A 288,358-nucleotide genomic window follows, 5' to 3' on the forward strand; every position below is an offset into this window, starting at 1 on the left:
CATCTGCTTGTTGACGGTCTTCTCGATGACTTTGGCTGGAAACGGGAGGAGCGAGATGGGGCGGTAATTCTTGAGTTCGGTGGGGTTCGCTGTGGGTTTCTTGAGAAGAGCGCTGAGTTCGGCGTGCTTCCAGCTCTCGCGGAAGGTGGCGGTGTCGAAGGATGTGTTGATGATGTCTCGCAGGTGGGGTGCGATGACAGCGTCGGCCTTGTTGAAGACGTGGTGAGGGCAGGGGTCGGTCGGTGATCCGGAGTGGATGGAGTTCATCGTGCGGATGGTGTCTTCGGTGCTGATCGGGGTCCAGGCGTGGAGGGTGGTGGTGGGGGGTGGTTGTTCGGACATGGTGTGCGTTGGTTGGTTGTTGAAGCTGTTGTGTATGTCCGCGATCTTGTTGTGGAAGTATGAAGCGAGGGAGTTGCAGAGGTCTTGCGATGGGGTGATGTCGTTGTTTCCTGCGCTGGGGTTGGAAAGCTCTTTCACGATGTTGAAGAGTTCCTTGCAGTTGTGTGCGTTGTTGTCCAACCGGTCCTTGAAAGCTGTTTTCTTGGCGGCCCGGATCAGCTGGTGGTGTTTCCGGGTGGCAAGTTTGAAGGAGGTCCTGTTGTCCGGTGTCGGTTCCCTTTTCCAGACTTTCTCGAGGGCTCGGCAGTTCTTCTTGGAGCTCTTGAGTTCGTCGGTGAACCATGGGGCCTTCTTGCTGCCGGGTCTGCTAGGCGGGGTCCTCAGTGGGGCGAGTTCGTCCGCGCAGTTGTTGATCCACTTCGTGAGGTTGTCTGCGGCCTGGCTGGGGTTCGCTGAGCTGGCAGGAGGGTGCTGGCTCAGGGAGGTGGCGAGCTGGTCTGCTGTGATCTTGTTCCAGCTTCTGCGGGCGGCCTGTTTCTGGTGGTGGTGGATCGTCGTTCTCTTGAAGGTGAAGTGGACGCAGCTGTGGTCCGTCCATTGAAGCTCTGTGGCGTGGCTGAAGTTGATGTCTGTGCTGGAAGAGAAGACTGCGTCGAGTGTGTGTCCGGCGAGGTGGGTGGGGGTGGACACCAGTTGCTTGAGTCCCAGGTTGGCGAGGTTGTCGAGCAGGGTGCTGGTGTTGCGGTCGTTGTTGTTCTCCAGATGGAAGTTGAGGTCTCCCAGGAGGATGTAGTCGGCGGAGGGGAGGGCATGCGGGCTGACGAAGTCGGCGATGTCCTCGCTGAATTGCGTGCGTGGTCCAGGGGGTCGGTAGATCAGGGTGCCTCTGAGGGTGGTGTTCGGGTTGGTGTGGATCTGGAAATGCAGGTGTTCGGCGCTGGTCAGGGTGTTGTCGGTGCTGGTTGTGAGACGGATGGTGCTCCTGTGGACGATGGCGATGCCTCCTCCCATCTGGTTGGCGTTTCGGTCCCTCCGGACGATCTTGTAGCCCTCTGGGATAGCGATGGCGATGTCGGGAGCTGAAGAGGCGTTCATCCAGGTCTCCGTGAGGAAGGCAACGTCAGGGGCTGTGGCGTCTAGGAGGTTCCAGAGTTCGATGGCGTGTCTGTGGACGGAGCGGGTGTTGAGCAGGATGCACTTGAGGTGGGTGCTGCTGGTGTTCGACTTGGCGGGTGCTGGTGCGAGGCTGGTCCGGATGCAGGAGAACTTGCAGGCGTGGCAGCTGAAAGGTCCGTGGGTACGTCGTGGAGTGGCTTGATGGCATTCTGGGAGTCGGCCGGTGTTGAGAGCGGTGAGGGCGGCGGCGGAGTACGTCAGGCGGGTTGGTCGGGGTCCTCGTGGGCCAGAGGTCCTGGTACTGGGCGCGGTCCAGGCGCGGACGGGCGCAGACGGGCTTACCTTTGGCGCGCCTTCGGCGCACAAACGGCGCACCCGCTGCGCGTGACCGCTGCGCGTTCGCACGGTCGCCATTTAAGGCGAAGTGCGCGGGTGGGCGGAGCAGCTGGGAGGCGGGAGCGGGGAGGGTTACAGAAGAGAAAAAAGGGGCGGGGACAAGCGGCGGTGGCGGGAAAGGAGGGCGGAGGGCGGCCAGGTAGGCGGACAACAAGGAAGGAAAGTCAAAACACGGGTCAAATGCAATTAGGCAACACAGGTACAATTATTCGACAAAACAAGGAAAATAAAGAAGTTAAACACAGCAGGCACAAATAATTGACAAAACACGGCTAAAACACGGCAAAAACAATCCCCGTAGCGGTGGCAGCCGGCAACCGGCAAAACGAGGCAGCAGCGAGGCAGAGGGCAGGCAGGGGCACACGCAGCAGCTGGTGGCCGTGCGGCGCGGGGGTGTCCCACAACTACAAAAGACTCATGTGATTCATACACTGAGTCATCAGCGTGATGGCATTCAGATTGCAGGGAATTCATTGGCTGATGAAGCCGCAAAGGCAACTGTGCAAACGGCTTCCGTAGCTACAATCAAACGCTCCAAAAAAGTAATAGACGGTGAAACGTTATTAACAGTAAAGGCCTCAATGGAAGGCAATCATGCAGCGTTACCTCTAAACTATCCACTCACGTATACATACATAATTGATGCAAACTCTGTTCCTTTTGCTTGAATCCCTGGAGTGGGGAACAGAGTAATTCCAAACAGGAAGCGGAGAGCTTACTTGGTTCAAGAAGCACATATGGGAGAGGGTCTGAGACATCACAGGATCTTAGAATCTCTAATAGAATTAGAAAAGATGTACTGGTGGCCAGGAATGAGTGTTCAAGTTTACGAATTTGGAATTAATTGCGATGTCTGTTACAGAGATCACAGCTTTGAAGACCACCAGATACCTGACTACAGTGTAGCCAGCCAAGTTCAGATACCATTGCTAGACAGCATTAGGCTATCTACACGCAGACGTCACAATGGACAGATGCGGTCCCACAACTACTAGGACAAGATTTATTTGGATGTGGCCTCAGCGCTCGGCTGACGCCAGAACTGTTATAAAGGATTTGCGAGTCTTTATTGGCACATACGCAATCGGCACGCTACATTCTGACCAGGGTCCTGCGTTTAGCTCTCGAGCTTACAAAGAGGCCATGGCTAGCTTGGGCGTGGCATTGCGGTATTCTAGTCCCTTCCATCCTGAGGGTAATGTGGTAGTGGAAAGAAAAAAACGTTGCATAAAGCAACCCATAACAGCTAAGGTATTAGGTTCGGGTGATGGGTGGGTCAAACATCTAATAAGTGTCCAACGTAGTCTTAACAATCTGCCAAGAAATTCTGTGTGGAATCACTCCATATGAATTACTATTTGGTAGTAGAATGATAATCGAAGACCTCAATTGTCAAACTTCAGTGGCGGAACAAAAACCCTTTGATGTCAAAGGTCGTTTGGCTGTTTTACAGGACTTAAATTAAACAAGAAGAAGTCTGACTAACACAACACAGAAGCCAACGACCACTGAAGAAAAACCACCTGTCCCAGCAAGGGCTGTCTGGATTCCAAAGATTGGGGATCTAGTCAGGGAAAAGATTGCGGTAAAGAAGGAATTTGGGCCTTCTTACAGAAAAGCAGTACCTGTCTTGGCAATCCAAGGAACAAGATCAGTAGTACTACCGTCCCTTGCTGGTAAAAGGGAGAACAGAGTTGTATCCATCGACCTGGTCTAACCACAACATGTGGCCAATAATAAATAGTAGGCCCAGTGGACTCCCAAGATGTAGCAGAAGACCAAATCTCGCTACTATCCAAGAGGTTCAAACTGAAAGACTTATCACCTTTGATAAACCTGAAGTAAGAAAAGAAGGACTATGTAACAAAGCCATGGAACTTGTGCCTCTTGAGAGCCAAATAACAGTTCGTCAAGAAACACCTGTCTACAATGATGTAGCCTCTGACTATACCAATATGACAAAGGAAGAAGCAACTCCAAAGATTAATAACAATCCTGATGCAATCCCAACAATTGACAGAACTGCCTCTGACTGTTTTATCAACTTCAATACATTTTCTGAGGATCCCAGTGAACCTGAAGATAAGCCAGCAAATAAGACTTTCAAAGAAAAAATAACAGAACTCTTTCATCAACTTGAAAAAAGATATCTGGTTTCACCATGGATTGAATTTTGGATTGTGCTAGGTGTACTTTTCCTCCTGCTCTGGCTTATTCTGGTTTTAAGCTTTGGAAAAATGATAGATGGAAAATACAGTACAATGGACACAGCAAGTCAGAAAATCAACTTGGTCCTGAAACCTCACAAATCATCTCATCGTGAACAAAGAGACCTCTCATCGGTGAACATCACAGCCGTTCCTGTACCTGGTGGTATAGCATGGGACTGAACTGATTATGATATCTATAGCCTGGTGGAGCTGCTGAAGATTCCACACCAGTTCAAGATTTCTTTGAGTGACTTTGTATCACCCAGCACATTTTCTGATGATTAGGACTTGAGAATATTAATAATAGGATGACAGATTTAGAAATGTCTGCAAAATTGACATAACATGATTACTTAGAAGGTTCATCAGATTATGAACAAATGTATTGTTTTAATCATTATGGTCACCATTATTTGCATAAATCTACAAGCCCTAGGAATGTTTTTACATATAATCAATGGGAACATTGTTCAACGCCGCCAAAGGGCAGCTCAAAAACATTTTATGAAAACTTTCCATACTTCTCAGGGTTGAATGTGACAAATACAGAAACGTATTATTTAAAAAATGTAAATAAGACAGGAATGAAAACAATGTTGACCAATACTAAACAAATTTATTCTGCAAACTTTTATGCTCAGCTGTCTACATTAGGTTTTGACTTTTGGAAAGACAACATTGAGACAAAAACTGTCTGGGGCACGAAAGACTGGCAGGTGCAAGGTTTAGAAGCCTTGTTCAGAGCCTGCATTATACCAGAACAAATAATGTTTTTAAATGACACTGTTCAACAAACCTCTTGTCTTGGCGTGGCTAAGATAAAAGATTTAAATAAACCGTCTATACCTAAACCCACATCTACATATACGCCGGTATATACGCTGCGTACAACGAAGCTTGGAAAATAACGCAAATAGAAACTGCAGAAAGAATACGAGAAATTGATTGTATTCATTTGGAGAAAGCACTCTCTGTAGTGGACAATGGGTTAACGACTCTGTCCTCCAGAATATATTCTTTGGACAGCATTGTATCCTCTGCAATTGACATAATAGAGAAGGACTTGCTAATGTTACAACATGGCCAGTCTCAATTACGTTCTATAATGCAGTTAGGCTGGACGTTGCAAAATCTTCTTTCAGGCTACGTGCCATGGCATCTAATCAACACAATGTCATTAGTTTCTGTCTTTAACCTTACAGATAAACAAATCTCTTTGGCACAAAAAGAAGCAGACTATACGGTGCTGAGCATTGAAAAACTGGAAATGTTAGCATTGACAGTTTCTGAGAAGCCTGTCATTGAATGGATATTACATGGCACCATTCCGATACCGGTGACTATTTTCCAATTTCAGTATTGTCTACAGCATATACCAGCGGGTCTGTATGAAAGGTTGGATAAAGAATACATTAAGTCAACCTGGACTTTGCCTTACACAGACAAATGTTGGAATAAGGGAAAGGAGGTATTCCTTAGTGGTAAAAATTGTAAGAACTCACTAAGTGGTAGACTTCTGTGCCAAGGTATTAATTTACACGGAGCCTGCAACGGTTTCTGGCTAATCAGCTAATCAGCCATCATCAGTCAGGCTCGCTTGAATCCAGTGGCAAAGTGAGCAAGGTATCGCTTTGTTCGCCCTAAGTTGGCAGGGTATGCCCAGACGTGGGTCCCTTGCTCACTTTGCCACTGTATTCAAGCTAGCCTGTCTCATGACGGCTGATTAGCCAGAAACTGGTTCCAGGATGCTTGTTTCAGGTCCAGGGAAGACATGGCTTGGCAGTTCGGGATGGACTGTTCCCATGAGGCACAGGGTCAGACTGATTTGCTTATGGCATGCCTGAACTGGGGTGCTGGAGTGAGCTAAAGAATGATGATGGATTAAACCCAGATCAGTTGACTGGGGGTGAGTGTTTGATTTGTTCCAACGCTCCGTCCATCATCCCCTTTGGTATTACTTAATACTTTTAGGGCAACAGTAGGGTGAGTGTTGGATAGTGTAGGGGTTAAAATGACCATTACCAATCCAGTAAGTTCAACAGTAGGGTAAGTTTTGGATAGTGTAGGGGTAAACATTACTATTCCCACTACAGTGAGTGCAACAGTAGGGAAAGTGTTGGATAGTGCAGGGTTATAAATGACTATTCCCATGTACCTCAAAACCCATACCCACCCTAAAACTAAAAACATCTCCATTACTTACCTTAAAATGCATTTTAATAGTATGCGTTGTAATGGCATGCGTTGTAATGGCAAGTGTTGTAATGGCATACGTTGTATAGGCAAGCGTTGTAATGGCATGCGAAGTAAAGGCAGTTGCGTTGTAACATTTGCGTTGTAAAGGTAGATTGTTGTAATGGATGTTTCCCGTAATCTACACCTTGTGATAACGAATTCGTAGTATTACTCCCCTCACAAATGACTCCCTGTCCTCCTGAATGTATGGTGGAGCCAAAAGATGCTCAGTCCTAACCGCAGGTTGAGATGGCAACGGAAGAATCTTTAAATTTGTTAGACAACAAGACCTCTGGCCGTCTTAGGAGTCCTTATATGTGTAGTACACCCTTGCCTGCTAAGTAGAGCTAAACTAGCTTAAATTCGGTTCAGATTGTCCATTAGGGGTTACAAAAGATGAGAGATAGTTTGATCCAGAGCTATAGAAGTTCTCACAGGCTCAGTCTCAGATGAAATCCTTAAGGCGCCATCTTTCCCAACAGCAGTGTTCGATTTAACTAGTTTATGGAACCTACCACGCCTCTTCTTTTTCACTGGAGGCTCATCAGGTGGCTCATGATTACCACTGCGGCTTGCCAAAGGTTGCCATTCCAATACCGGGTCACCAATTAGAGCTGAGAGGTTAGCAACTACTCTCCTTGAGATGTCATCTATTACTGGGCGTAATTGAGGAGTTGTTAAGCTCACCTCTCCGCCGGGCAGCCTTCTTTCTGCCATCTCAATTTCCTTTGATAGGACATCTGCAGCTGTCAGGAGGAAAGAGTCCAAAGTGTTAACGTCCTCTGACCCTTGTTCACATGATTTGGACTTTCGTTTTCCCATAGTAGCAAGTACTCACTTATAAATCCATGTAAAAATGCAGGAAAATCCACGTTAGAGGGGGTCCATCCTAGCTGCCTCTGGGCTCCAACAGGTGACCCGGGCACGTCCCAGTGCGCGTTCTGCGCCATGGGACCGCTGGCGCACTATCAGCGCGTAGGCTCATGGGACACTGAGTCCTCCCATGTGATTCTGGCTGGCCCTGCAGGAGTCCAGAGCAGCAGGTCTGTGGTGTTTTTTTTATTGTATTTCATGTTTTTGTAATGCAAAAAGTCTATAGGTGGGGTAATATTCGATGTCTTGGGAGGATGCGTTGTAAAATGTTTATAGCTCAGTTCATTTTGGTTTTGGCATTGATGAATTAATGGTTGTGTTTTCTTCAGTTGTCATGCCTCCTTTGTCTGGCCAGTGTGGATGTGTGTGTGTAAGGGTGTGTGGTTGTGTGTGTGTGTATGTGTATTTGCCATAGGCCACCATCGTTTTTTTTTCGCCATTTCATGTGGCCTATGGCTGTTTTGTGAAGTCAGTGTCCATAGGCCTGCATGTGTTTTGTTTTCCATGCCTCCTTGCTTGCTGCTGTTGTTGACCAGCCAGTGTGCTTTTGCCATAGGCCTGAATGTGTTCTTTGTTGTGATCATATCTACTTGGTTGCTGTTGTTGGTTAACCATAGCGCCGACGGCCATATTCTTTAGCCACGCTATTTTCCAGTTTTCAAAGCCAGTTTCTAGGGAGATTGCTAGGAAAGGACTATGCCTTTTATTTTACTGTTCCCTTATATCAGTTCAACAACATTCTTGAGAATTATTGTTATATATGAATATTATGATTATGAAGTGTTTTATATTCTATACATTTTATTTCACCCGCACTTCCCTGCCTCCCAATGGGTTTCTAATAGTCTCGTTGTTTGATTTTTTTTTTTATTTTGCGTACATTTTTAAAATTCTATCTTTGTTGCTGTTTGACATTTTCCCATTGTCCATCCTTCCACCCCCTGCCTGACAGAGGCTCACAACCGCATACTAGCAATAATTTTTTAACTATTATTAAATTTTCCCCTGGACTTCTTTGCCTGCCATAGGTGCCCACCAGCATTCATTTTTTAAGGATTATTCCATTTACCCTGCACCTCGCTGACTGCCACAGGTGTCTCCATTGGATGCACATAAAGCAAACAGTTCCATCTGTATGTTATTATCCTGATTGGAAATATTCTGTTATGGTGGTGTGGTTTTACTTTGGAATGGATACACTATTGTTGTAAATTATTTAGGATAACAACTTAAGTAACCACACTAAATGATATTGTCTTTGTCTGTACTAATTCAAACTGTAACATTGCCACATTTTCGAAATGTTTTTCTAGCTTGTTTGCGTTTGGGTGTAAAAGAGACATCACCCGCAGTACTGCCAGACAGAAGGCCTATACAAAGTGACGTGACCACACAACACAAGACGTGAGTCCTCCAATCTCTTCTGCTTGTGCAACTAAGTGCCAGGGCCAACTGGCAGCTTCAGGATTGACCCAAAGAAAAGTGCTGTCAAGAAAGTGGCCAGTGAGAAAAAGCAGCTTTCTACTACTGGTGTGCAGACCAAAACCTTTTTCTGGCAACTTGTCCCTGCCGCACCAGCCTCCTTGGAGCAAGGTTGGAGCAGAACTCCTGCATCAACAGCACCACCCAACCTAAGCCCAAGCCCATATCTCTCAGTGAGGCAGCCACTGCAATCATGGCGGCGCCAACAAGTAGTGACATTGAATTGGATTTGTCTCTTTCGCAAAGTAGTACCAAATTGTTGTAGGAAACTGAGCAAAGTGGACAACAGATGCAGCCACCAATAGTATATCTTCCTGAAGAAGGAGCAGAAAAGGAGGTTGAGCTTCCTGCTGAACAAGAACATCCTCTTTTAGAACCATTGACTTCCAGTTCTCCAGCAAAAAAGTAAGGCTACTCCACCATCTTCTCCAAGCCCCCTTCTGGTGATCTGGACATAGATTGGACCCCAGCTAAGTCTGAGACATGCCAGGAGAGGCAAGGGAAAATGAAAGTTCCTGAAAACCTTAAATTATGGAAAGGGGTCAGGGCGACGAGCCAGTCATTGTCATGAAAGCTGTCCCAGAGGAAACCAACATTACCCCTCTTCCTACTCAAGCTGCTCTGAGTTATGGGGCACGGCCACCAGCACCAGCCACCATATTTATAAGGCCCCTGTTGAGACTTTCATCCACCACTACCTCAGTAGAAGTACGCCTTGCTGAGAGGTAATCATCAGCACACCTGCCTATCTCCAGTTCTTTGAGCATTTGCAATGGCACCAGTGGCCCACTAAAAAAGTTCACCTCCCAATTGGGGACATGTTTACGATTAGCAGTGAGGAGGATAACTTTGCAATATGCTCCATTTGCCGCACAAGTGTTCTTCGAGGTAAGCCTGTGTGAGAAGGACGAGGAAGCGGACCAGGAAGCGGATGACCGTAAGTGGAGGAAAATGGGAGAGGACGTCCAAGCCTGACCGGAAGATGCCCGCGTTCTAGCTTTGCAAGGTGACGTCGAAGCACAGGCTCTGCAAACGGCCAATAAAATCAGACCCTCAATGGCGGGAGGGCGTCGGAGTTGTTTGGATGTGCCCAGGAGATTAGCGGAAGAAGAGGCGACCGGAGGAAGAGCCCAGCTACTGGAGGAGCCGAGAGGAGGAGAAGACCAGCTGCTGGAGGAACCGTCCGGAGGAGGAGCCCAGCTGTCGGAAGAGTCGACCGGAGGAATAGCCCAGCTGCTGGAGGTGCCGAGCAGAGGAGGAGACCAGCCACCGGGGGTGCCTGCAGGAGAGGAGCCATGGAGGGAGCGGAGCCCGGAGGAGGAGAACCACCCAAGAGTGTACAAGGCGTACAAACCTGGCAGCCCGAGGAGGGGAGAGTACGCCCCGGGTCCGGACGCCGCTGCCCTCTTGACGTAGTGGCAAGTGCCACTACGGGGAGCATTCTGGTGGGGTGAAAAGGGGTAAAATCACTCGGACATTGTCGGCCTTCCTTCCCGCACACCTTCCCTCTTTTTCCCCTGCACACTGCACCTGGTGACGGTAGCACTATAGCCTTCATTAGTACAGGTTTAATTAACCGGTCCCATTATTTATTTTTACCTCTGCCTTCCACGGAACCAGAGACGGGGAGAAGCTAGCGGAGCAGCAAGCCCTGAAAACCCAGGACGAGAAGTAGACGCTCTGCTCGGACAAATATCACCCATCTCTCATCCTTATTTTGGTTTTACTTGTTCCCTGCTGTATCTATACATACGTTGCTTACAAGGCAGAGTCAAAACAAGTCCTGAATTAAAAGGTACTTAAAACAAAGGTTACAACGACCTCGTCCCTTATTGCACAGACCACTCTTACAGCCTGGTTCACACTATGATACTAGAGGCCAAACCGCTCATATGAAAAAACATCAATCTGCTGGGAGGTGCACCTTCAAAAAATTGCTGCAGGTGGTGGTGAAGGTGAGCGAGGGGAATCAGCTCCAATCACAGTGGAAGGTGAAGGTGATGAGGAAGAAGAGGGTGACCTCTTTACGCAAAGCATCCCTGTCCCCAACAGTTTTTCAGTATCAGCCACCTCCGCAACCTTTCAATGTCTCAAGAGTTAGATGGAGACACCACAGCAGCATACAGTGACGGTTCTAACAAGCAGCACATTGAGTCTACCATCTGCTGATTCTTCTTCTTCTCTCCGGAAGTTGCCTATGTCAATGGCACCAGAAAAGGAAAGAATCATGGCTACTATCACAGGCATGTATAGGCAGGATGGGCGGTACGAACGCCACCACCAACTACAGGTTTGTACAAGGGAAAGCTGGCTAAAATGTAAGTGCTGGACCTCCTCTCCTTTTATTTTGTGGAAGGAGTGGACTTTTTAGAATGTGTGGCGGCCATTTGCCCAAAGTGAAGGTTCGCAGCTAGACCTATTTTGCCAGAGTTGCAGTTCCAGCACTTCATCATGATGTGCTGCAATTGGTTGAACAAGTAGAGCAGAGTGCTGTTCACAATATCTATATGACGACAGACATGTGTACCAGTTGTTAAGCCACTGATTACATCGATGTCACTGCACACTGATTCTCTCTTGTGGGGGTAAGGCAACAGCTATCTACAGGTCTTAGCGCTGAAGACACTTTTAAGGGCGTTCGGCAGCATGCAACAGTAGACCTGTGTGCCATGGAGATATACCATACAGCTGTAAACATTTTGGAAGACGTTAGCGACAAGAAGACATAGTCAGCAACTTACTGACCACGTGCAGAAGTATTGGCATCAATTTCAGTCATTCTTTTAAAGCCCGTAAGCAGTTGAGGATTATTCAGCATGCTAATAGAGTACCAGTTATCGCCCTATTACAGTAGGTGCCAGCACGTTGGAACTAAACCTATTTATTACATATTGCAATGTCTGGCAAGCAGTACAAACCGATCAATGACTGTCATTCAAAGAGGAGGGGATGCAACTGGGAAAAGCATGAGCTTGGAGATGGACAAATGGGCCTAGTCAAATGGCTGACACAGATGCTTCCTTTTGAGGTTTTCCCACAGGAAATAGCAAGAAGAACAGTACGATGGGCCAAGCTATCCTGTTGTTGCATCTGCTATTGGACCAATTAAAAAAGGGGTTTGAAAGGTTTGCAGGTGAGAATGAAAACGAAGTAGTGCTTGGCTTGCTTGACAGCTTAATTCTTCGCTTGACTGTTAGTTGAAGGCCGCAAAGAGACATTGTGTCTTCCAAACAATAAATCTGTGCCACAATACTTGATCCACGGGTAAACAAAATACTGGTCACTTTCATTCCTTTATCAGAAGGGGACGTTTCACAATACTAGACTTGGGTTGTTGAGTAAGCCAGAGACCTGTAACAAAAAACGGCTGGAAAATAGAGTCTCACCCTATGCTATTCTATTCATGGGTTGTAGAGCGTTTGGCTACCCATCTGGGCCTTTCAGAGCTAAGATAGCCTGCAGATAACATTCCAGTCAGCCATTTTAATTGAATAGGACAGGTTTTTAGCAGTTTTTAAAATTTTTGTTCTGACTCGGTTTTCCGTATATGCTGTGGTAGGGAATTCCAACGTTTTGGGGGCAAGAGCGTCCTACACTCCTTGCTCTGTTTATACTTGGTATAGAAAATAGTTGCTGGCTATTGGAGCCAGGCCTTCTTGTTGGATCATTGGCTATTAATAATCTTTGGATCAGCTCCGGGCCCTTCTTATACATAGCACGGTGAGCAAGGCATAGAGTCCTAAAGTGAATTCTTTTGAGTATTGGGAGCCAGTGCAGGTGTGCCAGAGCCTTGGTAACTAATTGGTGTTTGGGGAATTTTCAATGGTGTAAGGGCTGCAGCATTCTATGTAATTTGTAACCTTTTTATGAGTGTTTTGTGGCTTCCCAAGAATAGAGAGTTCCCATAATCCAATTGTGAGAGGAATAGCCCTTATAATGCCACTTTGCATGATGGTTCACAAAGTCATTTCAATAGCTTTCTCAGACCCCTTCATAGGCCGAAACATGTTGTGCTGCTATTTTGCTTTGTCTGTGTTGCCATTGAGAGCTTGTTGTCTAGTCGTAACCCTAGACTCTTAACCTCCACTTTGGGTGAAGGTTGTTTGCACATAAAAATTGGCCTATTGAGCTCCATCCACCTGGCAGGCTTATTGCTCTTCACCATCACCTCGTTTTTCTCTCCATTTAGTTTAAGACTGCTAAATGACATTCAGTCTACAACCTTTTTTAGGCAGTTCTTGAGCTGGTTGGAAGATCCGTCCATTTGATAAGAGAGGGAACAAATTATCTGGGTGTGAACAGGGTAGGATATTGATGACAGACCATGGGTCTTTATAATCTCTGTCAGAGAAAGGACTTTGAGATTAAGCAAAGTGGGGCTCAATGATGACCCCTGCGTTACTCCACATCCTAGGGTAACTTTCTGAAAATTAAGTTTCCTCACAGACTTGGAAGGTTCTATTAGGGAGGAAGGAGGTGAGCCATTTTAGATCTGTTATGGCTATCCCTGCCTCATACAAACTTTTTTCAAGCACTGGGTGGGAGACTGTCAAAAGCTGCCCTCAAGTCCAACATGATCAGGGCAGCTGTCCCTGCTTCATCCAGGATGGCTCAGAGTTCTTCCAAGGCTGCAAGCAGGGCTGTTTCCATGCTGTTACCCGGTCTAAAGCCTTTCTGAGATGGATGTAAGAAGTCATTTGTCTCTAGGCATCGCAAGAGATTTCTGTTTACAAACTTTTCTAGGTTTTTGCTAGGACCTGGGAGGAGGATTTTCACACTTTAGCGGGGTCTGCTGCTGTCTTTTTTTAGCAACGGCTTGACAATGGCATGTTTCTAGGCTGAAGGGACCATTTTGGATTTGAGTGAGATCCCCTGAATTTAACTCGGGTATGTTGGAGAATATTGGGTCTAATAGATGGCCATCCTTATGGGTGGGGGCTTAGACTTGGAGTGTTAGTTGGACCGCTGTAAGGTCCATTGTGAAGTTTTTTGTGATTTCGCAGTCGATGTTTTCTAGATGCATATTTAAGTCCTCTAGAATGGTGAAGTTAGCGTACAGTAGACTGTGTTCTGCCTCCATGTTGGGAAGAATCTGTATAAACTGGGTGGCTGGGCCCTGGGGGCAATATATTTGTAAACTTGAGAAGGTGAAAGTCGCAGACATTTCTAATGCAAAGAGCAGGCTTTCAAACGCAGGTAACGATATGGAGTTAGATTTTATTTAGCTCATATTTATAGATTTTGCCCTTCCCTTTTATTTCCTTCTTGGTCACCCCAGGCCATTGTTACTCCAGGGCAGAAGTTCTGAGGTGCTGCCTTCAACTTCCAGAGAGGGCAGTGCTGCGTCTCACAGCAGCCAACACCAGAAACAACAACACCGGCAACGGCAACAACAACAACAACAGGAACAGAAGCATTAGCCCCAATCTCTGCATTGGCTTTGTTTCAAGTGGCAGGGCTTAGGTCCAGTGCAGAGGTGAAGGCAAGAGAGGTCTAGCGAGTGGCAGCACCAGTGACCATTCAGAGGATGTTCCTGGACTATCTGGATGACCCAAGTGAGGTCTATATGAATCAAAGCCCATTGGTGTATTGGTATGGGAAGATGAGCCAATAGCCACAGCTCAACAGGGAGGCAATAAAGTATCTGGCTTGTCCTGTAGGCAGTGTTTCTGCTGAGTGTGTGTTCAATGCCCTGTGCCAGTTAGAAGGACCAGTCTCTTGCCTCAAAATGTGAACAGATTGCCCATGATCACAATTAACCAACTCTTCATACCATACAATTACACTGTCACTGAAATACCACAGGAGGAGGAGGAGGGTGATTGGTCAGACTCAACTATGTTAGCTGACTAACTTCTGGGTGAACCACCGGAGTTTGAGGACGAACTCTAATTCCCTGACTGAGAAGGCCACCATAGAACTTTTTAATTATTTATTGTGGAACTGGTTTCACACACATAAAAGGGGTGTATAGCTGGTAAAACATTATGCGTGTGTCTGACTTATGCAGCCCTACCATTTTAGGCACATCTATGTCCGGGTTGGAGTTTGGCCAGTGTGTAGTAAAGAGGCCTCCCCATTCCCTTCAGGTCATTGGAGACAGTGCTGGTTTCCCTCCTATGCCTATTCTTCTTTTTTCCATCACCTTGCATGTCTGCCTCAGTAGATCATTTGATTCACAAGACTGCCAAATTACAATGTGTTGCTTGCATCAAAGAGGAGTTGTGTACCTACCAGCATGCGTGAATTGGAACAGGTAACTATTGCACCAATGAGTGATATATTATTGAGTGATTGTGAGTGATAATTGATGAGCCATGCGGTGTCAGATAGTAAGGGAGGGTGTTCAACTAATTTGTAAACTTTATTTAGATGCTTTGAAATGTCTGGGGTCTGATGGGTGATAATTTTTCCTTATGGTGATTGGTCCTTTAACACTTAGTGAGACTTACTTGTAGAGTTTAACCCTTGTTTCCGGCTCTTCAGAGACCAGACCGGTCACTTTAGTAAACAAACACAAATCTACCCAAAATACTCAAATTCTGTTTCTCTTCTTGTTCTTAAACAGCATGGCCCTACATGTTTATCTCGCTCGGGTCTAAACATAGTTGGACTGATTCCTTACTCCGAGACAGGATGAGGATGGAAAAATTCAGGGAGGGACTATCTCAACTACCAGAAAAAGTATGTTATTGACTGCAAAGGGAAATCATGATGATGAATACTCTGATGCCTACTCAGCTCTGTGGACTAGTAAGACATGCAATGATTTGGGAAATGCTCCTGAGTGTGTGCTGGCTCAAATGTGAAATCCCTGATAATGTGGTTGTGGTCTAGGGAGAGCCTGTTTCTTGTAACTGGAGACAGATTTGTGATGCCACATCATCACAGGATGCACCCACCCAGCTAAATGTTTTGAGGACAGTTGTGAGATTGATTAGCCCGGTACATGCAGCTACTTTTCCGTGATTGGTTGTAAATTGCTCTCACTTCTCAGTTAATCTGTAGCACATGAGTCATAAAATTAAATGAATGATTGCAGCAGCCTTAAGGGGTAGTGTGTCAAGGAGACACACTCCTCATGAAGCTTACCTCTGTCCTTCTTCTTGACTCTACAATATTGTTTCTGTTTTACGATCAGGAGGCCTTCTCTTCTGCACGAAAGACGGAAGCTCCATAACACTCCTGCTTACCGTACCAGACCAGTTCAGCCAGGCACCCAAGAGTGACGCACATTCCAAGAAGAATGCAGATGCACCACCCAATTTGGCAATACAGTATAATTTTTAGAACTGTGTGGATTCACTCCTCCATAATTTGTATTTTTCAAACCTAGATGAGAAAACATATATAGATATATAATGATAACTTGGGTCTCTGCAGCTGAAGGACTGTTTTGTAATACATTTAACTGAACTGTGTCATACTAAGTCCTTCATTTCCTTCCACAACAAATTGATGATGCTGTGCTGCTCATCGCCCTGAATAATATTGTAGTTGTATAGTGTTTGTCTTTGTCACACCTTTCCCCAAATTTCCTTTCCTATCCATTCATCAAACCTCTAACCCTCTTCCCCCGGGCTGTGTGATTTATTGAAGTGTGACTTAATTTACACTATAAATCGATCACACACTTGGTGTGGCGGTTGTGGTGAAAGCAACACCAGCTCACTTCAGTATCTTCTATTACCTGGGCAATAGCTCACGCCAGCCCCATTTACCCACCCACACATAAAAGGGATCCATATTTTAGATGTAGAAGAACACCATTCATCAAAATAATCATTCAGGCCTCGTGATGCACAAAACGCTTAACCATGTCCACTTCGGACTTTGAGTCCACTTTTCCTTACTCAAGGATTTCATAACTGTAGCTTTAATTAAATACTAGCTCTCCATTTCACAGAAGAAGTTACTCTTGCTAGGTTTTGTTATAATATCCGGTATTCTTGTTGTGTCATGGTGGAAGTAGTCTGGTCTCAGTCTTTGTGAAGCTACCTATAATATAAATATATAATCCACTAACTCTGTGTTTTTCTTTTAATTTAGTAATATTTTTTTTAAATCCCTCAGTTGGAGCTCACCTCAGTGGGAGTGGGACCTAGCTTGTGATGCCTTCCCGGTTTGCGCACTAGCCTGCTACTACTACTACTACTACTATCACTACCACCATTAAGAAAGCACCATGGGGAAGCTTGCAGTAAGCCACTGCTTCATCTATTCAGGTAAGAGAACTATAGAATGAATTGAACAAGTTTAGTTAGTAAGTAACTTACTTCTTCTGCAGGTAAGTAATTGTTTATATAGGTTGTAGTAGGCAATACAGGGTTTGGCAGGAAACCCCCATAATGGTCAAGACGGTAGTAGGACAAGGGTATAACTAACTATAAGTAACTGGTATACACTTTAAGATAAGTGGATTAAAAAAACTGGGTGTGTGAAAAGGCAGCAGTGCAAAGTAAAAGTAAAACACAACAAAAACTAATTCAGGTATAATAGTATAATAGAATAAATGTATTGTTTACTTTGAAGCAACAAATCCCACCCTCTCCACCTAACAGGGCTATCCCTTTCCCCAAACAAATGAATATTGCCCCAAACAATGTCCGATTGTCCAACAAAGAGTCCAAAATTGCCTTACTGCCATTCCCAATTCCAACCCTATCCACCGACAACAAAAGACCCTCCCAACAAAACAAAACAAAAAATAAAAACAAGGGCTCAGATTAGGATATTTTCACTGTGAGTCCTCAGTTCTTGCTGTTGGGCCTCCAGGTGTGCAGCTTTTGTAGAACACAGCGTTGGAACTGCTGGATGGAGGTGCTGCCGGCTGGCTGGAGGAACTGGGTCTCACGGCAGCGGCAGATGCTGCCGCCTCCTCCTCCTCCAGAGCTACCAGCCATTGGTATTCACCCTGGATGGCCTCCAACCTCTGCTGCAGCAGCCAGGCTGCTATTTTCTGTTGTGTCGGTGGTGAACCAGCAGGAGTAGCTATATCAAGAAAGGAAAGAAAAAGACACATTTTAAACAATGCTTTGTGAAAAACACTTAGCTTAAAATTATATAGTGGCATAGAAGCAGTATATTGCTGGTCTCCTAGGGACATTAGAATTTGATGTGATGAAGAGAGTCACACGCAATTTTTTTTACCTACACATGCCTCACATTAAAGCACTGACTGGTTGAAAGGAATTAAAACAGAATAACACCAGATTTAAAAAACAAATTTTTTCTTTTTAAGGATTTCCTAGTAAAAAACAAAATAGACATTTTGTGTAGAAAAATAAATTACCTCTCATTAATGAGTAAGGTATTATGCACCATGGAGTACAAGCATTATTTTGCTAAATTAATTGAGGCATGCTAGCTAGAGTGTTGGGTACTTTGCTACTCTGCAGCTGGGGCGGCTGTAATGGACAAATATCTTTCTTTAATTCCAATGCCTCTGCTCTTCTTCAAATGCCTTTCAATTCTACCCTGACTCTAAAGAGGCAGATGAATGATAATGGTACTACTCACACACGCAACTTATAAAATGCCGATAGCCTGTCTGACATGAGTAGACGATGGGAAAAGTTATACACTGCAGTACAGAGAAAGGAACGGGATATATATATATATACTATTTGCACGTTTGTCACAGAGTATCTCATCAGCAAAACTCGAAATCAAGCACTTAGCCCCACTTTACTCCCTGGCCTCGCCCCCACCACAAATTAATTGCAACAAATACATTTGTTTGGCAGTGAAAGGAAACTTAACTTACTCTACTGCAGGGTTAGTTAGAGGAATTAGGCTGGGTAGGTAGATGTTTTGCTATAGAATTGTGAGGTTTCACTGATCATCATCATGTGCCTAAGCTTTGGCTTAGTCACTGTAGTTGACAAATGTCATAAGGGAAAAATTTGAACTGGTGTAAATCCGTTATGGAAACCATTAAATATATGTATCACTTGGCCCGAAAAATGTGGCACATGCCAAGACTGGACGAAAACATTTTTTGGGTGGGGTGGAGTGAAACCGAACTTAGGAAAGAATAAAGTAGTGAAAAATTAGAAGGTGACTGAATGTGCACTGGGAGCGAAGGAAAACTCACCTTGTTTTTGGTTTGCAATGCATTGAAAACTTTGTAAATGCAGCGATAACTGAAGTAGACGCACATTGCACGGTCAACACTACAGTGGCGAAATGCTAAGGACAGGGAGGTGATGAATGATTATGGGTGGGATACATAGCTTCCTCGCATAACAAATATAGTGGGTGTACTAGTAATTGTCAGTAAGCAAGCAATGTGACCTACAACCACCCATCCCTGCTGCCGCTGGGACTCCCTCTCCAACCGCCTCCGTGTCTGGTGCACTTGCGCTGCCACTGACCCTGGCACTGGTGGTTTCTGTGACTAGAAAAAACATTACTCATTTTAGGTGCCAGATAAGCCCCCCTTATTATTTTGTTCGAACAAAATACAACCGCAATGCATCACTACAGTTCGGTTAGCAATATCTTCTATTGAAAATATAACTTTGGGCATTTTGTTGGTTGACAATGGTAGAAAAGCCAGGTAGTTAAGCCACCCAAAAACTTTTCATAATGGAGGGGCAGAGCTCTGATGACTTTCAGTCATTGATGCACAATGAAGGTGTAGGATAAATTGGTCAATAAAGGAAATATGGACTTGGTTGGCAAATGTAATGGGACTATCCTCATACTACTTTCCTGCCATGTTGGAATGTCATCGAAACTGCTCGTATACTGAATAATAATACATTCAACACAACGTTGGGGAGGGGGGGTACACTATGACAATGGTCATTCTCTGGTTTTTCTGTTTGAGCAAGAAAAAGTAAGCCTTCTCAAGAAACATGCGTAAAATAGTTTACCTGAGTCTGCAATCTTCACAGTAGAGTACATAAAGACTGATCTTTTAGGTGTACAGTGCCAGTCCACAAGATATATAAGGGGAGAGGGAAAGCTTACAAACAAAGCAGAAGCAAGCTTCAGAATAGTATAGACAAGAGGAAGTCCGCTACAGAAACATGAAATAGAAAAAAAGGATAATGTAAGTATACCACAAATTTAACAAACATTAGAAAGAAAGAGGAGCTGAAAAAAGGAGACAGTCACAGTATAAAGAAAACCCCAAACATTTATTCTAAATGGGGAGAGGTAAAAGTTAGGGAAATAATAATATTATCAGGAGGACTTACTGGGGCCAGCAGACCCATCAGTCGCAGAAGCAGCGCTGGTGGTGGTACTTACACCTGTTGTAGCACTGGTGGTGGCAGCCCAGTATTCAACCTGACTCTCCTCCAATGCCCTCTTTTTGCCCTTGGGTCCTGATTAAAGAAATAAAGATGATAAAACAATAGGTTAGTGGTGCAGTTAATCTCCTAATAAATATCTTGACAGGCAAAGTTAAACGCATAACGAATAAGTTACTTACCTTTGGTAACGCATTATCTGGTAGTGACTCTATCTAGCTGCAGATTCTTTACCTTTGAATTTCCCTGGCCTCAGGATGGATCCTGAAACTTTTGCTGAGTAATACCCCTGATGTAGACATGTGCAAAACTAGAGACCTGAAAAGGGGAAACCATCCTAGTCCTACAATATTGTTCTGCAAAGCGGGAAGGCATGGGTGGGGCTGCAAGGAACCTGCAGCTAGATAGAGTTTCTACCACATAATGCGTTACCGAAGGTAAGTAACTTGTTCATCTGACAGAGACTTCTAGCTGCAGATTCCTTACCTTTGAATTAGGTACCCAAGCCATACCATACCGGCGGGGGTTGCGGACTCACATTCTAGACTAAGAAGTCTTGCAGGACAGAACAAGCAAAATGCCCGTCCCGTCGTACTTGCCCATCAAGCCAGTAATGTTTGGCGAACATGTGTATAGAAGCCCACCTCACTGCCTGACAGATGTCTTGGACTGGGACACCCTGAGCCAAGGCCGTAGTCGCAGCCTTTTCCCTGGTGGAATGGGCTCTTAATCCCTCAGGGGGCTGCTTCTTTGCCAAGGCATAACAGATTTTTATGCAGAGAACGGCCCAGCGAGAGATGGTCCTATTCTGCACTACCCTTCCCTTCTTGGTTCCAATGTACCCCACAAAGAGTTGGTCAGCCACCCGGGACTCTTTTGTGCGGTCAAGGTAGAACAACAATACTCTCTTTGGGTCCAGCCAGTGGAGACGCTCCTCTTTTTTAGAGGGATGCGGAGGAGCAAAGAAGGTGGGCAAAGTGATGGACTGACCCAGATGGAATGGGATCACAACCGTTGGGAAAAAGCAAGCCCTGGTGCGAAGCACCACCTTGTCCAGAAAGGACATAAGGTAAGGAGGTAAGCAAGATAACATCTGCAACTCACTCAACCTCCGGGCAGAAGTAATCGCCACTAAGAAGGCTGTTTCGATGGTCAACAGCCAGAGGGGACAATTGTGCAAGGGCTCAAAGGAAGCACACATAAGATAGGTAAGGACCAAATTAAGGTCCCACTACAGCATAATAAAGAGCATGGGAGGAGATAAGTAAGCCAGCCCTTTTAGAAACCTATTTACAATAGGAGATTTGAAAAGAAAGGACTGGTCTGGCAGCTGCAAAAAAGCAGACAGAGCAGAGAGGTAACCCCAGAGAGTTCCCAAGGCAGAGCCCTGCTGGGAAAGGGTTAGAAGGAATAAAAAGGACAGTAGAAAGAGAAGCAGAAAGAGGGTCAATTGACATTTATGTACATTATAATACATATTTTTGCCAACAGCAGTCATATATCATCTTAGTGGAGGGCCGCCTGGCCGCCAGAATAACGTTACAGACTTTGGGAGGAAGGTCGAAAGCCATCAACTGCTGCTGCTCAATCTCCACGCATGGAGGCGCAGAGTTGACAGGTTCAGGTGGAGAGCCCTCCCCTGCTGCTGTGACAGAAGATCCTCCCAAAGAAGCTGCCTGATTGGAGGATCGGTACTCGTCCTCAGAAGCTCTGGATACCAGACTCTCCTCGCACAAGTCCGGATCCACAAGAATTACTTGGGCCCAGTCGTTTCTGATCTTCTTCTGAAGCCTGGGCAAGAGTGGTATGGGCGGAAAGGCGTACAACAGGCCTCAGCTCCACTTGCAATGAAAGGGGTGGCAGAGCGAAAGCCGCTTTGGAAACTCCAGTGCGCAGTACCGCTGACACTGCGCATTCTTTTCGGAGGCCAACAAATCTAACCAAAGTTATACCTACTGCTGAAAGAGACATTGCACCACCTCCAATTAAAGACAATACTTGTGATCCGCTAGGCATCGACAGCTGAATTCGCCCGCCCTGGAATTCAGAGAACCTGCCAGGTGTTGAACCAACAGGGTTATGCCCTGCTGCTTTAGCGATGTCCAGAGATGAAGGGCTTCTCGACAAAGGGTCCACAACCCCACCACGCCCTGCTTGTTGCAGTACCACATGGCGGTGGTGTTGTCTGTGAACACCTGCACAAACTTCCCCTTGACCAAGGGAAGAAATGCTTTCAATGCCAACCGAATCCCTCGGAGCTCCAGTAAATTTATGTGGAGCCCTGACTCCGTTGAAGACCAGTATCCCCGGATCTCCACCTCTCCCAGATGGCTGCCACATCCCTGAAGTAACGTATCAGTCACGACTGTGAGATCTAGCTGGGGAAGGGAGAGAGGTTTGGCGTTGACTCAATCACAGTTCGTTAAACACCACTGCAGATCCTTTGCAGTTCCTTCCGAGATCTGAACCACGTCAGTGAAATTTCCCCGGTGCTGTGCCCATTGGAACTTCAAGTCCCAGTGCAGAGCCCACATATACCCCATCTGGCGTGTCTCTCCAACAGGATGCAGGAGCCCATGAGGCCCAACAGACTCAAAGTCAGTCTCACCGAAATCTAGGAGGGAGGCTGAAACATTGGAATCATAGACTGAATATCCTGGACTCGCTGCTTTGGAGGATAAGCCCGAAACTGCACTGTGCCCAGAACAGCTCCGATGAAAGGGAGCATCTGAGATGGAGTCAGGTGTGACTTCGGCACGTTTGTAGTGAACACCAGCAAATGCAGAAGGTTCGCCGTAGTCTGAAGGTGGGAGACAACTGCCTGGGGCGAGGATGCCTTCAAAAGCCAGTTGTCGACGTAGGGGAAGAATGACACCCCTAATCTGCGCAGATGAGCTGAGACCAGTGCAATCACCTTGGTGAATACCCAAGGGGCACTGGTAAGGCCGAAGGGGAGCACAGTAAACTTAAAGTGCTCGTGGCCTACCTTGAACCCCAGGTAACACCTGTGGCCCAACAGGATGGGAATGTGGAAATACGGGTCCTGCAGGTCCAACACTACCATCCAGTCTTCCTGGTCTAGGGCATACAAAACCTGAGCCAGAGTAAGCATTTTGAATTTCTCCTTTTTGAGGAAGAGATTGACAGTCCAAAGATCTCAAATGGGCCGTAGCCCCTTGTTCTTCTTCGGAATCGGAAAGTAGCGGTAGTAACAGCCACTGCCTTCTTCTCAAACCAGGACCCTTTCTATAGCTCCCTTGACCAAGAGAGCTGTAAATCCTCTTGGAGCAATTTTAAATGATCCTCTATCAGCCGTTCCTCATTTGGCAGAATGAGAGGAGGGAAGGAAAGGAAATGCAGAGAATAGCCCTCCTGGATGATCTGCAAGACCCACTTGTCTGATTTTATGGATCTCCAGTGGGGGAGATGATGACAAATTCTCCCACCAACTGAAGTAGAGTGGTCCTGCAGAATCATACTAGGAGTGCTTGGAGGCTGCGGCTGCTGGGGGCAGTGTAGCTGATGACTTCTGGCCTCCAATCTGAGCTCGGAATGCACGGCATACAAGTCCTCGCACAGCTTGGGCAGCCTGTTCAGGAGGGTGGCTAAGATAGGGTTGACGCGACTGGAAACCTCTTCCGTTGCCACGTAAGGGGCAAAAAGAAGACTGGCCACGGGGAATGGAGGAGAGTCCCAAGGATCTGGTTGTAGCTCAAGAGTCCTTGAACCTGACCAGGGACGAGTCTGCCTTTTCCCCAAAAAGGCGGATTACATCAAAGGGCATGTCCATCAAATTGGCTTGGACATCGCCTGAGAAGCCAGTAGTATGAAGCCAGGTGTGACGCCTCAAGGCCACCGTTGGTGAAATTGCCCTACCCATCGAATTGGTTGTATCTAGACCACACCGTATGGTACATTTTGCTGCATTTCTCCCATCCTTGACAGCTTGGGAGAGCACAGCCTGGGCCTCCTCTGGGACTTGTGGCAGCACTTGTGCAACCATCTCCCAAAGGTAATGGGAAAAATGGCCCAAAAAGCACATGGTATTCACCAACCGCAAAGCCAGGCTGGAGGAAGAAAACAACTTCTTCCCAAATGCATCCAACCTCATGGATTCCCTGTCTTGAGGGGCGGAAGGCAATGCACCTTGGGACAAGGAGGCCTGCACCACCAGACTTTCTGGGGTGGGATGTTGCCTGAGAAACTTAGTGTCACCAGGTGATGGCCAATGGTGGCATGCAATCGCCCTATTCACAGGAGCCTCTGTCCAGGTTTGGACCATGTTCCCAGAAGGATGTCCGTAAGTGTTTCATTAAAGAGCAACAAGGGTTCTGAAGTGGAAGCCCCAGGCTGAAGCACCTCAGTCAGGAGATTAGTAATAACCTGCACCGAGGGCAGCTCCAGTCCAAGGACCTCGGCCACCCTCTTAACCAGTATGGCATAGGATGCCCCCCTCCTCCGTAGCCACTGTTGGTGGAGAGTTCATGACAGTATCTGGAGAAGTATCCAATCCACTGGCCTCCTCAAGTTCCCCATACCAGTCCAAATTCTCCTCGGAGACTTCCTGTATTTCAAGAGGGTCCCCAGACCCCTCACATTTCTCTCCCGAGCCTAGCACATTCTCTAAGTGCTCAGGCGACAACATAGAACCTCTAGGATCTGTAGACGTCGGACTCTGCATCGATTGACGCTGTTCCAGCTCAGCATCGTCTGGGATGAGGATGGGGCTTGCGCCACTGATGGGCCTCATGATGTTACAGGTACTTACTTCGGATTTGATGCTAGGGAAGGTCACGTTGGCACAGCCAGCGTCGAACCAGATCCAGGATCAGATCCCTGGGACCCCAACAGCGTCATGGTCGGAGCTGATGGCGTCAAACCCAATGGGGCACCTTCCGACTCCACAGGGCCCAAAGACTCACCAGCTTAGTCGTTCCGCTCAAATACATGGCGCATGGCCACGTAAAATTATTTCATTTGAGCGGGAGTCACTCCATCTCCCGGAAAGGGGGGGAGACGCGAAGTCAACTCTGGCTCCACGGAACCGAGTCTAGAACGTTGGTGCTCCTTACCTCTCTCGATGACAGATGCCAGCTGAAGTAAAGTCGAAGTCCGCATGAACTTCTTCTTATGCCTCTTCCCGAGTGTCCTTAGGACCTCGAAGGGGAGGAAGAGGACTTAGGACTCCGTGAGCGGTCCCGCTAACTCCTCTTCTTCGATTGGGACTATGACCTCCTCGGAGTCTTGCTTGACAGTGTCGACTGCCGGCCCGCGAGTAACTTCATTGCCCCCTCCCTCAAGGTCTTCGGAGCCATCACCCGGCAGTCCGAACACGACTTCGTATTGTGGTCGCCCTCGAGACACCACAGACATACGCGTTGGGGATTGGTGACCGACATCATGCGGGAACAAGTCCCGCATGGCTTGAAACCTGTATTCCTCGAAGACATCCCTCGCGCACAAAATTGGAATCATAAAAATGTTGACAAAAGTTGAGAAAAGGTCCGCCAAAAAGTGGCAGAGGGGTAGCTCTTCCCGGATCATTGCTTAACTGGCGCAGAAAGAAAATAACTGAAGTCCTGGGTGGCACCTATATAGGCATCACAACGTCATAACCGATGCCGATGATGCTGACAACGTCATGCGGAGCCGAATGGAGCCACCCGATGTCGCGCCCAAGGGGTATTGCTCAGCAATCGTTTCTGGATCCAGCCTGACACCTGGGAAATTCAAAGGTAAGGAATCTGCAGCTAAAAGTCTCTATCAGATATTATTAGGGTGAGCACTAAAAGTAAATGTTTTAAGCTCAGTCTGCACTACTGACGGTGGTTCCAGTATAAAAGTGTACACACATGTTCAAAGTTTAGTAATATGAGGCTCTGTATAATGCACACAGAATGCTCTCTGATTATATGCAAATATTTGCAGAAGCTTCAAAGCAAGAGTGATGATTCTTTGCTTTCAAAATAAAACGATCACAAAAAAATGCATGTAAGAAAAGAGAACATTTAGCTAAACTACTGTAAGATTTTAGGTACAGTATCTTTGCAGCATCATTAAGTAACATGTTGATGTATGTTAGTATTTCCCAAAAATATTCAGAATGGAAAATCAGTGTAACCAGTTTAAATACGAATATGGAAAACAAAAATAAACAAGCATTGGCAAAGCTAGTGGGTCTGAAATTGGTGGTCAGCCTTTTGTTTTTGTTAAGGAGCGAACTGTTTAGGCATGGTTTTTGTAAAACCTTAACAGTGTGGGAGCTGCTGGGTCCTCACCATTCTAAAAAGCATTGGCAAAAGCAAAACAAAAAAGTGTTGGTCTCAGCACACATTGCCACAGCGGTTCTGGGAACTGAACAAAACTACTTTGTGTGCCAATATGCTCCTTCTAAAAGAGCAAAATACTGTACTTACAGGGACGCCAGCTGATAGACAGACGGAGAGAGACAGAATAAAGAACAAAACAAAAGGTCATGGTTAACACAAGGCCTAATTAGAGGCCCAATTATTAAAGAAAGTCTCAGAAGTGCATCCATGGCATATATCCTTGCAGTAAGTGCATATGTACAGTTTCCATGAATTCACAAGAATTTACAGAAGTAGACCAAGAAATAGTGCTCCCAGAAAATATTTGTGAACTGCATTTTAGCATGAGCTAATATGCAGGTGTAGATTTGCTCATGTGAAAATCTGAATGTTTTCAAGTTCACTTTTCCTCCAAGCACTTTTTTCCCAACCCTGGAAGAAGTTTTAAGTCGGCCGCTGTCAGTAGTAAATTTCCAACCGTTCTCAGTATGGGAAATGATTAGAGAAGAATTGTTGAAAACCCTTAAAACATGCACGTTAGGGGCGTGGCCAAGATGGCGGGGTGAGCGGACGCTTCCTCCCGTAGCTCCTCCGGCCCGGCTCAGCTCGAGCCCCGATTCCTGCGCCTCTCTCCCCCCGCAGCTGCACTGCGGGTGAGAGAATTGTGCCGGAGTTCCTGGGGCACATTTTGGTGCCACTTTGACTTCTGGAGCCCCGGGGGAAGTTCCCGAAAAGTTTATTCGGAGATCGCTCCGAGGACTAGAGCCCGGGTCGCCCCGAGGAGAGGAGCCTGGAGGCGGAGCGTAGTGCGGCGCTGTCCGCGCGCCTTGGCTGGCCCGAGTGCTGAAATGCGGAACGCCGGAGACCCCGAAGGAGCGGACTAGAAGGACTCCGCGGAGCGAGGTGGCTTCCTGGCAGTGCCCTGGTGGCAAGCACCATTGCCGGGCGACGGACTTTAGCCCTGTACCGGCGATCCCCCCACTGCCCGGGGTCTCGGGGGCGACGCCTTACGAACTCCGCGCCCGGAGGCGCTGGACGGCGGAGTTCGGGCAGTGCCCGAGCCGGGCAATCGACTGGTGATGGGGGGAGGCACCGGTTTCGCACTTTCCGGACCCGTTATCATTTGAGAGTTGCCCACGGACTTGCTGGCCCGGGCTGCCTTCTTGGGTCCCACCCTCCCGCCATCTTGTCTTTGTGTGGCTGAGCCCGGTGGCCCCTGCCCGCGCCCTTCTCACACGGGAGTCTCGACTCGTTCTGGCGCCAGCTCATCTACTGCCCTCCCTGGGAACACGAGACGGGAGGCCTACTCTTCGGACGTTGCTGCCTGCCCTGCTGGCCCGAGGGCCGTCTTGCCCATGTCCGGACCGCCATTTTGTCGCCTGTGACGCACTATCCTTGTCCTCGGCGAAGGCCTCACATCTGGTGCCCGCGAGCGGTGGCGCTCGCCTACAGCAACTAATCCCGGGCTTTGCCGGGCCCCAAGATGACTGGGAGACGTGGCGCGGCACGGGGTGATCGCACCTTGCCGGAAATGCTCGGCAGGTCCCAGCAACTACGCGACAGGACGCAGCCGTCCCCGGGGGCCTCCCGGGCATCAACGGACGCAAATGCGGGCGAGCCGCCGGTCACGCGGTCCTTCATGGAGGACTTATTCACCTCCCTCAAGGAGGAATTTCAGACTCTTAAGACCGAAGTGGCTGGAGAGGTCCGGGAGGTGCGCAGGGAAGTCGAGGGCCTGGGCGAACGGGTCGACACTGTGGAGACGGCGGCTCAACGCCGCGATGAGGAGATAACCCATCTCCAGCAGGACGTCCTCCGCCTCCGGGAGCAATGTGTCGAGCTCCAGGCCCACTCGGAGGACCTCGAGAACAGGTCCAGGAGGAACAACATCCGGGTCCGGGGTGTTCCATCCGCCGATGAAGGTGCGGACCTGGTGGCTTATCTGCAGGACCTGTTCCGCGACATCTTGGAGGAGGGAGCGGAGTTCCCCATCCGCATCGACAGGGCACACAGGGTGGGCCGCCAGCGCCAGTCATCAGCACCCCCGCCTGATATCCTGGCATTCTTGCCGGATTTCCCTCTAAAAGAGCGCATCATGACTGAGGCCCGTAGGAAGCAACCATTGACCTTCCGCGAAAGACCTGTGGCGCTCTATCAGGACCTGTCTGCCATCACACTGCAAAAGCGCAGGTCTTTCCGCATCGCTACGGACTTTCTGCGAGAGCACGAGACAGCCTACTCCTGGGGTCACCCCTTCCGGCTTATCTTTCGATGGAATGGGGTACTGCATCAGCTGCGCTCCTTACAAGATGTCTGCGGGGTGCTGGGTCTTACTGCTACGGAGGAGGACGGGGCTACACCCGCATGGAGGCGCCCCGAGCGGCGGAGCCGACGGAGGTCGAGAAGGCGCCCATCGTCAGCGCCAGTGAGTCGCCCGGACTCGCCCACCATCAGAGCTGACATGGCGGAGGCCCTGAGGACTGCGGCCAGGAACTTGCCTGAGTCTACTGGTGTGGCCTTGACGGCCTAATTTTTCTCCGGGGGGAGAGGCTCTTAGCTTTCACGATGCTGGGCTGGGGGTTGGGGGGGCGGGGGGGTGGTGTGTGGCTGGACGTCCATTTGACTGTTTTCTGCAGACTCGCCCATTTGGGCTAGACTGAGACTATGGGGTGTTGTTTTTTGCTTTTTGTTTTGGCCGGTTGCCATCAATGGGTTTTGGGGGGGTTTCATTGTTGGTTTGTTGTGGGGGGGGTCCCGTCCGAAGCTGTCCGAACGAGTACGATGCCGCCTCTGGCCTTCCCTGCGCCCCTGCCCCGCGCGTCCCCTCCGCTGATCCCCCGCCTGCTGCATAGCGCGCTGTTTCCCTGGAGGCGATGCCACCTCTGAAGGTAGTGACCCTTAATGTCAAGGGTCTGAACAACCCCGTAAAGCGTAGGGCGATCCTCTCCCTATTGGAGGGGTCGCAGGCGGATATTTGCCTCCTGCAGGAGACCCATTTACTCTCCAGAGATTGCCATAGGTTGCGCTCTGCCAAGTTCCCCACTCAACTTTTTTCCTCTGCTGCGACTAAGACCGCTGGGGTGGCCATTCTTCTAGCCAGCTCCTTTAGGGGGGAGGTGCTGTATAAACATGCCGAGCAGAAGGGGAGGCTCTTAGTGTATCGCATGCGCTTAGGAGGTGTTACCTTTACGGTTGGTTCGGTTTACAGCCCAAACGATCACCAGGATCGTTTCCTGGACTCGGTGTTGGTGGATGTTGCTGCCTCGCCCGATCGCCATGTCATCCTGGGGGGAGACCTGAATATGGTCTTCGACTCCACTCTAGATAGGTCTGCCCAGCGTTTTCCGCAGACAGGGGAGCTTTCTAGAGCGGTGCGGGACCAGATTGCAGAGATGGACCTGCATGACCTCTGGCGCACCATGCATCCCACCGATAGGGACTACTCCTACTTTTCCCACGCACACCGCACTTATTCGCGGTTGGATTATCTTTTGGTGAGCGGCCCACTTCGCTCGGCCGCCACGGCGGCGGACATCGGGGTCTTGTCTCTGTCCGATCATGCGCCGGTCTCCGGAGTTTTTGCGTGGCCGGCGCCCCCCCCCTCGAGAGGGATGTGGCGGCTTCGGGACACGCTTCTCCATAAGAAATCGGTGGTGAGGCGAGTGGAGGAGGTCATCCAGGACTACCTGACCCACAATAACAACTCTGACACGTCCCTGGCTACACAGTGGGCGGCTTTGAAAACAGTCGTCAGGGGAGAATTTATCTCCATTTCCTCGGCTGAAAATAAGGAACGCCAGCGCAAGAGGGAAGAACTGACGGCGCAGGTTAGGGAGCTTGAGCAGGTCCACCGCCGGACGGGGGCACCTCGGGTTTGGAAGCAACTGAAGGCGGCACGAAAACTCCTCTCTGCGTTGGATCTAGATCGAGCGGAGTACGCAGCGCTGCGCCTGAAACACGCCTTTTACACCGGCGGAGACAGGTGCGGTAAGCTCCTGGCCCATAGGCTTAGGGTTGCGCAGCAACGCAATGTGGTGAAGGAGCTGGTGGGAGTGGATGGGATCCCGGTTTCCGGTGACGCAGAGGTGGCAGATACCTTTCGATCCTTTTACGAGGCACTGTACGCTTCAGAATCTTCCCCACCGGGAGAGGCTGAGGCCTATCTGGATTCCGTGACCCTCCCGGTCTTGGACCCCTCCCAGGCGGACCACCTAGAGAGGGACATTCACGTGGAGGAGGTCATCTCCGCGATCGCACGGCTGAAGCATGGCAAAGCCCCGGGCCCGGATGGCTACACGGCCTTGTTCTACAAGACCTTCTGTCCCACTGTCGCTCCTCTCCTGGCTCGCTTGTTCAACTCCTTCTCCGAACCGGGCGCCATCCCACCGGACCTCCTCTCGGCGACTGTGTCGGTTATCCCCAAGCCGGGGAAGGACCGGACCTTGTGCGGCTCGTACCGGCCCATTTCGCTCCTAAATGTGGACCTCAAGCTTTACACCGGAATCTTGGCGGCCAGACTGGGTCTACACTTACCAGGTTTGGTGGAGGCAGATCAGGCCGGTTTTGTACCCGGTAGGCAGACGGTCGACAACACGAAGAGAGTGACGCACGTCCTGGAAAAGGCCTCACGCGTCCCGGGGGAGCGGATGCTGCTATCGGTCGACGCGGAGAAGGCCTTTGATAGGGTTCATTGGCCATACCTCGAGCTGGTCCTTGGGAAACTAGGGATTGGCGAGAAGTTCCGCACTATGGTCTTTAACTGCTATAGGAGACCGTCGGCGTCAGTGCGCGTCAATGGACACAGCTCCAGCAGCTTCACCATTGAGCGCGGCACGAGACAGGGTTGCCCTCTCTCGCCGCTCCTCTTCGCCCTTTATATGGAGCCGTTTGCGCAGAGGATCCGCGACAACCCGGACGCCATTGGGGTGAAGATGGGGCAATACACACACACTGTCAGCCTATACGCGGACGATGTCTTGTTGACCCTAGATGACCCCAGGCGGTCGCTCCCTGCCTGTGTCCAGGAGCTGGACGCTTTTGCCCGCGTTGCGGGCTTTAAAATGAACATGACTAAGTCGGCTGCACTGGATGTGTCGCTCTCTGCCGACACCAGACGGGACCTTCAAAGTCTTTTCCCTTTGCAGTGGTCCTCCTCTACGGTGCCTTACTTGGGCATTTTGCTTGCTCCCACCCTGCCTGCCATGGTCGCAGCTAACTACTCCTCTCTAGGCAAAAAGATAAAGGAGGAACTCGGCCGATGGAACAAGGGCCTACTCTCGTGGCTGGGCCGTATTGCGGCGGTGAAGATGACGATACTGCCCCAGATCCTGTATCTTTTCCGCGCTCTACCTCTTCAGCCCCCCGTGGGCTGGATACGGCAGGCGCAGGCAGACATCTCCCGCTTTGTGTGGCAAGGCCGTAAGCCTCGGATGAAGCGGGTCCTCTCCATGCTTGCCCCGGAGGCGGGAGGTCTCGGGGTCCCGGACCTCCGGAAGTACTTTCAGGCGGCGCAGCTCCGGTACCTGGTGGAGTGGAGCCGGTGGGAGTCGGACAAACACTGGCTCTTTCAAGACCAGGCAGTTGCGGGCCGTACCCTCCAGGAGGTCCCGTTCCTACGGCGCGTTCACCGCCGCCTAATCTCTACGCCTCCTTTATCACCCGGGTCCCGCTAAGAGTGTGGGACGCGGTGTGTGAGCTACGGGAGCTCACCACTTTTCCGTCGCCGTTCTCTCCCATTGCTGACAACCCGGACTTCACTCCGGGCCTGGAGCCGGGGGCCTTTTCCCACTGGGTGAGTGCGGGATGTAGAGCGCTTTTCCAGATCTACGGGCCGGAGGGCGTGCTCCCCTTCCAGCAGCTCCGACAGGAGTTTGGCCTGACGGAGGGGGATAGACTGCGTTACATGCAAGTCCGCCACTGGGCTCTTCAACCCTCAGTGCGTGACGTCGCCGCCCGTACAATTACGCCCTATGAGCGATGGTTGGTGACCCGGGCCTCGGATGCCAAACTCATCACTGATTTGTATAAATTTCTCCAACCCCCGCCGTTTCACTACCATAACCCAGGGAGGGAGCGCTGGCACAGGGAACTGGGCAGGACCCTGAGCCACAAGGAATGGGACAAGATTGCGTATCGGGCGAGGCACTCTGCATATCACACTGGGCTGACGGAAACCTTCACTAAAGTGTCCACCTATTGGTACTACACCCCGGAGCGGCTCTACGAGATGCGCAAACTAGGCGATAAGGGTTGTTGGCGCGGCTGCGGACAGGAGGGCACCCTCACGCACATTCTCTGGGAGTGCCCGGTGCTGTCGGCCTACTGGAAGGAAGTCTTAGATGAGGTGGATAGGCATTTTGAGATTGAGCTCCCGCGCTTCCCCGCGTATGTCTTGCTTGGCCTCCCCAATGACTTGATGTACCCGCTGAAATCCCGCAGGGGCAGGCAGATTGCGATTGCGCTAGGCTCAGCCGTTCAGAATATACTTGTCCTTTGGCGCACCCCCACTGCCCCCTCTATCACTGGTTGGTTGCATAGGCTCTGGCAGGTACTGGGTATGGAGAAGATATCGCTAACGGTGGCTGGGAATGTTGATCAGTTTGAGGAGCTCTGGCATCCCTTTTTGGCACTGCTGTCCACGGAATTCCGTGAGCTAACGTGCCCACGGTATTTGCGCCTCCTTAGGCTGACACCGCCGGCGCCGGCGGCGGAGTGATTGTACGGATTGGGGACCGGGGGCTGGGGGTGGGAAGTGGGGTTATATGCTTCTAATGCTGCTTTTCGGACGGGGATGTTGGGGTGTTATTTTCTTTTCTTTCCTCCTTGCTTTTCTTTCTTCTCCTTTTCTGGGGTCGAGGGGCTGGTGGTATGGTATGCTTCTCTTTTGCTGTGTCGCAGAGTGCTATTCTGGCTTGGCTTTGCCTAGGGAGTGGGGGCCTACGGGGGGTTGTTTACAGTGCCTTACTGCCTTATGTTTTTTGCCTTGTTACCCTCTGGGGCACCCTGCCTCCCTCTTCTTCTTCTGACTCGCTGCAACGTTTTGCTTCTTGTATTGTATGTTTGCCTGACCTCCTGCTCCCCTCCCCGTGTTTTTTATGCCTTAATAAAATACTTTAAACCTAAAACATGCACGTTAGTAGGTTTGCAAAAACTAAAAAGGGAATTCCAACCCTGGAACTATTGCTTACGACCACCTTCAACCCCAGTATGTAGACCTGCAGAAACATAGCAGCATAAGGGAATTGCTAGTATTCAAACACTATTATGGTATGAACCCTTGCATAATCAGAGAGGCTATATCAGAACTCTTATATAATGAGATTGCTGCGTAATTTGTTGCCGCATTACATGGAACAAAGGGGACAAGTAGATTTTGTTACAGGACAAGTTTATTTATTCAACAGCCTGCCCCATGGACAAGTAGATATTTTATTAAATTCCACACCCCTGTTGACCTGCAACCCTGAAGTTAGTTCACTTCTGTTTGATCAGGGTTTTACGACGGTTTGAAATCGGGACAGGGAAAGAAGTTTGCATGAAGGCCTGGTACCAGCCTGGTACCCACTGATTCTTGATACCATAACTAAATATACTGGAAAAAGAATATGGGAGGTGAATAGATGGGAGAAATCGCTCCAAGGGTAAATTAGAAGAATACCGTCCATGCTTCACCAATGTTAAATATCACTGCATATAATGTTAGGGTTCTTAACTGCCCTGCAAAAGGCTTGGCATTCTGGGAGAAATGGAACGTATCCTGATGTATATATGTTTCCTTTAGGAGACCCAGCTCCTACAATCAGATTACCACTGAATGATTAAGGGCCTGATCTATACTATTCCTCAATACGAAAGAAGGCGGCAATAGTGGATATACTCAGTGCTTGAAATGGAAAAATAGAAGTACAGTTACTCTGCACCAGAGTACCTACTTGTTTTCTGAGAAGTGCTGGTACTCTCCAATTAGAAGTATTGCATTTCTCTTGAGAAGTGCCGGTACTCTCCCTTTCAAAATAAAAAAGTGCCCGTACTCAGTACCGGACAGTACCAGCCCATTTAAAGCACTGAATATTCTTTTATCCAGATATCTAGAGTTTAAAGTGCAGGCCTCACATTCAGATAAGTAAGTGAGGTGGTGTAATGTTCTGCTTTCCCCCTACAGATGACACGACCACCGTGAGTTGAGATTATATTGTATTTATTTGGGTATAATCTAACAGAGAGCGCCGAGCCTCTGGCTTCTCCGGCTCTGGCACCCGTAGTGAAGCTTCGCGCGCTTCACCTAAAATGGCGGATCGGCGTGCTACGTGATCACGCCGATCCGAGCACTAGAACGCTAACTCTACATATCTCCCCTTTTTATATACATTCAATAACACTATGAGGTTACTGTCCATCACTCATATCATAGTCCCGAAATCTGGCTGGCCTCATCACTGCTCTACCCCCTCTGGTGCACCTTACCGGGGTGGAGGTCACTTCTCTCTCACTGGATCTCCCCGGGGTATCTCCTCCACCTTCTCGGCTGCTTCCTGCCTTCGGGCTCTCCTGGGACCTCTGTTCCTGCCCAGGCATTCATCCGCTGGGCGATCTCACCGCCCCTTGCTCGCCCCTTGTGTTCCTTCTCTCAGTCTCTCCTTCCTCCATGGTCTGTTCATACTCCACCCGCTTCTCTCAATTCCTTCCAGATCTGGTTCGCAAATATCCCACTGTAGTATTTTGTTGCATCTCGCCATGCGGTCTTGGGACCATACGTTCCCATCACTAAGCAGGGCAGCTCTGTCATACACCTCCTTAACTTGGAGAGGGCTACTGTACTTGCTGTCCCCCTTCCTCTGCAGGACCGCCAACTTAACTCTCACCCATTCTCCTTCTTCTAATACAGTGTCTCTCACGTTCCTTCTAGAGTTATAGTGTTTTGTGTACACTGCTTGGGCCTTTTCCAAATTCGCTTGGACCACAGCTGGTGACCATTTGCTGGTTACCGTTTTCTCCTTCCACGCCCTGTTGTCCTTTGTGAATGGATCTCGGCCCCTCAATATTTGGAACGGGCTATACCCCGTGCTCGTTGGAGTGATGCGGTATGCCCATATCATTTGCCATATCTCTCTTTCCCAGTCCTTGTCTCTCATTATTGCTGCCTGTATGGATCCCATCAGTACAAGGTTAAACCGTTCCACCAGCCCGTTTCCCGCTGGGTGGTATATGGATGTGTGCTTAGAAACTATGCCATTTCTTTCCATGAATTTGGCCCACTTATCTGAGGTGAACTGTGGACCATTGTCACTTAGTATAAGTTTGGGGATCCCTTCCCTCAGGAAGGTGTCGGTTAGAGAGTACTGTTTCTGTGTTCATTTCCTCTTCCACCCTCACATCTGGGCATTTGGAGTACCTGTCCATGAGCACACACACGTATTTCTGTGTTCCTTGTCCATCGAGAATTGGACCTAGAATGTCAATCGATAGTTCTTCCCATGGATTCGAGGGGGCGTCGAATTTCCCCAAAGCTGGCCTCAGTGGTTTCAGGGTCTTGTCTGCTTGCTGGCATTGGGTACACTCCCTGTCCATGCTCGGCCACCAGTACCCTTCCTTAGCCCTCAATTCCATCTTCCCTATCCCCAAATGTCCTTCTTGTAGCAGCGTGAGTAGTCTAGGGATGATTTCTCTCAGCTGTATCACCTTATCTCCTCTGTATATGAACACCCCTTGGTCGTCCACGGAGAGTTCTTCTCTCACCTCATAGTACCTCCGTAGGTACCCACTCAGATGTCTCTTCTCCGGCCATCCATTAACTATGCATTCCATTACCTCCTGTAAATCCTGGTCTTCTCTGTAGGCTTCCTCCCATTCTTGGTTGCTGATGACCCTTTCATGGTCCTCCATCAGCGCTACCATTTCTTCCATGGACTCCTGATCCTCTTCTTCCATTTCCATTGATGCCGCCCGGCTCAAATAATCTGCCACTTTGTTCCTGTTGCCGGGGATGTATTCTACATCGTATCTATATTCTAGGAGCTTCAAAGTCATCTTTGCGATCCTGGGAGTGGCGCTGGCATGTCCACTGGACGTGAGTACCTTTACCAGGGGCTTGTGATCTGTTTTCAGCTGGAATCTTGTTCCCCATAGAAATTGTCTGTATCTGGTCATAGCCCACACCACGGCTAGCATCTCTTTTTCTATGACGCTGAATTTCTTTTCCGTCTCGCTCAGCACTCGGGATGCGAAGCTCAGAGTCTCCACCACTCCTTGCCCCCTGTCTTGCATCAGGACTGCACCCAGTCCTTTGTCGCTGGCATCGGTGGTGAGGATTGTTCTCCCCTGCGGATCATATCCCTGTAATGGTATCACCTGCACCACGTCTCTCTTTATGCTCTCAAACTCTTCTTGGGTTTCCTCCGTCCATCTGAACACCATCTTCTCCCGCGTTAACTGCCTCATGTGGTGGGTCTTTGTTGCGAAGTGGGGGACAAATTTGCTATATTATTCGGCCATACCTAGGAATGACCTGACCTCTTCCTTGTTGGCCGGTGGTGGCGCCTCACAGATGGCCCTCACATTTTCTGTCTTCGGGGTGATCCCTTGCACCCCAATCTCATGTCCTAGGTAGGTTACCTTCTCCATTCCTAGCCGGCATTTCTCCCACTCCGCCGTTAATCCTCTTTCTTCCAACACTCTCAGTACCTTAGACAGCTTAGCGTCATGATCCATTCTGTCCTTGCCCATTACCAGGATGTCGTCCTGGAAGTACTGGATGCCTTCCATGTTCTTGAAGAGTTGGTGCATCAATTTTTGAAATACTGCAGCCGCCGACGCCAGCCCGAACGGCATCCTACAGAACTGGTAGCACCCAAAAGGTGTGATGAACGAGGTGAGTTTCCTGCTCTCCGGATGCAGTGCTATTTGGTGGTAGGCCGATGTTAAGGTCTTTGCCAACATCTCCTCGATGCGTGGCAGCGGGAACTTCTCCACCACAATGTTCTTGTTTAGTTCGCGTAGGTCCACACAGAGCCTGACCTTGCCGTTCGGTTTCATCACCACCACCAATGGCGCCAGCCACTCCGCGCACGTGATAGGCTCAATTATGCCCTTCTTCTCCAACTCCTGGAGTTCCACTTGCACTTCTTCTTTCACCGCCAATGGCACATTCCTTACTCTGTGTGCTACCGGCTTAGCTTCTGTTTTCAGGATGATTTTATGCGCGAACCACTCCAGCTTCCCTACTTTCCCGCCGAACACTCTGGGGTAGTCTTTCTTCCATTTCTCCAAGTCCGGCCATTGCTCCGGCTCCATTAGTAAGACTTACACAGCGCCTCCTTGGTCTAACTTGATGCCAAGGTCACCCTGGTCCATCCACCCCAGCAGCGACGGTCCTTTCTCTGAGACATACAGTTTGCAGTATGCACAGCGTCCTTTGAATTCAAATGTGCGTGGTCTGAAACCCACCATGGGTATGCGGTCACCATTGTACGATACTGGCCGTATGTCCAGCCGCTCCAACTCTGGGCCCAGCTGTGCCCTGAACTTTTCATCCCATACCGCTCGTTGCACTATTGTGTAGGGTGACCCCAAATCCGCCACTATGCTGATTGGCACTCCTCCAATATGCATGTCCAGTACTGGTTTGCTTGATCTTTTAGTGTCCACACACAGCACCTGGTTGTAGATACACAGGACTGTGTCATCTTCTTTATGATCGCTTCCCTTTCGGTCCTCTTGACCATGGTCCACAAATTTCACTACACTCTTCGTCGCTTTCCTCTGACACACCTTCTCATAGTGTCGCACGATCCCGCAGAACAGGCATTTGGCACGGAATGCCGGGCACTTTCTATCATGCGCTTCGTGAGACATGCTGCTGCACCGATAACACGGGTTCTTGGCGCCCTTTGAGTGGTTTTCAGGCGGTCCTGGGTTTCCTTGCCATTTGTTCGGGCCTCTCTGTGGTGCTCCCTTGATCCTGTTATCTGTTCTGGGGGCCTCCTCTTCGATTCTATTTACCATGGGTCTGGCCAGCGTTTCCTTTCTTGCAGTCTCTGCGCATCGCCTCGCCAATTCTGCTTTTTTAACGATCGCCATTACCTCTTTCAGGGAGGAGTCCCCATTGGCCCACAACTTGTCCTGCACCGCTTTACTCGTCGTGTGCATCACTATCTGATCCTTTATGAATTCGTCATGAAAATTTGCATATCTGCTCATGGACGCCAGCTTTTTGAGTGCCGCCACATATTCATCGATCAATTCCCCTACTTCCTGTTTGCATTGTTGGAAGTTGTATCGGTCAATTGAGACGCAGACGGTCAGTCTGTAATGTTCATTTAGTTCTTCTATCGCATGAGCGTATACATCATCGTCCGTATCCTGTCTCTGTTTGGGTACCAGATTCTTGAACACCCTCAGCCCCTCCGGGCCCAAATTGTGAAGCAGTATCCTCCTTTTTCTTTTACTTGTAAATGGTTCTTCATTCTCGTCCTCCAGCACCTCGATGTAGTTGGAAATATATTCCCTCCAGTCCTCCCACTTCATTAGGGGTTCGCCATTGCTTGGGTAGAAACGGTATGGGCGCCGTCGTTGAGGACGCTTGCGCGCACATGGTTTCGCACTTCTTTCCCGGTGGTGTCTCACCTTGTCCCTTGGGGCTCCCTGGTGCGTTATCCACCCCTTCTCTTTTCAGGCTCAGTGGAGTGCTTCGAGCCTCACCGCCGTCTCTGCCCACTGAGGTCGCCAGTGCTATTCCCAGCTGGTATGCAACGGTCCAGGTGGTCCTGTGTCTTTGCTCTGCTGTCCGCCACTGGCCGTGTAGCTGTGTGCTCCAGCCGCCCTACTGTAGTGGCCCAATGGAGCTAAGCCACCCCTGCCTTACTTGCGTGGGGTCGCCTATGTTCGAGGACCCATGTACCTGGCGTCTTGGATTGTATCGTGCACTCTGCAGCGCCGGGAGTCCAACCACGGCCCTGCCGCGCTCTCTGTGGTTGTGGAGCGTCGCCAATGTCCTGTCCGGCGTGTGCTGTGTTGTGGGTGTCTCTGCCTGGTTTGCACCATCTGCACGAGGGTTCGTTTCTTTCGTTTTTTTTTTCCTCTGGTTCCGTTTTTTTTTTCTATCCGAGCCTCGTCGCCATTGTAATGTAAGTGAGGTGGTGTAAAGTTCTGCTTTCCCAGATATCTAGAGTTTAAAGTGCAGGCCTCACATTCAGATAAGTAAGTGAGGTGGTGTAATGTTCTGCTTTCCCCCTACAGATGACACGACCACCGTGAGTTGAGATTATATTGTATTTATTTGGGGGTATAATCTAACAGAGAGCGCCGAGCCTCTGGCTTCTCCGGCTCCGGTACCTGTAGTGAAGCTTCGCGCGCTTCACCTAAAATGGCGGATCGGCGTGCTACGTCATCACGCCGATCTGAGCACTAGAACGCTAACTCTACAGGTGGTTCCTCCCAAATAGTACACTTTTAAGAGGTTGCACTCGCAAAAGCGACTATGTTCCCAATGCGGCAGAAAGGATATATCAGAGGGACTGTGGAATACATTTTCTATAAATCTATGGGCCTTATTATAATACAGGGTGGTTAATGTTGATCTTGAGTGCATCAGGAGGGGGCGTGACTTTTAGGCAGCCAAGATGGCTGCAAAAAAAGTGCAGCTCCAGAGACCAGACTCTAGTGGCCCCAAATATCCACCCACACATCTACCACTATCCCTTACTAAGTGAGGTGCTAATGCAACAGCCACACAACCTCCATGAAATTGAAAATAAAGAGCCCATCGGCAGCAGGCAGGGCTCCTGGGCAGAGGCCTGCACAAGACACTGAAGAGCCTAGATTTAATCCGGCAGCCAGGGTCTAATTTACTCAATCACACCATGCCCAGGTGGCAAGCTAGACTGATTCAGACTAGTGCCATTACGCACCCTTCACAGATCCTACAACTCAAGAATTACAAGGTGAAGATAGATTGAAATACCTGATTGATAGGGTTCAGTCAAAGGGGCAGTTTCCTTTATCTACTGTGGGCATGCCCAATACTGACTGATGCTCTTCGGGGTGGAGGTTAGGGTTTGTCTGGGGCAGGTAACAAATGGATGGCTCACCTAAGTCAGCATCCTCAACAGCTGAGAAAAAGGGCGCCCATCTAAATACTGAACACTGTTTATCACACTAGGCCTAATAAATGCAAAAAGGAATGATGCTCGGAAATGAGGAGCAACTTCCCCACCAGATTCGGCCACTTGGAAGGAACAAATGGAGTAGTGTATGTTGGTGGGAAAACCTATGTCTATGAACTTAACTCTATGAAGGCAGAGCTGCCGAAACAAGTGAACTAAAATATGGCAGCATTGGCAGACTTTCAGGGGGATAATGTTGAGGATTTAATAATACAGTGTGTTTGGGTGATGCATAATTATTGAGACAATATGATTAGTTCAGTCTTAGACATAATAACGCACTTGGCCTTATGCATGGTAAAATATGCATTCTTTATTGTTATGCAGTAACCCAACTCTTTTTGTAAAGGTGACTATTATCTTACTCTGTTGAAAGTGAAAGTCAATTAAAAAGTTGTTTAAAAAATGGGAGCATTTGTAGATACATCTCAGGCTAAATACTGTGGATCAAGCAAATTATAGAGGGTAAGAAATGGTTGGAGAATCTGGGTTTGGTGGATTTGTGGTGGATTTGTGGAGGTAGTGACCCGGTTAGACGTTGCTACTTCTATTATTTGGGAGTGAATTGCACTTACACAAGGTTAGTTCACCTACTTCTAGACAAATGTTCCTGTTTATGGTATAGGAAGTAGAACAGGGGCTTCTTGTATTACAGGACTTGCAGAAGTTGAATGGCAGAGTCTGATGACAATCCATTGACTCCCCGGGTGTAGTTCTGCGCATATGTGAGCAAATACAGATAGCAGGACCAAATTCTGGTTGGTGGTGGGAATGGAAGTTAGAGGGAGAAGTGGCACCAGCAGCGCCACAGTCTTGTCTGACGTACGTCTCTCAAACTGCAAGGGACTTACACTTAAAGGTTAATGTAAAGCATTTACTAGATATGTGAACAACAGACAAACGTTTACCGTAGTTCACAGGGCAACGAAATAAAAAAGGTAATTCTTCATTATTATGTTTACCGGCTTCAGAATGGCGCACCACAGTGTACCTAAGCCAACATTGAGGAAGCTGGCATCAGAAATGGTGAACTCCAGGTTGAAAGTAATCCTGGAAAAAAAGGTAAGAGGAAGCAAGAGACACAACCCAGCAAATCAAGTTAAATCGTAATCCACAAGCAGGTCAAAGTTAAAGCAATAAGTCAGGGAACCGAACATGGAGCAAAAACAACAAGCGTGAAGGACAGGTAATACGGTGAACAAAATATAGCGACGGCCTGGGGGGCGTGGCTAAGCGCCCGATCCGGATGGAGGTGCGGCGGTAGAGCTCCGTCCGTACCGGAGCTGACTGGCGGTTCGCGCCACCAATACCGCAACGGAGAAGCAGTGCACGATGCGGAACAACGCATAGCCTCGCATGCTGTCACTTTTGCCGCTGCCTGGAGCCTCTACGTCCGCAAACTCCTGATTTCGTTCCGGTCGCGGCTCTGAATTGGCCGCGACCGCCATTTTGTGCTCCGTAGCAGCGCTCGTTACACGCGTTAACTTTCTTCACGTCTCCACTCCAGCGGCATGTGGCTTCCTGCTCTGTCTTCATCATCCTACTACCATGAGGACATCTTCTGACGTACACAGGTGTGACAAGATTACAAGCAGCCTTACCTGTAGGATGCCTGTAGATGATTTCGCAGAGACGTTATGGACCAACTTCCCCAAATTCTAGGCAACACCTAGTGACTGTAAATTCACACAAAGGTAATTAAATAGAAATCAGGGAGGTAGGCCGGATCGTGGACGCTACCTGCTTCCTTGATTGTCGACCTGCGAAGCAATAAGGAGAACTTTTGTAATTACTGATTACTACTCAATCTGTCTAGTCCTAACTGGTTTCTATGAGTGACTATGGGCTTTAACGAGTCCTACCTGCGACTGGTTAAGATTTGGCGTCGCGTCCGTGTTGTCGTCGTGAAGGGAGGGTTAGGCAAGATGTCGAGATGTGTAGAAGATGGCTTGTTCTGCGTTAGTTCTCTGTAAAGGGAATATTCAAAAGGGAATGATGAGTTACTGCTTTACTGTAATGTTTGCATTCTTCATACGTCCCTTCAAACTCTCTTTAACTTACTCTGAATTAACACCATGCTGTTCTTCACCTTCACTTCACTAATAAGAATCAAATTAAAACAAAAGACAAGAAAATGGCAAAGCAAACTTAAGTATAAAACATCATCAACATTCTCTCTTTGATAATTCTCAAAGTCTCTATTACTTTTCCAAAGTCCTGGTAATTGTTCTTATCCTCGGGATTTCTATAAGTTCTAAGTCTTTCCAGTAAGTCTTTGGCTTTTTCTGGATGCTTGCTTGCGTGGGGCGCCAATAATCCAAACAGAAAGAAAAGACGGTAACTTAGCTTTAAATGTTATCTTCTTTCTTCCAGGTGCTGTGCGCGGTGAAAGAAGACCTTCAAAAAGACAGCAGACCTTCAAGCTGAACGCTGTCCTATCCGGAATGCAGGCCGTCGTGGAGGGAGCCAAGGAACATCCTTCGGTGAAGCACGGAGACTGAAGGCAAAGCGTCAGTTTGCGCTGGGTGTGGCCTTTTATAGGGGAACCACACCCAGCCACACCCAAGGAAGGTTGACGCATCGCGCGCCAAATCCATGCGTGCCGTTTTTCAACGTGCGCGCTGAAAACGGCAGCTCCACTCTCAGCTCTCTGTTCCTCCTGCGAGGCGAGTTCAAAACTCTTCCTGCAAAGATATCTACAATACCCTGGCAATCACGCTTCAATACGAGTATTAGGCTCACAACAAGAAACTCGTGCCATGAATCCAACAACCCTTGGTAAAGACAAATAACATTACAGTTAAATACACGAAAGAAAGACCTGAAATAAAGTATAATCAGTTCCTAAGTTCCTGCACAATCACACATTTACACATTGGCGTGCTGGCTGCACGGGACAGGGGTGGGTTTCAAGAATGGGAAGTCTACATTTGTATGTGTGTGCGTGTATGTTCAGGTGAGGGGGGTGTGCATGTATGTTCAGGTGATGTATGTTCAGATGAGGGGGGTGGAATCATGACAGTACTCCCCTCTCAAGATCCCTCCCAAAACTTGTGGTACAGGTTTTGGTTTATTGGGATAACGTAGATGAAAGTTCTTGATCAATCGAGCAGAATTTTGAACGTTGGAAAGAGGTTCCCACGTCCGCTCTTCGGGGCCATAACCTTTCCAATGTATTAGATAAAAGAGTTTACCTCGGATTCTCTTTGCATCCAAGATCTTGTGAACCTCAAATTCAGGAACACCATCAACAAGGATGGGTGGTGGATTTTTAAGAAACCTAGTCTTAGAATTACAGGGTTTGATCAATGATACGTGAAATACTGGGTGGAACTTATACCTACCAGGTAGGGTGAGTTTGATACTGACAGGATTTATGACTTTTTCTATTACAAAAGGCCCGATATATTTGGGACGTAGTTTTTTGCAAATAGTCATTCTCAAATTTTTTGTAGATAACCAAACTTTATCTCCGATTGAGTATTCTGGTGATGGTTTTCTATGTAGATCTGCTGACTCTTTTTGACTCTCTTTTGCTTGAGCTAAATGAAATTGAGCTTGTTTTTGAACATGGACCAATTTAGTAATGTGTTCCTCTAGTGATGGTATGGCTGATGGGATGCTTGTATTTTCTGGGACATTCTTAGGGTGGAAACCATAAATGCAAAAGAAAGGTGATAGACTAGTGGAAGAATTGTCTAAATTATTGAAAGCGAATTCTAAAACCCACAAGATGTCTGACCACTCTTTTTCGTTCTCTGCTAAAGCACACCTAAGAAACTGTTCTATAGTTTGATTCGTCCTTTCGGTTAAACCGTCAGTCTGAGGGTGATAACCTGAGGACATGCGAATGTCCATGTTCAAAGTCTTTCCTAATTCTTGCCAGAAATGAGAAATAAACTGTGGACCTCTGTCAGAAATAATTACAGAGGGGATCCCATGTAACCTAATGATTTCCTTAGAGAAGGTGTGAGTCAATTCTCTAGCGGTAGGGATGCCTTTTAAAGGAATGAAATGAGCCATGCGAGAGAAATGATCTACCACAGTCAAAATGGTGTTGAAACCCTCTTTGGTCTCTGGAAGCTCCACGATAAAGTCCAGCGATATCGTGTGCCAAGGTTGAGGCGAAATTGGAAGTGGTAGCAAGAATCCACTAGGTGCTTGGTGTTGTGGTTTTTGTTGGATACAGATCACACAAGTTTCTACATAGTTCTTTACATCATTCAACAAGGTTGGCCACCAAAACCTTCTTTTGATTAACTGACTAGTTTTAACAACTCCTGGATGTGCACACATAAGAGGATCATGATGCAATTGTATTACTTTTTTTTGCAATTCTTGCGTTGGTACAACAATTTGCTCATTCAAATACAATAATCCTTCTCTATTTTGCATTAAAGGATACAAAGTTTTCCATTCTTGAAGGGTTTTATCCTGTATTTCTAGTTTAATGTCTTCTATAACATCAGTGACCACCACTCCTACCTTGAAGCAAGTTTCAGGTAATACTGGTTGAATTTCTTGGGGAGAACTCTCCTTCTCTTCAACAGTTCCCAATCGTGACAATGCATCTGCTTTTAAGTTCTCTCTTCCCGGACGATAAGTAATTACAAAATTGTAATCATTAAAAAACATTGTCCATCTAAGCTGTCTAGCTGTGAGAGCTTTTACAGAGCGTAAAAATTGTAAATTCCTATGGTCAGTGTAAATGGTTATTGGATGTCTCGCCCCTAACAAGTAATGGCGCCATTCTTCGAAGACTGCTTTTATGGCTAACAATTCCTTGTCAGCTATGGCGTAATTTTGTTCGGTAAGGGTTAGCTTTCTAGAGTAGTATGCGATCGGGTGCATTTGACCAGTGTCTTTGTGCCTTTGCGATAAAATGCCCCCTATAGCAAACTGTGAAGCATCAGCCTCGACAATAAATGGATTTGAGGGATCAGGGTGCATTAACACAGGAGCTGAAGTGAACTGATTTTTTAGATTTTGAAAAGCTTCTTCAGCCTCAGTATTCCAATCAAATTTTGTGTTCTTCCTCAGTAACTTAGTAATTGGGGTCACTAATTGTGAAAAATTACGTATGAAACGTCTATAAAAGTTTGCGAACCCCAAGAAGCTTTGTACCTGTTTAACTGAAGAAGGGCTGGTCCAATCTAGAACTGCCTGAATCTTCTTAGGATCCATTTCAATACCATCAGGGCTCAGGACATATCCCAAGAAATCCACTTTGGTGGTGTGGAAGACGCTTTTTTCCAGTTTTATGTACAAGGAGTTATCAAGTAGTTTTCGGAGAATGGCTCTTACTTGTTGTACATGTTCTATGGTGTTTTTAGAATAGATGAGTATGTCATCTATGTACACAATGCAACAGATGTCCAAAAATTCCCTCAGAACTTCATTTATGAAAAACTGAAAAGCTGCGGGAGCATTACACAGTCCGAATGGCATGACTTGGTACTCGTATAAACCAAATTTAGTACGAAATGCTGTCTTCCATTCGTCGCCACTGCGGACTCTAACCAAATGATAAGCTCCCCGCAAATCTAACTTAGTGTATATTTTAGCATCTTTTAATTGATCCAGAAGTGTCGGAATCAGAGGGAGAGGGTATCTGTTTTTGATGGTGACATTGTTTAGGGCCCTATAGTCGATGCATGTTCTCAACTCTCCCCCCTTTTTCGGAATAAAAAAGAGGGGGGAGGATACAGGAGATTTCGAATGTCGGATAAACCCATTGGCCAGATATTCGTCCAAATATTCTCTCAAGTGCTCGTTCTCTTTTTCGGTTAGTGCATAAATTCTACTACACGGCAATGTAGCCCCCGGTACCAAATCTATCCGGCAATCGAAATCCCGGTGAGGGGGTAGAGTGTTAGCCTTCTTCTTGTCGAATACGTCATGGAGATCAGAATATTCTTCTGGGATCCCTTCCAATAAGAGTATACTCTTTGTAGTCAAAGGAAAATTATTTCCCAGAATTATCACTTGGGAGTCTGATGCGGTTAAACAGGAAGATACACAATGTTCCGAGTCAAATAACAAAGTTCTTTCTACCCAATCTATTTTAGGGTTATGTTTGACTAACCAAGGTATCCCTAAAATCAGGCGAAACTGAGGAGCATCTATGACGTCAAATGTGATGTTTTCCTTATGTTTTTGTAAACAAGTCATTGATAGTACTTCTGTGTGAAATTGAATTAGTCCTGATGATAATTCCTTACCATCTACAGCCTTAACCACTTCAGGATGTTGTTTGGCTTTAGTTTTGAACTCTAACTTCTGCAGAAACTTAGTATCTATGAAGTTGCCTGTAGCTCCCGAATCAATCAAAGCATCAACTGTCCATTCCTTCCCTTTATCAGTTTCAGATTGTAGGGTGACTGTAATACTAAGATGATGGGAAGTAAACTCAGGAGTTGTGGAGGCCAAGCTAGATACCTCACTCGACAATCTGACCTCTTGATTAGTCGAGCCGGTTAGTTTTCCGACTGTTGTACTAAAGCCACCTCCGAATTCTTGCTTTTAGGTTTATTTGGGCGTACTGGACATTCTTTAACGAAATGACCAGGTTTGCCACAATATAAACACTGATTCATTTTTCTTCTTTTGTCCTTCTCTTCCTTGCTCAAGGGCCCTTTAATAGTACCTATTTGCATTGGTTCGACTCCTGAATCACCCTTTGATGAACCTTCAGATCTCACTGAGTTGAACCTTTCCTTAAAAGTGAAGACCTTGACTTCTGTTTTACCTTTTTCTCCTCTACGTTCTAAGAGTCTATGATTAAGCTTTACTACTAAATCTATAAAGTCTTCGATGGTGTCTGGTGGATCTAGGATCTGAGTAACCATATCCTTTAACTCATCTCTAAGCCCTTTGTAAAAAAGAGAAACTCTTTTTTCCTCTGGCCAGCGAGCCTCAATGACTAGTCTATTGAACTGAGAAATGTAATGTAACAAGTCCGAAGACCCTTGTTTAAGATGCAATAATTCATGGTCTGCGGACTGGACAAAAACGTGTTTAGCAAATAACTTTTTCATAGTATTCTTAAAGAGTCTAAGGTTATATAACATCGGGTCATCGCGTTCTACAATCGGCACAGACCAAAGGGCTGCATCCCCCCCTAGATATGACAAAATAAAGGCTACCTTAGAGGAATCATCAGGGAAGGCAGTGGGCTTAGCGATGAAATGCAAATGACATTGATTTAAAAAGATCGAAAACTTATTACTATCTCCCAAAAATCGTTCAGGAGGTGCTAAGGGCACTGTAATAGGAGTAACTACCTGAATCTGAGTAGGAGCAGAGGAAGAACTGGAGCCTGAATGTAAGGTCTGAAGTCCTGGCTGAAATGAGGCTGGTTTCAGAACCGGTTTTTGAGTTGAGGGATACCCCCACTGACTAGAAGCAGCTTGCATATTGCTCTGAATGTCTGTGATATCTCTACGGAGGGCAGCGTTGTCGGCTTGAATAGCCGTTAACACATTTGCAATATCTTGCAAAGAACTTGTGATAGAAGGATCCATAACGTCTGGGCGAAAATATCGTCGTGGGCTTTGCCTTCTGACAAGATTACAAGCAGCCTTACCTGTAGGATGCCTGTAGATGATTTCGCAGAGACGTTATGGACCAACTTCCCCAAATTCTAGGCAACACCTAGTGACTGTAAATTCACACAAAGGTAATTAAATAGAAATCAGGGAGGTAGGCCGGATCGTGGACGCTACCTGCTTCCTTGATTGTCGACCTGCGAAGCAATAAGGAGAACTTTTGTAATTACTGATTACTACTCAATCTGTCTAGTCCTAACTGGTTTCTATGAGTGACTATGGGCTTTAACGAGTCCTACCTGCGACTGGTTAAGATTTGGCGTCGCGTCCGTGTTGTCGTCGTGAAGGGAGGGTTAGGCAAGATGTCGAGATGTGTAGAAGATGGCTTGTTCTGCGTTAGTTCTCTGTAAGGGGAATATTCAAAAGGGAATGATGAGTTACTGCTTTACTGTAATGTTTGCATTCTTCATACGTCCCTTCAAACTCTCTTTAACTTACTCTGAATTAACACCATGCTGTTCTTCACCTTCACTTCACTAATAAGAATCAAATTAAAACAAAAGACAAGAAAATGGCAAAGCAAACTTAAGTATAAAACATCATCAACATTCTCTCTTTGATAATTCTCAAAGTCTCTATTACTTTTCCAAAGTCCTGGTAATTGTTCTTATCCTCGGGATTTCTATAAGTTCTAAGTCTTTCCAGTAAGTCTTTGGCTTTTTCTGGATGCTTGCTTGCGTGGGGCGCCAATAATCCAAACAGAAAGAAAAGACGGTAACTTAGCTTTAAATGTTATCTTCTTTCTTCCAGGTGCTGTGCGCGGTGAAAGAAGACCTTCAAAAAGACAGCAGACCTTCAAGCTGAACGCTGTCCTATCCGGAATGCAGGCCGTCGTGGAGGGAGCCAAGGAACATCCTTCGGTGAAGCACGGAGACTGAAGGCAAAGCGTCAGTTTGCGCTGGGTGTGGCCTTTTATAGGGGAACCACACCCAGCCACACCCAAGGAAGGTTGACGCATCGCGCGCCAAATCCATGCGTGCCGTTTTTCAACGTGCGCGCTGAAAACGGCAGCTCCACTCTCAGCTCTCTGTTCCTCCTGCGAGGCGAGTTCAAAACTCTTCCTGCAAAGATATCTACAATACCCTGGCAATCACGCTTCAATACGAGTATTAGGCTCACAACAAGAAACTCGTGCCATGAATCCAACAACCCTTGGTAAAGACAAATAACATTACAGTTAAATACACGAAAGAAAGACCTGAAATAAAGTATAATCAGTTCCTAAGTTCCTGCACAATCACACATTTACACATTGGCGTGCTGGCTGCACGGGACAGGGGTGGGTTTCAAGAATGGGAAGTCTACATTTGTATGTGTGTGCGTGTATGTTCAGGTGAGGGGGGTGTGCATGTATGTTCAGGTGATGTATGTTCAGATGAGGGGGGTGGAATCATGACAAGGTGACTCTTTTCTGCATTTTCGTTATGACAAACGGCAAATACTTTCTCTTACTGGCCTCCTCAGAGCGGACCACCATTTTGTTTTTTCGTTTTCTCTGCCTGGTATTCCCTTGAGATTTAAAATAGGAGTTGCTTTTCTCCTTTGACTACTTTGATATTTTTCGTCTTCTACATTGCTCCATTGACTCTTTTTTGGCTTCCTCCTACGACTTCCTCCATTTTTGGGCACTGTTTGTTCCTATTATCTGGTTTTACTCCTTCAGACTTAACTAGTGCGTCTTCTACAATCCCTTTTGCGCACGCTTGGATGGCGGTCTGCTTCAGCAAGACCCCTAAGCGCAACTACATCAAAAACTCCAAACTTTTTACAGCGCTAGCTCACTTAGAAGCTTCTGCACCCTCCATCTCCAGTGACACGATGTCTAATATGGAAACTCCTTCACAAATTGTTTCTAAAACCACCTCAAAGAGGTTAAAAAAGGATCCCCCCTCTCCTACGAAATCCTCCTCAGTCATCTCAATGGAATTGTTTCTTGAGGAGATCAGGGCCTTGCGCCCCTACATGGAGGAGACTAATGCCAAGCTGCAAACACTAACTGACAATTGGTCTCAAATGGACGTCAGGGTCTCCACCGTGGAAAAGTCTGTGTCATCTCTTCAGGAATCTGCCACCAAGATTGTCCACATGGATTTGCAGCTGTCCTCTCTCCAGAAGCAGGTGGAGGACCTTGAAAATAGAAACAGACGTAACAATCTTCGTCTTTACGGCCTGAAAGAAGGTTGTGAGGGAAATGATCCTATAACTTTCTTCAAGTCCTTTTTGCCCAAGCTCCTGCACCTACCTGAAGATACTACGCTCAACATCCAGCGTGCTCATAGGCTGGGCCGTCTCTCATCTTCTGCCTCTCCATCCACAAAGCCCAGGGGTGTCATAATGTACTTTCTTGAATACACGGATCTATTGAAGGTTCTCCTGGCTGCTAAAGCTTCTCCACGCCTTACTTGGTCTGGTTCCACCCTATTCTTTGCCCAAGACTACGCCAAATCCACTGCCAACCGACGCAAAGCCTTCCTTGACATGAGAGCGGATCTTCGTTCTATTGGAGCCAGATATGGTCTCTTTCATCCTTGCTTATTCAAAGTTACCCACAACAATAAGACCACAACCTATGAAGATCCAATGCGACTCCGAAGTTTCCTTAACTCCTGCGGTCCTGCTAACATGGAGTTCTCCAGTTCTAGTTCTTCATCCTCATTTCCTCCATGACTTTTCCCATTGTTGTAATTGGTTCTCCTAGTGTCCTGCTAGTCTTTTACTCATGTTTCTGTATCCTCTTTGATTGTTAATCCCCGTTCCTGTTTTTGACCAGTCTTTTTTTGACTAGTCGACCTTTGTTGCTGTTTTACGCATCCTTACTTGTTTGTTTTACTGTCATAGTATATTCTTGATGTCTTCTCATATCTAATCACGCTGTTCTCCTTCTTTTGCAGATCCCTATTTAGCGCCCCGTTATGTCTATCCGGTTGGACGTCTCGTTACCCCGTTTTCCTGCCTCCGTTGGTTGGCCTTACCACCCTCGTCTCATCTCCATTTCCATCCCTTTCGTCCTCCTTCCAGATTTTGTACCCTTGTTCCATCACCCTTGTAAGTACTTACCCTTCCCTCCTTCTTCTTTTTGAAATGTTTTCATACGTTGTATTTGTTCCTGATCTCGTACCCTATTTCACCTTGTTATTTATTTTAGTGTCATTCTTCTTCGCACAACTTTACATCTTTTCATGTCTTCTTCCTTTTCTCATATGTTTGCATTATCTGTCTTTTACTCTTTCCTTTCCTTTCATCCTTTTTTCTCTCAGACTCTCCTTGATTCTCGTTTCATTCTCCCTCTAGTTTCCTCCTGTCACTTCATCTTCACCGTTTTGCCCTTTCCTGCTGTTTCTTTCCTGTCTTTACTTCTCAGTTTTTGCTGTAATTCTCTTGCCACGTTCTTTATTCTTCTTTTTCCTACTTACTCGCTCCCCTTTTTCTCTCCGTCTTCCCTTTCCGTTTATTTGCACTACGCACTTGTTTGAGGCTTCTTTTTATTTTATTACTTTTTTATACTTCACCCTTTTAATATTACTTAATGTCATTACGTATTGTATCATGGAACGTTAAAGGTTGGCATTCACCAATTAAGAGGCAAAAAATTCTCTCCCATTTAGCTAAACTGAATGTTGACTTTGCTTTTTTGCAAGAGACTCACTTATCTGATACTGAAGCTGCCAAACTTAAAAGAGGTTGGGTGGGGGCTGTGTTCTCCGCTCCTGGTGATGGTAAAAGAAATGGTGTTTCCTTGTTAATTCGCAAATCTTTTTCACACTCAGTTCTGTCATATGAATTTGATCCTGATGGTAGATGGGTATTTGTTAGGCTCTCCTCGAAAGGCACCTCTCTTTCCCTGCTTAATGTTTATGCCCCCACTGGCGGCAATCCTGCCTTTTGGAATTCCTTTGCAACCCGTATTACTGAATGTATAGATGACAATTTTATTTTAGCTGGTGATTGTAACTTGCCCCTTGATCCCTTTCTAGATAGGAAATCCACCTCATTTTTTGTTCCTAATAAATCGCACAAACTTTTCACGCATGCCATCCCTCAACACAAACTTGTCGATGCATGGCGAATTTGCAACCCAACCTCTGAAGAATTCACTTTTTATTCCCCTGTACATCACTCACAATCTCGCATTGACTACATCTTCCTTTCCCATCATCTATCGCAATCCCTCACTCAAGCTGATATTGGCCCCATAATGTTCTCTGACCATGCCCCAGTACTCATTAACATCGATATCCTACCCAAACCTATTGGACCCAAGAGGTGGCGATTCAACAATGCCCTTCTCCTTGATCCTAAATTCACTGAATCCTTCACGAACTTCTCCACTGAATTTTTTACCCTCAACGACACCCCTTCTCTACCCAAACACACCATTTGGGATGCCTATAAAGCTGCTGCCAGGGACTTCATTATCAGACACGTTGCCACGAAACGCAAAGCTGCACGCAAACTTACCAGTGATCTCCTACTTCAAATCAAGCACCTAGAACACTCTTTTTATACCTCCCATTCCCGAGATAGCTTAAATTCCCTTGTTTGTGCCAAAATGAAATATAACAAGCAAGCTACTGAAGACGCCTCATTATACCTGCTAAAATCTAGCTCAAAATTTTATGGAGGGAAGAACAAGGCGGGGAAAATTCTTGCAAATAACTTGAAAGTTAAACAAAACAAATTGAACATTGAATCTGTTTTTGATACTACTTCTGTTTTACGTCATAAAGATTCTGATATTTTAGAGGAGTTCTCCCAATTTTATTCCACACTCTACTCTTCTGACACCCACCCTTCTACTCACTCCCTTGACACCTTTTTTTCAAGCATTCAACCTCCTTCTCATTTTCCAGTCGATTTATCTACCCTCGAACTACCCATAACCACATGCGAATTACATAATGCCCTCAACTCTCTCAAAAAAGATAAAGCTCCAGGCCCGGATGGATTCACGGTCGAATTCTATTTACATTTTGCCTCCTTACTTTTACCAAAACTGCATGCCCTCATTGATTCCTTTGTATCTAGCGGTGCTTCCTCTGGCACATTTTCCGACGCCCACATTTGTATTATACCCAAAGAGGGTAAAGATCCCCAACACTGCAAAAATTATAGACCAATATCACTCGTCAACATGGATTATAAGTTATATGCCAAGTCCTTAGGAATCAGGTTAGATCCTTTCCTCCCAGAACTCCTAGGCCCTGAACAATCCGGATTCGTTAGGGGCCGTTATATCACAGATAACACTAGACTCCTTTTCAACGTCCTCTCCAAATCCTCTTGTTTCAACGACTCCCTGGCTGCAATCGCTTTGGATGCCGAGAAAGCATTCGATAGAGTCGAATGGTCTTTCCTTTTCTTTGCGCTAAAGTGGTTTGGGTTTGGTCCCAATTTCATCGCCCTCATTTCTTTCCTCTATTCTAATCCCAGAGCCGCGTTCTGTGCCAATGGCTTAATCTCATCCTTTTTCAATCTAAGCAGAGGAGTCCGTCAGGGCTGTCCTCTTTCTCCCTTCCTCTTTAATCTAGCCCTCGAACCCTTTCTCTCCAGGTTACGTCAGAATCCCCACTTATATGGCTTTCAACTTTCTCATACCCATATCAAACTAGCTGCTTACGCAGACGACATTCTCCTCTTTGTTTCCAACCCTTCTGTCTCTATCCCCGCATTCCTCGCTGAAGTTCAGGCCTACTCTCAATTATCTGGCTAAAAATTAAACAATGACAAGTGCGAGATCCTACCCCTCACTAAATTTACCTTTAAGCCAGATTTCGCTGCATCCAACTTTACATGGAGTCCTACTCACATAAAATATCTTGGTCTGCACATCACCCCTTCTGTCTCAGATACCGTTTCACTTTGCCTCAACAAATGCTCCCAGAAACTTTCCGACCTCACCTCCAGGTGACATCCCCTTTACCTCTCCTGGTGGGGCCGGCTGGATACCGTTAAGATGATGTTGACCCCAATAATCCTTTACGTTATCTCAAATATTCCTGTTTCTATCCCGACCAAATTCTTTCAGAAAATCAATACCATTCTTTCCTCCTTCCTATGGTCCCAAAAGAAACCACGCATGTCCTTGCTCCGACTTCGTCTTCCTAAATCAGAGGGTGGGGTTAATTTTCCAAACTTCCCTGTCTATCATAAGGCTTTCCTCCTCCGACAAGCTTCCCTTTGGCTGAAGGATCCCAATGAGCCATCCCCTCTTTGGGTTAAAATTGAGCGCCTTTCCCTTTCTCCTTTTTCCTTTGCTGAATACCTCTCCTTCTCCCGCAAACCCCAATTCCTCTCTACCCCTATTCACAAACACACCGCTAAGTTACTCCTTTGTTCCTCTCCAGACCCCCCTACCTCTGTCACTGAATTTCTTAATTCCACCATCTGGTATAACAATAGCATTCTCATTAAGCAAAAACCTTTTTATTGGAAAACTTGGAGGCAACGAGGATTACTTTGGGTTTCCCAACTCTTTCAGGGACCGGACTTCTTATCTTTTTCTGTCCTAAGTCAGACTTTTTCACTCCCTTCGTCTTTCGCCTCCAAATTCCCTTTGCTGAAAGAGGCGGTCTTGTCAGCCTACAACTCTCTTCCTCGATCCCCTCCCCTTTCTGACTCCCCTAACCCAACCTCATCTCTTGACGCATTACTAACCACTGGACCCCAGGCCTCTTCCATTTATCATTCATTCCACACACCCTTATCTCCCCGACCGAAGTCAACGGTGCAACAGCTTTGGGAAACAGACTTAAACATGTCCTGGCCTTCCTCCTTATGGGATAAACTCTGGACTAAACTTCGTAAATCTTCCAGAGCTGCCTCCCTCACACAAACACTTTTCTTTATATACAACCGACTTCTTTACACTCCGTCTCTACTTCACAAGAGATTTCCTTCAGTCCTAGACCTCTGTTGGTCCTGCTCCGCACCTAATGCCACACTCCTCTACATGCTTTTCTCCTGCCCTTCTAATTACATCTTCTGGACTCAAGTCTGGGATCAAACCAATTCCATATTCCATACTTCCTCCCCCTTCTCTATTGTTGACATTTTTCTAGGGAGCCTCTCTCCTTCCTGGGCACATGTTAACTCCAATGTAAAAATTATTGACCTGTTACTAGCTGTTGCCTTTCAACAGATTACTGTTAACTGGAAGAATTCGAACAATATTACCTTCAAAGCTTGGTGGTTCAATGTTTGCTACAACCACAGACTAGATACTGCATTTGTATACCCTCTTATCCTAGCCCCGAAGAGACATGCCTTATGGCTTTCCATTACCCTTTATCTTGATGTTTGTGCAAAACGTTCTACCCATTTATCTCCCCCTCAGCAAAGGTTTCTAAACCTCCATGACTCACCTTTCGTTCCATTTCTTTCTTCTATAGCCCGTTAATTTTCACAAATGCCTTTTGTTTTGCTTTCCTTCAGATAGCCTCATATATTATGTATCTTTTTCCTCTCTCCATTATTGTAATGTTTTCATGCATTTTCTTTATTTCCTTTTGCATTTGACCTCGACACTGATACTGTATTTTACTGTGACTTTGTATTGACACTTCTTTTATTTTAATAAACTTTATTTTGAACTGAAAAATATAGCGACGGCCTAGGAGCCAATACAACATGAGAAGTTGCCAGGCTCTTTCCCAAGGGAAGTGAACTGTTTATAAAGCAGTGCTGTCACTCATGATCTAGAATCATTCATCACCCCCTAACCCTCCAGGCCAGCAGTCGTGTAGCTTACAGCTACACATGGCGCTCTGCCACAGTCTCACGGGGATTCTAGTGCAGATGCTATTGCATCTTTTTCCCACATCAGGTCCCCATCTCTGCATACCCTGCTTATTCTGGACAGGGCCACAGGACTCTTACAAAAATAGAAAGGGAGGATCCTCAGAGTACCATGGACTATGGAGACTTAATGAGGCACTCCTAAGGGACCTGCTTGTGCATAGAAATATAATATTGTATATCGCAGGCTACCTAAAAAATAACGATAATCAAGTGGGAACTGGAGAGGTATGGGTTCGCTTCAAAGTTGTGGGCCTTTATAGCTGAAGCAGTCCTATTATTAAGATTACTCGTTGCTACTGTTAATTATTTGAGACAGGAATTTTAAATGGGGGAGGACAAGCACAAAAAAATGCAGTTGCAGTAGGCACGGCATATTGTGATTGCCTAAAGGGGTCAGCTACGATATCTAGAGTTGGACATGGCTTATTATTCAATGGCCTGTCTGAATACAACCAGTATCGTTAGAGAAATATGGATAGAAAACTGTTGGTGAATAAATTACAGGCCATACAAGCCTGTATCTGCATAGAAGAGGTGAGGGATGCAGCCAATGCATAGGATAAGCGACATAGCTTCCCTCAGACTTATACACAGCAGATAAGACACATGCCACAGACGGAACAATGTCTGGATGATAGAAGATTATCAACAATTGCAGTTTGATAAAGAGAATTCTATAAACTTTTGGCCCTCTACTAGTATACATTCTGACAAGATCTACGAATAAGGCATACATAATCATTGTACAAAAAACAGAAAAGAATCCAAAGCTCCTTCAGTCATATCAGCCCATGTTCTAACACAATCTACAAGCCAAGCTTTTCTCTAAAATACTATTTTGGGAGACTAGATATTCTCTTGCCTGACCTGATGCACCCAAATCAGTTAGGGTTTGTTAGGGGCAGAGAAATGGGAGATAATACCAAAAAGAGCTTACATATTGTCGACATAGCCCTGAGAAGCACTAACGAGACAGACCTCCTGTCCTTAGTTGCTGAGAAGGTATTTGACAGGGTAGATTGCTTATTCCTGGCAGACAACTTAAAAAAGGCAGGCTTCTGATAGAAACTTCTGGCTGCAGATTCCTCCCCTATTGAAAATTCACTAGATGTCAGAATTGATCTGGAAACTTTTCAGCAGTTCCACTGCACTCCAGTAGGAGGCACTGTGCTGCTCTGGAAATGAATTGTGAAGCCTACCCTGCAGAACTTCCACTTGGTGGGATCAGTTTTTAGGTCTCGCCAAGCGTTACTGAGCACATGCTCAGCTCACTTGGCGAGATTTATTGTAAATGAGGAGTTTGAGAAAAGGGCTTGAAGTCCAGCCCCTTATTTCCATTGGCCGGTGTCACCGTTTATGTGACACAGTGGCCTGCCATTGGAAATTAGGTGTTTGGGTTGCCTCCCTTTCGCTTTTTGCGCTGGCCCACCCAGACTGGCTTGCCTGCTTTGCGTTTGTTGCAAAGCACTTTCTTATCTTTATGGGACCATGTGTTTCTAAGTAGAAATACATGGCCCCATAAAGACAAGAGATCCCCATGCTTCGGCTGCAGCGCTGTCCTCGCTTAGCTTCTCTGCCATTTCCTGGCTTTTGTTGTCTTTCACTGTCTGACTTTGCCATATCTTTCTATCTCCCCCTCTGTCTTACTTTCACGTTCAAACCTTGCTACTGTAAGTCCCGTTCTTTCACCCCACTGGTCTTGTCGTTTCTTTCGCTACTTTGCCTTGCCTTCCTTACCTCCACCACCTGGCTCTCTTTCCCTCCTTTTTCTCAAAATCTGTCTTGCGTTGTTTTTCTCTTTTACTCGCTTTCTCTTGCTCGCTGCATCTTTACTGCATTTCCTACACTAGTACAGCTATCGCTCTCCCATGCTCCCTGTAGCTGACGTACCTCAGTGTATACATTGGATAACAGGCTGTTTATATGCACAGTCACCACACAACGCACAGGTGCCAGTAAGGAAGAAGTGACCAGGGGCGCTGCGGCCTGCTGTGTCCGGGCCACGCGTTGTGTTGTGGGGGGGCGTAGGTGCTGCTGACAGAGTGGAAACTGCTTTTGATGGCAAGGTGGAATTAGCGAGGTCGTGAGTCTGCAACGTAAGGTAAGACAATCCCAAAGCAAGGGGTGGACGTGTTTCTGCAGATTCCTACCTCCACACTCATGCATGCACACCTTGAAAAGGCATAAAAGGCCTGCAAGCTTGTTCCTCGGGAGACAAGAGGGTGTTAACACGCCGGACAGCTCGCCACCAAATGCCTGTCCAGGCCACCGATCACTCGGGAGATTATGCATACTACACTTCTGGAGGAGGGGACTTGGCAGTCATGAGAAAAGAACTTTATTTTTCTTTTGTGAACCTACAGAACATTTCTCTCTCCCAATGCACTTCGAAACGAAATATGGGCAGCTGAGTAGTCGCAGTTTACAGCTGAATTAGCGAGGTCGTGAATCGGCAGTGTAAGGGAAGACAATCCCAAAGCAACAGGTGAAGGTGTTTCTGCTGATTCCTCCCTCCCCTACCATGGATGCACACCTTGAAAAGGCATGCAAGCTTGTTCCTCGGGAGACAAGAGGGTGTTATCACACCGGACAGCTGGCAACCAATGTCCGTCCAGGCCACCGATCACTCGGGAGATATGCATACTCCACTTCTGGAGGAGGGGACTTGGCAGTCATAAAAACAGAACTTTATTTTTCTTTTGTGAACCTACAGAACATTTCTCTCTCCCAATGCACTTAGAATCGAAACATGGGCAGCTGAGTAGTCGCAGTTTACAGCTGAACTATTTGAGACTGTCTGCAAATGTGCTCTCCATGGCTACCTCTTCTACTATTTCTCTCTTCTCCTTGTTCAATCCCTTTCACTCCTGTCTATCCTGCCTTTTTCGCCTCGCCGCTCTTCTGTTGGTCTTGTCCACCCTCTATCATTTTCTCCTGCCCTATCTTAACTTCTGTGTCTTTGTTTGCTGTGATCCCTTATTTCTTTCTTCCTGTTTTCTTCCTCTCTCTCTCTCTCTATGTATATATATATATATATATATATATATATATACATGTATACGTATATATATACATATATATATATATATATATATATATATATATATATATATATATATATATATATATATATATATATATATATATATATATATATTTGAAGGCTCCTCGTTCAAAGAACGCACCACACTCACGGGGGTTGCCAGGTCAGTGCTTTATTCACAGCAGCGTGCACGATAGCTTCAGGCACAGGAGAGAGTCTCTGATGAATTCAGGGACCAAGGTTCGTCTTGTTTGTAGTCCGACGCATTTCGAAGGTCTTGCCTTCTTCTTCAGGGAAAAGACGAGCAGTGCTTTGAGTGAAGCAAACAAGTCCATTTTATATGACACGCCTCATTTCAGGCTAGGCTTATGCCGCAGTGTCTCATGGAAGCTGTAGTCCAGCAATCAATTTGCATGTGGTGTCTCCCGTTGATGCCCTAAGCCGCTGTCTTCAGACACTCACAGGGCACCTTCTCGCCAACCACGAGGCATCCTGTTGATCGGAGTAAGGTGCGGACTATTCGCGCATTCTTAACAACCTGGATGGCTGCCGATTCACGGCTCCGTGTCAGGGTGTCTCAATGGCGGTGCTGGGCGTATGCAGTACTGCTGCTAGGCTCCAAGGTCTACCAAAGCGCCTTCTGCACTCTTCAGGGCGGGTGCGGTGAAAACGGCGGTGGGTCCGTTGAAATGTGAAGGCTCCTCGTTCAAAGAACGCACCACACTCACAGGGGTTGCCAGGTCAGTGCTTTATTCACAGCAGCGTGCACGATAGCTTCAGGCACAGGAGAGAGTCTCTGATGAATTCAGGGACCAAGGTTCGTCTTGTTTGTAGTCCGACGCGTTTCGAAGGTCTTGCCTTCTTCTTCAGGGAAAAGATGAGCAGTGCTTTGAGTGAAGCAAACAAGTCCATTTTATATGACACACCTCATTTCAGGCTAGGCTTATGCCGCAGTGTCTCATGGAAGCTGTAGTCCAGCAATCAATTTGCATGTGGTGTCTCCCGTTGATGCCCTAAGCCGCTGTCTTCAGACACTCACAGGGCACCTCCTCGCCAACCACGAGGCATCCTGTTGATCGGAGTAAGGTGCGGACTATTCGCGCATTCTTAACAACCTGGATGGCTGCCGATTCACGGCTCCGTGTCAGGGTGTCTCAATGGCGGTGCTGGGCGTATGCAGTACTGCTACTAGGCTCCAAGGTCCACCAAAGCGCCTTCTGCACTCTTCAGGGCGGGTGCGGTGAAAACGGCGGTGGGTCCGTTGAAATGTGAAGGCTCCTCGTTCAAAGAACGCACCACACTCACGGGGGTTGCCAGGTCAGTGCTTTATTCACAGCAGCGTGCACGATAGCTTCAGGCACAGGAGAGAGTCTCTGATGAATTCAGGGACCAAGGTTCGTCTTGTTTGTAGTCCGACGCGTTTCAAAGGTCTTGCCTTCTTCTTCAGGGAAAAGACGAGCAGTGCTTTGAGTGAAGCAAACAAGTCCATTTTATATGACACGCCTCATTTCAGGCTAGGCTTATGCCGCAGTGTCTCATGGAAGCTGTAGTCCAGCAATCAATTTGCATGTGGTGTCTCCCGTTGATGCCCTAAGCCGCTGTCTTCAGACACTCACAGGGCACCTCCTCGCCAACCACGAGGCATACTGTTGATCGGAGTAAGGTGCGGACTATTCGCGCATTCTTAACAACCTGGATGGCTGCCGATTCACGGCTCCGTGTCAGGGTGTCTCAATGGCGGTGCTGGGCGTATGCAGTACTGCTGCTAGGCTCCAAGGTCCACCAAAGCGCCTTCTGCACTCTTCAGGGCGGGTGCGGTGAAAACGGCGGTGGGTCCGTTGAAATGTGAAGGCTCCTCGTTCAAAGAACGCACCACACTCACGGGGGTTGCCAGGTCAGTGCTTTATTCACAGCAGCGTGCACGATAGCTTCAGGCACAGGAGAGAGTCTCTGATGAATTCAGGGACCAAGGTTCGTCTTGTTTGTAGTCCGACGCGTTTCAAAGGTCTTGCCTTCTTCTTCAGGGAAAAGACGAGCAGTGCTTTGAGTGAAGCAAACAAGTCCATTTTATATGACACGCCTCATTTCAGGCTAGGCTTATGCCGCAGTGTCTCATGGAAGCTGTAGTCCAGCAATCAATTTGCATGTGGTGTCTCCCGTTGATGCCCTAAGCCGCTGTCTTCAGACACTCACAGGGCACCTCCTCGCCAACCACGAGGCATCCTGTTGATCGGAGTAAGGTGCGGACTATTCGCGCATTCTTAACAACCTGGATGGCTGCCGATTCACGGCTCCGTGTCAGGGTGTCTCAATGGCGGTGCTGGGCGTATGCAGTACTGCTGCTAGGCTCCAAGGTCCACCAAAGCGCCTTCTGCACTCTTCAGGGCGGGTGCGGTGAAAACGGCGGTGGGTCCGTTGAAATGTGAAGGCTCCTCGTTCAAAGAACGCACAACACTCACGGGGGTTGCCAGGTCAGTGCTTTATTCACAGCAGCGTGCACGATAGCTTCAGGCACAGGAGAGAGTCTCTGATGAATTCAGGGACCAAGGTTCGTCTTGTTTGTAGTCCGACGCGTTTCGAAGGTCTTGCCTTCTTCTTCAGGGAAAAGACGAGCAGTGCTTTGAGTGAAGCAAACAAGTCCATTTTATATGACACGCCTCATTTCAGGCTAGGCTTATGCCGCAGTGTCTCATGGAAGCTGTTGTCCAGCAATCAATTTGCATGTGGTGTCTCTCGTTGATGCCCTAAGCCGCTGTCTTCAGACACTCACAGGGCACCTCCTCGCCAACCACGAGGCATCCTGTTGATCGGAGTAAGGTGCGGACTATTCGCGCATTCTTAACAACCTGGATGGCTGCCGATTCACAGCTCCGTGTCAGGGTGTCTCAATGGCGGTGCTGGGCGTATGCAGTACTGCTGCTAGGCTCCAAGGTCCACCAAAGCGCCTTCTGCACTCTTCAGGGCGGGTGCGGTGAAAACGGCGGTGGGTCCGTTGAAATGTGAAGGCTCCTCGTTCAAAGAACTCACCACACTCACGGGGGTTGCCAGGTCAGTGCTTTATTCACAGCAGCGTGCACGATAGCTTCAGGCACAGGAGAGAGTCTCTGATGAATTCAGGGACCAAGGTTCGTCTTGTTTGTAGTCCGACGCGTTTCGAAGGTCTTGCTTTCTTCTTCAGGGAAAAGACGAGCAGTGCTTTGAGTGAAGCAAACAAGTCCATATATATATATTTATTTAACTCGCACTCGTCCCACACGGACCAGCATACCCACGTAGCCACCAGGTACCACTGGTCCAGAAAACAAAAGTTGACCCAGGCTGAGGTGAATAAATATTTATTTAAATTAAAAAATCGCCACCAGCATAACGTTTCGGCCTTCTCAGAGGCCTTGATCACATGACGTTAAGGGAGGGACACAAACTTTTTAAAGTGCAAGTGCAACGAATAGTGAGACATGATTGGTGGTTTCAAATGCAAAGTAATAGACATAGTAAACAGTTTTTGTGTCAATACATGAGCAGTATTTACAATCGAAAAAACACACCGACAGTACATTAAGGGAATAATTGATTTCATAATCATTCAAATCATTCATAAAAACCCTTAAAAAGTTGGCGGAAACAAAAATGGTGATCATAAGACAAAAACAGTACTGTACAATGTCACAAACTCTATAATAAAGTTTCACTGTGTTTCCGCTATCTAATAAATGTCATGGTGATGCCTATGTAAAAACAATAGGGATAAAACCCGAGTGGGTAAAGTTGCATGCTCATATCTATTTTGTACTAGACACAAGACTATGCACTATTTAGACTCTTATAGTAACCAAGGGGCTTAAATCCCTGCTTTCCCACCAACTCATGTGAATAAAACAAGAGAAGAAGGTGTAAGTGTGAAAAGTGTAAACACATAAACTTAGAGTGTAATAATAAAAAACCCTATGATGGTCAACCTGGGTACACTTTCATGATTTAATGCACTAATCTTAACAACCACGGGTCAAATGCAACAGTTAGCCAGCTGGAATTTTCAGTTAATTAGAACGGCTTAACTATGCCTATGCTGATCGCTGGAGCCTTATAAACAGGGTCCTGTCATGGAACAACCACCGCTTTTAAGCAGGATACAGTTCGATTGTGCACTTGCCGCTGATAATGTGGCAACCTGGTAGAGGGCACTTCAAGGCAAAATCGTGATTATAGATGTGTATGAAAATCAACACTGGTGTTAAGACCCATAGGAGACCTAGTATCCAGATCAAGGATATATTTAGTTTCTAGGTCCCGCAACCTTGCCTCCCGGTTACCACCTCTGCGTAAGGGTGGAATCGCGTCAATGGCAAAATATTTTAGACAGTGACTTTGTTTGCCATGATGTTCCTTGAAATAACGCGCCACTGGGTAAGAAGGGTCCTCAGTGTTAATTGCCCTGAGGTGCTGGAGTATCCTTTTGTGCACCTGCAACTTGGAGCTACCCACATATTGCAGGGCACACAGACACTCCAGCACATAAACTGCATACTCCGTTTTGCACGTGAGTTGTTTAGTGATCAGACGGGGAATCTCAGAGAAAGGAGTCAGGTATTGGGTTTTGTTACTGCCATGTTGACAGGCTTTGCAAGAGGAACATTTTTTAAAACCCTTGATTGCTTTGAACCAAGGGGTAACTGTAACCACCTCAGAGCTGGATTTGACCTATGCTTCCCTTAGTGAAAATGCCCTTTTGTAAGAGATATTAGGTTTTGCTGGCATAAGTTGGCCTATGATTGGGTCATTGTTGACAAGATTCCAGTTTTTCGACACGATCTTACGCAATGCCTGGAATTGCTGATTAAATGTCAATACCAGTCTGACTGGTTGATTGGTATTATCAGTCTCCTGTATTACGCCCTTCCGTGGTTGTAAGGCAACCTCCCTTGGCACAGCATTGACCTTTTTGATCGCAGAATCTATCATTGTCAAAGAATAACCCCTGGCTAAAAAACGTGCCTTGCTGTCATCCTGAGCCTGTCTACACTGTTCCTCCGTGCTGCAAATGCGTCTGATTCGCAGATTCTCCCCAAAGGGGATGCTGCGGATCAGGTGTGCCGGATGATGACTTCTCGCGTGGAGAACAGTGTTGCCAGCAGTGGGTATACGAAACAGTGTGGTTTGTAGTTTGTTATTGCTGACTAGGACCCGAATATCTAGGAAACACACGCTCTCCTGACTCATATGATGGGTAAATTCCAGGTTAAATGTGTTGATATTAAGCTGCATGATGAAATCTAAGGCCTCGTGTTCGGTACCGCGCCAAATTAAAAAGATATCATCAATGTAGCGATACCATTGAACTATCTGCTCTGCCACGACCAGATGGTGCGACCCCATGAGGACCTGCCTCTCCCAGTAGCCCATATGCAAACAGGCATAACTAGGAGAGAAACAGGCCCCCATGGCCACACCAAATGCACCAAATACATTATTGTGCACCACCAACTCCAGTGTTTCGAGTACGTCTGTTTTACGAATGGATTGCTTGTTGGAATATATATATATATATATATATATATATATATATATATATATATATATATATATATATATATATATATATATATATATATATATATATATATATATAGATAGCATACAGTTCGCGGGTCTCTTTGCCACTTAAAAGAGGTCGCTACCCCCTTAAAGATCAAACACAACAGATTTCTTGCAATTAGAAGAATCCACTCGAGCCCAGAAGTTGAATGCAGTGTGTTGATTTATTTAAAACATGCAGCAAGTCAAACCCGAACGTTTCGGTGCAAAGAACCCCTTGCTCACAGGTCAGGGAATGTCTGTGCTATCAACATACATATAGTGCAGTATAAGAAAGTAAAGTAGGACTACAAGTTTCTGCACTCCGTTTTTTGGCAGCCATATTTAAATGGTCTGTAACCTTTAAGACCCGACTGTGACATGTTTAAACAATAAAGTTTTGAACAATAGCAGTATTATTGTAAATATATAAACAACATTTTATACAGAAAATAAAGCAACCAATTAATGGCAATATTGTCCTATTCTCTGGATCTACAATAAATCGACCGTAAGTGACGGAAATATCATAATAATAGTCAACTTCATCTTTCAGATTTAGACAATATCAATTAAAGTGTTTAGGGATAAAATGATAGACATATGAATACATGTATATAATTCTGCCCTAGTGGGCTAATGTCATATTAGCATCATCTACAGAAAAATTGTTGTTCTGTGAAGCCCAAGTGGGCTTGGTTAAATTTAATTCTTCAAAATCACAATATAGAAAAGCAAAAAGTCCAGCTCAAGTGGGCCTTCATCATGTTACATCATGTTCACTCCCGTAAACCCAAAACATATTTTGCGGGGGCACATGGCCTCCCTGCTGCCCCGGGGACTGCCACCCCTCGGGGCTTTAAAAAAAATATATACACCTGTGTGGGGGGGGGGGGGGCTCGAGCCCCCCACACACCCCGGGGACCACCACCTCCCCGGGGTTGTGCAAACATTGGGAGTGGGGCTCCCGCCTGAAGCCTGTGATGGCCCTGGGGACCACCACCCACCAGAGCCGGCTCCTGAAGTGTCTCGGGGTGACCACCCCTGGGACACAGCTGTTTGCTATGACAGGGCGGGCGTCGTGCAGCTCCCGCCCTGTCATAGCAAACTGTGGTTTGGGTTTTGAAAGTGAGAGCAGGAAACGTATTTCGCTTTCAAAATACAAACCACATTGCTTTTCCACACTGGGAGCTGCATGTAAGCAGCTCCCCATGTGGCAAAGCATTGCCGGCTCCCGCAGTAGGCGGGAGCTCGGGGGACCGTGGGGGCATTGGAGCTCCCCCGATGGTCCCCAAAGGAGAGGGCCGGCCCCGGGGATGTGGTCCCCGGGGCAGGAAGTGGCCCTAGAGGTGAGCCCCTCCCCAAAAACAAAACAAAAAACAATGAGAGGCCAGGCGCCAGGAGATGGAGTCCCTGTTTGCACAGTGGTGAAGGGAGGGGGCTGGGCCGGAGGTGACATGTGTGCAAACACACCCTGTGGTGTGTTTTAAATTGGGGGATTAAGTCTCTTCAATCCTGAGGGTCCTTGGGGTCCAACTAGCCCACCTGGTACCTCCAGTAAGCGCCACAGAGCTGCGTTGCAGAGAGGTGAAAAAAGGGGGCGTGGACTCTGAACACCTCTCTGCAACGCAGCTCCCTGGCGCATACTGGAGGTACCTGGTGGGCTAGTTGGACCCCAGGGACCCTCAGGATTCAAGGAGACTTAATCCCCAGCTTAAAACGTGCCACGGGACGCGTTTGCACAGTGGTGAAGGGACGGGCGGGGCCTGAGGTGACATGTGTGCAAACACGCCCTGTGGTGCGTTTTAAGTTGGGAGATTAAGTCCCCTTGAATCCTGGGGGTCCCTGGGGTCCAACTAGCCCAGCAGGTACCTCCAGTATGCGCCAGGGAGCTGCGTTGCAGAGAGGTATAAAAACGGGCGTGGCCTCTGAACACCTCTCTGCAACATAGCTCCTTGGCGCATACTGGAGGTACCTGGTGGGCTAGTTGGACCCCAGGGACCCTCAGGATTCAAAGGGACTTCATTCCCCAACTTAAAAAGCCCACTGGACGCATTTCACAGTGGTAAAGGGAGGGGGTGGGGCCTGTGGTGACATGTGTGCAAACACGCCCTGTGGCGCATTTTAAGTTGGGGAATTAATTCCTCTTCAATCCTGAGGTTCCCTGGGGGCCAACTAGGCCACCAGGTACCTCCAGTAAGCGCCACTGCGCTGCGTTGCAGAGAAGTGACCCAGGCCACGCCCCATTTTACACCTTTCTGCAATGCTGCTCTGTGGCGCTTACTGGAGGTACCTGGTGGGCTAGTTGGACCCCAGGGACTCTCAAGATTGAAGAGGAATTAATTCCCCAACTTAAAACGTGCCACAGGGCGTGTTTGCACAGTGGTAAAGGGAGGGGGTGGGGCCTGAGGTGCCATGTGTGCAAACACGCCCGTGGCGCATTTTAAGTTGGGGAATTAATTCCCCTTCAATCCTGAGGGCCCCTGGGGCCCAACTTGCCCACCAGGTACCTCCAGTAAGCGCCACAGACATGTGTTGCAGAGAGGTGGTCCAGGCAAAGCCCCTTTTTACACATCTCTGCAAGGCAGCTCTGTGGCGCTTACTGGAGGTACCTGGTGGGCTAGTTGGACCCCAGGGACCATCAGGATTCAAGGGGACTTAATCCCCCAATTTACAAAGCGCTTGGGGGTGCGTTTGCAGAGTGGTGGAGAAAGGGGGCATGACCTTTGCCTACCTCGCACCAATCCCACTGCTTGGGGCTTACTGGAGGTAAGAGGTAGGCTAGTTGGCCCCTAAAGGACCTCCAGCAGTGAAGGGGACTTCAAACCCCATCCAAGAGCGTGCCAGGGAGCGCGTTTGTAGAGTGGTGGGCAAAGTGGGCCTGGCCTGATACGAGTACCAGTGCTTCTGTGTGGGACTGACTGGAGGTAATAGTTTGGGAAGTTGGCACCCAAGGATGTCCTTGGGGCCAACTACCCCTCTTGTTACCTCCAGTAAGTCCCAAAAAGGGGGATTGCTAAGACGTCTTCGGAGGCCATGGGCCCCTTTGTCTACCACTCTGCAAACGTGCGTCGTGGCAGACTACAGCACGGGGGATGAAGTCCAATTTAGTCCTGAGGGAGTTTGGGGGCCAAGAATCCCTCCTGGTACTTCCTGTAAGTCCTACGCAGCGGAATTCCTGAGCATTGGTTGGACGCCCAGCACCCTTTCTCCACCACTCTGCAAACGCGACTACTAGTTAAAGTAGCATATTTCTGCACCTCTGACTTAGAGGTAGTTTTAATCCCCATGCCCTATTATGTACTAGGGCCTTACAGAGGAGGTCATGCTAATCACAGGGGTACCCCAACGCATAGTGTTCCCTGGTGTATGTAGGTGTTTACACTGTATTCTAAGTGTCTTTTAGCATAGCACTGGCTCTAGGCCTGGTTAGTCAGAGTTAGTTACCACCAGTACCCTTCTGAAAAAGTTGTGGGCACAGGATGATTTTGCAACAAGGCCACTTTCTGCTCCTCTGTTGGTTCTTTCTGCACATGTCTTGCTTCTTTCTGCACTTTTCTTCGTCTTTGTGGACTTCTGTTTCTTCTTTCTGCATTTCTTTTGCTTCTTTCTGTGTGTTTTTACTTCTTTCTTCATATGTCCTACCTCTGTAGCATGGTTAGAAACTACAATCGTAACAATAAGAGAGGAAGGGAACGGAATTGGCTCTCCTACTCCCCTCAGGGGAAATCAAAGAAACAACAAAGGAGCGTCATAACAATAAACTTTGAAAAAGAGCAAGCATGTAGCAACTATCACAGTCTCAATCAACTGTGAGGGGGACCTCTATGGGTGGTTCGGAAAGCCCTCACTCACCAACCTGGTTGCTGACATGCTTTATAATCGGTCCCTACCAGGAGTGGCCGAATGCCACCCTAGTGTGCTGCAACGCCAGATTACTGCGAAACTGGGTTTTTTGTGAGTGAAGTGTGATTTTTGAGTGATTTTAAAAATGTACCAATTGTGTCAAAAAAATAAATTTTAATAGTTTTGCCAATTGGACATGTATAAAAACAATAGTGTTGGTTAAAGGACCAACATTAAAAGTCCAGATTTATACTATGTGTGGTCAACATGTTTCTGCCTCAGTGGTAATGGTATATCAGGCATTCGTCAGGACCAGTGAAAGAAAGTGAAGTCAATTAATATCATAAACCCCGGTGGTGTGGACGTGCTATGGCCCACCCTAGCCTGGGGTGTTAAAATATATATATTTTTTAAAACACTGTCTCAAGATTCCAATTTGTTAGAGTGGAACCGAGTTTATTCTGTCAAACACAGACAAAGACAGACAGACAAGACATAGAAAAACAAGAAAAATTAGATGTATTAATATCCGTTGTCATAAGAGTAAAAACAACATGCTTGAGTGCTCTGGTGACGTGCTTATAGCCGTAACAAACTCACAAGTGAAATGAGTGACCATGTGCACATACAGGATTAGCATTAACCCTGTGAGGCTACCGGGACAACAGTCCCTGGCAACCTTAGTAAGGTGGTTATAATACACAAGCGGGCAAAAGATAGTGACTAGTATGCCCATCTTATAGCTAAAAGCTATCATGTGTCGAAACTAGAGGATGATTGGCTTAGTTGCCTAAGTGTTTATGGGCAAAAAATAAATCGGCAAATATATAAAATCGTCCTTACAGAGAGTGCTAACGCTTAGAGCACCATGGGTCTCGGGAGGGGGGTGGTAGCAAGATGGCACACCCTGTAAATAAAGAATAAAATACCAGAATTGGCTGCTGAGTAGAAAACGAAATCGGTACTTATCTCACAATCGTCGTACTCACGCCCTGTATGCTAGGCACCCGCTCTGTACCTGAGCGAACCCTCGTATTCCAGGCCACGAAGATTGGCGTGCTCTCAGCGTTCGGGGTAAATAAAGGCAAGGGAGCTGGATGAACGCGCCCGCCAGCTCAAGTGAATAGTGGGTGTGGTTAGCGTCGGAAATGAGTCGCTACCGCTGATTGGCGGAGGCCGCGGTCACGTGACTAGTTATGGACCAATCAAATGCCGGAATGGAAATCCTGCGTGTTGTCAGGCTTGTATAACTTTTGTTGGCATGGCAACCCCGCTGCGAGGCAATGTCTCACAAGGTGTATAATAAAGTACTAATTAAAACGGAAGAACAAAATACAAACTATGGGTCACAGTCAAATTAGAATCAAGGTAGCGCTAATGACATTAGCACGATTTGCTCACAATCCATGCCTCCAAACTGGGGATAGATGGTTTTGTCCAGTAGGAGCACTTGGTAAAGATATAGAGGCCTTCCCAATTTAAATAAGACACAGAAAAGAGCCGTAGATGAGCACATGTCTTCGTTTATGAGGGAAAGAGATTCTCAAAGGAAGGCTCTAACAGTAACAAACGCGTTCCAGATACAGAAAGTGGGAGGCAAGCCTGGACGAAGATTACATAATCACATGTCCAGGAGAAAAGCGCTGGGGGAATAATAAAGTTGCACAAATCAGCTTATTAAGAGTAAAATACCACCCCATACTAGGAGAATGTGGGAGCACGTTCCGTATTGGAAATAAACATCAGAAAACGAAAATAAAGAAGAAAGTAGTTGTCAGGTGAGTTAGTTCTGAAGCACAGAGGCCCAGGGGATGGTGTCATTAAGTCGCCGCATGCTTGTGCAAAGGCGGTAAATCCACCTTTGTTCTTTCTCAAGGAGAATTTTTGGGATGTTCTTTTTTGTGCTCACCTGTTCAATCACTGTCCACCGCATATCGTTGGTGGTATGATTATTCTGTAGGAAGTGCTCACTCAGTTTAGTCATGATGCGACCACATTTGATGTTGCTCCGATGTTCGCAGATTCTCAGTTTCACTTTATGCGATGTCATACCAACGTAACGTAGCCCACAGGGGCAAGTTATTAAGTACACCACATTCATGGAGTTACAATTGGTATGCGTTCTCTGGGTCCACACGTTATCCTGTTCAAGATTCAAAGTTTTTGTGTGTAGCTGTAAGATGACAAATACTGCAATTTGAGCATGGATAGTGACCAGTAACTTTAGGTAGCCCCCAGGCGTCTATAACAGATGGGGAGCCTCTAGATGCGGTCTCTCTGGGGCGTGTATTGACGAAAGTATCTGGCAAACTGCGCCCCCGTTTGAAAGAGTACAACGGCTTCGCCCAGTTTCTGCTATTGCTGTTAATAATGCGCCAGTGCTTCTAAATAGTTTTTTTCAAGACATTGGATGCCGAGCAATAGGTTGTGACGCATGTCAAGGGAATCTCGCCCTGTACCTTCAGGGTTACCTCGCGAAGAACTTCCCTGGGTTGGTTTCTTGCTCTTTTGTAACCCTTTGTCAGGACGTTCTCAGGGTAGCCCCTGCCTTTAAGTTTTTTCGTTAGATCGTTTGATTGTGCCCGAAAGTCATCAAGATGGTTACAGTTTCTCCTTAATCGGAGATATTGTCCGTAAGCGTCCAATGTCGTGGAAAAAACTATTCAGAAGCACTGGCGCATTATTAACAGCAATAACAGAAACTGGGAGAAACCGTTGTTCTCTTTCAAACGGGGGCGCAGTTTGCGGGATACTTTAGTCAATACGCGCCCCAGAGAGACCGCATCTAGAGGCTCCCCATCTGTTATAGACGCCTGGGGACTACCTAAAGTTATTGGTCACTATCCATGCTCAAATTGCAGTATTTGTCATCTTACAGTATACACAAAAACTTTGAATCTTGAACATGATAAAGTGTGGACCCAGAGAATGCATACCAATTGTAACTCCATGAATGTGGTGTACTTAATAACTTGCCCCTGTGGGCTATGTTACGTTGGGATGACAACACGTAAAGTGAAACTGAGAATCTGCGGACATCAGAGCAATATCAGATGTGGTCGCATCACGAATAAACTGAGTGAGCACTTCCTACAGAATAATCATACCACCAACGATATGTGGTGGACAGTGACAGCTGATCCTCTCCCTGACCAACAACCCCGCCGCCGCCAGAGCCAACCTGCACGAAGGGATGAAAGAGGTAGCCGAGTGGATGACGACCAGCCGCCTGAAACTGAACTCGGACAAGACGGAGGTCCTCATCCTGGGCTCCTCACCCTCCGCCTGGGACGACTCCTGGTGGCCCCCCGCCCTGGGCACCGCACCCAAACCAACGGACCATGCACGAAACCTGGGCTTCATCCTGGACTCCTCCCTCTCCATGACCAGGCAAGTCAACAGCGTCTCCTCGGCGTGCTTCAACATCCTACGCATGCTACGGAAGATCTTCTGGTGGATCCCCACAGAGACCAGGAAGACCGTCACCCAGGCCCTCGTCACCAGCCGACTGGACTACGGCAACGCCCTCTACGCCGGGACCACCGCCAAGCTCCAGAAGAGACTCCAGCGGATCCAAAACGCCTCAGCCAGACTCATCCTCGACATCCCACGATCCAGCCACATCTCCGGACATCTGAGAGACCTTCACTGGCTCCCCATCAACAAGAGAATCACCTTCCGCCTCCTCACCCACGCACACAAAGCCCTACACGACCAAGGCCCGATCTACCTCAACAGCCGAGTCAACTTCTACGCTCCCAAACGCCACCTCCGATCAGCCAACCACGCCCTCGCCGCCGTCCCCCGCATCCGAAGAGCGACTACAGGAGGAAGGTCCTTCTCCTACCTGGCCGCCAAGACCTGGAACTCCCTCCCGTCCGACCTACGCCTGACCCAAGACCACCTCTCCTTCAGGAAGAAGCTGAAGACCTGGCTGTTCGAGCAGTAGCGGCACCCCCACCCCCAGCGCCTTGAGACCCTACGGGTATGTAGCGCGCTCTATAAGTGTGATTGATTGATTGATTGATTGATTGAACAGGTGAACACAAAAAAGAACATCCAAAAAATTCTTTTTGAGAAAGAACAAAGGTGGGTGTACCGCCTTGGCACAAGCCTGCAGGGACTTAATGACACCATCCCCTGGGCCTCTGTGCTTCAGAACTAACTCACATGACAACTACTTTCTTTTCGTTTATTTATGTTTATTTCCTATACGGAACATGCTCTCACATTCTCCTAGTGGGGGGTGGTACTTTACTCTTAATAAGCTGATTTGCGCAACTTTATTATTCCCCCAGCGCTTTTCTCCTGGACATGTGATTATGTCATCTTCGTCCAGGCTTGCCTCCCACTTTCTGTATCTGGAACGCGTTTGTTCCTTTTAGAGCCTTCCTTTGAGAGCCTCTTTTCCTCATAAATGTATACATGGGCTCACCTACGGCTCTTTTCTGTGTCTTATTTAAATTGGGAGGCCCTCTATATCTTTACCGAGTGCTCTCACTGGACAAAACCATCTATCCCCAGTTTGGAAGCATGGATTGTGCGCAAATCTACCGCACTACAACTGCGCTACAAGGCCTCCGGATAGTAACGCGCTCTACAAAACACGATTTCATTTCATTTCAAATCGCGCTAATGTCATTAGCGCTCCCTTGATTCTATTTTGACTGTATCCCATAGTTTGTATTTTGTTCTTCGTTCTTCCATTTTAATTAGTACTTTATTATACCCCTTGCGAGACATTGCCTCTCCGTGGGGGTTGCCATGCCAACAAAAGGTATACAAGCCTGACAACACGCAGGGTTTCCATTCCGGCATGTGATTGATCCATAACTAGTCACGTTACCGCGGCCTCCGCCAATCAGTGGTAGGGACTCATTTCCGCCGCTAACCACGCCCACTATTCACGTGAGCTGGCGGGCGCGTTAATCCAGCTCCCTTGCCTTTATTTAGCCCGAACTCTGAGAGCACGCAAATCTTCGGGGTCCCGAATACGAGGGTTTGCTTAGGTATCGAGCAGGTGCCTAGCATATAGGGTGTGAGTACGACGATCGTGAGATAAGTACCGATTTCGTTTTCTACTCAGCAGCCAATTCTGGTATTTTATTCTTTATTTACAGGGTGTGCCATCTTGCTACCACCCCCCCCTCCCGAGACCCATGGTGCTCTAAGCGTTAGCACTCTCTGTAAGGACGCTTTTATATACTTGCCGATTTATTTTTTGCCCATAAACACTTAGGCAACTTAGCCAATCATCCTCTAGTTTCCACACATGATAGCTTTTAGCTATAAGATGGGCGTACTAGTCACTATCTTTTGCCCGCTTGTGTATTATAACCACCTTACTTAGGTTGTCAGGGACTGTTGTCCTGGTAGCCTCACAGGGTTATTGCTAATCCTGTAAGTGCACATGGTCACTCAGTTCACTTGTGAGTTTGTTATGGCTATAAGCACATTCCCAGAGCACTCAAGCATTTGACAGAATAAACTCTGTTCCACTCTAAGAAATCAGAATCTTGAGACAGTGTTTTAAAAAAAAATTCTTTTAACACTTTCACCCCAGGTTAGGGTGGGCCTTAGCATGCCCACGCCACTGGGTTTTATGATATTAATTGACTTCACTTTCTTTCACTGGTCCTGACGAACGCATGATATACCATTACCACTGAGGCAGAAACATGTTGACCACACATAGGATAAATCTGGACTTTTCATTTTGGTCCTTTATCCAACACTATTGTTTTTATCCATGTCCAATTGGCAAAACTATCAAAATTTCTTTTTTTTGACACAATTGGTACATTTTTAAAATCACTCAAAAATCACACTTCACTCACAAAAAAAACAGCTCTGCAGTAATCTGGCGTTGCAGCACACTAGGGTGGCATTCGGCCACTCCTGGTGGGGCCCGATGATGAAGCATGTCACCAACCAGGTTGGTGAGTGAGGGCTTTCCGAACCACCCAAAGAGGTCCCCCTCACAGTTGGTTGAGACTGTGATAGTTGCTACATGCTTGCTCTTTTTCAAAGTTTATTGTTATGACGCTCCTTTGTTGGTTCTTTGATGGTAACAAACTAGCATTTAAAAAACCTTTGAAATTCACTTAAAAAAACCATAGGTTTCAGGCACTTTATAGTTAGAAATTGACCTTTAAAAAACTTTAGAAATTCACTGAAAAAAACATTGTTTTCAGGGACGTTATAGTTAGTTGGACTTTTCACTCGTACAAAACCAATGAAATTCGCCGTTATAGTTCGTTCAGCTAACTATAACTCGTGCACCGGCAATGCACTGCTGATGACGTCACATATTACATCACTCATGACATGGTCAGTGACATCACTCATGACGTCACTGATGTCATCTCAAATGACATCACTGATGCTTTCACTGATGACATTATCCTTGTGATAGAGTGGCAGGCCTCCTCTCACCCTAATATAACCTTTGATACACACACTCAAAAATACAAACTAACATTTTCAAAAGAATGGACATACCAATACCAGTTACAACATACCCATTCACTAATTCCAAGATCTACACACACATCCACTCATTCACCAACAGTCCTATACAGTCACTCATACATGCACTCACTCATCATATGTACTCATACACCTATACATACTGTTACACACCGCCACTCATCCATAGTTACTCACTCACATAGTCACACATGCAAACAAAGTATCAAACATCCATTTACTTGCATATACAGTTATACACACACCACCACACTTACTTGTACAGAAACTTACACATACTTACACTCTTAAGCAATCACTTATAGAAACACATACTTATTTATACAGCAACTCTTCCAATCTCTCACTCTCACATATATACACCAATACTCCCATATACTGGTTTAAAACATATATAGTTACTCATAAAGACACTATTGAGACAGTCATTCTCTCACCAACACACTCATACACACATTCATCCACTCATACAGTCCTGCACACATGCTGTCTTCAACACATACAAACAGTGAGTCACTAATTCATGCATCTAAGCACTAAATAATACACTCCACAGAACCATACAGACACTCATACGGTTACGCAAAATACCAACTAATAACCCATATAGACTCTCATATAGCTACTCACCAACCCATGCAGCCACATATACACAAAGTGAGAGGCTGATACAGATATTTACATATTTAAACATTACTCACTAACCTATGTATTCACTTATGCCTAGATGCATCAACCTATTTAGGAAGTGCAAGCGGTGCGAATCGCAAAATTCGGCCGTTTGCGCTTCCTAAATAGGTGTCTGGGATGCATCAAGCATTTTTGGAAAATCGCTATTTTTAGCGAATTCCAAAAATGCGATTGCTTTTAAGGAATCGCAAATTTGCGATTCCTTAAAAGCAATGCATGATTATTTTTTAAATTGCGATTTTGCAAATAGGGGGTGCAAATTACCACGAGGTTGGACCTCGTGGTAATTTGCATAAATGTGTCAAAATGCCCAAAGATGCATTTTTAAACACTGTCATGTTACAGACACACATGTCCTTAGGACATGTGTGTGTGTAACATGCACTTTAAAATACATTTCAGGGGTGCAGGGGGGGTTCCTTTGGACCCCCCCTGCACCCATGGAATGCATTAACATTTTGCGAGTTCCAAATTGCGAATTCGCAATTCCCATTGATTCCTATGGGCCTTTTGGCCCATAGGAATCAATGGGAATTGCGAAATCGCAATTTGAAACTCGCAATTTTATTGCGATTCAGTAAAAATTGCGATTTTTACCGAATCTCAATAAAATTGCGAAAGAAATGGTGCATTGCCATTTGCGATTCCTTATTTGCGATTCCTTATTTTTCGCAAATAAGGAATCGCAAATGAAAACGTTGATGCATCTACCCATAAGATACACTTAATCAGTCAGTTATACAATCAATTTTACACAAACAAAATCATCCATTTAGACACTTATATACCCATTTATTCGACCTTGAGATATACATATATAAAACATATTTAATTTTGAGAAAAACACACATTCACTGGATGATGTCATCAGTGATGTCATTTGAGATATCATCAGTGATGTCATGAGTGATGTCATTGACTATGTCATGAGTGATGTAATATGTGACGTCATTGCAGTGCACTGCGGGCGCGCAAGTTATAGTTAGCTGAACTAACTATAACGGCGAATTTAATTGGTTTTGTGTGAGTGAAACGTCCAACTAACTATAACGTCCCTGAAACCTATGGTTTTTTCAGTGAATTGCTAAGGTTTTTTAAATGCTCATATCTAACTATAAAGTGCCTGAAACCTATGTTTTTTTCAGAGAATATATATATATATATATATATATATATATATATATATATATATATATATATATATATATATATATATATTACCGCTCCGATTGTCTCTCGTTCCACAAGAAAGAAAATCCGGCACTCACAGGGGAAGTGTTCAGTTCAGTTTAATTCAAACACTCAGCAGACAAACGCGTTTCGGTTTTCCTTCATCAGTGTCTACTATTGACACGGAAGGAAGCAGGTTTAAAAACATTTCGTCACATTTCGGCATGTGTATAGAAAGAGGACTGCCGTTTCTTCCCCGTGAGAGAAATATTTACATTTGTATATTACAATTTACTTTGCATTCATTTCAAAAACACTTTCAAAGGCAATATAGTTGAAATTCATATCATAATTTCAAACGATAGTTTTCAGACATGTTAAATAAACAATTCCTGAAAATATTATATACAAATTTGTGTTTAGATTTAATTCGCGCACTGATCATACAGTGCTATTTCCTCAAGTTGCCCTTGTTGGTCTTTTCCTTCTCTGATCTCCTCTTTCGCCTAATCTCTCGCTGCCTTTCTCCCTGTTTCAACCCTGCATTGCTTCTCTGCCCGCCTCTATCAATTTATTTTCTCCTTGGCTTTTCTAGGTTTTATGGTCTCAATCTCTGTGCCTCTCTCCCAGACTGCCAACCTCTCGTTCTTTTTATTTATCACTCCCCACCGTCACTGCCTGCCTCGGCTTTTCGTTGCCAAAACACAACTTGCTCTCTTGTATCCATTTTCAATCTCGCATCCAGCAGTAACGTTTTATTAGAAATCATGCAGCAATTCGTTTAATCAAACCGTGGTGAAATGTGTCACTAGCTCAGCCATTTTAATTCCAGGCTGTGTGTTTATCTTGGCCCTATACGGAACTTTTAACTGTCCGGCTTCACGGAGGTCCCCCCCAAACAGCCCTTTCTCACATTGGCTCAGGGGAGTTCGGGTATACACACTACTTAATCAGCTATAGTGCACGTGCTCGTGCTCTCTGGAGGGCCTGCCCTCTGTGCCTACATCAGACGGGGAGATGGCCTGTGTCACCCTATTTGCAAGACATTGTCTACCTTCTCATTGGACATAGTGCAGCACGTTATTTACCTCTCTCCCACTAGTAGATGCCCCCCCCCGAAGTGTACACTTTTCCCCTGCACATGGCCCCCCTGGTGTCAAACATTGCGTAGATGCCTTTAGAGGAAGTTAGACTTCCCGTGGTTCATCTTTTACAAACTGTGGTAGAGCGAAGCCCTATTGAGGGTACCACTGTTTTTTTCAGAAACTCCCTGAGTTCACAGTCACAAACTCTGTCTGCCAGTTTACTTCTGTTGCCCAAAGAAGGTAGTATATTTGGTGTTCCCAGGGGTAGGTCAGCTGTCCCTGCGTGAGACCACTGTCCGTAGTCTGGAGAGACGGATTCGAAAGGGGAGGGATGCTAGCAGACTGCGTGTGACTGCTCTTTGCGCATTCTGGAGAGAGGGAAGGAAGTCAGCTGACTGCGTGAGACCACTCTTTTGTGCAGCCCCGACCAAGGTTTATGTTGGGGGAGGGAGGGCCGGTGAGTGCTGTATGTCAATAGTCAGGTCTGAGTGAGACTGTGAGAGGCCAGCGGTCACTGCGTGAAAGGACAGCCGGCCGCGCGTGAGACGCAACGGTGCCGCCAGACCCCTCTGTGCCAGTCTAATGTTAGGGGAAGGCCAGCGGCCACTATGTGAGGGCACCTGTGCGCAATCTGGAAAGAGGGACACGTGAGGCTAGGGAAAGCCAGCGGCCACTGCGTGAGAGCGCATTCACTCTTTTTCTAAGCAGATTTATATAGCTCTCGACACAAGGTATTGGAGCACTTTACATGAGAACCAGTTATTTTACAGAAGGACGCATTCAGGCATGGAGAGATTAAGTGATTTGCCCAGAATCACAGGATGTGGACGCGACCCCAAGGCTCGAACCTTGGTTTCCAACACCAAAGTCGGCAATCTAGCCAGCGGACCACATCCTCTCCTCATCTTCTGTTCCGTGGAACAAAAGTGATACAGGTCTATGAGAGGGAAAGGAGGAGTGACAGGCAGGTCATGCATCTATGTCTAAGTCTCATTCATTGATTCAGCCCTATTAAACTTTCATGCAGCCAGCCGTCTTGGCCTTCCCCTCCTAAGATTACTGGCTGGTCTCCCTAACGCTGCATTCTAGTGCAGAATCTCTGCAGCTACTCTGTATTTATTGTAACCCCTGGCTTTGAAAAGTCTTTGTGCTGTCGTCCATGGCAGGATTTTAGCCCTACTAACTGGAGGCATTAAAGGATGCTCTTATTTGAATAGACTACTGAAACCCATGCATTTTTTCCTCCTTTAAATGTCAATTTGGAGCTTTTTAATGAACATAACTTCTGTATTTAACATTTTAGTGTGCCCATGACTTGGTTGTATTGTACTGGTACTATAATAAAGGGAAGCGACACATACAGTGACCTGCCTGGGGCCCTCCTTAAGTTGCTGTGATGCCACAGTGCCTATAAATCAACAAGCATTTGCAATGCAATAGGTCTCGCATTTACGCAAGTTTAAGCTATTGGCATTGTAAATGACAATGCCTTTTATTTATGTTTATAAAAACGAAAATAAAAATAAAAGGCATTGTTATTTGCAACGTCAATAGCTCAAACTCGCGTAAATGCAAGTCCTATTGAATTGCAAATGCTTGTTTTCTGTGCCACAAGATGCGGATCCAAAGCTACCTGTCATCTCTTTGAGTCCCCTAAGTCTTCCAAATTTTTTGGTGTCCTCAAGAAATGTCACCTCCCAAAATGGCAGGTTTAAAACCCTGTAAGGACTGTTGTAAACAAATGTCTGTGATAGAGCCTCATTAGATGTGTCTGGTGTTGAGTCGTGAATCTAAGGCCTGCAGTCATTGCGTGTCAATGAACCCAAAGGCCATGCAAAAGTCTAAGGCGAAAGCACCGAAGACGTCGTGACTAGATTGGTCGAAGACAAACGTTTGGTCCTGGTCCTTTTCCAGATCCAGAAGTTGCAGGAGTCATTCCAGAGGTTGGTCTTCATCTCAATCAAAGTTGTCGGGTAAGTCAAAGACAAAGCATAAGACATCAACGTGGGACTCTGCCCCTTCCCACACTCACATTCTTCTGAGAAGGAGCAACACCATATATCTCGGTCTTGCTCCCAAAGTTGTTCAACGCTGAAGTCTATCCAACAACTTGTTCCAGCACAACTTGAGTTTCGAAGGCTGTCCACCACTCCAAAACAGATTGAAGAGTTTTCTGAGCCCCTGATCCAACTCTTTGGATCCTTGCCAACTCTTTGTGATGCACCTTCAAAGTGCATGGAGCTGAGAGGTTCTCCATCTGAAACACTGATGGCGGATTTGCCCATGGACACCCTGAGACCATCACAGGGCCTCCTCCAGCTCCAGTTTTAACCCCCTTCCACTGCCACAGTCCACGCCAGTTTCTGGAACTTCAATGCCAGAAGACTAGGTACCCATTGCAATCTATTGTACAGACTCTGAGTCAGTGCAAGTTCAAGCTCGACCGAAGGTGGACCTGGCTGTTGTTGAGGCACTACCTCCTCCACTCAACCTGTCACTTCCAAAAGGGAGAACGCATACTCTGCATTCCCAGTTTGGCACGGATTCGGACCATGATTACAGTGCTGCTGATGGAATTGGATAGACATACCATGAAGAGAATTGGTATGATGACCTACAAGAGGCTAGTGGCCTTGATAGCTCCCCTGAGTCGTGGATCCTTTCACCCCCCTGTCCTGCCACTGAAGAGAGAGCTTCTTACACATGGTATGTGTAGGGCAGTCAGCGTCCTTCTCTGCAGGCATCCTCTGTGCCCCTCTTGCCTCCCAATGAGGTACTTAACAGGTACTTAACAGATACATTGTTGAGTGCATGGGGCCATACCTTGCTCTGGCCCCCAAGTCAACTTCTAGATCGTAAGACACCAATACCCTGCTCCGGGAGACCCTGTGATTTTATCTCAGTCCCCCTTCCCCTAAAAGCTTGGTGGTGCAGGCATCTACAAGCAGGACAAACCCAAACACATTTCCACCCACTGCCCCTGATAGGGAGTCAAAAAGAGTGTAGACATTTGGAAAGAGAGTCTTCTCATCGACCAGCTTGGCACTTATATCAGTGAATGCCAGCTGCCTCCTGGGGCGCGATTACCTCACCACTTGGGATTCGGTGACTCAAGTTCTCCAGGTGTTCCTGAAGATCTCAGACCTGTCCTTGCCCAGACTAAACAGGGCAGTCGTGAGGCGGCCAAGTTAATAACTTGTATCGCTTGAACATGAACAAATGGGCTGGCCATATTAGGCGGGCCATTGGCACTAGTGTCACCATGTACTTGGCTGCGGTCCACTGGTTTTTCAGGCGATATCCAGCTGTCACACATGGATATGCCCTTTGATGGGACTCGCCTGTTTTGGGACAAGGCAACAGAACAGTTCAAGGAGAGGAGGGCCACAGCACGCTCCTTGGCCATATCTGCCACACCTTGCCAACTGCATCAGCCCTATCTTTCTCAGCTTCAGCAAAAGCACACCATAACGGCAGCCAATGCAACCTCAACAAGGTGCCTAGCAGTTTCACGGTCGAGGCCTAGGTGCCCACTGCCCCTGTAATCAAGGTCAACACGATGCCTAGTCCACTGTCCCTCCTCTACCCCTACCTACCAAGCCCCTTTAGCATGCCCTTAGCGGGCACAGCCACCTGCAAGGAGGCAGGATACAACTATTCTTTTCTATTTGGGGGCCGTAACATCAAACAGGGGGGTCCTGCAAATTGTTCTGAAGAGGTATGTCATACCTGTTCTTTCCATGTTGATGCACCGTCCACAGCCCCCTTCAACGGCTGAGAGAGGACCATCTTTCCATTTTGCGGCAGGAAGTGCAAGCACTCTTGGCCTAAGGGCCTATCAAGAGGTTGCCTGCACCAGAAGTAGGTTGTGGTTATTATTCCTGCTACTTTCTGGTGCCAGAGAAGAGTAAAGGCCTTTGTCCTATTCTAGACCGATGTCCTCTCAATCTCTTCCTCTGGAAGGAAGAATTAATGAAGCTCATACTGACCCAGGTCTTGTCTGCTCTCGAGACTGCATGGTGATGTTGGACCTGCAGGACGCTATTTCCATATACCCATCCTGCAGGCCCATTGGCGCTACCTGCGGTTTGTGGTGAAACATAAGCATTTCCAGTTTGCTGTGCTCCCTTCGGTCTCACCAGCACCCCATGGGTGTTCACTAAAGTGATAGCAGTAGTGAGCACAATTTCAGATGTCATGTGTTCCACTTTTTCCCTACCTGGCCAACTGGCTGTTGCAGGGGAGCTCACCCCAAACAGTTGTCCGCCACCTCCAGACTACAGCTAACCTCCTGTCATCTTTGGGGTTCACCATCAATGTGCTGTCACACCTGACTCCTCAAAAGTTCCCCTTCATCTGAGCCATTTGGACACGATTCGGTTTCGTACCATTCTCCTGGAAAGGACATTCAGGCTATGATCCAGATCTTTCAACCTTATTTCTGGATTTCAGTGAGGGTGACTCGGTGGCTGATGTGCATGATGGCCGCCTGCATCCTGCTGGTCAAGCACCCCACGTGGCATATGCAGGCTCTGCAGTGGGATCTGATGTCTCAGTGGGCCAACATCGAAGGAACCTGTTTGACAATGTTCAGATTTTAAAGGAGTCTTTAAAAAATCTGCAGTGGTAGTTGTTGGACTGCGATTTTGTCAGTGGCACGCCCACCTCCCTTCCCAACCCAGAGCTAACAAGAGTGACCAATGCATCACTTCTGAGTTGCGGTGGCCATCTGTTAGAGGTGGAGCTCAGAGGTTTATGGCCGAGTCCTGGCTCCATATCAACCTTCTGGAATTGAAAGGCATCCACTTGGCTTTAAAAGGGTTCCTTCTGGCCATCAAGGAGAGGCTGGTTCAGGTGCACACGAACAACACCACAGCCATGTGGTACTACAACAAATAGGGCAGAGTGGGGTTCACAGACCATGTGCCAGTAGCAGCTCCTACCGGATGGGAGTGGTGGGCAGGAAGGGGGGGGGAGGGATAAAAACTTTTTTTAAATACACTTACCTGGCTACGGCTGGTCGCCACCTCCTCTCCATCCTCTTCATCTCCGGCAGAGCCACCGCCTTTCCTCTGTCCTCTTCATCTCGAGTCCGGCAGCAGGAAGCACCCGGTCTCCCAGGCTCCCCACAGCCAAACACAACGCAGCAATGAAGCTTTGTGATTGGTCTGAGTGCCTTGGGTCGGTGCTCAGACAGGCAGTGGGAGCCTGGGCATGTTCTCGACCCAGGCTGTAATGCAACCTGGTGGGGAACATGCAAAGTGTGCATGAGGCTCGGGCTGACCCGAGACAGCTGGCCAAAGCTCCATGCACACTTAGGGTGCGCCCACCACTCCTCCACTGCAGTCCTCTGGCATCATGGAGCCAGCTCGGCCTGCATATAACCAACTGAACCACCGCAGTAGGAAAAATAAAACGATAACGCTGTGTTATTATCATTTTATTTTTCCTTCTTGAACTGCTCAGAGAGCAGTGGGGCGACACTCCTCCACTTTAGCGGAGGAGCCTCCGCTGCCTGCCCCTCTGGAAATGGCTGGACCACCAAGGAATTTTCCTGATGGTAAACTACCTGGCAGGATCGTTTAATGCCAGGGCAGACAAGCTCAGCTGTTGACACCGAGTTGCAGTTACACCAGGAGGTGGTGGACAGGCTCTTTTGCAAATTGGGAGAACTTTGGCTTAAGAATGTGCATTGTCAGCATGTTGCCAATGCCACTTACCTGTTGTTAGACTCAAGGCTCAATCCATGGGAGCGACAAGAACTCTCCCAAACTCCTTTGAACAGTCCAAGGATGAGAACATAAATTAATCTCACTTCCTTATACTGTTCCTTGGAGATGTGGGGATTAGAAGCCAAGGTGGAGAGTCTTCTTATCCCCCAGCCAGTTTCCCTCAAGGTGGACCAGAAATCAGGAGGGTCTAACCTACAATGAGACACAAGATAAACAAATATAAAAATCCTTTCTCCCTCCCACCCAAGTAGTATAGAACAAAGTTAGATTCAGTGCACGCTCTACAGAAACACACTTTTCTCTTACCGACTGGACTCTTGATGTCTTCTAAGAAATCCAAACGGTGGTCAGGAAAGTAGGTAAATACGTCTTTACCTATCTAAGTCACAAGCCACTCCTGTCAGTTCCAACAAACAAGGAAACAAGGGAGGGTAGACAATTATCAGACCATAACCTCCAGCAGAAGTCTACTGCAGGAGTCTTGTGTAAATAACAAGGAAAAACGGTTTTAAATTGAGCACAGCGTTAAAAAAGAAGTATCAGGCTGTACCAAGCCTTTCTTAAACAAAACGTAATCCATCTAGCTGTGCGAGTAGGGAGAATCAAGGAAATCCAGCGGTAATAGAGAAACGCTGTAGTGTAATTTGGGTTCAGGAGAAGTGGCTGTGTTGCGGGCAAAATACAACAAGCATTTACAATGCAATGGTTTCGCCTTTGGAAAAGTTAGAGCTATTGGCATTGTAAATGACAAAATTTGTATTTATATGTTGGTTTTGATAAACCATAAATAAATGGCATTGTCATTTACATTGCCATTAGCTTAATCTCTCACAAATGTGAGACCTATTGTACCCTTCGGACGAGCTCAGCGGACAGCAATTACTACCACACACACACACCCAGAGCCACACACACACACACCCAGAGCCACACACACCCACCCAGAGCCAGCCACACACACCCAGAGCCAGCCACACACACACACCCAGAGCCACACACACACACACCCAGAGCCACACACACACACACACCCAGAGCCACACACACACACACACACACCCAGAGCCACACACACACACACACACACCCAGAGCCACACACACACACACACCCAGAGCCACACACACACACACACACCCAGAGCCACACACACACACCCAGAGCCACACACACACACAGAGCCACACCCACACACCCAGAGCCACACCCATACACCCAGAGCCACACACACATACCCAGAGCCACACACACCCACCCAGAGCCACACACACCCACCCAGAGCCACACACACACTCAGTAGAGCAAGCACAGCGAGGGGGCAGTGAAGCAAGCACAGCGAGGGGGCAGGGAAGCAAGCACAGTGAGGGGGCAGGGAAGCAAACACAGCGAGGGGGCAGGGAAGCAAGCACAGCGAGGGGGCAGGGAAGCAAGCACAGCCAGGTGGCAGGAAAGCAAGCACAGCCAGGTTGCAGGGGAGCAAGCACAGCCAGGGGAAGGGGAACTACGGGGCGGATGCCCATCATCTGCACTGGCACACCTCTGCTGTGTGCCGTCACAAAGATACACGGTACAGGACAAACATCAACTGCAACCTACGTGTCTGATATGCACACCTAAAAGGAACAACTGCACTCCTAACTCCAAAGTGCCAGCAGACACATACATCGTGTGTACATAGAGCCATTTCAGGAACCTTTTCTTAGCGCCACCACCTCACCTTCACACTCGGGCAACTCTCCAGGCGGAGCACAAGCTAGACATCCACTAGCAGCTTTTGAAGCAAAGAGGAGTATGTAGTCGAGGAGTACCAGCCATGTCATTACAGATAACCTCTTAAAAAATTAATTTCTAAGTACTTGGAAACTGAGCAAAAAAGGGTCAAAATAAAAAAAAAGTGCAAAAATGTAAAGAAAAAATGCATATAATTCAAAACAGGCTTAACTTTTGGCAGTGTTTTAAATGTTTGAGACTGCGTCTTACAACGGGCTTATCACACGAAGAACATCAAAACCTTATTTTAAATAACCCTAGGAACCATGTCTGGGATCCCTCATCTAATGGATAATAAAAATGGTAGAGAGGCTCATCACAGAATGGTGCATGACTTAGCAGTTTTTCTACAGAGATCCACACACATCCCCTGTCGCCTAGTCCTCCAAACTCAGCACACTTTAATATAAAGAGATAACGACTTCTGCAAAGTTAACTAGGCAATGTGCGACACAACACACAAACCTAAAAGGATCCGTTTTAGGAAAGCAACTACAAAAACAAGGGACAAAAAATAAAGACAGAAAACCAAGGAAGAGAGATGAATGAGATTGGACAAGGGTGTGTGTGAGAAGCCCTCGAGTCGCATCCCTCACTCTAACTCATCCAAGCAGTGAGAGGGGTCATCACAAGCACCAACATCACTGCATGTGCAGGCAGCTACTTGCAAGCACAGAAATAGCCACAAAGCAATCCATATTCAGTTTGCATCCACCAACAGTATGTCACAGTACAGCTCTGCCATGATTTTGACTACATGCAATGCCCTCATCTAATCAAGCTTCGTGTGTTTTGGCAGCATAATTACCTTATCATGCAACATTGAGGTACTCTGACTTCATGAGGATGCCGAATCAGAATCTGTCAGAGGGTGGCTGTGACCTCGCCTCTGCCACCTTCACAGGTCCTGGATGCATATAGGGCCCTCCTTCTGCAAGCTTTGCATGTTCTAGCTGCGTAAATGGACCTCACCTCTGTACTCTTCACATGTTCTTCTGCATCAATTCCCCAACCACTTCTTGTGTAGGCTGACTGCATTCACTAACCCACCAATACAATCCTAGTGTGGGCTGCTTGTGTGTATGGACTTCGCCTCAACAGACATCACCTGTCACAGCTGCTTACAGCAACCTCGCTCTTCAATACTGGCATGCTGTATCTGAATCCAGTAACCTCACCACTGAGGTTACTGGATCTCACAGTAAACGCTTTCAACAATAGGCAGAGATCTTACCATGCAATCCTGGCATGTTCTGGCTGTGTGCAGTGAACTACAAAACCTTGTTTGGGCAGGCTGCATGCTGTGCCCTCTCATCACAGACCTCCTTGGCAGTAACAGACTTGGATCAAGCTTCATTTGACGATCATCTTGATTTCAGTTTGCCCAATAAAGCATACTGCTTGATAATATGGGATGCTCTCGTCAGGCATTGCCGTATCCACTTGCAGTGCTGTACATCAGCATGTACCGTGGGCACTACAGCATGAAGGCTCAACAGGACACTACACACCGTACTTACGGAAGAACTGAGCGGTGCACTCCCAGCTCAGCAATGTGCAATGTGCTACCTGTAAATTAAATGTTACACACAGCACTATCCACTCTCCTCAAAACAGCATTACTGCTCCTCACAGCACTGGGATGTGCTCATCTCAGCATTACTGTTCCACCCAGCAGAACCCACCGAAATGATAACAAAAAGTTTGCTTCACACAGCACCACATTCCTCCCTGCAGCATTACCCCTGCACACAGCACTACCACCCTGCTCATCAGGACACCAACGTCTCCATACACAGCTCCTCGCCCTGTGCTGTAGCCCCATACCCCACCCAGCTCTGTGCAAGCAGCTGTGTCTCACACAACACTTAAAAGCTGAAAGTGCAGACAAAACAAACGAGGGGGAGGAGCGCCTTGATTCAGAGGTGAAGGTGGAGCAGCCTGCCAAGATGAAGACACGAGATTCCATGGGAGAAAAGGAGGGTGGAAGGGTGCGGGGGTAAGGAGGGCTGAGATGGGAGATGGAAGAGAGGAGACTGGAAATGATCGCAGCGTTGGAGACAGAGTGACTGACTCCGGATCAGCCAGCGCAGTAGAAATAATCCAAGTAGAATCGTGTCGGGGCTGAGGGGGCGCTGGGACTTGCATAGAGAAACTCGTGAACTGAATCACCTCTGGCCTCGTGCTGACTACACGCTACCGTCCTATGCTTACACCAGGTGCAGCTTCATTCTCACCGAGGCCCTGGGATTTGCATTGCTAAAGGTCTCAACTGCATGGGTATTAAGGCTCGGTCGATGAACTCAGAAGCGACATCCACTGGTGTCCAGCTGCTGAGACACAAGATCTTCCTTCCGAGGCATCCCCGACTTTAGTTTCATACAAGACAACCACATTGGTCAGTCTAGTCTGCTCTGCGGCGGGAACGGGCACACGGACAGCGGGAGGGGGGGCGGGAACGGGCACACGGACAGCGGGAGGGAGGGCGGGATTGGGCACACGGACAGCGGGAGGGGGGGCGGGAACGGGCTCACGGACAGCGGGAGGGGGGCGGGAACGGGATAAAAAAATGAGTAAAATATGCCGCTTACCTGCTAGCAACTCTTGGAAAGTGAAATCGCGCAGCCCACCTCTGCAAAGCACACGTCCAAAATGGCCAAAACATGCCGATACGAAAAAACCCAAAAACAACCGCCCACCGCCGCAATGATGTTCTAAAAGGGGCGGGATGAGTAAAAATCGCCGGAACGCCCACGAATCTGCTCCGGCAATGACGGACAGATCTCTCTTCCAATGGCTAGCCTCCATTTATGGAGCTAGCCAATGGAAGAGCAGGCGGGACAAAGCCAGTACTGTTCTAACATTAGATTTCGCCTGCGCGAACGCTGCTGCGCAGCGGATCACCAGGCAAAACCTAAAAAGGGCTGCCTCTTAAACCAAGGGGATTACGGGAGCTTGATTGTAATTAACGCGGCCGTGGGTAAAACACTACCTTAGCTACGGCGGCGAAAGTCAGAGTGGAACTGCTGGCAGTTTTAAAGGCAGCCGCCACTGGAGTCAATAAGTCCGCCGGGGCCACAGAGGGAATTCACTGAAGCAGCAGCAGCAGCGGGAGTCGAGAAAACCGCTGCGGCCACGGTGGGAGGTAAAAGAAACTGCCGCGTGCAAAGGATTGCTGAAATCACTGCTGTAGCTAGACAGGATGGAAGGACCCGGCTGAGGGGAGAAGTACAGAAGGGTCCAAATACAGGGAACACGGGGTAAAAGGGGAAAAAGGATGCTGCGGTTGATCGCTAATGAGCTAGCTGGACACTAGAAAACTGGAAGGGGTGTGGTACAGGACGAGATCCGAAGCCAAGCAACACGCTTCGGTTACTCGTGATTTTAAAGCAAGGGAGTGCGAATAAACTCCACCTCTGGCAGCGTGGTGAGGGATTATCAATAAAGTGTCATTCTTTCTATAGAGCCAGCACTGACGTTTCCTCTGTATCCCAAGAGATTGTGCAAGAGGCTTGATGCTTAACACAGCGCTTCTGAGTGTTAGACCTTCCACGGCATCTTTCGATCGGAGATGCATTCCGCCACAAGTGAAACCTGGGACTCCTGCATGCCTTTCTGCTAATACCACTCCTGCCCCAAGTTCGGAAGAAGATCAGGACTGACTAGGCCCAAGTCATCCTAGTGGGTCTGGATTGGGCACGGAGGGTATAATATCAGAACAACTGAGCTTGAGCATCTATCCTCTTATCAGGCTGCCCCACCAGGAGACTTGCTGTTGCAATAACAGGGCAGGGTGCTGCACCCGGGCCTTAGAAATCTCAACCTTCAGGCATGGATATTGAGCAAAGACCGCTGAACACCTTCAACCTTCATCTGGAGATGGTTGATGTCATTTTGGCAGCCAGGTGTCCATCGACAAAAACTGTATACACCTGTCGTTGGGACAAATTTGTGGCTTGGTGAAGTACTCAGCAGATGCACCCCCTCCAGGCAAAGTTATCTGACGATTTCTTGTTTTTGTCCTTAGCCCGGCAAGGCTTTGCTCTCGGCACAGTTAAAGGGTATTTTCAGTCTTTTTATGGTTGAATGATCAGCTCTCATTGCCTGTTTCCGGTTGGTATGCACTTCTTGAAAGGTTTACATTTGTTTCTTCCCTCTCCTTTTGTCATGCCACAGTGAGACCTTAACTTGGTACTTACATCCCTGATGTGCACGCCCTTTGAGTACTTCACATATGTCCCTTGTGGCTTCTCACCTCAAAAAGGTGTCACCGTTGCCATAAAATCGGTGCACTGTGTGAGTGAATTTCAGGCTCTTTGTGCCAACCCACTGTACACCAACTTCTTCACAGACAAGTTGGTTTTGTGGACACAGGCATCCATCTTTTCTAAAGTTGTGACGCCGTTCCATGTATGTCAACACATCACTGTTGGCATTTTATGCTACACCTTACCCCTCTAAGGAGAAGGAGAGACTCCTCAGTTTTGACCCTAGGAGCGCTCTAAGCTTTTATATTGATTGTACCAAAGAACACTGGATGGACAATCAGCTCTTTATGGTGTTCTCTAGAGCAAAAAGGAAGGCGGTGCAGAAAAGAGCCATCTCCTGCTGGATTGTGCTTTACATTAATATCTGCTGTGCTCTGGCCAAAAAGCAGCTTCCAGAAAGACTTCATGCTCAGTCCACCAGGGCTAAATCTGCTACCACTGCATTGGCACACAGAGCCCCTCTCCTGGACATTGGGCAGGCGGATACGTGGGAGTCCCTCCATATGTTCACAAAGCACTATTGTCTCAATAGTCCGGATCGCAAAGATGGGCCTTTTGCCTGCTCAGTCCTCCAGGACTTTCTGGCTTGAGTCCATTCACAGACCCACTTCTGAATAGGTACTGTTTTGGTATCTATTTAAAAGGTGAGGAATCTGGCGCTTGAAGTATCTGGAAGAGACACTATCTAGCCATAGATCCTCCCGACCATCTCTTCCTCCCCATTCCGTGATTGGACTGTAATTGGTTTTTGGATTCAAAGTTAACTTGTCTAAATCAGAAAGTCTAGCTATTAGAGATTTTGATCAGACATTGACACCTTTCAGGTGGGTTGAAAAGGATGTATAGTGTCTGGAGACAGTTGTTGCAAGGACCCTACCATAAGCCCTCACTAGAAATGTGAAATGGATCATATACACAATCAAAATGGACATTTCAAATTAGTGTAACTATAACGTATCCTCGCTTGGGAAGACAGCAGCAGTCAGGGTGACTGTACTACCCAGAATTCTATATTTGTTTCATACGCTTTCATTCACTATTCCCAGGGCTGATGCCCAGAAATTACAGGATGTATGAGCCAGATGTACTACATGTTTTTTTGCAGTTGCAAACAGTCTGAATCACTGTTTGTGACTGCAAAAACATTTTTACAGTGTACTAAAGCCCTTTTAGGAATCAAAGTGGCTTTGTGACTGCATACTGAATCACGTTTTGGAAGAGGCGTGTTGTTGGTGTCCATTCCAAATAGTGATTTGGTTTCAGTTGTGTCAAGCTTTTGCATCCAACTAATGGCTACTCGCTGACAAACTTTAAAAAAAGTTTTCTTTTTAAGCACAGCACTGTTTTCTCTATTGAAAAGGTGCATTTAAAAAAAAGTTTTACTTTCTTAAAAGGCAATTACAGATATGGCAGCTTGCACAACTTAAGCAAGCCACCATCCTTGTGATGGCCACTAACAGTCATGAGGTAGATTAGATTATGACCCACTCCGAATCAGAAGTTAACGAACCGACCTTTCAGCACATAGGAAAGTTAGTGACATTGGTTGCAAAAATACTGGCCACAAATTGGAACCAGGTTTTTGCAACCAATTTTTAGTACATCGGGCCCTGTGTTTGCACTACATCTGCCAATGGAAGACATCAAGAACTGGGTGTAGACAGGGAACATGTAAAACCTGAAAGGAGGCTCGTGTTTACCCTATATGATCAGGTACAACCAGACATCTCAGGTACAATTCTTGTTAGAATATATAGATGCACAACAAGAATGGTGCTATATAGATCATGCGGTCTCAGGAAGAGGTTTCTGAGATGTAGCACAGCTGCCTAGACTTCAGAGGGATATGCACCTCTATATCTTCATTGGCACAAGCCACCTTGAGGATATGGGATGCAAAAAGCACTGAGGAGACACTAGGCTTCTGTCCGACTCCATAGCTTTGATAACGTGGGGCCAGTAATGAGATGAAAAGGATGCTGTGCAGTTGATACGTATGCTATGGGCATGCCTGTACCTGGCTGCATACTAACTAGAACTCGTGGGATGGGTATGATCTACCAGTGGTGCAGCTCTACCTTGGATAAAACTCCTTTCTTCGCATATTGGTGTCATGCACTTTAATCAGGGGTGTGAAACCATTGCCACACATTGAACTCGGAGGAAAGCCCGATAAAACATTTAATCTCTGGGATCCATAACCCGTGTGCTCAAGGTAGTGGGTGCTGAAACTTCTTCTGATCTCACAGGACAGCTAATCAGGACGCCAAAGTGGCCAATCCAAAGACTGCACACGCCAGCAGAAAGGCCACATAGCCTGCTTGCCTGAAAGAGTAGAGCACAAGCTCCCTAGATAAGTCTGCACTAAATAAAAAATAATAAAAGATACATAGTTCTGAGCCTTATTTATTGTTTCTCTAAAATGGCACCCTCTACTCTGCGTGCACACCATGGTGTTTGCCTTTTGACTTGTTTGAGACTGACACAGACGGTCTACATTACATACCAGTCCTCAAATCCTTATTTAGAAGATATCACACATCTTGAATAATTTATTATCCTCATGGGCACAACTAGATCCACATTTTGGGGGGGCTAACACTTCAAATGCTGGAGGCGGATCCAAAATCAGAGTCAGACTACAAATTGCTTGTGGGTCATCCTGTCATTGTAGTGGGGTAATTGTTTTGTGATATAGAACAGCTCAATTTAAAGCACGCTGGGCCTCTAACATTAAAGTATTCATAATAGTATTTAACAACTTTTACAGGAAGTTTAGGACTCTCCTTCAAGGAATTGTAGGAGAAAAAATAGTAAATGCTGTATTTAGGTATATTTTTTGTAAATAGAGTGTAATGTGTTTACCTACTCTCACATGACATTTATCTTTATAATTGTAGTTTTGTGAACAGTAGTGACATAGGATGGACTGTAAAAGACCCGAGGTCAATTGCATTGGCCTTAGCACATCAGCCCTTCAAAATACTATTAGAAGATTTTTAGGTTTCTTCATTTTCCCACCTTTCAGGGTGTTTCGAAAAATTGCGGCAAATATTGCGGTTTAACCACATTTCTATAGTTATTGTTCTACTGAATGGTTGAAAATAATATGTAGTGCGGTGCTACCCTAACAAAGGAACTAGGCAAGGAGATGTGGAGACTGCACGAACGTGTAAAAGGCAAGTTTTTTTTTTAAGGACAGAAGATTGGAGCTTGGGAGCCAGAGAGTTCCAGTGCTTTGATGCCAGAAAGGAGACGCATCAGTGTCAAATAGGCACATGCCTGATTTTAGGAAGATGCAGGCAGTTTGCTACTGCAAAGCATAGGGTTCTGGAAAGAATATATAGCGTGATTCAATGGTTAAGAAGCAGAGGACCTATTTAATGGAGAGCACCAAGATCTAAGCACTACACTTTGAAGTTACATCATTTCACATTCAAAAGGACACAGACAGTAGGACCGTGAGAAGAGATGGTGAAGCAAGGGGGCAATCCTCATATGAGTCACGCAAGAGGGTTTTGAATGATTTGAAGGCAGGAAGCACAAGTTAGACTTTCCAATATCTAGTTGTGAGAAGCTAATTGCATTTATACCAGTCCTATGATTGTAAGAGAGGAGAAAAGGGATGATTTTGCATAGCATGGGAATGTTGTTAAAGCAGGTAGAAAATATGCCTGATCTGTTGAAAGAATTAGAAAAAGTAGTTGAAAATTAATCCAGGATTTTTTGCTGAGTCAATCCGGAGTGGGTGATGGGTTCAGCTCCTCCACCACCAAAGTAAAGACCATATCTATTTAGTGAAGATTCCCTGAAGATGAGGCCCTCTGTGTTGTCACTTTTGAGTTTTAATTAGACTTGATCCAGGAGGCAACTGCTAGAAAGCAAGATCATATTTCCTCTTGGGCAGAGCCCAGATCATTGCTGGAGAAAATGATCCTTAGGATATCATCTGCGTAGAACAACACAGAGAAACCGAAGGATTGTATAAATAAAACTAGGGGAAACAGCCTTTACTATGCGGGCTGAGCCACGCGTGCCGTTTCCCCACAAGCTAAACCACGCTTGCCTTAACCACACATGTGCCTCAACCATGCATATGCTTGGTTAAGGCAGTATGCAGTCTAGCTGTCTAAAAGGGCGGGGAGACTGACTGGATGTGTCGGAAAGGACACGGCCGAACGGGAAGCAGACAGGAACACGGATAGGTAAGTGGGCTGGGGCAGGGTCAGTTTTAAAGGGTTGGGTGTCGGTTTTAGGGTTCAGGGCAGGGATAATTTTTGGAAGATGGCAGAGTTTCCGGTTTTAAGACTCAGGGTGGGGGGAGGGTATTGGGGTCATTTTAAGGGCTGGGTATGGGGTGGTTTAGAAGTGAGTGTAGGTTTTGGGGCTCAGGGTGAGGGGGGTCAGGGTTGTTTTAAGGGCTGGAGAGAGAAGGGTTTTAGGCCTCAGAGTGGGGTTAGGGGTAGTATTAAAGGCAGCGCAGGGGTACGTTTTAGGCCGCAGGGAGGGGGGTCCGGGTAGCTTTTTTTTTTTAAGAGTACAGGGTTTTGGACTTAGGGTAGGGGTAGTTGTAAGGGCAAGGCAGGATTTACGGTTTTAAGACTCAGGGTGGGGTGGGGGGCGAGGTAGGGGAGATAGAAGATTAGGGCGGGGGAAGAGTTCGGGTAGTGGCGAACTTAGCAACGTACATTGCCTTACAAAACATGCCTTTACAATAAAAATGTCTGTGGTAAAAGCATGTGTGGCAAAGGAATGTGTGGTTAAGTCACATTCCTAGTTCGGACTGCGTTGTAGAGGCACACATGGTTTAACCATGTGTGCCTCCATTATACAATCATAAAAAGAGAAGCCCTGAGGGCTTCTGCAAGTGAGAGTTTCGAACATGACTAAAATACGGGGAAGGGGACTGTTTATGACCTCTCAGATAGAAAAAAGGTAAGCTACATCAGGGTAGTACTTTCAGTGCTACATTGTTCCAAATGATTGATATTTTAGTAAACATTTTTATAACGTTTCAAAACAATCACGTTATTACAGTGCATATGAATATCACCCTAAAGCAGTTGATCCTAAACCTTTGACTCCTGAGGACTCCCATTGAGTCAAATCAAATCAAATCAAAACAACTTTATTCGGTTTTGCATATAGAAAACCATAAAAGTTACACAACATCCAAAACTGATTTAAAACAAAATACATTAAAAATACAGTTCATGTCAATAAAAAGAGAGGAAGATGGATCAGTTAAAAAACACATGTACCACACATTAAAACAGAAAGTGCCTTCTACCAATGGGATAGCTAGATTTCCAAGCAAGCCCTAGTTCTCACCGTAGATTTTATATTAAATATCCTACGATGAAAAAAATACAATCTGTCTTACACAATTGCAGATACAAAAGCGCTGGGCGAGCTGAATTAAAATTCAGCCTCTTTAAAAGTGGAATTAAAAAATATCTACGGGGTACCTCATAAAATTTACAGAGTAGCATACAGTGTAGCAAGTCCTGTGGAGACACACCGTTGCAGCCACATGGTGCTAACACCTGTCCTTTACTACACCCTATTGGAACGGCAAGTTAGAAATGAAAAAGATCAATGTGAAACCTGGACAAAAAAAACGCTCGTATGTGGCCAATGACCGCAGGAGATAAGGCTCTGTCGATGGGTTGGTTTTTAGTGCCAAGAATTTGCGAACACTAGGTTTTCGTATTTCCAACTCATCTCTTTCTAGCTTCCTTATGCAGCTGAAGGATTTCTTAACAAACTCCACATCTTTTTTTACAATGGTTTCAGGCTTTAAAAAAAGATCGGGCGCCCCAGCTCAACAAAGCAATCTCTGATATATTTCAACCACGGTATTCGGAACATATAGTCAAGGCTCATACAATGTGTTATAATCTGCTGGCTTAGAACTAATTCCTTATTTAGCCAACACTTGAGCCAGAACCCTAAAGGTCACAAAGCCAGGGTGTCACAAAAAAGGTACCAGCAGTTTCTCATGAACCACCAGGTTTGAAAGACCACTTGGCACACCCAACAAACGCTTTTACTTCTGTGGTGGTATACCCCCAAATTTCACTGCCATAGCAAGCTATTGCTACGCCTTTGGCCTGATAAATTTTCAACATGGCTGCAATTGGGCGCTTACCCATCTTTGTGGCAAAGTTGAAAATAGCAGCAATTACCCTTGTGAACTCCCCCTTTTTCTTCTGGATGAGAGGCCTCCACTTCAGGCGGTCATCTAGTAGGACCCCCAGGTATGAAAACACAGTCGTCACGGAGAACCTTTTCGGGTCCTACTGAGAAAGGGTGCTTTTCTTAGGCCGCGTCCCCACCTGTAATATATACGAGTTGGTGTTATTAATTGCCAGATCTTGAGACCCCATAAAATCTAAAAAGGTTTCAAGCAGGGATTGGAGTCCCCTAGCGGTTCTGTCTATGAGAACTGCTTCATCCGCATTTAGTAGGAAGGGAAGGGTCCATCCCCCTACATTCGGAAAATCTGCCCATGTGCCAATCAAAGCTCTATCCAGATCGTGTATGTTAAGGTTGAACAAAAAAGGGGCCAAGATGCAACCTTGACGTACCCCTCTCCTAATTTTAAAATCCCCGAAGACACGGAGATCCTGAGTATATCTAACATTCGCCTTGGTATCCCTTTGCAGATCCTCCAGGAAGTTAACGATATTGTCCCCCCCCCATGGCCCTCATGGACTGTCACAGCTTGACCCGGTTGATGCAATCAAACACGGATGAAAGGTCAATGAAGGCCAGGTAGATAATATCTGGGTGAGCAATCGTATACTTGCCAAGGATCAAGTAAAGGTTGAGGCTTTGGGCCACGGTAGACCGCCCTGGGCAGAACCCATATTGGATATCTGAAATAATCTTATTTTCCTCTTCCCAGGAGGATAATCTTTCTAGTAACACCCCTCCCACTACCTTTACTACTGAGTCAAGAAGGGAGATCGGCCTATAGCAGAAGGTGCTATTGCGATCCCCCTTCTTGAACACCGGCAGGATAGTGGAGGTAGCCCAGGTATCAGGGCAGCCGTCCCTGGCTGCGGCATTGAGTACTGCCACAAGGATCGGGTCCGATTTATAGAGATCTGGGAGGATACCATCCGGGCCCGGGGCCTTGTTACATGTTAGGCCAGCGATCCCCGTCTCAACCTCTTTCTGCTTCCAAGACCATAGCGACGGTATTAGTGCCCCTGTCCGTCTGTTCTGAATGAATTGTAGAGCCCTTGAACATAGATTGGAAATGGGATATCCATTCTTCCTCCAAGATATGTGAGCCTAAGTCACCACCCTTAACTGTCTCAAACAGTGGTCTGTTGACAATGTCCCAAAACCTTGAGTTGTTCCCTAAGGTACTCGTTTCTAGCAGCTCCCTCCTGGTCTCCTCCTTCAAAGAACCCTTGCGCGTGGCCAAAACCTGTTTATATTCCGCATGGCTGGCACATATATGCAGTTGATTTCTCGGGGTAACCTTCAGAGCTTCCTTCAGCTTCCGTGCCGCCTGGGAGCAAGATGAATCAAACCATCTCGGATTTGAAGAAACTACCCTACATGCAGGTATACATAAAAGTTCTCCTGCCTTTTTGGAAATTACGTTAAAGGCACTTAGCACATCCCTTTATGAGGTGCCTGGCGAAACACAAAGCACAATTTTGGCAGCACAGGAATCTTTTACCTCACTGTAAAAGGCATCTGGGGTAATCTGTGACCATTTAAGACGGGGCCTACCATCAGTTGGTCTTAACATGCCCAGTGTCACCACCCTAGATTTTCTAAATAGAAGTGGGCTGCTCAGTTGTACACAGAGAGGGTATGATCACTGTGAATACTATCCCTAATGGTGAACCCGTGAAATAAGGACTGAAGAGTGGATGAGATTAAAATATAATCAATAAAGGATCCACTACCTCTCTCTTTCAAAGAAGGAATAGGGGCTTTACTATATGGACCGGAGAGAGACATCAATGACAAAAGATCAAATTCGTTAAGTAAGTTGTTCAGTTCTTCTCCCTGAATAGAGTGCACAAAGTGGAACCCCCGCATTCGTGAGCATCCCAAGTTGGCCATGATTGTATGCTTAGGATCTCCACAGGGGTGGATATTGAAATCACCCATCACCTTTAAAGTGTGCAATATAAAACCGCAAGACTGCCTTAAATAGGAGCCCAGCTGGGTAATATTGCATTCCCCCTGGAAACTTGGCGTAGCATTATGAAAATTAACCACGCCCATACTAGTGTACCCCGACTTCAAAACAATGGCTTGAAGACCCAGACTTGAAGATGGAAGGATCCGGATCCGCGCAGTCCACTGCCGGAGATATATATATATATAGCCAGACCGCCCTTGGCTCTGCCACAGACCGACGGGGAGGCTGGAAACGAAAAAAGTCTTGATTCCCTTCAAAAATAGGTTACAGTTTACCAACCATGTCTCCTGGAGACAGATAACAGAAAATTGCTTGACGAACGCTGCCATGGGGGATCCTGGAACTTATCTGCCAGGCCTGCGATGTTCCACGACAAAACATTGTTGTCAAATATACGGGGGACCACCTCACTTTGTATAATTGGGGGGTGAACCTTCTGCTGTGGCTTTATCTCGACTACAGGCACTGCAGAGATATGCAGTCAATAGCACTCCTCCAACCTTGATAGTGTAGAGAATCTGTTAAATAATGCTAGGGGAGGAGCAGAGTAGAACCCAGCAGACTGATTTATGCTGCATCCTACTTGTGGGTACCATTTCTCATTTGCCATAGAGGGCTTTTGTGTCCACCTATCTCGAGGAGTATCCATGACGCTAGTCCCTGGGTTGTACCTTTGTTTATCTGCTCTATAGAAAAACCCCAACGGTAATACCTGTATTAAAGCCCCATGATTTTCTGGGCCGACGTGCAAGTCCCTGGACAGAATTCTTTCGGCCACAATAACACAGTCTCCCCCCCCCCCCCGGGTTTCCGTCATGATATTACGTTCCGCTCTTAAACCCACGCTGGTATTATTTGATAGCCAATGAAGTACCTTGTTTTTAGCTGGCTAAAGTTCACGTTTAAACCCGGGGTGGGCGGTGGCACATTCCCCAGGATCACTACTTAAGGCATGGATTCTGGTGGGAGGTGAATGACTGGTAGACGCTGTGGGTCTTCCACTAGCTGCCCCTGCGAGCACGCTGTCCGATCACTAGGAGATTGGGGATCCCGCGTTTGCTGATGAACCGGCAAAGCCCTACTAGATATCTGACTATCCCTTGTGCCATCTACCTCCCACCGAAGTGCGTGAGTCATTAGACACTGGGTGCGTACCTGATCTCTATGGGTGAAAGTTGGGTATGTAGGTGGACCTCGAACAGTTCCAGTGCTAGGCCCTGGATTATTACTGAGCACACCTGGGTTCACGGGTTCATCAGACCAGTTACACGCTGCTAGACATTTCTCAATCGCAGACAGTCTCTTAACAATTGGACCCAGCTTAATTTCAAGCAAGCTGGTCACTATATCTTTAAAGGCGTCTATAACCGGCAAGTCTATATTCGTAACTACCGGCTCAAATGCCATGGGCTTAGTAACCAGTTTGGGAACTGGGGTGGGTTTGGGTTTCTTAGCTTTACCCCCAATAGGTTGAAGTTTCCTTTTTGTGCCCCCACTAAGCCTAAGAGCCCCCTTTATGGGAAGTTGAGGGATCTCCCTGCAAATTTCTGGGTGAGTGTCTGCGTATTTATGTGTAAGGTTACCATCTTTCCCTGGCAAAGTGTGGCGACACTACTCTCCCTGGTTTCTATCATGATGATGGGAGAAAGAGGCCTGTGCGAGGCCAGGGGGGTGACGCTACCTGCAAACAAGAAGACTCTTTGTTGGCTTGAGAGTCATCACATGACCCTGAACAAATAGATAGGCTCAGGGACGCGGCAATAGCCTCAGCCAGAAGAATGTTAGGGCCAACTAAAGGTGGATGTAGACTGTTGGATGGCGACCTAGAGAGTCGTCTATTCACTAGTTCGACCTCCTTGTCAATTACTGCTGCCGCCCTCAGCAGGAAAGAGGCCATGGTCGTAAGGGTGGCATTAGTGCTCACCTTTGCCTTTACCCCTACTGGACCCGTCTGTATCGTTTGCCTCCCCATAAGCTAAAGAGAAGGCAATACAGTGAAATTACAATAATGCAGTAAATAAATACAGCAGAATAACAGTTATGTCCCAAAGAGTAACCCCGTTTATATAAATACATGTGGTGTTTGTCCAACAAAAGACCGGGAGAACTCCACAGTCCATGCCAAAAGTCTGTGGCAATCAGTGTAAATGTTGTTATGGCCAATGTGGTTTGCTATGTGGCAATGTATACAATGTACACCAGCCTACCTCCTTCATTAGCCACAAGTCCCGGTTAGCTGAATGACGATGGGTGGTATGGGCAATGCATCGGCAATCCAGTGGTACAGCCAAGGGGAGTGGCCTAGTCCGGCCTCTACCGTTCCCTGATGGGCGCAGACGGGATCGCCCTTGGCCCGGGTACGCCTGTGGGAGGCCGACCACGGTTTTATGAGCCTCCTGGTGTGTTGCGCTGGTGCTGGCGGCACAGGTGCCGTTCAGGCTGCTGGGTATTGTGGTCCTGACAGCCCCGGGTGATGGGTCTCCCACTCATGGTACCGGGAGGACCGCTGATGGCAGGGCAAGGCAAAGGCGGTGGCGGCAAAACAGGCAGAACAGATGCGTTGAAACTCCCCTCCATGGGTAACAATCTGTGAACTGTGTGTCCTGCTCTCTAGTCGCCTGTTAAGAGTTTCAATATTAAAAATAAAGATTGGCAGCTTCAGCTCACAGCGCATTTGTTTGAGGCAAACACAAAAACAAAAATATCAGAACCTGAAACACAACGTGAACAAAGCGCGGCAGACAGTCACAGAGAAAAGCGTGTTTTTAGCTTCAAACACAAAAGAGAAGGAAACAGCTGACCGGAAAGGCAAAGAAGGGGTACAATGTAGCGAGGCAGGCTTTTCTCAAGCGTCAGCTCGTCATAAGTGGGTAGGGGGAAGACAGCTTTGCCTAATGAGTCAGCACGGGGACGCCAGCTTCGCTCAGCAGCGCTATAATGAGTCTTGAAGGTAAATCCTTGTTAAGGGGAAAGACTTAAGAATCCCAGAACGGAGTTGTAGAGACTGCAGATGAACATGTCTAAGATCCTCACAAGTCTCCTAGGGAATCCACGACCGATGCCGCTCATCGGTCTGATGCTCCACGCCGTCCAGAATCCCGATGCACACACTGAGCAGGCACCTGCACCAAGAAAAAGAATGACCAGTAGGTGGGCCATCGGCACCAGGCGAGGGCGGGAGAAGCACTGCAGTGGTCTGGCGGCCGGCTTCCCCTGGCCTCGTGGGCCGCCGTCCAACTCTGGCTGTGTGTAAGATTGGAGGGACCCCTCCTGGGCAAGTCCAGGTCCGCTGAGGGAAGACCGCGTCGCTCCACTCTCCTAAAGAGTGTTGCCTACCATTGAGTCACTAATAGAAGCCAGGGACCCCCGAGCAATTTTTTATATTTAAATTTCAAACATTAAAATAGTAATTCGCAAAAAAATATACAAACAAGTGCACAACAAACAAATACTTAAATTACTAAAGATTTTAGTACTTTATATTAAAAGAATTTGCAAAAAGAAAAATATTTTTGTGGGAAGGTTGGTGCTGCATCTCGTTAACTAACTTTTCAATGTATGGTTTCATTTCATAGTTCAAGGCTCCTGCCAGGGCCGGACTGAAAACCCAAAGCTGCCCTGACAAATTTTGTCAGATGTAGCAGGGATTTCTGCTCCTATACAGAACTGTGCATAGAGACTTAGAACCTCAGTGAATTAGGGTGTGCCAAAACTCACCTTAGTATCCAAAATCCCCTACCAGACTAGCAATCAGTGTCTCATTGGTACTTACAAAACCCCAATGATTTAGACAACCCAGAACATGGACTTAGAACACCTCAGGAAACAGGGAACACATGAACACTCTTTCGTTATACTAACATATCAATCCAGAACGAGGAGTCAATAAGGACACGTGCGAGTTTGAAATGTTTATTTCTAAGGCAGTGTTGTCAAACGCAGTATCTTAGCTAATACAAGCAAACATATTATAAAGATCAAGGTTAAAAGCATAGTTACTATTCCATAAAATACAAAGGGTGAAAGCATGTTAAAATGCTAAAGGAAACAGGTCTAAATAGAACCTCAGTTTACCCTCCCTAGCTAGTATATTATATTATATCTACAGAAGGTCTCTTTGGGTTTTTAGAAGGGCGGGCCCATACCTTTAGGTTCAACAGGAATGGATCACATCATCTCCTACACCAACACTCTGCATACGGATATTCATCAAGTGTGTGCCTCCTGCCTTGCGCAGTGCAGTATCATTCGCGCCTAAACCCAATGTTGGCCACAGCTGCATACATATTATGTCTACTCTGTGCGTTGATCAATCCAAACAATAAAAGCTGTTTGAGGTAAAGCAAAATACCTAACTAGGCGAAAAGCATTAATAACAAAATGTGTCATGTGCAGGAAAGGAAAAAAATGGTGTTTAAAAATCTAACTAGCACATGCCAACTTAACACAGTGCAAAGGTGAAACCAATACAAGAGACACCCTGCCTTTGATCCAAGCACTGATAGGACAAGTCTAAAGGGACAATTTAGGAACACAGAGTTCAAGTTCGATAGCTCAAACACAAGTCTCTCATTTGCCACTGTAAAAATTGAAGAAAGGGGAAAAGAAAATGCAATAGTTGTGAAAAAACTCAGCATTGGACGTTGATAAAGTCAATAGGCAATCTTTCCCAAAAACATTTGAGAGTCCAAATTTTTTTTCAAATCCAACGAGATGTTTAGGTCAAAAAATTGAGACTGCAAACCAAGTTCATCCTAATAATGAATAGGCAAAATAAGCAGCAACAGCCTCGAACAGGAAGTCACTGTTATCATCTGAAAACAGATCATCCATCCAATTTAACAATGGGAAAGAACATACATGTTCTTCGATTACCTGAGCCTCTTGCACCATCAGAGGACAACTCTGTGGGTTCTCGAGGAAACTGCGAGCCAAGAAATCTTGCGCCGCTGCGAACACATTCCAACGACCTAGAATATCATGCATCGCTGCAAAGGCCATAATCCTTCCATCCGAACAAAGCAATTCATGAGTAACTAAGGGACTCATAAGTTGGTTATAATCCGCATCGGGAGACACCGTATTGCAGAGACACAAAACCAGGGCCCATTCGAAGTCGCAACTCAGGCAATGGAAAACAGGCTGAACGCATGTAAAGTAGGAAAATCGAAACGATAATCCATACGCTGCACTCAATGTAGCAAGCAGCAGCTCATCATAGTACTCAAGCATCCGGGTGCGAAGGAGCCCTAGCCGAGACAGCCCGTCTTGCAACACAGGATGTGCATCCATTTTGAAATAGACAGAACAGCAATAGCACGCCAGCAGCAAGAGCCAGTAGCAAGGGAAATCCACCAAACAGACTGGAGAAAATAGAATGTAAGAAAGCTGGAATGACTCCGAAAATCTTTTGGAAGGAAGTCACCAAGCCACTGCTTACAACTTTAAAAAAGTGAGCCAGCCCTGAAGTGGAGGACGCATTGAAGATAGTATGAATTAAGCCACTGAATTGTAAAGGCAAATCAGTATTTAATAAGGCATGCACTTCTGTGCGGGTGTTTGCCACGTGAAGGACAAATGTTTCACAAGCAGATGTGAGGGCAACGTCTTTCTGGGACAATAGAGCTCTTATGCGACTCATCTTATTGAACTCTGCTTTCAAGGTCGGAATCTTAGGCCAGATGGAAACATCAAGTTTCCCATGCGGGGGTGGATACATTACATTCTTGCAACAAACTAAACGTTCACTGACTGTAACGACATAAGCAATCCCTTTAATTAACCCACAACAATCCTCATTGTTCAAAAGTAAATAACTCCCGTTATCCAGCAATGTGAATGTGGCAACTATCGCAGGCACAGGTGTACCTTTCAAAACACAGGCTAAATTAGGCTCGTTTTGGTTGCAAGAGCCATATAATTGTATATGTCGACACATTAAGGAATGATCCGGTGTTTCAGTGCATTCTTCACCATTCAAATAAACTTCTCTTCCCTCCCTAAGACATCTGTATGTGAAAGGAAGCGACCAGGCTTCATGGAGATAAGAACTTCCTAAAGGCTCGTATCTGCCAATGGCAAAGTACTTCACACAATTTGTAAATGCAAATAAAGGAAATGGAAGAGTAATCAAACCATGAATAAGCCATGTAGCAGCACTGGCTTCCGCCATAGAAAACGGTAAAGGCTCTAACTTCTCAATGTGTAACATGGAAAAAGAAGCATCCTTCATCCATAGTAAGCGTTGCTTGTCAGTCAAATTAAAGGGGGCAAACAAGGAGGACGTTTTCAAGTAATGCCATGGCACTTTAGAGGCCTTAAGGGTCTGCAATGTCCATGAAACTGCATAATGGAACGCAACTGATTTTGACCGTGGTACACGGCAGACACATCATCTTGCACAATATCTACAATGGATGACACAATATTATCTAATGTGTAAACGCGGGACGAGAGCGTGTTAATGCTGTTATCTACAACTGCTAGCACTTTTTCTAAATTAGCCTGATCTATAGCCCTAAGGCGGGTAGCCGCCTCAACCTGGGAAGCTTTCCAGAATTCGTTATAAACAGCATATATCCATCTTTTAGATCTACCTTTAGCCGGGCCTTTAATAAAATCATTCAAATCAACATCATCAGTCAGTTTAGATAAATGCAGTTTAACTGACGCCAAGGTAGAATGTCTGAGCCAGTTCTGACACAATTTGCCTACAGAATAGGTAGTCACAGAATGGCCACTTTCAAACCGGGGATTTACCCTAACCTGTGTAAAGCCGTGAGCTAAACCCAGAAAACGATGCTGGCATGAATCAGCACTTCTGTGCCAGAGCAACCAGCCTTCGGGATCTAAACTGGATATGTTAAAGGAGGAATTCAATAATAGAGTTTGTAACTCTCTCATGGAAAATTCAGTAAAATTACCCCAACCGGAATATTCCTCTAAATCAGGAAAGGAAGGAGCATTCAATCTTTTAGGAGTAGCCAATCCAAAGCATGTTGTTTGTGAAATAGTAGAATTCAAAAACAACATATGGTTTGGGATGAAGCATGCACGGTGCAAAGCCTCAATGCCTTGCACTTGCCAGCTTTTAGAACCCCAAACTGATTTAAGGTCAATTGTATCCTTCCACAACTCGTAGCCCCCAACGGCCAACTGGTCTAGAAAGGACTTTGAATACAATACTTTAGTATCTGTAAGTTTAACTTTGGACATGGACTTTTCAGGCATTTTAAAATAAAAGGCATTAGGATTAGATTGATTAAAATCTGTAAAGTAAGTGAACCTTTTCAAAAAGGTAGCAGAACTGCCTTGTATAGGAGCTGGACAGTGTTCCCACTGGGTGTAATTTACAGTGAGTCTCCTGGTATTAGCTTTATGCAGGTAGTGATTGTCAAAATGTTGATAACAATACAAATCACCGTAATTAGCAGACTCCAAGTACAAATCTTCAGCATCAAAGGCAGCATAATATTTCAAATCAGAAAACAATGATTCAACGGCCTGAACATCCCAATCATCAGAACGTATATTTTGTTTAACCACATCCCCCATTGATACTCTAAGCACATTTGGGACATTTATAACCTCAGTGGGCCCATGAATCTGAAATCGAACAGCATCCCATACAATCCCATCTAAGACAGGCCAAGCAGTGATGTTAACAAAAGCCAAGTCTCTCTGCACTCTGTGCGATGAGGAATGGGGAGCCAAAGTTCCATTGATATGTCGAATGTCAGTTCTCTCCTCGACATAGTGTCCATTGATGAGACGGAAAAAATAAAACATAAAACCAATCGACATAAAAAGGTAAACTGAAAAGAGCACCATCCAAATATAAGTCCATGGGGAAATCAAAAAATGTTTTTTAAACAGTCTTGCCAAAACAGAAATCTTCGGGGGCTTTTTAGATGTGTGGGAAACAGTGTCAAATGAAAATCTGGATTCTGTAGCCAAGCGAGTTCGCAAATCAGGCATCGATAAGTCAGTAGGATAAGTATATTCATTTTCATCATGTTGAGTACCAGGCAGTATACTCAATAAAGGACCGGAAATTGCAGGCAACTTGAGAGCAACATCAGGCACAGGATTGGAAACCGGGGCCAAAACAGAATGTCTCAAAATCGAAGGACATGAGACTGCCGGTGTCATACTAAGAAGAATCGGCAACTCTGTGTATCTTGACATTGTCAATGGAGATATACCTGTTCTCCTTACGACCTGGAAGTGGTGTTAAAATGACTGTTCTTGTGCCCTTCACACCAAGCACTGGAACCTGAGCTCGAAAAGATGGACCACATTTTTTCTTGTTCTCGATCTTCTCAGGAACCAGTTCTCCAACTTGGGATAGCCAGCCAACTACCGGGATCTGCAACGCATCATACGAGGTGGAGGGCAAACGTTCCTTTGCAAGACTGTCTCTTGTCTTTTGTAGATCCTGTAAAACATTGCAATGTTCATCTACGTCAAAGGAGGCGACTTGAGCCACCGAGTCTAGACCGTCAAGGTCTGGTACATACATCTTGATACCAAAGAGCATCTCGTATGGGGTCCGCCCACCCAGAGACCTTCTAGGGAGATTATTAAGAGCACGCTGCACGCCATTGAGATGGGCCAGCCAGTTCCTGCCAGTGCCTATAACTCGAGCCGTCAAAGACTGCTTTAATTCTCGGTTCATCCGTTCCACAACACTATTACCCTCAGGTCTGTATGGAGACGAAAACTTGACTTTGACCCCCAACGAAGTCATGGCATCCTTATACACCTTAGAGGCGAAAGCCGGACCCTGTTCCGAATGGAAGGTACCACAGGCAAAAATCCCTACAAAGATACGCAAGTCTCTTATGACAGTCCGTGAATCAGCGCTGCGGTGAGGCCACACCCACACAAACCGTGTGCATAAATCAACTGCTACTAAGATGTACTTATACACAGTATCAGAAGAAAAGGGACCGCAGTGATACAAATAAACATACCCAAGGGGTTTATTAGAAATGTACAACTGTGTCTGGGGCGGACGAGCAGCAGTTGAAGGCTTAATCTGCTGGCAAATGTCACATTGAAGGACATAATCACACGTCTGTTTGTACAGTCCCCGCCACCAGAAACGCTGTTGTAACTGAGCTACAGTAGCCGAAGCGCCTGCATGCGCAGACGCAACACCTTCATGGGCTGCGGTAACCAGAGTAGGCCTGCGGTCCGCGTTGGGAAGCAATCTCTCACCAACGTCAGGAATTTTCACATAAGGAACTTTATAAGGAATTAAGTGGTATGAATACTTTGGAGGGAATCCTTTTGGATATTTACCTCCCTTCTCAGTTGCAGCAACAGCTGCCAAGATATCATCATAAATCTTACTTTTGGAACGTGTAACTGCTGCAACCAAATATGTTGATACCGCTGATTTTGCTGCCTCATCGGCAAGCGAATTGCCAGCAGCGTCGACTCCCACACGCTGATGACAGAGAGTATGAATCACAAACACGAGCGGCAACTGCTCTTTAAGCTCAGCCACTCGGACCCAGATCATTTTATGTTTTATTGTGCTACCTTTGGAATCACGAAAATCATTCTGAATCCAAAAGAACATGTTTTCATTGTAAGACTGGACACAGTAGTAAGAATCACTCACAATAAGAGTTGACACACCAGGATCAGCGTACTCCAATGCAAGCATTAGAGCACGAAGCTCTGCCAATTGTGCGGTGCAGTCCCCAAGAGTCTGCGTGTCCAGCTGGTCAAACTTCTCGGCAAGCCAGAAAGGAAATTCATCCTTATCATGGGGGCACTTGCCCATCACAGCGTTGACCATTACAGGGCTAAGTTTCATTCCGCCCTGTCCAGCAGGAAGCGCCGCACCTCCTGGGGCCCCCGCCCAGGAGATTGCGGGTAATGTACTGCACTAACGACCTAATTACATTAATTGCGACTGTATGTAACAGCCGCAAATCAGCTACGGCAACCGCTCCATATCGAGGATGCGGTGTAAATCCAGCCAAAACAGGCCATGTAGCGCCTGGAATGGATAAAGGACCTAATCTCGGTGCCGTCAAGGACTGGGGTAGGGCGCCATCAAACCAAACTCGGTGCTGCCAAACATCAATCGGAACTACCTGTGTCCTGTATGGAGCATATACCTGCGGCACAGCAGTGGGAGTGTACGTGTCGAACACATTGGTATTAGCGTTCACAGCCGGGAAGGTCACCCACGAATAAAATATTTCGTATGGGTAAGCCACCTCTGCACTCACCACCATAATCACGGCCATGCCATCCACGGGGACATGACAATTCTGCAAGTGATTGCGCTCCGCAATGCGACTATGTTGCGCAATGTCCACCACAGCCATAGTGACACAGAAAGAGAAAGGTACAACAAAAAACACGTAGCACAACTGGATAGAAATTCAAAGAAACCATTTTGAAAGAATCAAGCTTGAAAGGACCTATATTAATATAGGGACATCTTGCCTACCTTTCTATCGTATGGGCGCTGTGCGAGTTCTGCCTGTGAGGGGTTTGGAGGCTGTTCGTGACCTGCAGCGACTGTTTGCAGATTGTTCCAATCGGAGGAGACTGGAGGAGCTGTTTGATTGTGGGTCTAGGCAGGTGGATCAACGCTGCAGGGACTCGCTTTCCCCGGAGTCCCTGCTTGACCTGTTACACCTGGTCAGCGCTCCCTGCCCGCCACGCCCACAGCACACCGAGAGCCTAAAACACAGCCCCTCCCTTTGATCTGCGGGAAATCTTGCCTACCTTTCTGTCGTTTGGGTGCTGTGCGAGTTCTGCCTGTGAGGGGTTTGGAGGCTGTTCGTGACCTGCAGCGACTGCTCGCTGCACCCGCTCCGCGGGTGCCGCTTCGCGGATTGTTCCAATCGGAGGAGACCGGAGGAGCTGTTTGATTGTGGGGCTAGGCAGGTGGAGCAACGCTGCAGGGACTCGCTTTCCCAGGAGTCCCTGCTTGACCAGTTACACCTGGTCAGCGCTCCCTGCCCGCCACGCCCACAGCACGTACTCCACCCATTATAATAAGTGCACACCACCGCTGCGCGGGAGCGCCCGGGGCTAAGCCCGGGCAAAGGGCGGGCTCTCTGAGGCCCTCAGGGAGCGTAGGAGACCGGGCTGGGCCCCCCCTTTTGAAAAATGACTTGTGAGTCTAAAACTTGGCACTATGCAGTAGTAAGCTGACACTTAATTATCATCCATTTGGATTGTTTGTAAAGTCTGTTACTAGAAGCATCAGGGTGGGCTGTACTAGTGTGGTGTGAACAGGCTTTACAAGCGAAAGGAGATGTCGTCTCCTATCAAGGCCGAGCTGTCACCAACAGGAGGAGCTAACCAATGCACGCTTGACAATTATATAATCAGGGTAGCCCCAGGAACAGACAAGGAAATCGCTCTCGCAGAGCGACGGGCTGAGAGACGCCGCTCCATTGAATCCATTAAGAATAAGTGATCATCCCTACGCTCCAACTGGCGATTTCACCAATCCATAGTATTCCCTCTGCAAATGAGGTTTGCGGGGCATCCTTCAATGACAGTATACCATTACTTCTGCAGGATATAACTTCCCCAGTAGCTGTAATTCTTGATATGATTGTAAATGAGTCGGTATTGCATTGTAATATAACACCGGAGGTAGAAGTTCTGCCTGATACCCTTCTACCGCGAGTTGATTTAGCCCATAATTTAAAGGAAAGTTCTAAAACCCCAATAGCTCATGGCCCTCCACCCAAAAGAAGAAGAAAGAGGGGGAACATCTTACGTAAAAATAAGACCACTGATAATAATAAGTTAGGGCCTAGTGAAAGCTCTATACCAAATGTACTCACACCCCCTATAATAGTTAACCCTATATTCACTCCTACAAATGATCCAACCAGTGTCAAGCTAATGGGCAGTATAGAATTATTACTGAAATCATTCACACTGCCACTAGTAGAGAGACTAAAAGGGTTAACCTCTCAACTGGAGAAACTAGAACAGGCTGTTGGGGAAATTAAAGGGGCAATTAAGGATCTAACTAAACTAACACCAGTGCCCACAACCCCCTCGTCGCCCCCAATTATTATTGACAAAAATGGCCCAAATAATACTAATTTGCCTAAACCGAAACCCCGGAAAATAATGCTCCCTAATACAGCAGAGATAAATAGTAAAAACACGGAAAAGGAGGCACAGGAGTGTGTAAAATCGAATCCCTTAGGAAATGCCCCCAAACCTACTGGTCAGGACAAAGCCGCTAGGGCACTCCCTACCAAGAGGTTTAGAGTAGAACTGCCTCCGGAAGCAGTCCCGTATGTAGTGGTTCTTACAGGAGTGCCAGTTTTAAAGGATGGTAGTAGAGAAGATCAGTACCAGATGAAAAATAAAGTTATCTATTGGCTGAGACAAAATTGCCCACTACCACCTAATATAAATGGGGTAATTCTTAATGTCAGACGTCTCCCATGGTTAGGGCATAGACCTAAGGACATAATGGGTGACATTATTATAATAAATTTTCGCGACGAGAGAGCAGTTAGACACATTGTTAACTGATTCCCCCATAATGTTAATAATTCTATCATGGTGCGCGATTTGACCTACTTCTACCCTAGAGGAATAGTGGCTGCTGCACCTAACCTTAGGCCCCTGTCTCATTGCCAGAGCAGTCTCTCTGGTTTCACACCTGGTTACCAGATTGTTGGTTCCGCTCTTGGGTCTTCACGCCACATGCAGGGAGGCGGATTTAGTCAAATCCCCCAGCAACAGGTCGACTACTCCTTGCCCACTTATAACCGTTTCTCTGTGTTGGCGGGCATGGAGGGAGTTGACTGACTTGTTCTAGGGGGAGCAGCAGATGAGGATATCAGTGGTCTACAAAAGGAGCCCTCTTTAACGGTAGAACTAAATCATATCGGTACACATTCCCCTTCCCTAAAGCATATATGCACTCAGGAAACACTCATTGATAATATAGATGTAGTTGACGGGCAAACCGATCCCGTACCTGTTTTAAGCTTGGGATACAAAAGTGGGAAGGCAGATGTTGAAGCAGTTAGAATAGTGTCCTGGAACATAGCCAGTTTGGCAGCCAAATTTAACAACAAAGAATGGCGCCAGTATATAAGCAAATTTAATATAATTTGCTTACAAGAAACTTGGGCAGTGGACAATAGTTTCCTACACATTCAAGGATACAAATGCTTCTTTGTTCCTGCAAAGAAATCTAGCGCAGGCAGAGCCATGGAAGGGCTATCATTGTATGTTGACCTGAACATCCTCGGTACATGGTTGACCTTAAACTGTAACTCACAAAACATTCAAGAGCTACTGTTTAATGGCAAAGGATTAAAATTGACCATGTTTAATGTCTATAATAACGGAGCGGGTGGAGGTTGTAACACACTGATAAGAGAATTGGAGTGCAGATTGTGCCAGGATTCGGTTGGCGAAATTGGGAGCGTTGGCCAAAATATGCTGGTCATGGGGGACCTTAATTGCCATCTCTGTCCGGCTCTTCTCCCTTTAGATAAGGCCTGGTCACGCTGCCCAGAGGATAACGGGGCTCATTTTGAGCATTCAGTGGATGGTCATGCACTAGCAAAGTTTTTGCACAACCAAGACCTGGTTCATACCATGGATATGATGCATATACCGCAGGATGGTACTTTGCCTCCAACCTTCAAGGGTAGGGGATGTTGCTTATATATCGACTATATTATTGTCTCAAGGGGTTTTAAAAATAGAATTTCTGAAGTTGGGATGGACTGGAACCCGTTCAGTGGCCATAACCCCCTGGTGCTAGATGTACTCTATTGGGCCTGTCCAAGAGGGAGTAAGCCTGATGCAATAACTGAGAGGGTCACTGATCAGGGCAGACGCCTCAGGTGGTCTACAATTAATGGAGAATTGTTCTATAGATCACTGATGGAAAAGGGGAAATCAGCTTTTGAAAAATGCTTAAATACATCAATAGAAGGGCAGCAGATACTTACAGCCTTCGACCAGATCGCTGGTTTAGTAGATGGCTTGTTAAAGACTAGCGCCCCAGTAAAAAGAATTTGTAGTGGTGGTTTGACCAGGATTGCTCTAAGGCCCTGAGGGAGCTTAAAAATAGTATTAAAATGAAGCCAAGGGATGTTTCCCGAGTTGCAATTTGTAGGAAAATATATAGGAGTGAGCAGTGAGGAAAAAATTGGCACTTCAAGCAGAAGGATGGGCAGACTTACGGGAGACGGGGGAAAAGAGGGACATGACAGAATTTTGGAGGATCATTAATAGACCCACATTCCAGGATGACAGGGCACCTGAAATAGGAACGAACATTACGCCTGATAGGTGGATCACTCATTATAGGGGCTTATATAATCACGAAATGGAAACGCCTAGTGAACATGGGAATGCTGACATGGGCCAGCCAGTAGTGTTTTCGTTAAAGGAAATCAAGGACGGGATTGAGGGCTTGTCTAAAAATAAAGCCCCTGGTCCAGACGGCATCCCGCCAGATTTGTTCCTAAGCTCGGTGGAATTATGGGCCCCTCTAATGACAAGAGTAATTAACGCAGCTATTCGTTATGGTTTGCCACCATCCTGGTCAATGGCCATTATTGTCCCTATTTACAAAAAGGGTAGCAGAGATGACCCCCAATGCTATCGCCCAATCTCTCTGATTGACGTTTCCGCCAACATTTTAGGAAGGGGGATACTAAATCGGCTGTCGGAATGGACAGAGGCAAATAATATAATCTCAGACACCCGGTACGGTTTCAGGATGGGTCGGTCCACGAGCGACCAATGCCTGAACCTTTACATGCTTGCAGCCAAATACACGAAGGCAAGTAACAAATCAATTTATATGGGGTTCTTGGACCTGGCAGCTGCTTTTGACCACGTAAATAGGGACAAGCTCTGGGACATGATGACCAGAATGGGGATAGAGATCGGCCTCATTAACATCTTAAGAGAATTGCATAGCAGCACCTCAGCGCAGGTTAGGTATAACATTGAGGTGGGATGCACTGATTCCTTTCCTTGTAAAAGTGGGGTACGCCAAGGTTGCATCTTGGCGCCGTTTCTGTTCTCCCTTTATATTAATAATTTGGAACAGCATCTCCTACAGCTGAGAACTGATTGTCCACGAGTAGGGACCCGTCAAGTTCCTGTGTTACTATACGCAGATGACGCGGTTCTTCTCGGACGCACACCAAGGAGTCTACAGATTTTAATTGATGGTTTTGTATTTTTTATGGCCTCATTAGACCTGTCTGTTAACTTGAGTAAATCCTATGTTTTAGCCGTCGGTAACAAACCCTGTAACAAATGTACATTTACAATAGGGAGCCACAAGATAGAGAAAGTTAATTCATTTTCGTATCTGGGCATACTATTTGACGGTGCACTAAAATTCAATCGCTTGGTGGAGGAACGCTGCCGTAAGATGAATGTCACAAATGGGGCAATTGCATGATATGGACGAAGGTTGGGGAGATGGTGCCCTGAACAGGTTTTGAACCTGTATAATTCTATGTGTTGCTCTAAGGTCATCTATGGGGCAGAGGTGTGGGGCTTTGTGAACATTTGTCAATTGCAGCGGGAAGAGAATAAACAGCTACGTTCCGTTCTGAAAGGATTGGTGTCACTACAAATCATGCTTTTACATCGCATGCCTTTACAACGCGGTTTTTACCACGCAGTCCATTACAACGCATAATGCTTTTAGGCGCTGGATAGTGAATTATTTAATTTACTATTCCAACTCCAGTCCCCGTGGATAGCAGGGAAGGTGTTGGATAGTAAATTAAATATATTCCCTATCCTAGAGCGCCCCCCAGCGCAATGCGTTGTAATGGTATGCGTTGTAATGGTTGCGATGTAATGGTAGTGCGTTGTAAAAAATGCGTTGTAAGTGATGTTCCCCGTTCTGAAAGCCCCACAGAGCCTAGCTGCATCAATTACACACAAGGAGTTAGGGATACCTTATCTTGAAGACCTGGTGAAGGTTAGGCCTATCCTAGCTTGGGTAAAAATCTGGGTAAACCCAGATGCGACTTTAAGTAGGGAAATTATGAATGATTGCCTGGGAAGAGATAAATGGATAACGAATTCCGTGGCTCAGTTATGTTAAGACTGCATTGGAAATCTTGGGCCTGGGAAATGTATTCTCTGATCCAGGAGCAATTACACCACAGCATAAAAGGACTGTAAAAAAGCGTTTCTGGCACACAGGGCCACACAGAGAACAGAGCAAGAAAGGGCCAAAACCACAGTGTGTGCCTATAACATAGTAAAGATTAAAGAAGGAATGGAACCTTACTTATATTTGATATATAATGGTCAGGACAGGTTTTTAATGAACCGTTTTAGGCGCAATCTTTTACCGTATCTATTGGCATCACCACTAGGGTACTCATCTACAATTGAGCAGAAGGGAACCTGCGGCTGCGACAATAGGTCTCCACAGGATTCCCTTCATTTTGTATTGTTATGTTCTTTATATTCTGAGCCCAGGCGTAGATTCCTGGTTGATATTTTAAAACAAGCCAATATAAAAAGTGCTCAAAAAGCTTTGATTTTTCTACAACAAGCGACTGATCCCCTTACATTGTGCTGCATTATTAATTTTATCAAAGTAGCGGTACGACTGAGAGCTACCGGGGTGGGGGGGGGGGGACTGTGAGGTTTTATTGATGGGTGTTAAAGGCTAGTTATGTCTCATTTAAAATCGTGATTCGTCTGTATTAACATTGGGATTCATGTCAATTTAATTTTGTATGTTTATACTTTTATGGTGATTTTTAATCATCGAATAAAGAATCCTGACTGACTGACTATAGGCAGGTTTGTCCGACACTACTGTTTTCCGGAAACAATAGCGAAGGGTGTTAAGGACCGATATAAGCACTACTCAAGTGTCATGTAATAAGACCACCAACGATCGGGCGCCATGTAGTAGGGATTTCTGCTCCTATACAGAACTGTGCATAGAGACTTAGAACCTTAGTGAATTAGGGTGTGCCAAAACTCACCTTAGTATCCAAAATCCCCTACCAGACTAGCAATCAGTGTCTCATTGGTACTTACAAAACCCCAATGATTTAGACAACCCAGAACATGGACTTAGAACACCTCAGGAAACGTGGTAAAAATAAACACTCTTTCGTTATACTAACATATCAGGAGTCAATGAGGACATGTGGGAGTTTGAAATGTTTATTTCTAAGGCAGTGTTCTCAAATAAAGTATCTTAGCCAATACAAGCAAACATATTATAAAGATCAAGGTTAAAAGCATAGTTACTATTCCATAAAATACAAAGGGTGAAGGCATGTTAAAATGCTAAAGGAAGCAGGTCTAAATAGAACCTCAGTTTACCCTCCCTAGCTAGTATATTATATTATATCTACAGAAGGTCTCTTTGGATTTTTAGAAGAGCTTGCCCATACCTTTGGGTTCAACAGGAATGGATCACATTGTCTCCTCCACCAACACTCTGCATACGGATATTCATCAAGTGTGTGCCTCCTGCCTTGCGCAGTGCAGTATCATTCGCGCCTAAACCCAAAGTTGGCCACAGCTGCATACATATTATGTCTAATCTGTTTGTTGATCAATCCAAACAATAAAGGCTGTGTTGAGATAACCTTGAAGGCCTAGGCACTCACTGTACAGACATAGCTTACCAAGCAAGACTGATATTATAAGCAAACATGTTATTCTCATGTAAAGCAAAATACCTAACTAGGCGAAAAGCATTAATAACAAAATGTGTTGTGTGCAGAGGCAGCAGGAAAGGAAAAAATGGCGTTTAAAATTCTAACTAGCACATGCCAACTTAACACAGTGCAAAAGTGAAACCAATACACAAGACACAGACAGTCCCCGTACAGTGCACACCAAGTGCAACGAGAGAGCCTGATGACTACAGAGAGGGTTCTTGGGGGGTCCCCACAAGAAAAATAGGAAACAATGGTGCATTCTACAACACATTTGTCATTATATATTGAACTGTATTAGCTTTTAAAGCATAGTAAATGATGACCTTCCTGTGCACCAGGATACAAAAATCTTTGTTGTGGGCTTTTCAATAATTCCCTCACTATCTGCTTCTAACAGTGCGTCTTATCTCTCCGTAGCCCCTTTGTGACATGTATTTCATTTGTTTTATAGAAGTCAGAGCACTTTACATCACACACATACAGAGACAAAGAATCCTACATGTGTCAATAAGTGTATAGAAAATGTCACATAAGGCAAAGGGGAATACAAGGGGTAAGATTTACTGGTAGGCATTTTTAAAGAGTGCTCAGTCTGGAGAAGCACTAACTCAGGATTCAGAACATAACACAATGGTTAGCTTTGACTTTAATAAAAAGAATTTATTTCCACCCTAACAAACCTTTTTAGCTATATCGGGCTATAATGAAAGACTAGGGAAAAAAACATAACTTACTAAGGGCCAGATGTAGGTAGGCTATTACCGGTCGGTAACGCCGAAATCGGCCATTACCAACCGGTAATAGACTTTTCCTATGTAGGGGGCACATTTACCGATTCGGTGTATAACGAATCGGTATTTACCGATTCGGTATTTACCGAATCATCATTAACCGATTCGGTATTTACCTAATCGGTAAATGAAATGTAGGTAGCACTTCAAACAGTTCTTCTGGGCTAAAAGGATTCGTAACGAATTCCTATGTAAAGGCAAATATGTGCATTTTCACCTTTACCATGTGACAGACATACTAGCCCTTAGGGCATGTATGTGTGCCACATGTGCACACCAGCACTAATCAGGGGTGCAACAGGGTGTCAAAGTGACACCCTGCCACACTTGATACCGATTCGGTAATTACCGAATATTAACGATTCAGTAATTTTTACAGAATTTTTATCTACATTGCAATTACCGATTCGAAAATACCGAATCTGTAAAATTCGGTATTTTCGAATCGTTAATTTACAATTACCTACATCTAGCCCTAACTTGTACCATGCAGTTTGCATGCAACTCTTTGATGGCAGTCATAGCTCACTGTGCTAGATTATGATTGTAACTTATGAACTGCACAGTAATAACAGAATCTCTGTGACAAAAGCATTAACCCACTGAGCCATGCACATAAAATATATATTTTTTAAATGTATGTTACACGTTCTTTGCAGCAGTCATATTCACCCTCTGTGCTACTTTAGATAAGTCAAAGCTGCCAATGGACAAAACTCCCATGTCACTCTAGCCAGTACATTAATCACTGGAGTTATCTTGACACTTTAACTGTTGTCCGAAAACTGCTGATTATACAAGGAACTTTGCAGTGCTTTTAAAACTGCTGCCTGGGGACCCTCAGGGAATGTGTTGTGTGCAGAGGCAGCAGGAAAGGAAAAAATGGCGTTTAAAATTCTAACTAGCACATGCCAACTTAACACAGTGCAAAGGTGAAACCAATACACAAGACACAGACAGTCCCCGTACAGTGCACACCAAGTGCAACGAGAGAGCCTGATGACTACAGAGAGGGTTCTTGGGGGGTCCCCACAAGAAAACTAGGAAACAATGGTGCATTCTACAACACATTTGTCATTATATATTGAACTGTATTAGCTTTTAAAGCATAGTAAATGATGACCTTCCTGTGCTCCAGGATACAAAAATCTTTGTTGTGGGCTTTTCAATAATTCCCTCACTATCTGCTTCTAACAGTGCGTCTTATCTCTCCGTAGCCCCTTTGTGACATGTATTTCATTTGTTTTATAGCAGTCAGAGCACTTTACATCACACACATACAGAGACAAAGAATCCTACATGTGTCAATCAGTGTATAGAAAATGTCACATAAGGCAAAGGGGAATACAAGGGGTCAGATTTACTGGTAGGCATTTTTAAAGAGTGCTCAGTCTGGAGAAGCACTAACTCAGGATTCAGAACATAACACAGTGGTTAGCTTTGACTTTAATAAAAAGAATTTATTTCTACCCTAACAAACCTTTTTTAGCTATATCGGGCTATAATGAAATACTAGGAAAAAAAACATAACTTACTAAGGGCCAGATGTAGGTAGGCTATTACCGGTCGGTAACGCCGAAATCGGCCATTACCAACCGGTAATAGACTTTTCCTATGTAGGGGCCACATTTACCGATTCGGTGTATAACGAATCGGTATTTACCGATTCGGTATTTACCGAATCATCATTAACCGATTCGGTATTTTCCTAATCGGTAAATGAAATGTAGGTAGCACTTCAAACAGTTCTTCTGGGCTAAAAGGATTCGTAACGAATTCCTATGTAAATGCAAATATGTGCATTTACACCTGTGCCATGTGACTGACATACATGCCCTTAGGGCATGTATGTGTGCCACATGTGCACACCAGCACTAATCAGGGGTGCAACAGGGTATCAAAGTGACACCCTGCCACACTTGATACCGATTCGGTAATTACCGAATCTTAACGATTCAGTAATTTTTACCGAATTTTTATCTACATTGCAATTACCGATTCGAAAATACCGAATCTGGAAAATTCGGTATTTTCGAATCGGTAATTTACAATTACCTACATCTAGCCCTAACTTGTACCATGCAGTTTGCATGCAACTCTTTGATGGCAGTCATAGCTCACTGTGCTAGATTATGATTGTAACTTATGAACTGCACAGTAACAACAGAATCTCTGTGACAAAAGCATTAACTCACTGAGCCATGCACATAAAATATATATTTTTTAAATGTATGTTACACGTTCTTTGCAGCAGTCATATTCACCCTCTGTGCTACTTTAGATAAGTCAAAGCTGCCAATGGACAAAACTCCCATGTCACTCTAGCCGGTACATTAATCACTGGAGTTATCTTGACACTTTAACTGTTGCCCGAAAACTGCTGATTATACAAGGAACTTTGCAGTGCTTTTAAAACTGCTGCCTGGGGACCCTCAGGGAATGTGTTGCAGTACATTGTTATTTTAAAATGTGCTCTTCATGTGACAGTCTATCCTTTCATAAGTTGTTCATGCTCTTCCAGTGAGAGGCGTGTGTCTCTCCCTCGATTCTCTTCTACCTCTTATACAGTCTATATTTCATTGTTAGCCACACCCCACTACAGTCAGGTATGCAGTTAGGAGGGCCTGTCCTTCACAGTGGCTTATAATCAGAAAGCCTTTCAGTTTCCAGCATAATTGGTTCCCCATCTGGTCAATGTATGCGTATAAATTAGTTTCTCACTGTTATACATTCTGCATCCACCCGTTTGTTTGTCTCCCTCGAACAGTTTTTTTGTCAAGGGCTATTGTTGATCTTCCTGGCATGGCTAGGCAACATGTTGCTACCACTCTGGTCAAATTTGCACACCTGCTCATTCTTCCTGCCGGTCCTAGGCCTTCTCAGGCCCCGGGCGAAAGTGAAGATGTGAGGCCCCTCTAATTGCATACTGCGTCGCAAGAAGTGACATCACAGAAAGCGACTTCGCAGTACTTTTGATCTTAGTTCTTTGGCATCACTGAAGAAAACTAATGTGGATATCAGTAACATGGACAAAAAGTAGAGGAGATGGAAAACAGGTGAGCAATTATCCATGAGTGTAACACTTGCCAGCTCCGTGAATGATTAGTTGGACATACCCCCAAATTCCAAAGGAGCCAGAGGGTCAAGAACATGATAGGCATTCAATTATGACAGCATCTTTACCGGTTAAATAAATGTGGAAATATACTAATTTCAGCTTCATTTTTCCACAAAACCATAAATAAATGTGGATAAATACAGATAAAATTGGCAAAAAATAAATGTGGATAAATACAGACGGAAATGCCCAAAAAATAAATACCATAAAACCGGGAGCCCTATTCATAATGTACCACATCATACTGGAGAAAAACACACCTCACACCATAACCCCCAAACTAAAGCTCCTAGGCTCTCTAGGTTACTATGTTATTGGGTTTCTGCAGTGATTTGCCATGGAAATATTTTCACAACAAATTAATTGGTGAGAATGTACAGCAAATCACCAACATACTCAAGCATCATGTGGCACACACTGTCATCTTTTTCCTCACGCACCAAAAGCTACAAGCAAAGAGGTGTATTTATGACATTAGTGGCCTTGGGACACTTGCTTAGCACTCATCATGTTCCACAGTCAACTGGTACTCTACTTTATCTGCAAAGGATACACCATTCGAAACATCCAGTTGGTATATGGTCCCTGCCCCCTCCAGGCGCTCACTCTGTGCAAGAAAAAGAGCAAAGAGGAGCATATGGCAGCCTAAAATACTGTCAGCCATCTTAGACTTGCAGACATAAATGCAGAAGACAGCACATTGCTTTTCTACTCTAGAAAGTTGAAAGTTGAAAGTTGAAAGGATTTGTAAAGCGCTCTGTTACCTAGCGGTTTCCTGGCGCTGAGGGATTGACATGAAAACTGGGAAGGGGAGAGCACCAGGAAACTACTGAGGGGAGAAGGCTTGGGCAAACAGATGGGTTTTGAGTGCTTTACGAAAGTGGAGGTATTCGGCGATGGACCTAATGGTCAGAGGGAGACTGTTCCAGAAGCGGGGGGCAAGAGTGGAAAATCTAGTGCCACCCACTCTGGACTTTCGAAAGCGGGGGGCACTAAGGAGAGACTGGGTTGAAGAGCGGAGGTTGCGGCAAGGAAGATAGGGGGTAATCAAGGAGTTAATGTAGACTGGGGCCGTGCGAGCGCGAGCCATGAAGACCATGCAGCCCATCTTGAAGAGGGCTCTCTGCAGGATGGGGAGCCAATGGAGGGACTTAAGTAGGGGGGTAGCATGGTGGAACTTGGGGAGCCGGTAAATAAGACGAGCGGCCTGGTTATGGATGGACTGGAGGCGCCGCAGTTCGTAGGCAGGGATGTTCACATACAGGCAGTTCCCGTAGTCCAAACGGGAGAGAATCATTGCTAGAACAATAAGTTTAAGGGCATCTAGGGGAAAAAAACGAGAGATCTTGCGGATAACTCTGAGGGACAGAAAACAGAATGAGACAACAGAGCTAATCTGAGGACGCATAGAGAGGTCCTGGCTGATTTTAATTCCCAAGGTTTTAACTGAAACAGAAGGGACAGGGGGGAACCAAGGATGGAGGGCCAAAAGGCGGAGGTCCAGGGGCTGGTGGAGCCGCCGGTCAGGACCAACTCCGTTTGTCCGGATTTAGTTTAAGATGATTTTGATTCATCCAATCAGAAATAAAGATAAGGGTAGTTTGAAATTTAAGAACGGAATCGGGGGAGGAAGAAAGATCAAAAACAAGCTGGAGATCATCCGCATAATTAAATACGGATACTCCCATGTTGAGCAGAGAAAGAATATGGGTGTAGATGTAAAGATTGAATAGAAGAGGGGAAAGGGAAGAGCCTTGGGGAACCCCTCCAGGGCACCACGTGGGTGGGGGCGGTAAAGCCCGAAAGTTGAATCGCCTGCGTCCGGCCTTGAAGAAATGAGGCGAGCCAAGAGAGAGCAGTCCCCCGAATGCCCGCTGCTCTGACACGGTCGAGAAGGATGGAATGGTCGACCGTGTCAAAAGCAGCGGACAGATCAAGAAGCACCAAGGCTTGGGGAGAGTTGGAATCTGCCTTGCTCTTCAGCTCGTCCAGGACAGAAAGGACCACAGATTCTGTCGAATGAGCCAGACGAAAGCCCCCTTGGTGGGAGGCCAGTAGATGGTTGTCCTCAATGTAAGCCGATAGACAGGAAGTAATAAGACTTTCCAAAATCTTGCCCAGATAAGGGAGCAAGGATATAGGTCTGAAATTGGCCGGGAGAGTGGGGTCAGAGCCGGGTTTTTTTAGAGTGGGGATGACTATCGCCGATTTGAAGGAGGCCGGGACTGTGCCCTGAGAAATAGAAGCGTTAAGCAGAGACAGAGGGGGGTCCGGGCAGCCAGAGAACAACTCCCTCAAGATATGTGCCGGGCCACAGTCGGCAGGAGAGCCTGACTTGACCTTTCTGAGCAGCGCAAGGAAAGATTCCTTGGAGATAGGTGAAAAATGATCAAGGGAGGGGAGAGGCAGGGGAGGAAGAGGAGAGGGAAGGGGGGAAAGTGACAGGGGAATGTTTCGTTTGATATTAGCGATTTTCTCAAAGAAGAAGTCATTGAGAGAGTAGCGGAGAGCTTGGGAGGGGACAGGGTTGGGATTAGCTCGATCAGATGCGGCTAAGTTATGGACAATGGAAAAGATCTCCTTGTGTTTATTAGCCGCCGATATGATCTTCCCAGTGAAATATTCCGTTTTGGCTAAGAGAATAGCTTTCTTGTAGTTGTGGAGAAGAGACCTGTATCGAGCCTTCAAGGAGGGACAGTAATTGCGCCTCCACTGGCGCTCTGACTGTCTGAGAGGCAGTTTAAGAATTTTTAGGTCGCTGGAAAACCTTTTATTGGCTTTGTGGAGGCGGCAAGACCTGACCCTCCTGAGGGGGGCGACCAAGTCGCAAGAGGTGGATAGCCAGCTGTTAACGGAGTCCACTTGGAGATCAAGAGGAAGGCCAGATAGGTCGGGGGAAGAAGACACCAGAGAAGTGCAAAGAGTATTAAGGTCCACCCGATTCCAGTTCTGGGCCAATACGTTCTTGGGCAAAGGGGGCTTATCAATAACTCCAAGATCAATATAGAAAGAAATGAGTGAATGGTCCGACCAGGTGCAAGGGAGGATAATAGGAGAAGAAATGGTCCGACTAACTGACCAGATCTGGTCGAGAGTGTGACCATGCACGTGGGTGGGAGCGTGAATATGAGAAATAAAGTTAATGCAATGAAGGGTGTCAGAAAAATCTTTGGATGTCTGATCGTCCCTAGGATCTCCCGGCCAATAATTAAAATCCCCCAGTAAAAGAACGGAGGAATTGTTAACCACAAGAGTGGCCAGGAGTTCCTGTAATGCTGGCATGAAGTGGGACATGGTTTGAGGGGGGCGGTAGAAAAGAACAACAGTGAGAGGAGCCGAGAGGTTGACCGACCGGGCAACTAGGAAGTCCACATTCAGAATAGAAGAATGAGAAAGGGGCTGGAATTGGAAGTTTGACCGGATGATCATGGCCACTACTCCACCGACTTTCCCGTCAGGGCGGTCGGCACGGAGAACTTAATGGGGGTCGGGGAGTATTGCTAATACATCGGGCAGAGAGTCTACAGAAAACCAAGTTTCTGTGAGGAACAAAAGATCAGGCGTCCACTCTCAGTATCCAGAAGGTTGTAGAGTTCCAGATGGTGCCTGGCCACTGAACGGGTATTATGGAGGTAGGCTGAAGCTACAGCAGGCGGGCCGGAAAGGGGGGGAGGAAGGAGCTGAAAGAACGGGCAACTGAGGCTTTGGGGGATGGAACCGGGTGGGGGGGGGGAATTGAGGGCAATGATACCAAAACCATGGATGCGTTGAAGCGTGGGAGGGCTAAGGGGCCAGTCAACTTGGTGATCAAGGAGCTGTGCGGGGGAATAAGTAAAAAAAGGAGCAGGGTCTGTGGCCCCGGCTCCCGACCGGTCGCGGACGGGCGCAGACGGGCTTGCCTTTGGCGCACCTTCAGCGCGCCGCCGGCGTGCCCGCTGCATGTGTCCGCTTCGCGGCCGGGAAAGAGGTGTCATAATATGCTGATCAGAGGTGGGAGTGGACGAGAAGCTGCACTGGCAACCCCAGAGTACCCTCAAGATGGCGTCGAAACTCGCCGGTCCCCGCTGCAGCGACTAATCGGCTGTGCAGAGAAGCGAGCAGCGAGATGGAGGTAGTGACGCTTGATGAGTGCAAGGCAAAGCGGTAAGTTAAAAACACAAACACACGCAAGTTGCACAAACAAGTAATAATTTAAAAAATCTGCAGATTATCGGTGCTCCCGGCTTCCGCCTCAGGAGGTATGCGGGCAATTGTTGGTCATGCGCGCAGTGCTAGAATCGCGCCAGAAATACTAGCCAGAGGGGGGAGTGGCCGAGAAGCTGCACCGGCAACCCCAGAGTATCCTCAAGATCGCGTCGAAATTCGCCAGTCCCCGCTGCAGCGCCTAATCGGCTGTGCGGAGGAGCGAGCAGCGAGATGGAGGTAGTGACGCTTGTTGAGTGCAAGGCAAAGCGGTAATTCAAAAAACACAAACACACGCAAGTTGCGCAAACATGTAATAATAAAAAAAAACAGCAGATTATCGGTGCTCCCGGCTTCCGCCTCAGGAGGTATGCGGGCAATTGTCAGTCAACTCTGCGTAGGAGAGCTCGCACTTCACTAGGTGCAACGTATTTTACCTAACCCCCTAGTAGAATTTACGGTCAAAAATGGCTCCTACTGAATCTGGTTGATGAAATCTGAATCTTTTTGACATCCACTAAAATGTTACGATGTAGATTTCAGCTGATTTCATCCGCACCTTGGAACTCGCTGCCGATGTCTAAAGGCATGCATGTTTATTTTTTTATTTATTTTTAATCTAGCGAACTTCTTCGGGCAATAGTTTAATAAAGTCTAAAAAACATACTCTGCGACTAGACGCAGTAAGCACCAGTTGAAACTGGTTCACAGGAATTTCCAATAGTGATTGCATGTGGCGAGGGCCAGGGGCAGTCTGTCACTGCTGGTTTCACTTCCCACACCGCCGAGGTGGCAGGCACTTACTTTGTAGTGAGCTACCCCCATGTTCCCACCAATGATGTCAGTTAGAACTCACTCAGGCGTCGAACACACAACAGCACCCTGAGCAGCGCACACAATGCCAAGCCTGGCAGAGAGACTCACGTGTTCTGCTTCAGCATGCCCGTGTCCGGCTGTGCTGTGCCTCGCCAGCGACGATGGCATCTGGGAGTCTGGAGAAAGGCTGTATTTTTATGACACACACGCCACGAGCCAGGCGACTTTCTTATTAATTTTGAAATTAATCAGCAATAAGATAATGGGTATAGGATGATGAATAAATAATCGGCGAGCAAGGATTTCAGGGCTTAATGTAGGAACTTATGACAAGCAATGGACCAGGAGTCTCTCTACAGTATGCAAATGTCATCATCATGTGTATATATAATATAGCAGGAGGTCTCACTTCTTACCTTATGTAATGTTAACCAACTTATGCCAACCAACAACCACGAACGGGGCCGTCCCGAACCGACTCCCGACTTCACCCTCCTCCTGGCCAGGGAGCAAGCGTACGGGGTGCATGCTGCGTCACAGTTCTGTTAACTACTGCAGTGCAGAGCGGGGGCTGGCCAAAATGATGTCAAGGGCCGTCATTGGTAGCGCTTTCGTGCGCTACCAGATTGACTGCCCTGGGGCCCACATCATTAATGGCCTGGCCTGGCGCCCACGCACTGCGCACAGCACCACCACCACCACTAAAGCACCACCACCACTAAGCTAGGTGGTGGGGTGCGTGCACAGTGACTGATGGACTGCCTGCCCTTCCTGTAATGTAACTTATTAGTTATTGCCTCAGCTGGGCGAGTGCACGCAGCGCTTTTTTACCTAATTTAATTTCGGGCCACGAGGCGGCCCCCCTGTTCTGCGATCTACTGCGGGGTCGGCGGCGGGGCCCCCAGGGGCGCGAGGCCCTGGGCAGCTGCCCATACCGCCATGGCTAGGACCAGCCCTCTGGGCATCATGCTCGCCCTCAGAGTTCAGTCTATTCTTCCACCTACTACTTTTACTATTGTTTTAGCCATATGTTTCCAGTAGGCTAATAGATTCGAGCACCCCTAAACTGTATGAACAAATCTGTCTTTAGACCCTCATGTCTGGGAGACTCCATATCGTACTGAGCTTCCATGGGGTGAGATCATTTTGATGAAGAAAATTAAATTGTATTAATTTGAACAGGGCAATAATGCTACTGGTGGTAAGTGTTCAACATCTAGGAAGGCGGTCATTGAGTAGACCAATCCCTTAAAGTTCAAGGAAATTCGCCTGCCCAAAATGAAGTTGTAGGAAGCTGGCTCTCTATATACTATACCAAAAAGAGGTACAGTGTGCAGAGAGTCCAGTGGATCCCCAGTAGTTTTGCAGAGGCTAAAGTAGATAATACTAATGCTCTCTTTTGTGTTAGTGTGGGCGAGCATTTAGGCTTATCAGAAGGCAGTGTTAACAATTTCTTGTATAAACAGTTGCAATAAATGCGACTCATGCTCAATGAATAAATCCGAGGCCAATTTATAAAAATAACATTTGGTTATATTTATTTGTAGAACCACAGAACTTTGTTTCAGATAAATACGTTTTGCAATAGAAATACTTTACTGTTTAACAAATGAGCAGTTTTCAGACTTTGCAATGTTAACCTATGGGAGAAAGAAAACGTTCAACATACAGGTAGGTAAAATTGACTTACAAAACCAGTCTTTTAGAGTTGAGCTCAGTTTTACGCAAGGTGGAGTTCAACACTGACAGTACACCACTAGCGGCACTGGGGCGGCTGGGTGCAGGGTGCAGGTTTGACGTTGGGCGCCCAATACAAATCAATCGGGGCTCGGGCAATCAGACAGAGGCTGCTTACAGGTAAGTAGCAGTGGTTTAGGAGAACCAGTCTCTGGGGGTTGAAGAAATCACTGGGCAGGGCACGAAGGAGCACCAACGCAACACCACCTGCGGCACAGGGACGGCTGGTGGCAGAGTGCCAACACAGCATTGGTTACCAAATGAAAAGAAACAGAGAAATGCCAAATTGGAAAAGGGCTCAGGCCAGGAGGCTGGTCAAAGGACACTAACAGCTGGAGAGGTAAGTTGCAATGCTCTGGGACGTAGAGACATCTTTGGTCTTCTTAACCAAGGCCCAGGATGGATGGGTGCAGCGGTGTCTTTTGCCATTCGAAAAGGCTCACCGTACCAGGTCGCAGTTGAGGGGGAGCCTGTGCAGAGGCTGCAGGTGACGTAGAGGAGTCCGGTAGATGTCAGCTCATGGTAGACTCAGGGTCTGGAGCACTGAGTAACCTTGCTCGGTCTGGTGGGCCACTTGGATTTGAGCCAGAGGCGTCGGGTGCAGAGGTGGAACCGGGGGCAGATTTTGTGGTTCTTTAGGACACAGAGTCTTTACTTTGAAGATGGCTGCTTTTTGGACAGGTCCTCTGTTCTTGGGATATATTGGTCTTTGTGGAAGGCAAGCAGTCCTCCTAAGGATTTGGAGGTCACTGGGCTACAGGACGAGTCGTCTTTTGGCAAAGGATCATCGAGGGCTACAGACAGGTCGGTAGGGCTGGGGCCAAGTGAGTAGTTCTCTGCAGTCTTCTCTGGTAGTTCAACTCGGTGGTGTCCGTCACTTCGTAGGTCATCAGGAACTGAAGATCAGGGTCTGGGAATGCCACCTAAATACTAGATTTAGGGGCATTACAAGGGAGTGACCAGTAGTGGCCAATGGGCCCCTTACCTGAGGTCTCTACCAATGTTCCCTCTAATTTATTTCCTCTGTGTGCGGCAGTGGAGGGTCTCTGTGCGCTGCAACCATGGCTATGTGTGCCAGGATCCAAACCGTGCGTGTCTGTGGCGCCAAATGGCACTCAAAACGTTTACTTTAAAAAGTGAAAAGATGGTGCATTTTCACACATACAGAGCCAAAATAGGGGTCTTAAGGACAGTTTGCAAATTTATTGTGTTGCCTCTATTTTCATTGTTGTGTCTCTGACTGCTGTTGTCTGTCTTCCCCGCTGCCTGTCCGTGGTCCCTGCCCCTTTTTCTTCCCTCTGTTCCACTTGCTGTCCCTGTGCTCTCTCTGCCTGGTCTTTCCTTCTGTACCCCTCGCTGCCCGTGTCTCTGCCCAGTTTTCCCTTCTGTTCCCCTCGCTGCTCCGTGCCTCTCTGCCGTTCTGTCTTCTGTTCTTAGCTGCCCCTATATTTCTGTATTCTGTATTTTGCCTCTGTGCCATTAGTTTTTTGTGCCCGTCTGCCCCCTGTGCCACTCATTTTTATGCCCCTTTTGCCATCTGTTCCACTCGTTTTTCCCTCTTTTTTTGTGCCCTTCTGCCCTCTGTTCCACTCAATTTTTTTGTGCCTTTCTGCCCTCTGTTCCACTCGTATTTTGTGCCTTTCTGCCCTCTGTTCCACTCATTATTTGTGCCTTTCTACCCTCTGTTCCACTTCGTTTTCCCCTCGTTTTTTGTGCCTTTCTGCCCTCTGTTCCACTCGTATTTCCCTAGTTTTTTTTGCACTTCTGCCCTCTGTTCCACTCGTATTTTGTGCCTTTCTGCCCTCTGTTCCACTCGTTTTTCCCTTTTTTTTGTGCCTTTCTGCCCTGTTCCACTTCGTTTTCCCCTCGTTTTTGTGCCTTTCTGCCCTCTGTTCCACTCGTTTTTCCTTTGTTTTTTGTGCCCTCCTGCCCTCTGTTCCACTCGTATTTTGTGCCTTTCTGCCCTCTGTTCCACTCGTTTTTCCCTTGTTTTTTGTGCCCTTCTGCCCTCTGTTCCACTCGTATTTTGTGCCTTTCTGCCCTCTGTTCCACTCATTTTTTGTGCTTTTCTGCCCTCTGTTCCACTCGTTTTTTGTGCCTTTCTGCCCTCTGTACCACTCGTTTTTTGTGCCTTTCTGCCCTCTGTTCCACTTGTTTTTTGTGCCCTTCTGCCCTCTGTTCCACTCATTTTTTGTGCCCTTCTGCCCTCTGTTCCTCTCGTATTTTGTGCCTTTCTGCCCTCTGTTCCACTCATTTGTCCCTTGTTTTTTGTGCCTTTCTGCCCTGTTCCACTTCGTTTTCCCCTCGTTTTTTGTGCCTTTCTGCCCTCTGTTCCACTCATTTTCCCTAATTTTTTGTGCCCTCCTGCCCTTTGTTCCACTCGTATTTTGTGCCTTTCTGCCCTCTGTTCCACTCGTTTTCCCCTTGTTTTTTGTGCCCTTCTGCCCTCTGTTCCACTCGTATTTTGTGCCTTTCTGCCCTCTGTTCCACTCGTTTTTTGTGCCTTTCTGCCCTCTGTTCCACTTGTTTTTTGTGCCTTTCTGCCCTCTGTTTCACTCATTTTTAGTGCCCTTCTGCCCTCTGTTCCACTGGTTTTTGTGCCCTTCTGTCCTCTGTTCCACTCGTTTTTTGTGCCTTTCTGCCCTCTGTTCCACTCGTTTTCCCCTTGCTTTTTGCGCCCTTCTGTCCTCTGTTCCACTCATTTTTTGTGCCTTTCTCCCCTCTGTGCCACTTGTTTTTTGTGCCTTTCTGCCCTCTGTTCACTCGTTTTTTGTGCCTTTCTGCCCTCTGTTTCACTCATTTTTTGTGCCCTTCTGCCCTCTGTTCCTCTTCGTTTTCCCCTCGTTTTTTGTGCCTTTCTGCCCTCTGTTCCACTCGTTTTCCCCTCGTTTTTTGTGCCCTTCTACCCTCAGTTCCACTCGGTTTTTTTTTAGCTTTTCTGCCCTCTGTGCACTCTTTTTTTTCCTTTTTTTGTGTACCTTTTGCCTTCTGTTCCGCTTGTTTCCCCAGCCACTGTGGCCTTTTGTTTAAGTATTGCTGTTAATCAGAGCCCCTTCACGGGCTCCGATTAACAGCAGTACTTAAACAAAAGGCCACAGTCTGCCCCGCGCTTTACTAACAAAAGCGTAAAGACAGTTTCCAAACACAGCGTGTGCTAAAGTATGCGCTGTGTTTGGAAACTGACTACGCTTTTGTTAGTAAAGCGCGGGGCAGACTGTGGCCTTTTGTTTAAGTATTGCTGTTAATCAGAGCCTGTGAAGGGGCTCTGATTAACAGCAATACTTAAACAAAAGGCCACAGTCTGCCCGTGCTCCCACATAGCCACCAGCCCCCCAAATCCTTACCTACACTCATCATGTTCCCGCCGCTCACTTCTTCAAAGCGGCCGGCGGCGCGACTCTCTTCCGCTACGTCCTGTGTGCGCGCTCCACGCGAGGCAGTGCGCGGTGATGTAAGGCGAGGTGCGCGTTTGCTCTAGAGGGAACAGTGGTCTCTACACCCTCTATTTGGCCCATCTCATGTGGGAGGTGGACATAGTCCTAGCCCTGATTGGATAATTCCCACCATCCTCAAGATGATGGGCTCTGAAAAGTGCACTTCACCTCTCCTCCAGAACCTGAAAGGTGGAGTTGGCAAAGGGGGGCATACCTCCTATTCTTTCTACATTTTCCTACCAGCCCTCCTTCAAAAAAAGGGGGTGAGTACAGGAAGGGGGCCAGATCCTTCTAACAGTAGAGGATGGGGTTGCTTTACAATGGTGGCAAGGCCTTTGAAGCTCCCGGACACAACTTGCTCTTCCTGACCGGAGCCAGATGTTAACACCTGCACCCAGTAAAGGCTTTGTTGTCAACCTCAAAGCACCCAGGCACACTAAGGGTTGATAGATTTCAGGGGACCCCTCTAAGGGTCCTCTGTATGTAATTTATAATTAACCTGACAATGGAATAAGTGTAGGTTTATTATGCTGAGATGTTTGGTACCAAACATCCCATACTTCAGTGAAGCCACCATGGAGCTGGGGAACTCGTAATGACGAGTGTCCAACCCATGTACTTACTATGGCTTTCGTGGTCACTTACAGTATCCAGGAATTGACAAGTATGTTGCAGGGGCATACCTGCTCATGCAGCTATGCCCTCACAGGAGGCCTGCTAGAGGGGTGTCTTACCTATATCCCATGCAGTGTCTGTGGGCATGGCAAACAGGGATGTGTAGAAAAGGAACCCAGAACAAATGTCCTAGACACTGTGTGCACTACGTTGCCCTGAGGCTGCTGCGTAATCCAATGAAATACAATAGTTTCAGGGTGTGGATCCATCCACAAGCCAATAGGCAAATATTTGGATACCTTTCTTCAATCTTTGGTGCTGGCAAGCCCTTCATATGTGCATATGAAGGCTGTCATCGACTGGATGAAGACCAGCCGTCTGAAGCTGAACTCGGACAAGACAGAGATCCTCTTCCTCGGCTCCATCCCTTCAGCCTGGGACAACTCCTGGTGGCCGACGGCACTGGGGGCAGCCCCGACACCCACTGACCACGCACGCAACCTGGGAATCATCTTCGACCCAATGCTCTCAATGACCAAGCAAGTCAACGCTGTCTCCTCCTCCTGCTTCAACACCCTCTGCATGCTCCGCAAGATCTACAGATGGATCCCGACAGATACAAGAAAGACAGTCACCCAGGCCCTCGTTAGCAGCAGACTCGACTACAGAAACGTCCTCTACGCGGGAGCCCGGACCAAGCTCATCAAATGACTACAACGCATCCAAAACGCCTCGGCACGACTGATCCTCGACGTACCACGCCATGGCCACATCACCCCCCACCTGAGAAACCTTAACTGGCTCCCCTTCAACAAGAGGATATCCTTTAAGCTCCTCACCCACGCACACAAGGCACTCCACAAGACCGGCCCAGCTTACCTCAACAGACGGCTCTCCTTCTACATCCCCAACTGCCAGCTACGCTCCTGCGACCTCTCACTCGCCACCGTCCCGCGCATCAGAAGAACAACCACCGGTGGGGGATCCTTCTCCCACCTTGCCGACAAGACATGGAACACCTTCCCACTGAGCCTACGACAGAACCAAGACCTGCTGACCTTCAGGAGGATACTCAAGACCTGGCTGTTCGATCAGTAGCAGCCCCTCCCCCCCAGCGCCTTGAGACCCTCATGGGTATGTAGTGCGCTTTACAAATGATTGATTGATTATTAGATTTCTTGAAATTACTCAGTAATGTACAAATTGAAAACAATCAAGAATTGTGGTTATGCACAGTGGATGTAGTAGCACTTTACATATTGATACCGCACCAGGAAAGTTAAAAGCAAACAAAGTTTTTTTGTTGGAACTATTGCATTACAGTTTGTTTCACAGCTACTTTAGTTGGGATGGATACTTTTACATGCAGACTGATGGCACTTCTATGGGCTTTTCAGGAGCCCCCAGCTATGCAAACATCTTCATGTCCAAATTTGAGACTAACCACATCTTTGGTTCTGAGAAATGGAACAAACATCTCATTAGGTATCGTAGATTCATAGATTACGTTTTCTTAATTTGGAATCGCACCAAACAGGATTTACAACATCAAGTGGAAGAACTCAAACGAAAAAAAAATAGCTCCAGTTTACACATACCATTGATAAATCTCACATCACATATTTGGATGTAGACATATCAATCACAGACACAGGATTGAATACCAGGGTATTTAAAAAATCAACAGGCTGGAACAACACACTACTATACAGTAGCTTTCATCCATCAACTTTAAAGAAACACTTACCTTTCCCTCAGTTCACACGCGTTGAACGAATTACATCCAACCCGTAGGAATTAACTGAAACTATGCAACAGTACAAAACTCAATTCCTAAAATTTGAGTATCTGCAAGAGATTTTAGACCAAGCTACGGAATACATAGAAGCTACACACAGGACGAGGCTATTAGAAAATAATGTTAAAGACCACTGAATGGAGAGGTATTTGTTTTTAACCTTTTCAACGAAATCACCAATCATAAAAAGGATGTTCTCAGGAGATGGGAACTGTTATAGAAGGCAACAGATTTGAAAGGCATGTTCCCTCAACAACTATTATTTGCATACACTAGAACCAGTAATTTGAGAGAAATGTTGTCTACACTCAAAGACAAAATTCAAGGATCACACAAGGGGAACAGGGTCAAGACTGATTTGCATACGGCTGGGTCTGAACTGGAATGGCATGGGGAGCAAACAAATAATGGATTTAGGCCCAGATCTCTGTACTGGGGTGAATGTTTGACATTGTGCAGCATTCTGTCCCTCAGTTTTTTTTCAAGCGTACAGCATCAGCACTCGCCGAATAACAATCACAGGCGTCTTTGGAGTAACATCGACTAATTACTCACGTTTTTTCGCACGTCAGAGAAGTCAAACTACCTGCTTTGAAAAAATAGGAAAGCGGAGCTACTTATGGGGCACTTGTGAGCTTGGTTATTACAACGAGACTCACTCACATAAATCCTGTTTTTGATTCAGCTTTGTTTTTGGAGTAACACAGACTAACCACTTACGATCTCTCATATGGTGGTGAAGTTCAAACCACCAGCTTTTAGGTCTCGCCTACGTCTCGCTTTTGCCCTGGAGACTGAATCGTCAAGTGTGCGCTTTGCATGTTGGTAGTTGTAATTAAACTACAACTACCAACATGCAAAGCTCACACTTGACAATTCAGTCGCCAGGGCAAAAGCTATTAGTAACGCCTGGGGAGCAACGGCGGTGTAGTAGCTTTGACCGTAGGGTGACAACCGACGATAGGGCACTAGGACCCTGTGGGCCATAGGGCAGTGACCAGGTCACTGGACACCACATCCTGTAGGGACAGGAAGTGGACAGAGAATCTCAGGACTGAGAAGAGGACAGGCGTGCTGCGACACGCTCCAACAACAACAACAATAAAAAGAAGTACATACACTCACTTGCCGTCTTGTGGTTCAGGCGCCGACTGCGACTACCACGACATGACATCTGGCGACGAAGGGAAACGGACCCACGCGTGAGACGTTTGCGTGTTCAAAGCGAGCATCGCAACAGCGGCGGAAGAAAAGACGCAAGGAGCTACACGGGAGCCCACCCCAGCAGCGTCCAACGAAGCGCAGCTGATCGCGGTAAGGAAAGTGTTAGCTAGCAGCGCGAGTGCCCGAAAGTGAAAGCGCGAGGTCCTCGCTCTTGAAAATCAAAAGCACGAGGTCTCGCGAGAGAACAAAATCTCGGCGGCCATAGCAGAGTCAGGCAAAGTAAGCCAATCACAGCGCAGAAACAACACAGCAGTCATTTTGAAGACAGGCAACGCGAGATTTAGATCGCGAAATCTTGCGTGATTACAGGCGGCCATTTTATGTGTGACACCAAGGCACAGAAACATTAAAAAGTGCATGGCAGCCATTTTAGGGGCAGGCAAACAAAGAAAAAGTGAGGAATAAAGAGAAACTAGCGAAGAGAAAGGAAAAAGGGACACAAAGGATCCCCACAACAAATAGAAACAAGTACTAAGAGAGAAATAAAAGGAGAAAGTGACAGGATCACTACAAATACATCAACAAATAAAGGAAATAAAGGGGCAACAAGGCAAAGAGACCAAAGATGCCTGAAACATGACAAAGTGCACAGTATCGCAGACCACTGCCATTCAGCGTATCAGAGCCACAGGTGGGAATACGATGGGAGAGGTGGATTGTGAAGTTTGAGCGATACATGGAAGCAACAGTAAAAGAAAAAAAACTAGGACTATTCCTGAATCTGGTGGGAGATGAAGTGGATGACCTTCTGATAACGCTCCCAAAGAGCAAGACAAGCACATACAAAGGACTAATAAAGTGTCTGACAAATAAATTCGATCCTCAAAGAAACATTGACTTTGAAAGATATAGCTTCAACATAGCTTTTCAGCAGCCGTAGGAGTCAATGGATGATTTTGCAACGAGGCTAAGGAAATTAGTAGCCCATTGTGAATTTGAAAAATACGACAATGAGCAGGCCATCCGCCTAAGACTGCTAGAAGGCTGTCGTGACACAGACTTTCGTACGAGAATACTGAAGGAACCAACCACGCTAGAAAGAATTCTAGATCTAGCGAGAACAGAAGCAAGGGCGATGGCGCATGCAAGACAAATGGACCGACGAGAGGAGCAAGTCCACAGAATGACAGACACGGGTCGAACTAGAAAACAACAAGGGTCACAGTATTACAGATGCGGGCTGGAATTTCCACATCGAGGAGCGTGCCAAGCATTTGGTCAGATATGTCGAAAATGCAACAGAAGCAACCATTTTGCCACCATGTGCCAAGGAATGCACTTCAAGAATGAAAGAGGAAGGCCAGGGAGACCTAGAACAACAACAAACCGACATGTGCAACACATGGAAGCGACCACAAGGAGCTCGTCGCTGGAGTCGGGAGACAAAGAAGAAGAAGCAGAAGAGAAAGTGGAACGCCTATACCTCATGTCCACAGACGAAGGGCATGAGGAAGAAGACATGAGAAAGGTGGATAATCAGTCAATAGAAACGACAGACTGGGTGACCATAGACGTAGGGCCGCACCAAGCAAAATTTGTGCTAGACAGCGGGGCCACGTGCAACATCATGTGCGCCACCGAATACGAAAAAATGAAGAGAAAACCACACCTACAACCATCAAGTATACAAGTGTTTACCTGGGGTGCGAAAAAGCCAGTAACAAATATGGGAAAGTTCACAGACACCATGACGCACAAAGGTAAGACCGTCACAGAAGAAATTCATGTGCTGCGAGGAGACATCCCCGCACCATGCTTACTAAGCAATGTCACAGCGAAGGTCATGGGCCTACTACATATGGCATATCACGTATCTGACAAAGGAAGCATCTTACGAGAGTACCCAAAGCTAACCAAAGGACTTGGAAAGCTGAGAGGATGACAGATCACGCTGCACATCAACGAATCAGTCAGACCTGTCGCTCAGCATCACAGAAGGGTACCCATCCATCTACAACCGCAAGTGGAAGAAGAAATAAAGGCACTGCTAGAACAAGATATCATCGAACCGGCTGAAGGGCCAACGCTATGGGTGTCTCCAATAGTTGCCGTACCAAAAAAAGACACTGCACAAATCAGGATATGTGTAGACATGAGAATCCCCAACACAGCCATTGAAAGAGAACGACATCCGGGGCCACATCTAGATGACATGATTAGCTGCTTGACGGGAATGAGACGATTTTCCAAGCTAGACCTATGTAAGGGGTATCACCAACTAGAGCTGGACCAACAGTCAAGGTACATAACAACATTCTCTACACACCTAGGTCTGTTTCGCTACAAGCGGTTAAGTTTTGGAATATCATCAGCAGCTGAGATCTTCCAGGAAACAATCAGACAGATAATAAGACCAATCAAAAACAGCCTCAACTATAGTGACGATATCCTGGTATTTGGCAAGTCGGACGAGGAACATGACAAAGCATTGAGAAAAGTCTGCTCGCAGCTAGAAGAAGTGGGCCTAACAGTAAACGAAAAGAAATCTCAGTAAAGTGGACACCCTAGAGAAGGCAAAAGAACCAAAAGATGTAGCTAAAGTACGTTCGTTCCTCGCTCTTGCCAGTTATTGTGCTCGATACATCAAGGATTTCGCAACAGTGAGCACCCCACTGCGAGAACTCACGAAGCAGGGTCAAACGTTCGAGTGGACCACAGAATGCAGCAAGGCATTTGTAGAGATAAGGGCATCAGTGACGGCAGTCGACCACCTGGCATACTTTGACCCGAACCTATGCACCGAATTAACAGTGGACGCCAGCCCAGTAGTTCTGGGCGCAATACTGGCACAGCACAAACATGGAAAAGACTCGCCACGACGGATCGTAGCCTACGGAAGCAAGAGCCTGTCGGACATTCAGAGAGCATGCTCTCAACCAGAAAAGGAGAGTCTGGCGGTAGTATGGGCATGTGAGCACTACCACATGTTCATCTATGGATAGCCATTCACGATCGTAACAGACCACCAAGCACAATTGACCATCTATGGCAACCCAAGCGCCAAAATACCACCAAGAATTGAACGATGGGGGATCAGGCTGATGGACTACAACTTTAAAATAGTTCACAAGCCTGGAAAGGAGCACAACCCAGCTGACTACATGTCACGACACCCGCTTCCCTATCGAGAAAATGGCACCACCATGGCAGAAGAATACCTGAATTTCATCCTAAAACAAAACACTCCGACGTAAATAACAATTGCAGAACTAGAGCGAGAAACAAAAAGAGACCCGACAATGAAGGCAATCGGGAACGTAGTGCGGCAATAGAGATGGAGACACATTAACAATAACAGCCCCGCAGGAGAAGGGGTCATAAAAGAAGAACTTCTGGCCTTCAAAAAGATAAGTGAAGAACTATCTGAAACGGAGAACGGAATTCTAATGAGAGGATCCAGAATTGTAGTACCTTACAGACTGAGGAAGAGAACAATTGAACTCGCTCACAAATCGCTTCGAGGCATTGTAGCGACAAAAAAGATGTTGAGTGAAAAAGTGTGGTTCCCAGGATTGGACAGCATGGTGGAAGAAGAAGTAGCACACTGTCATGTCTGTCAGGTAACGGGACCGCCTTCTAAACCAGCACCGCTGCAAATGTCAGAACTGCCACCGGCAGTACGGACTGAGCTGACAGCAGATTTTTATGGACCACTAGAGACTGGAAAGTACTTGTTAGAGGTCATTGATGAGTTCCCAAGGTTCCCGATTGTGAGAGAAATATCGGGGACATCAGCAAGCACCACATTACCAGCGTTAGACAACATCTTCGCTGCCTGGGGCTCCCCACAAACATTAAAAACGGACAATGGCCCTCCATTTTCTGGAGAAGAATTCTGTCGATTCATGGAATACTTGGGGATCAAGCATCGGAAGATAACACCTCTGTGGCCACACGCCAACGGAATGGCAGAACGATTTATGGGGACTATAAAGAAAGCCATCCAGCGAGCAAAACTGACACAAATATCGATTGGATAAGCACTATGCCAGGTGCTGAGAGATTACAGAAACACCCCTCACAGCTCCACAGGTCGATGCCCAGCGGAACTGGTGTTGGGACGATCAAGCAAGACAAGACTGCCTCAAATAGATGCAAAAGTAAGCACGGATCGAAATGACATAGTGGAAAGAGATCATGAAGCTAAGAGGAAATTGAAAGAATATGCTGATAAGAGGAGACACGCATCAGAATCTCAATTAAACGAAGGAGACCTGGTGGTGGTAAGACAGAGACAACAACGGAAGTCGGACAGCCCATTTTCAAAAGATCCGCTGGTAGTAACCAAAGTGAAAGGATCAATGGTGACGGCAGTATCTGACCATCAAAGAGTAACGAGAAACTGTTCCCATTTCAAGGAGCTCAAGGTGGAAGAAGAAGGATCAGCAGCAACAACACCGAAAGTGGAAGACAGAGAGCAAGAAACCAGCAGAGAGACAAGACCAAGCAGAATGTGCAGGAAACCACAAAGACTCATTGAAGAGATGTAGAACAAAGAATCTTCCTCTCTCTCTCTCTCTCTCTCTCTCTCTCTCTCTCTCTCTCTCTCTCTCTCTCTCTCTCTCTCTCTCTCTCCACAGCTATCAGCAAGCATGTGAACAAGAGGGGGTCGACAATGAAGAACACCGATGTATCAGAAATTTTGTGCATGTGATAAACAACTTTTGTTTGTGACAAAGGGGGAGATGTAGTAGCTTTGACCGTAGGGTGACAACCGACGATAGGGCACTAGGACCCAGTGGGTCATAGGGCAGTGAGCAGGTCACTGGACAACACATCCTGTAGGGACAGGAAGTGGCCAGAGAAGCTCAGGACTGAGAAGAGGACAGACGTGCTGCGACACGCTCCAACAACAACAATAAAAAGAAGTACATACACTCACTTGCCGTCTTGTGGTTCATGCGCCGACTGCGACTACCACGACATGACAGGCGGGTGCTTCCTCATTGTGAGGATGCCGAAGAGATGAGCCCGGGGGTGGAGGCAGAGGCTTTCATCAGCATTCAGGCAAGTGATTCTACAATCTACACTCAATCAGCATCACAATCCGTTTTACCCGAGGATGATTTTAAACAGCTCTTGGCCACTAATTTCCATAATTCACATTTCTTTAGGAGCGGTAAAGTTTGCAAACACAAACAACAACATTAGAGTTCTGCACTCCACGAGAGGTTCACTAAAACAACAAGCATTGGCATAGCCAATAGGTCTCGCCTTTGGGACCTTGTAAATAAAAAAATTAAAACTGAAGTAGAAGACTTCATGTTTACATTTACTTAGTATTTAGGATGCAGTAAATTTAAATGTGAAGTCTTACACTTCAGTTTTTTTTTACTTATTCATTATTTCGTCCTTTTAAACGTGGTAACACTGAATGGACATTGGTTGCACCACATTAGCACCAGTTTAACACCCAAATATAGCAATAGAAAGCAAACAGGTGACCAGTACAGCTTTGCTATAGCTCTTGAATTCCTGAGGGTACATACCCAGGATAATGTGAGGCATGGCTAAACACTTATAAGATCTGAAAAACTAGACCTATTTGCTATGCCAATGCTTGTTAATTCTAGGTAAGCACATCAATGATGAGGCACATACCAGTGTGGTTACTTAACCCTTTCGATGCTGATGACGAGCTCAGCTCGTCATGATGCACAGTTGAGCTGTGCTGATGACGAGCTGAGCTCGTCATAAATAAAGTAATAAAGCAATTTCCAGCACAGGGGGGGAAAACGCCTAGCAGCCAAGGTGTTAAACGAGGCTTACTCGTAAAATTCTTGTTTTTGATTCCGTTCAGTGGCACCAAGATTTTATTTCGAACTATAGCTTCTGGGTAGTGCGCACGGAATATAGGCTCTAGCAGCCCGTCCACAGGTCAGAACTCACAATAATTACAATAGGATAATAAAGTATGGAATACGGGCACAAGTTAAAAGTCACCAGATTCCGTCTCTTTGTTTCACAATTTTGCAAATTCTTTTCACTTCATTCAATGTTTCTGGCATGGTTTTCACAAAGTGACCTTGAGCAGCATGCTGAGAAGTTGAATTCCTTTACAAACAATGAGCACAGCAGGAGTTAAACTCACATGTTGGGATTACTCACTTGAAGAGGAGCCATTGCTTTTTTCCTTCTAGCTAATATTTCCCCATTCCATAGAGTATTATTTTGCACAGGCTCAGTTTTCACATTCCTTGCAGTTTATTTTACTACTTGGATAGACCTATATGTCGAGTCACATGTCTAATTTCAAATAAGAATTCATGTATTATGTATATTTTTCATTATAGTGACCCCTGATGACGGGTTCTTCTGACCTGAAATGTATTGGGTTTTTGAACAGCCAGTTACAAGAGAATAGTTGAACTTTCATATTGGACAACACAAATGTCAAAACAACATTTATGAAAAGCATTCTCCATCTACAATCAACTGGATTAAAGAATTGGATTGTCTCTTTGTTATAATTTAATTTTGTACAATTTCATTTTGTATGATTATGAGAAGACTGTTTCAACTATTGTATTTAATTGGTTTATGCAGCAGTTTTGGGGCACACAGTAGTGCACACAGTGTGTATGATATTTGTTCTGGGTTCCTTTTCTATTTCATTCAGCATTGGGTTAAGGTGGAGCCCTTTCCACGGTGTGCACACAAAGTCCGCTTAAAGATGTTTAAGTATTTTCATAAAAGTTCTAAAGATTACTGTTTAGAATTCAGTAGACATAGAGTGCATTACTACCAATCTTTATTACACAGGGATGTGTGCCATGTCGATTCTTCAGTTTGGTCTGCACCAAAGGACGCAGGCTGCAGTTGCAGTGTGAATGTGCTTGGCGAGGGGTCCCTTAGGGTGGCACAATTAATGCTGCATGCCTTAGGTATCCTCTTTCATCACACGGCCGTTGGTACCAGGGGTACCTTTTACTAGGGACTTGTGGGCCAAAGTGGTGCCAATTGTGGAAGCAAAACAGTACAGTTTAGGGAAGGAGCTCTGGCACACAAGATCCTGTTTAGTAGGGACCCTGTGCTCTTCCAATTGAAGTTATATCATTTTCTGGTCAAAAAGTGGGGGCTAACAATGTCTAAAAGAGACACTTTTCTACATGACCCTCCAAACAAAAGAGGATGAGACTAGCTTTCCCCTAGAGAATCTTCATCATCTAAGTGGAAGAACCTGGAAAAGCCATCTGCATTGGAATGGGCAGTCCCAGGTCTGTGTTCCACTTCAAAGTCCTCTCCCTGTAGGGATATGGACCACCTTAGCAGTTTGGAATTTTCACCTTTCATTTGCATAAGCCATCTTGAGAGGCCTGTGGTCAGTTTGAACAGGGAAGGGATAGCCAAAGAGGTATGGCTTCAAGTTCTTCAGGGACCAAACTACAGCAAAGGTCTCCTTCTTAATAGCAATCCAACGCTGTTCCCTGGGGAATAGCCTTCTAATGATGAAATCCACTGGCTGGTCTTGACCCTGGTCATTAGTTAGGGATAAGACAGCTCCTGTTCCATATTCAGAGGCATCAGTCTGCACAATGAATTGCTTGGCATAATCTCAAGCTTTCAGAACAGGAGCAGAGCATATTGCTTCCTTCAGTGTGTCAAAAGCCTTTTGACAGCTGACTGTCCAGTTCAACTTTTTGTGCATTCTTTCGGAGGTCAATTTTGTGTGGGGTGCCAAAATCCCTCATAAACCTCCTGTAGTACCCAGTCAAGCCAAGGAAGGCCGTGACTTGAGTCTGGGTTTTTTTAAGTCTCCCAGTCAATGATGGTTTGGAGTTTGGGCTGTAAGTGTTGTACTTGGCCTCCACCTACAAGGTGGCCCAAGTATACAACCTTTCCTGCCCTATCTGGCTCTCTCTTGCCTTGATAGTGAGGCCTTCACTTCCCAGAGCCACAAGTACTTCCCAAGGTGGATCAGGTGTTCCTGTCAGGTGGAGATAAAGAAAGCAATATCATCATCAAGCTGTACTAAAGGATTCCAATCAAGCAAGGGCTTTGTTCACCAACCTTTGAAAAGTGGCAGGTGCATTTTTCAAACCAAAAGGCGTACAGTAAACTGATAATACCGATGTGGGGTTGGAAATGCTGAATTTTCCTTTGCTTTTGTAGTCAGACCTATCTGCCAGTACCCAGAACTGAGATCAATGGTACTCAGATATTTGGCTGCTCCCAACCTGTTGCTTAATTAATCTGCCCTTGGAATTGGGTGTGCATTGGTTTTGGACACAGCATTGAGGCCCCTATAGTCCACAAAAACCCTGATTTCTTTCTTACCACCCTGGGTATGATGCCTGGTGTCTAAGACACCTGGCTAACCCAGGGGCTTGCTAAAGGCTCTATGACTCCCAATTCCAGCATCTTGCTTACTTCAGCTTTTATGCTCTCTTTCACATGATCAGACTGCCTGTATAAGTTATTCTTGACAGGTAGGCTTTCACAAGTGTCCACATCATGGGACATGAGCTAGTCTGACTAGGGGTCAAAGAGAAGAGCTCAGCAAACAGATTTAGGACTTGCCTGCAATCAGTCTGCTGGTGGGTAGTGAGGGTGTCTGACAAGACCACTTGTTCCACTGACCCATCTTTTGGATTGTTGGTCAGGGGGGGTCAGGGAAACGTTCACTCTCTGCTTCCAGATCCTTATCTGTAAACATGAGCATGGTCACACCTGCCCATAGTAGGGTTTAAGGCGGTGGACATGAATGACCCTCTTGGGTTCCCTGTCAGAGCCAAGATCCACCAGATAGGTAGCCTCCCATTTTCTTTGTAGGATAGGATAGGGCCCACTCCACTTGTCCTATAGAGCCCTAGGAGCCACTGTCTCCAAACCGCACACCTTGTGCCCTGGTTGGAACTAACCATAGCAGCATTTTGGACATACCATTGCTTCTGGAGCTCTGGGCTGACCTCAAGGTCTTTACTTGCTTTCCCCATGTACTCGGCCATCCTGGAGTGGAGGCCAAGCATTTAGTGCACTACATCTTGTTTCAACAAGAGGTCTCTCATATCCCTCCTTCACAAAGCACAGGGGTCCCCTGACAGGGTGACCAAACAGAAGTTCAAATGGGGAGAACCCCACTTCCTTTTGTAGCGTTTACCTGTAGGCAAAAAGCAGGCAGGAAAGTAAGACATCGCATCTCCTTTGAGTTTTTCAGGGAGTCGACCAATCATGCCTTTAATGGTCTTGTTGAATCTTTCAACAAGGCCATTACACTGTGGGCGGTAAGGGATACTGAACCATTAAGTCACTTCACACTCCTTTCACATTTGTTTCAGGTAGCCAGTCATGAAGTTTGTACCTCTCTCTGACACCACCTCCTTGGGGAAACTTGTAATGATACAAATGAGGGCCCTAGCCACTGCAGTAGAGGAATAGCCTCCTGGCACCCGGTGGCATGATCCACTACCACCAGTATATGTGTGTTTCCTGATGCTGTAGGACGGTCAAGGGGACCAACAATGTTGATCCCTACCCTGTCAAAGGGAACATCAGCCACTGGAAATGGGATTAAGGTGGCCTTTGGGTGCTCTCTTGTCTTGCCACTGGCTTGACAAGTGGGACAAGTTACAAAACTCCTTCACCTTCTGGTGCTCTCCTGGCATGTAGAAGTGGCTGACTAGGCTACTTCAAGTTTTGGTCTGGCCAAGGTTTCCGGCTAGGAGGATGTCATGGGCCAAAGTGAGGAGGAAATCCCTAAACACTTGAGCACTACCCCTTTCCTAGTGGCACCGGGTGTGGGGTCTGTGTCCTCAGTGTAAAGGATTCCCTCCTCCCTATAGGTCCTGTAGGAATCACTGATATCACCTTCCTGTGCAGCAGATTGCTGTTGCAGGCTTTCAAGAGTGGTCGTCTGCCCCTAGCACAGCTCTTGCCAAGAGAGCCCTCCTGGGCCGAAATGCTCAGCCTGGTAAGACTTCGGCTCCTGAGGCTCAGTTCCCTCCAAGGCTGACTTTTCTTTCTCCTGAAATGAAGGGTCAGGTGTCTGATTAGAAGCTAGTTTCCCAGTCTTCCTGCCATTTCTTGTGGAGGGATGGCCATTATTCCAGACTCCAAAATCTCATTTTCACCCTGGGCTCTGTTGTGTGCTCTGGGTTTTACACACACCCAGTGTGGGATTCCAAGCATTTCTACATGGATCATATGTTCTGCCTCAGCCCAAACTGAGAACTCCAAATTATTGCCAAGCAAACAATTAACTGTTATAGATAAAATAGACTGCTACCGCTTTCTTTCCAGCTACACCTTCTCAATCAAAGGACACCATCCCCATGTGATGGGGTTTAGTCACTTTGTTAGCATTGGTGACTGGATAGGTCCTTCTAAGCAGACACTGTTCTGAGGACAGTAAAACATTAGGAACAAAAGAGGGAATGTAACCAGGTTGCCCTCCACTCATCGAATTACAAATAACCTGGTTAGGTGGAACAAATTACAGTCTTTATAATGTATATATAATGGGTAAGTTATATACTCCAAGGTATGGCTATTCTAAATTGTCTAGTCATGCCTACATCTAAGTGTTCTTCATTTAAAAATTATCAACCATCCACAACTAATCTCACCCACCAAAGAAGAAAAAGTGTGAGAAAAGTCAGAAAGTGCCTCATGTAAGCACCATCCATGGAGCTACTGGTTGGTAGTGGTACACACCAGTTTGCTCTTTCTGTCATCATTGGCAACTTTCCTGACAGAAAGAAAAAGTGTGTGTCCTAATCCTTAGGCTCATGTGAAATGGTGAAGAAATAATAATAACATGTAAATGATAGTGTCATCTATTATACATTTAAGCCCCATAATGTAAAGAGGTGAATAGATCTCCTAATTAAAAATGTGTTATGAACATCTAGTCCACACATATTTATTTCCATAGTGTCCGCACCATCGAATAAAAGAAATGTCTGTGTTCCCTTCTGTTTGTCTCGGGCACTATCATTTCCTCTTGTATCAACCATTACAGATTTAAAGCATTAGTGAGTTGGAGATGCATCCCCGTGCCCTGATGAAATCGCCAAAAATTGTTTGTGCAATGAAACTTGTCGGCCCTTCAAGCTAAGATGGTATAAACATGCCATTTCTTTTAATCCAGTCAATCATCAGTCAGGGTTTTATAAAGCACACTACACACCTGTGAGAGTCTCAAGGCGCTGGGAGGGGGGTGGGAGGGGGGGGGGGGGAGGGGGGGGCCAGCTCCGGTTCAGCTGAAGAGCCAGGTCTTGAAATTCATCCTGAAGCCATGCAGGGCAGGGGAGCATCTGATGTTGACTGGGAGCTTGTTCTAGGCCTTAGCTGCGACGTAGGAGAAGGCTTTTCCGTCTGCTTGGCTTCTGCGGATGCGGGGGTCTCTGCAAGGGCAAGGTCGGTGGAGCGGAGGTTTCTTTTGGGTAAGTAGACTCTCTCGTTGAGGTACTCGGGTCCGATGTTGTGGAGGGATTTGTAGGCATGGGTGAGCAGCTTGAAGGTTACTCTCTTCTCCACGGGAAGCCAGTGGAGGTCTTGTAGTTGTTGGGTCATGTGTTCATGCCGCGGGGTCCCAAGGACGAGTCTGGCTGCGGTGTTCTGGAATGTTCAGAGCCTGTGTAGGAGAGTTCTGCTGATACTGGCGCAGAGGGTGTTGCCGTAGTCCAGTCTACTGGTTATGAGTGCGTGGTTGAGGGTATTCCTGCATTCGGGGGATATTCATTTGAAGGTCTTACGGGGATGCGAAGGCAGTTGAAGCTGGTTTAGGCGATGGAGTTGATCTGGTGGGTCATGGTGAAGGAGAAGTCGAGGATGATGGTGAGGTTCCATATGTGATCTGTGGGAGAGGGTGGACTTCCGAGGGTGGAAGGCCACCAGGTGTTGTCCCATGTGGAGGTGGAGGGTTTGAGGACGAGGACCTCTGTGTTCTCCAATTTGAGCTTCGGGAAGCTAATTTTCATCCAGGCAGCAACGTCCCTCATTCCTTCCTGGAAGCAGAGTCTGGTGTCATCGGGGTTCTTCGTGAGGGAGAGGATGAGCTGGGTGTCGTCGGCGTATGATACTATGCTGAGTCTTTGCTGTCTGATGATGGAAGCGAGGGGGGCCTTGTAGATGTTGAAGAGCGTTTTACTGAGCGACGATCCTTGGGGTACTCCGCAGTTGGTCTCTGTGAGTTCGGAAAGGAAAGTGGGTAGTCTGATCCTTTGGGTTCTGCTGGAGAGAAAAGATTGGATCCAGTTGAGGGCGGTTACTCGTATCCCAACGTCATGAAGTCTGGCTGCGAGGGTGCGATATGAGACGTGTCATAGGATGCGGAGAGGTCTAGTAGGATGATGGCTTAGGTGTGGCCCTGGTCGAGTGCACGCGGATGTCGTCAGTGGGGGCGAGGAGGGCAGTCTCGGTGCTGTGGTTGCTGCAGAATCTGGACCGGCAGGAATCTAGGATGGAGTTCTCTTTGAAGTAGGCGGTCAGCTGGGCGTTTACGACTGTCTCTGTGACTTTGGCAGCGAACGGGAGGAGAGAGATGGGCCGGTCATTTTTCAGGTTTGTTGGGTCGGTGATGGAACCTTGAGTAAGGGTTTCACCTCCGCCCACTTCCAGTCGCTGGCTTAAAAGGAGGCGTCCTACTTCGGGTGCGATGACGGCCCTGTGGTAGATGTGCGGGGGCAGGGGTCCATGGGGGCTCCTGAGTGGGTACTCTTCATAGTCGCGGTGGTGTGTTCTATAGTGGTGGGATTCCAGGTAGTGATGGTCAGCTCGTTGTTGGTGGTGGGGAGGGGGGTGATGTCCGCTTGGTGTCTCTTATGTGCTGGTGGTATTCCTTATGGGTGTTCCTGTATTTGTTCAGGTCTTCTTTGGTTTTCCAGTTTCGCCAAGTCTTCTCGAGTCGTCTGCAGGAGCGCCTGGCTTCTCGGAGTTCAGTGGTGATTCAGGTGGCCTTCAGGGGGTGTTGTTTGACAGGGTGGTGGAGGGGTGGTAGCTTGTCGGCACAGCTGGAGATCCAGTGGTGGAGTTCTTTGGCTGCGGAGTCAGTCGAGGCATGGGGGGTGCTGTTGAGGTGTTCCTCTGTGATCTTGCTCCAGTTCCTTTGTGGCAGGCACAGGGCGGGCTTGGGTGAGGTGGTGGTGTTGAAGGTGAAGTGTACGCAGTGGTGTTCCATCTAGAGGGGCTGGGTGGTGTGGTGGAAGTGGGTGTTTGTCCCTCCTACGAAGATGGGGTAGAGGGTGTGTCCTGCTCTGTGAGTGGGGGTGGTGACGACCTGCTTCATTCCAAGGTTGGAGAGATGGTGGAGTCTGGGTTGCTGCAGTTGTCGAGGAGGAAGTTCAGGTCTCCAAGTAGGATGTAGTCCATAGAAGTGATGGTGTGGGGTGCGACGAGGTCGGCAATAGCGGTTGCTGACTGGGTGCGAGGTCCGGGGAGGTCTGTAGGCAAGGGTGCCGTGCAGCGTGGTCCTTGGGCTGGTCCAGATCTGGAAGTGGAGGTGTTCAATGTTGGAGTCAGGGTCACTTGTGCTGGAGGTGGTGAGTCAGAGGGAGGTCTTGTGTGCGATGGCGAGTCCTCCTCCTGGGTGGCGATGGCAGTCTTTTCTCTGGACTTTGTATCCGTCAGGGATGGCGGTGGCGATGTCAGGGCTGGAAATGGCATTGGTCCAGGTTTCTGTGAAGAAGGCCATGTCGGGCGAAAGGATAAGGTCCCAGATCTGTACGGCATGTCTGTGCAGGGAGCGTACGTTGAGGAAGATGCATGTCAGGGCTCCAGTGGTTCTGGCGTCCAGTGAGCCTTCTGCGGTCGTGGGGGCGCTGTTGGTGGTGAAGGATCATCAGCAGTGCCTGCGGTGGTGTTAGATGTGGATCTCTGGCAGTCCTTGTGCCTTCCGGGGTTGAGTGCGTGGTGGGTGGCAGAGTCATATCGGCGTGGCTGGAGGGTCCAGGGTTCCTGGCGCTGGCCGCTGTCGGGCCGCGGACGGGCTTGCCTTAGGCGGGCCTTTGAGTGCCAGCGGCGCGCCCTCTGCACGACCGAGTAGCGGCCGCCAATAAATTGAGGGAGGGGCGTGTAGCTGGCAGGCGGGAGAGGGGGTGGGAACAACGGGGAAAACAGGCAGGGAAAACAGCAGATAGGTGAAAATAACAAAAATAAACAAATTAAGGCACAAGGCACAGGATACACAATGAGGGCAATAAGACAGCAACAATACAGAAAAATCAAGACAGCAAGGAAATTAACCAGAGATAGTTACCTGTATAGAGCGGTCTCGAACCCTACCAGGGTGGGCTCACAGCTGACTCTCGGCTCAGCAGAGCACAGCGGAGCTGATGGGGAGAAGAGCGGGCCTGAGACCGCGGGCCATCGAGTGTGAACACTTTGGAAATAAAGTAAGTGTGTAATAGATGTTCATAACTCATTTTTTATATCGAGATTTATGCACCTCTTTACATTACAGGTCTTAGAAGTATAATAGATGACACTATCATTTACACCCTATTATTATTTCTTCAACCCTTCACATGAGCCTAAGGATTAGGTCACACACTTTGTATTTCTGTCAAGAAAGTTGCCCTTGATGACAAAATGAGCAAACTGGTGAGTACCAACCAGTAGCTCCATGGATGGTGCTTATGTGAGGCACTTTCTGACTAAGGTGACTATGTCCACATCCCCTACTAGAGTCGCCTCAATGAGCTCTTTGGCATAACCAGTGTTCTCCTGAGATCCCAATTGGAGATTGGCAACTACAATTACTGCAGGTGCCCTAGGGGCATTTTTCTTGTTTTTACAGCCAGTCTCTAGTTCGATGCCCAAGTGACCTACAGACATGACACCAAGCCTTCTTGGGGTCATAGTACTTCCCCTGGTACCCAGCCTTTTGCTTTGAAGAGTCTATGGGCTTATCCTCCTGAACAGGTTTTTGAGGGTCTACCAGGAATTTATGTAAATTTTCCTGGTAACGATTACTTAAAAGATGCTCCCTCATTATCAAATTATAACGCTCTTCAAAGTCATGCACATTGTTACCATATACCCATCCTCCTAGTGATTTAACTGAGTAGTCTACAAAATCTACCCTGGTCTGGCTCTGGGTTTTTCAAGCCTCCTTTAACCTGATTCTATACTCCACAGTGGTGAATCCAAATCCCTCAATTAGGGGAGCCTTCATAAGGTAATAGGATTCGGCTGCTTTCTCACTGAGTATCATGAGGTTATCCCTGCACTCTCCTGAGAACATTTCCCACAGGATAGCACTCCACAGCTTCCTCTGGACCTGCCTGCTAAGACAGGCCGTATGAAAAGCAATGACCACTTGGTGATATCATCACCATCAAAGAATTTTGGGACAAAGCCTTTGGGGATTTTAGGATAAAAAAAAATCAACTTTCTCCCTGTTTATCATTGTGTTGCCACCAGAGATGGGTCCTAGTCCCAACTCTTCTCTATAGCGAGGCATTGTGCTTCTATAACTGCCCTCCTGGCTAGTCTTTCCAGAGCAAGCTCCTCCTCTAAGGGTGCTTCTCTGTCTTGGGGTGTATACTGTCACTCCCATTGTCAGTGTTTTGATTTTCTAAAAGATTAGAATCATCCTCTGGATGCTCTTTGTCATACTCTGCCAAAAGCTCCTGGAGCTGGGATTTGGTAGGGTTTGACCAAGTATTGAGGCCATAGGTTTTACACATACCTCTATTAGTATTTAGAGACAGGTAAGGTGTGAGGTTGAGTTCCTCCACATGTACCAGCTCTTCTGAGTTACTATTTTTAGTACTCATTATTCTCACTAAGTAGCTAATCTTTTGCGAAAGGGGAAAAAAATTAACAACACTGGTTTCCTAACTATACTAAGGTTTGGACTTTTAAAACAGTTGTACTAAAAGGGACCTAACCAGAGCCCTGACAATTCGTTTTTAATTTGTAAAAATAGTCAATTTGTAAAAATACAATTTAACTGAAGGCAATTTTGGGATTTATTCCTGTGGTCACTTATTGCCAGAGTGGTCCAGCAAACGCAAAGTTGTATATCCCACCTCTGATTCCATGTAGGAATGTAGGAAGCTGGCTGTCTGTATGCTATACCAAAAAGAGGTATAGTGTGCGGAGAGTCCAGTGGATCCCTAAAGGCTTTACAGAGGATAAAGTAGATAATATTAAGGCTCTGTTGTGTGGTAGTGTAGGGGAACAGTTAGGCTTATCAGAGGGTAGTGTTAAGCGTTTGTTGTACAGACAGTGGGCAATAAATGAGACACACACTCAATAACTAAATCTGATGTCAATTTATAGAAATAACACTTTGGTATATTTATTTTGTAGAACCACAGAACTTTGAATCAGGTAAATACATTTTGCTATAGAAATAATTTACAGTTTCAAAAATGGACACAGTGCAATTTTCTGACTTTGCAATGTTAGCCTATGTGAGGAAGAAAACATTCAAGATACAGGTAGGTAACATCGACTTACAAAACCAGTTTTCTGGAGTTAAGATCAGTGTTGGCCAAGGTTTATTGAATCACCAACAGTACACCACCAGCGACACAGGGGCAGCTGGGTGCAGGGTGCAAGTTCAAGGTCGGAGGTCCAAAAAAAATAATCAATGGTGACTGGGGCAATTGGTCAGAGGTTCCTTACAGTTAAGTAGCAGCAGCTTCAGCGGGGGGGCAGTCTCCACCGGTTGAAGCAAGCACTGGACAGGGCCCAAAGCAGCACCAGCACTACAAAACCAGCAGCACAGGGGCAGGCATGTGCAGGGTGTCAACACAGCTTTGGGTGCCCAATTAAAAGCAATGGAGAAAGGGCACATCAGAAAAGGGCTTCAGGCTCAGGCCAGGAAACCAGCAGCTGGAGAGGTAAGTTGTGATGCCCGGGTATGCAGAGGCACCCTTGGGCTTCTACACCAAGTGTGGATGGGTACAGGGGTGTCTTTTGGCATCAGAAACAGCTTATAGGAGCAGGTTCCGATTAAGAGGGTCTCCATGCAGAGGCTGCAGGTGATTTCGAGGAGTCCGGGAGAGGTCTCGGGCTCTGGATCACTGGGGAACGTTGCTGGGAACAGTAGGCCACTTGGACTCAGGTTGGAGGCATTGGGTGCAGAGGTGTAATCGGGGTAGCCTTCGCGGTTCTTTAGGTCACAGTGTCATTACTTTGAAGATTGCTGCTTTTTTTAACAGGCCCTCTGTTCTCAGGAGATTTTGGTATTTGTCGAAGGCAGGCACTCCTCTGAAGGTTTTGAAGGTCGATGGGCTGCAGGACAAGTCGTCTTTTGGGGCAAGATCGTCAAGGGCTTCTTAGGTCCAGGGTCTGGAGATGCCACTTAAATACTGGATTATGTGGTGTTACAAAGCAGTGACAATGGGCCCATTACCTGATGTGTCAACACCCTCTATTATGCCCACCTCATGTGGGAGAGGGATAAAGTCCTAGCCCTGATTGGATAAGTCCCACCATCTTCAAGAAGGTGGCGTTGGAGGGCGCTAGAGGGCGCACACGCGGAATGGCTGCCTAACGTTGCAGCTCCCGCACCTTGGCCGTTAATCCTTCACCTATCCTCTGCCACGGGCGACCGACATCGCCTTTGAACCTGCCATCTGAGGCGTGCTGCTATCCCCCGCACTTGACCGAGAGCCTGGCTCGCTACCGCCATCAGAGACGGAGTTCTAGCCTGGTGAAGTCGGGCCGGCTACAACCCTGGTGATTGCCGATCGACGAGACCGGCTGTGAGGCGCCACGCAAGGTCGGTGCTTGCCATGCGGCGGTAGGCCCGGCCTGCTCCGGAGCTCGCGTTTTCTGTGCGGAGCCCGTCCGGACTTCTGGTGGCTGGGTGGACTCGGAGCCCTGTTCTCGACCGTTTTGCCCCCTACCGCGGGCGGGAGCCAGGAGTACCCACATTGGACAGCCCTACCGCTATACAAGCTGGTGAGCGGTGTGACTGGGCGGAGAGGCGACACACTGCTGGCGGCTGCTGGAGGCCGCCACCACCACGACCTTGAGCACGACGGATGACGCTTCCCCTCGGGGGCGGCCCTTTAGGATTACCTTCCGCTGGCTGGCAACTGCGGCTGAGGTGGTGCGTGGGGTCCCGCGCCATTATTGCGCCGACCCGCGCCATCCCTTGTACCTGCCTGCCTGCCTGATTGCCTCCTGTCACCCGAGGTGATCCCTGGGCGCTCACAGCCGCTCCACTGCCCAGCACCTGCCACTGCCGTATCTTGGACTTTGGCCGACCTACCTGGGAACCACACTACGGCGGCCCGCACTCCTGCGGCGGTCCCGTGGGCTGCGCACTTTGCCTTGCACGTGGTGCCATCACTGGACCCTCACGCCGGAGACATTCCCCACGCCATAGCTGCCTTGCCTGTGCCTACTGGTGCCTTTGCACCGCCGGAGCTGTGTGGTGGCTTGCTGAGACTGTCGGCCTAATCCCTCCTGCTTGTACCCATTGTGGAGCACGTGCGCTACACTGCCTTCCTGGACTGAGGCTGGACACCCCTATACAAAAGTGCTAGAGTTGAGTACCTCTAATTACATGCTTTGATCTACTTGTCGACCGGACCCGGAAGCTACCCCGCTAGTGAGGCCTGGACGGACGGCGGCGCCGGACTGGGTTGCCAAGATGGTGCGTCCCGAGAACCGCCAAACCAAAATCAGATTCGACGGCGCCAAGAAGTCTACGAAAGCGGTCCCTGTTGACCCTGGATCCGGTGCCGCTTCCACGTCCACTGTCTCCTCTCCTACCAAGGAACTTGACCTTCACCACCTGTTTCAGGAAATGCGACAGGGGTTTGCCACCGTGGTGGAAAAGGTGGATGGCGTAACCGCCAGACTAGACGCTTTGGCCCACAGGGTGGACCAGCATGAGGAATGGCTCACGGCCACGGAGCAGCGTATCTCCGATGCAGATGATGTCGCTTCAACCCATACTACTCAACTAGCCCGTATGGACAATCTACTCAGAATTATAGCGGCTAAGAACGAGGATTTGGAAGCCCGTAGTCGATGCAACAACATCCGCGTCACGGGCATTCCGGAATCCACCAACACGGGCAGGATGGAACTATATGCGAGAAGCTCCTCAAGGGGTCCATAGGCGAGGACGCCTTTTCTCCACAATTCATCCTTGAGCGAGCACACCGATCGCTAGCGCCTGTCCCTAAACCCGGCCTGCCGCCTCCACCAATCATCGCCAAACTGTTGAACTACCGCGATCGTGATGTTGCGCTGAGAGCTGCTCGCACTCAACGATCCCTTCAATATGATGGCATCACTTTTTCCAGCTATCCGGATTTTACCCCGATGGTGCAGGAGGAACGGCGCAAATTTATCCCAGTGAAGAAGAAATTACGCGAAGCTCAACTAGACTATGCCCTACTCTACCCAGCAAAATTACGGATTACGCATCAGGGGAAGCAACGCTTCTTCACGAACCCCCAAAAAGCTGAAGACTATTTGAAATCACTTCGCAGGGCCAGAGGAGGCGACCGAGCTGCTGCGGCCGACCTGGGGGATGATGATCCGACTGCTGCGGAGAACGAACACTGACTAGGTGCACTTACCTACACTGCACCTTTGACTACCTAGCGCTGGTGCACTCCCTGTTTGACCTGTGGGCTCTGCAGAAGCTACCTCTTCAACGCAGCATGGCAGTGACTGGTCGTTCCTGTGGTAATGTATACCAAGGTCCGCTTGCCCAGCCCTGGCCTCCACCTAGGGCGGTACAGTTTCGGAGGCCATCGGCGGGTAAAGTGGCTGTGCGCCCTTGATGTTGTTACCCTATCGGGTGTACCCCACACTAACTGTTACCTTGTTGGAATCGGATGTTGAGGGTGGGGGCTGGGGGGCAGGACTGGGGGTGTGACTGGATGGCTGCAGACATGATTGGGATGCTGTAGTGGATGGGGGGGTTTGTTGGGGGGGCGAGGTCTACACACCGAATGCTGCTTTGGTTTCTGTCATGCCGGGTTGCTCCAATTGATTCGAGCGATATGAGTATCACTGACTCATTTTACTCAGAGGGAGATGTTTCATTGCTCTATTCTCAATGGCGGTCTTAGGGTCTGATGTACAGCTACACTGTATGTCTTGGAATGTCCATGGGCTTAATAATGCCAGGAAATGTTGTGATGTTCTTGCATACCTTACCAGACACAATGTACATGTTGCCATGCTCCAGGAAACACACCTGTCACCACAGGTGCAGACCACATTTGCGTGTAAGTGGGCTGGCACCCGTATTTTATCATCCTATTCTACATATGCCAGGGGGGTTGCCATCCTTCTTTGCGGTACTGTGCCATTTCAGAAATGCGGGGAACTGACGGATGGGGGAGGTCGTTACGCCTTACTGTGGGGGAGCATGGGTCGTGACACTATCACCTTTGTGAACTGCTATGCACCTAATATAGATACACCTACTTTCTTCACTACACTTTGGGGCAAAATCCTGGACGTGGGCTCCGCCATATCATCTGGGGTGGGGACTTCAATTTAGCGTTGGTGCCCAGCATGGATAGAGCGGACGGGGCTCACCATTACAAGCCCAGGGCTAGGGAGGCCCTAGAGGGCATTGTCACTGAGGGAGCCCTGGTTGACATATGGCGGTGCCTACACCCGGCAGGATAGGAAGGCACTCACTTTACATCACAGACGGGCACATGGGCACGACTTGACTACTTCCTTGTCACTCCTGGACTCGCACCGGAGGTATTGAAAGTCACACACCTGCCGAGAACATATTCTGATCACGGTCCTGTCCTGTTGCATACTCGGATACCTGGGTGGGATTGCCCTAGGCCCCAGTGGCGGCTACAGCTGGCAGCTTTATTGGATACCTTGTTCCGGTCCGAGCTGGGGGAGGAAATTGCTGACTTCTTTCCAAGAAACAAGGGGTCAGTCGACTCGGTGGAACATATCTGGGAAGCATTCAAGGTCACTGTCAGAGGGTATTGTATAGCTAAAAGTTTTGGGGTCCGCCGGGACATACGGGCTACTATCCATAGACTGCATGGGGAGCTTCGGGCGTTGGAGACTCGAATGGTCACAGAGGATAACCCTGCATTACATGCTGAGTTTAGGGTCACACTGACCAAATACGCAGAGGAAGCTGACAGGGAGGCGAAGTTCAAGGGGAAGCACTGGCAGGCTTGGCGATATTGTGAGGGGGATCGCCCGGGAAGTGCCCTCGCAGTGTTGACGCATTCACCGCGTGAGCGCAACACCGTTCTGGAAATCACTGATGACCAGGGACACACTATCAGGGATTCAGAGGCACTGCTTGCCACCTTCACCTCACACTACCATACTCTGTACACCACCAGCGCTTCGGCAGATGTACCCTATGCTGACTACCTGGGCGATGTGGCACTCTATTGGCTCAGCGATGGGGACAGGGCCTTCCTGGCGGCTCCGTTTGAACTAGACGAAATTCGTGAAGCCATTATGTCCCTTAAGAATGGCAAAGCGCCCGGGCTAGACGGTCTGCCGGCCGAATTCTATAAAACATATATAGACATTATGGCCCCAGTCCTTCGCGAAGTCTATGAGGAATCGCTTGCTGATGGCATTCTTCCAGGCTCTATGCGCGAGGTAGTTATCACCTCCCTCCTTAAACCAGGTAAAGACCCTGGCTCCTGTGGTTCCTATCGTCCTCTTTCCCTCCTGAACTGCGACGTGAAAATACTAGCCAAGGTTCTGGCTACTAGGCTGTCCCTACTTATGACCAGGATTGTGCTACCCGATCAGTCGGGGTTTGTCCCCGGTCGCTCCACTTCTCATAACCTATGCACCTTATTTTCACTTCTCCGCACGGTCCATCCAGACCTCCCGGTGGCTGCTGTATTTTTAGACGCCACTAAAGCATTCCACTCGGTCGAATGGCCCTACTTATTTTCGGTGCTGTCGAGCATGGGTTTCCCCAAACTTTTTCTTTCCTGGATACGGCTCCTCTATACACAGCCGACGGCGAGGGTCCTTATTAATGGCCGCCTCTCCCCCTCAGTCGCCATCACTAGAGGTACGCGTCAGGGGTGTCCTCTGTCCCCCCTCCTTTTCGCGATTGCGGTAGAGCCTCTGGCTTGTAGGCTTCGTCAGTTACACCGGGAGGGTGCCGTACAGTCCCTACAACGCCAAATAGATGTGTCCCTTTACGCGGACGACATTACGCTTTATGTCAAGCACCCTCACCTTCATCTCAACCCTTTATTGAGAGAATTTGTGGCCTTTGGGGGCATGTCCAGGATACACATAAATTGGTCCAAGTCGCAGTTCTTCCCGCTTACCGACTCAGTAGCCGACTTTCCCCTCGACTACCCACTAGAGTGGTGTCGATCAGATCTTCGTTATCTGGGCATACAAATCTCGCGGGATCGGGAGGAGACAATTCGCTCCAACTACGGGGTAGCGATCACTACCCTTACAGCCACGGTGGACCGCTGGGTTGCATTACCGCTCTCCATGGCCGGTAGGGCTTCCCTTATCAAGATGGTAGTGTTGCCCCGCTTCCTCTTCCTCTTTCTCAACATCCCGTATTACCCGGGTGCCTTTTTCTTCAAAACCCTAAAGTCGGAGCTCTGTCGCCTGTTCTGGGGCGGCAAGGCCCCACGGCTGAAATGGTCTACACTCATATTACCCTACGAAGCTGGAGGCTTTGACGTCCCCGACTTTGAAGCCTACTACCTTTGCGCGCAGGCCCACTACGCATTTCACTGGATGGTCCCAACGCCATTTATGCCACAGCTCGCGGTAGAGGACTGGATAGTGCACCCCATACCGCTAAATGGACTAATCCATTGTCCGGAGTCAGAGATCCAGACTCTGAACACGTCAGTCTCTTGCACCTTGGATGCATGGCGCCGCCTAGCTAGGAGGCTTTCCTGCTCCTTCCCTTACTCCCCCCTTCTCCCCCTGACATACCACCCTCACTCGCACTGCTGCAAGAACGAGGCTTCCGGATGCTTTGTGAACGGCTACATGTCGTCTCCTGGGGGGATCTGCTCGTGAATAAAGTTTTCAAATCCATGGACGTACTCTTTGCTACTCACGACCGCTCCCCACTCGATGTATTTTATTACCTTCGCCTCCGGCAGGGGATGAAAGATATCCTACCTGATTACCCTAACGAACCAGAGCTTCTATGTCCGTTGCACTTTCTGCTCAGCTCGCAGGACGGGGCGCATTTGGTCTCTGGCCTTTATCGCTGCCTTCGGTCAGACATTGACCCTCCTGAGACGGGTGCTAAGGCATCCTGGAGTGAGGATCTGTCCACTACATTCACTGATGAACAGTGGCAATACTGCTGCACCCTCACAGCTAGGATATCAGACAGTAGCAGACTCAAGATGATTCATTATAAGTTCCTTCAGCGGCTATATTACACTCCGGCAAAAAAATTCAGGTTCCGGCTGGCTGATACCGACAAATGCGAGCGCTGTCGCGCAGACCATGCGGGCTTCTTGCACCTTGCCTGGGAATGCCCGGCTGTTCGGGCGTATTGGCAGCAGGTGACCGATGCTCTCACGACGATGACCAAGGTCACTATTGAGGCGGAGCCGCTACTCACACTGCTGGGACATACACCGCACATTCCAAAATCCAGCAGGAAATTCATTGATACTGCTCTGCTCATGGCTAAGCGACGTGTGGCATGTCGCTGGGGCCGAAGCAGGGCACCGAAGTTTAAGGACTGGCTTTCGGATATGACTTATTGTCAGGTCCAGCACATCACTTATTCAGAGTTGTTGCCACTCCCGAGCAGGCCTAAAGACATCTGGGAGCCACTGGTCTCCTACCTGCTGGCTCAGGAGGCCGACGATGTGGCCTTGGACCAATAACAGGGGGGTGACTGATCAGGCTGCCGGCCCCAGCGACTATGAAGCGCTTGTACCTATGCATGCATATGCTGAATCCCCGATCGGACGCATGCCTCCTCCTGGCCACACTGCTGATGCTGACATGACACTTAACGTGGGTAGATGCTACTCCTCCATCCAATACACATCACAATCCCACATTTCCGTATTCTACTACTTCCTCGAGACACAACACGCGGCCATTACCCTATTTCTATACATGACCAACTGACGCCGAGACCACTACCACAATGCAATACAGCAACCTATGATCATTATTCCATGAGTAACTGTAAAGATCTGGAATTTCTTTTTCACCTAGGCACGTGTATATGACCTCTTTTTTTATTGTTAACTGTTGGGGGTTGATCAGAAATAGAAAAGAAAAATGTAAAACCTGTTCTGCTGCAGTTAATCCTAAAATGCACCAAAAAGGTTTTTTTTTGTTTTTTTTTTTTCCCTTACTGCTACGATTTGTCGACACCGGGCCTCCGGGATGCCGGTATCAAGGCTGTGTATTTCTCTGTTTGCTCCCGTTACATATCGTTTTTTTTTGCAATGCAGCTGCCAGCCTCCGGGTTGTGGGCGAACACAGCAGTGTAACTTCTTAACTATGCAATAAAGCAATTTGAACACCAAAAAAATAAAATAAAAAGGTGGGGTTTGAAAAGTGTACTTCACCGCGCCTACAGCACCTGAGGGGTGGAGTTGGCAAAGGGGGTTACACCTCCTATTCTTAATTTTTCTCACATGTCCTCCCGCAAATAGGGGTTGAGGACAGGAAAGGGGCCTGCTCCTTCTAACAAGAGAGGCTGGGGTTGCATTACAAAGGCGGAAAAGCCTTTGGAAGCTCCCCGCCATAGATGGCTCTTCCTGACCAGGGGGAGGTTGAACACCTCCACCCAGGAAAGGCATTGTTTTTTTACCTCAGATCGCACAGGCACGCTCCCCATGAGCTCAGAACATTATCTGGTGGTAGCAGGCTGGCTTAAGCCAGTCGGTGACCACTCTAAGCATTGGTAGATTTCAGGGGACCCCATCTAAGGGGTCTTTTGTATGCAATTCTGACACTGGAATCAGTGCAGGTTTATTATACTGAGATGTTTGGGACCAAACAACCCATAATTTAGTGAAGCCATCAAGGAGCTGGGGAACTCGCAATGACGAATGTCAAGCCCATGTACTTAAAATAAAAATAACAGATGATGGACGGAATGCTGAATCAATCCAACATTCACCCCCAGTCACAGATGTCAGGAATCTGAAATGAATCGCCTTTTCCAGACATGACAGTCAGTTTTTTGTTATACTGCATTTGTAGTACAGGTTTCCTTGGGTCCTATGTGTCGTTACGAAGATAAGGACTACAACTCCCATGAAGCAATGGGAGTTCTTGTAGTCCTGATGCGGTATTCATGAAACTTTAAATATGGATGTGGCACGTCGGTGAACGTGCGTAATTTGAGCTGCTACACTGTAGATTCAGGAACTTCAAAGTTTACTACTCGTCGGCGAAGAAGACTCTCCCTTCGTTTTCCGGTTCACTTTTCGAGCAGATTCCAGTGAATAGCTTAATTGTGAGGAGCTATGCGAGCTCTACCTGGGTCGGGGACTGTTTTACAGTTTTTTCCTTGCTCTTGTGAAAAGTCTGGAGCTGGGCTGTGTGGGACCATGCTTCAATGCTTTTTGTCGGCGTATGTGCTGTCGGACACTGAGGAGTAATTCCAAAAAGGAGTGTCTGGAATCATTTAAAGTGTTCTCTGCTGCCAGGATAACAACGACTGTGGTGAGGTAACTCCATTTGTTTTTTTGCGTTAATACCAGAGTCTTAGTAAGAATTCTTGCCATTCATTTCTCCTTCATTTGAGAATCGGTTATGCGCTAATAACCAGGAACCCTTTTGGTTTTCTTATCCTTATATTCGTTTCATGTTGCTTAATTCGCTAAGGAGCAGAAGACTTATTATTTCTATGCGATGAACAACTAACTAAGACATTCAAATTAACAAAACATCATTGGCTGCTCAATACAAGGAAGAACATTTTGGATTTCTTTCTCCTTTTTAAAGGCTATTGAGTTCCCTAAGTGCTTTATTTCCTGGGGTATGTATCACAAATGCAAGATTAAATGTGTTTCTTCTGTTCTGTTTGTTGGTAATTTAGTCATACCATGAGGTGAATGATTTGATGCCTTTTCTGTTTCCAGGTTTTGAAGGCATGAGGAAGTAGAATTGGTGTATATACACTGTATGGAAGAAGTGGACTTGTTAGTATTTCCTGAGGTAAATGAGTTTCCATTCATTAGTGAGACTTCATGAGAGTTGTCATAACCTTGTTGGTAATTACTCTTTTTCTACTTTCAGGTGATATTCCTCCTTCCTTTCTGTTCCTTTCCTAATCCTTTCCCCCACTTGATCACTCTAACACTCCGATATTTTAGTATACAGAATTGGGGCTATCAAGATGTGGAACCATTTTGCATCAAACGTATACTAAGGAGTTCTCTACGCGATCAGCGCACGAAGGTCTGACAGAATTACGCACCCACCGAAATAACTCCTCCCGATCTGTTTAATCTAAAAACGTACCCACCATGAATGATGTCCTTCAGGCATTGGAGGCGATACAACAGGAACTAGTCAATTCTCAGGCTGAAACTGTCGCCCTTAAAGATAAGTTAGCGAAAATACATAGAAACCAGTTTGATGCTTCTGCTTCTCAGATACAGGGTCACGTATCCCCTCAGATTCCGTTAGCCTCCCCAAAGAGGTTTTCGGGTGATCCCCACAAGGTACAAGTCTTCCTTACGCAGATCTTGCTACATTTCTCCTATAACCCTGCTGCATTTCCAGATAATCACTCAAGAGTAGCATTTGCCATTTCGAGTTTAGGAGGTGATGCAGCCAATTGTGCTCTTCCACTGGTTAAGAACAATGATCTGTTCTTATCTGATTGGAATGCTTTCCGGTTCGAATTCAAACGAGTGTTCGATAGAAGAGCTACCACGTTTAGCCCTGATAGAGAACTCTTGGAGTTAATACAGGAAAAAAATGATCTTGTTACTTACATGACTGCATTTAATTGGTTAGTAGCGGAAGCGGCCTGGGTCGTAGAGATAGAGCCTCAACCAGAAAATTGCATGGATTTATTGAATCTGACATTAAGACTTGATCACAGTTTGACAGAGAGAGCAGGAGAGAGAAAAAAGAGAGAGAGGTCAGTGGGACATTTTGATTGAAGTTACCGCAAGCCAGTAGTAGCTAGTGAGATTCAGGCCGACCTCACGGATTTAGGAGCAATCAGAGCCCCTCTCTCTAAGGAAGAACAGGAGGCACATAGACGTAATGGTCAATGTATGTATGGTGGGGAAAAAAGGACACTTTGTCCGGGAATGTCCCAACCAACCTAAAACACAGTCTTTGGCCTATTAGAACAAGAAACTTGCGGTATCTGTGGTAAAATCGAAGGATAATACCAGTAAAACCCCTGTGTCAGAAAAGGAACCTGAGGGGAAAGTTCCTTCTCTCTCCTTGAATACTGACAAGAATACTGAATTACACATATTAGTCCCCATGATGTTGCAGGCAGAAGAAAAATAGCATCAAGTAGAAGTGATGATAGACTCAGGGGCCACTGGGAATTTCATAGATCCAGGATTGGTGCAGAAGCTGTCTCTAACCACGGTCCCTCAAGCTTTTCCAGAAAAGGTGTTAGTGGTTGATGCCGAACCGTTGAAATCTGGGCCCATAACTGAACAAACGGCGCCAATTACACTTCTTGTAAGGGAGAACTTACACCATCATGTTGAAATCATTACCTTAAATATTATAGAGACCCTACAGTACGACATCATTTTGGGTATGCCTTGGCTTTGACTTCATAACCCATCCATTGATTTGAAAAGTAAGACATTGCATTTCTTGTCTGAGGAATGTCAGTCTCGGTGCATACAGGAGTCTCCGGCCCATATGTTGGCAACAGGTTCACCTCTGCGGATAGCCAAAGCAGCTGAGAAGGAAACAGAGTTACCTAGTTATGTAGCTTATGGCGATGTATTCAATGAAAGACAGGCAGAAAGATTGCCCCCGCATAGGGAGTACGATTGCCAAATAGATTTAGTGCCCAGTGCTACTCTTCCATCTTGTAGAGTATATGCTTTGTCTGAGGAGTGAATATTTTATTCGTTTTTATTAGCTAACCATCTTTATATGCCGGTATTGCAAATGCGGGACGGGCGCTGTGTCATTCTTTCCTGCTCGTATTGCTGAAAAACTAGGAGAATAGGAGAACACAAAAGTACTATTAAATGCTGTAGAGCGAGTACAAAACTAGCAATACACTTTTTGGAAAATGACCATAAACCTGAAGACATCTCTTGGACGATAATCGAACAGGTGGCAAGAGAAGAACAGCTCCTCGAAAAGGAACAGAGGTGGGTGTTCCGTCTGGACACTAATTACACTGGCCTTAATGACGAGATACCCTGGGGACAGTTGTGATAAACCTACTAGGCATGCATAAAGGCGAGCCGACATTTATGAACCTACATCGAGGTGCAGTGGAGTAAAATCATGGGGAACGATGACACAGAGCTCGTCCTGCATTTGCAATACCGGCATATAAAGATGATACCTGACATCGCTCCCAGATCCCACGGAGCTGCTGAAGGGTAGGATTAATGCTGAATATCAGTAGTGGTCACGTAAGTCAGACCTAGATCACGGGTCTTTAAAAATATCTGGTCTAACGATATTATTGATCCGCACTCGAGCACAAGCCTCTCGAGTGATTCTGTCTTGTTTTGCTTGTTGTTTCTTCCACAGTATACCGCGATTATAACCCTAAGATGCAGGCTCATGGGGCACGCAACATGTGAAACAACTGTATGTATAGGCCAGATGCATTTACGCTTTGCTTTTCGTTTTTTTTTTATCCGAAAACAAACTAGTGTTCCCCCCCCCCTTCTTTTCCACTAAATACTATGTCTCCGACAATTGCATTTTCATTCGCTATTTGGAACCTGTGTTGCGATCAGACCCATACACCATGGGATCGCTGTAGATTGTGTGTGTGCAATGTATTGAGGTGTGTGTACTGTTCTGTGTGAGATTTTGGAGGGTCACAAGACCCCATGTATAAAGAATATGATGAATAATACATCAAGGTTCCTACTATGTCCAGTGTGACTACGAGAGATTTAAACCTTATATCCGCATGGATACTATGCCACAATGTGACCCACGCAAATAAGCAGGTCTTGATCAATATGTGAATAGTCTCTCTTTATGTGTTTTTTACAACATTTGTATTTTTCCCCCTCTTTTTGTCTTTACAGGGACCACAACAGGTCAACCTTTTTTACGCTTCATTGAGGGCCCACTCAAGCCCAGAAGCATAACTTAGTAGCCTATTTTTGCTACCAAGTTTAGGACTTTAGGCATACTACATTTATTCATAATTGAGTTTTGTCAGTAGGGACCATCAGAGGTCCTGAGGAGTAAGCAGGAGGGGTCTGCTTACGAAACATGTCATGTCGACCAAGTAGATAACGCATTTCGTTCTACTTCATTACCCCTTTTTACTGTTCCCAGCCAGAGAAGTTAATAAATAATTTTTTTCTACTAGCCAGGGAATTTTTCTTCTTCTTTTTTATCACCACTACACTTAAATAGGTCCCTACCCCCTATCACTTACCACTGTCCTCACATCACACATAGCCTATCGTCATTGTACCAAGTGCTCCCGCGTAGTTGGTAGGTCGCAGCACGCGCCGCCCCGTAGAGGGACGGGAAGACCCCTATGATGAAGCATGACACTATGGGATTCATAGTGTGTGAGGGGTACTTTAAAAGCACATAGTGCTCTCCTTTTGCCACTCGCAAAGAGAGCTTTCCTCACTGTTTCTAGACACCAGATCTTTATAGCTAATAAAAACGAATAAAATATTCACTCCTCACATTAATAGAATCTCATTGGTTAGGTACAGCGTCTAGGAGGGTAATTCTATCACCACTGCCTCTGCACTTCCTCATTTTGTTTTCGTACCTATGCTTTGTCTGAACCAGAAACACAACACCTGAAAGAGTATTTAGACCACTACTCCTCTATAGGGTTTATAAGACTGTCCCATTCTCCTGCTGCCTCTACTCTTTTCTTTATCTTCAAGGCTAATGGGGAGTTACGTACCTGTATAGACTTTCGCAAGATGAATAAAAATACCATTAAAAACAGGTATCCTCTCCTCTTGATTTCTGTTCTCTTGGATCAGGTTAAAGATGCCAGCATTTATACAAAATTGGATTTAAGGGGAGCCTATCATCTGGTGCGAATGAGAGAAGGGGATAAATGGAATACAGCTTTTAAGACAAGAAATGGACTTTACGAATATACTGTTATGCTGTTTAACCTGTGCAACGCACCAGCGGCATTTTTGTATTTTTTGAGCGATGTCTTGATGAAATATCTGGTTAAATTCGTAGTTGTACATATAGACAACATCTTAATATACTCAGCTAACGAAGAAGAACACAAGTTACATGTGGTGTTGGTGTTGAAGAAACTAAGAGAGCATCAATTGTTCTGTAAATTAAGCAAGTGCGAGTTTCATGTGTTGGAGGTGGAGTTTTTGGGGGTTATGTTGTGTCCCTCTGGTTTTTATATGGCTGAGAGAAAAGTGAAAGTGGTTCAAGATTGGCCTGAACCTCAGAGTGTGAAAGATGTACAGTGCTTTTTGGGGTTCGCTAACTACTTTAGAAGATTAATTCACAGATTCTTTCAAGTAGTGGCACCTATCACTGGCTTGTTAAGAAAAGGTGTCCCTTTTGTTTGGTACCTCCAAGCCTCAGAAGCCTTTTTTTTCTAAAAAAAAAGGCATTCACCTCCGCTCCTGTATTGAGTAAAAACAAATCCTGAAGCACCGTACAGAGTGGAAGCACATGCCTCGAATGTGGCGGTGAGAGCCATTTTGTCACAAAAAGACGGTTTGTCAGGACAGCTGCATCCAATAGCTTACCTGTCTAAAAAATTCAATAGCAGTGAAATGAACTACACTATAGCCGAGAAGGAATGGCTTGCTATTAAGCGTTCTTTCCAGGAATGGAGACAGTATCTGTGGGGGTCTCGGCACACGGTCACAGTATACACCAACCACAGGAATCTACAATTCATGAAAACAGCAAAACAATTGACTCAAAGACAGATGTGATGGATGTTGTTTTTTGCTGATTATGATTTTGTAGTCACTTATCGTCCTTGTTGGACAGGCCACATGAAGGGCTCGCTCCCTCCCCGCATGACAGGGCCCGGACACCGGCTCTCCAGGTGCTACCCACAGAAGCAACCCGCAAACCGTCCCCTACGGGACTCCTGCTCCCGGACATCTCTGTATCACTGGCCCGGGCCACCGTCAGCACCATTGCCCGGCCCAGCCTCCATCTTAGACACTGCACCACGAGGCCGCATGGCCTCAGCTCGACCCCAACCCTGGGCCTGGCCAGGCCCCGACATCCCGGCACCACCATCCACCCAGGAGGTGAACGGACCACTTGGCAGGTCAATGGGAGGAAGAAGTGTCGATGGCTCTCCCCCGCCAGGTGCCGATCGCCCCCAGCCTCCCCGGGCGCTGGCTCCACCCCCCTGCTGGGTGTCTGGACTCCCTCATCCCGGACCTCCCGACCTCCAAGTGCGAGGGTCCCTTTCCCTGTCAAGAGACTAGAATTAAGAGGATCATCGTGTCCTGCTTCCATTGTATCGTATCACCGTACTTCAAGAATTGTTTATAAAGAACGTGAACCTTATCCTTGTGTGGTTTCCATCTGTGGGGGGGAAGTTACTTGTCTGTACGATCGCTGGAGACGGCCCTCACCGGAGGCCTCTCCCCTTGTCCTCGTCCGACCCTCCCGGTCCCCGTCTAACATTGGTGGCCAGCGGCGCGATCCGAACCAACGCGTAATCGTACAGAAAGCAACTCACCCCACGACTAAACCACAATGTCGACCCAAGAGAGCGGATCTACAGAGAAATTCCAAATGGAAAAACTGGAGGAGTACAGCCATCGAGAATTAAAACAATTTTGTATGGAACTGGGCATTGCTACCACCGGTCTGAGCACAAAAGATGACTTTAAACACGCCCTAGAATCGTGGGCGGAAGCAAATACCGCTGGTCCCCGGGACCAACACATCGAAGCACCGGAGACGAGCACCGCGCCTTCCGAAGAAAGGAGAGCGGGTCTCTCCCGGGAAGAGATCCAAGAGCGAGAAAAAAGCAGACTGCACGAATTAGAGTTGGCACGGCTCAAGTTGGATGGAGAACTAAAACTAGCGGAACAAAAAATGAACCTAGAACACTTACGGCTCCGAGAAGAGCGGGAAGAAAAGCAAAGACAAAGAGAGCTCGAAGAAAAAAGACTGGCATACGAACACGAGCGCAAACTGGCAGAGATAGAACTACGGAAGCAAAACAAAGACCTGGGGGTGCCCGAGCCACCGCGCACCCCAGGAGCTACAGAACCAAAGGTCCACATTCCCAAAGATGTCGTCCGAGAGTATTACCGAAACAACGACATACAACAGTGGTTCAAGGCCTACGAGATCGCCATGACCTCCCACCGGATCGATCGAAGTGACTGGGGAGCCGGTCTATGGGGGAGGTTCGTCAATGAAGGCCGCGATGCCCTGTTACAGCTCCCGGACCATCAAATGACGTCCTATGACCACATGAAGGCCGCCCTCCTCACTCGATATGGGCTGACACCCGAAATGTACCGCCAGAGGTTCCGCGACTGCACCCGAATCCCGGGTACAACTTAGGTGGAATATGTAAACTATTTCAGCCGAGCCTTCGAGGGATGGATAAAGGGGAGCCGCGTAACGACCTACGAGCAGCTTTTTAACCTCATCGTGTGGGAGCACCTCTCCAACAACTGCTTCGTCGAGCTCAGGCAGCACCTCCTCGACAGTAAATTGACTGATCCACGGCAGCTCGCCGCCGAGGCTGACCGATGGGAAAGCACCCGAGTGGGCCGGGGTGGGCCGAACGAGCAGAACAGGAACAACCAAGGTCATCACCGTCCCCGAGGAGGAGGAGGAGGCCAGGGCCGGGGGAAAGACGCCGTCCCGGCTGCTCCCGCTACCAGCACTCCGCCCCCGGCCGGCCGGGGCAACCCCCCGATGCGCCCGGGATTCAGAGCCAATGTCACTTGTCACCGATGCCAGCGAGTCGGTCACTATGCCAATGACCCGAACTGCCCAAAGAACCAGACTCCGGGGCCCCGCCAGGTAGCTGCCGCCGCCCTAGGAGAAGAGCAAGTCTCCGAAGAGCATGAAGAATACGAACAGGAGCAACAAGAGTGGGAACCGGCGCCATGGTCCTGGCGTGCCTAGGGGGAAGAGACATGATCCTGCGGGCTCCCCTACCCGCCAACACCAGAAAATACAGTCAGTGGGTGAACATAAATGGGCGCAAGGCTGAAGCCCTACGTGACACGGGGGCCAGTGTGACGGCCGTCCGCTGTCACCTGGTGACCCCGGAACAAATCCTACTGAACGTTCTCTGCCCCGTCCGTTCAGCCGACAATTCCGAGAGCCTGTGTCGGATGGCCTGCGTCCCATTCGAATGGGGAGGAGTATCCGGCATGCTGAAGGTGACAGTCCGCGATGATGCCCCCGTGGACTGTCTCCTGGGGAACGATCTCGAGAGTTCCCCGTGGGCCGCCGTGGAAAGAAGAGAGCACCTGGGGATGTTGGGCCTCCCGGACTGGGCGTGCGTAACCACCCGGTCCATGGCAGCCCGCGCCATCCCCCAACCCGAAGAACCCGAATGGCCAGCACCTCCTCCTCCGATCGCTCCAGTGGGGGACGCCGACCACGCCGACCCCCCGGGACAAACCCAAGAAGGGCTCGCTCAGCCCCAGGACCTTCCAGACCTGGCTCAGTGGCGTCAAGAAGGGGGACCCACCCAGGAACAATTCCGCCAAGAGCAAAAGACCTGTCCCTCCCTCGAGGGACTACGACAGCAAGCCCTCGCCCAGAGCGCGGGAGATACCGCCGGGGCCCACTGGATCTATTGGGACAATGACCTATTGTGCAGCGAACAAAGAATCGTGGAGTTGGGGGCCAGTCGAGTGTTGGTGGTGCCCCTCCGCTTTAGAGACTTCCTGTTGAACTTGGCCCACGATGTCCCCCTGGCTGGACACTTGGGACAGGACAAAACCTACAACCGCCTGGTGACCCACTTTTACTGGCCAAAAATGAGAAATGACGTCCTCAACCACTGCCGGTCCTGCCCCACTTGTCAGGCCAGCGGGAAGAGCGGCCGCAAACTCAAGGCACCCCTGCAACCCTTCCCGGTTGTTACCACCCCGTTCGAAAAGGTGGGAATAGACATTGTGGGGCCCCTGGACCCCCGAACAGCACAAGGGCATCGATTCATCCTGGTACTGGTGGACCACGCCACCCGCTATCCCGAGGCCGTCCCCCTTCGAACTGTAACAGCACCGGTGGTCGGCCGAGCCTTAATGGGGATCTTCTCCCGGGTGGGCTTCCCCCGGGAAGTCGTCAGCGACAGAGGCACGAACTTTATTTCAAAATATATGAAATCCCTCTGGCAGCAGTGCGGGGTCACCTACCGATTCACAACCCCCTACCACCCGCAAGGAAAGGGACTGGTTGAGCGGTTCAACCGCACACTCAAGGGAATGATTATGGGGTTGGAAGAGCCCCTCCGCCGCCAGTGGGATGTGCTACTCCCGTGCCTCCTCTTCGCCTACCGAGAAGTCCCCCAGAAGTCCCTCAGCTTCAGCCCCTTCGAACTCTTGTACGGACACCCTGTTCGAGGGCCCCTCAGCCTAGTCAAAGAAGGTTGGGAGATGGCCCCCCTGAAAACCCCTCCAGACGTCTACAAGTACCTCCTGACCCTACGCAATCAGACCAGACGATTCAGAGAGATCGCCGAAGCCAATCTTGAGGCCAGTCAGGAGGACATGAAGAAATGGTACGATCAGAACGCCTCCTCCATAGAGTTCGAACCTGGCCAGCAGGTATGGGTGATGTCCCCCACCGAACCTTGTGCCTTGCAGGACAAGTGGACGGGGCCCTTCAAAGTGGTCGAGCGCAAGAGCCCCGTCACCTATCTCATCGACATGGAATCTCCCCGGAACCCCCTCCGGGTCCTCCACGCCAACAGACTCAAACCCCACTTTGTGCGCTCGGAGCTCAGCCTACTGATGGCTACAGATAGTGGAGCGGAAGAAGACTCCGAGCCCCTCCCTGACCTACTGAGGACCCGTGAAAAAGATGGCTCAGTAGACGGGGTCCGACTCTCAGATGCCCTAACCCCGGAGCAGCGCCAAGACTGTCGGGCCCTCCTGCTGCAATTTGCAACCCTATTTTCCCTCAACCCAGGGGTCACCCCCTGGTGCTTGCACGACGTGGACACTGGGGACAGTCCCCCTATCAGACATCGGGCATACCGCGTACCAGATCGGGTACGTGCCTGCATCCAAGAAGAAGTGTCGAAAATGCTCACACTCGGAGTCATCGAACCCTCGGACAGCACCTGGGCCAGCCCAGTCGTGCTGGTCCCCAAGGCTGCTGCCCCAGGCACCACCCCTGAGCTACGATTCTGCGTCGACTATCGGGGTCTGAACGCTGTCACCCGAACCGACGCTCACCCCATTCCCCGAGCAGATGAACTGATCGACCGCATGGGGGCTGCCCGCTACCTCAGCATCTTCGACCTGACAGCAGGCTACTGGCAGATCGGCCTCACCCCCAGGGCCCAAGAACGATCCGCTTTCTCCACCCCGGATGGCCACTACCATTTCAAAGTGATGCCATTCGGCATGAAAAACGCTCCAGCAACCTTTCAACGACTTGTGAACCAGGTATTGGCGGGCCTTGAAGAGTTCAGCGCTGCCTACCTGGACGATATTGCTGTGTGTAGCCGCCACTGGTCAGACCACCTTCGCCTCCTCCGGGAGGTCCTGCAGGCCCTCCAACAAGCCGGCCTCACAATCAAGGCCAGCAAATGCCAGATTGGCCAGGGGTCCGTGACCTACCTCGGACACCAAGTGGGAAGCGGTCTGGTGGCCCCCCTTCAGCTCAAGATCGCTGCCATCCAGTCCTGGCAGCCCCCCGCAACCCAAACCGAGGTCCGAGCCTTCTTGGGGCTCACCGGATACTACCGGCGGTTTGTGAAGGACTATGGCAGCCTTGTGGGCCCCTCACGGCACTTACATCCAAAAACCAGCCAAATAGAGTCGACTGGACTCCCGACTGTCAAGCGGCCTTCGAGAAGCTGAAGGCCGCCATGTGCACCGCCCCTGTACTCCAGGCTCCCGACTACAGCCGGGAGTTCATCGTCCAGACTGATGCCTCCGACCATGGCATTGGGGCCGTCCTCTCCCAACTGAACCCCGAGGGAGTCGACCAACCAGTGGCCTTCATCAGCAGACGCCTGCTGGCCCGGGAACAGCACTGGAGCACCATCGAGAGGGAGGCCTTCGCAGTACTGTGGGCCCTCAAGAAGCTCCGGCCCTACCTCTTCGGTACCCACTTTCGGGTGCAAACAGATCATCGCCCCCTGCAATGGCTAATGCAGATGCGTGGGGGAAAATCCCAAGCTATTGCGATGGTCCATCTCCCTGCAGGGGATGGACTTCACTGTGGAGCACCGCCCTGGCCAGGATCACGCCAACGCGGATGGCCTGTCACGCTTTTTCCGCCTCGACGAGGAAAGTCCCCAAGAGGATGGGTGACTCTCCCCGCCTTCAGCTGGGGGGGACGCATGTTGGACAGGCCACATGAAGGGCTCGCTCCCTCCCCGCATGACAGGGCCCGGACACCGGCTCTCCAGGTGCTACCCACAGAAGCAACCCGCAAACCGTCCCCTACGGGACTCCTGCTCCCGGACATCTCTGTATCACTGGCCCGGGCCACCGTCAGCACCATTGCCCGGCCCAGCCGCCATCTTAGACACTGCACCACGAGGCCGCATGGCCTCAGCTCGACCCCAACCCTGGGCCTGGCCAGGCCCCGACATCCCGGCACCACCATCCACCCAGGAGGTGAACGAACCACTTGGCAGGTCAATGGGAGGAAGAAGTGTCGATGGCTCTCCCCCGCCAGGTGCCGATCGCCCCCAGCCTCCCCGGGCGCTGGCTCCACCCCCCTGCTGGGTGTCTGGACTCCCTCATCCCGGACCTCCCGACCTCCAAGTGCGAGGGTCCGGACATCAAAGGGAGCCAGACCTATAACTGAGGCAGCTCCAGAGCAGGAAGGCAGTTGTATCTTGGAGTCGAGAGACACCGTGAAGAACTCATCCTTGACGGACTGCTGGCGCTGCCGCAGCCCTGCCTTGTGAACTATCGTCCTGCCTGCTGGCGCTGCCGCAGCCTTCTGCAACCTTCATCCTCGTTGGACCTGCTGGCGCTGCTGCGGCCTTCTTGCAACCTTCGTCCTCGCCGGGACCTGCTGGCGCTGCCGCGGCCCGTTCCTATCTACGACCACCTCGGGACCTGCTGGCGCTGCCGCGGCCCGTCCCTCTCGAATGCCGAGCTCGAGGATTGTGAGCTACCATCATCGCATCGCAGTACCAGATTGGTAACCAAGACTGTCCCGCTACCCCTTTCCCTGTCAAGAGACTAGAATTAAGAGGATCATCGTGTCCTGCTTCCATTGCATCGTATCACCGTACTTCAAGAATTGTTTATAAAGAACGTGAACCTTATCCTTGTGTGGTGTCCATCTGTGGGGGGGAAGTTACTTGTCTGTACGATCGCTGGAGACGGCCCTCACCGGAGGCCTCTCCCCTTGTCCTCGGCCGACCCTCCCGGTCCCCGTCTAACAGTCCTGGTACTGAGAATAGAAAGGCGGACGCCTTATCGAGACAATCTGGCGATAACAACTTCCAGGATGCAACCATGGAAACTATCATCCCTCCATTCAAAGTGGTGTGTGTAGTCACCATCGAAATCTTTCTGGATGCGGTCAAACAAGCCAAACCATTTCTCACATGGGATTTATCGGTTAAGCAAGGTGAACATCGGTACCTCAAACAAGGGTTGCCCTTCCACAGTGGCGGATGGTGACATTTGAAAGTGGTGAGGCGTAAAATGATTGTCATACTTCACCGTAGCGAGCGAGCCCGAACAACCTAAGGGGGGTTCATGGGGGTACTCCCCACGAGAAAAGTTTGAAAAAAGAGTGGAAAAATTGTGCATTTTCAAGCAAATTTGAGAAAGCAGGAAGGTTAATAAAGCAATTGTGAAAGTGCAGATATTACATTATTAAAAAGATGTCATATAACATAGGTAGCTGCTTATTCATTATAACCGCAGAGCTTCAAAACAGATTTTGAGATATAATGCATTTCTGAGTACCTCACAGATGTTTTTTATTCAACAAAGAACTAAACAGGTTTCAAACTAGCACCAATCAACATGTTTACTTTTTGTATATAAATTCAGCACGTCTGTCTTTAAGCGCAGCAAATTTTTCAATTATTTGAATGTTAAAGTCAGCGATATTTTGAACTAGCTTGCTCTCTATAGAGAGCATTGCCAAAGCATTGAGTCTTTCCTGAAGGATAGTGTTCCTCAGGAATGTCTTAATCCTATTTAAGGCGGAAAAAGATCGTTCTGCCTCTGAGGTTGTCATAAGAGTGGTAATGACAATTTTGAGTAAAGCCACTGTCTCTGTAAATGTCTTTTCTATATTAAGTTCATGAATTAAAGACAGCAAAGACCTGGCATCTTTGGCCTTCTGGTACACAGGCATTGAGTACAGTACAGTCAACTCAGTTTTCAGGTCCTCTTGGTTGAGCATCGGATAAGCTTCCACAGCCTCATGCAGAGCATGCTCACGGAAGGATTCATCATATTTTGCAAAGTGTTTATTTTTCAATAATGCAGCACTCTCCAAATGATTTGTGAAAGCAAAACTCTCTTGTGCATGCCCAATTACAATGTCACATATCTCTTTTCCACTTTGGACAAGAGTGGTGTTGTTTTCCTGTGGATTGAAAAAGTTGAAGCCGCTGGCAGTTGGCTGTCTAAATTTTCAACCTCATCTCTCACTTTGTTTATGCTTCCGACAAATTCAGCGGTATTTCTTTTCACAGAGACAGTATCTATTTCTCGTCCTTGTAACTGATTGTATAAAATCTCGACAGCTGACATTATCTTGTCAAATAAAAACAGAAAGAACTGAAACTCTCTATCTTTTAGTGTTCTAGCAAAGCCACAGACTTCACTGTGAGTTTTGAAATCAAAGGTTTCATTGGCTTCTATGGCTTCAAAACATTTCACAAGGTCCTCCCTATATTGAAATATTAGTCGGACTGTACGTATGTTATAGTTCCAACGAGTTGAGTCTCCCTGGGAACCCTTTTGTCCACAATCTCCTGAAGTGCTTCCATTCTTTTTAGGGAACGTGAGAAGAATGCTACCATGCCTCCTACATCCTGGAGGAAAATTCGTGTCTCGGAGATCTTTGATACTGCCTGTTGCATAGTAAGATTAAGTTGGTGGGCGTAACAGTGCACATAATGAGCATACGGGAACACATCTATAATTCTTTTCTGTACTCAACCATGGCTTCCACTCATTACGAACGCACCATCATAGTTTTGTGCAATACGGTTTTTTTTTATGCACCTCTGGAAAAATGAAGTTCAGTTGACGCAGTATAGCTGCAGTAATGGTTTCTGCAGTAGAATCTCTTAAATGAGTGAAACCATAGAACCTCTCCACAACATTATAGCCATTGTCCAGGTACCAAAAGACTAATATGGACTGTGTTTGTGTGGCCACTGGCCTGAATAGCCACAAAGTCTGTGTTTTGCAACTCTTGGACAATATGGCTTCTCATAATTTCTAGCATACACTCAAGGAGTTCATTTTGTATCGTTTTAGAGGTGCCCTTAAAGACTGTAGCACTTGCTAAATGTGCTTCCATTTCCTTGTCTATCCTTGCTACAAAATCCACAAGTCCTAAGAATATTCCAGGATTTGTGGAACCTTCTGAATCATCATGGCCTCGCAATGCCAGTTCAAAAGCACCACAGAAACTAATGCAATCAATTGTTTTTGATAGTATGTGTCTATTCCTATCAACTATTTCATTGTGTTTCTGTATTGTTTGGCGATATGCATCGTTTATGTGCTGCTCAATCGGTGCGTTTCCCAACATTCCCAGTCTTGTCACGTTTTCCATATGCTTTCTTGTGTGTGCATGCTTCTTTATTTTTTCACACAGATGCTTCATGTCTTTCACTCCTTCTCTTGTCCAAGGAAAGTCACCATTAAACAGCAAGCAGGGGAAGCAGAACAGTCTGTTTTTTGAAGGGCACCCTGTAAGCCAATCCGGGTTTTTGTACCAGGTGTTTGAGAAGTTAAGTTTGTAAGATTTTCCTCTGTCCTGGGTAACTTGTTGCAGTTGTAGGTCAGGCCGATCAGGTCCTAACCTCTTTATCTGTAGTTTCTCTTCTAGTGGCCGTGCATGGCATGGCTGTGTTATTAATTGTTAAACCGTATTCATCATGCCGATGCTGTCCATACCAATATGAAAGAAGCCTGTCAATAGTCAAAGTACAATGTATAAGATGTGGTGCAATAATCTCAAATTTCAGTACAAATACATATATCTTGTGCATTACCACAATATATCTCCAACAGCTCCCCTTTGGACAACAGGACTGCTAAAAATACAGCCTTACTGCCTGATTCCTCTGTGTGCCATATTGGTTGCTGAAGGCACTGAAATAGACACTGTTTGAGGGCCTTGACCAAGGCAAGGAATAGATAGTGCCTTTAACAACCGTTATTGCTCAAAGCACAGGGCTAAGGCTCAGTATTACTAAATTCCATCCACTGAGGGTACAATGTTCAGAATGTGCACCCACCCCCAACCACCATGTAGAGTGACCTCAAACATAGCCCTAACTCCAATCTAAAAAAAGAATATAATCAGTTTCCTTTCCTTGAACAAGGTTGTTTCCTGGGTGGTAGCCAGGATAAAAGAGCAGCAAAGGAGGTTGCGGCCTCTTGTTCTTTCGCTAAAAATTGCCCAAAAAGTTAGGTAATGGTTCAGGTTGTGTAGTTTACCAGGTGCTGAAAATTAACATATAACAATTTATTTTTGAAACATTCGGGTAATCAAAGAAGGACTTGGGGGGGGGGGGCATAACACTACAATTTTTACCTTGTAGTTTGCATGCATGCAGTTCTTAGATGACACTGACAGTTAATACTAGCTCACTGTTGTATGTTAGGATTTTTACTTACAAACTGCAAGTAACAATATGATCTCTCTGACAAATGTAGTAACTCACTGACCTATTTACATCATGTGCATTTTGTTATCTGCATCCGGTACATGTTCTTTGCAGCATGCACATTAACCTTCTGCGCTAACTTTCCATGAGTCAAAACTTCCATTAGACAAAACTCTGATCTCTCTCTAGGAAGAACATTAATCACTGGCTCGCAGAAGCCTACGAGTGCAGGAGCACAAGGGTTCGAACTGGATCAATTTAATTAAAATGATGACTCCTATGTGGCTCTCTGTCCCCCTCTTACTCCTGCCTTGTCCTGCCAGCACCAATCCACCTCTGATTGGCTCGAAGTTCAATCAGGGACCTTGCACCACTCCTGGCCAGGGGCTTTGTCCTTATTGGGCTTATGTGTTGCAGAACTCAGCACCATTCAGATGACTTGTGCAGCAAGAGGCCTGCAGGGTGAAAATGTGCTGGCCACAATAGTTCAACTGTACAGGAATGCATGAGGGACATCTGATGGCTATGACGGGAGGGGGTGGAAGACTTGGGGTATATCGGGAGGGGTTGGTTAACTCACAAATGTCAATATACCAAAGTGTGTGATACGATGCATTCACCCTACGCGTTCCCATATGATTCAGATAGATGCTCAGAAGTATAATGGCGCGACTGAATTCTCGGTGGGCTATCAGTACATGGGTACCCAGTCATTGGCTAGAGTGCTCGTTATTTGATGTGCAATGACTGAAATATAAGGTAATCTTAATTTTAATATTTAAGAAAACAACAGTTGGGCTGGTGTTTTCCCTGGAGCCTCTTTTTACAGCTCTCTCTTTGTAAGGTGGCAAGCGTTGGTGGTTCTCTAATGTGTACTTGTCCACACAAAAGATTGCTCATCCAATATTGTGAAAATAAGAAAACTTTTATCAACTATAATGATGCATGGTTGAAGAAGCTGAAATTAGAAAATTGATTTAAATCCATTAAATACTTACTTAGTAAAAGGATGACAAGTGGTAGGATGACAAGTGGTGTTTCAATTCATTGTGTGGCCTGGTGAGCTTGTCAACATTTTCTAAACAAAAGGTTTGCAGGCAGTATTCAGTTGTGTGCTGAATACGGCTGTAATCTCCAGAGATATTTTAAGGTAATGATTGATCGAGAAATTAAGAGAAATTTGGCTGCTAATGCTTTCATCGGTGCATTACTTTCCACAGTTAGCAGAGGCAGCAGGGAGGCCTCATGATGTCGTCCCTGTTCTTTAGGGTACACATACACAATGTGCTGGGCTAGGAATGCCGGTGTGAGGCTTATCTTAATACGGATGCAGCTCAGTCAGTCTTCTCATCATGCCACATTGGGAAGGTACTCCTCTTCCTCCCTCACTGGGACAGAAGGCGGCAGGCTGAGGCGGGGCAGCTTGCAGGCGCCTTTGATTAGCACAACTAACTCTTCAAGTGGAGTCAAAACTTTGACAGGTCCGAAGATGGGGGAGAGATGAACACCGACAGAGGGGAAAATCCGAGCCAAGATAAAGTGGCGAAGTGTGTAAGTGCTAGAGCTGCCGACTGGGGAACCGGGTTCGACTCCAGGCGTCGACTCAACATCCTGTGGTATAGGGCAACAATTAATCTCCCTGTGCCAATATACAAACCCGACCTTGTGTATGGTAACTGTTGCCGAGTTGGCGCTATATAAAACTATTTTTATTTTTAAGAAAGATGCTTCTAAAACTGGACATAGTCAATAATGTGGCGCTGCATCCATAAGACAGAGGGGAGTAATCATTTTATTTATTTATTTATTTATTTATTTAGAAGGTTTTATATAGCGCGAACAAGATCCTTGTGGATATCAGAGCACTTTACAATGAACGAACATGATTATACCAACTGAATAGCAAGACACAATATAGAGAACAAGCATAGGATAAATAAAATAAAACGCACAGAAAAAATGTAAAAATACAAAAGCATGGGATCATATTTGTTCCAAGAACATAAACAGCGAGTCTCAGATGCAAAAGGTTCAGGGCCGGGAAGAGTGGTCAAGTAAATTTTGCCATGAGAATCGCTTTTACCTTTTTGAAAGATACGAAAGAAGAATTCAATCTGGTTTCAGGGGGAAGAGTATTCCAAATCCTAGGCGCCATCCCAGAGAAGGTTTGTTTAAATGTTTTTTTTTATTGAATCTGAGGTTTCAGAAGAAGGTTATCTGCACTCCTAGAGGACCTTGAGCCACCAGAGATTGACAATTTCTGTGCGAGATAAATGGGTGCCTTGTGGTGTAAGGCCTTATGTGTCATGCAAGCAATTTTTTGCTGAATTCTTGCTTCAAACGGGAGCCAATTCAGGGATTTTAGGTCAGGGGAGATGTGGGAACTTCTTTTCGAACCGGTGATGAGTCTTGCTGCAGAGTTTATTGATGCTCTAAGGGTGGTTGTAGTCTTTTTCGAGAGGCCGCATAGAGAGACAATACCATAATCCACACGGGGGATAACTAGCGCTTGTACAGCCTGTTTGAAGTCATTGACTGGTAAGAATGGTTTCAACTTCCTTAGAATGTTTAACTGGAAGTTTGCTCCCTTTGTAGCATTGCTGACATATTTCTGCATTCTGAGATTGCTGTCCAGAGTTATTCCCTGTGATTTTGCTGAGTCCACAATAGTTGGTTGCACGTTGAGTGCAGTGAGATGTTGGATTAAGTTTTGCATCTAAGGGATTTTAGCGAGGGCTATAAGGAGGAATTCAGTCTTTAGAGTGTTCAGTTTGAGATGATTTTCTGCCAACCATGTTTGTGTGTTCATGAGGGTGAAGTTAAGCTGTTTAATGTCTTCTAAGGTGTTAATCTTTAGATACAGTTGTGTATCATCAGCGTACATATGATATTGCACGTTAGTCGCTTGAAGAATTTCGGTGAGCGGCTCCATGAACAAGTTAAACAATGTCGGGGAAAGTAAGGATCCTTGTGGGACGCTGAGCCTTACTGGAACTGGGTTGTTAATCTTGAATTGTTGTGTTCGGTTATGAAGAAAGGAGGTAAACCAGTTTAGCACAGGTCCTGAAAGACCCATCCTCAGTCTGAGCACATCCAGCAAACTCTTGTGTTTGACCGTCTCAAAAGCTGTGGATAGGTCCAGCAGGATGAGTAGGCATGAGCCGTTCTGGTCCAGGATTTGAAGTGCATCATCAATAATGTGAGTCATGGCTGATTCCGTGCTGTGCCCGCTCTGAGGCCTGAATGGTGGTTGTCAAGGAGGTCAAAGTGAACGATATGTTTTGTAAGTTGGTGGTGTACGCATTTTTCAAGCAGTTTGGCCAGGGTAGGGATATTGGATATAGGACAATAGTTGTTAAGATTCGTGGGGGCAGCTGTTGGTTTCTTAAGGATGGGTGAGACTTGGCCGACTTTGAGAGTATCTGGAATGCAACCTTGTGGGAGTGAACTGTTGATGATTTTGGTCCATAGCGGAAGCAGCCATGGGGTTAGGTCTTTAACAGCATTAGCAGGGAGCAAGTCGATGAGGTGGTTGGAAGCTTTCAAGGCATTTAGAATCTTACCCAAAGCCTCTTCCGAATAGGTGTCAAAGGACGACCAGGCGGCATTGTTCTTTCGGACACAGTCTTTGAAGGGATTTGGTGTGTAGTAGTTGGTGGTGACTGGTGGGTTTGTGAATGTGGCACAGAATAAAGTAATCGGTCCTTTAAGAGATCGTTCTCGATGTTGAGGGTCTTCTGAGTGAAGAAGGCGGAGAATTGTTCACAGTTTGGTTGTGATTGGGCAGCGTCTTGTAACCGTTGAGGGGAGTCCTTAGATTGAGTTTTGATTAGCTCAAATAGTTTTTCGGGGCGATTTCTAGCTTGGTCTAGTTGGTGTTTGAAAAAGTCTGCTTTGGTGCGCTGAATCTTCTTGTAATAGTAATTTGAGGTGAATAGTTGACAGGACTGATCTCCAATTGCGTTCAGCAACTCTGAGAGCGTCTGTCTTCGTTGAGTAGGATATTGTACCACGGTTTTGAGTCTTTAGTGGAGACTTTCTTAAGTTGAAGAGGGGCAGCCTCATTGATTATTGCGGTCATCGAGTTAAGGTAGTGGTTGGTGAGATCATGCACATCTGTGGTGCCAGTAGGAGGAAATAGAAAGTTGTAGCTTGAGAAAGGTAGTGTGTTTGTGTTGAGTTGTTTTAAGTCTCTTTTCCAGATCTTTGGTTTCGTGGCCTGAACTGAGTTAAATTTGACGGTTTCCTTGATAAAGAAGGTAATGATGTGGTGATCAGACGAGTCGCAGGGTTGTATCGATTCCATTTGAAGGACATCAGTTTTGGAGATTATTAGATCCAGGGTTGAACCTTTCTTATGTGTAGGGCCATTGCAGGTTTGGGTCAGGGCTAGATCATCCAGGAAGCTTCTGAGGCATTTGACAATTGTGTTGTTGTTGTCATTCCAGTGGAGATTGAAATCGCAGAGGAATATTTGGTTGTTTTGCATACCGTTGTTAGTTGAAATCATATCCATGAGTTGTTCCGAGAAAATGAGATTGTCACCTGGTGGATGATAGATGATGTGCAGTGAACAAGCTTGTTTGCCGTTGCTGCTCAGGTCTAGGCAAAAGTATTCGCAGGACGTGAGGACTGGGGATGTGGCTCTATTTACAGTGATGTCACTACGATGAATACAGGATAATCCTCCACCTATTTTACCAATTCTGTCTAATCTGATGATGTAGTTTGGGGAACTAGAATGTCCATCAGTGGTGTGGAGGAATCAGTTAGCCAGGTTTCAGTTAACAATAGCAGGTCTAGTTCTTGTGAAAGGATGAGCTCAGCTATGTGAGCAGCATGTCTGGAAGCCGATCTACAGCTTAGGAGTGTGCATTTGAGCCTGGGAGTAAGGAGGGAACAGGAAGGGTCTTGGGTGAGATGGATGTGTGTAAGGTTGCTCTCGACGATCCCTCTATTATTGTGCCTGGCAACTCTGAGTGGGTTAGGGTGGAGAGTAGGGGATGGTCAACTGAGTTGTGGTAATGCAATTATTGGTAGAGGGTGCGTAAGATTGAAGAAGAGCTAGTATATCGCTCTCGGAGAATGTATAGACGCTTCGCTTAGGATGAGAACGTGTATTGAGGAGGGGAACTGAATTCCGAATGGGTGGAGTGAGTTTAGGGGTGTGAGTTAAGTGGTGTGATCGGTAGTTCAGGTTAAATGCTTTTGAGGAAAAATTACGCCCAGGTTGGTTGGATATCCGATCCTTGAGAGATTGGAGTTCTTTTTTAATCTGGAGTAGAGCCAACATTATTTCCTCAAATCTAAGGTCGGGGTCAGATGTGACCGGGCTAGAAGGGTGTGAACTGCATGAGGGGGGCTGCAGAAGTGCGGGTAAGGCTAATGTTGGAGGTAGTATTGTGTGGGAGGGTGGATGAGTGGGGGCTGAAGAGGTCTGAGTTGAGGGGGTGGGTGGTTGTAAGGTGGGTGGGTAGAGGGACGTAGGGGGCGGGGAGTGCTCATCCAGTAGCGTATTGTCATCGCAATAGTGTGAGGACAAGACCTGTGTCAGCCTAAGACTACAGAGGGGGTGGATGTTGAGGGGAGAGTACGTATGATGAGAATCATTAAAGGGTATAGGTGCAGAGACCAGCGAGATGGTGGAGGGTTTAGGTGGCTGAGAAGATGGGGTGGCTGGCTGTAATGTAGGAGTGGTCAGGGTAGATGAGAGCATGGGGAGCTCAGGGGATAATGCATTGTTGTTAAGTTCCTTTGAGGTCAGGACATGTGGCAAGGCATGGCTTCCCGTGGGGAGGCTAAGCCGGGTGAGAGCTTGGGAGGAGTAGCAAAAGAGTGCAAGGAAGTCTAGACAAGAGAGATGTTGGTGTTAGGGTGGGGGGTAGCTATCGTCTTGTCATGAAAAGGATCAGTATCCGATGATGGGGCAAGTGCTGTGACAGTCGTGTCGGGAGATCGAATGTGTGGGGTTGTTGGGGTGATGAGGGGTGTAAGGTTAGGGGGGGGTCATCTGGGTGTGGATAATGTAAGAGTCAGACGCCAGAGGAGGATGGGGAGGACATGTAGGAAGGGGGGAGAGGGGTTGGGGGTCTAAGATGTCAGGATGGTTGGGTGAGGAGACTCCCTCTGTGATGGTACTGGAAGGAGATAGAAATTGGGAACCCACATGAGGTTGGGACCCTAGGTTTGTGATGGTAGGGAAGATGTTGTCCATGCGAAAAAGATTGCGGTCTGTGGCTTGGATAAGGATAATACCGTTATTGTAAATGGTAATGGTTGCTGTCGCCTGGAAGAACTGAGAGGGCGAAATGTATAAACAAATGCCATGCGCGGTTTTCCTCGAAGAAGAGATCGAGAGTGAGGTGAGGAATGCTTTCCTCCATTGGGCCCTTCGTTTTGTCTGGAGAATGAGGTCTGTGGTTGTAATCCCGTTGTGTGTAGAAAAATAAGGGTCGCAAAGAGTGTTTCAGGATGCCGTTTTATAAAATTATGTTTGAATCGTTTGACTGATCTTTTTGTGAGGTCGGAGGGGTAAATGATGTTGTAGGAGTGTGTGCATGCGGCTTCCATTATAAGGGCAGCACAATAGGAGAGAAGTGAAAAAGGAAATATGTGAGGAGAGTGTGTGAGCCTCGTGGGGGGCGAGGTATGATGAGAGGGGTGGGAGGAGGAGAGTCGGTGAGGAAGGGGAGAGGGCAGTCCCTGAGGAGGTGGTTGTGGGTAGGGTCACAAAGGTCCTGGTTGTGGACCGGGATGCAGGATGTGGAGAACAGTCACTGCAGAGGAGATTGTGGGTGGGAAGTAGCGGGCTGGGTGGCGTTGAAGCGACAATCGCTGCAGAGAGATTGTGGTTAGATAAAAATCGGGCTGGGTGGCGTGGTAGGCAAGGGTAGCAGCGAACCTTTACTGGATACCAGATAGCTAAGGAGGCGTGCTGAAGGAGGGTGGGAAAAGAAATCCTAATAAATTTGGGCCATACTGTAAAATCTGCTGTTGTTCAGACAATCTGCTAAACCTGGCTAAAACAGGGAGTTAGAAAAACCAGGAAATCTAGGTAATCAATAAAAATCTGCTAAATCTGGCTAAAACAGGAATCTGGACAAACCAGGCTCAATCAGGAAACTCGGCGCTAAATTGCTTCTGTGGTTATTAGAGGCTAGATGCGGAGTATACATAAACATATAAGTGGGAGCTTGGAAAAACATTGCCCAAACTAAGATGGCTGCCATGAAACTCCAAAGGAGTGGTCCCATAACTCTTTCATTGTCCCATGTTACTCTGTTGCGTAGTCCTCTGTCTCTTTCTATTCACAAACATAGATGACTTAATTAGCATTCTAAGTGAATGAAGAAGGAGTAGTTCTGTCTCTATTTTCTTTGTTCAGCCATTTTGCGGGAGGTATCATGGTTCATCTGTTGTCAAAATCTAGAATTAAATGATCCAGTAGTACACCACGTGGATCGATGCAAGTATATATTTCTCTCGGTCCTGGGGGGAAATAATGTTCACATTGTCACACTAAGTACAACGCGGCGCTGTGAGTTGCCCATGGACAAATCGGGATAAGTGTCACGACTGCAGAATCTGATCTCATCGCGATACAAGTGATTAACTCACACAGCGCCACAACAAGAACACTGATTAGCCCACCACGGTCACACCTTAAAACAACAGCGACGCTGTGATTAGCCCAGGATCACCACGGGGATACAGAGTAGGCAGTGGCACTGTGTCAAGGAAGAGTGGGGTCAGCCGGGATGCTACAGGGACATGAACATTCACAATCCCTTGCCGTGTGCAGTATTTCAAATTGGGCAGATTGATTGCATCCGGGAGAGGCCGCCAGGTTGGGATATGGTACCGAGTCAGGCGCCTACAGTACCGGTCCGAGACCGAGAGATATTTCTCCCCCCACCCCAACTAAAAACACAGGCAAATGAATTAAATCCTGGTTGTAGAAAGAAAGAAAAGTCTGTGGGGTGAAATGTGGCTTCGGAATCGCAGGAATAAGTGTTTCACACCTTGGAGTCAGGGCCCGACTCCAAGGTGTGAAACAGTAACACTCCTGCGATGCGATTCCGAAGCCACATTTCACGCCACGGTATAATATCTAACGGTCTCGGACCGAGGAGACAAGCAGCAGAGCACTGTGAGTGAGTGTGCAGAGTTGCAGATGTGTGTGCGTGAGTTTTTTTTGGGGGGTGGCATAGATGCAGGGGGGAGGGGCGTGAGGACAGTAAACGGGGAGATTATAGTCAATATACACTAACATGGGCTAATCTAAATATAACGTTTTAAATGCTCCTGGCATTGAACTGAGTGAAGTATAAGAGAGTGACAGAGCTGTGAGGCGGTCACAGCATGGAGCTCAGGGCCCAAGTCTCCACATGCGTGTGATTTAATCTTGGTCAACATACAGTCAGACACGGTGAGACACCATGATGTACAGTAGCGCGATTAGGTTGACCGTCGGACTGTATTGCAAACTAGCAGCAAATGCAATTTTATGATATTAATTATTCGAAGCAAGGCTAGAAGAGCCGCTGCGCTACCAGTGATTGCCTAATGCCTACGTATAAAGAAGAAACGATCATGCGCCAGCGCCGCCGCCATGTCTGAAAAAATAAAACTACAGAACTGAGACCTGACTGTGTACACTACAGTTAAGTTAACTTAAAAATAAAAACTTACGTTATCAGATACTGTTGACGAAGTGTGTAAACTAACTCCCTAACACACACGACACCGGGTGGCACGAGGTCTCGAGACCTCAACTCTAGTCTCATGACTGACTAGTCTGTGTGTGGGTGGCACAGTGTGCCAGGCGCGGTGACGTGCAGACAGCGCAGAGAACTGGCCAATCACCACTGCATGGCTCGCATAAGCCACAGTGTGATTGGCCATGCAAGTGCGTGCATGCCACCACCCAGGCGTGGCATCATCCTGGCTGCCTGGCTGAGCAGTGACTGCAATATATAACCAACGTTGTATATTCTATTGAATGTCCATACAAACTTCTGTACATAGGACAAACGACACAACCCATCAAAAACAGGATTGTGCAACACAAGAGCTGCATTAACTGCAAAGTGATCACAGCTGCCTTGGTGAACCACTACCTCGCAAAAAATCACAAAGAAACTGACATAAGATGGCAAGTAATTGAACAGCTTACGTTGCTGACAAGAGGTGGCGACATCCGTTCCCTTTTGAATAAAAGTGAATGTCGCTGGATGACCCTTTGTGATTCTGTTAACAGTGGATTAAATACCATTGACGACTGGAACTGTACAATTTCTATCTGACACTTCCTGATACACCGCCCTACTGCTCTGCCTTTCTGAGACAAATGCAAAACTTCCTTTTACCCACAGCCTGATAGTTAATCTCTATCTAATTCTGGATCTCTATACAAACAGGTTTGTTTCGCTTGTTTTTCCCTTGAATTCATATCTTGTATGTATATTTCTCTGCAATCCTAATTCCACCCTGCAGACATCAATTGTATATAATGATTTTGTATATAACTGTATATAATTATTTGTACTGGACTTGTGCGCACACATCCACAATTCTGCAGTCATTGTCTGTGTGTTGGTTCCAACTGTTATGGCTGTTATTGTTCAAGCAACCATGTACCAATAGCATGCACCAATAGCGTGACCCTCCGCTAGCCCCAGCTTTCCCATCCTTGCTCGCCGCCGGGTCTGGGCTTTAACTAATTCTCCTTTTCTCGGTTCTCCCAGGGCTGACGTTCTGATCAGAGCCTCGCCCCTTTCCCAACGCGCGCCTATCTCGTGGTCTCTACCATAGCCCGGTAGTTCCACGTCACGGGGCAGACCCTTTGAACCAATATCTATCCAGCTCTGTTCCTCGCTTACTGATTGCCACAGCAACCCAGATACAGCATTTCACTCGCTTGTACACCGTCCGAGGAAAGGTATTTTCCACGGCATTTTCCTACAAACTATTCTATCGTTTCTGAGCGGAACTCATCGCTAATGTCGCGGTAGTCCCCTCGTCTGATTTCTCCTCCCTCTCCACAGATTTATTCTCCGCGCCCTACCACGCGGATATCTAAGGCAACCCACGGACTAAATTACCGTGGGTAAGTCCCTCTGTTTGTCATGCCTAGCCCGAGCTGCAACTATTTTGCTTATCCGGCTCGTCGTTGATTTTAACTTGCCCCTCTCTACACAGATTAATTCACTCCACCGCGATCACCTATACCAAGACTATCCGCACCTTGTCTGGACCGGTAAATTCCCCCCTGCGCCACATGCATGCTCCGTACGAACCCGATCCTCGATCCCTCCCCTGTGACATGGCTCTCCACTTTGTTCCCCACCTACAGGCTTCTACTTTACAGAAGATGCAATCTCGGACCTGCCTGCACCCCCGTCCTGCCCTTTAGATACTGAGACAACCGTCCAGTTCCGTGACCAGTGGTCCACTCCCAACATTTGCCTGACGGTGAGTCCTCCCCTTCCCCCCTTCCCCCCCCACCTCCCCCTCCTCCCCCCGCCTCCCTCCAACAACCTGATGGACCTATGACCCGACCATCACCTCATTCTTTCCTCTCTTCCATACAGCACTGCCCTCGGCCCTCCAGTCCTGATGAGGATCCAAAGTACCATGGATCGAAACGCCGTCGACTTTCCAGCGAATTCCTAGGCGCCCTTCACTTAGTGGTTGTCATAAAATGATATATGCAAAACTGAATTGTTTGAATCCCACTTTGTTTTTACACACTGTATATATTTGCTCACTTCTCACTGTGCGCCGACCACGCTGCTTTTCACTGTCACTTGCGTCGCTGTAGTGCCACCCACTTTGCACTCGTGCACCTTGTACAATTTTGGGCTATCATTGGCTATTTATTAATTGCAGTGCTGACACTAACTGTAATTGCTATTGTCCTACGTGATTTTCTCAAATGTTGATATAAATGATGCTTTGAGCACATATGAAATTCATATTGAGTCTCCTTGTTTCTTTTTGGATAATACTGTACGGATATCCTTTTTAATTGTCCATAAATAATACCAGTTGGGATATTGCTTCTTATACATATCTCAGCCAATGCTGGCGCTGCATTAGCAGCACCACTGCGCCAGGATTGGCTAAGAGCAGGGTTACTGCCTGCCCATAATCAGACCCGGGGGACCGGGTCCCTCGTCCTCTGAGTCGCAATAGGGGAGGGAGGGGGAAAGTACTGTACCGTGTGGGCATGCTTGGGCAGGTACTAAAAATACCTAGCCCAAAAATTGACATGCGTACACTGCAGCTGCGCTGTTTGTGCTGCGCTGCCAATCACTGCGACAGCCCCGCCCCCACACTTTCTGCGATGTCGGGCTTGTCCTGAAGCTCTCTGAGTTGCCGCAGACAGTGCGCTCAGAGTAGACTCCTCAAGATTAAGTTTATTATTTTGATCATGAATCCTGCCTGAATCGTGTGATGGTCGTCCATGGCTAGTGGGGCAACGCCCCAACCCCCCAATGGACACACCGCCACTGCCCTTCCATAATAACCAACAGTTTTTACACTTGAAAGAAATGCAACTAAAATCTTTCAAGTGGTTTCATGAACTGAAAATGGCAGGACACCCTGGATATAAAAAAACACTTGAGCTTATTCAACAATATTTTTGGTGGGGGTCCATGAGGGACAACATCCAAGCATGGATAAAAAACTGTGATGTATGTGCTAGGACCAAAGCTAATCCTTCAAAAGCAACAGGACAATTGATACCAATGCCAACCCCTGATCAGCCATGGAAAAGCATCATCTCGGACTTCATCACTGGGTTACCAAAGAATCAGGGTCATACATCCATCTTAGTGGTGGTAGACAGTCTCACAAAGATGGGACATTTCATCCCATGTTGTACCTTACCCATGGCAGGGCAAACGGCACAGCTACTGTTGACTAATGTGGTCCGGTTGCATGGATTACCGAAAGTCATTGTCTCGGATAGAGGGCCTCAGTTTATATCCAGGTTTTGGCAAACATGGTGCAAAACCCTACAGCTCTCTTCAGCTCTGTCTACAAGCTTTCATCCTCAAACAGATGGACAAACCGAAAGGCTTAATCAAACTCTTAAGAAATACCTGCCCTGTTATGCCGAAGAATCCGAAGACTCATGGGTGTCCTTGTTATGGCAGGCTGAACTGGCATATAACAATGCTGTGCATAGTGCTATTGGCGTTTCTCCATTATTTGCTAACAGTGGTTTCCATCATCTAATTTTCCAATTAACATTCCTTTGATACAACGGCCACAGCCATCTGTAAATGCTCATATTAAAGACATGAAGAACATACTTAAAAGAATACAAGTCCATTCAAATCAAGCAAAAAAACAATACAAAAGATGGGCCAATAAACATCGCAAGGAAGAGACACAGTTCCAAGTTGGTGACAAGGTGTGGTTATCAACAAAAAACATTTGGTTCAAGATGCATAGTGTGTTCCACCCTAAATACATTGGTCCCTACACAGGGCTCATACAGATAAATCCAGTGGTGTACAAGTTAAAAGTTCCCTAAAACATTTAAAATACACAATGCGTTTCACTGCAGTCTGCTAAAACCAGCAGGAAAATCAAGATGTAGAGCAGTTCCACCGTTCATGAAGGATGGTCAATTGGAATAAGAAGTTCGAAGCATCAGAGACTCTAAGTATCTGAAGGGCCAGTTAATGTACCTAGTATCCTGGAAAGGTAACACCTCAGTGGACGATTCCTGGAAACCCTGCTATAATGTGCATGCTCCTAGGGCAGTGAAATCCTTTCATTTGGCTCACCCTTCAAAGCCAGGCCAAGGAGGCATCTAGGAGGGGAATGTACTGTCAGGAATCCGAAATAAAGTAACTATCCCAGACACTATAGACATGACAGTCAGTTTTTAGTTATACCGCATTAGTAGTAAAGATTTGCCTTGGTCCTATTTGTTGTTACATGAAGCAATGGGAGTTCTTGTAGTACTGATGCGGTATTCATGAACCTTTAAATATGGATGTGGCACATTGTCGAGCGTGCGTAATTCGAGCTGCCACTCCGTAGATTCAGGAACTCCCAAGTTTGCTCCTCGTCAGCGCAGGAGACTCTCCCTTCTTTTTCTGCTCCACTTCCTCGAGCGGATTCCAGTTAAAAGCTTCGTTATGAGGAGCCCTGCGAGCCTTTACCTGTGTGTGGGACTGTTTTCCTGTTTTATCCTTGCTCTTGTGAGAAGCATGGAACTGGGCTGTGGGGGACCAAGCTTCAAATCTTTTGTCGGCCTCTGTGCTGGATACTTTTGGGTGCTGAGGTCTAATTCCAGAATAGGAGTGTCAGGAATCATTCAAAGAGCGTTCTCTGCTGCCAGGATAACAACAGCTGGAGTGAGGTAACTCCAGTGTTTTTTTTTGCGTTCTTACCAGAGTCATAGAAAGAATTCTTGCCATTCATTTCTCCTACATTTGAGAATCAGTTATGCACTAATAACCAGGAATCTTTTGGTTTTCTTATCCTTGTATTTGGTTCATGTTGCTTAAAACGCTAAGGAGCAGAAGGCTTATTATTTCTATGGAATGAGCACAGAACTAAGACATTCAAATTAACAAAACGTTATTGGCTGCTCAATACAAGGAAGAACATTTTGGTTTTCTTTCTCCTTTTTAAAGGCTTTTGAGTTCCCAAATTGCTCTTTTTGATATCCTGTGTTATGTATCACAAATGCCAGAATGAATGTGTTTCTACTGTTCTGTTTGTTGGTAATTTTGTCATACGATGAGGTGAATGATTTGATGCCTTTTCTGTTTCCAGGTTTTGAAGGCATGAGGAAGTAGAATTGGTTTATGTACACTGTATGGAAGAAGTGAACTTGTTAGAATTTCCTGAGGTAAATGAGTTTCCATTCATTAGAGAGACTTTATGCGAGTAGTCATAACCTTGTTGGTAATTACAATTTTTCTTCTTTCATGTGTTATTTCTCCTTCCTTGCTGTTCCCTTCTAAATACCTTTCCCCCACTTTATTACTCTAACACTCCGATATTTTAGTATACGTTCTGAGCTTCAGCCACGAGTCCCATAATCAGGCGAGTTTCCGGGCCATCTGTGTTGCCACTAATCACCAATGTGCTGTCTCTTAAGCCACTGGTGACAATCAAGCCCAGTGATTCATGTTGTGCCTCCACTGCTAAGGCAGTCCTCTCAGCTTGTGTAGAGTAGCAGATGGTGTGTCAACCTTTTGTGTTTTTCTCCTTTGTTGCGGTCTAAATTTCAGTCTGTTCTGGGATGATCAATAGATAGGGCTGCCAGAGTTTGTCAGAGCTTCAGCCTGTTTCCATACTGCTGATTAAGCATGGGCGGAAAATCCGTTACGCTCGTGGATTTTGCGGATTTTCGGTAAATTCGCGATCCGCGAACGCTCGCGAATTTACCGAAAATTCGCACGCAGCGGATTTTTTTTTCTTGGTGATTCAATTTTGAGGCGTGCGGTGTAAGTTCGCAATTGCGAACATGTAGGTGCAGCGGGCAGCAACAATCTCGCACTCGCGAAATTACAAAATTTGCAATTCTGCACAAGAAATCCACTAGCAAGCAGCATAGACCTTCTGAAAATGATGATTTTTATCAGAATAACTCCTCAGGTTGACATTTGCCTGTCCTTTTTTGGATTTGAGGTCTTTTGACTTTCTTTGGATCACTTTTGGATTAGAAATAAACTTTCACAAGTAAGTTTGTTTGGGGCATTACATTTGCTGTTCTGCAGAAAAACGAGTTTTGCTAAACTGAAAGCACTCAGCAGCAGGTGCAAAAGTTCAAATTCATCATTAGTAACCATTCCCTGTAGTGCTTCCTGACTGGGGCCCCTCCAGAGTTCAGTTGCTAGTTGCAACAATTGTATGACCCTGCTCTGACCCTCACAGCCGGATCATAGAATAGCTACAAGTAGGCCACAAAGGTCCTGGAAAAGAAAATTGCACTGCAACAGAAAGCAAATTACAGATAAGGAAGCAGGTGCCAGACTGGAATTTTAAAACAGTGACACATTAATAAATCAACCCCAAATTAATTCATGTCAGTTGAAGCAGGGCAGGTGTGCTTGCTTTTCTCCCCCATAATCTACAGTGATGATGATGAACCAGAGGGTGGCATTAATGTACCAGAGGGTAGCATGGGTGAAACAGAGGGTGGCAGTGTTGAAACAGAGGGTGCTGTGAACCTGTGATGATGAACCAGGCGTAGAAACAACATAGTTGCGACTGTTGCGTGCCGACAAGTAAGTTCGCAATCGCGAACTAGTACAAAATCCTCGCGAACTGGCAGAAACCCTTGCAAACACTATAAAAAAAAAATCTGCAAATTCGCAAGAATTCGCGGATTTTGCGGATTGCAAGTTCGCAAATACGCAAATTCGCGAACGCCAGATTCGCAAAATTCGCCCATGCTTGCTGCTGATGTATCAGTGGAGATGTGAGATTTCCCATTGTGTAAGACTTTCAGGTCCGCTTGAAATGATAACATGCATCTCAACAAGTTCAACCCACGACGAGGGAGGGACATTAGACCTCATCATAGCGAAAACGAACACTGTGTCACTAGAATCCATCACCCCATGTGACTGGACGGACCAGTACAGCATTCTCTTCTCCATCAATATTGAGGTAGCTCCAAAAAGGGGCCAAGCCCCAAAAACAAAACAATGGAAAAGGAATATACAAAATATTAACCCCACCGCCCTAGTAAACTGATGCAACTCAGCCCTAATCCCCACGACAGACATGGTTGACGTCCATGACCGCACAGTCTTTTACAATTCCACTATGCTTGAAATTCTTGACTCTACGGCGCCCCTCCAAGAAAAAAATGTTTCCTCCAAAATCTCCAAACCATGGTTCAACGAGAACCTGAACTCTGATCGGCGTAAGCTAGGTAAGCTAAGCTCAGCCAAGAGACTGTGGAAATCAGCACCCTGCACTGATCACCTGCAGGTGAAAATCACTAATGCCACCAAGGGAGCTAATCACTAGATGAGTATACTAAGGAAACCTAAACCCTTCCTCCCATAGACTGACTTAAAAATGGCGGTACAAGCCCTAGTGTTATCAAGATTGGACTACGGAAGCACCACTTTATGCGGTTTCCGTACCGAATGTATGTATACTACCTCAGCCTCCTAATGTTTAATCAGACCCCCCAGGATATAGTGGCATGGATTAGCAAATTTAACAGCACAAATATGGAAATTTAGCGTAACAAATGTGGAAATTTAGCGGCATTTTACAGCACTTTATTTTGCAATTTATGCCTTCGGAGCCCGCCGCACACTTGGCACGCGGCGGGCCCCTCCTGGCATTAAAAAAAAATGGTTGTTGGGCCAGCCGCGTGCCCAGTGTGCATTATGTTTTTGGGGCCTGCCGCACACTGGGCATGTCCTGAGAGCTGAGTGTACCAGAGGAAGGTGTGCTTGTGGCTAGATGTGTTTGATGCTGGGTGCCCTCTGAGATGTGTGCTTGTTTGTCTGGGTGCACTTGAGGTTTGGTGCGCTTGAGTTTGTATGCACTTTTCGGTCAGGGGAACTTGGGTTTGGTGCTCTTGGGTTTGACTGTGTTTGGATGCACTTGGGTCTGTGATAGTTGGATGCACTTGGGATTGAATGCACTTGAGCTTAAGGGTTCTCGTCACTAGATGCTTTTGTGTTGGTTCACCCTGAGTATGCAATTGAGAGTGCTTGTGGTTGGGTACACTTGGGAGTTGGATGTGCTTGGGTTGGTATCACTTGTGGTTCAGGGTACTCTGGACTGGATGCACTTGGAGAAGAGTTCCCTGGGAAGATGTGCTTGGCTGTGCTTGCAGTCACGTAAACTTGAGGCTGGGTGTGCTTGAGGATGGTGCCAGCTGGGGTTGGGTGCACTTGGGGTTGGGTGCATGGGTAAGTTGCCTTTAAGGAAGGAGATGGAGACAGTTAAAGCTACAAAACATAAAAAGCCAGACCCGTCACACATAGCGCCCTCGTGCTGAACACTTATATGCACACCTTTTAGTGACCACAACTACCACTAGAGAGTCAAAGGCCCCAAAAAGTCCCAAATCACAGTTGCAGACCTAGAACGTACAACCCCTAGCAGCAATGAAGATGCACAGTATCGCCTTTGGGACTTCTCGGAACTCCCTACAACCAAATGCACCATAAGAGAAATTCTTGATATTGTCAAGGGGATGAGAATAAAAGGTTGTAAAATCCAGACTGCTACCCTAATACATTCCCTAATTTCTGTCTTACTTATGGATAGTAACAAACAAGGGGTGGCTACATAAAACATCAGCAATCCAACCTTTTGGAGCTGACGTAGGCGCTTTGTGGAGACAAGCGCTTCACCCATTGTGTGTATGTGTTGTACTGCAGAGCCAGTGTACATTCCATTCTCAAAACACCTTTTAAATGCAAGGAAATACAGGTAGAGAACAAGTGGACTGAGGCGACATAGGACACACCAGGTGTTGTTGAGAAATAAACTGTAAATGTACATAGGGCTGATTGTTTTCTAGCCTTCAGGCTGCCAGAAGCACCTGGTGCTGCATGTTGGCGCTATGTATAAAGCACTTGAACCCAAGTGAGGCTCACACATGTGCTAACAAACAGTGGGGATGGTACTTCTGAGGGGAAAGAGTACATAGGTTTAAGAATAGCAGGTGCAGGGAGGGTCATCTGTAAGTACCCGTTAGAGGACAGAGATAGAAACGAGCCCGCTATTTCAGCGTGACTTTTTTATGCGTTGTTTGCTGAGGATGCATGTCAGTGGCACAGGAATAACTCCCTGCAGCCACAGTGGTGCGCGGGGACGATTGCGAGGTCCAGCCCCCCCATTACCCCGGCTCTGTGCAGGGGGCCATGGCCTGACACTGTTTCTGACTGGGTCCATAGGGTGGGCCTCTCCATGTTGTGCCCTGCCGGTGCGCCTGCGTGTTTGATTTTGTGCGCGCCTTTGACCACCTGTAGTGTTACAGGTGTTCTCAACTGTTTTTACTTTTAAAAGAGAAAACAAAGGAAAGTAGGTCGTTTTTTACCAACTCTACAGACTTTGCATCTTTGCTGCTGGACAAGCAATTGCTCAGGTTTACAGTGAATGGATGCTGTGGCTCCTTTCAGAGAAAATTCAAAATGAAGTACACCAGCCAGCCTAACTGCCATATTGTTGTGAAACTAGTTTTTTGTGAATTTCCAAAATAAGGAAAACGCTTTTCCTAGAGAAAGCGAAGACATTTAAGCACAAAAAAACTGTGGAGACAAATCTACAAAACAATTGCACAGGGGGATACAGAGGCAAAGTGGTGAGATAAATGCAGAGGGGAAGGGAAGAAATATTGAGTTATTAGTAGGAGCTAAAAGACTAGGACACAGGTAAGAGTAGAGAATTGGTAATTTTAGCAGTTCTGAAGAAGAGGCTGGGTTAAAAGTATTGGGGTTTAGGTAGCAGTGAAAGGCCAAGTGTTGTAAGGTATAAGTAGAGGTATTACGGTTGGGGTATAGGTGCTCATGTATTGGTAATTGTAGAGGTACTAGGGAAGAGGCTGGGATAGAGGTACTAGGGAACAGGTAGAGTTAGTGAAATAAGGTATAGGCAGACGCACTATGGTTAGGGGGAGGTTCTAGGTGTAGGTCGGCTTAGCTGTTCCAGGAAAAAGGTATTGGGCGAGGTACACTGGCGTAAGCAAGGGTGGCGGTACTAGGATAGAGACAATTGAGGGAACGGAATTCAGGTTGAGGTATAAGAATGTATGCAGGGAGGAGTAGAATTAGGACATAGAGGGAGGTTTGATAGTATATGTAGGAGTAGTATTACACGACTACAAGTCAGGATGGATGTGTAATTGTAAAGGCAATAGTAGAGAGCTGGGTTACGAAAGATAAAATCTTTGAGGAAGACGTGGATAGCAGTGGCCAGAATGTAGAAAGAACACTGAAGAGAGGAAGAAAGAAAGAAAGTCGCGGGGGATTATGTAGACAGTAGGTAAAAGAGAAGCAAGGCATCTGAGTGATCCACAAACGAACAGAATACTGTCGATTTTTTAAACACGAAGTCGTTCAGCTGGATGTATTTGGCTCTGAACTGAAAAAGTTGGAGAAACCCCCTTGATGGAGAAAGTTTCACTATAGCAAGTTTCTTTAAATGTGCTTTATCCGCTGATATTCACATAAGCTGCTGCACCCATGCCTGTGTTACAGTGCTGGTGGTTTATTATAGGAGTGATTGGTTAAGTTGCAACATTTTTTGAACAGAACAAAAAATAGACAAAACCTCAAAAAATGTCAGAATTGCAATCCACCTGGTTTAAAGGCCACCAGCAAAGCCATACCTGCAATCTTACTTTCACCGGAAATGGAGTAGTGCCGATTTCGCGGGTACTTTTTGTAAAAATCGCGCATTTTTAAAAAAGTGCCGATTTCGCTGCAAACCGCGAAATCGTGAAATCCTGTGTAGTGAAGTGCTCTGATTCCCTCGTGGATCGTTCTTTGTTGACTACTAGCCACCTATGCTATCCATATACTACAATCTACCTCTTTTGTACTAAATGGCGAATACCAAATATTTGTATACTACATCAACCATCTAATGTTGACTAACTGAATATTATAAAGTGCTCTGATACACTCGTGGGTCATGTTCGCGCTATATTTAACTTTATAAATAAATAAAATCTGAGGTATAATTTAGGGAGTTGGTTCTTTACTTCTAGATATGCTCTCCTCTGTTGTTGCACCATTGGAGTGTAATCAGGAAAAATCAATACTTTTGCACCATCAATTGTGAATGAGCCATCCAGGTCAATCTGGAGCTTTTGTGGTGCCCTGACCCAAAGAGCCTGGCTATCTAGAAGGACTAAACGGTGAATTTGGGCGATTGCTTTTCTTCACTCTGACTCCTTTTGATCATGATATTTGAGAGCAACTTGAAATAATTGTTCAGGATGCAAACTGCAAAAACCTTTGTTGTATATTGTTTAATGTAACATAATAATGCTCGATCTATAACAACAACAAGCATTATATAAGAGGCTCAAAACACCTGCCTAGTCATGCTTGCCGACCACTCTGTTAACTGGAATCGAGATTTTTGTCACATCATTGGCATGGTCTATCTCACAGCACAACAATTATAGTTACCCATTCACCCTCTGAAAAATGCAGTGAATAATGCCGACAGTCTCACCCATAGCACACTGCAGGGCCTCTTCAAGGAGCAGAACATGGAGAAAATTGCGCTGCCTACCCACTTTTTGACAGTGCTGGGGTCATCTCACCTAGCACACTGCAGGATTATGCCTTTTTGGCGGTAGTATAACAATTTACAGATTATAGGCTTGGCTTGCCCTCCAGACAGCAGTAGAGATAATATGGTCCTGTGTGCCTATTCAACTGAGAAGAACCTGGTCAGGCAATAGGTTGCAAGTGTTGTCCTTAGTCTCCCTTCCAAGAAACGTGCAGTGCTAAAGCGCTTAGTTCATTCGGTGAAGCCCCCAATCTGAACATTGGTCCTCACAGCTTTTCCTTCTGCATCATCAGCCTAGTATTCAAGGAATGAGATTCTGTCTGGCACATTCTCAAAGTGCTTCCTGAGGACTCGGATTTAGTCAGTTTTGATTTGGCTTCTGATACTAAAACTGCCACTTTCTTCTGATCCGAGTTAACTTTATATCAAGCACAAGAGAGTTGATCTTTGCTACCAGTGCTGCATGATTATACTGTAGCCACTTTGCCGCTTTGCCGCCTGTGGGGACCACAGAGACTAGCCTTCTTAGCACCGGAGAAAGTGCTCAAAACAGAGATGCTGACCTACGGCAAGCGTAGTCGCTTTCCCCTTTTGCTGCCTGTGACTCACCTGGACTCCCGGAAGGCAGAGGTGCTCCACTCAGTGCCTGGGGGGACCACAAAGACCAGCATTCTAAGTGCCAGAGAACGCGCTCAAAACAGAAACTCTGACCTGCAGCAAGCGTAGCCGCTTTCCCACTTTGCCGCCTGTGACTCACCTGGACTCCCGTAGGGCAGAGGAGCGCCACTCAGTGCCTGGGGGGACCACAAAGACCAGCATTCTAAGCGCTGGAGAATATGCTCAAAACAGAGACACTGAGGCGGGCCCGTCCATGCTCGTCTGAGCCCAGAAAAGGCTGCGCTCGCCTCCCCTAACATCTTCTATCGGACTCAGGGCCTAAGGTACTTTATACTCTTCATATATTTGTCGTTGTTTCTTTACTGGCAGTTTTATACCATGGTCAGAAGGAAGGTCCCGGTGGAGAAAACAGAGGGCGGGAAAGTAGCATCCCTCTGTAGTGTAGTCCCAAAAAGTATCCTGTCATGCAGAACCTACGACCTTTACGGATAACATATACTGTGGGTCTCTGTACACCCCTGCCGCATATATTAACCTATGGGCTGCATTAGCTAGCTCGCAGTGCCACTAGAATCTCCTGTTATCAGAGAGATTTGTTTTTGCAGCTTTAGAACACAATAACCTCAAACTTGTGGAAACAAAATCTTACTTTTCACCCAATCGCACGTGCTTGCTTGTTTTTGCTCTCAGAGAGATACAGAGAAGAAACAGTCGAACGTGTTTACAATAAGAATGTATTGTACAGTAGTTCCACTCATGTAGAATAAGTGCGCGGTTACGATTGTAACACAGTAGCAGAGATATAGAACCAGCAGTACAGTGAATGAGAAGAAATAGTATTGTTCTACCATTTTGCAACAGTCATGAACCTATTCATGAATATAGAATGCATTTATAAAATAAAGTGTGTTCTCCTAAGATGCCTGACTAGATGTACCTAAGTGTACCTAGCATGTGAGTAGGTGCTAAACAACCTAAGCCTAAGAGCCAAGAATCCCGCTAGGCTTTAGTCAAACCCCCATACCTGCATAGTGAGAAAGTGGGACTTCATCCTGGACTTGAGCTGGACACCCCGCAAGGGATCGTCAGACCACTGTCAGCTGGAGCGATGTCATGTCGGAGCTGCAGCGTCTCTGGTCAGTGTGTCGGCCTTGAAGTCTCGGTTCCTTCCTGCTTAATGATAGCAAGAGGTGCTGTATTTATACAGTCTATATACCAGTGTCACCCATTGTTCAGTATGAGGATGATCTTGGGGATTAAACCTTTGTGCGTAGATAGGAGAGGTGAAGTATGCCCCCCCCCCAATAGAGTGTACTCCTAAATTATTCATATGTGCCAAGGATGACGTCTTAGCAATATCGATCGGGTAGAACCCACCCTCGTCATTAACTAGTTGAAAGGTTAGTCCATAAAAGGCTGCAGACCTTATAAGGTGTGATGTCCTTGTACAGCATTTTGTCCTTATTTGGAGTTATGTCCTTATGAGGAGCGTTCATATCAAATAACGGGAGCTGATGTAGGGAAAGTGTGCGATGTTCCCTGAACCTATATTAGGGCACCGATATGAAATATAATACCCAATCCACCTAATAATACACATTTTTTAAATACACATTGATAAAAGTGTCAGTGCATAAAATTATCAAACAGTCATTTAAAATGTTTCTGAAAATGTAAAAAAAATCATCTAAAAACAGTATAAAAACAAGGAAAAGTTTCTTTGGTAAAGTTTAGGATTGTTGTAAAGTTCCACAAATCACAGTTCGATCACACAAGTTGAACTACTGTAAGCGTACTTAGAAGGCCATGCTCCAAGATAGAGAGTGTCCATTTGAAAAATTTCTATTGAGAGAAAATGAAGGGAAAGGAAAAAGTTCCATATTCATTCGCAGCACATGGTGAGCCAGATTTAGATTAAATGTCCTGGCTGGTAGACATAACATTGTCGCTGCCTGCTATCGTAGGGGGCAAACATTGTAGTACCCCGCAAAGCACGTCAAGTGTGCATACATGAAACTCCTCAGTGCTGCCAACAGTTGTTGGTGAGGCAGCCGGTGCTGTATTCGATACCTTGGTGCCAAGGGTGGAGCTGAAATCCAACTCGATCAAGGGCACCTGCGGATCCTCGAGGAATGCATTAATTAAGATGGGAATACGCTGGGGACAGAGTCTTTCATGGGACCGCAGTGGTTCCAGCCTGGAATCTAAGTCCGCTGGTGCCTCCGTTAGAGGTGTCAGACAGATGTCTAACTCGCATTCTCCTTCGCAGAACAGGCATCGGAACATAGGTAGGATGCTCCAGATGGCTGTGCTGGGAGATGCAGCTTTATGGGGGGTGTGAGGGATGCCAATGTGGACTAATGTAGGGAAAATGGAGGTCCATCAGGGAGCATGCTGACTGAATCTTAAGTGTTAAGGCTAATGTTTTGGGGAGTATTTCTCAGGATAGTGGTTATGGCTCTATTACTGCTAGAAAGGGAAGTATGCAAGGCAGAGGCTGCCATGTGTACTCCTCTGAGGGATTCTGGGGTTGACATTAAGAGCAACTATAGATTACTAGCATGAGGGAAAGGTACAAGATAATCAAACATAGATTGGACTGATTTGCTTACAAGGAATTCACAGCCAAGCAACTCTGAGGGTTGTGGCAGGTTGTTAGCAAGCTCCTGAACCTCCGAGGTGCCCCAATTTCCAGTGGTGATGCTTTGAGATAAACCAGAGTGCGCACTATGCACAGACCAACATCAATGACATTTTTGATCATTACCACACCTCCTTGGATGCACTACCATGTGAGTTATAGGCAACATTTATTGAAGTTCTAAGGACATGAGACTCTCCCCATTTCATCAGAAGATCAAAGACTTGTTCTGGATGCACCACTGGCCCTGGCTGAAACTAGGCAAGCTAGAGAAGTGATAACGAGGTGCCAGAACCTAGGGTCGAATGGCCTTCCAAACAAATGTTACTCAGTGTACAAAAAGACTACTGCCTTCTCAGTTCTAAGAGGTCTATAACAAAGCTTGAACTTTACTCATGCTTCCCCAAATGACAGAGATTCTAGTATTGATTCTGAAATCTGTCTGTGAAATAGTTTCAATAGGACTTTGAAGCGACCACTCTCTATGATCAACATACACTACAAAATACAGGGAAAGGTGCTAACCAATATATTGGATCCCTTGTTCTCTGTCTTAGCTCATGATCAAAATGGCTTCAGTAGGAAAGTGCCTCTTTTGGACATTGTTAGCCCCCACTTTTTGCCTGAAAAATTATGTAACTACGAAAGGAAGTGCACAGGGTCCCAGCCAACCAGGTCCCCTGTGCAAGAGCTTCTTCCATAAACTATACCTTTTTGGTTCCACAATTGGCACCACTTTAGCCCACATATAAGTCCCTAGTAAAAGGCACCCATGGTACCAAGGGTCTTCTGACTAAAAAGAGTCCCTAAGGGCTGCGGCACAAATTGTGCCACCTTAAGGGACCCCTTACCAAGCACATGCACACTGCAACTGCAGCCTGCAGACAAAACTGAGGAGTTGACATGGCACACATCCCTGTGTGCCAAGCCCTCAGACACTGCATGGGATACAGGTAAGTCACCCCTCTAGGAGGCCTTAGCCCTAAGGTAAGGTGCACTATATCTTCTGTGAGGCCATATGCAAATCAGTCTGACCCTGTGCCTCATGGGAACAGTCCAGCCCGAACTGCCAAGCCATGTCTTCCCTGGACCGGAAACAAGCATACTGGGACCGGTTTCGGATTCATAATCCTCATCAGCCAGGCTATCTTGAATCCAGTGGCCAAGTGAGCAAGGGACTCATGTCTGAGCATACCCTGCCAACTTAGGGCGAACAAAGCGATACAAAAGGGGATGATGGACGGAGCATTTGAGCAAATCAAACACTCACCCCCAGTCAACTGATCTGGGTTTGATCCATCACCATTCTTTAGCTCACTCAGCCACCCCAGTTCAGACATGGCCATATGCAAATCAGTCTGACCCTGTGCCTCATGGGAACTGTCCAGCCCGAACTGCCAAGCCATGTCTTCCCTGGACCGGAAACAAGCATCCTGGGACCGGTTTCGGATTCATAATCCTCATCAGCCAGTCTATCTTGAATCCAGTGGCCAAGTGACCAAGGGACTCACGTCTGAGCATACCCTGCCAACCTAGGGCGAACAAAGCGATACAAAAGTGGATGATGGATGGAGCGTTTGAGCAAATCAAACACTCACCCCAGTCAACTGATCTGGGTTTAATCCATCACCATTCTTTAGCTCACTCAGCCACCCCAGTTAAGATATGGCCATATGCAAATCAGTCTGACCCTGTGCCTCATGGGAACAGTCCAGCCCGAACTGCCAAGCCATGTCTTCCCTGGACCTGAAACAAGCATCCTTGGACCGGTTTCGGATTCATAATCCTCATCAGCCAGGCTATCTTGAATCCAGTGGCCAAGTGAGCAAGGGACTCACGTCTGAGCATACCCTGCCGACTTAGGGCGAACAAAATGGTACAAAAGGGGGTGGTCCATCATCCCCTTTTGTATTGCTTTGTTCGCCCCAAGTTGGCAGGGTATGCTCAGACGTGAGTCCCTTGCTCACTTGGCCACTGGATTCAAGATAGCCTGGCTGATGAGGATTATGAATCCGAAACCTGTCCCAGGATGCTTGTTTCCGGTCCAGGGAAGACATGGCTTGGCAGTTCGGGCTGGACTGTTCCCATGAGGCACAGGGTCAGACTGATTTGCATATGGCCATGTCTGAATAGGGGTGGCTGAGTGGGCTAAAGAACGCCGATGGATTAAACCCAGATCTGTTGACTGGGTGTGAGTGTTTGATTGGTTCAGATGCTCCGTCCATCACCACCCCCTTTTGTACCACTCTGTTCCCCATGGGAGCAGTCCAGCCCGAACTGCCAGGCCAGGTTCTCCCTGGACTGGAAACAAGCATCCTGCGACCGCTTTCTGGGTTTCACCCCTCTTCAGCCTGGCTAGCTTGACTCCAGTGGTATGGAAAGCACGGGCCCACTTCTGGCCATACCCGTCAACTCAAGGTGGCACATGCAAAAAGAACAATTGATGGACAAAATGCTGAAAAATGTCATATATTCACCACAGTATCTGGGCCTAAATTTATTGTTTGTTTGCTCCCATGCCATCCCAGTTTAGACCCACCCATTTGCAAATCAGTCTTGACCCTGTGCCCCATGGAAAAAGTCCAGCCCAAACTGCCGGGTCAGGTCCTCTCTGGACTGGAAACAAGCATCCTAGGACCGGTTTCAGGGTTTAACCCCTCACTAGCCTGGCTAGCTTGACTCCAGAAGCATGGAAAGCACGGGACCCACGTCTGGACATACTGGTCCCACTCGGGGAGACAAATGCAAAAAGACCAATTGATGGACAGAATGCTGAACAATGTCATACATTCACCCCTGTACAGAGATCTGGGCCTAAATCCATTGTTTTTTGCTCCCCATTCCATTCCAGTTTAGACCCAGTCATATGCAGATCAGTCTTGACCTGCCCCCCATGGAAACCGTCCAGCCCGAACTGCCAGGCCAGGTCCTCCCTGGGCTAGAAACAAGCATCCTAGGACTGGTTTCAGGGTTTCACCCCTCATCAGCCAGGATACCTTGAATCTGGTGGCAAAGCGAGCACGGGACCCAAATCTCAGCATACAATTCAATTCAAAAGAGCTTTATTCGACATTAAGTCATAAAAGCACAAACAACACATCAATCACAAGACACGATAAATAGTACATAACAATACAGAATATAAAAAGATATTAAATTTAATTGATTACTGTCGATTTAGAAACAGGTTAAAATTCATATATGATCCGGTAAAATTAGTTCATAAAATAGGGTCAGCATAGAGGTAACATACATTTTGCTAACTAGCAACGGTAGGCAAAAAAGTGCGAGTGCGTATTATCCAGGCCCACCTTAGGAATTTAGCTACAGCAACAGCTATACAGGGAGAACAGTCTGACCCTAGGATCCTTAGTGATTCTATGTGTCTTTGCGTACCCAGATTTAAGCAAATCGGTCTAAGCCACTTGCGTCGTGGGGCAGCATAAAGGGGACATACAAAAAATAGGTGAGCTATAGTTTCTGCCATGTCTAAACAGTTATGACATTTGTCATCAAATGATGGCGCCCATTTATAGGAAAAAGCTTTGACCGTTAGGGTTCCAACTCTAAATTGAAAATATAACTTACGGTCTAGAGGCATCTCAATAATAGCCCAATATGCTTCACAAAATGGGCGTGATTTATGGTCTAGGAAATGACTAGTTAGGTTGGAGTTCGTGGTGGCTCTATGGGATGCTGTCTGAACCATTTCCCAGTATTTTTCTTTCATTTGTTTTTTAGATGGGAAGATTGTGGTATCTGGTTCATCCCATAGGAGACTTAGATCTAACTTTATTAAGAGGGACCTGAGCTCTTTAAGCCATTGAATTTTGTGAAAACGATCGACCAAGATCACGTCCTTCAGGACCTGGACATAATGGGTTAATTCAGAGGTCGTCCAGATTTGCCTCCAATACAATAATGGTCTTAACCTCGCTATATCTATAACATTTTTCCTGCCTAGATCAAGTAAAAGCGGAGCAATAGGGGTGCTATGGGGGACACCAACTACATTTCTTAAAAATGTATTCTCCGCTTTGGATAGGTGGCTCAAATTGTTAAAACCCCATAGCTCTGATCCATAGAGGGTGGCACTTATCACTTTCATGTTGTATATCTCCAAAGCAGGTGTAATTGGCTTTGTGAGGGAAGATTTGTGTTTGGAGGATAAGACTCCTGCGAGCTAGTGAAATTTTAAAATGGCCATATCCATATGACGATTCCATCCCATGTTAGCCTGAAGTAATATGCCTAGGTAGGTAAAGGCCTCGACCTGCTTTGGTGGTGTGTCGTTCAGGAGGATTCTACCTTTATAAGGTTTGTGCTGATTCAAGGACATGAACTTGGTTTTTGTGGTGTTGATCTCAAGTTCACATTGCTGACAAAACTGCCCGAAGGCATTGACAGCCTTCTGCAGCCCGCTCGGGGTCCGCGAGACAATCAGAGTATCGTCCGCGAATATGAGGACAGGTACGCGAACCCCAGCCAGTACGGGGGCATCGGTGGGTGAACTACGAAGATGGTCAAGTATTCCATTTATGTATAAGGAAAACAGGGTGGGGGCCAAGACACATCCCTGCCTGACACCGCGTTCGACAGGGAATGAATCGGTGACCTCACCCTGTGCCCCCCACCTAATTCTGGCATAATTGTCCTCATGCAAGCGGACGAGAAGGGTCAATAGCTTAGGGGACATCCCCAATTCAGCAGGAACCCTCCAAAGTTTACAACGGGGAACCAAAGCGAAAGCCGATTTCAAGTCTACAAAGACTGCATAAAGTGATCCCTTGGTCAGGACCACGTTCCTCCAGAAGAGTGTGATAAAATAGGAGACTTGGTTGACAGAACTAGTACAGGGTCAAAAAACAGCTTGAAATGGGGATAAGATGTTATGTTCCTCTACCCATAATTGTACTTAATTTTGTACTAGACGACCAACAAGTTTTTGTGCTGAGTCTATAAGAATAATGGGCCTGTAGTTATTTGGGAGCGATTTATCTCCCTTTTTAAAAACCGGGATTATTTTTGCTCCCTTCCATGAAGCCGGGATGGGAGCACCCCTGGCCACTGAATTTGCTAGCAGGGTAAAATACTGACACCAAGACGGTCTATCACTTAAAAAGACATCAGCAGGGATGCCATCCATGCCTGAAGCTCTGCCACTTGTCACACAGTCTAATGCTATACTGACATCTTTGATTGTGAAGAGCTGGCTTTGATAAAAGATAGCGGGAGGTAGAGGGCACTCCTCCTCTTCCAGATTTAGTGATTATTGGGGTTTAAAGAATTCAAGCCACTGTGACTGGGCTACATTGTTTTGAGGAGGTTCTGCTAGTCCTCCACTGTCCCATTTTATAATGTTCCAGAATTGCTTTGAGTCTTTTACCTCACAAGCATGTTTCAGGTCCCGCCACCTATCCTCGTCCCACTGGCTTTTGGCCACCCGCTGTGCATGTCTATATGCATCCCTTGCCTCTCTCACTCTAGTTGGATTCTTTGTCCTTAATTCTACACTCAGATTTTGACGGGCGGATTTACAAGGCTCGTTGTACCACCTAGCCGTAGCCGGCCTTGTACTTCTATTTTCCCTGATTGCAACCTTCATAAAAAATGCTTTGAGTCTAAGAAACAGTTGGGTATGCGATTCTGACATGATTTGGGGAATGTCCGGGCTACTAATTTGAAGATTAAGTTGGGCCAATTCACTCATGACTTCAGCTTTGAGTGCATCCAATTGAGCAGGGTTCTCGATAAATTTATTCCATTTGACATGGGGCATGTTATTTGAGGCAACGATGTCTAGTGTAGTGGTCCCTTCCCTTGAAGGCTCAACACTATCCCCCATTTGAGCTTGGAATAATGAACAAAGGGGGTTGTGGTTACTTTCCAGCCGGGGTTTAATGACCATATCGACCAACCAATGCCATAATCTGATATCCACCAACAGATAATCTATGCGACTCCTTTTCCGTCCATTATCAAAAGTGTTCGCTCCCTGCTGGTCCGAGGGGGTTCTCCCATTTGCTGCTCTTAGACCTCTTTCTAAGCACATAGCTTTTAGCTGAATAGCTACAGCTGTCCATCTTTTATAGCAGGCACTTCGAGTTTTGGGATTCCCCATCTATGATCCTGGTCTGCCGAGAAATCCTGATCCTCTTGGCCAAGTGGTTCATAGGCGGTGTTAAAATCTCCCCACACTATTGGAACAATCAGCTCTTGAAGAGCCTCTAGCTGAGAGTCAAGAGCGGCTATTACCGCTGAAGTATGTCCCCCTGTTGACCCCCTGGCGTAGACATTAAAAATAGCCACCTTATGGCCATAAGACCATTCAAGTCTAACTGTCAGCATACCCTTCCCACTAAGGGCGACAAATTAAAAAAGAACAGATGATGGACGGAATGCTGAATCAATCGAACATTCACCCCCAGTGACAAATCTGGGTTAAATCCAATGGTTTATTAGCACGCCACGCCATTCCATTTTTAGACCCAACCATATGCAAATCAGTCTTGAACTGCCAGGCCAGGTCCTCCTTGGATCAGAAAGAAGCAACATAGGACTGGTTTTGGGGTTTCACCGCTCATCGGCCAGGATAGCTTGAATATGGTGGCATAGTGCGCACAGGACACACGTCTTGGTATACCATTCCCACTTAGGGTGACAAATGTAAAAAGAACAGATGATGGACTGAATGCTGATTCAATCAAACATTCACCCCCTGTCACACATGTGGGTTAAATCCATTGTTTTTTTGCATGTTACACCATTCCAGTTTAGACCCAGCCTATCAGGGCGACAAATGTAAAAAGAACAGATGATGGACGGAATGCTGATTCAATCAAACATGCACCCCCAGTCACACATCTGGGTTAAATCCATTGTTTTTTTTGCACGTAACGCCATTCCATTTTAGACCCAGCCTATCAGGGCGACAAATGCAAAAAGAACAGATGATGGACTGGCATGGGGAGCAAAAAAAACAATTGATTTAGGCCCAGATCTCTGTTCTGGGGTGAATGTATGACATTTTTGTAGCATTCTGCCCATCAATTGTTCTTTTGTAATTTGTCACACGGAGTGGGACGTGTATGCCCAGACCTGGCATGGCAATTCAGGCTGGACTGTTCCCATGGGGAAAATGGTCAAGACTGATTTGCATATGGTTGGGTCTAAACTGGAATGGCTTGGCGTGCAAAAAAACAATGGATTTAACCCATTTCTGTTGTCAGATCTTTGTGCGCTAATCGCGGAGAGAACTCCTCTGGATACGTTAAATGCACAATAGGGTCACCTCTTGATACGCCCAATCCTGTATAATCAGACATGCCCAGAATACTGGCATGGGGAGCAAAAAAACAATTGATTTAGGCCCAGATCTCTGTTCTGGGGTGAATGTATGACATTTTTGTAGCATTCTGCCCATCAATTGTTCTTTTGTAATTTGTCACACGGAGTGGGACGTGTATGCCCAGACCTAGCATGGCAATTCAGGCTGACTGTTCCCATGGGGAATATGGTCAAGACTGATTTGCATATGGTTGGGTCTAAACTGGAATGGCTTGGCGTGCAAAAAAACAATGGATTTAACCCATATCTGTTGTCAGATCTTTGTGCGCTGATCGCGGAGAGAACTCCTCTTGATACGTTAAATGCACAATAGGGTCACCTCTTGATACGCCCAATCCTGTATAATCAGACATGCCCAGAATACTGAGGACACAACTTCTGAACAAGGAATGGGCTCTAACGATGCTAGACAGTGCGGCAGAAGTAACAATAGCTAGCCTGAACCTGAAGGAATTTCTGGTGACAGCGGAGTTAAATGATTACATCACAGTGGAAACACCAGACACCAGGGTGAGCGTCCCACATAGGTTATATGAAGTAACACTCCGGTTGGAAGCCCAGGAAAGTAAAAGCTCTTTTTTGGAAGAACTTTCATCTGTTTATGACATCCTGTTAGCAGAACAAGATTGGCTGCTTGCATTCGATATGGAGTGCCCCAGGGGGTAAGTATAATTTTTCCTGCATTTTTCTACTATGTTCCTGTTCACTCAAAACATGCTTATGAACAGGATTGGGCAGTAGCCCATGCTCCAGCACTGTACAAAAATCACGCAGGGTCGGATGAGAACTCAACCTACCACAGGATCCTGTTAAAAGTTTCACCTAATGCTCAGAGGCAATTTCCTATAAAGCAAGAAGCTAAAAAACAGGTCAGGGAGATCCTAGATCAACTTGAGTACCAAGGGTTAAGTGAAAAATGGACTTCTCCAATGAACAATCCTTTGTTTCCTGTTGCTAAACCCGACAGTACATATTGCCTAGTTCTAGACTACAGACATTTAAACTCATGCACAAAGATATTTGCTGTCCAAAATGCACATAGTGCCGCATTAATAAATAACATTGTGCGCAAAAAATACAAAACCACTCTTGATATCTCAAATGGATTTTTCTGCCAAAATATAGCACCTTAAAGCAGGTATCTGACTGCCTTCAGTGCGTTGGAATCTCAGTCTAGCACAAGGATACAAAAGCAGCCTAGGTGAATTTTCAGCAACAGTAACAGAGTTACTTCCCAAATTTGATGAAGAAGTATTGTCCTATGTGGATGATATTTATCTGACAGACGATGACTTGATGAGGCACTTGACCAGGGTAAGCACCATTATTATGGGATTTGCTGCTGAGGGCTACAAGTTCAACTTTAAAAAGTCGAAAATCGCCCACCTCATTGTCCTATTTTTGGGATATGAGCTGTCAAGTGAAGACAAAAGTCTGGCAGCTAACTTTTTAGAAAAGTGTGCGCTGCTCCAGCCTCCAAAATCTTTAAAAAATTTACAATAAATACTAGGATTCCTAAGTTTCGGCAGGACATACATTTTAGATTACGCACAAAGGGTAAAACCTTTCTATGACTTAATAAAACCTGATTTGTCGGTCAAAAATTGGACACAAGAACATACTAATATTCTTTTTTTAGTCCAGGAAGACATGATTGCTTCCAAATACTTCCAAACACGCGTAAACTTATGCCACTTAGTGATCCGAATCATAGCGGGTCAATGCGGGTACACTTATTTAACCTTTAATGAAGGAGAAACAGTACCAATCTCATACAAATCACACCTGTACACAAATGCAGAAATGCGTTTCTCTTCAACAGAGAATTAATCCTGACAGCAGTTCAGACAGAGGTAGCGAGGGAAAGAGCACTGGCTCAGGGGAAACACATTATTGTTGTAACTCCAGTACCAGCTTTAGAAGCTGTTACAAAGGCCAGCATCCCAAATGCGAAAGCGTTACATCCCAGGTGGATACAATGGGCAAATTCTCTAACTGCAACAGATGTTGAATACAGATTTGATCCCAGTTTAAAAACACAGGCATTCCTGCAATATGAACAAGAATATCCTCTACCAAATGAAATCTTGCCTCTTGAACAGTATGAATATATTATATACACTGACGGATCTACTCAACTGGCCATAGGGAGTACGCAACAATAGTTTTCAGCGTGTGCAATCGTAAAAGGTCGCATGCATGATGGCAAGTTCCATCCTAGTTGCACAAAAACGCAATATCTAGGCGACTGCACAGCTCAGTTGGCAGAATTAAAAGCCCTGATACTGGTACTTGTAAATAAGGATCATGAATTCGCCTTACTAATAGTGTGTGATTCCTTTTACTGTGTACAGTCGTACAATGAGTACTTACAACATTGGGAGCAGAACAGGTTTAAAGATGCAAAAGGTGGCACAATAAAGGACAAAATGATATGGGAACAGGTAGCGGAAGTGAAATCCGAACTACCAAGGACTCATGTGAGACATCAACGTGATGGCGTGCACATTGAAGGGAATTAATTGGCTGATGAAGCCGCAAAAGGGGCTGTTCGCACAGCTTCTGTAGCTGCGCTGACTCATTCAAAAACGAGAATAGACGGAGGAATAATGGTAGCTGTCATTTCATCCCGAAAAGGCAGCACAGCAGTACCTAAAAATTTCCACTCAAATACTCCTACAAGTTAGATGCACAAAACATTCTATATGCTCAGATTCCTGGAGTGGGGGAATAGAGTAATACCAAATATGAATCGTAGGCAAGGTTTAATACTAGCTATACACGAGGGTTTGGCTCTGCGCACACAGGCACAAACTCGACTATTTCTTTACTAAAACAGCGCTATTGGTGGCCAGGCTCAACTAGGCAAACTAAGGACTATGTCTTGAGATGCAACATCTACCAGCAGATGAAAGGCTCCACCGTTGCACGCCCGGCACAGATGCCATTACTAAAATCAGATAAACCTTTCGTATGTGTCTACTTGGACCACTGTGGCCCCTTACAAACGGACGGGGCATACAGGTACATCATGGTAGCAGTAGATTCCTGCCCAGGATTCCTATGGGTTTGGCCCCAGCGTCCTGCGGACGCTCAAACCGTTATATGAGATTTGCGAATCTTCATCGGTACATATGCATGTCACACGTTACACTCTGACCGCTGCCCTGCGTTTAGCTCTCTAGCTTACAAAGAGGCCATGGAAGAAATCGGCGTAGCATTGAGGTTCTCATTTCTGTATCATCCTGAGGGAAATTGTGTTGTGGAGAGAAAAAAACGGGACTTAAAGCAGTCTTTAAAAGCTAGGGTATTAGGCAAGGGCGAGAGTTGGGTCACACACCTTTACGGGGTTCAGCGGGTATTAAATAATCAGTCAAGAAGCTCTCTAGGGGGAGTCACTCCATATGAGGTCCTCTTTGGGACACGAATGTGGTTACCTGATCTTGATTGTGAAGGCACAGTAGTGGAAGAAAAACCATTTGTGAGCCATGATCGTTTGGCTGTTTTACAGGATCTGAATGAATCCAGGACAAAACAAAGCAATGTCCATCTAAAGCAGACCGCCACTGAAGAAGTCAAGGTAGTCACAGCAAGACCTGTCTGGATCCCAAAAGTCAGGGATCTGGTCAGAGAGAAAATTGCAGACAAAAAGGAATTTGGACCGTCTTACAGAAAACCTGTGCCAGTCCTTGCAGTACACCGAACAAGAAATGTGCTGCTACTGCCTCTTGCCGGAAAAAAGGAGAAAAGATTTGTCTCAATTGACCTAATCAAACCACACTATGTGGCCGATACTAAACAGTAGGCCCAGTGGACTCCGATGTAGCAGACGTCCTCCTCTAGCTACAATCCAAGAAGTTCAAACAGAAAGACTCATCACGTTTGAAGAGCCACCTGTACGGAATAAAGGACTAAGCAACGGTGCTATGGAACTTGTTCCCCTTTAACTGAACATTTAAATTTAAGATGAGATTCTGAATAATTCACAAGTTGCAATTAGACCTAGCACAGATGCCTACATCAACATGCCTCATCGAGAGGAAAATAACATTTCAACCAATCCCGATGCCATTCAAACAATTGATCAAACAGCTTCTGGCTATTTCAATAACTTTGATACGTTTTCACTGGATCCAAGCGAGCCGGAAATGATGCCAGCCAAAACACCATTCAAGCAAGAATTAAAGAACCTTCTTTTCTTTCTTCAAAAAACATAACTGGTATCACCTTGGATTGAACTCTGAGTCATTTCCGGGATAATGTTTTTTCTTTCAAGGCTAGGTTTAGTATTGACTTTTAGCATGCTTATTAATGGACATTATCTTCAGCAAGATTCCACAGCCCGAAAGGTCAACATCCTCCTGAAGCCACACACATCGTCACATTGTCAACAAAGAGACTTGTCATCAGTGAACATCACAGCTATTCCTATACCTCATAGTATAGTATGGGACAAAGTTGATTTTCAACATATTCGGACCGACTGAACTTTTAAAAATTAATCATGTATTTAAAATCTCTTTAAGTGATTTCATTTCCTCAAGTACATTTTCGGATGATTGGGACACTGAAACAGTTAATAACATGTTATCTGATCTAGAAAAAACTGCTGTATTTTCTAATACTGAAATGTTAGAGGGTTCGTCGGACTATGACAAATTGTACTGTTATCAACATTTTGGTCATCATTTTCTGTACAAATCCATTTCACCTGGGAATGTATTTGAATACAATCAGTGGGAACATTGCCCAACACCACCAAAAAGTAGTTCACAAATGTTTGAACAAAAATTTGCATACTTTTCAGGGTTTAACACCACAGATCCAGCCTCATTTTATTATACGGTTGCACCATCATCATCACTGAAAATTATGTTAACCAATACTAAACAGATTTACTCTGCTTCCTTTTTGGCCCAATTGTCCGAACAGGGTTTCAACCTATGGAAAGACGAAATTGACACAAAATCGATTTGGGGTACAAAGGACTGGCAAGTCCAGGGTACAGAAGCATTATTTAGAGCATGCCTCATTCCACAGCAGATGATCTTTTTAAATGATACTGTGCAACAGACATCCTGTCTTGGGATAGCCAAGATTAACGACCTGAACACACAAACATTTCCTACACCATCACAGGGGTGACAGAATTCTTCTTCAAAGGAAGGGGCAACAATTGATGACATACTAAAGTACAATAGATCAGACCCAATCTGGAAGGAGTGGGTGGTTTGACCCTTAGACACAAACACATGTCATAAACAGTTCGTACATATCACCAAGGGACTCAGTATGCATAGGCCAGATCCAAGATATGTACAGAGAGAACATCCAGGGGTAGTGACATCCTATAGCGTTGGGAAGTTGTGCTTAGAATGGCTAGAAAACTCAACACTTGCAGAAGTGAAACAACACTTATCTTTACTCTCACAAGATATGGATCTCAGGGACTTTTTACTAGGACCTAGGAAACAACCTCAAAAGAGTGGTTTTGTATTTTTTGCGCACAATGTTATTTATTAATGCTGCACTATGTGCATTTAGGACAGCAAATATCTTTGGCATGAGTTTAAATGTCTGTAGTCCAGAACTAGGCGATATGTATTGTCGGGTTTAGCAACAGGAAACAAAGGATTGTTCATTGGAGAAGTCCATTTTTCACTTAAACCTTGGTATTCAAGTTGATCTAGGATCTCCCTGACCTGTTTTTTAGCTTCTTGCTTTATAGGATATTGCCTCTGAGCATTAGGTGAAACTTTTAACGGGATCATGTGGTAGGTTGAGTTCTCATCCCACCCTGCGTGATTTTTGTACAGTGCTGGAGCATGGGCTACTGCCCAATCCTGTTCATAAGCATGTTTTGAGTGAACAGGAACATAGTAGAAAAATGCAGGAAAAATTATACTTTCCCCCCTGGGGCACTCCATAACGAATGCAGGCAGTCAATCTTGTTCTGCTAACAGGATGTCATAAACAGATGATAAGTTCTTCCAAAAACGAGCTTTTACTTTCCTGGGCTTCCAACCGGAGTGTTACTTCATATAACCTATGTGGGACGCTCACCCTGGTGTCTGGTGTTTCCACTGTGATGTAATCATTTAACTCCGCTGTCACCAGAAATGCCTTCAGGTTCAGGCTAGCTATTGTTACTTCTGCCGCGCTGTCTGGCATTGTTCGAGCCCATTCCTTGTTCAGAAGTTGTGTCCTCAGTATTCTGGGCATGTCTGATTATATCAAGAGGTGGCCCTATTGTGCATTTAACGTATCCAGAGGAGTTCTCTCCACGATCAGCGCACAAAGGTCTGACAACAGATCTGGGTTAAATCCATTGTTTTTTTGCACACCAAGCCATTCCAGTTTAGACCCAGCCATATGCAAATCAGTCTTGACCCTATTCCCCATTGGAACAGTCCAGCCTGAATTGCCAGGCCAGGTCTGGGCATACACATCCCACTCCGTGGGACAAATTAAAAAAGAATAATTGATGGGCAGAATGCTAAAAAATGTCATACATTCACCCCATGACAGAGATCTGGGCCTAAATCAATAGTTTGTTTGCTCCCCATGCCAGTCCATCATCTGTTCTTTTTGCATTTGTCGCCCTGATAGGCTGGGTGGAACGGCGTTACGTGCAAACAAACAATGGATTTAACCCAGATGTGTGACTGGGGGGGCATGTTTGATTGAATCAGCATTCCGTCCATCATCTGTTCTTTTTACATGTATGGCCATGTCTGAACTGGGGTGGCTGAGTGAGCTATAGAATGGTGATGGATTAAACCCAGATCAGTTGACTGAGGGTGAGTGTTTGATTTGCTCAAAAGTTCCATCCATCATCCCCTTTTGTATCCCCATGGGGAACAGGGCCAAGACTGATTTGCATATGGCTGGGTCTAAACTGGAATGGCACTGGGAGCACAAAAATTATGAATTTAGGCCCAGATCTCTGTATTGGGGTGAAAGTATGACATTGTTCAGCATTCTGTCCATCAATTGTTCTTTTTGCCTGTACTTAATATGGCAACCCTGGTCACTTACAAAGAATTGAGAAAACGAGAGCGCAACATACATATTACCTAGCCTTAATTTCTAGAGGAGATAGCCTCCTTCCCCCATTCTGACATTAGGAAAACCTGAAACAGGTTTCACTTCTGTCAACACTATCTACCCCTATTTGTAGCAACTGGCCAGTAACAAAGTTATAGGAGGTACCTAGCACTTTTGAGAGGGCTAAACAAACATGAGTCAAACTAAATTTCATTGCCTCAGCTTTTAAGTATTAGTGCTGTATAAATATGGAAAAGCTCACATATGCAATTGTATTGTGGTCTATTCATATGAGTACATAAAAACTTGCTTTTCCAACAAAAAATGTGTCAAAATGTCAACGCAGACCTTCTCTGGGAGCCCTGCCAGCCTTCTAAATATAGAGCTGACATTTAACTCTTCCCGGCTATCGTATTCTGTATTCAAGGGTGTCCATGCGGCTGTCCTAATTTGCCTGGAGACAGAAAGCTGGAAAGCACTTATCCCCCTGTTTGTAGTTAAAAGAATAACTTCTGCTTGTTTTTATATTTATTTGCAATTGTAAGCAGTGTGCAATATACTTGTCTAATAATATAGAAGTCCGCTATTTGTATTATACCTAAATGTATACATTTACTGAAGCCTAATGCACTTTAAAAGCTACTGTAAATAGTGAAATTTACCCAATTTCGACTTTGATATTTTGGGCACTTAAAAATTAATATCCTATAATTGTTTTACATATTAATCATCCTCGGAATGTTCTCTGCAAATTACAGAGATTGGACATTAGACATATCTCATGTAAATCCTTAGAAAAATGAGTTTTTTACACCTGCACAGAGTGATATTTCATATGTAAATATCCTCATTATGTGATATAACACAACTTAAATTAAATTTTAATGCTAGGAGATCATAGTATGAGTATTAAGCTTTATAAATATTAAAAAACTAATTTAAAAGCACTTATTTTTTAATAATTTGTAATAATTAATAATTTTTTTCTTTGAATAAAACCAATCATTTTGATAATTCCACACAGGAAAAGCAAGCTGCATCTCTTGCCTATCATATTTAGACACATTCATTCACAAGCCTAAGCACATAAGCCTAATTTGAAACATGACAAATTTTTGCGCCACTTTTTTAAAAGGATCATTATTTTAACATCAGAACCATGAATATGCTTATAAAAAAGGCTTTTAAGAATGGAAATCCCTACCTTAAACGTGTTCCTCATATCTAAAATAATGAACCTGATTTTTGTAACTTTTTTAAAACCTCATTCTGAAATGCAGGGTTTTACCCGTGTTTAACATACAACATTCCTGTCTCTCTGTGGCCTACAAAAACGACAGCTGTTTGCTTAGGGGGCAGTAAAACACACAGCTGTCGGAAAGCCTTCTTAGTATTGAAACGTAAGCACGGTGGCAGTCTATTTAAAACTGAGACATTTCTAATTCTAAATTGTGTGTGCATTTCAGCAACATCTAATTCACTCAGATGATGTGTTTGCCTGTTAATATCTAATGCAATGTTACTAAGGAAAATGCTTTATAATTGTTTATTTATTACAAAACACATAATTCCATTTTTGAGGCCTTTTTATTTCTATTGATTGGGAATTCTAATTTTATCTTTTAAGCATTGACAGTTTGTACATGTGCATAATTGCTTACTCTTACCAATTAAAATAATACCATACAGTTATTTAGCATATCATATGGTTAATTTCTGGATTTTTATTGAATTTTTATTTAATATTAATTAAATGACATTTTGCATAATAGACTGATGACAACAAGAAAAACACAAACATACGCATTGAGCTTATTTCAGACATATACAGAAGGGGTCAAACACTACTTACAGAAATTGCTCTAATGGGAAAACCACAAACCACATAGACATTTAAACACACATTTAACCTACAGATCAACACTTAAGACAGAAACAAAGGGAAGCCCACAGACTGTACTTAAACCAAACCATTTGTAAATACTAGTTGTAAGTCATATTTCAAGAAGCGCTTCTCAATATTATTTAAAAAACTGCAAAAACAGCCCAACAAACTATTTTATTTCCAAGAAGCCAAAATACACTCAATTCACTAGCTTTGGCTGGTAGAACACCCCCCAAAAAAATCGCTCTGCATTTCTCCATTCATAAAATTGCGCAGAAAAAGGATCCTTATTTGTATTTAGTCATATTTTAATTCCCTGGGGATACAGAATCACCAAGGAAGAAATATGTTTTTATACCTAAACCTATTTAGGTATTCCCTCAATGGAGCCGGCTAATTTAATTCACATCTCACTATGGTACCTCCAAAAAGCAACACATTCTTCGATGTGTGCATGAAACAGGCATGCCAAAAATAGTGCAAAATATGCAGTATTATAATCAAAGTAGATCTTAAAGTACTCTTCTTACGTTGAGCCGTTCAAATATTCTTAGAAGTAGAGAAAAATCTCCTCATTACCTGCCTATATGTATTGCAACACATATTTACAGATTCATAGGACGAGTTCAATATTTGGCCAATTCCATATACAAATGCCGCAGTAAGCGTTTCTAAACTACCTTACCAATCCAAGGCTTCAAACTTACAAGTGCCGTAAAACGGCTCTTACCAATCAAATGGTGTCCAGGTTCCTACTGCCAGGTTCTGAATGACCAAACAGTTGTTTTTTTAAATTTTGTTTTTTAATACTCACGCCAAAAAGGTTCTCAGTCAGGGGAGACATCATGTGGAGGATCAAAATCAGGAAGATCAGAAATATACTGGGCTGCAGAGACAGAGAATCCCCAGAATCTCCGTGCACAGAGTACCTCCTTAGTAGATTTCTGTCTCCTGACAACATCACTCCCTCAGATAGCCACTTCTCTGATGAGGTCCACGTTGGAGTGCCAACTGAAGTAATCAATTTTCCTTCTCAGGGGTCTCACTGATACTTAGTCCTTTTAAATCAACAAAGAAGAAATTGGCACAGAAGCTGAAATATAAAAGTACATATTTATTACCTTAAATGAGTGAGACTATGTCACACAGAAGCCTTAGCAACTGAATGAGGCAGTCTCAGGAGTACAGAAAACTGGGGCTTTATATATGTTTAGGGTTACATAGTAAGCATAATTGCAAGGGGCAGTCCTGGCTCATGTAAGCATGCAAAATAACTAAGATGGGCATACAAGATCTACTTGCTCAACAAAGTGGGAGGAGAGTTACTTCTCCATACAGCAGCAAAAATAGCCTGACATTTATACTAGAGAAGCAGGTGCATTCTAATAGCTAGGCCCTTCTGGGCATGTGCAAAGTGGAAGATGCTGAATATAGTTTGTCTCTAGGCAGATTTCAAGAGCAGTTAACACTGAGGGAGGACAGAGCACATGGCGAGCATATGGCAAACAAAATGGCTGCCAGAAATACAAAATGGCTTTCACAAAGCGGATAAGATAACTTCTAAATACAGGATGGCTCCAGCTAAATGCTAACGCATTGCTGTCAATTTACGACAATTTCCTTGAATGGAGTCCCTGGATGAACCCAAATCAGTGCCCTGCGTGTGTATGCAGAGTATGACGTGGCACATATGGTTCCGCGCCATTTGGTCTGTAGTTTGCCTATCTCAGCTGTGGTGAGATGCGTCTCCTGCAAAAACGCGATCCGAGCATTCTGGTGTTTTGTATATGAGTATATAGCATAACGTTTGCTCAGCGTGTGGAGGCCTCAGGCGTTGAGCGTGAGGATGCTGATGTCAGTGTTCTGTGTTGTTATAGCCATGTATGGTTGTTAACGCACACTAGAGTGGCAAGTATCAGCCGGGACGTAGTGACCAATGACTCCCCAGTGGAGTGAGGTACCCATGTGATACATAATGTCGCCCATACATACATTTCGAGTAGCCTGTTGTGTGAAGTTCCATGAGGGGACGGGACGTTTCTGAACAACTGGTGTCTGGAAACAGTCCCAATACTGAGGACCCATCGCTGGTAATGATGCGTCCAAATCTACTCTCTCAAAAGAGGAGAGTACAGCAATATGTGGTGGGGGTGGCAGTGCGTGCGTGCGTGCGTGCAAGGCGAGTCGTTGATCGGGCCTTTGTAGGATCATTGGGCGTCCCCTGGGGCGTGTCAGATCATGTCTATGTGACGTGTGCTCCATTTGTGAGCCTGGGTGGTGCTAGTCCTTACTGCGTTCTCCTTGGGATCATCTCATGAGGAGAGGGTGGTCGATTGTCCATCCAGTATGGCATCCGCTGTCTGAGGGGTGACCAGGGTAGGTGTAATTGAGTCCGCTCCAGACAGTGTTCTGTCACTGTCATCCTCTCCCTCTGACAAAAAGATGTGTGGGGGTCGATCTATGATTCCGCAAGGGGGGAGGTCTGTAGGTCAATCACCGCTTGTAATACCTCCCGTCGTTCCTTCATAATTTGTTCTAGGTCTGGAGAGTCCTGGGTATAAGCCCCGGCAACTTTATTCGCCAGCTGCGTTGCTGTTTCGGGTTGCGCCTCCTGGTGCGTGGCATTTTGAAAGGAGAGCCTCGTGCTGTCTTAGTTCTGGGTTGATGCGTACAGTGTTGACCCGCTCATTTGTGCGCTTCTTCAGCGTTTGCGAAAAAGATAGTAGAGCCATTATGGAGAACTTTGAGGCAGGTTGGGAAGAGCAGGGAGTATTGTATATTGTTCACTCGCAATCGACGTTTTACCTCCAAAAATTATGAGCTTTGCTGCTGCACCGCTTGTGCATAGTCGGGGAATATCATTATCTGTTTATTTTCCACGCGTAGGGGGGCTGCTTGTCTGGCTGTTCGAAGTACCGCATCCCGTTAATAGAGAAGAATGCTGTTCGGTCAGACATGGGGGTGAAGGTTTTCACCCATGATTCTAGGTATTCCAGCGAGTTCGCGCCACCCATTCCCTTGGAAGACCCAGCAGTTGGATATTGCAGCGCCTCGAGCGCCCTTCTAAATCATTTGCACATTCCTCTATGGTGGTTAGGTGGCTCAGGACATCTTGCAGTGTCTTCTGATGCACCTTGGCGGTGGGTTGCAGGTTGGCCAATGTTTTCTCCCCTTCCTTCACTTTGTCTGCCAATTTGCAGTGGTCAACCCGGATAAGGCTGACATCTGTCTCGAGGGTGCCAAGTCGCTCTTCCATGGACATCCTGCAGAGTTCGATGGCAGTTAAGACCTTATCCAGTTAGCTCGGAAATTGACAGGTTGGATTGAGGCACAGTAGTTGTGGCCATTTCCGGGTATTTGGCATGTTCTCTGAGGCGGTCTCGGGCACTGTGGTATGCTGTGATGTTCTCGATTTCCTCATTGCAGTGGCTGAGGAGGTTTCCCGCGTTGTGAGTGCTGTCAAGGGTGGCGGAGTGTGTTGCTTACTGTGAGTATGACCCGATGCTGGATTGTGTGGTCCCGTTGGAAAAATGACACTCACCGGGCAAAAGAGGGAGCTTGCAGCAGTTCAGTGCATGTCTGGAAGTGGGAGGGGACCTTCGTTCCGGTTACTTCAGCGTTCAGCTCAGCTCCTTGTGGTTGTGGGGAAAAGTGGGTGCTGCAAGGAGAGGAGTGGTGCGATTTGCGTGTTGTTACGGGGAAGAGGTCCTTGCGGGTGCCACAGGTGGTCTAGTAGCCAAGTCGCATACCTCGCCAGTACCTCAGCGGATAGATAGGAGCAGGGAGAGTCAGGATTATAGAGCCGCCATTTTAAGGTCATGCAGCAGCCGCCTTGAGTGTGTTAAGTCCTTGCTGCAGAGGGAGGGGATCTCTTTAATTATGTCGCTCGATGTGGGGAGTCCGCTGCTCACCTCTGTCCTGACGGTGCCGTATGCCCCAGGGGTCTCCAGAGATTCAAATTCAGTTCCGCCGTCCGCTTCAATCCCTGAGCACCATGTTAGGGTCAGGTGGCTTTTGCTGACCGGGGGTTATCTCACGTTTCGCTACTGGGCTGGGGGCAGCAATCGGTCCCCTTGCTCCTGCATCTCAACGGGATTACGGGTCTGTGAGGCAGTGAGAGAAGGGCTGTGGCAGCTAAAATGGCGGGCTGTCACCTATCGCCGCCGTGGCTGTCCGCCTCCTCGCGTGTTTCCCAGAGTTCCCATCAGGTAGCAGCAGTATCGGGGTGCCCCCTCGCCTCCGCTGTGGCTGTGTTTACTTGCCCATGTGCTTCTTCTGGCATATGTCTCGGGGCACCGATCTGGACTACCATAGCCCGCAATCAGAAACTGGCTGGCGCCATCTTGCCGCCGGGAGCCTGTGTCCCGATTTTCCTCGTTTTGCTGTTGGGAGTGAACCTAGTTGAGAATTCACGGTACCGCTTGGTGCAGCATGTGTGCCATCACCTGGCTGGTGTCTGGACAGATCCGGGCGATGCTAGGAAACGGGCAATATGCGAGCCCAATCACGGAGCATCAGCAGGACATGTCTGCCATCATAGCCTGCTTGGCCACGCCCCCCGAGGGCCAGCTATGCTCATAAGGAAAAGCCCTGCCAGGTGAAATCATTCACAGCCTATGCCCTCATTGCGCCAAGAGCAGGGGAAGCCTATTCTTACCTTTCACGTATCACACTAGCCCACCATAGATTTCTTTTGTTACGTTTCCGACTGAACTTCATTCCACTGATGCTTGGGTTTCCAGAGAGGAAGTTTAAGTATGCTTACCTAAGCCTTTAGACCCTGTGACAATTCCTCACCTACAGGATTTACACCTGGTACTGTTTTGTAAGTTTTAGCAAACTGTAAGAGAAGCGTTTATTCTCCCTATCTTAAGATGTTACAATTTCAAATAATGTGGGGTGGCACTGTACTTTTTAAAATCCTTACCTAATTCTTATGTAAGCTTCTCGGTCACAACATTTTTGTGGGCTTGTAGAAGAAAAAATATAGTTGGGTTTGCAGTTTTAATGTATCATAAGGGACATCTAAAATCAAGTATAATTTAAAATTGTTTTTATGGCCTTTATAATACTTGTGTGTTATGATGAAATTGTGCTTTTATGATCTATTTTTATACAGATTGAATAAAGATTATACTGTATAGTGAGCAATATAAGTTCAATTTGCCAGTAATGTCTACAATTGCAGTTCACCCCTTGCCTCCATGCCTTAGTCTTTAACTGGCAGCTTTCTCCAGCTTCTTTCCTTCTCTCGCTGGTTCTGCCAATCTTCCATGTATATCTTCCCTTCCTCTTTCTTGCTGGCCATTTCTTTTTCTGACTGATTCCTTCCCTCATACACTCACATTTCCCTCTGCCCACTCCCTCACTCCTACAGCCTGTTATTTTCTCTCAGTGGCTCTGCCCCACTTGCATCTATTTTCCCTCCATGCTATAACTTCCCATAGGGTTGGCACCTGGCCAGTCTGTTACCAAAATGGCAGACATTTTTAAGTAAGGGCTTGTAAAAAAAACTCTCGGGACCGAACAAAAGCTCATAGTTATTCCTGTGTGAAATACAAGTTTTAAGAGGTTAATACAATCATATATCCAGTACCTCTGGAATTATGCAACTGTATGGCTGTGGTGTTTTTTGCAGAGTTGTAGATTTGCCGCATTTGACATGTAATCTATTATCTGTCCCATAATCTGCAGATTTTAACAGAAACACATTTTTACCTTAGACTTTTCAAAAGTTACAAAAAACTCATGAATGCGTGTTGGCCTTCAAGTGGAAGGCCCTTTTGTTAGAGGGAGATTTATTACAGGGCAGAAGGTCAAGGGGCTGGGCGCAACGGCTCTGAAAGCCTGCGCTGGGATGATCGTGAGAGTGAGCTAGGGACAAAGGGGCGGCTTAATTTGCACCGGGGTGTGCAGGAACGCTTGCTCTAAAAATAGAGAAAACAGATATGTGAGCCGTGGAAACCGAAGCTGAAAGGTTAACAGTTTTATTAAGAAGATGCAACTTCAAGAAACGTCAGTATAAAGGCACAAAAATCTCTGGACCCAGTGCTCCGCATTCTCAGGTAGTCTCATAGACCAGATTTCATTTACTGAAAATTGCATTTACTCAATACAAGCTTCTAAACAGTTAGTGAGAGAGTGTAAATCTTAAAGACACATTTATCATTTGTGGCAAAATGCATTCAAAAAAGCAAAGTACACATTATTTGAGAATGCTCACATCTGCCTATAAGTGAGAAATCCTACAACTACAAGTAAACACTTCAAATGTAATAAAGGGAAAAAGCAAGGTTAAAAGAAAGCATGGTAAATATAATATTTCATATGGCAGAATGTAAAATACAATACAGTTAGTATATATATATTAAGTAAATCAGTTGATCAAGAGCTCTTGGAGACAACTTGCCTCCCTGATGCCTACAACAGACCAGGAGTTGCCCAAAGATATTTCTGCGGACCTCCTTTTTATATTCTTTAAGGCGGTGAGAAGTCTAAGGTAACGTCATCTCACGCCACCCCATGTCACGTACCCTATTTGCAAAAACAACAGTTGATGGACAGAATGCAGAACAATGTCATATATTCACCCCAGTACAGAGATCTGGGCCTAAATCCATTGTTTCTTTTGCACTCCACACCACCCCAGTTTAGACATGGCCATATACAAATCAGCCTTGACCCTGTGCCTCATGGGAACAGTCCAGTCCGAACTGCCAAGCTGTGTCTTTCCTGGACCGGAATCAAGCATCCTAGTACCGGTTTCTGGCTATCAGCTGTCTTCAGCCAAGATAGCTTGACTCCAGTGGTGTGGAGAGCATGGGACTCACGTCTGAGCATACCCATCCTACTCGGGGTGACAAATGCAAAAACAACAGTTGATGGAAAGAATGCAGAACAATGTCATACATTCACCCCAGTACAGAGATCTGGGCCTAAATCCATCGTTTTTTTGCACTCCACACCACCCCATTTCAGACATGGCCATATGCAAATCAGCCTTGACCCTGTGCCTAATGGGAACAGTCCAGCCCGAACTGCCAAGCTATGTCTTTCCTGGACCGGAATCAAGCATCCTAGGACCGGTTTCTGGCTATCAGCTGTCTTCAGCCAGGATAGATTGATTGCAGTGGTTTGGAGAGCATGGGACTCACGTCTGAGCATACCCATCCCACTCGGGGGGACAAATTCAAAAACAAAGTTGATGGACAGAATTGTCAGGCCCAGGGTGGCTTGCGGTCTAGGGCCCGCCTCACTCTGCAGCAGGCACAGTCTTCCGCCATGTTCAAAGCGCTTATGTGGGAAAGCGCATTGGTTTCTTTCTTCTGGACATTGGTGGTGCATTGTTCAAGAGTCTAGCCTGTTCTAGGACCTTGTGTGTAATGATGTCTTAAGTCTCCTTTGATTTAGACATAGTCTGCGAGATGCGTGAGGTTTGGCAGGTTAACCGCGTCCGCGAGATGCGTGTAATTTGGCATGTTGTCGCATCCGCGAGATGCCTAGGGTTTACCGGTGCAGTTGCAAACAGGGAAAATACGGGGGTGTGGTTACGTCGATGTACGCGACCACACCCAGGTTTCTTTGCTCACTATTCTGCTTGCCTTGGGGAGGAAGGTTGCTCCTTAGCAAGCTCCAATCTTTTGGGTGCCATTTCCAGTTCTTTCTCCAGGTCGAAGACTCGGCATGCAGCGGTGATTCCAGTGGGTGTGTCCAGGAGTAGCAGTTTCGTGTCTGCAGGAATAAAGGCAGTTTTTGGACGAATTTCTCCGTGGACAGCCTTCTTCCTGACTTCCAGAAGGGCAGCTAGTCTTCCAAATTCATAGAGTAGGTCGTATTCTACAGGTAGGAGGACAAGGTAATTTAAAGCAGGGTTTTGAATGCTAAAATTCTTTTTAAGCAAAATCTGAAGACAAAAGCACAGTTTTCTGACATTATTTTATAGGGAATCCAGAATATTCCGTGCTGTTAAATTTGAAGCTGAATCTTGAATATGTTTTTGTGCAGAGGTTTATTATTTGAACAAATAGAGGTGTATTAATCCTTTGTCAATATTTTACTACACAATTTTGATTTTAAGCTGACATTCTTCGGGAATTATAATGTGAATGTTCTAAAGAAATACGAACACATATAGTTACTTTAAAAGGCGCAAAGAGTTAATGATCGTAACTTGTAGAGAATTATCTACAGGTATTTGTGTATGAACAGTTTCTTCTTTTGAGAGAAATTACAATAACAAGCAAAGAGAAATAATCTATTGCAAGCATTTAAAGGTGATCAATCTTATTGAGGATTTTAAGAACCAGTTAGGTTCCTTTGTCCAAAAGAATCTAGTAACAGAAATAATATAATTTGTTGAATAAACAAGAAACAAAGTATTTGTGTGTACATAACTTTTCCTTTTCAGATCTCCTTTCCAGCTGTTCCCTTCCTAATTCCCTTTCCCCCCCCCGCTTGATCACTTCAACATTCTGTGTAATTATTACAATCAGAATTGGAGGTATCGAGAGGTGGGCCCATATAACATCACATCAGATTCCGAGGAAGATTTCGTCTGAATGCAGTACAATGTCATACATTCACCCCAGTACAGAGATCTGGGCCTAAATCCATCGTTTTTTTGCACTCCACACCACCCAGTTCAGACATGGCCATATGCAAATCAGCCTTGACCCTGTGCCTCATGGGAACAGTCCAGCCCGAACTGCGAAGCCATGTCTTTCCTGGACCGGAATCAAGAATCCTAGGACCGGTTTCTGGCTATCAGCTGTCTTCAGCCAGGATAGCTTGACTCCAGTGGTGTGGAGAGCATGGGACTCACGTCTGAGCATACCCATCCTACTCGGGGTGACAAATGCAAAAACAACAGTTGATGGAAAGAATGCAGAACAATGTCATACATTCACCCCAGTACAGAGATCTGGGCCTAAATCCATCGTTTTTTTGCACTCCACACCACCCCATTTCAGACATGGCCATATGCAAATCAGCCTTGACCCTGTGCCTAATGGGAACAGTCCAGCCCGAACTGCCAAGCCATGTCTTTCCTGGACCGGAATCAAGCATCCTAGGACCGGTTTCTGGCTATCAGCTGTCTTCAGCCAGGATAGATTGATTGCAGTGGTTTGGAGAGCATGGGACTCACGTCTGAGCATACCCATCCCACTCGGGGGGACAAATGCAAAAACAACAGTTGATAGACAGAATTGTCAGGCCCAGGGTGGCTTGCGGTCTAGGGCCCGCCTCACTCTGCAGCAGGCACAGTCTTCCGCCATGTTCAAAGCGCTTATGTGGGAAAGCGCATTGGTTTCTTTCTTCTGGACATTGGTGGTGCATTGTTCAAGAGTCTAGCCTGTTCTAGGACCTTGTGTGTAATGATGTCTTAAGTCTCCTTTGATTTAGACATAGTCTGCGAGATGCGTGAGGTTTGGCATGTTGTCACATCCGCGAGATGCCTAGGGTTTACCGGTGCAGTTGCAAACAGGGAAAATACGGGGGTGTGGTTACGTCGATGTACGCGACCACACCCAGGTTTCTTTGCTCACTATTCTGCTTGCCTTGGGGAGGAAGGTTGCTCCTTAGCAAGCTCCGATCTTTTGGGTGCCATTTCCAGTTCTTTCTCCAGGTCGAAGACTCGGCATGCAGCGGTGATTCCAGTGGGTGTGTCCAGGAGTAGCAGTTTCGTGTCTGCAGGAATAAAGGCAGTTTTTGGACGAATTTCTCCGTGGACAGCCTTCTTCCTGACTTCCAGAAGGGCAGCTAGTCTTCCAAATTCATAGAGTAGGTCGTATTCTACAGGTAGGAGGACAAGGTAATTTAAAGCAGGGTTTTGAATGCTAAAATTCTTTTTAAGCAAAATCTGAAGACAAAAGCACAGTTTTCTGACATTATTTTATAGGGAATCCAGAATATTCCGTGCTGTTAAATTTGAAGCTGAATCTTGAATATGTTTTTGTGCAGAGGTTTATTATTTGAACAAATAGAGGTGTATTAATCCTTTGTCAATATTTTACTACACAATTTTGATTTTAAGCTGACATTCTTCGGGAATTATAATGTGAATGTTCTAAAGAAATACGAACACATATAGTTACTTTAAAAGGCGCAAAGAGTTAATGATCGTAACTTGTAGAGAATTATCTACAGGTATTTGTGTATGAACAGTTTCTTCTTTTGAGAGAAATTACAATAACAAGCAAAGAGAAATAATCTATTGCAAGCATTTAAAGGTGATCAATCTTATTGAGGATTTTAAGAACCAGTTAGGTTCCTTTGTCCAAAAGAATCTAGTAACAGAAATAATATAATTTGTTGAATAAACAAGAAACAAAGTATTTGTGTGTACATAACTTTTCCTTTTCAGATCTCCTTTCCAGCTGTTCCCTTCCTAATTCCCTTCCCCCCCCCGCTTGATCACTTCAACATTCTGTGTAATTATTACAATCAGAATTGGAGGTATCGAGAGGTGGGCCCATATAACATCACATCAGATTCCGAGGAAGATTTCGTCTGAATGCAGTACAATGTCATACATTCACCCCAGTACAGAGATCTGGGCCTAAATCCATCGTTTTTTTGCACTCCACACCACCCAGTTCAGACATGGCCATATGCAAATCAGCCTTGACCCTGTGCCTCATGGGAACAGTCCAGCCCGAACTGCCAAGCCATGTCTTTCCTGGACCGGAATCAAGAATCCTAGGACCGGTTTCTGGCTATCAGCCGTCTTCAGCGAGGATAGCTTGACTCCAGTGGTGTGGAGAGCATGGGACTCACGTCTGAGCATACCCATCCCGCTCGGGGTGACAAATGCAAAAACAACAGTTGATGGACAGAATGCAGAACAATGTCATACATTTACCCCAGTAGAGAGATCTGGGCCTAAATCCATCGTTTTTTTGCACTCCGTACCTCCCCAGTTCAGACATGACCATATTCAAATCAGCCTTGACCCTGAGCCTCATGGGAACAGTCCAGCCCGAACTGCCAAGCCATGTCTTTCCTGGACCGGAATCAAGCATCCTAGGACCGGTTTCTGACTATCAGCCGTCTTTGCGTCACTTACGGCCTACTTCGTACTTTTCCCATCCATACATTCAAAATGCAGCCCTTCTCATAACTGTGGCACGTATACTAGACTAAAGGTCAGGCCTTGTAGACTGGAAGTTTGTCATAAATTTGCCTTGGGCAGCAGAAACATGTTTTATTGCGTAAAGGGATATAATTTATATGCATATGTACCAGTCTGTACGTCCTGTTGCCACATCCATCACTACAGCTCGGCAGTTGCAGTGGGAAAGTTCTCCTTTTCTCATGAGCAGCCTTAGGATGTGGCCCCTTTGTGTGTTGAAATCACAGAGGATGTTCAATTTTAACGTTATGAACTTATCACAAAAGTAGGGTGGGGGCCAGAACAGGAGCCTCGCAGACAGTGGAGCTGAATAAAATCTCGATCAGACCTGCTTTCTGCTTACTTTAAGAGAAAATGGCAGTACTCTGGCCAATTTAACCAAGCCTATACTTCTGAACAGTAAGGCTACACAGGGGTTTATGCTAGTTGAGTGATAAGAATGTCCCAGGATATTCATACAGTAAAATCTTTCCCTCTCTCATCCCCCTTTTTGTTCATTTTATTGAACACCATTGAACACCATTCGAACTGCATATTTAGCTGGTGCCGGGGGGAGTGGTCATGGTGAGTTATGAAGAAGCGGCTCATCGGCGTTTCCGTTCAGGGCATTTTCCTAAGTCTCCAGGCGGTCCCCCTGATATGTCACACAGTGTCTCATAAGGATGTACCAAGTCTCCCCCCGAGGGAGGTGGTGGGCCACTATGTACCTGGGCTTGGTACTGACAATCAAGAGGAACCTGTGCTGTGCAAGAGTCAGGGATGGTGAGCTCCACTATATTTAACATTGCTACCCCTTCCTCTTCCCCTTGTCCCCTGCGTATCCCTGTGTACACACCTGAGTCGGTATACAGCAGGAATATCGATGTGGAAATATCGACAAGCAAAAATTTCGAGGTAAGAATATTGACTGTGTTAAATATCGACGAATTAAATATCGATGTTGTAAATATCGTTTTTGTACAATAGCAGAAATATCGACATTGTAAAATATTGTTGTAGAAAATATAGTTGAGATAAATATCGATGTATATATTATCGATATAATCATTTGTTGTGTTATATTTATTTATTAATATGTATTTATTATGTTTATTTAATGGTATTTTATTGTTTTCTGTGATTATAATTAGAAAAAATTTAATAATTTTTATAAAATTTTTGTACATTTTTTAGGAGCGGGTTGTTGGTTTTATAGGGGATAAGGGTGGGGAGTAATTTAAAAATGTTGTGACATTTTTTTATTTTAATTTACAAATTTTATGAAAAAAATTATGAATTTAGAAATTTGAATTTGAAATTAGAAATTAATTTAGATATTTTTAAAAATGTATTTAAATTAAGTATGTGAATGTTTTAGTAGCGGGTTGTTGGTTATATAGGGGATAAGGGTGGGTAGTAATTTAAAAATTGTGTGTTTATTTATTATTATAAAAAAAATAGAAAAAAAATGACATTCGAAATTTGAAATTTGAAATTTAAAATTAAGATATTTTATAAATTTAAATTAAATTAAGTGTGGGATTGTTTTATTAGTGGGTTGTTGGTTATATAGGTGATAAAGTGGGGTAGTAATTAAAAAACAGTGTTAATATTTATTTAAATGTCAAATTGTAATAAAATAAAAATACATTTCGAAATATTAAATTTCAAAATCGAAATTAATTAAAATATTTAAATATTTTTATTAAATTAAGTGTGTGAATGTTTTATTAGTGGGTAATTTAGTTTATAAGGGATAAGGGTGGGTAGTAATTTAAAAAATGTGTGTAAATAATTTTTTAACATTTTTTATTGAAATAAAATACAAATTAATTTCGAAATTTTAAATTAGAAATTATAAAAAATGTTATTTTATTTAAAATGTAATATTTTTAAAAAAATGAAAATGTCGTAGAAGTTGTTAGTTGGGTTTATAGGGGGAAGGGTGAGTTACATTTTTAAAATTTTGTGGTTTATTGTTCAGCACTTTCTTAGAGTTATGTTGGATTTGGAGTTAGAATAGTAAATTATTATGGTTTACTGTCCAGCACTTTCTTAGAGTTATGTTGGATTTGGAGTTAGAATAGTAAATTATTATGGTTTACTGTCCAGCACTTTCACTGAGTTATGTTGGATTGGAGTTAGAATATATAAATTATTTTGGTTTACTGTCCAGCACTTTCTTAGAGTTATGTTGGATTTGGAGTTAGAATAGTAAATTATTATGGTTTACTGTCCAGCACTTTCCCTGAGTTATGTTGGATTGGAGATAGAATGGTAAATTATTATGGTTTACTATCCAGCACTTTCCCTGAGTTATGTTGGAATTGGAGTTAGAATAGTAAAGTATTATGGTTTACTATCCAGCACTTTCCCTGAGTTATGTTGGAATTGGAGTTAGAATAGTAAATTATTATGGTTTACTGTCCAGCACTTTCCCTGAGTTATGTTGGATTGGAGTTAGAATAGTAAACTATTATGGTTTACTATCCAGCACTTTCCTGAGTTATGTTGGATTTGGAGTTATAATAGTAAATTATTATGGTTTACTGTCCAGCACTTTCCATGAGTTATGTTGGATTGGAGTTAGAATAGTAAATTATTATGGTTTACTATCCAGCACTTTCCCTGAGTTATGTTGGATTTGGAGTTAGAATAGTAAATTATTATGGTTTACTGTCCAGCACTTTCCCTGAGTTCTGTTGGATTTGGAGTTAGAATAGTAAATTATTATGGTTTACTGTCCAGCACTTTCCCTGAGTTCTGTTGGATTGGAGTTAGAATAGTAAATTATTATGGTTTACTATCCAGTACTTTCCCTGAGTTATGTTGGAATTGGAGTTAGAATAGTAAATTATTATGGTTTACTGTCCAGCACTTTCCCTGAGTTATGTTGGATTGGATTTAGAATAGTAAATTATTATGGTTTACTATTCCGCACTTTCCCTGAGTTATGTTGGATTTGGAGTTTGAATAGTAAATTATTATGGTTTACTGTCCAGCACTTTCCCTGAGTTATGTAGGATTGGAGTTAGAATAGTAAATTATTATGGTTTACTGTCCAGCACTTTCCCTGAGTTATGTTGGATTTGGAGTTAGAATAGTAAATTATTATGGTTTACTGTCCAGCACTTTCCCTGAGTTATGTTGTATTGGAGTTAGAATAGTTAAATATTATGGTTTACTCTCCAGCACTTTCCATGAGTTATGTTGGATTGGAGTTAGAATAGCAAATTATTATGTTTTACTGTCCAGCACTTTCTCTGAGTTATGTTGGATTTGGAGTTAGAATAGTAAATTATTATGGTTTACTGTCCAGCACTTTCCCTGAGTTATGTTGGATTTGGAGTTAGAATAGTAAATTATTATGGTTTACTGTCCAGCACTTTCCCTGAGTTATGTTGGATTTGGAGTTAGAATAGTAAATTATTATGGTTTACTCTCCAGCACTTTCCCTGAGTTATGTTGGATTGGAGTTAGAATAGCAAATTATTATGGTTTACTGTCCAGCACTTTCTCTGAGTTATGTTGGATTTGGAGTTAGAATAGTACATTATTATGGTTTACTGTCCAGCACTTTCCCTGAGTTATGTTGGATTGGAGTTAGAATAGTAAATTATTATGGTTTACTATCCAGCACTTTCCCTGAGTTATGTTGGATTTGGAGTTAGAATAGTAAATTATTATGGTTTACTGTCCAGCACTTTCCCTGAGTTATGCTGGATTGGAGTTAGAATAGTAAATTATTATGGTTTACTGTCCAGCACTTTCCCTGAGTTATATTGGATTTGGAGTTAGAATAGTAAATTATTATGGTTTACTGTCCAGCACTTTCCCTGAGTTATGCTGGATTGGAGTTAGAATAGTAAATTATTATGGTTTGCTGTCCAGCACTTTCCATGAGTTATATTGGATTTGGAGTTAGAATAGTAAATTATTATGGTTTGCTGTCCAGCACTTTCCCTGAGTTATGTTGGATTTGGAGGTAGAATAATAAATTATTAATGTATTGTTAAAACAATATTAAAACAAAAAATGTTTTTTAATTATATTTGACAATATTATTACATATATTGAAATATTTAAGATTATATTTAATAACATCTGTATAAAAATCAATTATACATTTTTATAACATTTTAAAATTTATATCACAAGTTTATAAATTTATAAAGTACAATACTAATAAAGTCTTGTAAAAAAACAGTATTTATTGTTAGTTTTGTTTGTAGATGGAAACATTTAAACATTTTGAAAAAATAATATTTTTGTATTTACTCATATTTAACATTGCAGTATTTGTAACATATACATTGTAATTTTTTATTAATTAGCATATTACATTTTAAAAAATTGAAAATAAATTTAATATGTTAATTAATTTACATATAATTGGCATTTCCAAAAGTATATACATAAAATTGTTCACATTTTTATATTATAAAGAAAAAAAGTTTTACTTAATAAACATATTTTTAATATACAATAATTGTTTTAATATATATTTTGATATAAAAAAATGTATGTATATTTTACATTATTCATATGTTTATTGTAAACATTTAGAAAGTTATAACAATTTTACAAAAAAAATTTGCAATTTCTTTTATATTTTTTCATTCATTAATATGGGGATTAAGTCCTATTTTTGTTTCTATTATGCTGCCATTTTGTTTTGTGTTGTTCACTTTTTAGTCTATCTACATTGTTGTTTGGGTCATTTCTGAAGACGGAACCTCGCGGTTGGGAGCTGCTTCGTGTTTGTTAATGTAAGTTTATTTTTAATTACTTTTAAGTTACTTTTAAGAAATTATTTAGTTAGTTTTTGGGTATATGTGTTGCTATGTGTATTATTTAACTGTTTATGTGAAATGTACATGTTATTTAAAAACGTTAGTGATAGCGTACTTAGTTTGCTATCTAATATGGATGTAATGTTAATGTTTTGTATTCAAGTATTACTTTATGTATTTTAGTACGTTTTATATGTTATTTCTTGGCTTTGTGGGTTTATTATTTATTTCAGGTGGGTTTTGTTTGTACTTTATTTACAGGTGTCTGTTTTGGTGACCAGATGGATTTGATCTCGTTTTTTTTTTAAACATAGAGGGAAATGTTTATATACATTACCTTATTTTTCGGGATTTTGGAGCGTTTTTTATCGTGATTTATTTTTGGGTTTTTATGGCTCTGTTATCCAGAGGATTTCTACGTTGGACTCTTTTTATACAGTTGTATTTTTTCAATTTTTTGGGGTTTCATTTGACGATGTGGATTGCTTTTGGTTGGATTCGGTTTGAAAGCATCTATTTCGAATACATTCTACAGCTGCAGAACCGTAAGTCATTATTTATTCATTTTTTAGGGTGGTTTATGTTTATTGGTGATTTTGCATTTTAATTAGTTATATTATGTCTTGTGATAATGATTTATATTTTATATTACATGACATAATTTAACTAATGTAACAAAAAATGGTCTATGTTATTTATTGTTTGATAGTTTGCTATTTGGTTGGTTGATTGCTTTATTTCGATATGCATATATCATAAAAGCGATACAAAAGATAAAAACAGCATGTCGAAAAAAGTATGACTGTACATTAGAAAAAAGAGTAAAACACATTTGATCAGCATAAATTAGTTAAAAAAAAGGATTAAATTGCTATGGACAGTCTTCTAAGTCTAATCAACCAAGCCCATTTTAAAAACTTGGCAACAGCACAAACAATAGGAGGGGCTGTATTGGTTAAAAGAATCCGAAGGGCAACAGAGTACTGGCGGGTACCCAATTCTCTGCAGATAGGTCCAAGCCAACGTGATCTGGGGCAACCATAGTCCGGGCATTCGAAGAGAAAGTGTGGCACCGTTTCTGGTTTATCGGGACAAAGAGCACAATAGCGTGATGAGGACTGGGATTTATTCCACCTGGAGCAGAGGTCCGCCAAGGGTAGGGTTCCTAACCGGAATTTGATGTACAAGGACCGGTCCATGGCGATTGTTATTATGTCCATGTACGGCTCGTAGGCGACGACATCTTTTATCAGCAGAAAAGCTGCGGTGGTTTTGCAGTGCTGCTGATTACTGATGCGCTTCACACGAACCCACTCCCAAAAAAGTTTTTTTAAGGTCTCCTTCGGGGGAGCGGAGTGGCTATGCCAGCAGGAGTCCAGGCCTAGGTCCCCTAAAAGATGTTTAATGTCCTTCAGCCATTTAATGCTGTGCCATCCATCGGAGTGCATCACCTCAGCTAGGCCATCAGCGTAAGATTTTAGCTCCGGTACCCTCCACAGGCGAGCCCAGAGCAGGAGGGGTCGAAGACGGGCCTGATCCCCTATAGCTTTACAGCCAGTATCCATGAGCACTGGGATAGTCGGACTACTCGATGGAATGGCAAGGAGATCTTTAATGAATTTGTTTTCGGCCTTGCTCAGTAAATCCACTTTGCCCAGGCCCCACAGTTCGGCTCCATAAAGTGACGCAGGGACCGCACGTGCTTTATATATATCTAGTAGAGGGGCAACACAATGTTTTGTTGAGTTGTTGAACTCCTTAAGGAGGGCCCCCCCCACCCTTTTGTGGGCCATTGTCATTTTATTGATGTGGGCGGTCCAGCTCATCGCGTCATTAAGTCGAATTCCCAAGTAGTCGAATTCTGCCACTCTTTCAAGGGGTATAGAGTTCAGAGTGGGAGGGCGGCCAAGTTTGCGAGGTGGGTGCATAACTAAGTACTTGGTTTTTTCCACGTTGATGACAAGACCCTTGGTGGTGCAAAAGTCCTGGAAGCGATTCAGTAGTGTCTGCGAACAGCAAAGTTGGAATTTTTACGCCTCCCAGAGTGGGAGCGTCTGCTGGTTCGCCGAGTAGATGATCTACCACCCCATTGATATAGAGGGAGAATAGGGCGGGGGCCAGGACACAACAACAATAGTTTGCTATTTGTATTTTATTAAAGGATAGATTTTGCAATTAGGTTTATGTATTCTAGACCTTGGATACTTGGGTACATTCTGTTTTTTTGTTGTAGGTATTCATACATATTTATTGTTTGTTTGCTTAGTTTTGGCCCTATTTTTGATAGAGATTCTTCGATTCTTAGCTCTTGGTAGCTTTGCTCTTTTTTGATGCATTGGATTAGTTTATGAAGTGTTGGTTGTGTTCTTCCTATTGTGGCTTGGAAGGCATTATGCCATCCTTCTACCGCGTTGTTGGTTTTGGCTTTGTGTGCTATAGTGCTAGCGTACACATTCCACCATGGAATTTGGAACTTAGGTTGTCTGCGGTGACCAGAACGATGTAATCTTCCTACCCAGGTGTCTTCAAAATAGTCTAAGAATGGAGTAAATTTTTTTTCATTACTGCGGTAGAAAGGGCTGTCAAGTAATACATTGTAATAATTAGCCACTTCTGTTGTTGGGACATATGCCAGTGCTATTATTTTTTTTATCTGGTAAGCAAAGTTGCTGTTTGTAGAGTATTCTATGCTTAAAGTTGATTTTTGTAACTGTCTCCATATACTTTGGTTGTAGTGATAATAACACCCTTGTATTGCAGTGTGTGGATATATTTTAAGTATAGCTTGAATCATAGCTATTTAAAAGTCTATTATGATTCTTTGTGGGTTGTAATTATCTGTAAAATCTTTGATTGTTGTTAAGATTTCTATGTAGGTTGCATTTGTTTAATTTGGCAGCAGTGTATAAATTAAGGGGATATTCGTTTCCTGGTATTCACCGTGGATGGTGTAAAGTTGATAGAAAGGTTTTGGACACACTTTAAAAGTTCCGTCCATCATCCATGTTTCACACGATTTTAGTTTTTGCAAGTTGCTATTTGTTGCAAAAAGTAAAATTCTTTTATCATGACTTTGGTTATCATACATTAAGAATTTATCTTCATTATGGGTAATAGTATATTCTGGATATATTTTAATCTCTTCAAAAGTTTGAGGTGGTGGTGGAGTTGGATCAGAAGCTCTTTTAGTTTTAGCTATTAATCTTTTCAAGTTGGGGATTGAGGGTAACTGTCCTGTTACGTGTTCTGGGACTTTGGTCAAAACATTTTTCAAAATAGTGGTGCTTGCTTCTTGGGAGCCTGTACTTGCTTCTCTAAGTGTATTTAATGCTTCCCTTACTTCGACTTCGGTTACATTGGGTGGGTGGTTATGCTCACGTACATTTACAACATTGTTATCGATAGTAGTTGCTCTACCATAGCATGCAGTTGAATAATATTTACTACATTTCCAATGGGTTTTATTCTCTTTGACTTTTTCTTGAGTGTAGGTATAACCCATGTAGCTGAGCATTATTTTTCCTTTTTGAGATGTTATAAAAGTAGCTCCTTCTGCCATTTCTAAGGTAGATCTGTGAAGACATATATATGTGTTTTTAGTAAATATGTAAAACATTTATTGCAATGTTTCGGTTTAAATAATAAATTAAAAAATGTACTTACAATGTGGTTTTTTCAGCTATTCGGATGTTTTCAGTTCTTATATTCAGAGTTTCACTGTTGAATTTCCTGTAGTTGTGGTAGAGAACAGTAGTAATTAATAATATTGTTTCATACTTTTTTGTTTCTCTTTTCTGATTATTAATTGACACAGTGAGTATACTTACTTAATTTTGTCGAAGCTGTTGTTTGTGTAGATGTAGCTTGGTAGATGAAGTTTGTTGAATCTGAAAAAATAAGTGTTACTATTAGTTTTATATTATATTTCGATATATTTATAGCTCATACAATAATAAGTCATTTCGAACTTTTCTTTGCTATATTCTTATTTATTTTGAACTTTTCTATGTAGGCATTGATAAGGCTGTTCATATTTTAGTATATTTATTTATTGTGGCTGTTGTTGATAGTATTCTTTAGTTTAATTTAAAAAAAAAGAGAGAGCATTTATTTAGTATAGGGAGTTTAGCTAACTTTCTTGAGGCTTTTATTGTACATAAAATGGGAGTTCACTTACTTGAGTTGTAGTAGACTGTGTTGTAGTAGTTGTTGTAGGTGTGTATTCTTTTCTCTTCAGCAAAGTAACCGTTTTTCTCCAAGTTTGGGCCAAAAATGGTAATTTTAGTTAAGTATGTAATTGTTTTTATAGTAGTTAGTTAAGTATTTCTTCATTTTGATTGGTTTAATTACATGTATTTTAAATTCATTGGATAAGAACGTTAGTTTGAATTTGATATCCGTTATTTTTAAATGAGGCTGTTTTATTTGTAATTTCGTTCTAGTATATATTTAAAGATGTTTTGTATGTGTTTTATATTTATTGTTTATAATGTTAACAATGTTTCATTATGTGAAGTGTTGATAAAAGTATTATAAATTGAGTATATTTGAATTATTAAGTAAGTTTATATTATTTAGTGTTTTGAAAAAAATATATATATTTTAAATATATAGTATATTTATATATGTTTTTGAAGCATTATTTAAAATGTAATAATTATAAAATATTAAATTTGTTAAGGGTATTGTGTATTTAAGGTTATAGATAAAAAGTCGATATTTTTGGTATTTTTAATTAGGTAGTAAGTAAGTCGATATTTTTGTTATCGATATTTGTGTAGTTGGTAATGTTATCTCAAGAATTGTCGATCATTTTGTAGTCGATATTTATGTACTCAATATAATTGTGAACAAAATTAATCTAGTCGATAATAAAATATCGATATTTGTGTAAACCCTTGTTTAAGTATATGGTGACAATATTTTTGTTGACGATGTTTTTGCGACGATATTTTTGTAGGTCGGTGTTTTTGTAATAGATATTTCATCATGGAACCCCTGAGTCTGCGTAGTTCATCCCAACTACCTTAGAGCTAAACTTCTTAATACAGTGCAATAAGACCTGTGTCCCGAAACACAACAGCAGCATCACGATTAATATTTGCATTAACAATTTCAGTACTGCAGACAACCATGAAGGCATCCAGTCCAAATTGAACCAATTAGCAAAAAGGTCTGCTTGTGCACCTCCCTCCTCATGCATCTTTCTCACCAAATTGTCCAAGTCCTTGATAGCCTTTGTAAGTGTTCCATTGTCCGCATTATCGGCTAATATGAAGGTACAGCAGGACTTGCCCACCTTGGCACATACACCACCATTCATCGCAGTTAACTGGTCTAGAACATAGCGGTGTTCCAGAACCATGAGTCTCAAAGGTCGTAGTTCTTCTTTCACAGCGTTGAACCCATCACAGGTGTTGTTGACAAGCTGCATCAGCTCGCACCTGGTCACTTGGAGCCAGCGAGCATTGGCGTTGGTCTGGAATAGGGGGATAACGCCCCCGAAGAAAAGTTCAGCATCGTTGAAAAGGCGAAATTCTTGTGGAATCTCGTGAAATGGGCCATCCGAAAAATACTTAATGACTTCCCTTTTCTGGTGGTGGAGCAGGGTGACATCACTTGTCATCGGGTGGGTATGAATGTGGGAAATGTTCGCTGCTGGAACAACCAGATGCAGTTCATGCATCGTGACGATGGAACAGAGTCCTTGCCAGTGGGGAGGCAGCTGCAGGTAGATGTGCTCTCCGCAGGCCCAATAGATGTCCATGAGACTGGAGGTGCCGTACTTAAGGTCCAAATTGAAATGCGTTTTGCTGCAATTAGTGTTTCGACCCACAGGAACTGTTTCGTTATCTAGGAAGCAAAGGAGAGGAGATTTTAGCTTGTATGCTCTTTTTGGTTTGTATGTTGTACCCTCATTGAAAGTGTATCTTCTAGTTTCTTGTGCCCATATCTCAACACACTCCCTCCCAATATCCTTATTGACATAGTGTTCGTGCTCTTTTCCTACAATTGGACTACCTAAGGAGGCTACCTTACATATCAAGTCATGTGGGCCATTCCACTTGCTGTTGAAATAAATGTTGGCTTTTAGGCGCAGAACTGGCCTCCACTGACAAGGGCATGCGTCATGGGTATGGTTCCTAGTCAGGAAACCATGGTTGGCTCGCTGATGTGTGGGTGAGTGGCATTTTGATGGAGGCGTTGGGAAGGTGAAGTACCCTAGTCTCTTAAACTGGTATTCCCAAACCTGCATTACGTTGGCAGGTACCTTCATATCACGGTAAACCTCCATTCTCCTTTCAAACTCCAATGGGCTAGTGACAACTGTAAATGTAATATACTTGTCATCCCACTCTGTAGAGTTTACGAATGCATCATCTATTTCTGCTGACAGGAGTTGTATCTGGCCATGTATGTGACAACGAAACAGGTGTAGGAGACATTTGGCGGTGGAATTTCTTTGGGAAAGAGCAATTTATCTGCACCTACAGCATGAGGAATGTGTGAACACACAAAGCAGGACTCATTTGTGACCTTTCTTCCAACCTACCTCATGTCCCTGTACCACATGTTGTCTAATAGTGCGTTGTGAATCCCATCATCCCCTGCTGACTCACTAGGGCGCTGGGAGTGGAAATCAGGTATATAGTGCTGGTCAAAGGTGTAAACAGCTGTGTTTTGGAGATTGCTGACCCAGTCTGAAATTTGCGCAGCCTGTTCTTCCTTATGTTGGGTGCGTGATGTATAATATCTGACTGGCACTTTCTTGCGACCCATTTTATATCTGATACTTCGTTTATTTTGGCGGGAACGTTTAGGGGTACCTGGAACAGGAGGATTCTTCTGTAGTTGACATTGTGAATGATGAGGTGTCTGTGTTGTACCATGGTCAAAATCAATTGCATTCTGTAATGCAGTTTGCATGGACACTACAGACTCTTAAGGCGGGCCGTGTGCCCTGGAGTTACATGAACGTGTCCTCCCTATTTGCCCCATTTAATTTGACTGATAAGCAGCGCATGCTTTCAATGCGAGATGCATCATTCTCTATGTTACATATTGAAAAGTTAGAATCTTTACCCTTTTCTGTAGCTGAAGCCGCTGCTGCAACATGGCTAATCCATGGAGTTATTACGTTACCATTTGCTTTGTACAAATTTACTAATTGTATGCGGTATATTGCAATAGGGCGATATGAACCACTAGGCAGTGCTTTCCTCCATGAGGCATGGTCTCTACCATACACGTACAGATGTCTGAAAGATGGAAAGGAAGTGAATCTTAATGGTGAAGAATGCACACAGTCGCCTGACCATTCATTAATATGCAGACACATCCAGTTGCATGGTTCTTGTAATCAGGACCGGCCTAATTTAGCCTGTGTTTTGAAAGGCACGCCAGTTCCAGCAATAGTTCCCACATTTACATTATTGACAAATGGTAGTTATTTGCTTTTGAATAACGAAGAGTGTTGTGGGTTAATGGTCGGTATCGCTTATGTGGTTACTGTATCAGAGCATGTGGTGTGTTGCAAAAATGTGCTATATCCTCCCACACATGGGAATTCAGATGTTTCCATCTGGCCGCGCATCCCAACCTTGAAAGCGGAGTTCAATGGTATGAGTAGAATAAGAGCTCTTTTGTCTCAAAAGGAAGTGGCCCTGAGCTCGGCCCGTGAAACTTATGTCCTTCACATAGCTAACACACGCACAGAGGTGCAGGCCCTTTTAAATACTGACTTGCCTTTTCATTTCTGCGAATTAGTTCATCAAATCTTTAATGCCTCCTCCACGTCTGGCTTAGCTCATTTTTTAAATTGGTTAGCAGTGGTCTGGTGACTACATTTGAAAAGATTTTTGGTGTCATCCCCGCTTTCTTCCATTCTATATTTTCGAGTTTGTTTGGCGGATTCCCTGTTTTGCTGGCTTTAGCTGCAGGCATTTTGATATTATTCTGCTTCCTAAAACATGGATGCCCATCCTGCGCAAGAAGCCGCTCAGTTCCTTCTGACACTGTTTCGCAACCGGATGCTTGATTACTATGGCACCCTGCCGCTTGCGACTTTAAGCACGGCATTTGGATTATCGTTTCGATTTTCCTATTTCACATGTGTCCAGCCTGTGTTTCATTGCCTGAGCTGCGATTTCGACTGGGCCATTGATTTGTGTCTCTGCTTGCCGATATCTCCTGACGTCGATTTTAATCACCTGATGGGCCCCGTAGTTGCTCACGAGTTGGTTTGTTCTGGCGAAAGGATTACGGCCTTGGCAGCGATGCATGGACTAATGGGTCAGTGGGACATACCCGCAGCGGCGCATGAGTTTCTGGCACATAGCGTTCTTGAGAGCCCACCGAGTTGTCCTCTGATGTTGCTAGAGGGTCCGGTGCTGTAGGAGCACGTATGTTCTTTCCCATTGCTTAATTGGATGGCTGAACTGTTTTCGGATGATGACAGTGATTTCATGTTGGAAGCTGTTGCTGCCTATTTTGCATATTCTATCCACTCATGAGATGCTTTGAAGACTTTCATTATAATGGCACGTGACTTTTTAGTATTTTTGAATGGTGCCTTTTTCTTTTTGCGAACATTTGACTTTATATGATCTAGGCCTATAACTTTATACTTGGCCTCGAATTGAAGACTTTGGATTAAATATTTTTTTTCAGCCACTATAGGCATTCGTACATATTTTTATGTAATTTTTACATACACATTTAGCTTGGCTCAATATTGTTGAACTCTGCTTTCATGTTATGCCTCTATTCTAGTATTGGCCTGTGTTTTTGACCGTCCTCGGATCATTGGGGGGGTGTCATATAGATGCTGCTTTTCTATATACTGTGTTAAATTAGCATGAGTTTATCAAGTGTTCAAACGACATATTTTCCTTTGGCTTCAGTTTGCACACGACACATAATTGTTATTATAGCTTTCAACCTAGACGAAAGATGTGATTTATTTGAGAATAATATGTTATTACAATGATATCAGTCGTGCTTGGTACACTGTCTGAACAGTGAGTGCTGAACCCTCTAAGAATAACCTAACACAAGGTTGCTGGGAGCTCTGATCCTCGCACCACTAGACATAACACAAATACAGTTGCTGCCAACATTGGGCTCTAAGCGGGTTTAAGATAGAATTACTGAGAATGCAAAAACACACTTGATGGTGCTTCGCATGCAGAGAGCTGGTAGCAGATGATGTGATCCTCTCCTCCTGACATTTAGAGGTATGGGCCCGCCCTGCTAAAACCCAAATGAGACCTTCTTAGATATAATATAGTATGCTAAATAGGGAGTGCGAGAAATAGGTGATACAAATTTATATTGATTTTTGCATTATAATATGCTGTCACCGTTTGCTTATTATGGATTAGTGACTATGCTGATAACTCTGATTTTTATAATATGTCTTCTTGTATTATATAAGATACTGCGTTTGAGAACCTTGCATTGAATAATAAATAATTCAAAATTGCACGTGTCCTATTTTACTCCACGTTCTGGTTTGAAATGATTATAGAGCAAAAGAGTGTTCATGTGTTCCACGATACCTGAGGTAACCTAAGTTCATGTTCTGGTTTGTCTAAGTCATTGGGAGTTTGTTATGACCAATGAGACACTGTAGCTAGCTAGGTAAGGGGATTTTGGATACTGAAGTGAGTTTTGGGTCACCCTAATTCACTGAGGTTCCTGATCTCTATGCGCAGTTCTGTAAGAGAACGGAATCCCTGCTACAATATCAAGTACCATGTCCCATTCTGTGGGGTCTGCAGGGGGTGAGGAAGGTGTCAAGGTGGGCATGGGGGTGTCATAGCTACTGCTGGTGCTTATCCCAGTTTGCTTGTTACCAGGAAGTGTCTTGGACGTGGGGTGCCCTCTTGTGGCGGCAGATCTAACATTGCTAGTAGCTCCTCTCTCTGATCGCACTGCAAACCAGTAGAATACAGCTATTGAAACAACAAACATAACAAAGAAAATAATAGCGCTTGTACATATCTTTTTCAGTGAAATCTTGACATGCGAGGTGGGTCTGTTACTGCGTCTCAGTCCATAGGTCACCATACAATCCATACTTTTGTTCTTGGATAGTCAGTGGGTACATGATGCCTTCTTTTTGGTCAATTTTCAGATCTCAGATGGTGCTGGGTGGATCCTCACGTGGCTCCGATGAACCCATGCCTTGCGTTCAGCTACTCGAACAGCAGTAGGTGAAGAGTCGATGACCTGGGATTGTCCCTCGTACTTGGGGTCTCTCCACTTCCGGACTTGTTTCTTTATGAAGATTTGTGTCCCAGGGCACATAGGTGAAAGTTCAGCAGAAATTGTGCTTTTGTTCTTTGTCTTTGATACCTGAACAGAAAGAAACCTAGCATCACGAGTTAGGGCACACAAATAATCAAACAATTCAGCTTTCACACTCTCAGAAGAAGCTTCATTGTCTACTTTGGGTCTGGTGGAGGGAACAACCACATTCATTGATCTGCCAGTGACAAGCTGGTGGGGTGTTAGGTGATGATCAGAGCAAGGAGTGTTTCTAAGTGTAAACAAAGCAATGGGAAGGCAATAGAGCCATTTCTTTCCAATCGTAGCACTGATTTGACTGATCTTGGCTTTGAGCAGGCCGTTGAGGCTCTCACAAATACCATTGCTTTGGGGGTGATAGGCTGACGTCAACTAATGCTTTAGTGGAGAAGTGTGGCTCACCGGTTAGAGGCGGCAGACCCAGAAGCAGAGATCGGTCCGGGACCAGGGTTCAATTCCCGACGCGGTAGGGTACGGAACCAATGTCAGCGGGCTCGATAAATCTCGCCTCGGTGCCTCTCTCACCATGGGTCCCATGCTGCAACTCTGGGCAATAGCTTGCTTAATCTCCACAACGGCCCCCTCGCTGCTTGGGATGCCTGGCTTCACCTTGGGGATGCCCAATAGGGACCATCTCACAGGGAAAGCCAGGACGGGTTCCCCAGTGGTACACAGTGCCAAGAAACCCCAGGGTGAACGTGCGCTCTACAAATTCATACTAACCTAACATAACTCCTAACATTGTCGCAAATGTGTAAAAAATGGCGTTTGAAAAATGGCTGCCATTGTCACTGCGAATGGCATCCGGTAATCCCCAGCGACATATGACCTCACGAAGCAGGAAGGTGGCTGCAGCCTTTGCGTCACAATGGACACATGGTCCAGCCTCAATCCACCGTGAGAAAGGACACACCACTACAATGAGGTATTGGTAGTTCTGGCATCTATCAATCATGTCTACATAGTCAATGTGGAGCTCTCTAAAAGGACCCTTGGGCCTTGGTATTGTTGATGCGGCTGTTTTCATAGCTGGATTAGGGGAATATTGTTGACAAATGAGGCACTGATGAACAAAGAGTTGTATATGCTCATATGCATTTGGGATAAACCACTCTGCAAAGTTGTGGACATGATATCACGAGGCACATGTGTAGGAAGGTGCAACTGAGTGAGTGCTATTTGCAAAAGAGCCTGTGGCATGACAGGCTTCCCTGTCAATGTCTGTCTGTAAATAAAATCTGATGAATCCTGTTGTACTCCCCTCTTCTTCCACAACTCTTTTTCTTCAGGTGGGGTACTCTCCTGTATCTCTCTGATGTGCAGTTGTGCAATGAGATCATATTGCTGTGTATTATCAATAGTTTATGGAAGTGATGGATCAGGTGTATCTGGGAGTGGTGACTCACTATGATCATCAACTGTATCTTGTGTATCCTCCTGCACTGCTGAGGGTGCATTGTGGGCAAGCAGAATGGGGGCACAGTCATTTGGTGCTCGAGATAGAGATTGTACAGGTCGGGGACCTCTGGCTGCTGCTTTTGCAGCCAAGTCTGCCATGGCATTTCCTCTGGACACGGAATCTTTGCCATTTGTGTGTGCAGCACATTTTACTACAGCTACTTCTGTGGGCAATGTCAATGAGTCAATTAGTTCTTCAAGTAACTGTTTGTGCATTACACGTGTGCCATCTGTTTGAAGAAATCCACGCCTTTTCCATCTCAGGATGCTGGAATGTGTTGTTGTGGTGACATAAGCAGAATCAGAGTATACAGTAATTCTTTCATCAGCTCCATGTTTGAGGGCTGCAATCAGTGCCACTAACTCTGCTGATTGTACTGAGTAATGTGATGGCAATGCTATCTGCTGTACAATGTCTAGAGAGTCTGAAGAGTTATTCTGTTGTGCTCTGACTACTGCAGCTCCTATGTATCTTATCCCTGTCTCTTGATCAATGGTAGAAGAACCGTCAACGAAGTAGACTGTACTGTCTGTTAATGGGCTCTCTTTTGCTGTTCCTGACTCATCTGGGCAGTATGTGGCACAATCATGAGTGTCATCCTCAGTGGTGGCAACGGGATGGGCAAAGAACATGGCTGGATTCACAGTGTGACATTTAACAACCTTCAAGGATGGCAATGACAGTATGACTTCGTATCCTGACTCTCTTTGTGTGGTAAGGGTCGTTTTAGCTTTTTGTATTATTGCAAAGACCGCATGCTCAGTATACAGTGTCAGAGGGGAACCCTTAACTATGGGGGTGCTTTATTCGACAACAAACGCTACGGTCGATAAAGCCTGTTCACAAGGATAATGGCCCCTCATCACTGAGTCTAACATGCCACTGAAGTATGGCCCATGGGGTATTTTTGGGTGAGGACTGCTGTCATGACCTGTCCATTGCAGTGAGTGAACAAATAGAATTCCTTTGTGTAGTCTGGAGAGCCTAACACTGGGGCATTTGTAAGTTCATCCTTTAATTTTACAAAGGCTGATGTCATTTCAGGTGTCCAGTCAATCTTGTTATGCCTGTCTTTAGCCCTTTCGACAGCTTTCAGGAGTGGTGCAGTGACAGTAGAATAACCAAAGACCCACTGTCTGACGTAGTTCACTAGTCCTAGGAACTTTTGCATGTCTTTGACTGTCTGAGGTTCTGGAGTGTTCCTTATTACTTCTACTCTTCCTGGCATAACTATTCTTCCTGATGCTGAAATCATTTGACCTAGGTATTCCACTTCTTCCTGACAGTATTGCAGTTTCTGTTTGTCTACTTTGTATCCTCTCTGTGCTAGTGTTGTAAGTAGAGCATTTTTCAGGTCAATGACAGAAAAGTACTTGGTATTGGGTGGGATGTTAGTAAGGATCACTGAAGGATCAGGGACAATGGGAAATTCTGGGACCACTATGCTGTTAATCGAGCGAAGATCATGAACTAGCCTCCATTGGTTTGTTTTTTGTTTGCGTACAGGGAAAAGACATATGTTACCAGGTGAGATCCTAGGAACTTTTGCATGTCTTTGACTGTCTGAGGTTCTGGAGTGCTCCTTATTACTTCTACTCTTCCTGGCATAACTATTCTTCCTGATGCTGAAATCATTTGACCTAGGTACTCCACTTCTTCCTGACAGTATTGCAGTTTCTGTTTGTCTACTTTGTATCCTCTCTGTGCTAGTGTTGTAAGTAGAGCAATTGTATCCTGTCGGCACTCTTGCTCTGTGGTGCTACAGAGAAGTATGTCATCGACATATTGTAGCAGAGTGCTTTCACATGGCAATTTGACAAATCATCTTTAACAACTCTTTTGAACACACTGGAGGACTCACAATAGCCTTGAGGTAATCTTTTATATGTGAACTGCCTATTTGTGAATGAAAATGCGAATAGAAACTGGCTGTCAGCATGCAGTGGGACACTGAAAAAGGCATTTTTCAGGTCAATGACAGAAAAGTACTTGGTATTGGGTGGGATGTTAGTAAGGATCACTGAAGGGTCAGGGACAATGGGAAATCCTGGGACCACTATGCTGTTAATCGAGCGAAGATCATGAACTAGCCTCCATTGGTTTGTTTTTTGTTTGCGTACAGGGAAAAGACATGTGTTACCAGGTGAGATACAGGGGTATATCACGCCTTGATCTAGTATTGCTTGTATGGTAGGGGCAATTCCATCTTCTGCTTCTTTAGACAAGGGGTACTGGCGCACTCTGGGGAGAATGGCGCCTTGTTTTAGTGTCACTCTGAATGGTGTGGCTGATTGAATGAGCCCCACATCATTGGAACCTGTGGTCCAAAGGATGCTGGGTAACTGAGCTAAGGCTGAGTCACGTGCAGGATCAATTACTGTGGGTGGTGTTGGTGTTCTAATTTCAACTTCCACCAATAGGGGGACTGAATTTTGATACATAATTGCTTCTTTCAAATGTTCCTCAGGATCACGGAATAGTTCATGATCTGAAATGTTTCTCACTAGATGTCCAGGCTCAATGAAAATGACGCAGGCCCATGTGTGGGCAAAGTCATCTATGGCTAGAAAAGCTCCATATGTGGGTGTTATTTCAAGACAGTGTATTCCTAGGATCATATTTTTGTCAGGTACTGGGATATTCTGCGATTGAGGGCGGAAGAGAAATTCTTTGGGAAGCTGGACAGTGCGCCCGTTCATCTCTGGTGTGTTGGCAATGACAATGTGAACCGCTGTGGAAAATGCTTGCTCATCCACTGGGCGGGCTCTTATCTGATCCTTCAGGGAAGAATCTACAGTGACGGCCATCATTCTGGTCAGTGATGTACCAGGAATGGAGCAAGTCATTGTGCCATCTTCACTGAAGTGTATTGTCATATTTAACTTGGCCATGAGATCACGTCCCAAGAGATTTACTGGGGACTGTGTTGTATAAAGCAAATGCTGCTGAATACTTTTACCTCCTATTTCCATTGGTACTGGCTTTGTGAAAGGGGCCCTTGTTTTTGCCCCAGAGAAACCCTGTGTGTCTGCACTTTGATTGGAGATGGGCAGTGCTCCTTCCCTTATACAGGAGAATGTGGCACCTGTGTCAATCAGAAAACTATACATTTTGTTGTTAATCGTGACATACACAACTGGATCCTCTCTAATATTTGTGAGACACAACAACAAGGGACACACTAGGGTTGTCTGTGGGCTGTCCTAACTTGAATACCCTCTAGTCCGGTACTGCTGGATGGTGCCCTGTAAAACTGAATTGGTGGGGGCAGTACTGTGGCTCCCTGAGGTACAGGAACTTGTGTCTGTGGCACCATTTGGTACACAGGCATTTGTTGCTGAAGCAGTTGTGGCTGTGCTTGTTGAACTGGGGGCTGTATTTGGGCCATCACAGGTGTTTGTAATTGTACCTACTGCAGCATTGGCTGTTGCTGTGCTGGAGAAGCGTAGGTGTACACTACTTGGGGCGGCAGTGGCTGCTGCTGAACGTATTGTGTTGGTGCCTGAACTTGGTGTGGATGTCCTCTACCTGCTGACCTCTCCTCATCATCTCACATTTTAGTACGGCAATCCTTTATCATGTGACCTGGCCGCTGGCAGTAGTAACACAGTCGTGCTCCTGGCTGGGGGACAGATCTCTGGGAGCCTGATCCTCTACCCCTCCCTCGCATCCCAGTATTTGCAGACCTCATTTGCTGGTTATCATTGTACTGTTGTTGTTGTTCATTGTCATGAATGGGCTGTGCCTGTACTTGTTGTGCTGCTGCCTGCGTGTTACCTCCTAGTGTATTCTGGGATTTTTGTGGAAAATTAGTGACTTTAGTCATTTGATTTACTGGTGTAGCTACCATAACTGCATCAAGAGCCTCCCTTTTCTTTAGTTTTTGCTGAACTAATTTAGACGCAGCATTTTCAATTGTTAATTGCCTCTTTTTCTCCTGCTCCTGTTCCTTCTTACAAAAGTGAATGATGTGATGTTGTATTTCTGGCCATGGTTTGCATTCCATTGCTACTATTCCATCTAACTTGTCCTGTACTGCAGTGAGCAGTCCCTTTTTAACTGTATGGTAGAAGAACCTACAGTTACCTCCAGTCACGTCCCATTTCTCTCCTAACTCTTGATGCCATTTTTCCTTCATTCTTGAAATGTATTGTGCTGGGTCTTCATTGCTTTGCATTGTTTGTGACATTAGAGATCCGATGTCTGGGACATCAGGGAACTTCCGGCGTAGTTCACTCCATAGGGCAGACCTTATTTTATTGAAATGATTCCCATCTAATTTCGTGTTAGTGGTGGAAAGTCTGTAGTCAACGCATGTGAACATATCATCTGCATCCTCTCCAATCAGGGAGGTCAGCAGACTTTTTACATCCCCAATAGCCAATGGCACACAGGCAGTGTGTTTTTCAAAGGCTTGTATCCACTTTCCAGCACCCTCTGTGAGGGGTGGGAGTTCATTTTTTAAGTTTTCTTTGTCCATAAGGGACCAAGGGACATAGACGGGACGGTCCTTGACATTTTCAAATAACAGGGGCAGTTGGCGTGTTACCCCTGTGGGCCTTGTGTTGTCATACATTTGTGCGTATTTCTGCCAGACCCTTAGGCCTTGGCGCATGTAGTCGTAGTCCCAATTGTCGTCTCCTGCCCCCTGCAAGATACATTCTTCTGCAGTGGCTATTTCCTCTGGTTCAAAAGAACCATCTCGGGGCCAAACATTCATTTGTGGTGCATTAGCTTCTGTCCAGCCTGCCAAGTCCTCTGAAAATGGATTGACATAGTAGTCAGACCCTTCTCCAAGTGTTACTATCTCATTTGGTGTCAGACCGTTGGTCAATGACTGTCCTGTCCTGTTAAGGGCCATGTGGTGCAGTGCTCTAGATCTGGTGGTGCGCAGGCGTGCTGTGCCTGATACATCATATTCCTGTGGGATATCATCAGGTCTTCCATGGTTACCTAATACTGCCAGATTTTCTATTTCTGTTCTTCTCTGCCTTCTCCACCTTTTTTCTACTCTTTCAAGCACATTTGGCAGGTCCAAATTGTCTATGTCTAGCTCCGATGTTACTAGCCTGCGTGGTGCAGCTACTGGGGGTGATGCCTGGCGTGCAGGTGTCTGTGGCGGTGTCACCTGGGGGTTGTAGTTGATGACTGTTGGCGGGACTTGGGGTGCACTTAAGTTGGCTGTAAGAGAAGCTGCTGCGTTGTTCTCTGGTGGGGCTGCACCCTGGGCTTCCTGATGTAAGTATATCCATGGCTCTTGCTGTCGCATGATAGTTGGGACCCCCCTACTGTGTGATTCTGCTAGGCCTGCAACACTCGCTAATTCATTGAGTGTTGGTTGTTGCCTTTTACTAAATTGGCCCAAGCCACCCATCAGTTCAGTCATTCTATCATCTACTCTGCCCACTTGTAATGACAGTGGCTGGAGTGTTGCTGTATTGCCAGTGGGGTTTCTTGAGTACTGTTCATGTGACATGTCCCCTGCTTCTCTACCTGTTCTTTGGTATAAATCCTGCTCTGTCCTCCACCTGCTGATATCTCTCTCAGTGACTACCTCAGAGGGATATTGTTCGCTGTCCCTTTTTTCTTCATTAAATTGTAGCAGGTGTTCTTCCTCTCGCCTAGGACCAGTGTTCAGGGGCTGCCACCCACTCTGGTGTGCGTGTGTATTGTAATGCTGCTGGCTAGGGGACAGGAATGGGCCATATTGTCTAGTTCTTGTCGCTGAGGTATTGTGATCCCTAGTGATGGATGTGGGTGCTGGGCGGTTAGGTCTGGGAAGTGGCATGTGAGAGCTGTGTTGTGAACCGCCAGAGGCCCCGTCGCTCTCTTGGTCCTCTTCCTGCTGGGGGCCTGCAGAGTTGGATACAGGAGTCCTCTTTATTGTAAATAGTGCATCAATTTGACCTGGCATTCCTGAAGTGGCACCCTGTATCACCGGGCCTTGGGAGCTTAGGGATAGCTGGCCCTGTGTATTCTCTGATCTACTGTCTCGTAAATCATCTGAGATGTCTGGGATAGAGATATCGTCATAGCCCCTGGCTGCCCAGTCATTTGATGAGGGTTCTAGATCAGTTTTGATAACCCCGTCCTGGATACATACCACCTGAGTCATAAGCTAGTGGAGGTGCGGTGGGTGTTGATGGTGGTGTGTCATTGTCTTTAAAGACGCTCCACATAGCCAGGGTGTCTTTACGTTTTTTGAGCTTGCTGCCAGAGTATTTACCCTCCAGGAATGTTCTAGCGTGATCTAGTATCATCCTATCGAATGTACCTTCTCTGGGCCATGGGTTTAGCATATATAGTGTGAGTTCATGCAGCTCGCTACAATGTTTCCTGATACACTTTTCTTGAGCTGTAAAGTTTTTTATCACGTGTTGCAGAGGCGTTGTCATTATTCCTCAGCGTTGTGTATAGAAAGGGATAAAGGTGTAATTCCACTGGGTGCTATAGTCAGTCTCACCTGCTGCAAGTTTGTTGTGTCAATTCCCAGGGCTGAGATAAGTGTGAAGATGACTGCACCCGTTAATGGTGAAACCTGAACAGAGGATGGTGTTAGACCCTCAGAAAGGGCAGTAACACTGCCGTTCTCTATGTGTACCGTGATCTGTAGTCTTGGGTATTGTGTGTCTGTCTGCTCATGTCCTAGAGCTACCTTTGAGGTGGGCAATCTGTGGCAGTGAATGTGACAATACTATTCTCCTTTTAACAGGCAGTTTTGTAAATATGCCCACAATAATGGATAATGCGTTGTGGAAGGGTGTCTTTGTAGCAGCTCTATGAGACTTGGTGATGGCTGCTGCTGCAGCTGGTCATGCAACTCCTGGGCGTGATGCTCACAAACCAGGGGTAAGTTGGGGTCGTGCAGTGCCTGTAGAAATAATGTGTGATGTTCATAGCCTAGCGGGGCGTGGGTATCCTGTGAATCTCCCTGTCTCTCCGGGCAGTTGGTGCTTGGAGGAGATGGTGTGAATGAATGCTAGTGGGTGATATCAGGGCTTTCGCTATTTACTACACTTCCTACTGACTGAAATAATTCTGTGGAGAACTCTTCAGTAGTATATGATGTTGATGGGGACACCAGTGGTAGTTGCAAAGATATTTCATAAATCTTTATTTCGGTAATTTATCACCATAAAAGATATTAAGTATCCATTTCTTAAATTGTTAAAACAATAAAACATTAAAAACATTTCAAGATACATCAGAGTCCATAGGAAAATTTCAATAATACAGGGTATCACATTTTTACTACGGTGAAGATCAATAACCAGCCTTAAGGCACTGACTTCTCAGAAACCACATTGCACCTAGGTATTTAGCCACTGCAAAGACAATGTGATCCGACAAGTCTGTTTTCAACACTCTAAACGCGGCCAGGCACTCTGCAAACCCCAAATTCCTGCATACAGGGACAATCCATTTCTTGCGGGTCGCGTTATAGGCCGGGCAGAAAAAAATTATATGCAGCTCAGATTCATTTGCCACTCTGCAAGCCGGGCATACACTGACTTCTGATTCGCTCCACTTACTAGTTAGAGCTCGAAGTGGAAGGATCCCATGCCTCAATTGCAAATAGAGTTTCCTGAGTAAGGCAGGATATAGTTTGTCCAAGGCTGGTTCGAAACTGTAGATGTCCTTGATGCGTAAAAATGACTCTGTGAATGTCCCAAGGTTTTGCCGACGACAGAGTGCCGCTATTTTGCTGTTGTAGTAAACCTTTGCCAGTCTCTTTTTGGGAATTAATGGGCAAGTGGATGAAGGATCAGACCAGAGTGTCGATAGGCCTAGACCCTCCAGCTCAGTTTTAATAAATTTAAGCCATTTAATTTTCCCTGCGTTAGGCATGGCTAGCACCTCCTGAAGCCCCTGCCTATAGCTAATCAGTTCTGGGACTGCCCACAGCCTACGCCAATAGACCAAGGGACGCAGTGCCAGTTCTTCACCAAGAGGTCGCAGCCCAAGATCTAACCTTAATGGAACAAGGGGCGTGCTAGGCGGAAGTGCTACCACCCACCTAATGAACTTGTTCTCCTCTCTCACCAGGTCTGGAGAAGCTACATGACCCCAGAGCTCGCAACCATACATGGCAGCCCCCCTTGCCTGTGCCCTGTAGATCTTGAGGGGTGGGCCAACGGGTTTGATGGATGACCTGTTTTTTCCCATAAGCTTCATGACCCCTCCCGAGTACTGGGCCAATTTGAGTAGTGCTTTCTCTTGGTGTGTGCACCAGGTCATATTCTCATTTAACATGACTCCAAGGTACTCAAAGGTTCGCACCCTTTTGAGTCTACTTTGCCCGATGGTGGTGCTAGATCGTAGTTTTGGTGGGGGATTAAAAACCATAAATTTGGTCTTTAGGGTGTTGATTTCTAAACCGTGTTCCCCACAAAAATCCACAAAGCCGTGTAGAACGCGCTGAATCCCCATTGGGGACTTTGAAAGCAGCAGGGTGTCGTCAGTGAACATAATCGCCGGCACCCTGCTGCCTGCCAACTTGTGAGCGTCAGAGTTGACAACCCCATTCAGGTGGGAGATTACCCCGTTGACGTAGAGGCAGAACAGGGTCGGTGCGAGCACACAACCCTGCCTTACCCCCCTGTCAACGGGGAACCGGTTTGACAGCGCCCCCTCCTTGCCACACCTCACCTGAGCAAAGTTGGCAGTATGGAGACGGATAATCATCTCCAGCAAGCCCTTAGGTACCCCCAGTTTGGCCAGCACCTCCCAGAGTTTTCTGCGGGGAACCAGGTCGAAGGCCGCCCTCAGGTCCACGAATACAGTGTAGAGGCTCCAACCCTCCAGCTGTACCGTTTTCCAAAAAATGAGGGCGAGCCGAAAGACCTGGTCTGTGGTGGAGACCTTCCTTCTGAACCCAGCTTGGAATGGACTCCGAATATCATATTCCAACATCCATTCCGACAAACGATCCAGAAGTAGCCTAGTGAAGAGCTTCTGGGAAACGTCTATCAGGCTTATTGGCCTGTAATTGGCTGGGAGCAGAGGGGAGCCCTTCTTAAATATAGGGACTATCTCTGCCCCCAGCCAAGTTGGGGGGATTGTCATGCCGTTCAGAATTGCATTGAACAGCACCCTCAGGTACGGGGCCCAGATCTTGAGTTCATGCCTGTAGAGGTTGCCTGGGAGCTTGTCCAGGCCTGGCGCCTTTTCAGCAGCGAGGCCCAAAATTGCCATAGTGAGTTCTTCCAGAGTGAACCCATCCATTGGGGATATGCTTTCAGGGGGTTGGGCCATTGCTGGTTCGGGTAGGTTCCCCAATTGATCCAGATCGGGCACGCTATACAAAGTTTTAAAGTGGTCCTCCCACACAGCGGATGCAATGTTTGCATCTACTGCCGCTATAGGTTCAGCTGAACCGTGCTTGACGATCTGCCAGAATTTCCAGGCATCTCGAAGTGCAAGGGCAGCCGACATTTCAGACCAGTTGTCCTGGTCCCATTCTATTTTAGCATTGCGGAGGATAGACTTATAGGCCAGCCGCTTTTCCCTAATCTTGCTAGGGGTTTCTCGGATTTTGAGGGACTCCAAAAGGTCGGCCTTTGCTCTCCTGCAGGAAGCATTGAACCATGAGGCTCTTCTCCCCTTGGCCTTTTTCGTCCTGGCCACAGGGTTCAGTACTTCTGCTAGGTTAGAACAAAGCTCAGAGTGAATATCCCCAAGCACGGTGAGCTTATCGGGGGTGGGTGACTGAGGAATGAGATCCACAACTTTTTCAAGGGCAGGGACCACAGCCGCATATAGCCTCTGGATATTTTTAGGGTTCTCCACTAGTCTTGGCCATCTAATTCTACGTCGATTGCTAGTTGCAACTAGACCAACAGGAAATGCTGAATTTTCATCTGTGATAGCCGTGGGCATTCCCTGGACAGCGAACCTCAATGACAATACATTGTGGTCACTGTCAGTCCTTGTGACTATCGTGAAGTCCCTCACTTTGGCCCAATCCTTCGTTGAAACCAGGATATAATCTATCCGTGACTCGTGCCCTGGTCTATTGAAGGTGGGCTGGGGTGGGATATCTCCCTTGAGCCGCCCGTTACAAGCCCTCAATGAGTGGGATAAAGTGAAAGATGTTATTTGGGTGGCTAGGGGTGACCATGATTTTACTGGTGGGCCCGGCAAGGTGGGTATCTCCCTGAGATCATCCTCTTCGCTAATTACCCCTTCCAAATGATCGGGAAGGGCTCGTACTGGATGTTAAAATCCCCCACAACTATAAGTGATGGGCAGAGGGTGGCAGAGGTGAGGAACAAAGCTAAGTTCTCACTTGTCCCCGAAGTGCCCGTTATCCCAACCGGTCTAGAGTATACATTTATTAATGCTACACTCGCACCAGATGCCCACTCCAGAACAACACACTGAAAGTCCGGTGAGTTGGTTTCGAGGTTTCACACCCTGCATCCAAGGTGGGAACCTACCCAAATCAACACCAAATCAACAAGCCACCAGACGGTCGGCCCTTCCCACCCCATTTTGCCGCAATCTCAAAGGAAGCGTACCCTGTGCGGGACTGTTGTTCTCTGGCCCACGTTTCCTGGAACAGACATATGTCATATTCCTCAATAAATTCCACCCACTCTGAGGAATCTAGTTTATTGGCCAACCCGGCAACGTTCCAGGAAAGTATCGAAACTACGCCGGGAGCCCCCGCCTTATCAATAGTATTAAAAACCAGGGAACACCTGCTTGTCCTACACTGGCTGTACTTGGGACAGGACAATCCCTCTGTTGCCAGCGAACATGTTACATACGGCGCCTCAGGAAGGGGGTTATCCTTGTTATTTTGGCCAGCTAGACCTAAGTTGGTAATATCTTCTTTTGTGAGCTCAGTGAGTGTGCCCCCCGCGCAATGTTCAACAACCTCCCCCTCTATGTGCCTAATCTCACCCATGATTTGGTTGCAGTCTCCAGGGAGATCTTGTGATGGTGGTGAAGCAGAGCGCGGTGAAGAGTAAAACAGGGAACAGTGTGAGTGTGCCAAGGACGGTGTATCGGTGACCCTGTGTAATAGTGGTGGAGCAGAGCGTGGTGAAGGGTAAGACGAAGAACAGTGTGAGTCTGCCAAGGACGGTGTATCGGTGACCCTGTGGGAAAGTCAATCCACATCCTCAAGACATCCAAATCTGTTGTGGGTGGGTGCCCCATTCCACCCCCCCATGTGTGTCTTGCCAGTAGTTGGGTAGCCCACCCTGTACACAGTTTCTCACCGGAATCCTATTCCAGTTTCCCCCCGTATTGGAGTGAAAGCGCGGGGGATAAAAGTAAGTTAGTGGTCTAGTTGCTATGGGCGAATTTGCTCCATGGTTGCTCCATGAATGAATAAGGTGTGCAGTGTTGGGGTCTTCAAAAGAGACAATAACACAATCACCTGTGATAGACTTGTGCGAGGTGCCTATCCAAGGGACCCGTCGCACCATAAGAATTTTACTTCTCAGGTGATTGGGTAATGGCCTGTTTACATTGAGCCAATGGATTACCTTGTTTTTAATGATCCAAAGTCTTCCTGCTGTTGGTATGGAATTTCCGGCACCCCCGTAAGCACAACTACATACGGTCTTACGTCTGGGGGAAGATCAACATAACCCCTATAGTGATTTTTAAAAGATTTCTGTCTCTGTGGGGTAGAGTGGTAAGTGTTACGATCTTTAGCCCTCGGGACTGCCATGACTTTCGGAGCTGGTGCAGATTGAGCCGGCAACTCATTTGCGCTTTCCGCTACTCTATTGACGGAAGTGCTTGTAGTGACCTTATGCCGAGGTTTCGGAATGGGTTTGACCACCGGAGCTACTGATGAAATAGCAGCAGATACTGATGGGGTGTGAGTCGCAACTGGTGGGCTAGTTGGTTTATTGACAGGTATGGTCAGGGTGGCTAGATTTAGAATACTTTTTTCTGTCTCGAGGAGCTGGGTTTCTATTCGAGCGAGTCTAACTTCCAGGGGGGTTAGGAGTTTTTTTAACGTTTCCCACACAATCGTTAAAAAATCCACATCCTTTCCTTCTATCCAGTGGCGGCTGGTGACTTTTGAAAGGGATGAGGCATAAAACAATTGTCGTACTTTCACTGCCAGGGCCCTCTGAGCAATTCACACACAACCTCGCCCCTCTTTCAGCCTATGGGGGTCTCATCAATACCATGAAACTTAAGTCCTAGGGAGCATGAAACCCAGGTCTGGGCATACCCATTGGATTTAGGGCATCACACTGAGAAAAACAAAAACGTGATCGTTGGATTTCTTGAATCAATCTCAGCCACTGGTAATTGCTTTGAACAGTGCCTCATTTTTAAACATCAAGTCACCGCAGGCAGGCACCAGTCTTGTGTAAATCAGCCTTTGTCTTCCTCCAAGACGAACAGTCCAACCCAACATGATTTCCTCTGAGAGGGGAACATATGTAATCTCTTCGCATTTCACCTGGTCCGGTTTTTGAAGGCACTGTGGGGCAAAAAGATGGACTCGATTGAGGTCCAAAGTAATTACCAGTAGGTGAGATTAGCTGAGGTAACCCACCCCCCCTACATCCCACAACACGTTTTTCATCACTTTTTGTGATATGCATAAAACACTTTCAAAATCGGACAAAATACAAAACCCCAATCAGGGCACTTTCCAGTAAGGGTGAAGTCCTCTTAAACCGAGCAATACTAGGAATACTGTTTTTCACATGCCTTATGTTCTATTTAGGTACATAAAAATTGCATTAGGTGCAGCCCGGCAACTTGTGGCACAGAAGGTTTCAAGAGTTAAGATTAAGCAAACAATGGCAGCCAACGAGCACTTGATGAAGCCATATGCATTACCTTTGCCCTGAGACCCCTGCCGTCCTTCCCACCCTGGTTCCCCTCTGCTGCGCTGCCTGAATCAGACAACGCACACCGTTCACTTGTACTGCACAGGTTGACTTGGCCTTGTCCTAAAAACCGGGACATACGTTCAAAATAAAAAAAAAGCGTGGCACACCGGGACACCAAAATGAAGCTCACACAGTGCACACCAGAAGCAGCCGTGAATATATGTCGAGGCTGCCGCATGATCCTATCCAGAAAGGCTTCAGGACAATGGCTTATTTATTACATTTAGGATTCCTTTCTCGTATCATATAGTGCAACCTCGACCCCATACTGACTGCCCCTGGCATGATTAGTTGGTCTGGCTTCAGGATCTCCATCCTTCACATACAGTTTCATGATTGTGTTATGACCGATTTGAATGTGAAGTACTCATATCAGACTACTTCCTTGGTTCCACAGCCAGCAGAGCTGCCGAAGCACCTGCTCCACTAACACGGAGCTGGCTCTTTCCGTGTCTTTAAAACTGAGGCTGTCTACTTCAGCAATTTCAAGGAAAACAACAGGCTTTTGCATTTTGTTGTTTTCTGAGGTTAAGGAAAAACCATTAATATCCCTGCTTCCCGGCTACCACCACTTACCGCCTGACCACCTAAGCAATATCCTTCCATGTAAGATGCATATGCGATATTGCTGCCTCAGATTTGTAGAGAAGAGCTGCTGTTCTTTCAAATAGCTTAGGATCTTGGTAGTTCGGAAATACCCTCGGAGGCAGACACCAAGTCGATATTGGAATACAACCTTGCAATGACTTTCATCGTTTGCCCATGCTACTGCTTGGTGTTCCAAATGAGTGACTGGCCTGACACCATCTCTGTTAAGTTACCACCTGCCCACATGCTCGCCATCCGGTAGAAATATGGGGGGTGGCCTCGACAGAGGTGTTTGCTGTGGCAAAGCCTGCCGTCTGATCCCGGGGTAAACAACTGTTTTGTACATCTCTGAGGAAGCTCCAGACGCACAATGAAAATGCTTGCCAACTCCACATTCATTTACATGAGGACTCATGGAAGAATTCGAAAAATAAACGCATACCGGTTTAACATGATTTCATTGCACAAAAATGGCGCCGAAATTAATTCCCTACAATCAGTATGGAAAACGGGAATGTAAGACCTGTGTCCAGTAAGCAGACAAAACAGAATGTCTGGCGACCTTGTGGGTTCTAAAGACGTCACCAGGTGGTATCGAAGTCCCGCTATAGATAATTCCTCTGCTCTTGCACGGGAACACGTGCATATTTACACATACACAATACACATACTCACACATATAAACACATTACACAACATACATATCCACAAACATATACAGCGCTGCCACACACACTCTCTCAAAACGCGCGTGAGCAATCAGGCGGAAAGGGAACTAAAGACATTACCTAAATAACCTCTGGGCGGGAGAGGGAATAATACACCAGTTTATATCGACGACCAGCCAGGAGGTGGCAGACAGCTAGGTCCCACCGTCTCAGATACAATCAATCAATGTTCAAAGCAGAAGAGCCGGTGAGGCGAGCCGCTGCCCAACGCCTAAGTAGCGATGACCATGCACCGCCAGCACAGAGTCAAGTGAAATAAAAAAAAAACTTACGTTTGGTGAACTTATTAGCAGCATACTTTGTTGTGGAGCAAATGTGGTGTGTAGAACACCCTAATGACTATCTCAGTCGGCTGAGTCACAGAGGAAGTCAAGACACTCACACACGCACCAGGGGCACGCACGAGCAAAGGTCTACAGTCACATTGCGCGCCGTGGTGACTGCTCTCAGCCAATCCTGGCGCTGCAGTAGCAGCACCACTATGCCAGGATTGGCTAAGGATTGGCTAAGAGCAGGGTTAATGCCTGCCCATGTGACACCCAGGGGGCCCGGGACCCTCGCACCCTGATTCACTGTTGGGGAGGGAGGGGAAAGTACTGTAGCATGTGCGCATGCGAATGCAAGTCCAAAAAATGTGTAGCCATACATTGACTTGCGCACACTGCAGCTCCGCTGTTCCTGTGCTGCGCTGTCAATCACTGCCGCAGCCCCGCCCCCACACCTTCCAACGCGATGTCTATCTTGTCCCGGCTGTAAGCTGAGCTAGCGTTGCCGGCTGCACAGAAGTTTGCTGCGAGTGCGCGCTCACGCTCAGATTTATAATATTCAAATTGGAATTTGTTAATCATGCCTCAGCGTGACGGTCATCCACAGCTAGTGGGGCAACGCCCCAACGCCCCCAATGGACGCACCGCCACTGTTCTATCGTGCAGAGTGGTACCCCACCATTCTCACAATTACAAGATTCTCATATTCCCCCATCGATTTTGCTGGACTAAGTTCTGATACTGAAGGGCAACTATTTACCATGGGAAGGAGTGAGTGGGATGGCTGAGCTAGTACTTGGGAGGGTAACTGAGCCTTTGCAACCTTAGCCTTTTTCCTAGAGTAGGCAGTGGTATTGTTACGCTTTTGTTTATGAATGGAACCCTTTAGGGGGGTAGGGGAAATCCTCCCGCTCATAACCTTACGCTTAACAGTCGGTAGCGTCTCCAAGGGGGCCCCCTCAACCCCAGCCACCCTACCCAATGATGGACTAAGGATGGGTGGAGACCCCACCTTCGATGCTGGGGGTGGGAGGGGTGCGACTGGTGGATGGTGAATGACTGCCTGCATCAAAATAGGAGCTGGGCCCATTGGACGGTCCGGTGTTTTGGCAAGGGCAAAGTGACCTAAAGAGGATTTTTTGGCCATGGCCAACTCCTGGGATAGCCTTCTAGCTGCATCAAGGTCAATGGAGACCCTATGCTGTATTTTACTGATCTCCATGTCTATGGCGGTATTGGTTCTGGTGATAAAGCCATCAAGTGTTCCATTTTGCAACTTCCCTTTGGCTGCCCTGCTTCTGTACTCACGTGTGGACATAGCACCTTATCTTCAGTGAGCACAGCTAACAGGTGAGGTTGCAATGACAAGAATGGGGCCAAGGGGTATAGCCCGGCCCGGACTCTACCGTACTCAAACGGCCTCAAACGGCCCACTCTTTGCCCGGTCTTCGCCCCGAGCTCCGTCCCGCGCGCGTCCCGCGTCGCGGTAGAGATTGCGTCAATAATGTATGTGGAGGCGGTGGGCGTGGCCGCCGGGGGAAGAGGCACTAGCTGCGCTGACTGAGGAATGCTGGGCCTCGCAGTTCCCCGGTCGGTTCCCTTCTCAAAGACTCCCCGCAAACCTCAACCCGCAAGGGCTTCAAGCTGGGAGCAATGACAGGTTCCGCCGATTGCGGAACGCGCTCACGCCAGCAAAAGCGCTTCAGTGGGGAGACGAAGTTTTCACCAGGGCGGCAGCGAGAGTGCAATCCAATGTCAGGCAGCAACAACAATCCGTGAGCGGCACTCGCGGAGCGTGTGTCGCAAAAGGTGAAGAAGGCAGGAGGCGGTGGGCGTGGCCGCCGGGGGAAGAGGCACCAGCTGCGCTGACTGAGGAATGCTGGGCCTCGCAGTCCCCCGGTCGGTTCCCTTCTCAAAGACTCCCCGCAAACCTCAACCCGCAAGGGCTTCAAGCTGGGAGCGATGACAGGTTCGGCCGATTGCGGAACGCGCTCACACCAGCAGAAGCGCTTCAGTGGGGAGACGAAGTTTTCACCAGGGCGGCAGCGAGAGTGCAATCCAATGTCAGGCAACAACAACAATCCGTGACCGGCAAAGATATATCTTGAGTGTCCCCCACAGAAGGGGAGCTCTGTGAGTACTGTGGTCCCTCAAGTGTAAGGTGTTGGCTATGGGTAGGGGATCTATAGGTTCGTGCTGGGAGACACAGTCTCACTAGATACAGTGTAGATACTCTTATCTCAGTACCCTGTGTGAGTGGGACTACCAACAAGTTCCACACTTTAGATATCAAGGAAATTTGGCGTCTGTTAAATTTTGTCAGAGTTTGTGCGCTAGTGTTCTGTACTGCTATTATTTTGTTATCTAATATGTGCAGAACTACCTCAACTGGTTGCTGTCCACTATAGCTCATCTGATCTGTATCTTCTAGTGAATATATATATATATATATATATATATATATATATATATATATATATATATATATGAAAGCTCGTCCCGGGTGGGAATAAGGACAGCACACACGGGTATTCTCAGTTAGAAGCAACCTTTTACTTGCAGGGAGGGGTAGAGCTTTCATATTTGAAGCGCGAGGCTCCGACACGCTTGGACCTGCACCCGCCGTAAGAGTGCCCCGTACCTTGGAGCAGCGAGCAAGGATATATATATATATATATTTATATATATATATATACTATCGCTGTCCTTATGTGTCAGTTATTAAGAATGTAGGATAATCTAGAACAAGTTTGTCCCCTAATGCCTCTTAAATTACTAAATAAACGCCTCTTTAATCTCTTCTTTATCTGGGCCGTTATAAACACCTTCTGGAGAGAGGTCGGGGAATTGTAGGGCACTAGGGTGTTCGCCCAGGCAAGCCACGAGGACCTTGCTGCGCAAGGGGTTGCGGGGCCACGAGGTGATCACTACAGTGGGTATCTCTAATCCTGGTGTTATCATAGAAACATGCACATGTATTGTGTGTGCAGTCTTGTATGTTCCGTAACCCTGCATCCTATTCATTGGTGTGAAAATATAATTTGAAAGAAAAACATTTTCTGCAGACCTAAGTGACACCTAGTTATTTTAAACGGCACAGTGAGCTTCTCTGGCTTCTCCTGCAGGGCTGACAAGGGGGGCTATTCTGAATGAACAATATGCACACAGAAAGGTAGCAGCATTAAAATAGTATATCTGTGATAATTGTGGCGCTCAAGATGCTTTAGCTTACAGAATCTCTTCAGTTAATCAGTGGCAGATCAATACACATGGGGATGCATAAATGCATTTACAATCTCCCTAGTTATTGAATCTCACTAACAAACCAGTGTTCTGCATTTGGCAGTGGCCTTCAATAATGTTCACAAAATATCTTGCAGCAGCATCCCACAAGCGGGCCCCTTACCCTTAAATGATAGTATTGGTATGGGACCAGTCATAAAAATATTATTCTACAATTAATATACATGTGCGTATAATCAGACAATGAATCAAAAAAAACAATCAATGTGCGCCTAGATATTATAGTCTCACTAGAGTCAGCCTCTGTACCAGCCAGTGACTTCCAATACAATAACAATGAGAAAACAATAATCACAAAAAAGCTACACTTTTAGACCTCATAAACAAAAAAACCTCTATATATCTATAACATTAGGTACTAAGCAATAATATACAGTCCTGACAATGCCTGATAATTAGCGAACATTTGTACATGTGTTTCAAAACAGAAAAGCAAATGCAAATGTTTTTAGTGTTTGAACTTTTACCAAAAAATTGTGCACTTTGGCCACTAGAGGGCGCTAAATGTGCTTCCTATGATAATGGCGCACACAAAAAGAAAAAATTAAAAAGACACTTTTAACTGGCGAAAACGCAATGCTTATGACAAAAAGTCACTTAATCTTCCTGAGGAATCACTTAATTGTTTACATAAGCGACATCTAAAATACTGTTAGCTACGCGGATCTCAGATTTAGCTTCTTCTCCATTGACTATTGAAATGGAGGGTTTCCTTCCCTGTTTACTATACAGAGGATCACACTTTGATGAATATTGAAAAGATGCAAGTTCCAATCTTTTCCTTCCCTGTTTACTGTACAGAGGATCCCTTAGAAAAGCAAAAAATAAGCACTTGAAAGGTGCTAAACCCACCTTCCCTTCCCTGACAATCTATTAGATCGGTCAGAGGCCTTCCCTTGTTTCAGAGAGGCACAGCAATAGCATATAGATAAGCACTTGACAGGTGCCAACCCACCTTCCCTTCTCTGACAATCTTTAGATCGGTCAGAGGCCCTCCCTTGTTTCAGAGAGGCACAGCAATAGCATATGTCTATTCCTAGAAAGAAAAACACGTAAATCACATTAATTACCTAACTTCACTGTCAGGCTTCAGAATTCCACTTCTCACACAACTTACTTCCCCTCGTTTCAGAATATCTATAGCGAGATCAACAGACAGTAACAAACCCGTAACCTGGAAGGGATACAGCTGCGTCGTCATAAACATGAACACCTCTCCACTGCTAACCAAGAGAAGACAATCGCACCGGGCAGTCCAGATATAAACTTACCCGTGCGTTGTGCTCCTGCATATGGTTCAGTCAGAAGGGAGGGCACGATCATTTAGCAGCCTGCATTTGTTCCCGGTCCGTCTGTTTCCTGTCCGTTGGTTACTGCTATCCGAGTCACGGCACCACTTGTTAGAGGGAGATTTATTACGGGGCAGAAGGTCAAGGGGCTGAGCGCAAAGGCTCTGAAAGCCTGCGCTGGGATGATCGTGAGAGTGAGCTAGGGACAAAGAGTCGGCTTAATTTGCACCGGGGTGTGCAGGAAGGCTTGCTCTAAAAATAGAGAAAACAGATATGTGAGCCGTGGAAACCAAAGCTGAAAGGTTAACAGTTTTATTAAGAAGATGCAACTTCAAGAAACCTCAGTATAAAGGCACAAAAATCACATTAGTTCTGGATCCAGTGCTCCACATTCTCAGGTAGTCACATGGACCAGATTTCATACTGAACATTGCATTTACTCAATACAAGCTTCTAAACAGTTAGTGAGAGAGTGTAAATCTTAAAGACACATTTATCATTTGTGGGAAAATGCATTCAAAAAAGCAAAGTACATATTATTTGAGAATACTCACATCTGCCTATAAGTGAGAAATCCTACAATTACAAGTTAAACACTTCAAATGTAACAAAGGGAAAAAGCAAGGTTAAAAGAAAGCACGGTAAATATAACATTTCATATGGCAGAATGTAAAATACAATACAGTTAGTATATATATATATATATAAATATATAAAGTAAATCAGTTGATCAAGACCACTTGGAGACAACTAGCCTGCCTGATGCCTACAACAGACCAGGAGTTGCCCAAAGATATTTCTGCAGACCCCCTTTTTATATTCTTTAAGGCGGTGAGAAGTCTAAGCTAACGTCATCTCACGCCACCCCATGCCACATACCCTATTTGCGTCACTTACGGCCTACTTCGTACTTTTCCCATCCATACATTCAAAATGCAGCCCTTCTCGTAACTGCGGCAAGTCTACTAGACTAAAGGTCAGGCCTTGTAAACTGGAAGTTTGTCATAAATTAGCCTTGGGCAGCAGAAACATGTTTTATTGCGCAAAGGGATTTTATTTATATGCATATGTACCAGTCTGTACGTCCTGTTGCCACATCCATCACTGCAGCTCGGCAGTTGCGGTGGGAAAGTTCCCCTTTTCTCATGAGCAGCCTTAGGATGTGGCCCCTTTGTGTGTTGAAATCACAAAGGATGTTACATTTTAACTTCTGATAGATACATCTGCCAGTGGATTCCTCACCTTGTGAATATCCCCTGTGTCAGCAGCATTCGGAAATTCTTTTTGTAGCTTCGTGCCGACGTGGACCGACGTCACAGAGGCACGGCATCACGCGCGACTCCGCTGACGTCACCAACACCATATTAGGCCCACGCCGGCGTGATGACATCAGTTCCCCTTTTTCCGCGTCGTTGACGCTAACGGTTTTCTGGGATCGTACAGTAGCTTTGTAGTAACTTTGTTACTTTATGATTATTTTCACTGTATCTTCCTCTTCTGTTGAGATGTCTTCGAAGAAGACTGGTTTTAAGGCTTACGGGGAATGTGGCAAGACTATGTCCAATACTGACCCACATGAGTGCTGCGTCTGGTGTCTAAGCTCCGACCATGACGTCGAGGATTGCCCATCGTGCAAGAAAATGACTCCGAAGGCCCTTCGGGAGAGGGAGACAAAGCTCCTCGTGGCGAAGCTTAAAAATAAGAAAGAAAAGAAGACTTTGAAGTCTCGGTCTCGACGTTCGAGGTCGAGGTCTCGATCGAGGTCGCGATCGGAGTCGTCATCTGCTCATGCTTCACAAGTCTTCTAGGAAGAAGAAGAGGAATCATGAGTCACGTCATCACTCAGGAAAGGACTCCAGTTCCCGACCGAAGTCGCAAGTGAGGCTTCTTCGTAAGGAAGTGGAGGTTTCGGCGTCAGAAGCTCAGGACACTGATGGTGAGGCTTCGCGTCCGAATTCGCCAGGGTCACCGAAGCAGCAAGCGAACCCTTCTCCGAATCCGTCTAATCCTTCTGGTCGGGAGGATGAAGGTGAGGTGGAGGAGGTTGGTGATGATGCGGTTCAGGTGCCTGCGGGTTCGTCGACCCAGATGCCGCAGGTCGAGGAGGAGGTCGATGTTGTTACGACTCCGCCTCCTCGAGAGCAACCAGGTGGACCTTATCCAGCCTTTCCGGCTCCTGGTCAGGATCCATCCCAGTTCCTGAATGCAATGTTGGGAGTTTAGTCCAGGGCGATGTACCCCTCTGGTGCGCCTGTTGGTCCCACGGGTCCTATGGAATTTAACTTGGGCGTTCCCCAGGCTTATGCTCCTGCGTCCTTCATGCCATTCATGCCGGCTCTTACACCGCAATGGCATTTTCCGACGCCGGCGAAGCCTTCGACGCAGAAGCCGTCAACGCCGCACCAATCAATGCCGATTCCATCTACGCCGGTGCCCACGACTCCGAGGCAGGATTCTGTTCAACCTCGACTTTGCCCGACTTTGGGTTCGACGCCAGCTCCGGCCCCGACGGAGTCAGTTCAGAATCCGTCTGCTTCGTTTACTAAGGAAAGGTCAAGGCGTGAAGCCCAGAGACTTCTGGAGGAAGAAAGGTATCAGTTTGCAGATGTTGAATAAGGGGAGTTACAGGATTCTGATGATCCTTTTGATGACCTGAGAGAGGCCAGTGGGCTTGAACTGTCTCCTGAGCGGGATTTGGCTTCTGTGTCAGATGTGCCTTGCAAAGATGTGATGCCATATCACGTTGTTATTAAAAAGGCAGCAAGCTTGTTGAATATCACTGCTGAGTATAAGTCTAATCTTCTAACAGAGTTCCTTCACTCACCTTCTTCAGTTATTGAGCCAATGCTGCAGTTTAATGATGCTTTGGCTGAACCCATCTATGAAGTCTGGAAGAAGCCTTTGACAGCTCCAGCTGTTTCAAGGTCTGTGTCGAGGAGGTATAGAGTTGCACCTAATGACCCGGACTTTTTATAAACACACCCTCTGCCTGAGAGTCTGGTTGTGCAGGCTGCCTGCTCAAAGAAGCCTGTGGGGGCTTTTCCGCAGGTTTCTGGGGAAAAGGAATCCAGAAAGCAAGATCAGGCGGCCAAGAAGGTCTTCACTTCAGCCAGTATGGCTTTAAAATCTACCAACGCAACTTGTCTAATGGGACGGTACATCCATGTCTTGATGGATTCCGTTAAGCAGTTAGTGCCAAAAATTCCTGAGGTGGACAGAAAGGATTTTCAGGAAGTAATTTCGGACACTCAGGCTGCTGCGAGACAAGTGATACAGAGTGGGCTGGACACTGCTTTTTCGGTGACGAGAGTCATGGGCTCTTCGGTGGCCGCTAGAAGAGCTGCGTGGCTAAAAACATCAGAGTTTTCTGCAGATGTTCAGTCTGCTTTGATGGACTTGCCATTTGATGGCTCAGGATAGTTTGGCAAGAAAGCTGATGCTGCCTTGGAACATTTCAAAGATAGTAGGGCCACAGCAAAATCTTTGGGGCTTCAAACCAGGGGTACTACTGGAAGGCTCTTCAGAGGATTTGGCAGATCTTCCTTTCGTTCCTATAAAACATTGCAGCAGCAGCCACAACAACAGCAAAATACGCTGTATAAGTCCTATAGAGGAAGACAACAAGCTCGTCCTAGAGGTCGTCAAGCCTCCTCCTCCTCCTCCTCTTCCCCTTCCAAGCCCCCTGCCACTGCAGAAAAGCAACCCTAGATCCGCCATTACGGATCATGTGGGCCCAGTTGGGGGCCGTCTTACCCATTTTCTACGAGATTGGGAATTGATTACATCAGATCTTTGGGTTCTCAATCTCGTGGAGAATGGGTATGCTCTTCCCTTTCTTGAATTTCCCCCAAATTACCCTCCTTGCCAGGGTTATTGTGCGGAGGACCATCTGCTTCTCCTGCAGGAAGAAGTCCTGGCTCTGTTCAGAAAGGGTGCGATAGAGGTGGTTCCAGAGCAGGAGAGGGGTCAGGGATGCTACTCCCGGTATTTTCGGATCCCCAAGAAGGATGGCAAACACCGTCCAATCCTGGATCTCAGGCTCTTGAACCTTGACCTGAAGCAGGAGAAGTTCAAGATGCTCACCCTTGCACAGGTTCTTCAAGCGCTGCTGGAAGAAGACTGGATGGTGTTGATCGACTTGCAGGATGCTTATTTTCATATCCCAATCCTGAAGTCGCCCAGAAAGTATCTCTGTTTCACGGTTGGTTCGCAACACTACCAGTGTGCGGTCCTTCCGTTTGGTCTTACTACTGCGCCTCGAGTCTTCACCAAGGTAATGGCAGTGGTGGTTGCGCATCTCAGAAGGTCGGGGATACCTGTATTCCCGTATCTGGACGATTGGCTGATCAAAGCAGATTCTCCAGAGATAGTGCTGCATCATCTGCAGGAGACAACTCAGTTGTTGCACAGGTTGGGTTTTTCGAGAAATGTACCCAAATCTCACCTGGTGCCCTCCCAGCGCAACCTGTTCATAGGTGCGGTACTGGACACTACTGTGTGTCGTGCATTCCCTCCTCCTCAAAGGATTCGCGACATACAGGAAATGATTCCTTTATTTTTCAATGGAGCGGTTGTTCCAGTCCTGAAGGTACTTCGTTTGCTCGGTCTGATGGCTTCTTGCATTCTGTTGGTCAACCATGCACGCTGGCACATGAGGGCACTCCAGTGGTGCCTCCGCAGGCAGTGGTATCAACACAACGGAGATCTCAGGGAGTCAGTGAGGATCTCCAGAGAAACTGCAGCGGATCTGACTTGGCGGAACGTGGAAGGCAATCTGTCACAAGGAAAGCCTTTTCATCTCCCTCTATCTGTGGCCACAGTGATAACGGATGCATGCACTCTAGGGTGGGGTGCTCATCTGGGGGATCTGGATGTCAAGGGTCTTTGGTCTCCTGAGGAAAGGTTGCTTCACATCAACCTTCTAGAGTTGCGGGCGATACGTCTGGCACTCAAGGCCTTCCTCCCTTCCCTTCACGGTCAGTCAGTTCAAGTCCTGACGGACAACACGACCGTGATGTGGTATGTCAACAAGTAGGGAGCAGTGGGGTCGCAGTGTCTCTGCAGAGAGGCTCTGCGTCTCTGGTCCTGGGTTCAGGACCATCAGATTTGTCTCATGGCAAATCATCTGGCCGGAGTTCTGAACGTTCGTGCAGACAGTCTCAGTCGGCAGTTCTCCGCCGACCATGAGTGGAGGCTCCATCCAGAGGTAGTTCATCAGGTCTTTCGGACTTGGGGGACTCCTCTGGTGGATCTGTTCACCACTCACGAGAATGCTCACTGCCCGTCATTCTGCAGCCTCCAGTTTCCGATGCAGGGAGCCTTGGGGGATGCGTTTCAGTTGAGTTGGGACTCACAACTCCTTTACACGTTTCCTCCCATACCCTTGATTCCTCGGGTTCTGAGGAAGATTCGCCAAGACCGGGCCCAAGTCATATTGATCGCCCCGGATTGGCCAAGAAGGGTGTGGTAAACAGATCTTGTCCACCTCTCCTCGTGCCCTCTGCTCCGTCTCGCTCACAGGGCAGATCTCCTCTCCCAGATGGAGGGGCAGATTCTTCACCCCCACCTCCAGACCTTACACCTTCATGCCTAGAGATTGAACGGGGCAACCTGATTTCCTTTTCTCTTCCGCACGATGTGGTGGATATCATCTTGTCGGCCAGGCGTGACCCCACCAAGTCCATTTATTCTTATAGATGGTCTAAGTTTGTTGCTTGGTGCGGGGAGAAGTCAGTTGACCCTTTAAGGGCTCGTTTTTCCAATATACTTCAATTCGCACTTTCTTTGGCCCAGCAGGGTTTTGCGGTGGCAACTACCAAAGGTTATTTGTCAGCCTTGTCGGCTTTTCTTTGTTTGCCAGACCAGCCCCCTTTGTTTAAATCTCCCATTGTTTTACGTTTTATTAAGGGCCTTACCAATACATTTCCTCCTACACCTTTTATTGTACCTCAATGGGACTTGAACCTTGTTCTTACGTTTTTAATGGGTTCACCTTTTGAGCCTTTACACACATGTCCCTTGAGATTTTTGTCTTTCAAGACTATTTTTCTGGTGGCAATTACCTCGGTAAGGAGGGTAAGTGAGCTTCAAGCTCTTAGTTCTAAGCCCCCATTTTTATCCATTCATGCTGAAAGAATGGTTCTAAAGACCGAGGCTGCTTTTCTGCCTAAGGTGGTTACTCCTTTCCATCTGGGGCAGTCAGTTACCCGCCCTACCTTTTATCCTCCCCCTCACCCTTCCAAGGAGGAGGAGAGACTTCACCACTTGGACCCTAAGAGGGCGGTGAGATTTCACCTGGACAGGACACGAGAGTTCAGGCTGGATGACCAGCTGTTTGTAGGCTTTGCTGGCTGCAAGAAGGGGAAGGCGGTGCACAAGCGCACGCTCTCGATGTGGATCATCCTCTGCATTAAGATTTGCTACACCCTGGCGGGTAAGGACCCTCCAGAGGGTATAAGAGCTCACTCTACTAGAGCAAAGTCCTCAACATCTGCTTTGTCTAGGGGTGTTCCGGTTGAGGACATTTGTAAAGCGGCGACTTGGGCTTCCCTCCATACTTTCGCGAAGCATTACTGCTTAGATGCTGAAGTGAGGAGGGAGGGCCACTTTGCACGTGCTGTCCTCCAGGATTTTCTGGTATAGGAGAGTGGACACCCTCCTCCGGGAGTGGGGACTGCTGTGGGACTCTATTCACAAGGTGAGGAATCCACTGGCAGATGTATCTATCAGAAGAACAAGTTACTTACCTTCGGTAACGCTTTTTCTGGTAGATACAGTATCTGCCTGTGGATTCCTCATTGACCCACCTGCCTCCCCGTTGTCCGCTCTTCTATACTTGTATTGTTGTATTGTAAATATATATTTTCACTGTCAAAGGAAATGTTTATTATGTTTTATTTCCTAATTTGGTTCCACACTATGGGGCTCATTAGGATCGCGGACGGACTTGCGTCCGTCCGCGACCCCAGAGTAGGAAGGAACCTCCGTATGGCCTGCGGAGTTCCCTCCTGTGAAATTAGGATGTGACCGCCACCCTGGCGGTCACATCCTCTATTTTTACCATTGCAGCGGGTGCAGCTTCAAGCTGCACCCGCCGTAATGATAAAAATGCATACATTACATTTGTATGCAGAAAGCGGCAGACACCGTGCGGTGCCTGCCGATTTCTGCATACAAATGCAGGGGGGTACCATAGGTACCCCCCATGTGCACCCCCCACACCCCCTTCACCCAGGGGGCCCGCAACGGGCCCCTGCAGTGAAGTTCCACATGCTTTTCCACGGTCGGAAAACCCGCTGCGGAAAAGTATCTTTTAAACCCCATCCTAATATGGCTGGCGGTGTCTGAGAGACACCGCCACCAAGCATGAGCGGATTTTGCGGATTGGCAATCCGCGAATTTTGCGGATTTGCGGATTCGCAATCCGCAAAATCCGCGAATTCCCGCGAATTTGCGGATTTTTTTTTTTTTTTGTGTTCGCCCGTGTTTCTGCCAGTTCGCGAGGGTTTTTACAATTTCGCAATTTGCGAACTTACCTGTCGGGTCGCAAGTTTTGCGAACTTGTTGTTTCTACGTGTCCAGCCTGTTTGGGACACTCTTCTTCATCACTGCCACTCTCTGTCACCACTGCCACTCTCTGACTACTCATGCCACCCTCTGGCCCACCCATGCCACCCTCTGTTTCATCACTACACCCTCTGGTTGTCCAGTGTACATTATTTTCGGCAAAGCAAAGCACACCTTCCCTGCCTCAAGTGACCTGAATTAATTTGGGGCTGATTAATGTGTCACAGAATATTTTTTTAGCTGGCACCTGCTTCCTTAGTGCGCCCTGATTAGTGATCTTTTGCACTTGCTAAGTGCTTTCATTGTTGCAAAATTAGTTACAACACCTGCCCTGCCCCAACTGACAATAATGAATTAGGGGCTGATTAATGGATTTTAACTTCCAGCCTGGCTCCTGCTTGTCTCCCTTAGCTGTAATTCAGGACCTTTGTGGCATATGTGTAACTATTCTGAGGTTCAGAGCAGGGTCACATAATAGTTTCAACTGGCAACTGAACTCTGGAGGGGCCCCTCAGGAAGCACTACAGGAAATGGCTACTAATGATGTGCCTGAACTTTTGAACCTGGTAAGTAGTTACTTTCAGTTTTGCCAAGATCTTATTTCCGCAATTTTGCACTTATTCGCGGGGCGCGAACTCACGCGAACAGTGCGAGCAGTGCGAGCAAAATCCGCTGCTCGCGGATTTGCGGATTTTGCGGGAAATTCGCAAATCTCGCGGATTGCGGATTTCCCGAAAATCCGCAAAATCCGCGAGCGGAACGGATTTTCCGCCCACGCCTACACCATATTAGAGCTTTTCAGCCGCGGTTGTAAGCCCAACCGCGGCAGAAAAGCAGCGGACTGAAACCAGGACCCACCAGCCATCCTAATGTGGCGGTGGGTCTTTGGTGGGTCCGCAGCGGATTTTCCACATTCTCCGGGCCGGCGGTGGCTTCCGCCGGCCCAGAGGATGCGGAAAATCCCCTATCCTAATGAGCCCCTATGTGTGTTATCTTGACATATGTGTACTGTGTATACTGTGTATATTTCTGCTGTCATCGGTCCGTCTGTGTGCCTTAAAGGCACGGAAAAAAGGCCGGAACTGATGTCATCACGCCGGCGTGGGCCTAACATGGTGTCGGTGACGTCAGCGGAGTCGCACGCGATGCTGTGCCTCTGTGACGTCGGTCCACGTCGGCGCAAAGCTACAAAAAGAATTTCTGAAAGCTGCTGATGCAGGGGGATATTCACAAGGTGAGGAATCCACAGGCAGAAACTGTATCTACCAGAAAAAGCGTTACCGAAGTTCGTTATGAACTTATCACACGAGTAGGGTGAGGGCCAGAACAGGAGCGATTAGCCTCGCAGACAGTGTAGCTGGATAAAATCTCGATCAGACCTGCTTTCTGCTTACTTTAAGAGAAAATGGCAGTACTCTGGCCAATTTAACCAAGGCCTATACTTTTGAACAGTAAGGCTACACAGGGGTTTATGCTAGCTGAGTGATAAGAATGTCCCAGGATATTCATACAGTAAAATCTTTCCCTCTCTCACTTTGCAAATGGTGATTTGTCACCTTTCTGTTGCTTATTTCTGTTTTTGGGTGTAAAACTATCACTAATGGGTGCAACCAATGCTCAGACACTGTTAAGGGTAAAAATGACAAATTAATAAAGTAATAGTATCACAAAATGTGCCTCATTATATCGCATAATTTGTATTCTTGTCACATAATTGACTCAATAAACAAACAATAAAGATCTACAGAGGGAAAAATACGAACAGGTCGTCCTCCACTCAACATATATTCACTTCACGTTTTCCCAACACAATTTTTGTTTGTTCTGGACACTTTCTTATTCTTTAAGGCAAGATGGCTACCAATGATGAAACAAGTGGGCATAGCTGGTGAGTACCAATCAACACGCTCTATTGGTGGTGCGCACGTGAGGTGCCATCTTGCCCTCTCACTATTTTTCTAAGTTCACATACAGATTGATGTGATCTGTTTCTGATACATGTTAAGTTGGAATATTTAGAGGCAGAAACGCATATCCAACGAAGTATCAGGTTTATTCTTCAATTAAGTACAACAGCCACATCCAGGAGCGTCGCACCCTCAGAGGCTCGGTCAGCAACTGACAGCAACCGATCGAACCTCCGGGGATGCACACTCCATGCGCGAGTGAAGCAAAGAATGTCATGACATCAATGGTTACATTTGGCAAATACAGCAAGTTTAAACAGTAGCAATATTATAACTATTACATCACCTCCTATCCTTAATAAGCAAAATTAAATAAATCAACAAAATTAACAAAATAACATTACAAACGGCAAAAATTCAATAACCATTACAGTATTAATAGGTAACAAAATCCTTGAATCTCGCAGGTAGTTTTCTTACACAACAACCTCGAGGATTACCTCTATCACCTTCAATTTCATTACCTGACGAAGGCAAAAGTGTTTGATTACTTAAAGGTGTTTGACTTTCACCATTGCTCAACCAGTACGACCAATCGAGCCCCTCCTCCTCCATCAAAGAGGCTTGTTTCTAATTACTTCAGATTGATTTTTAGACAATTTAACTAATTGCCTTTTGTTCCACCAGCCTTTATCTTGAAGGAAGGCAGAACCCTTACTGGCTTTACAAACCAGAACAGGATTAGAAAAGATAAAAGGTTTTTTAAATAAAACCCAGTCACCCACCTTAATTTCAACATTGGTCGTAGAACACTCACCATCAAAAAAACTTTTCATTTTCTCTTGACTTAATTCAACATTATTTTTCAAATTCTTGTCCTCAGCAACACATGTTATTTTACTACTTTCTAACCAAGATGGAAACAAATTTGTTTTAGCCTTTCTGCCCCTCAAAATCTCAAAAGGAGAGATTCCTGTCGTACAGTGTGGAGAAGTGTTGTAATTCCACACTTTTTTTCCAAAAAAGATTTCACATCATGACCAGCCGCCAATGCTGTCTGAATCCCCTCTTTGAGAACTTTATTGCCTCTCTCTACTAACCCATTAGAAGTTGGAGAATATCTGGCTACTCTTAAATGTTTGATATCATGATTTTTTCAAAAATGAGCACATCTTTTCAGACACAAATTGAGTCCTGTTATCAGTAACCAGAGATTTAGGTACCCCTTCTAAAAAAAAAAACTTGTTCAGAAAAGCAATTGTATTGGGTGTGGTCGGAGTATCCACAAATTTATAGTACATCCACTTAGAGTGGTAATCCACAGCTAAAATCAAAAACCTCGAAGACTCATCAAGAACATTATACGGTTCAGAAAAATCCAGACCTACATTTTTGCAAGCTTTTTCAGGAAAATCAGTAGGGTGAAGTGGAACCTTAGGAAGTTTTCAGTGTTTATCTGAAAGTAAACATTCTTCACATCCATCCACCAAACTTCTTACCTGAGCATCTAATGAAGGCCACCAATAATGAAGCTTGACTCTCATACATGTCTTTGTCACCCCTAGATGTTCCTCGTGAGCAATTTTGATTAAAGCATTTCTTAATCTAGATGGTGGAATACATTTGTCACCTCTTAAGATCAAACCATCCTTAACAGATAACTCATCTGCAACTAAAGACAAATTCCTTAACTCGCCAGATACATTTCTAGTATCAGGCCACCTGGAAATTCTATGACTTTAGTTAAAACGTCATCATTTGCATATGCATCTTTCCATTCAGATTCAGAAATAACTGAATTACAGTTTTCCATTGCATCAAGAACAGCAACACATGGGGCCTCGATTTCGGCAGTCCCCGGCTACCCGAGGTGAGGCGCGATGGAAGCCTGGGCGGATTAGCAGCAGGACAGACGGTGCTGCGGCCCCCGGGGCGAGATCCTGCTCGCTCTCCAGGACCTGGAGCTGTTGTACTTGCCTGGACTCCTGGCCGGTGGGACCCCCCCTTTAGATCTTCCCGGAGGTGGTGCCTGAGATCTGGCACGCCCGTTGACTGTGGCGGCAGAGGCGAGGTGAGCACACTACGTGTCTCTAGGGGCCCCAAGTGAATGGCCGAGAGGCGGAGGAGCTAGGACCTGCTGCAGGTGTACCGGCAGACCACCCTGGGGCGTTGGATGGAGGTGTAGGGGACCCCCGACGGCCTGAGGCGAGTGACTGGCAGTGAATGGTCAATATTGGAGCCACATGAACAGGGCAGTGTAACCGAATCCCTGGGCAGTGGTGGAGGACCACGTGGCGGACCCGTACACCCTGGGGCAGTGGAATCCATAGGGAGAAGTGGCCCTGGTAGATCCTGGTTGCACAGAAGCTCGACCTGAGGAACCCTGCAAACTGACTGCGGGGGGCTGCCCCCCTGTACATCCCCGACATGACCAGAGGCGGAGGGGGTAGTGGGTCTGCCAAACAGGGGCCCATTGATAAATTTACCGGACCGAGTGGGGGGCCCGGGGCGCCTGGAGGTAGCAAGGGCGCAGGAGAAGTGTGGCTCAATGATTAGAGCGGCAGACCCTGATGCAGAGGTCTAGCCCGGGACCAGGGTTCAATTCCCCGCCTCATTGGGTCTTGTGCTCAAAAATCACGGACCTGATAATTCTCGCCTCGGTGCCTATTCCAATCATGGAGTCCCACTCTGCAACTCTGGGCAATAGCTTGCTTAATCTCCACAACGGCCCCCACAACGCTAAGGATGCCTGGCCTCCACCTTGGGGGTGCCCAGGAGTGGACGCCTCACAGGGAAAGCCAGGATGGGTTCCACAGCGGTATTCGTACAAGCGCCTTGAGACCCTTGCGAGTGAGTAGTGCGCTATACAAGTATCAATTTACATTTTTACAATTTTTGACCTGATAACGCGGCGCTTATGGCGGCAATCACCCAATCCAGAGACAGGCTGGATGCTAAAATAGGAGCGGTGGGGGCTGACGTAACCTTGCTGCAACAAGATCTTCGTAACGCAGTGGCTCGCATCACGGAGGCAGAATCTAGAATCTCGGGCGTGGAAGGCGATGTGGGGACTTTAAAGCAGAGGGTGGCTGCGATGGAGAAAATTCAAAAAGGCCTTGCGCTCCGGGTGGAGGATGCAGAAGGGCGGGTGCGCAGAAATAACCTTCGCTTTGTGGGCTTTCCGGAGGGCTGCGAGAAAGGGACCATGGAACGATTGTTAACTCAATGGCTTGAGGGCTGGCTCCCCCCGGATGTTCTGTCACGGTGTTTTGTAATAGAGCGTGCACACAGAGCCCTGATGCAGAAGCCGCCTGTTGGGGAGTGACCTCGGCCGGTGATAGCTAGAATACTGAACTTCCACGACAGGGACACTATTCTACGGGAAGCGAGGGCTAAGGATTCACTCACGTTCGAAAATCATAAGATCATGATTTTTCCAGACTATACTAAATTGGTACAACAACAACGCCACTCCTTCATTGCTGCCAAGGCTAAGCTGCGCGGTCTCAAGATACAGTACTCCCTGCTTTATCCGGCCCGCCTTCGTGTGGTCTTTCAGTCACAGACTCATTTCTTCGATACCCCGGAGGAGGTCTTCAGGTGGACCGATGAGACGGTCAGGTTCCGGCCGAATGCCTAACCGGGCCTGGGATCTGGCCCGTCGCGTGGATCGTCACAGGAGCGGGGCAACCCCGCGGCCAGGGGTAAGCGGCACAGGAAATCTAGATCACGGAAACGTTCCTCCTCTCGCAGTGGCCAGCGAGATACGACACCGGCCGAATCCGATCAATCCGGAAAAGAACATTGAAAGACTCTGGTGTGAAACTGTCTGCTGGCATCGCTGGCCCTGCTGGGGGTAATCGGAGAGCGGCGCTCTACTGCCCGGACAGCTGAACATTGAGCATCAGACGACTGTCCGCATCACAGGTTATAGCTGTGCTTTATTGGGCTGGCGATTGAACATAGAGTATAGGGCAGCCACATGCTTTGCATCTCTAGGATAGTGAGTGGTGGCGGAGTAGGGTTCGGGGTGCAGTCATGTAGGGGCTGCTTGATTCCTCTACGAGTGGGGGTTGGCCCCGAGGGGGGCGTTCTTTAGTTAGAGTGGGTAGTTGGGATCCATTGGCATGGTTGGCCTTGGGCGCTTTGTTTTGGGCCCAAGGTTGCCCATGCCGCGACAGATACTTCAGAGTTCTATGAGGTATCGGGGTGGGTGGCAGGGGACGGGGGATGGGAAGTTGAGAGGAATGTTTTAGGGGGGTGAGGGGGGGTCAGGGGTGGTTGGTGGGGTTTGCACGTTATTTCTAATGCCTTGCAATTGACTGTGCTGTGCGCCTGGGCCTGGCGCTGGGACCCTCTGTGTTCTGTCCAATATGACTATGGCTGATGCACCGATTCCAGGGCTCCCCAGAGAGTCCATGCGCGTACTGAGTTGGAATGTCAGGGGGATGCTGGACAAAATCAAGAGGGGGGCGATCTTGCGATGGGGGAAGAGGGAGGCTGCTGATGTATTACTGCTACAGGAAACGCACATGATGGGAACGAAAGTGCTTAGCCTGCAGAGATTTCGTTACCAACAGGTCTTCCATGCGGGGTTTTCCAGAGGTTCTAGAGGGGTAGCCATTTTGGTCCATCGCAGGTTGGCCTACATTCATGAACAACATTGGATTGACCCACAGGGGCGATACGTTTTTATCAAGGGAATGCTGGGTACTGAACCAGTGGTGTTTGGGAGTGTATATGCCCCTCCCCCGCTACAGTGCTCCCTGGCTGAGAGGCTGTTTGAGGTGTGGGCGGACATCCCGGAATCCTTGGCTGTGCTGGGAGGTGATTGGAATGACGTAATGGATGTGCGTATGGACCGCAGGAGACTGCAGGGGACACTGGCGGCTGCTGCCCCTACCCGACTGAATGCGATGGTGGAGGGATTGGGCTGGGTGGATGTTTGGAGACACATGCATGCTAAAGTGCGAGAGTACACCTATGTTTCTGCTGTACATGGCTCCTTTTCGTGGCTGGATTATGTTTTTGTGCCCAGGGCATTTCTGAATAGGGTGAGGGAGGCGGGGATCTTGCCTAGAGGATTATCTGACCACTCCACGGTGGCCATCAGGATTGAATTGCATAGGAAACGTCAACCGTTCCGATGGAGGATGTCCTCGTGTCACCTTCAGCAGGCTGACTATGTCCAACACATGCGGGGTGCGATCGCCCACTATTGGCAGGAAAACCTGGTAGAGAACATAGATGCACTGGTGGTCTGGGATGCCATGAAGCCCACGTTGAGGGGAATAGACATAGCATGGTGCGCGGCTGCCCGTCGTCGACGTCGAGAGGCCATCATTGTGGCTGCGGCGCAGGTAGAAATTTTAGAACAGCGGTGCCAGAGAAAGGGAGATGATGTGGCAGTGCGGTTGCTCCTGCAGGCGCAGCAGTCCTATGCATCTCTATTAATGGATGAGGCTCGACAAGCATGGCTGGCTACGCGTAGTAGAGTATATCAGTGGGGAGATAAGTCCTGTGCTATGCTCCATAGGCTATGTCAACATACCATGCAACCGATTCCACTACCGGGTCTCACAGATGGGGAAGGAGTAGCTATAACGGACCCAGCTGAACTAGCAGCGAGTTTTGCCCGTTATTATATGGAGCAATATGCACCGCAGGACTGTCTTCCGGCGGATGCGATAGATACATTCATTGCAGACCTGCCCCCGAGGGCAGTCTCCGATGAGACGAGAACAGCTCTAGACCTCCCTTTAACGGCGGAAGAACTGGGTGACGTGTTAGGGCAGCTCAACACAGGGAAGGCACCCGGGCCGAGTTGCTTTCCATGTGAATTTTATAAGAAATTCCAACTCCAATTGGGGTCCCACTATAGGACCGCGCTGGAGGCAGCCCGGGAACTGGGAAGACTGCCAGAAGCCGGGTAGACCCCCGGACCGGCATGACTCATATCGCCCCACATCCCTGATCAATATCGAGGCTAAACTGCTGGCTAAGGCGTTGGAGAATCGTCTTCTCCCATACGTGGCCGATCTGGTCCACCCGGACAGGCTGGCTTCATGCCACATAGGGCGACGCGACACAACATCAGACGGGCGCAGACGGCTGTTAATGCCATGGGGGCCACTGGAGAGCGGGCGGCCTTATTGTTAGCGGATATAGATAGGGCCTTTGACTCTGTAAGTTGGACATATTTGTTTGCGCTCCTGCCATATCTTAATCTGGGCCCGGTGTTTATTTTATACAGCAAACTGCTTTATACTGATATCACTGCGTCCGTGCGTGTATCCGGGGCAGTCTCGGAGAGGTTCCCAGTCGGTCGGGGGACCCGGCAGGGATCGACGCTGTCCCCATATCTGTTTGCGCTGGCCATGGAGCCCCTTGCCTCATGGGTACGCATCGACGCGCAGCTGCAGGGCTTTGTGTGGGGCGAGGGACTCACCGACAGGATCGCACTCTATACGGACGATGTCCTCTTCTTCCTTACGGATTTAAATCGATCGGGCCCCCGAGTCTTGGAAATTATGCGTATATTTGGCGAGGTGTCGGGCCTTTGTCTTAACCAGCGTAAGTCCACCCTAAGGGTACTGGGTGACGGGGCAAGTGCGTACTCTCCTGGGCTTCGGCATTGCAGGTGGCGGCCGGGGGACTGAAGTACCTGGGAGTGTTCCTGTCCGAGTACGCAGACGTTGCGTGGGAGCGCAACGGGATTCCATTGTGGGAGAGAGTCCAGACGGACATTAAAACATGGTCCCGGATGCCTCTCACCATATTCGGTAGGTCAGCGATCTTTAAAATGGTCGCACTTCCGCGCCTGTTATACCAACTGCAGAATAACCCACACCAAATCGCACCCGGGTGGTTTTGGCAGGTTAACTCTGTTTTAGGCTGCTTTTTATGGGCCGGGGGTGCCGCCAGGGTGGCGCTGCGAACATGCTTTTTGTCCACGTATTGTGAGGGTCTTGCCACATCGGATCTCCTGTCCTATTATCAGGCCTCCCATCTGCTAGTACTAAACGAATGGTGGTATGGCAATAGAGGAGACCCAGCATACGCCCTCGAGCGCTCGCTGATGGGAGACAACACGCTGCACACGCTCCTGTACTCGGCCAGGCTGCGCAGGAAGTTGCCCTGTGCCACTCAGGTAGTCTTTGTGATTTGGTGACAGGTTCTGCGTCGCATGGGCTGGTGGGGTAGGCTGACAGCGGAGACCCCGTTGTGGCACAACGGACGGCTCCCCGCACTGGCCTCGCTGGCGGGGTTTGGCGGCTGGGATTCTATCGGGATTTCTTCGCTTGGGCACGTTCTGACCGGCGTAACTCTCAAATCCTTCCAGGAGCTTAGGAATGAATTCCATATGCCCAAGACCCAATTCTTCAAGTACCTGCAGTTTCGCCACACGCTCACCCCTAGGCTAGCTGGTTTGGAGTCGCTGCCGGAGTTCAGACCAGTGGAAGCGAAAGGGGGACCTTGGGGATAAAAAGGTGTCTCGAATTTACCAAACGCTAGTCACTCACTGCTCCTCTTCCTTGCTTCCATTAAAGGATACCTGGGAGAAGGACGTTGGACCCCTGAACGAAGATGATTGGAGGGAGGCCTTGGAGTCCCCGTGTGGGGCTGCTATTGCAGTGCGACTCCGATTGATCCTGTTTAAATATCTGCACAGGGCTTACTATACCCGGGAGCGGTTGTGGAAGGCAGGCCTGATTGCGTCCCCGGAGTGCCTGCGCTGTGGAACTGAGAGGGGTACGCTGTTGCATACAGTGTGGTCTTGTGTTGGCCTGACTCGATTCTGGAATGGTGTTTGGAGCTGTTTGTCGGAGGTACTGGGATGGGATCTCCCCCGCACCCCCCGGTTGGGACTTCCCCATGTATTAGAGACCGTGGGTGGGAACATCTACAAGCGTCACCTTTTGTTATTAGGCCTGGTGGTCGCCAAGCGGGATCTGGCACAGGCATGGAAGGGTGAGCGAGCTCCCCCATTGGGCGCCTGGAAGGCCGGACTAGATTACTTCATGGGGTTGGAGCGCCCGGTGTTTGAGGCCAGAGCATGCCCCCGACAACATTACAAAATATGGAAAAGGTGGGCAGATTATAGGGGTTTGACTCTGGTGCCTCCAGCAGAACCGGAAGATGGGCTACATATGGATGAGGACCTTCAGGCCTAGAGGGGCACACAATGCCTAATACAATATAATCAAGTGATAAAGGCTTATTGTGATCACGTGCACCGGGTTAGGGTGGGATAAGGGGTGGGTAGTGGGGATGTTGGGTAGTTGGGGGAGGTGGGGGGAGACGGGGGGTTGTTCTTTCTATTGATTGGGTTTGTAATAACACTGAGACATGTCTTGCTATTTGGCAGTGATCTCCTGACTGTGGAGAGCTGTATTTATGCTTCTACCTAATCAATCACAAAAATTTGTTGTGAAAAAAAAAAAAGAACAGGAACACATTCTACTTCGTCTTCCTCCATATCATCCTCATCATCTTTTTCCATCAACATATTAGACATGCAATCTGCTTGAAAATGTTTACCTCCTTGAATGTGTTTCATCTCAAAGTTATATTCTTGTAGCTTTGAGACTAAACGTGTCAGTCTTGCAGACATATTATTACTAGGGACCTTAGAAAAAATAAAGGTAAGCGGCTTATGGTCAGTCAAAATTTCAAATTGTCTGCCCCAAATATACATCTTAAATTTTTGAGCCGCCCATACACAAGCCAAGGTTTCTCTCTCAATTGTACTGTAATGTTTTTCAAAAGATTTCAGGGACCTTGAAGCAAACGCTACAGTTTGATCCTTGCCGTTAACTTTCTGACTAAGGACAGCCCCCAGACCCCTCATGCTAGCATCCACTGTAATGACTGATGGAAAATCGTCATGAAAATCATGTAAAGCTTGAGCTGAAATAATGAGTTCTTTCACTTTCCCAAATACCTGCTCTAAATCCTGTGACCAAACAAATTGTTATCCTTTCTTTATAACATTCTTAGGGATTCTAATATTTGAGCATAGTTGCATACAAATCTTGCATAATATTCGGCCAGCCCCAAAAAAGAACGAAGTGTATCTTTGTCTGATGGAGCCTTTGCTTCTTTAAGTGCTCTGACAACAGAAAATGTAGGAGTAATACCTTTATTAGACACTGTATGACATAGATAGTCAAGTTCTTTAACCCCAAATTTGCACCTATCAGCTCTAACTGTCATACCATGGTTGCTTAGAAAAGAAAGAACTTGTTTTAACAATTCAACATGTTCAATAGAATCTTTGGAAAAAATTAATATATCTTCAAAATACGTTTGAACGCCCTTAATTCCTTTAAAGATGGTGTCCATCAGTCTTTGAAAAATGCTAGCTGCAGACGCCAACCCAAAGGGAAGCCGCAGGAACTTGTAAGCACCGAAAGGTGTAACGAATGTTGTTAACTCCTGAAACTCCTCCATTAGTGGAATCTGATGGTATGCTGATTTCAGGTCGATTAAAGAAAACCATCTAGCCCCCCTAAATTTGCCAAAAGATCATGTATCTTAAGAAGGGGGTGGCAGTCTACCACGATGTTCTTGTTAAGCCCCCTCAAATCCGCACGTAAGCTAATTTCTCATTTTTTTTTTCGAGCAACCACAATGGGGGCCACCCATTTTGAGGATTCCATAGGTTGTATGATCTTTTGTGAACTCAAATCTTCAAGCATGGTTTTCAGCTCTTCCCGTGCATTCAAGGGGACAGGTCTAACCTTATGCACCACAGGAATTGCGTTAGGAACCAACCTAATTTTGTGTTTACATTTTTTAACGCAACCTATTTGATCGCTGAAAACAGATTTCAATTCTGATAATAATCTCTTTAAATCTAAAGACAGATCATCTAGGCTGCATACGGACAAATCCTTAACTTTTATAGGGTATACATCACCTGGGACTAAGTACAGTCCTAAACGGGCTAGATCTAAGCATGGGCGAATTTTGCGAATCTGGCGTTCGCGAATTTTGCGAATTTGCGAACTTGCAATCCGCAAAATCCGCGGATTGCCGCGGATTTTCAGATTTTTTTTTAGAACCTGTTCGCACCAGTTCGCGAGGATTTTTGTGCAATTTTGCAAACGCGAACTTACTTATCGGGTTGCACGTTTCGCGAACTTGTTGTTTGTACGTGTCCAGCCTGTTTCTTCATCACTGCCACCCTCTGTCACCACTGCCACTCTCTGGTTCACCCATGCTACCCTCTGGCTCACCCATGGCACCCTCTGTTTCATCACAGCACCCTGTGGTTGACCAGTGTACATTATTGTGGCAAACCATAGCACACCTGTCTCTGCCTCAAGTGACCTGAATGAATTTGGGGCTGATTAATGTGTCACATAATTTTAGCTGGCACCTGCTTCCTTAGTGCTTCCTGATTAATGATGTGCTTGACCTTTTGCACCAGCTAAGTGCTTTAAGCTTTGCAAAATTAGTAAACAACACCTGCCCTGCCCCAACTGACAATAATGAATTAGGGGCTAATTAATGTGTCACTGAATTTGAAGTTCCAGCCTGGCACCTGCTTGTCTGCTCCCTTAGCTGTAAATCAGGACCTTTGTGGAATACAGTAAGGGTCAGAGCAGGGTCACACAATAGTTGCAAGTAGGCAACCGAATTCTGGAGGGCCCCCTCAGGAAGCACTACAGGGAATTGTTACAAATCATGAGATTGACCTTTTGCACCTGCTCATTGGTTTTGCTTTTGCAAAAATCGTTTTTGGGTAATTTTGCGCTATTCGCGAGGGTCGGCGTCGTGCGAAACCGACCGCAGAAGCCGCCAATTCGTGCGAATGAGCTTTATATTTTTTTGCGGCGTGTTATTTCGCGATGTTTTTTGCAGTATTCGCGAGCCGCTTGCAGCGCAACACGCGAATTTACCCCAAGGTCGAGTACGGGCGCGGCCATTTTGTTTGCGTGATGTATTTCCGTTTCCGCCCGCTATGTATAATCTCGCGAAGTAAGCGCATTGCGAGTACAAGTTCGCGCAAGATCGCGAGGAAGATCGCGTGTGAACTAGCTTTCGCGCTCGTGAACAGGCGGCCATCTTGTTTTTCATTCATTTCCTGTGTCTGGGCATGGTGTTTATCCTCTTGCTATCTTTGCCATCCTTTGCTTGTTTTCAGTTTTTTTTCGAACGATTTTGCTTCTTATCTATCCCTCTCTTTTCCTAGCTGTATATTTTTGTCTTTTCTGCTATTTTTGTTTACTTTTAAACTACTTTTTTTAACTCTTTTCTTTTCTTCTTCCCTATCCTATTCCTTCTTAATTTTCTACTTCCTACCTTACCTGCCCAGACCATGGTGAAGCCAGGCGCCGTGAAGCTGCCCAGGCACTTGAGGGCCGCAGCGGTGGCGGGGAGGAGGAGTCCTGGACCCCGTGCCAGGACAGCATGCGGGCGATTGAGGGGGGAGCAGGTGACGCGACGGGAGATCTTCAGCCCGGAGGAAGTGGGCGCGCTGGTCTTCTTCGTCCAGCGCCGCCTGCCCAGGACCATCGCGGGAGGCGGCAGGATCGCGGCCGGCTACAACATCCGGGAGCGCCGGAAGCGGGGGCAGAAGGTGTGCTGGGCCATGTCCCAACTCTCCGGGGTCCAGCGCACCTACAGCCAGGCCACCCACCGCTGTACGGACCTCCTGGACCGGGAACGCGACCTGCTGGACCAGCTCGGCTTGGAGATCCCCGGGCTTGGTGAGTAGTAGTAGCTATTTCATCACTCACTACTATGTTTTCTCCTGCTCTGTGTTGTTGTATTGCAAATATTTGTTTTTTACATGGAGCAAGCCAATAATGCTGCTGACGATTACATTGTAGTTAAATTATATTTCAAAACCTTCTGTGCATTTCAGGTGCACTGCTCTCCTTCTCAGTGGCGTTGCTACTATGCTTATTTGTTTTCTATTTTGTGGTCTCATTGGCCTGAGTAACTATTATGTATGAGTGTACTTTACAGAACTGCGTAATGCTAGACACTAGGGGGCAGATTACATTTACAAGCCCCTTGCACCACGTTTACGTAGCCTTGCGTGACGCAGCAGCGGCGTAAACGTGGCGCATCCCTTCGAGTCATTTACAGCATGACGCATCTAGGGAGATGCGTCACGTTATAAAGCCATGGGCCTGCGCCACAATGGGTGCGTTCCTAGTACGCAGGGTGGGCGGTCCAGCGGCTGAGCGCCTCGCAAAAGTGCCTGCGTGAAATCTACAAGATTTAACGCAGGCACTTCTGCGATGCTGCTACGTCAATTCAATTCCTTATGCCTGCCTGCTTGAAGCATGTTAAGTATTGGGTGGCCCTGAGCATTACTGGAGTTGCATTGCGTTGGCGACGTGACTCCAGCGATGCGCCGCTCTTACGTGACGAGATGCGTCACGCAAGTGCCTACCCTTGCGCCAGGGCGCGCCACATTGTAAATGAGGCACATCTGCCGTGTCGCAAGGGTAGTTTTGCGTGACGCATTTGATCTGGCGCATCTCTGGAAATGCGCCAGAACGCGTAAGTAAGTATGCCCCTAAGGGGCAGAATTGCAATTACCGTTGCATCCATGCAAAGTAGCAGGGATGCGCCAGTAATTGTGCGGCCCGCTACCACCACCAAACATGGTGCACCGTATTTGCAATGCGGCGCACCATGGGCCCAAAACGTCACCGAAGCTTTACTGCTGGAGTTGCGTCGCAACGATGGCGCAGCTCCAGCAATGCTCTGGGGTACCCTATCTCCCCAATGCTGGGTCAAGCCGTACGTCTGCTTCAAACAGGTGCAGGGTTTGTGTGACGCATCATTGTCCTAAAGGTGACTGATTGAAATTTTGTAGATTTCCCTCAGCCACTTTTAGGAATGCCCTCCCTTGCGCCGGAACGCCCCCTGATGGCGCAGGGCTTTATAACGGGATGCATCTCCCAAATGCGTCACGTTGTTATAATATTATACGCCGCACCATGGCGCCTCTTTTGTTCAGCTGCTGCGTCACAAAAGTCACGCAAGAACGGAGCAAAAGAGCGGCAAGGGGCTTAAATCTGCCCCTTCCTTTGTACCCCTGACAATAAGAAAAATAGTGGCGGTGGATTGATAGTTTGACTATTTAAATGACTGGTTATGTAGCAGGCAACTGTTAGTGTTGTCACTGATCTGACTGAAATCACAATGGAGTTTGTCTGTCACTTTGCGTCTTGCCTGCGGACTGCTGCCTGCCAGTCCTAGGTGAACCTTTCAGTCCTTTGTTTAGTGAGTTACGTGACCTTCGAAGTCGCAGGTCCGCAAATCAATGAAAACTAACCCTAATCAATATAATTTCGCGGAAATATTTTGTTATTGTTGTTTTGAAATGTTTGATTTGGTTGACATTGACAAGCAACAATCATCCATGTTTTCTGTTCTTTCTTTCATGTTGTACGTCAGCTCCCCCAGGGGCGAGTGGACACAGGAGCAGCAGGCGGCAGCGGATGCTGTTGAACAGGGCCAGGATCGGGCAGGCGAGGGCTCCTGTGCTGGCCCCAGTAAGTTTTCATTTTAGACTAGTACCTATTTTTCCTAGCGTTCCTCATTTGATTTTTTCAAAATCGTCTTTGATCTTCTTGTAGACTGTATCTAAATTCTTATCCTGCCTCTACTATGACTCCCTGTGGTATTACTAGATTATTCTTATTAGTCTGTCTGTGTAGCTAACTAAGATTGCACGGTTGGCGAAACTCCCATTCTAGTCAGCAATAGCTCTATCAACTTAGTGCAGTCCTCTGGGATTGTCCATAATGTCTTTTGAAGTGTTCTATCTGCTTTGAAAATTCCCAAATATAAAATGTGAATGACCACCAAGAAAGAATAAGATACTACCTTTTGGTTTGGATAGGAGGACAATCCATACCACTACTGTTGCAGGGACAATTCTTCTGCAGAAACAGAACTATGGACAATAAATAGTGCATTGCTTATCAATTATAATAGGCGCTGTTAGAGTTTCCACATACCTCTGTGATAACAGACTTTGAACCCCAAATGTCCTTACTGACTGACTACATAGTATGGCACAGTCATTTACCTCCCGAATTCATAGATGATTGATCCCCAATGATGATTATCCAACGCAGCTCAAGAGTATGGAGTCAGAGTCAAGAAGTGTCAGAGGCACGGACTCATGCTTGCAAAAATTGCAAAACCTTTCGCTCAGTCACTCTAGTCTGGACCAAAAAACACAGAGTCTATTTAAGTTTAAAAGCTTTATTAAAAGTAAACACATTTATTAAAATGAAGTCATAATAAAACGAAACGTTTAACTGATAATGGAAAAGTGGTTAGTGCTGACGATTAATTGAAGACATTTCTTGTGGTCGAGCCGAGCTCTCACCTGGTTTCAACTTGATCTTGTTGTTAGAAGTCCATCTTCTGTCTGTGTGGCGAAAAATGGTGCGTGTTAAAAAGCCAGCCTTCATCAGTTGTGCCAAAAAGTGCAGCAAGACAACACCCTTCCCTGGAAAAAGGGACATTTTTTTTTACTTTAGAGTAGACAGTCACAAATTACATTGTTTTCACATGTCTTGATTCCTAGACCAAATACTAGTGAGTGGTTTATTCTAACATTCTTAACTGTACTTTGTAGGTGCAACATCTGGTGGCGGGGCCAGCGCGGAGGTGGTGGTGCTCGACACGGAGGCGGAGGGCACTTCTTCAGGGGACAAGGCGGCGGCTGTAGTGCCGGCTGTGAGAGTTGCGACGGTGGTGGTGGCGGGCAGAGGTAAGCTCTTATATATTCCTTACTTATTGAGATTGAAGACGTGGCTGGGAAGGAAAGAATATGAGATGCATGGCTGGGTGAATGATGAAGCAATGATGGGTGGAAGGACAACAGCCTGGGTGGGTGACACAGAAACTGTATGTGTCCATATACTTTGAATAGATGGATGCCTGGATCATGCTACTATCTGACTCTTAGATAGCATATGTGTATCTAGAGCAGGGGTACTCATAGTATGGCCCGCGGGCCGGTGGCGGCCCGGCAAGCCTTCCTTGGTGGTGCGCAGACCTTGCAGACAATCACTGCTCCCCCGGCCCCCACAGAGCAGAGGCTTTGTTGTATTTCACCTGTTAGCGCCCCTGCATCTCCACTCTGACAATCACTGCTCCCCCGGCCCCCACAGAGCAGAGTGGAGATGCAGGGCCACAAAGAGGTGAAATAGAACAAAGCCTCTGCTCTGTGGGGCCGGGCGAGCAATGATTGTCAGGGTGGAGATGCAGGGGCGCTACAACAAACAAAGCCTCAATAATATGTTAATGGTCTTTTAAAGACCTGTTAAGTACTTTGGTGTGGCTGTCTGTGTGTACGCGTTGAGGAAGCTGTCTCAGACCGGGCTGAAGGCTGACACAGACAGACGCACACACAGTGAGATGACAGAGGGGGAGGGAGAGGGAGGGCAGGAGGGAGAGAGAGATGGAGAGGGAGGGCAGGAGGGAGAGCAGGAGGGAGAGAGATGTATGTAAATGCTGGGTCTGGTGGCTCAGTGGATGAAGGCATCTGCTGCAGGGACCTGTGTGCAACCTCATGGTCACAAGTTTTCGTTTTGCTTTAGCCCCGCCCCCTCTGACTCCACCCCCACCAGTGCGGCCCTCGGCCACAAACTACACTGTAAATTTAGCCCCCGAGAGAAAGTTTGTGAGTACCCATGATCTAGAGAGAGTAGACGGTCAGTGGATGAACTAAGTGTAACTTTGAAGAGCATGTAACACTGCACCGGCACGTCCGTTCCAGTGTAGGAAAGGCAAGGAAAAGAAGTTGTAATTTTGTCCAAATACTACCATCAATAGTAGCTGTAGTATGTATTGCAAGCACAGCATAGATCCGGTTATTACGGTGGCCACTCCCTACCTCTCTTAATAAGTTTAGTAGTACTCAGTCATTCATGTGTGGATGTATCACTGGTCACTCAATAAAAAGCAAAGCACCTAAAGTCATCCCATATGTAAGCAAAAACATCCCATGTGAAGTGATAGATAATCAGATTATTTATCTTCTTCATTTTCTATTTCTAGTACTCATTTGCACTGTAGGGTGAAAGTTAAATTAATTAAGCAGTAGCCCTTGTAACAGAGTATTCTAAGTGCCACCCGTAATAGAAAAGTAAGAGCTTCACCACCTGCATGTACTGGACCGGTACAGTAACGCAAGTCTAGGTCACTCATCATGGCGTGCGTCTCTTTTTCTCGGGTGCAAGTTCACTGCGCTGGCATTATGCCGGCTTGCAGAAGATAACGTACCAATTTTCCTAAACAAGAGACAAGAATAAGAATAAGACTGGTGTACTTTCATAGTCGACTCCAATGGAAGTCCATAGTGCTCGTAGAATTTGTTCCTTAAACTCCCACTAATGTTAGAGCAAGGATGAAGAAGTGGGAGGTTAGATAGATACTGGCCTCAATAGTTATGTAATGCGCTTGCAAGTTGCTAGTTGTACTGTAACACAAATTTCTGCTGAATGATTGAGTTAATCTTAAAGAGCATTGGTTACAGACTATGTCTTTCTTTCTTCATATAGATGCTCCTTCCAAACCAACAAGGAGGAAGGAGCTGGCTAGTGCGGCCCGGCAACGGAGGATCGATGCCACTGTTGCTGAATATCGGCGGCTGGTGGCCCTGGAGGACGACGGAAGTGCGCAGTCGACCACAACAACAACGTCGGTTGCATCGGCCTCCGTGCCCCCACGGGCTGCCACCCAGCACAGTGCTCCAGCCAGACCGAGCCGGGCTGCCAAAGCCAAACGCCGACGCCGAGCAGCAAGGACAACAGCTGCCTCTCACAGCCATTGCAACTGCAAGGCACGCCTGCGCCGCAGTACCCTGAGGGTGTCCCGCCTTCAGCAGGAGCTCCACCACTTTACCAACGTGTTGGAGGGGCTCCGCTTAGAGCACGCCTTGCTCCGCGAGGAGTTTGATGCCCTGGCCCAAAAAGTCAACAGCATCCACCCATAGTGTCCCTTGCCCCTTTTTTAGAGACTTTTGGGGGGTGGGAATCGGGAGTTGGGTTTGGGACTTTTAAAGGTCAACCGTTGGGGTTAGGGAGGGTCTTGCGGGAGATTATTTTGTTAGGGATATAAATATACTTTTTCAAACTTTATCTGAGCATACCTGTTTTTTACTGCTTTTGAGTTTGGTGGGTGGGGGTTTAACAGTAAGTTTGTTTTCCTGAATAGTCCTAGGACTTTAGTAGTACTACCGTCAATCTCTCGTCTCTCCTAATACTCCATTATACTACCTCCAACCAAACGCTTATCTTACCTGTAATTTGTGTTTGAAAGTAGGGCTAGGCCCAGGGCTGGCTCCACGGGAAACGGTTGGCAATCCAGGGCGGATGAAATGTCCTCACTGCGGTGGTACTAGTGGTGTGACACAGTGGCAGTTGCATGCCTATGGATAAAAAGAAAATGAAACCTGGTTTGTCCTTACTGTAGCATTACAACGGTACGATAGAGAATATAGCAGGTGACAGTACACTAGACTACAACAGTGCCACAATGTAGCCTAACAAATGGTAAAGTATTTATAGTATAACTTGTACTTGCGTAGGATTTCTTTGACATTGGCTAATACTACAAGAAATAGTACTGAAGCTGAGTACGTCTAGAATATATCCTCGGATTCCTTCACCAGCCTGTTGCTATGACCTTATCCTCCCCAGCAAGTGTGTGGAATTATTGATGTCAGTTAGTCACACATCAAACAAAACCACACAACCCGGGGGAAGAGGGTTAGGGTTTGTAAAATGGTTAGGAATGGGGGTTTCTTTTTGGGTAGGTTTTGTTGAGAGAGAAAAAAAAGCACAGCATGGACAAACAATAATTGAACATAAAGAAATTTTTAGTTACAAAGCTAACCATAAATCTTTTACGTGACATAAAGGAAGTGCATGCACTACTGAATGCATTGTTACAGAAAAGTAAGTAGTACTTTCGACAACCGTGAATGCCAGAATGCGACAGTACAGGGCTACATTAAATTAGGTTAAAAAAATAGCCGAAGTAAAACATATAGAATGGCTGTAGGGATCAATTTAGAAGCAGAGAGAGATCCAAGAAATGCAGTCACACACACTCATTGAATAAAATAATGGATACTGTATCTGTATTGTTGTAGTTGTCCTGTTGAATTTGGTAAGTAAGTTGCATGCAGCAAACAATTCCTCTTATTAGCGGCACTGCTCCATTCCAGCTGACGCTTCATCCATCAATGTTGGTGACCAGAAGACACCCTGTACACTGCCT

The 288,358-nt window shown here is 46.3% G+C and overlaps 1 long non-coding RNA gene and 1 pseudogene across 2 annotated transcripts; both read right to left on the reverse strand.

The window, feature by feature from the left end:
* Positions 1-17,200: 17,200 nt before the first annotated feature.
* On the reverse strand, positions 17,201-182,863 carry LOC147702517 (uncharacterized). Of its 2 annotated transcripts, none has more exons than XR_015297233.1 (4): positions 182,788-182,863; positions 19,914-19,990; positions 18,955-19,053; positions 17,201-17,645 (listed from the first exon to the last, which is right to left on the reverse strand). It is a non-coding gene; the product is annotated as an uncharacterized LOC147702517 (long non-coding RNA). The 2 variants fall into 2 exon arrangements; XR_015297234.1 differs by having other exon boundaries at positions 19,862-19,990.
* Positions 182,864-221,478: 38,615 nt separating this feature from the next.
* LOC147702518 (uncharacterized) lies at positions 221,479-236,366 on the reverse strand (annotated as a pseudogene).
* Between the last annotated feature and the right edge of the window lie 51,992 nt (positions 236,367-288,358).

This window comes from Lissotriton vulgaris, chromosome 7 (assembly GCF_964263255.1).
Source record: "Lissotriton vulgaris chromosome 7, aLisVul1.2, whole genome shotgun sequence".
In the NCBI taxonomy this organism is placed as follows: Eukaryota; Metazoa; Chordata; class Amphibia; order Caudata; family Salamandridae; genus Lissotriton; species Lissotriton vulgaris.